Here is a 288,358-nt window from a genome sequence, read left to right as displayed (position 1 = left end):
TAGACTGCTGGCTTAGTAGTTGTGGCTCACGGGCCTAGTTATGTGGGATCCTCCCTGACCAGAGCTCGAACCCTTGTCCCCTGCATTGGCAGACAGACTCTTAACCACTGCGGCACCAGGGAAGCCCAGGAATGAACCTTTTAAAAGCTCCAGAGAGCTTGTGCCAGAATCATGTCCAGATAATTAGATACCAATTTATATTTCCACCAGTGCTCTTGCTGGGATTTTTTTTAATGGTTAATGTGAGAGAAGCCAGTTATTTCATTTCTAATTTCTTTGATTTAGATTGATTCAGTTTCCTTCTTTTTGAATTGTCTATCTTTGCATTAATATTTTTCTCAGGGATTTGCACGAACTCTTTATATAGTAAAGCTACAATACTAACCTTGTGTTTCATTTTTGAAAATATTTTTCTGTTTTACTGTTTACCTTTTCAGCCGATTATGTTGTTTTAGCTATTCAACCATTTACATTTTTATACAGTTAAGTCCAGTAAACTTTTTCCTTATGAAAAGATCTTTGAGTTTTTCATTGTTTTACACTTGTAAAGTCTACATTCATTTTGAATAGTGCTTTTGTCTTGAATCCTCTGTTTAGTAATATTTTCCATTGATGTTTTCTTTTTCCCACCTTTGATTGATATGTCTTTATTCACCCTTTTAATTTTAACTTTGTCTTTTGTTTTTGTTTTTTTCTGGCCACGCCACACGGCATACAGGATCTTATTTCCCTGACCAGGGATCAAACCCGCACCCCCTGCAGTGGAAGTGGAAACGCGGAATCTTAACCACTGGACGGCCAGGGCAGTCCCTAGTTTTAACCTTTTTTGTGTAATTATGTTTTAGGTTGTCTTTTATAAGCAGCACATAATCATATTTTGTTTGTTTTTAGCCCAGTGTGAGCAACTCTTCTTTTTATTACAGAGCGTAAAACATTTACAATTAGCATAATAACTGGTGCATTTGCTCCTATTTCTGGAATCTTTTTCATACTCTCTTTTAGGCTTATTTGCTGTTTTCTACATTTTCTTCTCACTTGCAGTGCTTTTGTTTTCTTTTCGTTGGTGGTAATTTGGAAGGTGGTTCTTAATTCTAGTAGTGATTGCCTCTAAGTTTATTAGATGTAGCCCTGAACCTATGCTTCTTTGGTTGTCTAAATGAAGAGCAAAAAAGTAATCTTTAACATCATCCATTTAACAATTAATGGGTTTTATTTTTGTTTGTTTTGTTTTTGCTTTTACATCTCACAAATTCCTGTCTTTACTAATGTAATCTGGGGTCATAAAACCCAATTATTATGCTATATTTATTATATAAATGTTCTTTTTCAAGATTTGGCTTTGGATTTTTGCATTCAATTTAGTAACCATATTTACAACAATCATTTTCATTTAACTAAATATTTAATTGACTTTCAAGTTCCTGCCAATCTTTTTATGGTATGGTACAATTTCCTCCACTAGAGCACGCAAATGAGAATCACCGGAGAGTTTTTTGGTAAATTCACATTCCCTGGCTCTACGTCCCACGTAGGAATTCTATTTCTATGTGTCTAGGACAGCCCTTGCATGACTCCCCCCTCTGGCTTCAGCCTTATTGTACTGAGAGTTGTAGCCGGAATGGCTGCAGGGGGAATAGTGGGAGAAAGGGTGGGGGAGGAGGGAAAGGGAGGGCTTTAGGAAAGGGCTTCCTGGGAGTAGGAAGAGTTCCTGGTTTTCCAGTAGGTCAGGGTGATGCTGAAAGCTTCTCTAGACTGCTGCCCCTGCCACCCTTATCTCCAATCTCCAGTTGAGAACGGGATTAACAGAAGAATAAGGTTTGGAAACTGGTTTCAAATCCTTGTCCTGCCACTTTCTTGCTCTATTCTAGAACAAGTTACTTAATGCTTGACCCTCAATTTTCTCATCTGTAAAAATGGTTTCTGCTTACTTTCCAGGATTGTAATCACAGATAATCTTATAGATTATTTTATAAGCGCTTAGCATGGTGCTTGACATCAAGCTCTTAGTAAAAATTCTTATAATTGCTGTTTTGTGTTAATATGTCTATTGTTGTAGGGCTCCATTTTTATTTATTTATTTATTTATTTATTTATTTATTTATTTATTTATTTATTTTTGGCTGTGTTGGGTCCTTGTTTCTGTGCGAGGGCTTTCTCTAGTTGCGGCGAGCAGGGGCCACTCTTCATCGCGGTGCGCGGGCCTCTCACTATTTTGGCCTCTCTTGTTGCAGAGCACAGGCTCCAGATGCGCAGGCTCAGTAGTTGTGGCGCACGGGCCCAGCCGCTCTTTGGCATGTGGGATCCTCCCAGACCAGGGCTCGAACCTGCGCCCCCTGCATTAGCAGGCCGACTCTCAACCACTGCGCCACCAGGGAAGCCCAGGGCTCCATTTTTATGCAATTCCAACTTTTACTTCCTTCCCTTGTAGTAAAGATCCAACTATAATCCCTGTTATGGAATGCAATTTTGTGTGTCTGACACGCAGTGAGGCCAAACAAACTGAAGCATCGGAGTTTGGAGTAGAGGAAGGTTTATTGCAGGGCCAAGGAAGGAGAACGGATGGTTTGTGCTCAAAAAAACCCCAAACTCCCTAATGGTTTTCGGGGAGAAATTTTTACAGGCAAGATTTGGGGTGAGGGCTGCAGTGTGTAAGTTTCTTCTGATTGGTTGGTGGTGAGGTAACAGGGCGGTGCTCCAGCAATCTTGTGCTCAGCCTGGAGTTATCATCCTCCCCCTGGGGGGGGGGGGCCTTAGTTCCTGCAGAAGAACTCAGAGATGTATTGTTATGTATATTCCTTGAGGAGGAACTAGGATTCTGCTTTATCGAGGTACTACTGTTTCTTGACTGCTCTTCCTTTGTTTCTGCATTCCCTCACTTCCCTGATTAGCAACTGTTTGAATCTGCCCTTTGGTACTCAGGGAAGGTCTAGGAGGCTGAAACGTTTTCCTGCAAATAAGAAAGGAAAACACTGAAAGGCTTTTGTACCCAGGAGGGCACTATAGGTTCTTGCTCGGTTTCACCCTCACACACCACTCGTTAAAATCCATTTCTTCCAAAGCAACTTGGTCTCCGGTGCTTTCACAAACCACAGCTGCCCTCAAACCTTCTTCCTTCTTACCCCACATTCATCAAAACTCTATAGCAGTGCTGTCCAGTAGAACTTTGTGTGATGATGGAAATGTTCTATAATATAGAACATGTAGCTAGCAAGCACTTGACACGTAGCTAGTGAGACTAAAGAACTGGATTTTTTTATTGTAATTAATTTAAATTTAAGTAGCCACATATGGCTAGCGGCTACCATATTTGACTCAACAGGTTTTTTGCCTGAAAAGCCATTATTCAATTAATGGTCCATCTTACAATTAATGGCATTTTAGAAAAGAAGACATTCAGTGAAAAATTATGATTATGAAATTTGCGCTTTAATTTTAGACATAATTTTCTACGATATATTTCCAGCCTTTCATACAGTTTTTTTTTTTTCATACAGTTTTAAATTTTGTTCTTCAAAAATGAATACACAGTTCTATAGAAATCTGAAACCACACAACTCAGATTGGGACTCATACCCAACTGCACCTCAGATGGGATTAGAACTCAGCCAAAACTCAGACTGGTACTTGAACCCACGGGCTGGGACTCAAACCCACTGTCTTTTTTTTTTTTTTTTTTTTTAGAAAGAAGGTTGTTCTTTTCCACTTTATTTTTATTTTTTTTTTAAATTAATTAATTAATTTATTTATTTTTGGCTGTGTTGGGTCTTCGTTTCTGTGCGAGGGCTTTCTCTAGCTGCGGCAAGCGGGGGCCACTCTTCATCGCGGTGCGCGGGCCTCTCACTATCGCGGCCTCTCTTGTTGCGGAGCACAGGCTCCAGACGCGCAGGCTCAGCAGCTGTGGCTCACGGGCCTAGTTGCTCCGCGGCATGTGGGATCTTCCCAGACCAGGACTTGAACCCGTGTCCCCTGCATTAGCAGGCAGATTCTCAACCGCTGCGCCACCAGGGAAGCCGAAACCCACTGTCTTTTAATTGAAATCACACACCTGGTCTCAGGACTTAATGAAGCTCAGCTTCTTCATGTGTCAGTGCAGAAGAAATTCAGCAAGAGGCAAAGTAATAGGTAAGAAGTAGATTTATTGAGAGAGATACACACTCCGTAGACAGAATGCAGTCCGTCTCAGAAGCCAAAAAGCCCTGGGTGATGCACGTTCCATAGACAGAATGCGGTGACGGTCCATCTCAAAAGGCGAGGGTGGCCCTGAAATATGGGGTGGTGAGTTTTTATGGGCTGGGTAGTTTCATAGGCTAACAAGTGGGAGGATTATTCCAACTATTTTGGGGAAGGGGCTGGGGGGGCGGGTTCCAGGAATTGGGCCAATGCCTACTTTTTGGCCTTTTATGGTCAGCCTCCGAACGCTCATGGCGCCTGTGGCTGTGTTCTTTAGCATATGCTAATGCATTACAATGAATGTCTTGATATAACGAGGCTCAAGGTCTAGTGGAAGTCGAATCTTCCATCATCTTGGGCCTAATTGATTCTAACCAGTTTTTGTATCCTCAAGGGCTTAGTCATTCTTTTAAAGGTTGTGCCCTGCCCCCTTCCCTCCTGTCTCAAATCCACTGTGAGTCAAGAATCAAGATGAAGTAGGTTTCTTGCTCGGAGCACACCTAATAATATCTACCCTTGCTGTGGTTATACTTGTGAGACTTGTATTTTTTAGTTTTGGTTTGAGCAAGATGAACAAAACATTTGGAAGAGGTTAAGTGCATGGGGGATTTTGCTGATGATGGACCATAATGAAAGTGCTTTGGGAGTTGAAGAAAGACAGAATATGGGGTGAAATTAGGTCAGTTGCTCTGAAATTTATTTTTACCATGACCCACAGTATGAAATACGGTTTACAGCATGACCCAGTATACACACATAGACATATATAATGGAAATAAAGATTTCATATGAGCAATACTTCATCTTCACCACATGCATCACATTCTATTTCCTATTTTATTTTATCCTCTTCTGTGCTATTCTGTTGCATTTTATTCTCTTCTCTTTTATCCTATTTAATTTTTAATATGTTGGTCAAGATTGACTTTACAGCCCACTGCTGGGTTCCAATATGTGGTTTGAAAACACTGGGTTAGGAGCCATGTGGGTTTGGGAATTGGAGGAAAGAGAGGTGACTTGGGGTTCTGGGCTTCAGACACAACAGAGATGGAGGCTGTATTATTTTGTTAGGGCTGCCATGACAAGGTGCAGCAGAGTGGGTGGCTTTAACAACAGAAATTTATTTTCTCACACTTCTGGAGTCTGGAAGTCCAAGATCAAGGTGCTGGCAGAGTTGGTTGCTCCTGAGCTTGTGGATAGCCACTCTCTTGCTGCCTTTTCACATGATTGCTCCTCTGTGTCTCTTCCTCTTCTTTTTTCTTTTTTCTTAGAATTTTACTTATTATTTTTTAATATATTTATTTATTTATTTAATTTATTTTTGGCTGTGTTGGGTCTTCGTTGCTGCCCGTGGGCTTTCTCTAGTTGCAGCGAGCAGAGGCTACTCTTTGTTGCAGTGCGTGGGCTTCTCATTGCGGTGGCTTCTCTTGTTGCGGAGCATGGGCTCTAAGCTCATGGGCTTCAGTAGTTGTGGCACATGGGCTCGGTAGTTGTGGCACACGGGCTTAGTTGCTCCGCGGCATGTGGGATCTTCCCGGACCAGGGGTCGAGCCCGTGTCCCCTGCATTTGGCAGGTGGATTCTTAACCACTGTGCCACCAAGGAAGTCCCTCAGGTACTTTCTTTCAGGAAGATTCCTAAAAGTGGAATCACACAGTCAAAAGGCATAAACATTTTAAAGCGCCTTGATATATAATGCAAATCTTTTTCCCAAAGGTGGTTCCAACTTTCACTTTGAGCTGCTGTGTAGGAGAGTAGAAAGGGCACATTCTTGCATTTCTAAGGGTAGATGGCTGGTGGCTGCACTGACTGCTGGAGTTACAACCAGAAAGCCCTGGTTTAAACCCTGACTTGCCAACTATGTGACCATGTGGGTCACTTACTTTTAGAAGACTTGGTTTCTTCAGTGTCTAATGGGACTAGTGACACCTTCCCAAAGAGCTATTGGAATGAATACCTGAGAAATTGCACATGTGAGGCTTACTTCACACCCCCTTTCAGCGCTGCTTGGAGACTAGTTAATCTTGGAAATGAATGAGAGTTTATATTTTAATGACCAATGATGGTCTAGCGGATAACCCTTCCCAGCAATCTTCACCAGAGCAGACTACATGGGAACAATCTCTTCCCTTCCCTTTCCTTCCCTTCCCTTCCCTTCTCTTCTTTGTGACTGGCCGAGCACGGAGGCTGGAGGTGGGGCTTCCCCAGAACCCCTAGACCACACCACACCAGTACTGCCTGCCCTGCCTCCTAGTGGAGGGCCCTTCCATCCCACTTTGGTAGAGTAATAAGCCACATGGTAGATGCAAAACTTTGGACTAACATTTCTGGTTTAGAAATGGTTTCACTGTTTTGAATTCGGCTGAATACCACACTTGCCAACAATAGCAAAGTAAGAATACAATTCAGCACCTCACTAATCCCAACATTAGCACATGTGTGGTTTTCATTTCACATTTAATATTTACCTTTCTCAAGAGAAAGCCAGGACCAAGTTAGGCAGGTTATAGTCATCCAACCTGAAGATCAGGAAGACACTGGTGGAGGGGGAGAGGCAAGGGTTTCTGGGGGAAGCAAAGACTGTGGCTGAGTTTAGTTCATGTCCTGATGGGTAGCACTCATGATCATTTTTATGGACTTAACAGTGAAGTGGATTTTTGGACTGACTAAAATTATGGGAAGCATGAATAAATCTAGTCTCTGAGTCTTTGAATCTACCCACCTATTTATTCCCAGCAACCACAGCTTCAAATCCCAGAACCTTGTTAGTAGCATGTTAGCTCTAAAATGGATCTGAGAGACAACCTTCTTGTTTTACAGATGAGGAAACTGAAGTTCAGAGAAGTTACGTGACTTGTTCAATATCACGTGAGCTATTAAGGGCAGAGCCAGGCTATAGCTGAGGCCTCTTATGTTGCTTAGTTCCATGTAGCACACCGTCTCCCTCCCTCTGTCTGCATTTGTGAAATGTTTATCATTACAGTACGTATTGTGGTTTAAACAAACTAGAAAGCAATTGGAAAGTCAGTGGCTTAATTCCTCCAGAGAATTTAAGTTAAATTCCAGTGTACGAAACTACAGGAGGACTTTCACCTGCGGAATTTGTTCCAGTTGGGCTGATAAGAGCCCTAGCTCTGGAATGAAAGAACTGGGGATGAAAAAGCTGTTTCTAATCTAGTCACAGAAAATTTGTTAAGTGCAAAAAAGTACTCTGAAATTCTCTTAAGTAGGATAAAGGTAGAAGTATAATGCCCAGCTGACCTGTCACCCTCCTCTAAGTTTTTTGATTCTACAAATATTTAGCAACTGTGAGCAGGGCAGGTCAGCAGGAGCACCTGACACATTAAGGCCTTCAAGAACATTGTGGGTCAAATGCTGGGGAGGGTGTGGGCAGATTAAGATCCCGCAAGCTGCGAGGCACCGCCAAAAAAAAAAAAGGGAGACCTTTTCCTCAGTTTCCGCTAAGGCGCTCGGTCCTTCCGAGGAAGCTAAGGCCGCGTTGGGGTGCGGCCCTCACTTCACCCGGCGACTAGCACCGCGTCCGGCAGCCCCTGCCCAGCACTCGCCCGCACCATGGCCTCCGTCTCGGAGCTCGCCTGCATCTACTCGGCCCTCATCCTGCACGCCGCTGAGGTGACGGTCACGGAGGATAAGATCAATGCCCTCATTCAAGCAGCCGGTATAAATGTTGAACTTTTGTGGCCAGGCTTGTTTGCAAAGGCTTTGGCCAATGTCAACATCGGGAGCCTCATCTGCAATGTGGGGGCAGGTGGACCTGCACCAGCAGGAGGTCCTGCCCCCTCCACCACTGCTGCCCCAGCTGAGGAGAAGAAAGTGGAAGCAAAGAAAGAAGAATCTGAAGAGTCTGATGATGACATGGGCTTTGGTCTTTTTGACTAAACCTCTTTAGTAGCACGTTCAATAAAAAGCTGAGCTCTTAAAAAAAAAAAAAAAAAAAAGGGAGAGGGGTTTGGACTTTTGTTCCCACTTATAAGGTAGGGTAATAGTTAAGGATTCAGAGCAGGGGGAACAACAGATCCAAGCAATGCTTTAGGAGGAGGGATGATCTGGGAGCAATGGGTGGTAAGGAAAGATGAAAAAGAGATTGCAGGCCAGAGGCCAGGTGGGGAATGTATAAAATCATCAAGGAGAGAAGTGGGGAAGACCTGACTAGAGTTGCAGAACCAGGAATTATCTCAATTTGGGATCCTTCCAGAAGCAGACTCCAAGACAAGGATTCAGTTGCAAATAGTTTCTTTGAGAGGTGATCCTAGGAAACCCTGGTTGGGGAGAGGGGGAGTGAGACAGGGAAAGAAAGGAAGACAGTATCAGGTATGTTAGCAAGCCAGTTAGTGGAGTGGGCAACTGAAGGTCAATCCCGCTGGGGAGCTCTGGGATACAGAGGAGAGCATGCCTCGGGGTTGTCCCCACAGGGGACCAGGAAGGTGGAGGATTCATTCACCCATTCCCCATCCACCATTGGTTTAGAATTGCTTCCAGAAGCACTAACTCGCCAACACTCTGGGCCTGCCCTGCTTATGGGCCGAATGTGCTCCAACAAAAAGTGCTCTCAGGATCCAGGAGTGGAGAGGTGAATGTCAAGGGAACACCAACAGTCTGATATACAGACACCTGTTTCTCCTTGGAGATACTCAAGCAGTCCTGGATATTGTAGACAGGACTTAGCACTCTGTACATATTTGGGTGGGAAGACCTCAAACTTGACCTTTTCTAAGTTCTGTGATTCCTTTGTCTTCAAAAACAGGCCACCCTGCCTATGAGCACCCACTACATTCTTGCCTGTATCTAATCCCAGTTTTTAATCCATGCCCCTTTAAAAATTCTACTCCATAATACAAATTTCCTTGAAGAACATGTGATTAGTGTTTTGTTTTGTTGGGTTTTTTTGGTGGTGCCGCAAAGCATGTGGGATCCTAGTTCCCCGACCAGGGATCGAACCCATGCCTTCTGCGTTGGAAGCACGTAGTTTTAACCACTGGACCACCAGGGAAGTCCCGTGATTAGTGTTTTCCATTTCTTTTATGGAATTGTACTTTTAAAACACTTCTCTAATGAGATTACAAAAGAATGGAAATTATAGTAATGAAGGTATTAGGCACGTGATACCCAAGGTAGGAAAGAAGAACACATTAACTCAACTTGCCTTAACTTACTTCGGTGAAGCTGGCAACAGGCAAGCTATCCATCGCCATCATTTACCAGAATTAATTCAAAGTCTGGCTAGGGTTCAATCCCGAATAGAAATTGGCCAGGACTTCAAATTGGAAACCATTCAACATTAAAACCAGTATGACATATTTTCTTTTCAGAACCACACGACTCAAAATTTAAGAAATTTGAGGAATTTCTGGAAAATTCCATAGTAAGTCAATGATGTTTACTTCAAGAAGAGAGAAGTGACTTTCTTAAGGAAACAATAGGTTGCTTGTGTTTATGGACCTTAAAACTGACCTTTTTGTCTCCTTCAGTTAGTTTAGTAAGGGGGTAGGGAGTGGGAAAGTGCTAACCGCTCCCAGGATGGATTTCTGAGTGCTGAGGTCCACCCAGTGAACTCCGGAGCCAAGTAACCAACCCTTGAAAATACGTTTACATCATGGAAGTAGAAACGCCAAATACCAGATGGCCTTCATGAGAGGGAATAAATGTAAAGTCCAGGATGAAAGAAAGCATGGCACCTCTGGGAGAGGCAGCTTTTCCTTCATTGTTATTTGCCCCTTTCCTTTGACCGCAGACCCATGCAGCCTCTCAGGGTTTGGTTTGGAAGATTGGAGGCGGCTTCTGTTACTTTTACACCCAGCTGGAGTGGCCTGGGTGCTGACCCAAAGCTGGGTGAAGCCGTTTTCATGAAACTAGTAAATATTTATTGAGCACCTACTAAGTGCAAGGAAATGAGTCAAATGTTACATGGTTTATAAATGTCTGTCCTGGAGGACCTTAGACTTTGGAAGGGGAGATAAGGCTCACAGATAAAGAACTCTAAAAAGTCAAGAGGAATAAATGCTCCTCCTCTGTTCCAACTTCCCTTTGTACTTGTAACCATTACAACAATCATAACAATATTAATAATAATAGGAACCCATTTATAGAACACTTTCAGTAGTCTAGACTCTGTGAGGTAAGAGTTGTTGCTCTCTTATTGTACAGATGTGGAAACTAAAGCACCTGCCCAAGTTCACACAGCCAGTTAGTGTTGGAAGTGAGATTCAAATCCAAGCAGTCTGGTTGCAGAGCCCACACTCTTAACAACTGTACTTCCTACCACACAATAATTTTTTTAATATTAAGTTGTTCGTGTACACAGCTGTTTCCCAGTTACTCTGGAAAGTTCTACGAGGTAGGAGACTTGTGTTCTCATTCTTGTGTTCGAGCACTTCCCACAGAGCCTGGTCCCAGAAGCTTCTCAGTAAATACTGAACGAATGAATGGATGAACTTGAAGCACGGGTGAGGCTCTGTGGCTGTTCAGAGAAGGAAAAAATGACATTTATTCACAGGCATGAGGGAAGGCTGCATGGGGGAAGTGGCCTTCGGTCTCTGCTGTGATGGGTGGATAGGATCCATGGAGGTGGAGGAGCGTTCTTCAATTCTGTCCTGCAGATGCAGACCTTTGGTCACTTGGGAGATTGCTGGCTGGCTGGAGGGCCTATAGCCTGTGACGTAGCAGGCCTGCTCCCCAGAAGGAATGGACATTCCACTGCCAAGTGCCTAGAGCCATGGGCCTATCTGCCTCCAGAGGCTGGGGGACTGCTGGAGACAGAGCGAGGGGACAGATACCCCGCAGACGGAGGACTGAGCGTGTGGGAGGCCAGGGAGCGAGAGGCAGCACCACCTGGCTGTGCTGTGCTGGGTCCCACCCTGGAGCCCCAGGACTCTGGACGGAGGCATTGCTAGTTCATGGGATGTGTGCACAGGGACTGCTGCTGCCGGGGAGGACCCATCAAAGTGAATCGCGGGTGCAGCGGGCCAGGGGGTGCCAAGCCCAGTGGAGCCCACCTGGTGGTGCTGGTGGTGGGGTGCATAGCAGCAAAAAAGGATATTGGCAGATTGAGAAAAGCCCAGACAGAGTCCAGGCCTGAGCAGGAATCACGTGGCTCTGAGAGATGTCACATCTGTTGGGACTGGGTGAGCTCTTGAGCGACCTTACTTGGATTGGTAACTTTGGTAAATCAGACCTCAAGGGCGCTTAATATCTTTGTCATGAAGGGAACCATTCAAAGGGGGCCTGTGGAGAATCCAGTCATGGTCCAAGGCTAACTCCAGGGGCTGATCCCTGGATTGTGTAAAACTGCATTGACAAAGAACCCAGACAGAATTGCTTAGGGACTCATAATTCTGTAAGGTTGATGGGAGACTCTTGGGGCTCCGCTTGGTTGTTTGCCCTCCCAATCCCCAATTTGGATTATGTGAACTCCTGTGGAGAGGTGACTCTCAGTGTTAAGTGGCTGGCTGTGTGTAGGAAGCAGCAGGGAATGCAATCGGACAATCCCAGGCACAAAATATAGGCTCCGTAGTTTTTTTGTTTTTGTTTTTAAAGGAATTCCTTTATTTTTATTTATTTATTTATTTAGTTTTGGCTGTGTTGGGTCTTAATTTCTGTGCGAGGGCTTTCTCTAGTTGTGGCAAGTGGGGCCACTCTTCATCGTGGTGCGCGGGCCTCTCACTATCGCGGCCTCTCTTGTTGCGGAGCACAGGCTCCAGACGCGCAGGCTCAGTAGTTGTGGCTCACAGGCCTAGTTGCTCCGCGGCATGTGGGATCTTCCCAGACCAGGGCTTGAACCCGTGTCCCCTGCATTCGCAGGCAGATTCTCAACCACTGCGCCACCAGGGAAGCCCCGGCTCCGTAGTTTTAACCTCCTGTTTAATGACATCTCAGCTTGGCAGTATCAGTAAAGCCCGGGCAGAGTGGTTAGAGAGAACTGGAGGTACTCACTCAGAACCTTAAATTCTTCACCCTCACGGTCCCACTCTCTGATGGCATCCTCCCTCTCCCAGTGTCCACAGCAACTGTTTCAAAGTTTCACAGCACACTTGAAGTCCCCTACTTTCAGCATGTGACATTCTCACACAACACAGAGAATATGGTCTTGTCTTGCATCCACCTGGGCAAGGTCTCCCCTTCCTTCCTACTTCTTTGGTTACTCGATTCTCCTGCATCTTCAACCCCCATATCTCCTCTGCCTTTTATTCATCTAGGATATAAACACTTTCAAATTGAACTCTCTTTACTTTCTCTCCCGTCTCACCACAGCCAATTTTTTTTCCTTCCCTTTCGATCCAACTTCTTTATTATGATCTTCACTTCTTGCTCCCATTCATTATTCAAACCACTTCAATTTGTCTTCAGCCCCTAGCCAGTCCCAACAACCGCTCACACTAAGGCAGTTAAGGACCTCATTGCCAAATCCGGCTCACACCATGGTGCTGGCCATTGCCTCCTTTTCAGAACTCGCCTCCCTTGACTTACGTGATGCCATGTTCTCCTCCTGTCTCTCCTGACCTTTTTGATTGCTCTTCCTTTGTCTTCTTCATGGGCTTCCCATGGTTGCCACCTCTCTCCTTAAATATTGCTATTTTCCAAGCTCCTGTCCGCGGTCTTTTGGTCACCTCTCCTCTCCTCACTTCTCCTCCCTCTTCACACCTCTTCTTTCACTGCCTCACTTCTCATTCCCACTTTTCTCTTTTTATTCCTCTCTCCACCCAGTTCTTTCTCCATAGATAAGTCCATTCCCAAGATTTCAACTACACCCATGTGTAGATGGCCCTTGCCTCTGCCATCTATACTCCCCTGAACTCCAGACCCATGGGGTCAACCCATCTGGACAGTTCCACTTGGATACACCCACACTCAGCATGTCTGAAACTGAACTCACCTTCCACAAAATTCTCTCTCCTCCGTGATCTCCCATCTTGAGGAGCCGTGCTAGTGTCCAGCCCGTTACCCAAGTCAGAAAGCCCAGAAACCTGGCGGTCTTTCTTCACTACTTCCTCTCCTTTCCCCCTTCATACATGGAGCTGCCAATATTTAGAGTGTCTTCCTGTCCCCTCTGTCATTTCAATCCCCCACTTTCCATAGCTCTTTTTTCTCACCTGGATCCCATCACTGGTCCAACCCATCCTCTGTCAAGTATTGCTGACAAGCCTGCTGTCAAGTACGCCTTTGGAAATGAACATCTGTTAGATCATTCCCCTGCTTTCTATCCTTATGTGGCTCCAAATGATCCAGACCTCTTCCTGTGACCTCTGAGAGCTCTGGTCTCTGCCCAACCCAACATGCCATACTTGCCTGGCTCCCTCCTCACCTGGCTCCCTCCTCACTCCCCTGCCGTTGTTTCTACCTGAAACACTCTCCTTCTTTTTCCTTACTTCCCCTTCTTCGAACTTGATCTCCTCTCCTCTGGGAAGTCTTCTCCAGCCTTTCTCTCCCTACCCATCTCCAGGCTGGCCTAGCTGCCCCCTATTCTGCCCCCTGCCCATTTCTAGTGTAATCCCCAGCACACTGCTGAGTTTCTTTGTCTGTCTTCCATTATTGGTCTATGTGTAACCTGACCTTGTTAACCTGTGTACTCTAGCATCGAGTACAATACTTGACACATGCTCAGTAATGTTGTTAGATCCATGCAAGAAAAATCCTGGACACCATGCTTGAGAGGGCCACAGATGTCACAAAACACACAAGAAGTATTGAATACTGGGGCACCTCTGTGATGAGGAATTCATTGCTCAGCCTGGCACAGCACAACCTGTAACTCAAAACATTTACTCTCATGACTAACACTGTTCAGGCTCCAGGGAAATGCTTCTGCACATCTCTCATCCTGTGGCCTTAAAACAAAAGGCAGCTGTGTCCAACTGCTGTGAGAGTTCATGGTTACACAGCAACTGGCCTAAAAAAACATCTATGGCTTTGGAGTACTCGGAAAATTTCAGTTGTGGAAATGCCTAGATAAGAGAAAATACAAGTTAATGAATTAACATTCCTTGTCAAATATAATGAATGTAATGGATCCTTGCATAATGAAGTATTGCTTCCAGCAGTCCCAGGCATCCAATGTTTTCCTTCCCTTGTTTCAAAAATACTCGTGAGTTAGCATGGTGTTCGCTGTGGTTGCACACGGTGGCTGGCAAACAGTTCACAATATTGAACAATTCATTAGTCTTAATTTCGTGTTTGTGTGTATGCATAGACAGATGAAAAATGTGTGAAGCATGAATGACACTGATTTTTTTTTGGTCAGGCTGCACTAAACTTTCTTTTTTTAAAATTTTTATTGAAATATAGTTTTACAAAGTTGTGTTAGTTTCAGGTGTACAGCAAAGTGATTCAGCTACATATATTCTTTTTAGAATATATATATTCTTTCCCATTATAGGTTATTACAAGATACTGAGTATAGCTCTCTGTGCTATACAGTAGGTCCTTGTTGGTTATCTATTTTATATATAGTAGTGTGCATATTTTAATCCCAAACTCCTAATTTATCCCTCTCCCCCTTTCCCCTTTGGTAACCATAAGTTTGTTTTCTATCTCTGTGAGTCTATTTCTGTTTTGTAAATAGGTTCATTTGTATCATTTTTTCAGAATCCACATATAAGCAATATCACTTGATATTTGTCTTTCTCTGTCTGACTTACTTTACTTAGTATCATAATCTCTAGGTCCATCCATGTTGCTGCAAATGGCATTATTTCATTCTTTTTTATATGGCTGAGTAATATTCCATTGTGTATATGTACCACATCTTTATCCATTCATATGTCGATGGACACTTAGGTTGCTTCCATGTCTCAGCTATTGTAAACAGTGCTGCAATGAACGTTGGGGTGCATGTATCTTTTCAAATCATAGTTTTCTCCGGATATATGCCCAAGAGTGGGATAACTGGATCATATGGTAACTCTATTTTTAGTTTTTTAAGGAAACATGAATGATACTGATTTTATTTTGGTAAGGCTACACTGCACTTTCTTTATGAAGCATTCTGTGCTTTAGGAAAACCATCATTTTATTATTAATCTCAAATCACTTAGTTGCAATGACTTTTAAATAATTCCATTCATGCAATGGTTTGTTACTAGTTCATTGCAATGTGCGTGTGGTAAGTGTGCAGTATGTTGATATTCATAAATTCAAAGGTTTTTAGAGAATGGAGAGACAATAAAATTGAATAAGCGTCCTAACATTCCTTTAAAATATCTTCAACATGAATCTTTTGAATCTGAAAGAAAACAACAAAGAAATAATTTCAATAATGAACTGCAGCCTGTTACATGTTCTGGTAGTGGCAAAAATCACAAACAGCTTGAAACATCCTTTGATTTCGGGTAGAATCAGTTCAAAGTAAAATAATTTGTAATTCCACAATTAAAAACCGGTTGATTATTTCAACAAAAAATACAAGTAGCTTATTATTCCTACTTACATAATGTTAGGGGCAAACGGACTCAAAAGTTGTATCCCTAAAATATGAAAGTGCCAAACATGCATTTTTATCAAAACGGCAATTACGTTCTATTAAAACTCATGGTTCCAAAAAAAGAATTCACAATCATCAATCACAAAAAATTTGAAATAACATCAAGAATCAATTCCATAAAGCTTTTGAAATAGTAAAAACATTCCAAAAATATTTAATCAAAATGTCAAAAAAGCGGGCTTCCCTGGTGGCGCAGTGGTTAAGAATCTGCCTGCCAATGCAGGGGACACGGGTTCGAGCCCTGGTCTGGGAAGATCCCACATGCCGCGGAGCAACTAAGCCCGTGAGCCACAACTACTGAGCCTGCGCGTCTGGAGCCTGTGCTCCGCAACGGGAGAGGCCGCGACAGTGAGAGGCCCGCGCACCACGATGAAGAGTGGCCCCCACTCTCCGCAACTGGAGAAAGCCCTCGCACAGAAACGAAGACCCAACACAGCCAAAAATAAATATAAATAAAGAAAAGGACTGGAGAATAAATGTACCTTTAAAAAAAAAAAAAAAAAAAGTCAAAAAAGCAAGTAAAAAAATTTAGAAAACAATCAGAATTTTAAACGTTGTCTACTGTGTAGTTAAAAATAATCAAGCTTCTTCAGAAAGGAAAATTTTATGAGAACGTCAAAGAAAGAATAATACTGATATAAGCATATAATGCAATCTAGACTGAAAGTCCTTCTTATTATAAAACTTATTTAGTAAAATGAGAAAATAATTTTCAGGAAAACTTGAAACAAGAAGATACAAATTTTAATAATTATCAAAGGTGCTCCAGCTAGTCACATAACAGAATTTTAATGACATACTTAAATTATGAAATTCAAGACTAAATATAGTTTAATGAGTTTTGTTGATAACCTAAAACCAAAAGGAGTAATATATTAAACTCTATTGTTGGTGCTTCGGAAAAAATATTTAAACGACAAATATTTACAGGAAAATCTTATTGCTTGATAAAAGGAATGGAACTTCGGTCAAAATTTTAGGAAACTTTCTGTATATTTTAGTTTGGAAATAAGCCACTGCATTCGATTATTTTGGATGATGCAATAAAAATGTAAATTAGATAGAATAGAGATTGTTCCCTGGGCCCATGTGCCAAATCTGGCCCGCTGCCTGATTTTGTATGGCCTGTGAACAAAAGAAGAAAAATATTTTGTGATGTATGAAAATTATATAAAATTCAAATCCCAGGGCCTTCCCTGGTGGTGCAGTGGTTAAGAATCCGCCTGCCAATGCAGGGGACACGGGTTCGAGCCCTGGCCTGGGAAGATCCCACATGCCGCGGAGCAACTAAGCCCGTGTGCCACAACTACTGAGCCTGCGCTCTAGAGCCTGCGAGTCACAACTACTGAGGCCCGCGTACCTAGAGCCCATGCTCCGCAACAAGAGAAGCCACCACAATGAGAAGCCCGTGCACCGCAACGAGAGTAGCCCCCGCTCGCTGCAACTAGAGGAAGCCCGCGTGCAGCAACAAATACCTAACTCAGCCAAAAATAAATAAATTAATTAATTAATTAAACAAAAATTCAAATCCCACTGTCCACAGGTACAGTTTAATTGGAACCCAGCCACGCCCATTCATTTACAAATTTGTGACCGCTTTCATGATACAACAGCACAGTTGAATAGTTACTACAGGCACCCTGTGTCCTGCAAAGCCTAAAATAGTGACCATCTGGCCCATTACAGAAAAAGTTTAACAACTGCCAAAGTAAAACACTGAAAATCCTTTCTCCATAAATTTTATAATATGCTGCCATGCAAAAATAATAATTAGAAATAATTAAATTAAATGCCTGAAAATCTGGAAATTGAAAGTAATGAAAATGAGAATATTTTGATCTCCTGGGGCAGTCTCTAGGGCTAGAAGCTGCAAAAGCAGTTTGGAGAGGATAGCTAGCCTTGTACAGTCACGTTAATTGAAATTATTAAATGGAATTAATTAAATATTCTAAGATGTCAGTAACTTTCTTCAGCTCTCCAAGCAAGAAAAGTGTTGATATTAAAGCTGGCAGATTAATTTGATGAAAGGGAAAAGTTATTGAGTATATAAAATAAAATAAATCAAAGTGTAAAGAGAGGTGGGTGATATTATTAGAGGTAGAGAATTAGGACATACCCTTTGAAACTAAGTAAATATCAATTCCAAGAAGAGATATCATTCACTCGCCTTAAAAATTATTTTAAAATGGTTGTGTTGTTTAATGGCAAATATGAGGGAAAACTTCATAATATTAAAACCTGAAATTTGACCAAATGATGTTTATGAATCTCTATGAAGTAGAACAAAAAGTTTTTAAATGAAGACAACCAATTTTATATAAAATTCCAGTAAGTGATTTTCAGGACTTAGTCCTGAAATGTCATGAAAATAAAAAAGATGTTGAATCAACACAATTCTCAAACAGAACAATAAGAGCCAGAAAGTCTTCAAATGTCAATGCTATAAGTTCAGCAGAAGCTGAAAGAGATGTCAGCACCATGAACAATATGATATTACGATGAATTATCTATGAATTGAGACTACAGGCTACCGAATGACTATCAATGTAATGGTGTCATTGTTAGGAGAATTGATGTTGCTTCTGCTTCCAATCATTGCTCACTCAGAGGCCTTTAGCAGTAACAGCCCATGTCGAACAAAAGACCACACTAAGATTTTCTGAAAATCACCAAATAATTTAGAAATTAAATCTTTTTTTTAAAGGTACATTTATTCTCCAGTCCTTTTCTTTATTTATATTTATTTTTGGCTGTGTTGGGTCTTCGTTTCTGTGCGAGGGCTTTCTCCAGTTGCGGCGAGCGGGGGCCACTCTTCATGGCGGTGCGCGGGCCTCTCCCGTTGCGGAGCACAGGCTCCAGACGCGCAGGCTCAGTAGTTGTGGCTCACGGGCCTAGTTGCTCCGCGGCATGTGGGATCTTCCCAGACCAGGGCTCGAACCCGTGTCCCCTGCATTGGCAGGCAGATTCTTAACCACTGCTCCACCAGGGAAGCCCAGAAATTAAATTTTTTGATGAATGATTTAATAAGCAGCTTTATTCTATATAAACATATAGATTTTAGAGAATAAAAGGATTTATAAGCATTTCATTCTTATTAATGTTATATACTCTATATCAATATACCAAATATGTCTTTACCTACATGTATTACATTTCTATATATGCAGCTCCGTGTTACTTTACCTGTTGTGAAATATTTTGACAATGGCCCCTAGGCACCGCACACATTCCATACTAGTTTTCTGTCCTGGCCTCACCTTTCGAATGGCGCATATGAAATTGACTTGCCAGCTCTGACCGTGGCTCCAGTCAAGAACTATTCTGGTTCTCCCCTGCAGCTGGCTGCACAGCCTGGGACTGCCTTGAGTCACACCCCTTTTAATTCAGCGCAGGCCTCAGTCAGTCTCAACAGGGCCTGAGTAGTTGAAGGAAGCCCGCTTACTCCCTTTCTGCCTATATCAAAGCTTACAGTCTGCGAAGCATCTGAACTCTTGGTCAAAATGCTCTTTTCCCAGGGGCCATTTTTATTTCATATCTCGCAGAAGGAAAAGCTATATTCCTCTATAGAAGAATTTCAGGCATCAAAGGCAAGTGGGGAAGAATTTTGGGAGCTGAAGAATCTAGAATCCTAATGTTTTATGAGTCCACCTGTAAGTCAAAAGAGAAAAAACTTGGACTTTTAACATATTATTTTTCCAGAGCGGGGAAAAAGAAGCCCGTCTACATCCTTTGGTTTCTGCTTTATCATCTGGATGGATCGTGCGAGTGTACAGGCTTAAATGAGGTGAAGTTGCTGACTGATACATCACTTGTTATGTCATGGAGTATAAAGTCATGAGGTTTAATGGAAAAAGACAGCTTGAAAAGACATCTGTGTAAGCCAGCTTTTAGAATCATGTGCAAGAGGTCTTAAATCTTGACATTGATTGATAAACTGGCCATAACATCAAACAAATAAGTATGTCTATATCTTCAATAGTCCATACAATAAAAATAATCGCTAGTGTTAACTGGATGCTCCTCTATGCCAGGTGTTGTGTTAAGAATTATATATGCAATCTCATTTAATCCTCAAAACAAATTTAGGAGATAGGTAATATTTTTATCCCCATTTACACATTTTACAGCATGCTGAGTATTCTCTGCTTGAATCCCTCTTCCTAATCCATTTTTGGCCCATCCGGGTCCTACTCTGTGCCCCAGGCCTCCCTTATCCTCTGGATTCTGTTTGGGTTCGGCCAATGGGAGTCACCACCGGAGACTGGAGGGTGGGAGCTGGAAACACCAGTTCTTCTCTTTCTCCTTTCCAATCCAAGGGTAGTAAGTTTCCCGCTGTTGCTGGTCTCTGAGCACCCTGACATCTCTTGGTTCCCTTAGCCTTGCACACACTTCCAGAAATAGTCTCTTCACTAAATTGTCTTCACAGATCCCAGCTGAGTGTGCCTTCTGTTTCCTGCTGGAACTCTGACAAGTTAATATTTGATCTCTGAACTCCCTGCCAAAGATCCTGTCCTCTTAACTTCTTCACTTACTGCCTTCTTCTAAATGCTATATTTTTGTTTGTTTGTTTGTTTTGAAATGTCTGTTTGGCTTTATTTGAAGGGAGCTGATCTTACCTATAAAGTTACCCATTTTTCAGGTGGGCACCGATTATTTCGACCCTTCACTGTAGGAACCATCTTCTGTAGCTATATATACATATTCATGGGTATCAATCCTCTCCGTGGTGTTACTACTTCTTATTCGCGAGTGTGTAGTTAGAAAGTCTCAAGGACTGGCATTCAGCTTGACACAAGCACACATTTTAGTAACTGGCAAGCAGTTTTTATCCCTTTAAACCAAAATAAACATTTGGGGGCATTTCTGGAAAATGTGATTAGGCAAATTTCAGTAAGATGCTGTTCATGGCTTTAGCAAGGTTGTGTGGAGAAGGACTTTCTTTATTGGTAGCTCAAGGAATTCAGCAGCTCAATTGCACTCTTTGGAAAACTTGAATATTTACAATATAATTTTATAAATGGATAAATGTTCTTGTGCCTGGGCAAATTAATATCCTTTTAAAATCAGAGCAGAGATTGGAAATAGAGGCTTGAGTTGCAGCTTCACACTGGCTCCCCATTTCTTAGCAGTGAAGTAAGAAAATATATTTAAAAACTTGTCCTGGGATCTATATGCCTAGACGTAACTCAGTATTAAATAATGTGTAAGACAACCACACTTATAATAGATTTTAAATAACACATAAATGTAATCCAATTTTCCTTTTCACAACCCTCATGATTCACATTTTCTTAGCCACTGGCATTCTTACATACAGTTTCCAAGTTGATAGGATTGACTTTTTTGTTTTTTAATGGTGCTGTGACTAAGCAGGGACAGCTTCCTGTTAGAGCTACAGTGCTCCAGGCACCAGTTCACCACCTGGGTATGTTCTGCCGTGGGCATGCATGTGCTAAGATAATTGCGACTTATCAAAGTCCAATTCTGGATTTTAATTTCCTCAGCACAAGCCCAGGAAACAAACAAACAGAAAACACATTATAATAGTGCACAAGTCTGAATTCCAGTTTTAGAAAAGAACGGGATTTTTATCCAAACCAATCAAACTTGGTAATTAAACATTTATTTACCTATTATAAAGTGTTCTTTTTTGCACTTAACCATATAGATGAATTACTGCATGAGAAAATAACACTTTAAATGTTGCTTTATAGATCTAATAACATTACAGAGTTGCTAAGGTAGAAAATTATTACAAAACACAGCTCCTAATTTTATAGATATTAAGGCTGTGTTCCAAAAGAGATCTCAAAATCCCAAAGAAGATCTAAGACCTCAATATCCTATCTGCTGACTTCCGCCTGAAACTTTAGGGTAGAGTTTCATTCTTTTAGTTTAAATTCTTTTTATTTATTTATTTATTTATTTATTTATTTATTTATTTATTTATGGCTGCGTTGGGTCTTCGTTGCTGCGTGCAGGCTTTCTCTAGTTGCGGCGAGCGGGGGCCACTCTTCATTGCAGTGCGCGGGCTTCTCATTGCAGTGGCTCCTCTTGTTGCAGAGCACAAGCTCCAGGCGCGAGGGCTTCAGCAGTTGTGGCTCGCGGGCTCTAGAGCGCAGGCTCAGTAGTTGTGGTGCTCGGGCCCAGCCTCTCCGAGGCATGTGGGATCCTCCTGGACCAGGGCTCGAACCCATGTCCCCTGCATTGGCAGGCGGACTCCCAACCACTGCGCCACCAGGGAAGCCCCTAGGTTCAATTCTTAATGCCTGTTAAAATGCAATACCACCTCTGGAAGGTAGGAGTTTGTATTAGATTTGGCTTCATGTAACCAAAAACCCCACATAGCAGTGGTTAAACACATAGGAGTTTATTTTCCCCTCATGTATAGTAAATCCTAAAGTAGGCAGTCCAATGTTGGGAAGGAAGTTCCATGATCTTCAAGAAACCAGTTCCTTTTGGTCTTTTACTTTATCATCCTAAGTGCATGCATTCCATCTCCAAATTCCACTCAGAGTCCAAGATGGTTGCTGAAGCCGAAACCATCATATATGTATTCCAGTCAGCAGGAAAAAAGAAAGAAAGGCAAAAGGCCCATTGGTGCCAGCTTCTATCCACTTCTAAGGAGGCTTCCTGAACATGCCATCCAACAACTTCTTTTTATATCGCATTGTTCAACCCTACCTGAAAGATAGGTTGGGTAATGTAGTCTTGTCACTTGTCTCATTAAGATCTAGTATAAAACTAAGATGCTGTATCTGAGGAAGAAAGATAATGAGTGGTCTTGACCACAGAAGGATAACGTTTTCAATCTTTCATCAGTCATTTAAGCATTAGTGGGGGGACTTCCCTGGTGGTCCAGTTGGTAAGACTCTGCACTCCCAATGCAGGGGGCCCGGGTTCGATCCCTGGTCGGGCGACTAGATCCTGCATGCATGCCACAACTAAGAAGTCCGCATGCCTCAACGAAGATCCCGTGTGCTGCAACTAAGACCCGGCACAGCCTAAATAAATAAATAAATATTTATTTATTTAAAAAAAAGCATTAGTGGGGATAAGGGACCTGAATAAATTATTTAAAGAGAGTATAGAAAAGCACTGAGATCTGAGACGAGAAGGGAGGGAGCAAAACTGAATCAGGGAAGGAAAGCTAAAGAAAAGATTCAGTGCTTGGCATTTAACTAGTTAATCAAGAAGGATTTGTGGAAGGAAGGGGGAAGAAATAGAGGAAGGAAGGAAGAAAGAAAGAAGGAAGGAAGGAAGGAAGCGAGGGAGAAAAGATTGCATTTTTGTAAATGCTTTGGAGATATAGACCTGTTTTGTTGATTTTTCTACCCCTAAAAGCCCCCAGCACAGTCTCTTGCCATTTAAGCAGTTTGGATGTAAAGTCACTCCTTTCTTTAACATATGATATATTTTGTTCTCCCTTGAAAATGTCATATCATTTTGTCATCTCCTTATATATCACTCTCTCCCACTAAACCATGCATTCTCAATGGGAGAAACATGGTCCCCAAGGGACCAAAAATCTTAGATATGACAATGATTTATGGCTCTTCAAAGGGCCACAAATACATAAAGAGATAAACAGTGTACCTGTGGATTTAAAATTTCGTGAAGGACGGTCTCTTAGGCGAAAAAAGAGGTCTACAAAGGCTCTTTAAGTGGGGAGATAATGAAAAGAAGGTTGAGAAACACTATGCTAAACTCTGAGTTCCTTGAGGTCGGAAGGAAATCTCATTTATTCTGTGTTCCCAGAACCTAGCATGGTACCTGGTACCAGAAGGTAAATGAATGTCTGTTGAATCAATAAATAAATGTCCAGAGGGACAGCTTAATAGAGAAGAGTCCAAAGGTACAAAGAAATATTTTATTAATATCACAGTTTGGGACCACCTCTAACCCCTGCCCTACCAACTATGCCAGACAGCAAATAAACTCTATCTGCCCACCCCAGAATGTATGAACCTCGATGCAAAGGTCGGTGCAAACATAGTTGATGAAAGAGAGAACAAAGATGAAGGCAGAATTTAAGCAGGAGGAAAAGAGTTTAAAAAAAAAAAAAAGTATTGTTTCTAAAAGTACCAGAAGAATAGGAAAGAAAAGGCCAGAGTGGGGAATGTGGACAATTTTCTGTTCCCATCTATCCCTTCGTTTCTCTCTCCCTCCTATTTTAATATTTTCTCCTTTTACAAAAGGTTTTGAAAGTTAGTTCTGAGTAAACCAGCAGGAAGGCATTGAAACTTCAAAAATAATTCATCTTTTGGAACACTGGAGGAGATCTGAAAGTGTTTCTCACAATTAATACAATATTATTTAAAGCAATGGCTCCCAAGAATTTTGGAGTTTCGATGTGTAGTTGTTTGAACATATGGACTAAATGCAGATTGTATAAATGCCTGCACATGTGCACATGCACACACACAGACACACAGACACACACATACACGACACATGTTTTGTTATCCTATAGAAATAACCTAAAAGGAAACTCTTTGTGTGGGGCTTTACAATTTTGATCACCCTGGGGATCCCTGATGTATTCATTTTGGTAGATCAGTTCTAGATCATTCCAGCTGACAGGGACTTAACCACCAATGCCTTCTAAATTTTTTTTTTTTTTAAATAACAGTTTTATTCACATAGTATACAGCTCACCCATTTAAAGTGTACAATTCAATTTTTTTATATTTACAGTTGTGTAACTGTCACCACAATAAATTTTAGACCATTTCATCACCCTAAAAAGAAACCCCCATACTCATTAGCAATCACTTCCCATTTTCCCTCAAACCTCCCCCTTGCCCCACTCCAGCCCTAGGCAACCACTAATGTACTTTCTGTTTCTATATATTTGCCTGTCCTGGACATTTCCTATAAATGGAATTATGCAATATACAGTTTGTGGCCTTTTATGACTGACCTCTTTCACCTGGCATCATGTCTTCGATGGTCATCCATGTTGTAACATGTATCAATACTTGTTTTGTTTGGCAGCAAATTATGCTTAGAGACTGAGATTGTCTTTGCCAATAATTTATGTAACACAAGTTCAGTGCAGGAATTATAATAATTTCACAAGCCAGTAGCATACAGGATAATGTCTTTTAATAAGCCAATAAGGAGATACACCAAACCAGTGAGAGATTAATCACACTACTATTCCAGACAAGGAGGAGATGAAAGGAAAGTCCAAATTTAGATGAGGTGTACGACTTGGTTCTCAGGTCGGCTTCGCCAACCAAGTGCTGACATCCAGCTGCGGGCCGCAAAAGTGCAAGTCCCTTATTTTTAGAGCATATTGCCAAGGAATACAAGCACTGGTGTTGGTGGGCAAGATGATCTCCTTCACCGGGAGCTTCACAGTTTTCACCACTGCCAGGAGAGAGTTACTTTGCCTGGGCAGGAGCTAATGCCCCAAGGTCTTTGGAGAGCTATTCAGATCAGCAGAGTAGACTCGTCCAGACTGGACACTCTCTAGTTGCTGGTCAAACCTCTTGGTATCTAAAGCTTAAATATACCCCAGCCACAGTGGCTCTTCCACGTGTTCAGTAGCTCAGTAGCTGAGATACTGAGGGCTTATAAACAACCACAGATGTTGATCACAACATCCTGACGTGGCCTCCTCCATGTAAACAACTTTACTCTTAGAACTAAACAACTTCATTCTTAGATCAAAACAAGTGGATTTGAAATCATATCAAACTAATACACAAAAGTACCTCATTCCTTTTCATGGCCAAATAATATTTTATGGTATGGATATGCCATGTTTTGTTTATCCAGTTGATGGACATTTGGCTGTTTCTAATTTTGGGCCGTTATGAATAATGCTGCTATGAACATTCATGTGCAAGTTTTTGTGTAGACATATGTTTTCATTTTTCTTGGGTATATACCAAAGAGTAGAATTGCTGGATCACATGGTAACTCTATGTGAAAGCTTTTGAGGAACTGTCAGACTGTTTTCCAAAACCACTGCACCATTTTACATTCCCACCAGTAGTGAGTGTATGAGGGTTCCGATTCTCCATATCCTTACCAATACTTGTTATTTTCTCTTCTTTTAATTATAGCCATCCTCATGGGTGTGAAATGGTATCTCATTGGGGTTTTGATTTGCATTTCCTTGATGACTAATGATGAGCAAATTTTCATGTGCTTATTGGCCATTTGTATATCTTCTTTAGAGAGATGTCTGTTCAGATCCTTTGCCTGTTTTTAAATTGGGTTGTCTTTTTATTATTGAGTTGTAAGAGTTCTTCATATTTTCTAGGAACAAGTCCCTTAACAGTTATATGATTTGCAAATGAGAGGGAGCAGAATTTGCTACCCACAGATATGCCTCTTTGGCATTTTATTTTGAGCTGATTCTTTTTGAGAGGCTGCAGACACAGGAAAAATCTCTGAAATCGGAGTGGAAGTTGCCCTTTTGTTAGAGATATTTTACATTTATAAGGAAAATCTCCATTTGTAAGGGTGTCTCCATCTCTGTAACAGGAAGAGAAGAATGACTAAATCTCTAGAAACACTTATCAATGGAGAAGGCGTGAACTTATATCTGCATAACAACCTTACCCTTGTTTGTTGTTTCCTGGTAACCTCCTATTAACAGGCCTTCCCCACTTCTACCCCCAACATCTTCTTTTGTCTTTAGCTGGAACTGATATTGAAGGTGGTGGCTTGGGCCATTTCAGGGAGTTACTCAGTTCCCCTGGGTCTCTCCCATGTATACAGCAGGTGTGCATGTTCTTAAACTTCTATTTATTTTTCTCCTGTTGATCTATCTTTTTATTATGGGTGGTGGGGGGGTCTCAGCCAAGAACCTAGAAGGGTAGAAGGAAAATTATTTTTCCTCCCCTACACAAATATTTTCTTCCAATCTGTGAGTTTTTTTATTTTCTTGATGCTGTTCTTTAAAGCACAGCAGTTCTTAATTTTGATAAAGTACAATTTATTTTTTGTTGTTTGTACTTTTGGTATCATTCTAAGAAATCATTGCTTAATCCAAGGCCAGGAAGATATAGGTCTATGTTTTTTTTTCTAAGAGTTTTACAGTTTTTACTCTCGTTTCAGTCTTTGATCCATTTTTTGAGTTAACTTTTGTACACTGTGTAAAGTAGGTTTTTACGCTTTACACAACGTAGGTCTCCAACTTAATTCTTTTGTGTGTGGGTATCCAGTTATACCAGAACCATTTGTTGAAAAGAGTATTCTTGTCTTATTGAATTGTTTTGGCACCCTTGTTGAAAATCAATTGACTGTAAATGTGGAAGTTTATTTCTGGACTCTTAATTCTATCCCATTGGTCTATATATATGTCTGTCCTTATGCCAGTACCACACTGTCTTAATTAATGTGGTTTTTTTATATATATATATGAATTTTTAATTTTTTATTTATTTATTTTTTTCAGGCATTCTCAGGTTGGCTTTATCAAACATTTCTAAGCATTTAGTTCAAAATGTTTTTGCCCTTTTTGTTTTACTTTCTACAAAACTGCTATAAGATGCCAAAGATGAGCAGAAATTGAGAAAACTTTCTATCTCAAAAATAATGACAGAAGTTTAGAAACAAATGTTAAGAGAAAAACGGCTTGAGTGTTAAAACATAATTATCAACCCATATCCCTCTAATGTATGATAGTCCAAGATGTTGATCATGGAAGTAATTGAATAATTCAGTAAGTCTTGTGTAGACCCTATTCATTTCTTTTTTTTTCTTTTTTTTTTAACCAAGGAGACACAGACATACACTGAAAACTATAAATTGTTGCTGAAAGAAATTAAAGATCTAAATAAATAGAAAAACATCCATAATTAATGTGGTTTTGTATTAGGTTTTGAAATCAGTAAGTTTAAGTCCAAATTTGTTATTCTTTTAAAAAATTGTTTTGGCTATTCTGGGTCTTTTCCATGTCCATACGAACTTTAGGAACAGCTTGTCAATTTCTGTAAAACACCCAGCCTAGATTTTGCATTTAATCTGTAGGTCAACTTGAAGACTACTGCTACTTTAACAATTTAATTCTCCTGATCCATGAACATGGATATCTGTCCATTTACTTAGGTCTTTAATTTCTTTTAACAATGGTTTATAGTTTTCAGAATATAGGTTTTGAATTTCTTTCTTTAATTTTATTCCTGAGTGTTTTATTCTTTTTGATGCTACCATAAATGAAATTTTTAAAAATTTCATTTTCTGATTGTTCATTGTAAGTATATAGAAATACAATTGATTTTTGTATATTGATTTTATATCCTGCAACCTTTCTGAACTTGTTTATTAGTTCTAGTAGATTTTAGAGAATTATTTGGGATTTTCTACGTATAGGGTCATGTTATCTGTGAAAGAAGATAGTTTTACTTCTTCCTTCCTGCTGTGGCTGCCTTTTATTTCTTTTTCTCGCTTAATTTCCCTGGCTAGAACCTCTAGTACAATGTTGAGTTGAAATATTGAGAGCAGACATCCTTCTCTTCTTCCTGATTTTAGGGAAAGCCATTAAGTATTATGCTAGCTGTGGTTTTTGTTGTTGTTGTTTGTTTGTTTGTTTTTTGGCAGATGCTCTTTATCAGGTTGAGAATATTCCCTTATATTTCTAATTTGTTGAATGTTTTTATCATGAAGAGGTGTTGAATATCTTCAAATGCTTTTTCTGCATCTATAGAGAGGATCATGTGTTTTTTTCCCTTTATTTTGTTAATATAGTGTATAACAGTAATTGATTTTTGCATGTTAAACCAACCTGCATTCCTGGGATAAATTATACTTGGTCACAGTGTATAATCCTTTTTATAAGATGCTGTGGATTTTTACATCTGTATTTATGACAGATATAGGTCTGTAGTTTTCTTTCCTTACGATGTCATAGTCTGGTTTTGTTATCAGGGTAATACTGGCCTTATAGAATGAGTTGGGAAGCATATCTTTCTCTTTTATTTTTTGCAACAGTTTGTGAAGACTTGGTATTAGTTCTTTAAATATTTGGTAGAATTCACCTGTGAAGTCATCTGGGCCAGGGCCTTTCTTTGTGGGTAGTTTGTATGGTTACTTATCCAGTCTCTTTACTTGTTATAGGTCTACTCACCTTTTCTGTTTCTTCTTGAGTCAGTTTAAGTAGTTTGTGTCTTTCTAGACATTTGTCATCCAGGGTATCTAATTTGTTGTCATACAGTTGTTGATAGTATTCCTTATAATCCTCTTTATTTCTTTAAAGTTGGTATTAATGGCCCCTCTTTCATTTCTGATTTTAGTAATTTGAGTCTTCTCTCTTTTTTTCCTGGTCAGTGTAGCTAAAGATTTGTTAATTTTGTTGATCTTATCAAAGAACCAACTTTTGTTTCATTGATTCTATTGTTCTTCTATTTTATTAATTTATGCTCTAATCTTTATTATTTCAATGTTTTCTTTATTTTTAATACTTATTTTAATTTAATTTATTTTTATGGCTGCATTGGGTCTTAGCTGCGGCATGCAGGATCTTTCGTTGTGGCCTGCAGGTTTTCTCTTCTCTAGTTGTGGTGCATGGGCTCCAGAGCGCATGTGCTCTGTAGTTGCAGCATGCAGGCTCTCTAGTTGTGGTGCTCAAGCTCAGTAGTTGTGGCACACAAGCTCAGCAATTGTGGTGCATGGGCTTAGTTGCCCTGCGGCATGTGGGATCTTAGTTCTCCGACCAGGGATCGAACCTGTGTCCCCTGCATAGGAAGGTGGCTTCTTTACCACTGGACCACCAGGGAAGTCCCAATGTTTTCTTTTATAAATGAAAAGAACTATGGCTTTAAGAGGCAGAGAGAGTTGCCCTAAGAAATTAACACACATACCTTTTATCCTTTCTTTTAAATGTAAGTCTTAAGCTTTGGAAGTATAAAATGAATCAAGTATCAAGACTCAAGATGCACAGTACAGGGTTTTCATATAACCCTGTCCACCATAATTAATCAATCTTGCATGAATGAATGTGTTAGAGAGTGGCTAGCTGATCACTAAAACTAGATCCTCTTCCTCCTGGGCACCTAGGTGAACCGCATTTCCCAGCCTCCCTGCAGTTAGGTATAGCCATATGGCTGAGCTCTAGCCTGACCAATAAAATGCAAGCAAAAGTGAAGTGCACCATCCAGACCTGGCTCATAACACTACCCATTCACAGTCCTCCCTCCCCTCCCCCCAACCTGCTGGCTGGACGTTGGCCCTCAGGGCAATCTTGAAAGCCATAGACTGCAGATGGTAGAGCCTCTCTTACTGGCTGTGTCTACCCTATTCATCCATACTCAAGAGTAGTGTAACCAAGTTCCATTGTGGTTTTTGTTATAAAGAAGAAAGAATTGAAACTTTCCAGAATTCAACCCTGAGATGACTCTAAACCCTGTAGATACAAAGTTTTCCCACTTGAGTCTGCTGTAGCCTTGTGTGCCTGAATCTTTAGAATTTGCATGGTGATTTAGGAGGTATAAAGGGCTGTCATATATTATCTCATTTAATCCTAAATGAATGTAATGTCAATGAGAGTGGAGAATATGCATATCTTGGCCCCTTCCTCATTCCCAGCACCTCCCGAAGTAGCTGGCACATAATAGGTACTCAATAAATACTTGCTAAATGAATGGATAGGAAAGCTTGATTAGTTTGAGGGCATGGAGAGAGAGACTTACAAGAACCTAGAAGCAGTTTAAACTGTGGTTCTTATGTCTAGAGCAATATTAATGTACAGTATCAGTGCCTGGCACATAGTAGGCATGCAATAATATATATTATTTATATACCTATAATGTATATATAGTATATACATCATGTATTAGATATCATATATACTATTAATATATACTTTAATAAAGCATAATTTTACTAATTAATTTACTTAAATATATATAATTGGCATTAGAATGACTTGAGAACTTGACCATCTAGCCAGAGTAAACTTGACAAATAGGCAGAATCCAATAAGAGGCATTCAAGTATTTCAGCCCTCTGAGATAGGATAAAATTTCATAATAGAGTGAAGCCATAGATAGATTAGGTAAATCCAATCAGACAGTGAAGCATTCTGGATTGAAGAGTTTTTTATTGACTCTTATCAGATGAAAAAGGGGAAAGAAGTTACAAAAGTAAATAAGCCTTGACTTGAACTTACTCCGGGGATTCTGAGAGCAAAACTAACCTCATTTATGGGATCTGAACTTGGAGTTTTCTGTTGGGATGGCCACTATGACAAAATGTTGGGGCGGAGGGTGGGACCATAAGGCCGTTTGGTTGTAAGAAAGATCACTATGAATGTCTGTAGTTCCAGATCGCACATTCTGACCAAATCTCAGCCAACTGAGAAGATAACCCCAAAATTCACATGGGGTGTGACCCCAAATTGCTTGCAATGACATCATTGTCTCCTTAAATGGCACCTTAAACCCAGGGTTTCTCCACCTTGGCACCATTCGTATTTTGCGCTGGATAACTCTCTGTTGTAGGGGACAGTCCTTGTGCATTGTACCATATGTAGCAGCATCCCTGATCTCTACCCACTAGATGCCAGCAGAATTTCTCCCCCACTCAGATTGTGACAACAAAAACGTCTCTGGACATAGGCAAATATGCCCTGAGAGGCAAAATCACCCTCTATTGAGAACCACTGCTTTAACCCTATGAAGATTTACAGTTCAGTGTAGAGCTAGGTAAATAAATCAAACCCACAGTATTAATATTTTTGTCTTAGATGTGGAAATTCTCTGTGTATATCTATTTGCAATGTTTAAGATAATTTTGAGTATTTGACTGTCTAACAAATTGGCCTTATGTTTCTAATTTAAAATGTGTACATGACTAATTGATTTAGGCTTGTAACAACTAGTTTACCAAGTTTGTAAACAATATTAGAACATTTGAGAGAACTTATTTAGAAGTTTAATTTATTAAATATATTAGAATCAGTGACATTCTTGAGGAAGTTCTTTGTTAGGAAACAACTGATATATTTAAACAGAAAATAAAATATATTAAATGTATAAAGTTGGCTTAAGGACTTCCCTGGTGGTGCGGTGGTTAAGAACCTGCCTGCCAATGCTGGGGACACAGGTTCGAGCCCTGGTCTGGGAAGATCCCACATGCCGCGGAGCAACTAAGCCGGTGTGCCACAACTACTGAGCCCGTGCTCCGCAACAAGAGAAGCCACCGCAATGAGAAGACTGCGCACCGCAACGAAGAGTAGCCCCCGCTCGCCACAGCTAGAGAAAGCGCGGGCGCAGCAACAAAGACCCAACACAGCCAGAAATAAATAAATTTATTTAAAAAAAAAATTTGGCTTAAAATTATTTAAAAGAGCTTAATTGTCAAAGTCCCTGTAAAATTATTGATAAAATGCAATTATATTTATAAGGAAAACAAGATTTGTAAGTTGATCTTAAAAGCTTAAGAAAGATCTAGGTTTTTAAGTTTTAAAATTTGCTAATTTAATTTAAATCAAATATTATTTCCAAGAACCAAATTAACCTCTGAATAATATTTTCTGTGTGCGAAAGCCATCCTTAAGGACAAAAAAGAACTTCACATTGACAATACGAAGTTAGTTGCCTCATAAGGGGTGTGACCGATGGTTTTACACATAGTCCCTGGGGGGCTGTGAGGAACAGTCTTTCATCCTCTTATTTCACGGAATCACTTTCTGGAATGATGAATAAAATGTATGACTAAAAATGAGAAAATCGAGGGGGATAATATGGGGAAAAGTATTCCCTCAAAATGAGGGAAAATGTTTTGGGGTATTTATTTATTTATTTATTTATTTATTTATTTATTTATTTATTTAAATGACCTTTTGTTTTATTTTATTTTTTAATTAATTAATTCATTTTAAAATTTTTGGCTGTGTTGGGTCTTCGTTGCTGCATGCGGGCTTTCTCTAGTTGTGGAGAGTGGGGGCTACTCTTCGTTGTGGTGCATGGGCTTCTCACTGCAGTTGCTTAGCATGGGCTCTAGGCACACGGGCTTCAGTAGTTACGGCACAGGCTCCAGTAGTTGTAGCGCATACTCAGTAGTTGCGGCATGTGGGCTCTAGAGTGCAGGCTCAGTAGTTGTGGCGCACGGGCTTAGTCGCCCCGCGGCATGTGGGATCTTCCCAGACCAGGGCTCGAACCCATGTCCCCTGCATTGGCAGGCGGATTCTTAACCACTGCACCACCAGGCAAGCCCCTTGGGGTTTTTTAAATTGAATTTGAGGGGAAAAATATTCAGGATAAGTTGTCAATACTCTCTTAAACGTGGAATAAGAACCAGCGCATCGAACTTACAGGCCCCGATTTCCCAGCCCAGTTCCCGGGAAGAGCCTGGTGTTGGAAGGACAGAGGCGTAGAAGGTGGCCCTGGCCAGCTACACGCTCCACCTGGCACGCGCCTCAAGGACAGTTTGGGGGCTGAAAACACAGAGCAGGCAAACACGTGAGCTGAGAGCTGTCTGAATAAACTGGGCCCTGCACGTGCTCTGCTGGTGGCTCTCGCCTGCAGTCTCTGTCCTGGAGCCAGCTGCTGGAAGGCGGGCCTCAGGGGCACGGGTGCGCTGCTGGCCCTGGGGACGCCGCCACGTTGCAGCTCTCTCCCGCCAGGGGCCGCCGGTGCCGGGCTGCACACTCAACACTTTGCCTTTATTATCAGTGAGTCCCCCCAGAGCTGGCTGCTGTCTCTCCCCCAGTGACGGATGGAGAAACTGAGGCTCGGAGGGGTGGCCACTCAGCTAAGGAGGATAAGCTGTCAATATTATAGGCAAAAACCAGCGAGTAAAAATAAAGTGTCAGAAGAATCAGAAAATCATCTTATCATAAAATGAGACTGATTTGGTAAAGTCTCAGGTGGCAAATGCTATATTCAATGAGCTTGGGGTTTAGGGTTGTGTTGATTTCTGCATTTGTTTGGTAATATGGTGAACCGTAAGTCCAGAAAACACTAAACCTTTTTTTAAAAATCACGATGTCAGTGGGTTCTTTGGTTGTCGAATTTCACTTGCATATAATTGCCTCAAAGTGTAGGTGCAGCATTTGAAACAAAATGAAAAAAAAATTAAACTGATAATGATGTTCTTGCTCTCTGAATAAACTCTGTTTTTAAATAGAATATACCAAGCATGGTGGTTTTAAAGACCAATCCTAATTTTGTGAAATACATTTTTATTTTTCTAAACTGGAAAAGAACTGTATGTCTGTCAAGGGCACTGAAGATAGGCAATGGAGAAACAGGTTTTGATTTAACTTACCAAAAAAAAAAAAAGAAAAAAAATCCCAAACTTGGTTATGGGTTTTTCCCCCTTATACTTAAAACATATTTGTATTTTACATCTTTAATAATGAGTAACTTTGGGAATAAATGTTTACTTTAGTTGAAAACGGTACAAAGACTAAAATATTAATGAGGGGGTCTAGAAAAAGTTTGAGAGGCAGGGATGGAAATAGAATGATTTAGCTTGAGAATTATCAGTACAAATATTAGTAACCACTAACATTGATTGAACCTTTACTGTGTGCTGGATAGTCTACTAAATCCTCAACACCAATGCTTCTCAAATTGTAACATGTATAAGAATCATTTGGGGGAATTCCCTGGTGGTCCAGTGATTAGGACTCAGTGCTTTCACTGCCAGGGGCCCAGGTTCAATCCTTGGTCAGGGAACTAAGATCCCACAAGCTGGAGGCACAGCCAAAAAAAAAGAATCCTTTGGGGATCTTTAAAATGCAGATTTGCAGATTCTGTTTTAGTAGGTCTGGGCAGAAGCCTGAGATTTTGCATTTCTAAGAAGCACCCAAGTGATGCAGATACCACTGTTTGGGTTTGTGAACCAAACTTTGGATAGCAAAGTTTTAGTTGGATCATCTCATTGAATTCTCACAGTAACTCGATGTACTATTAATGTCTCCATTTTGCAAATAGAGAAACTGAGTCCTAGGGAGATTAAGTGATTTGCCCAAGTAGTGGGGCTGGCATTCTGACTCTAAATCTACATTTTAAAATTAGAATCATCTAGCCAGTGGTTCTCAATTCTGGCTGCACATTAGACCCACCTAAAGAGCTTTTAAAAATACTGATGGCCCCACCATTTAAATCAGGTTCTCTAAGGATGGGGCCTAAGCATCAGTATTTATTTCAAGCTCCCCAGGTGATTGTAATGGGCAGTCAAGTCTGAGTACCACTGGTCTGCGTCAACCCCATTCTTTTACAAATAAGGCAATTGAGGCCCCCACCACAAAGAGTCAGTGTTTGTGACAAGGAACCCAGGTCCCCTGATTTAGTCAGTATCTGAATAAGAAGCCACTGTAATACAGGCTGGGGTTGGAGAGGGGGAGATGTTTATCTCTGTTGAAAAAACCCCTTAATTTAAACCTTATTAAACTATCAGCTAAGAAAAGCCTAAGGGGCACTTACCATAAGACACTAAAGGGACTTCCCTGGCGGTGCAGTGTTTAAGACTCTGTGCTCCCACTGCAGGGGACACAGGTTCAATCCGTGGTCAGGGAACTAGATCCCGCATGCTGCAACTAAAGACCCGGCACAGCCAAATAAATAAGTAAATATTTTTTAATAAAAGACACTAAAGAGGATCTAAAGTAATTTACATTATTTCGAGGAAAAAGGGTACTTGACTGTTAAAAAAGCAGGATCAGAATGAGCCTCAGAAACCCAAAAGAATGTAAGGGGTGGTGGATATGCTGGGTCTTAGCACAATTCTTTTTTTTTTTTTTTTTTTAATTAATTAATTAATTTTATTTTTTATTTTTGGCTGCGTTGGGTCTTTGTTGCTGCATGCAGGCCTTCTCTAGTAGCGGCAAGAAGGGGCTACTCTTCGTTGCGGTGTGTGGGCTTCTCATTGCGGTGGCTTCTCTTGTTGCGCAGCACGGGCTCTAGGCACCCGGGCTTCAGTAGTTGTGGCATGTGGGCTTAGTAGTTGTGGCTCACGGGCTCTAGAGCACAGGCTCAGTAGTTGTGGCGCACGGGCTTAGTTGCTCCGTGGCATGTGGGATCTTCCCGGACCAGGGCTCGAACCCGTGTCCCCTGCATTGGCAGGCGGATTCTTAACCCCTGCACCACCAGGTAAACCCACCACAATTCTTCTACTCTATACTGGGAGAAAATTTAAAAAAAAAAAGAACAACAAACTGTACTTTGATTGGGCACAGTAAGGTTGTGTGAATATCTCAAGAAATTTCACACCTATCCCCAGTGTGCATAAGATCACCAACTTTGAAGATTTCTAGATTCACTAAGAAAAGTTTACACTATTTATGAAATGATTCATCCACTCATTCAACAAATATTTGTGAAGCACCTGCTATGTGCTAGACACTAGATCCTGAAAATATGGCGGTGGACAAGACAGATATAGAGGTTACAGTCTGAGAAGGATGCTGTCCGTCCTAATGCTCTTGCCCTTGACTTCAAGGGGAGGCATGTGACTTAGGCTTAGTCAGTCATTATACTCCATCCTCCTCACCATGTGATGGTTCAAGCTGGGCCAGTGAGAGTGTGTCCCTGAGATTATCATATTCAATACACCGAACCAGGAAGCAGGAGTTCTGTTTCTTCGCTGGGATTGCTATCTGGGCTAATAGAAGCTAAGGGTGTCTACAGCCATGTCTCATGCAACTTAGCATGGAAGAAGCCCTGTGAGAAGGGAGGGGATTGGGACCAGTTGCTGAGAGAGAGAGAGACAGAAATCCGATGACATAATTTGAATTCCTGTATCCAGAATCTATTCCACCTCTGTCCTTCCCAGATATGTGAGCTGATAAATTCCCTTTCTTACTTAAGCTGGTTTGAGTCAAATTTCTGTCATTTGCACCCAAAAGAGCTCTGACTCAGACTTACAGACTCACTGAATGAACAAGCAACATGAACCTCTGAGTTTTTCTAATACAGTGGCTCTCAGAGTGTGGCCCCCGAACCAGAACCTCGGCCTCACCTGGGAACTTGGGAGATGCAAATCCTGGAATCGTATCCCAAACTTACTGAATCAGTAAGTGTGGAGGAAGGGCCCAGACATCATTTTTAACAAGCCCTCCAGATGATTTCAATCCACACTAAAGTTTGAGAAACTGTTCTAATACAGCCCTTTCCATAGATGTGAAACTAGAAGCCCAGAAAAGGGAGGTAATTTGCTAAAGTTCACAAAACTAGTCAGAGGTTGCTTTAGACCCTGTTAGTAATCCAAGGGCTGTAGGGTTTAAGAGAGGAGGGCCACTTGGAGTTTTGAGGCAAGTAAACACATGGATTGGCAAATAGAAGGGGGAAAAATATTTTGGGTCAAATAATACAGTATGGTTGGAAACACTTGCTGTGTGTTTCCACAGGAGTTTGGAGAATGTCTTACTCATCTTGGCTCCCCAGCTGAGCCAACAACAATGTGTTAAAGCTCCATGGCCAATGGCAGGAATCCAGGAGAGTCCTTTCTATGTGCCAGCAAAGAGGAATTTCTTAGAAAAGCTACAGAAATTACGCTACTATCACATTTCACTTTGTGGAGTGAAGGAATAAAGAAGATGAAACAAAAAGCAGGGGACTTCAGTTATTCCTAAGAGTCCCACCTCTCCAGCTGGGAGAAAGGGATTTTATTGTTGTTCTTGCCAGGGCAGAAGTTCCCCGGAGGGAAACTGGGCCCCTAACCTGGTGACTTGGAGAATAACTTGCGTTTTTTGAACTTTTTTTTTTCAGGTGGAGGGAGAGAGCAGCAGTGTTCCAGAGTGTCCCTGGAAACTCGATTTAGTAGCCTGCTTTCCGAAGATTTGCCCAGCCTGCCCTGGGGATGTGGTCCATCCAGAGAAGAACCTAAGAAAAGAGAAGCCCTGGCACCATACGTATGAAGCCTTCTTTTAGTCTGTCCTTCTCCTCCTCTTGAGTGTACAGATAAGCATAGGAGGGAGCAGAGCAAAGGATCAAGGGAAGTTTCTGGCACTACCATTTTCAGAGAGTACAAGCTTTTAATAGCCAATATACACTTTTGCTTTGGTATATCTACTCAGGCAAGGCCAATGCCCTCCAGGAAGTTACCTGATAGAAAAATGAAAGCATCACCTCCTCTCAGAAAAATCCATGATTCACACCTTCATTCATTCATCAATTACTTATTAAATATCAACTATGTGTCATGCACAGGTCTAGGCACTGGGGAGACAGCAGCAAAAAAAATAGTAAAAACCACAACAACAAAAACAACCTTGCCCTTGTGGAACGTATGGGACTTTCTATCTTTTTGGGGAGAAAGACAATAAACAAAACAAGCAAGTAACATAAGTTGGCTGGCAATTAGTGCTATGGAGAAAAAATAAAACAGGGAAAGAATAGAGACAGAGCTGGGGGGTGGTGAAGAAGGGAGTTTGAAAGAATAAATAAATAGGGCGACCAGGGAAGGCCTCACTGGAATTCAGTGTGGCCTTGGTCATAAACCCTCAAGAAAGATCTCTTGAAGCTGGAAAAGACCCTGAGAAAGAGACTCAAACAATCGATCAAGAAATAGCTTGATCAGGTAACTACTGATATCTACTATGGCATAGATGAGTGCTCATCAAATATTCCATGTACTTTCCTACATTTCCCAGCCTTCCCTGCATTAGGTTGGAGCCACAGGACTAGTACTGGCCAATCGTTTGTGAGCAGAAGTGATATGGGGCTTCCCTGGTGGCGCAGTGGTTAAGAATCCGCCTGCCAATGCAGGGGACATAGGTTCGAGCCCTGGCCCGAGAAGATCCCACGTGCCACGGAGCAACTAAGCCCTTGCGCCACAACTACTGAGCCTGCACTCTAGAGCCCGCGAGCCACAACTACTGAGCCTGCACTCTAGAGCCCGCGAGCCACAACTACTGAGCCTGCACTCTAGAGCCCACGAGCCACAACTACTGAAGCCCATGCTCCTGGAGCCCGTGCTCGGCAACAAGAGAAGCCACCGCGACGAGAAGCCCGCGCACCACAACGAAGAGTAGCCCCCGCTCACCACAACTAGAGAAAGCCCGCGCACAGCAACGAAGACTCAATGCAGCCAAAAATAAATAAAAATTAAAAAAAAAAAATCCTGTTAAAAAAAAAGAAGTGATATGTATCATTTCTGGGCTGAGGCATTTAAAAGCCCAAGTGCTTCCTTCCCCTTCTCTTGCCTGCCTTGGCCATCTTGGAGGCACATGCTCCTGATGGCTTCCCTTGAAGATGGAGGTCAGTGTCCTGTCCTGACTCCATGTGAGGGAGAAATACCGTCTGTGAAGGTAATTGAATTTTAGGGTTGTCACTGCAGCCTAGCCTAACTTTATTTGTCAAATACATCTACTAAACCCAGATTCAGGGGTGGATGCTGTAGGGAACAAAAGGAAGCAGCAGGGCTTACCCTCAAGGAAGTTATATTCTAGTTGAAGACTAAAACTGCAACTTAATATTCAAGGCCATGAGTCGTCAGAGCTTACTAAATGGTGCAGACAATGAGGATGTGGGGAATTCAGTGTGGGGAAGGACATCTGACACTGCACGGCGCCCTGGGGTTGGCAAATAACTGTAGAATATTTAGAGGAGAGGACAAAGGAAGATTTGAAAAAGAAGTAGATTTTGAACTTGCCCTTGAGAGAAGTGTAGAATTCAAAGAGGCAGAGGATGGAGAAGGACAAATTAGATGAAAAGTAGAGCAAATGCAAAGATAAAGCTATGGGAATGGGCAAGGCACACTCTAGGCAGAGCGTGCGGGGATTCTGACTGGACTTGAGGATTCACACGGGACTAGGCTGAAAATCCCAAAGGGCGATGAATGACATGCCACGGATTCTGCGCTGGATTTTGTAGTTGATAGGGAGCGCTGTGGGCTGGTCTAATAAGCCAATTGGAGCACTCACAATGAAGATACATGGGAATCTGTTAGGAAGTTATTGTAGGGAGTGAAGGCTTGAATCAGGGAAAAGAGGGTGTAGTGCTCCGTCAGAGTGGGGTCCAAGGACCAGCAATAGACTCTCAGGCCTCACTCCAGACCTACTGAAACAGAATCTGCATTTTAACAAAATCTCCAAGTGATTCATGCACATGAAAGTTTGGGGAGCACTGGTTTGGCAGACACCAGCTTATTGTCTACCCTCAACCCGTTCCTCTCGTCTCCTCATTTTTTTTCAGGCATTCATCCTTCCCTCATGCAGCCTGTGTGACTCAAGGTACACTGATCCCGTCCTTAGCTGCAAAGTCAGTCAGCTGGGTCTAACCCAGTGGTTCTCTTAAGTGTGGTTCTCAGGCTAACGACATCAGCATTATTTGGGATCTTGTTAGAAATGTACAATCAGAAAAGTAAATTCTCAGCCCCCAACCCCTCAAGACTACTGAATCAGAAACTCTGGGGCTGGGGCGCTGCAATTTGTATTTTAATAAGCCCTCCTGCTGATTCTGATGCAGGCTTATATTTGAGAACCACTTGTCCTCACCAATCATGTTAATCACATTCCCCTTGATAGTGATTGGTTCCTGAATCCAGGTTTAAGCCAGTCAGTGTCTGGCATTCCCCTGGCAGCTGAACTGGTCCAAAGGGAGTCGTGTGACTTAAGTTGGCCCAAGTCAGACTGAAGAGAAGGCTCTTGAAGCCACGGTTGAAGGAAAGTTTTTTTCCTTTCCTAAACTTTCCAGGACCCTGCTCCTTCCCTTACCCCTTTTGATGGACGCGAGTGAGGTTGCCTTCTTTGCCGACCATGAGGGAAACTAGGCTGAGGGCAGAGCTGAAAGGATCACAGTGAAAAGGAGCCAGAATGCTTGCACTGTGCCTGTTCCCTGAAATAACATTTCCTTATGATTTAAGCCAGTTGGATTTGTGGTTTCTTGTACTTATAGCCAAAAATGCCATAACTACAAAGAAGTTATGAGACCAAGGAAGTATGGGGCCAATGGGCATACCAAGAATATTCTAGGATGATGAAGGACACATTTAGTTAACAGGCATTTTTTTTTCCACCAAGTTCTCAAACACTAGACCCAGCTAGAATAACTGTTATAACGTGGGAAAAGCAATTTAGGACAAATAAAATGGAGCATTACTTCATGCACTGGGTCCCCAGGTGGCGAATTGACTAAAAATACACAACTAATTTTTTTTAAAAAGGAGGGGGACTTAAGTAATCTTCTTAAGTGAAATGAAAAAAATGGAGTAATACACAAGATGAGCCCAGAATATATTGTAGTTCCAGAAAGTAAGAAAGTGCTCAAAAAAGAATGGAATGCAGGAACCAACCTGAAAGAACTCCCAATGACTGAAGCCAAGACAATTTGACAACAAAATAAATAATGATAGCATTGGATAATAAACCAAAGACTAAAGTAATTACCCGTGAGTCCATAATGATATAAATAAATAATTGAATAAGTAAAGAAATGGGAGAGAAGATACAGCTCTTCCCTATAGAAGAGTTCCAATGAATTAATGTAGAAGGAATGAATGAAAGAAATGGAAAAGCACTGTTAGAACACCACAGTAATCATTGTTTCAAGTGTGATCCACTGATGGATGCTAAAATTAATGGAAGAAGGTTTGAAGAGAAACAGGATATTTGTATAGTCTCAAAGTATCTTCCTCAAGGGAGAAAATGAACATAGAAGACAAACTAGGGTATCACAGGGCTGTGTATGTCCAGAGTTTTCCCCTGAAATTTGCCCTGTGGTTTCAGACACAGGTAAACTGAGAGATTTGGTTTAAAATTGCATGGCCAGGACTTCATGGGTTCCTCCAAGAAACAAGAAGGGGATCAGAGACCTTCAGTTAGGACTGAGCTGGATGAGACCTGGCCCAAAGTGTTGTCCCCTGTGTTCTACTGAAGAACCCAATGGGTTCGTCTTCCTCACCGCCCCCCCCCCCCATCTCTACCCCAATGCCAAGGCTGCTCTCTGCAGGCAGGGTGGCAGTGAGTTGCACAAGCTAATGCCAGTGTGCAGATCTACTGGGATGCCTTTAGTTTCCTCTGGATTTTCTGGTTGGTTATTTGTGTTGGCAGGGGGCCACGCTCAGTTCCTCCCAAACTGGAACACATTCTCTGAAAGGGCTGTTCCCACCATTCTCATCTTGGTCGAGGCCAAAGTCTGGTTTCATTGTTCATTAAACTGCCATTTGTAATTTTCGTCGAACAGAATGACAATCTGTCCAACTATCTTCATTCAGTATTTCAACAAGAGAGTCTTTTTGCCTCCCACGAGAGTGTGTGATTTACTTATCTCTTCCATTGTGCAATAGGTTCACCAGCATTACAACTAGCGCAATGTTCTGGAGCAAAATTTTGTTGTATCACACGGTGACTTCACTCACATCGGCAGTGACTGGTTTCTCACCTAAATCCACCAAAGCCTACACCACAGAGGATAAGATCACATCACCAGAGACTTCTCTGGTCTGAGTGTGAGTGCCTGGAGGGCTGGGATCACCTCTTGCCCATCTTCATCCTGCCCAGATTCCGGCACATAGTAGATGGGATCGTCATCAGTGCAGTTCATCAAGTATGATGAACTACCTCTCCACTTCCTAGGTCGTTGTAGGGCTGCATTTCTCAGCCCTCTGTGCCTGGGTGCAACTATGTGAACAGTTCCCGCTGATGAGTTGGGAGCAGAAGTGTTGCACATCACTTCTGGGCTGCAGCACTGAAATGCTTGTGGTCCAGAACTCTCTTTTCCTTCTAGCTCAGCAACCAGCCGTGTTTGAGAAGGTGGCTCCTCAGTCAGCCTGGGTCCCTGAGTGACTGGAGGAAGTAGAGCTCCCCGTTCTAACCTATAATGACAACACAGTGTAAGACATAAACCTTTGTTGCATTAGCCATAGAGATTTTGAGAGTTGTTTGTTACTGCAGCATAACCTAGGATATCCTTACTGATACTGTAGGCATTAAAAACAAATGTTTGTTGAATGAATGAATGACTTAAACCAGAAAGGATTTCTGAGCAGTGGTAGCTTCAGAATTTCTATAAAAGGGAAATTCAAACTTGGTAAGGTGATTACAATTTTGTGGGAAGTGGGGGCCATGTTGGCTAGGGGACTTTTCTTGTTTTGTGTATGTAGTACACTGTTTTTGTCAGATGCCTTTTATTTCGGGTGTTGGAGTGTTGATGGAGATTATGGGGGCCTAAAAGACCCCATGCCAACTCTTGGCACTACCACTGGAGTTTAGATTGACCTTGTTACCCCCTATGTATTTTATAAATAGGGAAACTGAGACCCAGACTCAGCGTAGTCTAAGTGACTGCACTGGTTAGTTAGTGGCAAAACTGGTAGACACCAAACCCCTCATCTCCTGGTTCTCCATCTGATGCATTTGCCATCCCAACATTCCATCTTTTGTACTCAGGCATTAAGACAGTGGGAGGGGACTTCCCTGGTGGTGCAGTGGATAGGACTCCACGTTCCCAATGTAGGGGGCCCGGGTTCAATCCCTAGTCAGGGAACTAGATCCCACATGCGTGCCGCAACTGAGTTCACATGCCACAACTAAGGAGCCCTGGAGCGCAACTAAGGAGCCCATGTGCTGCAACTAAGGAGCTGGTGAGCCGCAACTAAGGAGCCCACCTGCCGCAACTAAGACCCAGTGCAACCAAATAAATTAAAAAAAAAAGACAGCAGGAGCTTGAGAGTGACACTCTGGCTGATTCCAATTCTGGCTCTACTACTTCCTAGCTGTGGATCTTGGGAGAAGCTATTTAACTTCTCTGTGCCTCAGTTTCCTCAGCTGCAATCCACAGTGGGTTGCCATGAGGATTTAGTAACAAAGTATAAAGTAAAGATGTAAACACCGAGTATGTTATCATCATCATCATTCTAGTTCCTCATCCCACTCTTTTGCTTTGCACCCAAGTCCCATGTTCTCTTTGTGCTCATTTCCCTTGGGAAATAATGAATCTGTTTGAGGCCATTGTGTAGTATGTTTTTAGACTAGCCACAGGGAAAGTTGCATTTCAAGTTCTAAGGAGAGAGCTGGGCCCTGAGCACTGGCGAGCTGTCCTCCTCTGCCACCTCCCTTTGCTGCCCACATGAAGGGGTCCAACCAGTGGAAGAGGGCAATGAGACAAGAACTTAGGCCCTCCCCACTCAGTCTTTGCCATGTTTCCTGACCAACCGACGTCTGGGGATCAAACTCTATCACTGGTTCAAAGATCCTGTGGGGCAAGAGCCAAAATTGCCCACTCTCCAATTGCTGGGCCGTCAGCCCACGGGCTGTGGATGATTTAACCACAAATCCTAAGCACCCACGGCCTTCCTAAGCACCCACGGCCTTCCTTCATGTCACCAGACAGTGCCTATGTAGGAAGCGTGTGACCAGGGCCCCCTCTCTCGGAAAAGGCAGAGAGCCCCATGGCTGGAGGGCCGGGGCCCCTCTTCAGCCCCAGCCTCTTTCCTCTTCTGTTGATCCTGATGGCAGAGTTTTGTTGATCTGAGAGTTTGTCAAGGAGAATGAAAGTTTGCCTGGAAGTGCATCAAAACAGGAATTTTAAGTTTTAGGCTAAGCAGTATCTCATTTGTGTATTTTAGATATAGTTCTCCAAAGTGCCCTTTTTTTTTTTTTTTTTTTTTAACGGCCAGGTTGTTTAAAGGAAAAGCATACTTATTCTGGTATTGCTCTTTAGAATTTCAAGCAACTTTTTTTTTTTATTTTTAACATCTTTATTGGAGTATAATTGCTTTACAATGGTGTGTTAGTTTCTGCTTTATAACAAAGTGAGTCAGCTATACATATACGTATGTCCCCATGTCTCCTCTCTCTTGTGTCACCCTCCCACCCTCCCCCTATCCCACCCCTCTAGGTCAAGCAACTTTTTTTTTTTTTTCAAGCAACTTTTAATATGAGCTCTACATATATTAACTTTTTATTGAAGTAAAACATACATAGAGAAAAGTACACATATCATAGGTGAGCAGCTCAATGAATTTTCACAAACTTAACACATCCATGTAAGTAGCACCCAGATCAAGAAACATTACCTGTACCCCATAAATCCTTCTTATCATCCTTATAACTGCTTCCAGCCATCAACTCCCCAATGACCACCATTCTGACTTCTAACTTCACAGATTGGTTTTGCCTGTTTTATACTTTGTATAAATGGAACCACATAGTATGTATGCTTTTGTGCCTGACTTCCTTCGCTCAATATTGCTTATGAGGTCCATCTACACTCAGCGTGGCAGTGGCTTGTGCATTCACTGTCTGGTATTCCATTTTGAGACTATACCACTGCAATGTTTTCAATCCATTCTACTGCTGATGCACATTTGGGTAGCTTCCAATCTGGGGCTATTACAAATATATGGCTATGAACATTCTCGTTCCTTTCATCTGGTAGACAGAGGCACTCATTTCTGTTGAGTATATACCTAGGGGGGGAACTGGGACATCAGGTAGTTGTGTGCTCAGTTTTAATCGATTCTGCCCAATAGCAGTGTATGAGATTTCTGGAGGCTCTACACAATATGAAGTCTTTTCTAACATATGCAAGTGTTAAGTTAATGCAAATGGAAACAATTTAACCCTTTGGTATAGCATTCAATCTATTTATTAAAATATACTATTTTACTCTTCATCACAATTCTGCCTCCAACTTGTTATGTAACCTGGGTGAGCTTCCTGCCGTCCACTCCCCCTTAATCCAACCCTTTCCATTCACTTATCTAGCTAGAATGTTGTGAGTGTTAATCAACTGGTGTTTGCGAAACAAAATCAACCCCCTCCTGCAAAGCGGAGTATATATCTCACGGGTGTTGTGTTTAGTATGGCAGAGCCAGCCAGGGCTGTGCTCTGCAGATCTGCACTTTATAAACATCCTCTCCATAGCTCTGAATGCAATTCAGAATCTAGAATTTTGTTTTACTGGTAAAGAAAAATGGAATATTCTCCTGTAGATTTTAACGAAAGAAAGAGAATGGTGCTTTGAAAGTGATAAAGCATCTTGCAAATATTGGAGTTAGTTGACTACAAAGAGGAGGGCTGGAGAGGGTAGTGTGGGGATGGTGTAAAAGGGGCCAGAGGGGGAATTCGGAGCGCTTTCCCCCTGGCCTCTACAACCAATTCTTATTGTAGAACCGAGCTAAGTTCCCCTGGGCCTCGGTTTTCCCATCTGTAACATTGGGTACTTTGACAAGCTGGTTAGGTGATCTGTAAATCCTATCCGGATCTAGTTTTTATTCTAGAATGTGCAGAGGAAGGAGATGCTGACAGAAAAGGTAGAGGGGACCAGGGACAACTCACTTCATATACTACCCCCCACCCCCCAGCAGTCAGAGCGCTGGGGATCCCAGTTTCTAGGTATCCGGTGTACCAGGTAACCACGGAACCGAATTCGTTCTCAGGACCTTTTCCTTTTACCGACCTCTGCAAATCCCCCTCCAAGCGGTCTGACCTCTGCATCAGGAATATTGTGGCAGAGGGGCGACCTCGGGGTTCCCACCCATCACAGTGCACGTTGCTGAAAGTGGTGGGACACGCATTTGGGTACCAGGGCGACCCCTAAAGGTGAGCGGCTGGGTCTGGAGACTGGAGGCCCCTAGGAGCACGCCGAACCGGACGCGGGGCAGCGGAGGTGCTCGCGGTCCAGGGAGTCCAGAAGCGCCACGCGGGCCTCCGCAGGGTGGGGTGGGCCGCTCGGCCCGCGGCCCCTACTTCTCTCCCCGCCCCGCAGCCTGGAACTCCCCCGGCTTCGGGCGGCCGAGCTACTCGCTCACACCCTCCTCGCTCCGCGCCCCGCCCGCTCCCCACCTCCGCGTCCAGCCTCGCAGCTGCCGAGCGCCGGACGCGCCGGACGCGCCACGCCGCGCTGGGCCGCTGAAGAGCAGGCCGGCAAGCCGTCCGGGAGCGGCGGGGGCGGTGCCCAGCCCGCGGGAGGGAGGAGGAGGGCCGCGGCCCGAGGGAAAGGGAAAAACGAGGGCTGGAGGGCGCCAGCAGCCAGCCCGTCGGCGGGGACCGGCAGGTAAGCGCGCGGCGCCGGGATGGGTCTGTCTCCTCGGGCTCCTGAGACCCGGCCGGGGAGCCGCGGAGCTGGCGACCGGCGCGGGCGGCTCGGGCGCAGCGCCTGGACCTGGAGTGCGACGGGACGGCGGGGCGAACGCTCCCTCCGCCCGACTGCGGCTCTGAGCCGGGGCCCTGGGCCGCCCTGAAAGGCGGAGGCTGAGGGCCGAGCTCCGGGAGCTGGCACCCCGACAGTGGGAGAGTGCGCGCCGTGGGAAAGGGGGCTCTGGCGACGCGTTCTCCGAGGGAGAGGGGCGTGTGTAACCGAAAGCTTAAAACGGGCTCCAGCTCTCCCCACCCCTCCGCGAAAAAGAGCCACGAGCTTTGTTCGCGCGGGCGGTCTTCCAGACCCGACTGCTGGGGACTCAGTTTGCCGCGCCGCGCGGTGGGTGCGGCGGAGCCTGCGGAGCGCGGACGCGACCCGGGCCCCAGACGGCTTGGCGCGGCAGCGTCTGGCTGGACGCAGAGCAGGTGGCTAAGGGCGCGGCGGGATGGAGCGGCAGCCAGGAGCCTGAGGGTGGGGACAGGAGACTGGAGGTCTCGGGTGAGCGCTTTTCGACAGGGACTTGCCATATCAAGGCTCCGGAGCTATATACGTTTCAGGTGAGGAGAGGGAGCGCTGACGGCCTCCTGAGAGCCAGATGAGGCAGGCAGCAGAGGTTTTCCGTGGCTGCTTCGACAGTGACACTTATTTGTATGTACCGTCCACACGAATTCCCTGGGAATCTTGTAAAAATACAGATTCTGATTCAGTAGGTCCGGCAGGGGTGGGGCCCGACAGTCTGCATTTCTGACAGGCTCTCAGATGCAGCTCCATGGGTCACACTTTACACGGCAGGCCCTGCAGAAGTACTTTTTGTCCAACAGGCTGAAAACCTTAGGAAAACTGGGACATTGGGAGAGGAGGTCCTAAGACTTTACAATCCCACCTCCACCCCAAATACGCACATTAAAACGATTGCTACTCATTTAGTAGCAAAATGCTTTACTCTTCTTACTGGGTTACCAGCGAAATACATTATCTGATAGTAGAGCTGGCTTCATGGGCATGCAACCTGTATTTGGTTTAATGTTCTGCTGTTGCTGTCGAAATTCTGAATAATTTTTGAACAAGGGGCTTCGCATTTTTATTTTGCACTAAGCCCCACAAATTATGTAGCTGATCCGTAGGCAGAAAAAGGACCCATTTCTTTGATCAGTGTTCAGAGCTGGTGCGTGATGGAGAGTGAAGGTTTATTAAGCAAAGACTAGCTAGATGTTGCAGTTCCTTCCATCTTTCTCAACTTCTTTTCAGCTATTTTAAGAGATAAGCCTAAAAAAAAAAAAAAAAAAAAAAGAGATAAGCCTATGAGTATAATTTCAGTTCTACATGGTATGACAATATTTATTTTAAAAATAATATTAATAATTTATTAAGAGCTTAATTATTAATACAATTAAGTTCGATGTTGTAATAGTTTGTGAATTGAGTGACAAAGGCGTGTGCTATTTTCAAAGGATTGGGGAGTTTTTATTTAGTGTCCCAAAGTTTTGCTTACTTAAGATCTAAAATGAGCTGGACATTGCTAAATTGGCTGCTTTTTCAGCTCAAATGCAAAGCTGGAATATAAAAAGTGGCCAAATTTTGAAGCCGTTCAGGGGTATTGCTTTACAGGGCCTCAGTGCGACGCCAGCCCCTATCGGATTCCCTCTGCTTTTATCATTCCCACATCCCTGCAAGGTGACTTTCATTAAAAGGGGGATAGAGCAGACTTTGCTATTGAAAAACACTGAAGAAATGCAGGGCCAGCATTAGTGTTTTCTGTGAATAATTCTTGCCCCAAACCCAGAGATTCCAGGTGTATGTACTTTTCTAGAGAGAAAAAAAAAATGTTGGAGACACAGAAAAGAAAAAAAATGGAACTTTAATTATGGATATGATTTTGTTCAGCAGAGGGAGGAAAAAGCCTGGGAAGTGGCATTTCATTGGCGGGTTTGGCAGGCAAAGGAGAGCTGCTGTGTTTCTGGTACCATGAACAGCCTTCCAGAAATGGCAGAGTGAGTTTGCTCAGGTGTTAGGGAGAGTCAGTAAGGAAGCTGCTCTTCCACGGCTAACGTGGTCATTCTGGGTGCTCCAGTGTGGCTGTGGTGTGCCTGAGGCTGGCTGGGGACTCAGCGAGGGGGACATCACCGTGAGGTTCCTAGTGCTTTCACAGCGTACATGAAACTGACAAACACATTTTTCCATTTTGCTGCCTGAGAGTGCCAAGTCAGTTCAAATACACGCTACAAACTGGGAAGAGCACCATTACATTGAAAAAGAAAGAGAGAGCTGGGGGTGGGGGGGAGGGGAAGAATGCATTTCTGTGGTGTTAATAATTCTGAAGATAGAAAGGAGAGATTCTGCCTTTAGTAAAAACCTGGGAGCTGGGTTTTATGCCTCACTGAGAAAGGCCTTCGCTACCTCAAGATAGAGGAAAACAATTTTTCTGCTAAAATGTTCATGGTGTTAAAAATACATGGGTCTTTAATCCACATGGAAATTATCTGGAGGTTGTGGTGTGAGGTGGGAGATGTTGGACGTTCAGAAATGGGGTAAACATTTGGGAAAAATTGTCATAAATCCCCTCAATCAAAGTCTGTGAACACTGTGTTCCATTTTATAAATCTACTTAATTCTTGAGCCGATTCCATGTTTTAAAAATTGAAGTACAATTGTAAAGCAATTATGCTCCAATAAAGATGTTAAAAAAAAATTGAAGTACAGTTTATTTACAATAACATTCACCCTTTTTAGTGTACAGTTCTCTGTAAGCTTTGACAAATACATGTAGTCATGTAACCACCACCATGGTCAAGATATAGAAGAAGTCCATCACTCCAAAAAGTTCCTTATTGACGCTTTGTAGTCAACCCCTCCCACCACTCTCAGCCCCTGGCAACCACTGATTTGTTTTCTGTCCCTATAAATTTGTCTTTTCCAGAATGTCCTGTGAATGGATTCATACAAGATGTAGCCTTCTGAGTCTGGCTTCTTTCACCTGGCATAATGCATTTGAGATTCACCCATGTTGTGTGAATCAGTAATTTGTTCCTTTTTATTGCTGAGTAATATTCCACAGTTTGTCCATTTACCAACTTTTGGTAATTATGAATAGGGCCAATGTAAACGTTCACATACAGCTTTCAGTGTGAACATAAGTTTTCATTTCACTCCAGTAAATACCTAGAAGTAGGATTGCTGTATTGTGTGGTAAATTTAACTTGATAAGAAACTGCTGAACTTTTCCTAAGTGGCTACACCAGCGTGCACTCCCACCAGCGATGTATGAGAGGTCCTGTTGCTTGGCATCCTTGCCAGCCCTTGGTATTGTCAGCTTATTTTATTCCAGCCATTCCAGTAGGTTTGTGGCGGCATCTCTGTCGTTTTAGTTTGCGCTTCCCTGGTAACTAATGATGTTGAGCATCTTTTTGTGTGCTTTTTGGTCATTTGTATATCTTCTTCTATGAAATGTCTTTTTTTTTTTTATTGTATTGTGTGTCATTATTGAATCATAAAAGTTCTCCATACATCTGTGCACAAGTTCTCTGTCAGATATATGTATTGCAAACATTTGCTTTTAGTCTGTGGCTTGCCTTTTCATTTTCTTTATTTTTAAAAAAAAATTGTGGTAGGAATACCTAACATGAGGTTTACCCTCTTAACAAATTTTGAAGTGTCCAATACAGTATTGTGAACTATAGGCATGGTGTAGTACAGCGGATAGCTAGAACTTTTTCATCTTGCATGACTGAAACTTTGTACCCTTCGAGCAGCAATCCCCCATTTCCCCCTCCCTCCAGCCCCTGGCAACCACCATTCTACTCTGTTTCTGTGAGTTTGACTATTTTAGTTGACTCATACCTCATATAAGTGGAATTAATGATTTTTTTTTGAAGAGCACCAGTTTTAAATTTTGATAAGGTCTAATTTATCAGGTTTTTTTTCCTTCTATGAATAGCACTTTTAGTAACCTGTCTGATAAATCTTTGTCTACCTCACATTTACCAAGATTTTCTCTTGTGCCACAATCTAGACATTTTATAGTTTTATCTTTTATATGTAGGTTTACGACTTCATTTTTTTTTTAATTAATTAATTTATTTATTTTTGGCTGCGTTGGGTCTTCATTGCTGCACGCGGGCTTTCTCTAGTTGTGGTGAGCGGGGGCTACTCTTCATTGCGGTGGCCTCTCTTGTTGTGGAGCACAGGTTCCAGGTGCACGGGCTTCAGTAGTTGTGGCGTGTGGGCTCAGTAGTTGTGTCTCGTGGGCTCTAGAGCGCAGGCTCAGTAGTTGTGGCGCACGGGCTGAGTGGCTCTGCGGCATGTGGGATCTTCCTGGACCAGGGCTCGAACCTGTGTCCCCTGCATTGGCAGGCGGATTCTTAACCACTGCGCCACCAGGGAAGTCCCACGACTTCATTTTGAGTTAGTTTTTGTATGCATCAAGGTTCACTCTTTTCCGTATAGATAGTTGCCAGTTGTTGCAACACTATTTGTTGAAAAGACTATACTTTTCCCTCATTGTATCCCCTTGTCCCCTTTGTCAGAAATGAATTTACTGAGTATGTGTGGGTTTAATTTTGAACTCTCTTCTGTTCCATCCATCTGTACATCTGTCCTTATACCTATACCACACTGTGTAGGTGTTACACATTCTTTTTTTTTTTTTTTTAATAAGAGGGTATTGTGTTGTTTTTAAAAAAAAATTTTTTTTGTTTCTTTTTTTATTTTTTGGCCACGCTGCATGGCATGTGGGATCTTAGTTCCCCAACCAGGGATGGATCCTGCACCCCCTGCATTGGAAGCTCGGAGTCTTAACCACTGGACTGTCAGGGAAGTCCCACACATTGTTGTTAGGTGAATTCCTAGACTGTTTTGTTTGTAATTTGTATTGCTTTTAGAAATTGTATCCTTTTTTGCCCATTTCATTTTATTTTTATTATTTTTATTTATTTATTTATTGGCTGCTTTGGGTCTTCCTTGCTGCACAGGCTTTCTTTAGTTGCGGTGAGCAGGGGCTACCTTCATTGCAGTGCGTGGGCTTCTCATTGCGGTGCAGTGGCTTCTCTTATTGCGGAGCATGGGCTCTAAGTGCGCGGGCTTCAGTAGTTGTGGCTCGCGGGCTCTAGAGCACAGGCTCAGTAGTTGTGGCGCACGGGCTTAGTTGCTCCGCGGCACGTGGAATCTTCCCGGCCCAGGACTCGAACCCGTGTCCCCTGCATTGGCAGGCGGATTCTTAACCACTGCGCCACCAGGGAAGCCCCCCCATTTTATTTTGTTGTGACTATACTACTGTATAGACAGGCTTTTAAATTTTTTTGTAGGTCTAACATATTCAAGCCATGTTACCGAACTTTCATTAGTTCTCATAGTTTTTCAGTCAGTTTTCTTGAATTTTCAAGGTCAACAATCAAAGGGGCTGCAAATGGCAATGGTATAGGGGTCCCTCCCCACCCCCAATATTTTTTCGTCCGTTTGTCTGGTCTCCTTAGTGGCTAGGCTGCTCTGTAGAGCAGCGTTGAGGAGTATCTGACTCAGGTGGGAACACTTCTCATAGCTTACCACTAGGTATTCTGCTTGCTGTGGAGTTCTGGCAGTTACCCTTATTAGTACCTTCAGGAGGTTTTCTTTCCATTTTTAGCTTTGAAATGTTCTAAAATTTAATTTTAAAATTTCTTGTTCTGCTTGGTTTTTTTTTTTTTTTTTTCATTGAAAGCCTAACAGTTTAGAGGTGAGTCAGTCTTCCCAGCTTTGGGAGGTCATATTTTGATCTTCTTCCCTGGAGAAGAAGATAGTGTAGCAGAAGTCAATTCATTTTATTTAGACTAGGAAGAAACTACCTTTGGAGCTTTTTTTATAATGTTCTCATTTGGGGGGGATGCCAGGTACAGCGAGGAAGGGAGAGAATAAAGGTACAGTTTATATATAAATAAATATCTTATGTATAAATCAGATAGCTTTTTGTAGTGTTTTTCAAACTTTCCTGCCCACCATTCACAGTGAAAAGTATAGATCTCAACCCAGTATGAACATACCTGTATATAATTGAAACAGAATCTCACGAAGTATTATGCATTTTTCCTCTGTGCGGTGTGTTCTGAAAATTTCAGTTCTCTTCCATCTGTTCTACTTCATTTAAAAATGATGATCATGACCCTCTGCATTGATTTGACACTCTTTCATATAACCCTGTTTTATAAAACTGTTCATTTAGGTTCTAAGCCCCCAAACTGCTGAACTGTGTCCAGGACAGATTCATTTTATATCAGATCCTGTTATGATACAAAGTGAGTTCATTTTTAATACCCTAAGATAGTGGTAGCTACCCAGATTTTTCTCTTGAATTAGGATATAGCCTCTAACCCAGTCTCCCAGCACCCACTCTTGACCCCAGAGAATTGCCAGTAAAGGCAGTCTTGTAAATCCACTGCTCAAAACCTCTAACAGCCTCTACCACATTTACACTAAACCCCCAGCTGCTCCCTGTAGCCTCTGAGGCCCTATATGACTTATCTCATTCTTCCCACACTTCTCCAGATACACCAGCCTTCTTGCTATTCATCCCCCAAGCCAAGCATTTTCCTGCTTCCCAGCTTTAGTATTTGTGGTGCTACCTGCCTGGAGCACCATTTCACCAGATAATCACATAACTTGTCCCTCTGTTTCATTTGGGTCTTCTCTAACCCTCATTCTAAATCAGCATTCCTCACCTACCACTATAAATGTCCACCCCCTCATCCCACTTTTGTTTTCTTGTAACACTATTATCTGCAATTATATTATTTAGTTATTCGTTCACTGATTCCGTGTCCTTTTTTTCCCTGCTAGAATACAGGAGGGCAGGGACTTTGTGTATCTTGCTCACAGTTGTATTTTCAGGACCTAGAACAGTGGGACATAGTAGGTGCTCAATAAATATTTGTTGAATGGATGAATGAGTGCACCTAGAATCTAGAAGAAATCAGGCACTAATCCTAAGAGAAATTCAAATTCAGTTTTGGTGTGGAAATTTCTTTAGGTTAAGAATAGAGTATATTTTATTTTTGTTTTTAGTTTATTTATTTTTAGAGTATATTTTAATGTAAGTCATTAATCAACAGACATCTGGTATCCACTACATTTCTGACTCTGATAATAATAATGATAACTAACAGCTAATATTTATTGGACAGGCAGTGCTCAATTTACGTATATTAACTCATTTAACCCTCCCATCCTCTTGGGGCAGGTACTATTATTATCATTTTACAGAGGAGGAAACTGAAGCACGGAGAGGTTAAATACTTTGTCCAAGGTCATACAAATGGTAAGCAGTAGATCCAGGGTTTGAACACAGACCATCTGATTTCAGAGCCTGTGTTTTTTTTTTTTTTTTTTTAAACCAATTATGACTTTCTTTTATTTATTTATTTATTTATTTATTTATTTTTGGCTGTGCTGGGTCTTCGGTTCGTGCGAGGGCTTTCTCCAGTTGCGGCAAGCGGGGGCCACTCTTCATCGCGGTGCGGGGACCGCTCTTCATCGCGGTGCGCGGGCCTTTCACTATCGCGGCCCCTCCCGTTGCGGGGCACAGGCTCCAGACGCGCAGGCTCAGCAGTTGTGGCTCACGGGCCCGGCCGCTCCGCGGCATGTGGGATCCTCCCAGACCAGGGCTCGAACCCGTGTCCCCTACACTAGCAGGCAGATTCTCAACCACTGCGCCACCAGGGAAGCCCAGAGCCTGTGTTTTGTTTTTGTTTTTTTATTGAAGTATAGCTGATTTACAATATCATATTAGTTTCAGGTATATAACATAGCAATTCAGTATTTTTACAGATTATGCTCCCTTAAAAGTTATTACAAGGTAATGGCTATAATTCCCTGTGCTATACACTACATCCTTGTTGCTTATCTATTTTATACGTAGTAGTTTGTATCTTTTAATCCCATACCCCTAGCTTGCCCCTCCCTCTTCCCTCTCCCCAGTTGTAACCACTAGTTTGTTTTCTATATCTGTGAGTCTTTTCTGTTTTGCTATATACATTCATTTGTATTATTTTTTAGATTCCACATATAAGTGATATCATACCGTATTTGTCTTTCTCTGTCTGACTTATTTCACTGTCCATCAACAGATGAATAGATAAAGAAGTGGTGTGTGTGTATGTGCGCGCGCGCACACACACACACACACACACACACACACAGAGGAATATTACTCAGTCATGAAAAAGAATAAAACTGCCATTTGCAGCAATGTGGATGGACCTAGAGCCTGTGTTCTCAACCACAGTGCTCATAGGAACAAGGAGCATACACAATTCCTGATCTTTATAAACATGTAATGTTATGGTTAGAAGTAAAACACTAACTTTCAGTGTTGATAAGGAGACCAACATTTGGTAAACAGTTCAGTTGAATTAGTAGGATGGCTCTTACAAGCCTGATCCAGATTCTTGGGTCATCTGCCTACCACTGCTGTTGTCGTCTTCTTGTCCTGGTATGGGTATCATTTGGGGGTCAGCAGGCCTTTCTATATATCAGTCCAATGCAAAGGCCCTTCTTAAGTGGGAAATATGAATTCAAGAGTCAATTCCCTTCAGTTTCTCTGCATATGAGCTAGTTAATAGTACCTGATAAGGGTCCTTTTATCTAGGTTGGAGACAGTCCTTTAAATGATGCCTTTTCCAGTATGCATAACCTGGTTGCAGGTCACGGGGCATCTGATCTTCATCCAAAGATAGATTGCTGTGATAAGCTTCAGAAACAAACTTCGAGTGTTCTTTTAATAATTCAATTAAACTTTCCAATAATATAACGTAACAACAAGGAGCTATCTGGGAAGTGAGTCTTAAACAGTAAATACAGACCTCAATTAACAAACCTAGAATTTAACACTCACTGAAACAATCTTTTTCTCTCTAAAATTACCCTTATTTCTACCAAATATAGCCAAATTAAGACTGATTGGTTTGCAGAATAAGTCTGGTTAATTGACCAAATAGGCTCTTTTAAATTGGCTGTGCTGGAACTTTTCATAAGGAATCTCAGGTCGAACTTTTAAAAGGCCTCTCCAGGCTGGGAAATCCATGGCAAGGGCTAGCCAGATTCCACCTGTGATATGTTTAGATTTGGGTGAATTCCTCTCTTCCTGAGGTCCACCAAGCATCTTGAGATTCTTGTACATGTCAGGAGGTGACCTTCCTTATTCACCTGATAAGGCTTCTGGGAACCTAAGAGTTTCCAATTTCTGGAGGGATTTGGTAGGGAGAAAATATAAATGTTTCGATTCCGCTTACAAAGGTATAGTTTACCAAGTTGCTGTAAGCCATAATTACCCTGAGGGGAAAGGTTTCCTTATATCTGGAAAACACAGATTAAAAGCCAGTAATATTTCAGACAAAAACCGTGCAAATTATAATCATATTCACCAGTTCACTCAGTCCAATGTAACGAATCCTTTTTGTAACGAATCCAGTTTTATGAAGCCATCAGGTTTTCCTTTAGGATTCTTTAAATTTCTTACCTTGTTCAGCAGTATGGTCTGAAAGTTATTAGAAACCTGTACTTGTCAAAAAGTCCTTTCTATGAATCTTGAAGATGAAACATTTTTGCAAAAGGATCAGAGTAAAACAGTAACTGTCTATGAATGACAAAAAAAACTTAAAAAGGCGTGGTTAAACACATGATTACAACGCCATTGACAAAGAAACTTGATTACTGCTGTGACATACAACATTTAAGATGATAACTAGAATTATGACTGATACCATTTTACTAGGATGTATTCAAATTTTAGGAATTCCATATAATTTCTAGTATATCTATATTAATAACATTTACCCATACAATATAACTTAAGTTTTATCCCTCATTTGACAATGCTTCCTATGTAATTTAACATACCAAGCAAGCCTAATTAGTTTAATATTTCTCTTTGATATGCCTTAGGGGCTCTTTGGAAAACTCAAAGTTAGCTAGAGGTCAACGGACTTTAATTAGAATTTGATCTTTGGGAAGTTTGTCAAAAATATTGAAAAGTTTCAAAACACTTGGTCAAACACATAGGTCACTGGGAAACAATACTTGTTCACTTAACCAAAGTGACAATAAAAGATTTCAAAAGCAAATACAGAATGTAACAACAAATTACTTAAAAGGTAAAGAAAATTTACAATCTGATATCAAAAGCAGCTCAGTAGTCCAAAAAGCTTTGTTTTCTTAACAGAGGGAAAACCAAACTCCAGTCTTGTACCAGCTTACTGTTAATAACAAAATCAATTTACTTAATTAAATTCAATCTAATCTTAGCCAACCCTGACCATGCACAAAACACTTTTCTCAGGGTTCCTTTTTTACAAACCTTCCACAACTTTCTGTATCCGTATTAATTTGTCCCTTATTTTCTTTCTCATCCAGAAACAATTAGCTCTAGGACAAAATTACCACTTTTTTCCCTTAGCAAAATGTATTTCTATTCCTCATACCTTCTTTTACTGAAAACACACATCCTACTTTCCTTGCATACTGAAAAATTTCCCTTATTATTTCTAGTAGCTCTAATTACATATATATTAAAAAAATTTTTTTAATTTTGATTTTTATTCATTGTGAACTTTTTTTCTTATAAATTTATTTATTTTATTTTTGGCTGCTTTGGGTCTTCGTTGCTGCGCACAGGCTTTTCTCTAGTTGTGGCGAACGGGGGCTACTCTTTGTTGCGGTGCGCGGGCTTCTCATTGTGGTGGCTTCTCTTGTTGTGGAGCACAGGCTCTAGGCGCGTGGGCTCTAGAGCACGGGCTCAGTAGTTGTGGTGCACGGGCTTAGTTGCTCCACGGCATGTGGGATCTTCCCTGGCCAGGGCTCGAACCCGTGTCCCCTGCATTGGCAGGTGGATTCTTAACCACTGAGCCACCAGGGAAGCCCCTATTAAAATTTTTAACCCTTAAAAACCTTCATCTCTAGTGAAAACCAAGAAACAAGCAATTGTGAACATATTCTATAACTTCTAGAAGCATACATTTTCTCATAGCTTAATTTCTTTCCTCAATGTGGTACAAAACGTGTGTCTAATAAACCCAAACATCTTTAGTTTTTCTCTCTTAAGAAGACAAAAATAGGTCAACTTTGAGTTGTTTAGCAATTAATTATTTGAGAATGACCTATATATATCCAATAAACTTCTGTCATTTAGCTTAATTTAGCAAAACTCTAAAACTTCAAGTTACCAAAAATCTGGAGAGAGTATTTTTGACTCGACATTCCTAAAACATAATTATTCCTAAAGAGTTCAGCAAAAAACTTTTATCTCATTTACCTCTATTTTATTCACTTGTTCTCAACAACTATGTTTAAATTACCCATGAAAACATTATGAGACATTAGACCAAGTCAGCCAATCATCCCAAGCTGTTTTTCTTGTTGATACATTTTGCAGAAGTAATTTGAACTTATTTGGCTTTCAGTAAACCTAGGTATGATAAAAGTATTATACTTAATATTGATGATTCAAAAGACATGTCTCTATTAATTAAACTAACAAGCTTAAACTAACTTAAATCCAGATATTAATTTAATACTAAATATCTCCCAGGTCACGTGAACCTGAAGTTCATTTGGGCTAGTTTCTTTTATATTTCTGAGAATTTATATAAGTGCTTAATTTCCTTAAGTTAATTTCCTTTAAGTTAATTAAATAGAGTTTAAGTTAACTTAAATAGAGCTCATTTACAAATTAATTTGATATTACCACCCAAAGGTAAAGACACGTATTTATAATGCACACAATGACATACATGCATCCAGACAGACAGAGATATCATAGCTTCATTTTAAAATTTAGTCGTGAATCAGGTATTACAATGAAAAAGTCGCTAGTTTATAAATAACAGTTGGAACAAGTTAAGTTTAAAAGGCCTCTTTTCCCTTTTCCCCCCTCAGTCTCAGGAATTGGAGATGGTCTAGAAAAGACAGGAGTTCCTAAGAGCCCTGGTCAAACATTTACATCTCAAGGTACAGGGAAAGAAAAGCCAAGTTCCTCCTAGAAGGACTTGTTCCCTTAGAGTCAGAATTCTGAAAAGATGTTTTGCCAAGCCAGCAAAACCAGTTTTGCATTGTCAAATGAGCCCCGTCTTGGGCATTTTTCTTGAGAATCTAAAGAATACTGTGGCCATGCAGTGTTACAAAAAAATATCATTTTGGCTTTAGTCATGGAACCATAACTAAAAGGAGTCCAGTTTTGTAGGATGCATCCTAAAGGACTATTTTTAGGAGCTGAACTTTTGTTTCCCATGTCTGCTAATTAAAATAGTGCACCTTCTTTAACAGAAATACCGCCCCCCCCCCCAACACACACACACACAAGACAGAAACCAAACCAATTCCAAAAGGTTTAAAGCCAAACCAATTGCAAAAGCAACCTTTGGCTCTTACTGTGATCAAACCCAACCCTTTCCTCAATACCCAGCAATGGACCTAGGAGGGCACCAGTATACAAGGATAAAAGTTTTCATCCTGCACCGTCATGCTGGTTGCTTACCAATAGATGTCTTCCAATCCAAAAGCCGTTCCTTTACTGCAAGCCTAGAATATTGCCCAGGGTTGCTAACACTCGATCGACAAGGGAATTCCCCAGCTGGATCCCCAGGTCAAAGGGGTCTGGGCAGCTACTGGATCCACAAAGGGAAAGCCTCGCACTGGCAGAGGGCCAGCAGACCACGGGCAATAACCTCAGAGGAACCTGAGAGGTCCCTTCATGGTTGCCAAATTGTAATCGAGCAAGGTGCTCTTGTGTACGTGGCACAGAAACCCTGACATCGAGTGTTTGCAGCAAAGTAAGGATTTATTGCAGGACACCAAGCAAGGGAAGGGGAGACAAACCTCAAACCTGCCCCCACTTGATCTTTGAGTTAGGTGTTTTTTTAAAGGAGGAAGAACAAAGAGGATGGGATTAATCATCGTCTTGTGACATTTCTGTGGAATTTCTTAATCATAATTTTGGAAGTCAGGATGTCTCTGGTTTATGATTTTCTTGCCGGGTGGTCCATGGCTCGGGGGCCTGTTACCTCAGCTTACCCTGCAGAAACAACCTGAGTTTGTACATTAATGGTGATGTCTATAATAGCAATTTTAGTACATTAATGATGTTATTAATGACAGCAGTTTTAGTCATCTAACTCTGGTTGATTAGTGTTCAGTTAGCACAGGATTGAGGTCAAAAGGGATAAGAAAGGGAATAAAGTTTTGGATAGAGAGATTAATCATAAACTCACTAAGGGAATTTGGTTTTAGGGGGACTTGGTTTCTTTCGTTTCCTTAGCATAAGTGGTTCTCAACTAGGGATGATTTTGCCCCCCTGGGGACACTTGGCAATGTCTGGACATTTTTGGTTGTCATGACTGGCAGGGGTAGGGGTGCTACTGGCATCTAGTGGGCAGAGGCAAGGGACATTGCTAAATATCCTGTAATGCACAGGAAACACCTCCCCACCTCCCTTACTCCTCAACAAATAATTATCTGGCCCAAATATCCGTCATGCTGAGGTTGAGAAGCCCTGCCTTAGCACAGTAGTTCTGCAAGCTGGCTGCCCATTCAAATGACCTGGGGAGTTTTTAGAATGAATGCCGATGCCAGGTCCAGGTCCTGACCTTAATAAATCGCAAATGGACCTTCAGCATTGCCCGGCAATCCTAGCACACTTGCGTAGTGTGTTTGTCTTTCTATTTTCCAAAACAGCTATTTTACACCTTCTTTTATTTCCTCTGTCCTCCTACTTCAGTTGCTGACTCTGGCTCATTAGACAGGAACCTCCTCATATTCTCACCACCCAGACTCCCAGCATGCCCACATTTGTGCAAATACTGGTGCTCCCACTATTACTGTGACTCAAACACCCCACTGTTACTGTGAAACTGACTGAAACATCCCCAGTGTGTCAAAGACAGGCTTCTTTGCTGGGCGCTGGACTTCTCATCCTCCTTGCCTTCTCAAAGACATGTTCTTTTTTTCCTTTTTTTCATTTTTTAAAAAAACTTCTTGTTTTGGAAAGAATTTCAAACTTTACAAATAAGTTGCAAAAATAAAAATATTACAGAGAACATCCGTATACCCTTTAACCAGATTCATCTGTTGTTAACATTTGACCCCATTTGCTTCATCCTTTGCACTCTTGCTCACACACATAATTTTTTTCCTGAACCATTTGAGGGTAAGTTACATGCATCATGGCCTTTACTCCTAAGTACTTCAGTATGGATTTTCTAAGAATAAGAATATTCTCTTACATAATTACAGTACTGTTGTCAACTTCAGTAAATTTAATATTGGTACAGTATTGTTTCTAATCTGCCATTTGTATTCCAATTTTGAAAATAAACCCGATAACATCCTATACAGCATTTTTTTCTCCTAGTTCGGAGTCTGGTCTAGGGTTGTTCAGGAATTTAGTTATCATGTTTCTTAGCCTCTTTTAGTCTGTAACATTTCCACAGCCTTTCTCTGTCTTTTATGACATTGGCTTTGTGGAGGAGGAAAAATCATTTTTCCTCTACCCTTTTAGGTTCCTGGCTGAGACCTCCCTGTAATAAAAAGACATTAATTGGAGAAAAACAAACAGTTTAATAACATGGATACATGGGAGATACTGAGTAACTCTCTAAAATGGCCCAAGCCACCACCTTAAATACCATTTCCAGCTAAAGATAAAAGATGTTGGCTTGGGGGAGGCCAGTTATAGAGTACCAGGCAAAGCACAGTAAACAAGGGTCAGTTTGTAAGGGTCAGGTTGTTATGCGCATTGGTAAAGAGTTTCTAGAGATTCAGAGTCATCCTTCTCTCTGTTATATAATAGCAAGGAAGATTTCCATTGTAAATTTAAATGTCTCTTACAAAAGGGTAACTTCTACTGGGTTTTCAGAGCTTCTCCTGTATCTGCTGTTTCTTAAAAATAATCAGCCTAAAATAATCAATATGCCAAAGAGGCATATTTTGGGGTGTCATATTCTGCTCCCCTTTAGTGTTTAGGATGAAAACAGACCACTTCCCTCTCCTTTTTTAAAATGCTTTTTGTTTATTTATTTATTTATTTATTTATTTATTTATTTATTTTTTTGGCTGTGTTGGGTCTTCGTTTCTGTGCGAGGGCTTTCTCTAGTTGCGGCAAGTGGGGGTCACTTCATCGCGGTGCACGGGCCTCTCACTATCGTGGCCTCTCTTTTTGCGGAGCACAGGCTCCAGACACGCAGGCTCAGTCGTTGTGGCTCACGGGCCCAGTTGCTCCGTGGCATGTGGGATCTTCCCAGGCCAGGGCTCGAACCCGTGTCCCCTGTATTGGCAGGCAGACTCTCAACCACTGCGCCACCAGAGAAGCCCCCCTCTCCTTTTTTAATACAACATTCCTCATTTTCGGTTTGTCTGATGTTTCTCATGATTAGATACAGGTTATGCATTTGGGGCCAGAATACTGCATAGGTGATGTTGTGTCCTTCTCAGGGTATCACATCTGGGGGCCCACAATGTCCAGATGCCCATCTCTTCCTCGTTGGCAGTGAGTGTTAACTGTTGATCACCTGGTCAAGGTGTTGTCTAATTTCTCCACTGAGTAGTTATTGGGTTTTACCTTCCTACCCAGCAATCTGTGGGAAGACACAAGCAGCCTGCTCCTCATCAGTATTTCCCTCTACATTTAGCATCCAGTGATGATTTTTGTCTGATCCAATCTTTAATATGGTAGTTGAAATTAATGACTTTCCAACTCTGGTATTCCCTCCACATTTACCAGTTGGTCCTCAGCAAGAGTCCCTCCTTCTCCCCATTTATTTATTTTTTCACAATTTTATTTTTTAATTTGTATTTTATTTTATTTTTTTGACGAACATGTTAACTTTTTTTTTTTTTATACAGCAGGTCCTTATTAGTCATCAATTTTATACACATCAGTGTATACATGTCAATCCCAAGCACCCAATTCATCACACCACCATCCCCACCCCCCCGGCCACTTTCCCCCCTTGGTGTCCATACGTTTGTTCTCTACATCTGTGTCTCTATTTCTGCCCTGCAAACGGGTTCATCTGTACCATTTTTCTAGGTTCCACATATATGCGTTAATATACGATATTTGTTTTTCTCTTTCTGACTTACTTCACTCTGTATGACAGTCTCTGGATCCATCCACGTCTCTACAAATGACCCAATTTCGTTCCTTTGTATGGCTGAGTAATATTCCATTGTATTCCATTGTACCACATCTTCTTTATCCATTCATCTGTCGATGGGCATTTAGGTTGCTTCCATGACCTGGCTATTGTAAATAGTGCTGCAGTGAACATTGGGGTGCATGTGTCTTTTTTGAATTATGGTTTTCTCTGGGTATATACCAGTAGTGGGATTGCTGGATCATATGGTAATTCTATTTTTAGTTTTTTAAGGAACCTCCATACTGTTCTCCATAGTGGCTGTATCAATTTAATTTTATATTTTTATTGAAGTATAGTTGATTTACAATGTTTAAGTTTCAGGTGTACAGCACAGTGATTCAGTCATATATATATATATGTGTGTGTGTATATATATATATACATATATATATATATATTTTTTCCTCTTCAGATTCTTTTCCCCCCTAGGTTATTACAAAGTATTGAGTATAGTTCCTTGTGCTATACAGCAGGTCCTTGTTGGTTATCTACCATTTATTTATTTAATCATGTATTTCTTATTATTTAGTATGGACTCATAAATTCCTGTTTTTTCTGTGGTTTGTAATTCATTTCTGTACTTAATTATTTTGGTGCTCAAGTTGTGAAGGACTTAATTCTTTTTTTTTTTTTTTAATTTTTTAAAGCTTCTTTATTTTGGAATAATTATAGACTCACAGGAAGTTGCAAAAATAGTACAGTGTCCTCTATACTGTTCAGCCAGTTTCCGCCAATGATGACATCTTACATAGCTATAGTACAATATCGAAAATGTTAATGGTTGAGTTTTCACTAATTTTTTTAACCTGCATTCATGTGTGTATGTGATTCAATGCAATTTAACCCCATGTATAGGTTTGTGTAACCACAGTCAAGACACAAACCATTCCATCATCACAGAAGAACTCCTTCATGCCATGACTATGCATCTGTACCTGCCCCTCACCATACCCTTTGTGGTTTTTTTGTTTTGTTTTGTTTTTGTTTATGCTTCTTACTTTTGTAATAGTGGCTTGTGCCATACAGAGTTTTATTTATCCAAAACAATTTTAGTAAATATTGAGATTTTTGTCTCAGAAGGCATTCCTCACATTGATATCATAAAAAAACTGCCTTTTGGTTTCTTCTAGCACTTTTATGCTTTCATTTTTATATTTAAATATTTGACCCCTATGGAATTTATTCTTTTTTTTTTCACACACACACACTGTATTTTATTTTTACAAGAGATAAATAAACTGACACCAAACATTGTAAAATAGATGAGCAAAACAAAAGCAACAGTGATTGCAATTACCAAACACGAAACACACTCATACTATGTCATAATATTGACATTCAATCCAGTAATCCTCCACTGTAACAGCTCCTTTACTTTGCAGTGAAAATTGATTTGTATATTTTTTGCCTGAGTCCTTGTGGGATTTTTTTTTTTTTTATTCAAACAGACTGTCACAAAAATTATAATCATCCTCATCAGTTCACTCAGTCCCATGTAATTAATTTTTTTTTATCTTGATCTTTTGTTGGCACTTTTATGAATCCATCAGTTTTCCATTAGAGTTCTGATAATGCTTATTCATTCAGTTCAGCAGTATAGTCAGTTACCAGAAACCTGTACTTGTCAGAGTCTTTTCCATGAATTCCTTGAAGATGAAACCCTTTTATAGGAACATTTTTGCAAAAGCATCAGAGTACACCCAGAACTGTCTGTAAATGACAAAAGACTTAAAACTGACCACAGTCAAAGATTTGATGAAAGTTCATAATAATGCAATTGACAAGGAAATTTAGTTATTTCTGAGATGTACATTTTAAAGTAATAACTAGAATTATGACTTATAACATTATACCAGAACCTATAAGATTTTTAGAAATTTCATGTAATGTCTGAAACATTTATATTAACATATTTCCATATAAATAACCCAATGAAAGTTTAGTATTAGTTTTGTTTGTTTTTTTAATACTGCAGGTTCTTATTAGTCTCAATTTTATACACATCAGTGTATACATGTCAATCCCAATCGCCCAATTCAGCACACCACCATCCCCACCCCACCGCAGTTTTCCCCCCTTGGTGTCCATATGTCTGTTCTCTACATCTGTGTCTCAACTTCTGCCCTGCAAACCGGCTCATCTGTACCATTTTTCTAGGTTCCACGTACATGCGTTAATATACGATATTTGTTTTTCTCTTTCTGACTTACTTCACTCTGTATGACAGTCTCTAGATCCATCCACGTCTCAACAAATGACTCAATTTCGTTCCTTTTTATGGCTGAGTAATAGTCCATTGTATATATGTACCACAACTTCTTTATCCATTCGTCTGTCGATGGGCATTTAGGTTGCTTCCATGACCTGGCTATTGTAAATAGTGCTGCAATGAACATTGGGGTGCATGTGTCTTTTTGAATTATGATTTTCTCTGGGTATATGCCCAGAAATTCTGTTTCCCTCTTTCTTTCCTGCTTTGCCAAACTTCCCTCTCTCTTTTCTGTATCATTCTCATCAGCTTACAGTCATGCTCTAATATGTATCAACAATATCTTCATTGGCTCCGCATCCCCTCCAGTTGCCCTCACATTTCTAGTCACCCCTTCTCAGAGGAACCTCTTAAAAGACTGCACATACTTTATTGCCCCACGTTCTTCACTTGTCTAGTCTAATCAGGGTCCTGTCCTGAGTGAGGCTGTCCTTGGCAGTCCTCGATGAACTCCATGTTGCCAAATTCAGCAGCTGTCCCTTCTCTGAATTATCGTGCTTGACTTTGCAGCAGCATTTGACACAGTCATTTGCTCCTTCTTTGAACACTCTTCTTGTGGCTTCCATTATCCTACACTCTCCTGGTTTTTCTACTCTTGCTGGTAACTTATTCTAAGTCTGCATTTCTGCCCCCCCTCCTCTGCTCAACCTACAAAGATTGGTGTCCCTCCTAGGCACTGGGACTCAATTCTTTTCTCTTTTCATGTTCTCTCCTGTTATGACCCATCCAGTCTGTGGCTTTACATTCCATCTAGATGCCAGTACCTGCAGCCATGACCTTTCCCACCCCACAAGATTTATTAATTCATTCTTTTTTTTTTTTTTTTAAACATCTTTATTGAAGTATAATTGCCTTACAATGGTGTGTTAGCTTCTGCTTTATAACAAAGTGAATCAGTTATACATATACAATATGTTCCCATATCTCTTCCCTCTTGCATCTCCCTCCCTCCCACCCTCCCCATCCCACCCCTCTAGGTGGTCACAAAACACCGAGCTGATCTCCCTGTGCTATGCGGCTGCTTCCCACTAGCTATCTATTTTACATTTGGTAGTGTATATATGTCCATGACACTCTCTCATCCTGTCACATCTCACCCCAGCCCCTCCCCATATCCTCAAGTCCATTCTCTAGTAGGTCTGTGTTTTTATTCCCGTCTCGCCACTAGGTTCTTCATGGCCTTTTTTTTTTTTTTTTTCCTTAGTTTCCGTATATATGTGTTAGCATACTGTATTTGTTTTTCTCTTTCTGACTTACTTCACTCTGTATGACAGACTCTAACTCCATCCACCTCATTACAAATACCTCCATTTCATTTCTTTTTATGGCTGAGTAATATTCCATTGTATATATGTGCCACATCTTCTTTATCCATTCATCCGATGATGGACACTTAGGTTGCTTCCATGTCCTGGCTATTGTAAATAGAGCTGCAATGAACATTTTGGTACATGACTCTTTTTGAACTATGGTTTTCTCAGGGTATATGCCCAGTAGTGGGATTGCTGGATCGTATGGTAGTTCTATTTGTAGTTTTTTAAGGAACCTCCATACTGTTCTCCATAGTGGCTGTATCAATTTACATTCCCACCAACAGTGCAAGAGAGTTCCCTTTCCTCCACACCCTCTCCAGCATTTATTGTTTCTAGATTTTTTGATGATGGCCATTCTGACCGGTGTGAGATGATATCTCATTGTAGTTTTGATTTGCATTTCTCTAATGATTAATGATGTTGAGCATTCTTTCATGTGTCTGTAGGCCATCTGTATATCTTCTTTGGAGAAATGTCTATTTAGGTCTTCTGCCCATTTTTGGATTGGGTTGTTCGTTTTTTTGTTATTGAGCTTAATTCATTCTTTTTAAAAAAAATTTTATTGAAGTATAGTTGATTTACAATGTTGTCTTAATATCTGCTGTACAGCAAAGTGACTCAGTTATACATATATATATATATTCTTTTTCATATTCTTTTCCATTATGGTTTATCACAGGATATTGAATAGAGTTCCCTGTGCTATACAGTAGGAACTAATTCATTCTTTTAAAAGATTTGTATGTACTCCCTACCCTCCTGCCAAGCTTTATTGAGGTATAATTGACAAGTAGGAATCATATATAAATAAGGTATACAATTTGATGCTTTGATATATGTATATAGTGTGAAATGACCACCACACTCAAACTAACTAACATATCCATCACTTCACAGTTACCTTTGTGTGTGTGTTTGTGCGTGTGTGGTGAGAACACTTAGGATATACCCTTATAGCAAACTTCAAGTATGCAATAACTGTATTATCTGTAGTCACCATGCTGTATATTAGGTCTCCAGAACTCACTTGTCCCCACCGATTTTAAGAAGTAAACCTCAGGGGACTTACCTGATGGTCCAGTGGTTAAGACTCCACGCTTCCAATGCAGGGGGCCTGGGTTCGATTCCTGGTCAGGGAACTAGATCCCGCATGTTGCAACTAAGGGCCCACATGCTGCAACTAAAAGAGCCCTCATGTCGCAACTAAAGACCCTTCATGCCGCACCTAATATATCTCTCATGCTGCAACTAAAAAGATCCTGCATGCTGCAACTAAGACCCGGCGCGGCCAAATAAATAAATGAATAAATATTTTTTTTTAAAAGAAAGAGGTAAACTCCAGCCTCCTTTGCATGGCATTCACACTGCACTACCATTGCTAGGTTAAAGTGTAGAATTGATCTTATTGTGTAGTGGGAATTGTCTCAAAAATATCTTTGAGATCTTTATACTGCCTCAGAAATTTCATTGAGAAACACTAGAAAACAATGTTGATAAATTGACCAATTCTAAGAATGTTGAAAGTTTTCGGGGAAACTTGAAACATTAAAAGGCTCAGAAATGAGAGTTACAGAAATGAAAAGTGGAAGAAAGCACAGGAGGATCGTGTTTTTAAACATTTTGTTCTTTTTAAATATTAAAATTCAAAAATCTTGAAACAAAAAAAAGACTTACTAATCCACATGGATCTCTAATAGGCATCTCAAATTCAGTATTTCCAAAGCAAAATCTTGATTCCCTGCCACCTCCCACACCAAACCTGATTCTCTCCCCATGAGACCCATCTCAGTGTATGTTACCACCGTCCATCCAGTTGTTCAAGCTCCAAGCCTACAAGTTTCCTGCCCCACATCCAACCCATCAACAAATCTTGTCACTTTGGCTTCCAGAGTGTATTCCAGGTGTTCCAACCTCTCTACCTCGACTCCTCGACCATTCTTCCCTCTGCCACTATCTCTTTCTTGGATGGTTGTAGTGGCCTCCTATGATCCACTTCGTGCACAGCGGCTGGAACATCTTTTTAGAAGCATTAACTGGATGATGTCACTCCCCTGCTGGATTATGGTGTTCTGCCATGTTCTGACCCCTGCTCTCCCCTGTTTCAGACCACACTTCCTCCTGTTGATTCTTCCAGCACATCAAGCTCCTCTTGGTCTTTTGTACTAACTGTTCTCCCTGGAATGTTCTCTCTGCCCCTCCCCCCATCTTTCAATGGCTGGCTTTTCATCATTCATATCTCAGTTTAAGTATCACCTCTGATTCCTCAATCCAAAAGAGCCACCAAGTCACTCACTACATCATTCTCACCTTACTGTAATTCTTAACACTGCACTTATCATTATATTAGCTTTCTTGTTTATTTATTTGTACATTTATTGTTCCCCTCTCCTCTTCCTCCCCCCACGTTAGAATGTGAGCAGGGCCCACACTTTATCCCTAGTGCCTAGAATAGTATTTGGTATACAGTAGGTATTCAGTTAGATCAATGAATGAATGAATGAATGATATATTTAAACTGCCTAACATGATCTCCAGCACATGAAAGACACTCAGTAAATGTTCTCTTTCTCCAGAAACTCGTGTTTCTGGGGCTAAGTCTAGAAGCTTCTGGTGAGAACAGTGATCTGATAAACAAATTCATATTTATGTGTTAGGATCCTAATTATTAGAGTTTCCGGACAAAAGGGAATTACATTTTACCAAGAAAATTAAAAAAAAAAAAACCAGTGATAAAATTCCAGGGATCACCAGTGTCACATTTTTTAGTGGGAGACTTTCCTGGCCCTAACTGTAAGATCGGTTCTCAGATTTTTAAAAAACTTTGACATGTTTACCTTGGGATTTAGACATGTAAAGTTTCTAAACCCTCCAGATATTTACAAATTGAATATATGGGGTAAGAAGGAGAAAGATTGGGAGGATGTATGCTGAAGTGGTTTCCCTTTTAGACATTATTTGAAGATTAGCTGTGGTTTTTTGGTAAACGCTTATAGTGGATTCTATTATAGTATTGAAGCTTCCAGGAACAATCAGTACAAATGAGCTCAACTAGTGATTTTGTTTTCCAGATAATTAAATTTTTGACAGAATGCATCACATGTTTCGGGGTATTTGGAGAAACCATTACCCTTGACCCAGTAGGATTTATTTTTAAAAATTGGATTAAATGCTTATTGTATTCATAGTTCATATGTGAGTAAAGAGGTGTGTACCATTATTCACTCTCCTGGTATTTATCACCTATGCATCATTATTAGTCATTTTTTTTCTAGCAACCATTTTTAGTGAAACTAGGCAAGTGTGGCAAGCAGCATTTCATGGATATATTTAGAGTCTTACTCTTTTTGACTCCTCTGTGAAAGTGGATTAAGTGTGTATACATATGTTTTTTAAATTAAACTTTTTGCTGAAGTACACATTATATGCATTGTAAATATACAGTTCAGTGAATTTTCACGAACTTCACACACCCCTGTCACCAGCCCCCAGATCAAGAATCAGAACATGAGCAGCTCCCAAAAGCCGCCTTCATGTCTCCTTCTGGTCACCACCCCCCCCCCCCCACCAAAAGTAACTACTATTCTGATTCTAATGTCATAGAGTGATTTTGCCTGTCCTTGAATTTCGTATATATGGTACTGAAACTGTATAACTCAGATGGGGGCTTGAACCCATGTGCCAGGACTCGAACCCAGCCAAAACCCAGATTGGGACTTGAACCCACAGTCTTTTCATTGAGATCACACACCTGGTCTCAGGACTTACGAAGCTGAGGTTCTTTATGTCTCATCGCAGAAAGAATTCAGTGAGAGGCAAAGTGATAGGTAAGAAATGGATTTATTTAGAGAGATACACATTCCATAGACAGAATGTGGTCCGTCTCAAAAGGCGAGAACGACCTTGGGAGAAACACATTCCACAGACAGTGTGGGCCATCTCAGAAGGCGAGAGACCCCAAAATATGGGGTGGTTATTTTTTATGGGTTGGGTAATTTCATAGGCTAATGAGTGGGAGGATTACTCCAGCTATTTCAGGGAAGGGGCAGAGATTTCCAGGAATTGGGCCACCACCCACTTTTGGCTTTTTATGGTTGGCCTCAGAACTGTCATGGTGCTTGTGGGTGTGTCATTTAGCTAATGCATTACAATGAGCGTACACTGAGGCTCAAGGTCTACTGGAAGTAGAATCTTCTGCCATCTTGGACCTAGTTGGTTCTAACCAGTTTTTGTCATGTCCTATGGCTATGTCAATTCTTTTAAAAGGTTGTGCCCTGCCCCCTTCCCTCCTGTTTCAGTACCACACAGGATATCTGACTTCTTTTGCTCATTATTGTTCAGGAGATTCATCCGTATTGTTGTGTTGTGTGTTGCAGTTGCTGAATAGTATTTCATTATATGAGTGTACCACAATTTATCCTTTCTACTGTTTTTGTTTTAAATATATTTATTTATTTATTTATTTTTGGCTGCGTCGGGTCTTCATTGCTGTGCACGGGCTTTCTCTGGTTGCGGTGAGCGGGGGCTACTCTTTGTTGCGGTGCACAGGCTTCTCACTGTGGTGGCTTCTCTTGTTGCGGAGCATGGGCTCTAGGCACGCGGGCTTCAGTAGTTGTGACACGCGGGCTCAGTAGTTGTGGCTCGCGGGCTCTAGAGCACAGGCTCAGTAGTTGTGGCGCACGGGCTTAGTTGCTTTGCGGCATGTGGGATCTTCCCAGACCAGGGCTCGAACCTGTGTCCCCTGCATTGGCAGGCGGATTCTTAACCACTGTGCCACCAGGGAAGTCCTATCCTTTCTACTCCTGATGGGCCTTTGGTTTGTTTCTAGTTTTTGGCTTTTATGAATAGTGTTGTGAGGATCACCCTTGTACATATCTTTTGATAAACACATGTGTGCATTACTACTCGGTAAATGCTGTATTCCCTCTACCCTTCTAGGTTTTTGGCTGAGACATCCCTGTAATAAAAAGACAGATTAACAGGAGAAAAACAAACAAGTTTAGTAACATATATACCTCCTGTATACATAGGAGAGACCCACGAAAACTGAGTAACTCCCCAAAATGGCCCAAGCCCCACCACCTTCAACACCATCTTCAGCTAAAGACAAAAGGAGATTTTGGGGGGCGGTGGTGGAGGAGGCCAGTTATAGGAATTATCAGGAAAAATACAGTAAACAAGGGTAAGGTTATTATGCAGATTTAAGTCCATGCCTTCTCCATTGACAAGAGTTTCTAGAGATTTAGAGTCACCCTTCTCTTCCTGGTACAGAAAGGGAGATACCCTTTAAGTGGAGATTTCCCTTATAAATGTAAATGTCTCTTACAAAAGGGTAACTTCTACTCGGTTTTCAGAGCTTCTCCTTCGTTTGCTGTTTCTTAAAAATAATCAGCCTCAAGATAATTCTTATGCCAAAGAGACATTTTGGGGTGTCATATTGTGCTCCCCTTCAATACCTAAAAGAATGCTTCAGATATATTTCTACTCATTTTCATGGTTGTCAGTTATTTTCTTCTCTGAATGCAATTAGGATTAGTAACCACCTCTGTATAAACTTGCATATCTGTATCCATATACAGTGTTGAGGCTTTTTATTCATAACTTGAATTGTTTTAGCATTAGTTGTTTTTCTACTTTAATTTTTTTCTAAGAATGTTTCTATGTTCATTTATTACTTTACCAGCTACCTATATCAAAATGTCATTTTTAAGTATCTCAAGAATTTTGACTTTTTCTTTTCCTGTGAGACACACACACACACACACACACACACACACACACACACGTAATTATTTTGAAATGAAAAACACTCCTGGAACTGTCAAATGTATTTTGCAGATATTGAGGCAAAGGTTTACCCACCTGAATAGTCTTGGAATGGTACAGGCTTATTAAGCACTGATTCCTAATTTTGCCAAGGGGGGAAAAAGGGAAGAACAAAGTGAATGAAAGTGGTTTTGAAAAACTAAAGTATGCTTTATTTTGTTGTGATTACACCCAGGTCCACAGGTTGACATTATTATCTCCCTTTGTCCCAAATTGCATTAACTTATTCCATTCAGCAAATCTGAAGTTAACTCGACAAACTGAACAGAGCAAATATAGCCTGAAATCGAGCAAATACCTTCCATTTGATTTTGGCAGGAGTCACAGCCGCTGAATGTACTCTTTTTGTAGAGAACATTTAGCGAATACTATTATCTATGGCACTGCTTTTCAGATGTACAGATCCGTCAGCTGGGGATCTTGTTGAAATGCAGATGCGGATTCTGGGGTTCTGGGATGGGGCTGGAGATGCCTGCTTTTTGGGGGACCACACTTTGAATAGCGAGGCTTTAGAGCACAGCCAGGTTTACGTGAGACCTTGGTCCGTTGCCCATGCAGGGGTGATAAACATCCCTGCCCCAGTGCCTCTCGGGTGGGCCTCCCAGTGCGGGCTGAAGAGCCAGGTGTGTGCATTCGCCGTTAGAGCCGCAAAAGCCCAGTGCTCTTTGGACGTTTCTTTAAATCTCAAGTAGCAACTCCTTTCAATCTCCCCTCACCTAGTCTCTCCTCAAACATTCCGAACACCTGAAGAAAAACGACTGCGCTCCTGAAAAGCACGCCAAACCAACATACAGAGACACCCACACCCCCACCCCCGCCCATACGGGTGCGCGCACACTTAATCCCAGGTACTGACCTGGAGGAAGGAGTGGGGCAGGGCAGGCACGAAGCCGCCCTCTTCTCTCCTGGCTTCAGTGCTTTAGACTTCCTCATTCATTCCACAGAGGCTGGGTGTCTGTTTCAACATCCCGGTGCCGAGCACTGCGGTACACACCAGCCCCCTTCCAGCCACTAGCTGTGCACTTCTCTGCCCGCCCACGTGGCAGCCTGGAGGGCTGGGGAATTAACAATCCCCAGCCCACCCCGGGAGCAGCCCTCAGCCAGCGCCTGATGAAAGCTGGTAGATAAAGAGTCCAGCTCTTTGCCCATGAGCAGGACCACTGACACGGATGGGCGGTCTGCGCTGCCTCCCAGAGCTCCCCAGGACTGAGACTCAGCTGCCCCCAGTGGTAACTGGCTTGATGACGCACCTGTATTAGCTGCCTTCCTGCCTCCGTCTCACTTCCCCCGTTCTCCTGTGTCCTGGGATCACATCCTAAATAAATTGCTTGCTCTCGAATCTTTGCCTCAGAGTTAACCTTCTGGAGGAACCCAAACTATGGCAAGGCTCTTGGAGGCCAACATTCAGGAAGTACTTTTGTTCGTTTTAATAAAACCCCATTACAAGAAAACACGGGAGCCCCTTGGGTTTGTCCTGTCTAGTTATTTTGTTGGCATGACACCAACCATTCAGATGGCTGGACATAAGCCCGATCATGGAGAGCGTGCTTCTGTGTTCCTGGACTGTCAACAGAGTTGATATCTGGGGTCCCTAGCAGAGCTGATTCTTGTCTTTCTGACTTCTGACCAGGGGCATGTATCTCTGAGTTCTGCCTCAGAGCCCTGAGCACATCCTGCGGCCCCTGCAACCCTCATCCTGGCTGCATCCTACTTCCATGCTCCTTTCCGTAGGCCTCCTTCCCTGGGGTTCTCTGTTGTGAGTTCTCTGCCCAGCCCTTTGGGACAAGGAGTCCTTTCTTGGACCTTCAGTTTACTGCATGGAGGCTCCTGAGTTTAAGTTTCAGGACGTACCACCCCTGTTCTCCAAGCTTTGCACCAATGATCAGTGCTTCTCGTAGCCGTGTCTTTAGCTTGTCCCCCTCCTCCTGCCTTCTTCTCCAGACTGGAAATGGATCCAAACCTTGGCATAATTTAAACTTCTGAGTGCATTTTAGAACTGCCTGTACCCAAATGGGGGATCTTAGCCCTTCTATATGTTCAGAAGTGTGCCTTTTCCCCTCAAGACCTTGTATGCAGCACTCCCCTTTCTGTGGTTCCTTGTATGATGGGAACCCCCACCAGGCAGGGACATTTGGGAGGGTAGCCGGACCTGGCATTCTAGAATGGATTGCTCACAATCTTGCTGTACCCCTGCCAGGGTGCATTGCCCATGGGCTGAACACCCATGTCTTTGTTTGGGCCTCTTGGGGTTCCCGATTAGAGACCCTTGTTCCTTTGGATTTGGTATTTTAAGAGTACACACTACATCAGTAGGACTGTCTTTAATGTAAACATCCATGAAAACATCAAGGATGGATGGCTAGGTGACTGCTTCCCTGTGACTTTGGGCTCTCTTCCTGCCTTGTAGACTGCCACCTTCTTGCTGTGTTCTCAAATGGTGGAGAGAGAGAGAGAGAGAGAGAGAGAGAGAGGGAGAGAGAGGGAGGGAGGGAGGGAGGGAGGGAATCTTTCTCTTCTTATAAGGCTGCAACCTTATTAGATTAGGGTCCCACCCTTATGACCTCATTTAACCTTAATTATCACCTAGAGACCCTGTCTCCAGATACAGTCATGCTGGAGGTTAAGGTTTCAACATATTAATTTGTGGGGGGAGGGACACAGTCCAGTCCATAGCAATAACTATGCCCAGCTTCCCCTCCAACCCCTCCATTCATCTAGCTGAATCCTGAAATTCCACAATTTGAGATTCATTTCTTTGGTTTAAAGAGTTGTTAAAATGTAAATGGGCACAGAATTTGGTTGATGTGTCTTGATATGAGGTCGGCTCCTGAGAGCAGGTAGGGTTCAAAAAGTAGGAGGCCACTGGGTACCTACAAGTTGGGAATGGGCCCCATCTAGAGGAGAGAAAGGGTACTAAAAAGAAAGTCGGTTTTCTCCGAGCAGTGTCTTTTTGTTAACTTTGCCAAGGCCTGTTCAAGTCCTAAGAATTATTTTATCAGTTCCTGCAAAATAACCCTTAAGATCAAAGAACTGAGTACTTAATGTTGCTTTCTTGGATCTATGAACAATTTGAAAGACATTGCCTTTTATTTTTGTTTATTTATTTATAAATTTATTTTTTATTTATATTATTTATTTTCAGCTGCGTTGGGTCTTCGTTGCTGCTTGCGGGCTTCCTCTAATTGCGGGGAGTGGGGGCTACTCTTCGTTGCGGTGCACAGGCTTCTCATTGCTGTGGCTTCTCTTGTTGCAGAGCACGGGCTCTAGGCGTGTGGACTTCAGTAGTTGTGGCACACGGGCTCAGTAGTTATGGCTCGTGGGCTCTAGAGCGCAGGCTCAGTAGTTGTGGCCCACGGGCTTAGTTGCTCTGCAGCATGTGGCATCTTCCCGGAGCAAGGCTCGAACCCGTGTCCCCTGCATTGGCAGGCAGATTCTTAACCATTGCGCCACCAGGGAAGTCCGACATTGCCTCTTTTTTTTTTTTTTTATAATTTATTTATTTATTTTTGGCTGTGTTGGGTCTTCGTTTCTGTGCGAGGGCTTTCTCTAGTTGTGGCGAGCGGGGGGCCACTCTTCATCGCAGTGCACGGGCCTCTCACTATCGCGGCCTCTCTTGTTGCGGAGCACAGGCTCCAGACGTGCAGGCTCAGTAGTTGTGGCCGACATTGCCTCTTAAAGAGGGTGTCTTAGACTTCCCTGGTGGCGCAATGGTTAAGAATCTGCCTGCCAATGCAGGGGACACGGGTTCGAGCCCTCATTGGGGAAGATCCCATATGCCGCAGAGCAACTAAGCCCGTGCACCACAACTACGGAGCCTGCGCTCTAGAGCTTGTGAACCACAACTACAGAGCCTGCGTGCCACAACTACTGAAGCCAGCACGCCTAGAGCCGGTGCTCCACAACAAGAGAAGCCACTGCAATGAGAAGCCCGCGCACCGCAATGAAGAGTAGCCCCTGCTCGCCGCAACTAGAGAAAGCCTGCGCGCAGCAACGAAGACTCAATGCAGCCAAAAATAAATAAATAATAAATAAATTTAAAAAGTAATGATAAAGAGGGAGTCTTATTGACTCTCTGCAAAGGGAGAAGTAGAAGTACAACTTCTCATTGGTTTATCCAGCCTTCTGTCAACACTTTTTATTAGCCAACAAATTATGTGTAATGACAACAGCTGTTTGTAGTCAAGATTCTTATGTGTCGTTGGAGCCTAAAGTACTTTTTGAATCATCAAAGATTAAGTTATGTATGGGATAATTTTCATATTAACTGTGATATTGATAAAGTCTTGGTTACTGCTTGTTACTGAATGGTAATCCTTTATCAACCAGGATATTTCCATTTTAGTACTTCATCCTTCTCCCACGCTAACATCAAAATGGTACCTGAGGTAAAGTGAGCCCTTCTCGTGGCTTCTTATTGCTGGGATCGGCTGCTTGTGGATAATTAGCTCAGCTTATCAGAACACTGTGTATGAGTCGGGCATATGGCTTTGACCCCATGTGGTCTTTGCTCCTAGGGGGACCCATAGAGGGTGGGTCAGTGCTGTTTCAGTTCTGTTAAGGAAAGTGCATGGAATTCCATCTCCTTTGGACCTACTCCATCAATGGTGTCATCTAGAAGTCTTTAACCCTGGCCGTACATTAGCTTTAAAAAAATGCACAGAGGTAAGCACTGTCCTGAAACTGGTGTTCATTTTCTCATATATTTGTTTATACTTATATATGAATATGTCCCTAAGCAAGAGAAAATGCTACTTGCATGCTTTTGAACTTTATATGATTGGTATCTTTTTTACCCTCATATTATTCTGCAACTTTAATTTTCAGTATCTTTTTTTTGTGAGATGTGTCCTCGTTGCCACATGTAGCTCTAGCTCATTTCTTTTTCTTTGCTCTGTAATAGTCCGTTGTGTAAATATATAATCTATTTGTACATTCTTCTATTGATGGTCATTTAAATTGCTTCAGATATTCTAACTAAAAATGAAGCTGCTATGAACAGCCTTGAACATGTTTCCTTGTGCTAATATATAAATATTTCTGTAGGGATTATTTTCAGGAATGGAAGTACTGGGTGGTAGGGTATGTGGCTCTTCTACTGTACTAGTTGTTGCCAGATTACTTTCCTAAGCAACCGTGTAAGAGACTTCCTGTTGCTCAGCATCCTTGCCAACACTTAGCATAGTCAGACTTTTGAATATTGCTAAGATGATAGGTATGATATTTATCTCTTTTTGTTTTGATTTGCATTTCTCTCAATTCTAGTGTTCACTGACTAAGTTTCATCTTCGTGAAATTCTAGTTCAAGTTTCTTACCTATTTTTCTCTATCAGTTTATCTGTATTTTTATAAATTGATTTGTAGATGTTCTTTATATGTTCTGGATACTGATTTTTAGTGATATATGTTATAGATAATGTCTCCCAGTCTGTGGCTTATTTTTCACTTTTTATGGTGTTTTCTGATAAAGGTCTTTCAATGTAGTCAAATTTCTTCTTTTTTTCTTTTATGGTTTGCACTTTTTGTGTTCCTATCCCAAAGACATAAAGATATTCTTCTCTATTGTCTCCTAAAAGTTTTAAATGTTGGCTTTTGAAATAATTTTAGTCTAATTGGAATTGAGGGAGGAATCTGTGTGTGGATTGTTTGTCCATGTGGAAAACCAGTTGTCCCAGGATCATTTATTGAAGAGTTGATCCTTGCCCTCCTTGAGCTGCATCTACCCTGGCACCTCCTTTGCTATATCAAGTGCCCATATATGTGTGAATCTGCTTCCAGGCTCTCTCAAATTTGGTTTCCTGGTATATTTTTCAAACCCTGAGTGAATACTACACAGCCTTGATTGCTGTAACTTTCTCAAGAGTCTTGGTATCTGGTAAGTCAAGCCCTCCTTTGTTATTCTTTGTCAAATTGTCTTGGCCACTTTGTTTTACATACACATTTTGCCCTCCATATCCATTGGTTCCATATCTGACGATTCAACCAACTGCAGATTGAAAATATTTGGAAAGAAAAATTCCAAAATGTTCCCAAAAGCAAAACTTGAATTTGCTGCAAGTCGGCAACTATTTACGTAGCATTTACATTGTATTAGGTAGTATATGTAATCTAAAGATGATTTGAAGTATACATCCTTTGTAGGTTATAGGCAAATACTATGCCACTTTATATAAGGGAGTTGAGCATCCTTGGATTTTGGAACCTGTGGGGGTTCCTGGAACCAATCCCCCATGGATACCAAGGGACGACTATACACCTTAGAGTTACCATCAAGTTCCATAAAGAACCTCATTAAGATTTTGAGTGAAATTACCTTGAATTTGTAGCATTATATATTTTTTTCCAAATTACTTTGATATAGATTATCTCATTTGTGTCTTGCAACAACTTGAGAGGTAGGTTAATATTACCCCTATTTCTCAGATGAGGAAACATATTAGAGAAATTAAATGCCTTGCCCACAGCTCACAAAGCTAGTCCATTGCAGAGCCTGGTCTTTTGTTTTTTTTAATATCCCTCTCCTCTTTTTTTTGTTAAGAAATAATTCACGTGGGGCTTCCCTGGTGGCGCAGTGGTTGGGAGTCCGCCTGCCAATGCAGGGGACACGGGTTCGTGCCCCAGTCCGGGAAGATCCCACATGCCGCGGAGCGGCTGGGCCCGTGAGTCACAACTACTGAGCCTGCGCGTCTGGAGCCTGTGCTCCGCAACGGGAGAGGCCGCGATAGTGAGAGGCCCGTGCACCGCGATGAAGAGTGGCCCCCACTTGCCGCAACTGGAGAAAGCCCTTGCACAGAAACGAAGACCCAACACAGCCATAAATAAATAAATAAATTAAAAAAAAAAAAAGAAATAATTCACGTACCATAAAATTCACCCTTTTAAAGTGTACAATTCAGTGGTTTTTAGTATATTCACAAAGTTGTATAAACATCACCACCATCTAATTCCAGAACATTTTCATCACCTGAAAGAGAAGCCCTGCACTCATTAGCGGTCACTGCCCATTTTCCCCTCCTCCCCACAGACTCTGGCAGCCACCCATCTACTTTCTGTCTCTATGGATTTGCCTGTTCTGGAGATTTCATATAAATGGAATCATGCAGTATTTGGCCTTCTGTGTCTGGCTTCTTTCACTTAGCCTCATGTTTTCAAGTCTTCCATGTCATGAATCGGAACTTCATACCTTTTTCTTCCCCTTCTTCATTTTTTCTTGGGTTCATTTCCTTTCTTCATTTTCATGTTCTTTCCTTTTTCATTCTATTCCTTTTCCTTCATTTCTTCAGTTCTTTAGCCAAGTCTTTTGACTCCAAATCCAGTGCTCTTTTTACAGTTACCATGTTAAATCAATCAGTAAGTGGAAATTTATTTCTTTAAGAAGTTAAGGATGAAATGAAATGATTACGCATGAGCCTAACAACGAAGTTCTTCAGCCTCACTCCTTGCTGGCATGCGTTAGGTGCTCAAACATTGAGCTGACTGCACCAGAATAGAGGATTCAGCATCAGAATTCTTTAGAAGAATCTTGCCAATGTTGTTTATGCTAAGCCAAACTTTTGCTAAGCATTGTGCCTGGGAAATGGAATATTATTTAGGTTGTGAGCTGTGCATTAGATTTGCATACTTGCTTTTGTAGAAGAGTAGTTGTATTTTCTTCCAGCAAACATCAGGTTGTTCAGTTGATTGTGTTACATAGATCTTGATTTGAAAAACTTAACATAAAGCACTGTATATAAAGAACCCTTCTCTCTTTAAAAATGTACTTATTCAGTTAATCAATATTTTGATGTTAACCTTAACTATGAGCTTGAGTTGAACTATGAAGAAAAATCAGAAAGAATGACACTACAATTTGCCAAGCCCTGAACTAAACTAGGGACAAATATGTATGTTTCCCTGCAAAGTCTGCTGAATTAATTCCTTACCACTCCCCAGACCACTCCCAGTGAACAAACTGAACCCACATTTGGCAGGGTAGTGGAAGAGGAGAGATTAAACATGCACACACACTCACACACACACTCATACACACTCATAATTAGTTGATCTGCAGCAAACCTCAAGCTATCCTCTTAACTAAACTTAAATCAAGCCAATAATTCATTTAGATTTTAACCAGCTCTTTTGAAAATTGTTTTATAAGGCTTTAGTTCTTCCAGATGTTCACAACCCACAAAATTGGTTTTGGAAATAATCCTTTTTCCCTTTGCCTACAAGGAACTGCAAAGTTGAGTGTGAGTTCATTTGCAGTAGTTTTTCTTTCCGTAGGTTTCCAGATATCACTCTTTTTCTGTTTCCTTTTTTAACTTGCCATGGATTTGTCCTTCTTCCCCAATAGTATGTCCAACTCCTTCAAAATCTTTCCATTCATTCATCCATGTACTCTTTCAACAAGTATTTCTAAAGTTCCTACTATGTGCCAGGCAACCTTCTAGTCACTGGGGACTCAACAGTGAACCCAAAGGACAAAACCTCAGCCTTCAACAAAGCTTATTTTCTAGTGGGCAAAGCAGATAATAAGTAAATAAAATACACATTATGTTAGATGGTGATTAGTGCTATCTGTAGAGGAAAATGAATCAGAAAAGAGGCACAGGGAGCATTGAGGGGCTTCAATTTTAAATAGCATTTCTCTAGGTCAGGAGTTGGCTAACTTTGACCTGTAACCTTCCACCTTTTCCTGTAAATAAAGTTTTATTGGCACACAGCCACACCCATACATTTACATGTTGTCCGTGGAGTTCATTAGTTGCAACAGAGACCATATGGGCTGCAAATATTTACTATTTGGCCCTTTGCAGAGAAAATGCAGATTTTTATATATGATAACTTTTTAGAATTAATATGCATGTTGCACTTTTCAGCTTCCAAATCATCTTTACAAACACTGCCTCATTGGAGTGTGGTAGCAGTGTTGGGAGAGGTCTAAGTAGCTTTGTTTTATAGGTGACTGAACTGGAGAGGTTACTGAGGTTGTCCAGGGCTGCTGCGCTTTCAAGTGGTGATGTTTAATTCTAAAAGCTGGTGCTTTTTCCAGCCTAATCGCCTGCTCCTGATGATAAATAAAACCCAGCTTTTTAGCACCGAGAGCTTCCTAGCGTACACAACACAGAAAGGCAATACTACGTAAGCATCAAGAGTGTGGGCTGTAAAACTTGGCTGCCCAAGTTCAAATCCTCACTCTGCCACTTACCTCTGTGACCTCTGTGCCTTGCGACAGTTTCCTTTTCTATAAAGCAGTTATAATAATATGCCTTCTGGGTACGGGGGTGATACATCCCAGTTTGCCTGAGGCAACCCTGGTTTATGCCTGTTTTCTCTGCGTTAATTAATAGTGTCTCATTTTACTCTCAGGTGCTCCAGTCTGGACATTAAATTATATACGTACCCTAGCTAGGGTTGTCACTGGGATTAAGTTAGTACAAATAAAGGACTTAGAATCCTGCCTGACCATAGTCTGTGGCAGTGGTTTCTTATCTCAATGCTGTGCCTACTCATCACTTAGTTTTCTTCTGACTCATTTCTTGATTCCATTAAGTCCAGACTGGTTTCTGTCTGAAGCGACTTTGTCTGTCTGGGTTAACAGGTGTTGGAGGATCCTTCTTCTAGGGCACAGAGCCCTCCACCTGCACTGTTCATCCCCCCGCGAGCCTCCGGGCTCACTCCCTGACCTCCTTTGGCGGGTCTTTGCTCAGATGTCATCTTCTCATGATGTTTTCACAGGCCACTTCTCTAATTTGCCATGCCCTCCCATACACTTCGTGTCTACTTCCCTGCTTTAGTTTTCTACCTAATACTTACTACTAATAACATGTAGATTTTATTGAGCGGCTAATAATATTTTTAGTGTAGTTTTGTTTTGCTGTTGGATAGAAAGAAAAAAAAACAAATACACTATGCCTGTGAGATTTATTTTTCTGTTTTTAAGAACAGCGTAGCTTTATTGTTAAAATTTGAGAAATTATAGAAAACCGCAGTGAAACAAATATAATCCACCCATAGTCCCACCCCTCCCCCAGGGTTGTCATTTTGAGGTGTATTAAGAAGAAAGCAATTTTACACCAGCTCTAGAGGGAATGCATTTTCTAGTCTAATCATAGAGCTTCAGCTAAACAGCTTATAAGCAAATGAAGATTTCCTATGTTCTCTAAGTATTATAATTTTGATTCCTTTAAGATAAACTTTTCTTCATATTTTCATCTGAAACTGGTCTGAGAGAAGATATCAAAGCAATACTGGTCCAGCCTGGTCTCAGCCCCAGAAGTAACGAAAAAAACATGGCACAGCAGCTGAGTGAGACGGCAAGTTTCCCCACTTGGAATTAAGGTTTCCTGGCGTGTTGGCAATGTGTTAGTCTGACTCTTGCCAATGTGAACGCCTTAATAGAAAGGATCATGTGGTGGCGTACTTTTTATTTGCTGACTTCCTTTATAGTATGGAGCAAGTTGCACATTCTTTGTGTGTCACTCTCTCCTCTAAGAATATAATTCAGCTCCATGTGTTTGCTCCACAGCCCTCTTTAAAACTTGTAATTGTTTCATATATTTGTTCGTTTACATTTTTATTTGAGTGCCCCACCAGCATGTAAGTACCAGAAGGGCACAGTTGTATCTGTCTTGCTCACCACTGTGTTCCTAGTGCCTCACGTAGTGCCTTGCACATGGTATTTACTCACTAAATATTTGTTGAATGGGGAGTCCACTGAGCCTGGCGGCAGACACTCGCCCACTGCGCAGGGGCCCAGGGTGGGGACGACCCGTGTGCCGGATTCTCAGCTGCGAGAGAATGAAGCCCTAAAAGATGGCCCCCAAATATCCTCCTCACTTTCTCCCTCAGGCCCCCAATTCCTTTAACAAATGGCAGAGTCATCAATTCAACCATCTGAGTTGGTTTCAAGTACCAGTGCCTTTTGAGACAGGAAGCTCATTAAGACCTTCACACTCAGAGATCAAGAGGGATGTTAGCTGCGGTCTTGAGGGGTAGGGGGTAGTGGTGATAGGGTGGGAATGAGGAGACGAGCACAGGGCAGGGAGGTGGAAGAGGGCCTGCAAGGTGGGATGGCCAGGGAGGAAAGAGCGCAGGAAGGGCAGCGTGCCCGCCGCGCAGGCTTCTCTAGTCTCTGCTAGAGAAGCTCGTTCAATTTCACCTGCCGCCCAGGCCGATGAAGCAATCAGCCGCGTGCCTGACACACCTGAGCAGTAGATGATGGCAATAAGGCAATAGCTACATTTTTTTTTTTTAAAAGACACCAATTGTACTTGAACATGTTATTTTTTTTTTTTAATTAATTTATTTATTTATGGCTGTGTTGGGTCTTCGTTTCTGTGCGAGGGCTTTCTCTAGTTGCGGCGAGTGGGGGCCACTCTTCATCGCGGTGCGCGGGCCTCTCACTATCGCGGCCTCTCTTGTTGCGGAGCACAGGCTCCAGACGCGCAGGCTCAGTAATTGTGGCTCACGGGCCCAGTCGCTCTGCGACATGTGGGATCTTCCCAGACCAGGGCTCGAACCCGTGTCCCCTGCATTGGCAGGCAGATTCTCAACCACTGCGCCACCAGGGAAGCCCAATAGCTACACTTTTTGAGCCATACTCTGTGCTGAGCACTCTTCCTGTACTTACTCACTAATCCTTTGCAAGAATTTTAGGACACAAATATGATGATTATTCCCATTTTATGGATAAGGAATCTGAGGTGGTGAGGCATTAAATATCTGAGACGACTTAATCCTGCAGCTTGTGGTAGGCTAAAATTACATATTCATTCTCATCAGGACTCAGTAAAAATGTCTTGCTGTCCCTGCCCCCCCCAACTGTTGCTTGAGGCCTGGGTGGCAGAAGGACTTACAGGAGCTGCCTCTGGAGAGTGGCCTTTCTACTCTCAAGTTTGCTGACCCCTCATAGAGTTCAAGGTCAAACCAACTGGCCCACACATGATATCACATGGCTTTCCTTGCAGTGTATTAGAGAGTTACAGACCTTATAACAGGCAGGCCCAGTGCGCCTCATGGTTCAAGGAGACTTTGAGGTCTGGTGGCAAGTGAGTAGCTTTGGGACCACTTATGTGTTCTGCTCCAGTTTTCAAAAAATATCCGGGGAGTTAGACTCCTGTTGCAAGGAAAGAAAATAATACTGTCTCACCACTTGGAACACCTCGGTTTTGGAAAAATCATTAAAAAAAAAAATACTGCAAAGCCCGTGATGCTGCATGATTGCTGGAGGGTCATTAGGGAAAAGGCAGCGTCCAGACACTTGTGGGAGGTAGGATTTTTTTATAGGCTGTTTGTGTGTCCAGTTTTGCAGTTTTCAGAGGAGGACTCCACTGGGGCTGTGAATGAAAACCACTGAACCTGTCACATTGTTGTTAGCCAGGTCAGGGTGGAAAAACATCCTGACAAATTGCAGCCCTGGGTGGGTCAAAGAGGGGAACACTAAAAAGAGAAGAAAATGGATGGCCCTGCTCTGGTGTGAGGCCAGGGCTCGGTGTCATAGCCAAATTCCCTGGTGAGAGAGGAGTTTCCACCGTCGGAGGCTTTCCCCACCCTGCTTTACACCATTATTTTTTACAGTCTGAAAAAATAATTCCACTTACGGTGGAGCCAAGTAGAGTCACTTGAAGGCAATGTAAACAAAAGGAGCAGGTAGTGTTGATGCTTTAAGAGAACATCCTGATGAGGGTGGGAAAAAAATGAGGAGAAGACCAGCTAGCAAGTGGGAGATTTTCCTGGATGTAGGAGAGCTGCTTGGAATGGCATTGACTTCTGGTTTCTAAGGACCAGCCCAGCAAACCTAAACCTATAATGTAGGCAAACCCTCCTTGGGGGTCTCTTCCCCATCCCTCTCCCTTTGCCATCACTGAGCTAACAGCAGGTTCCCAGCTCAGTGCCCCTGTGTTGTCTGGGCCTGACCTCAGTGGGCTCTCCCAAGTCATCCATGCCTGTGGGATCCCTACTCACCAGCAAAGCTGATCTGATCAATGGAGTCACACTCGTCTGTTAATGACCACAGTCATTGAAATTTGCATTCTTTAATGGATTGCAATGCCTTACAAAAAAAACAAGCCTTGAGAGGTGGTCTTTTGGTTATTAGTCAGAAATTAAGAACTTTGAGGGTAGGAGAGGAGTCCTACTCTAGGCAAGCTTTACCGGGGCATCCTCTCCTTCAGTCCCTTTGATATGGAACACATTTCTCTGTCTTCCACTTCCCAAACATAAAAAGAGTCGGTCACTCCCATCTTTGTGTCCTCAAAGCAGTGCTCTTAGGACTAGAGCGCATTTTATAACACTGTTCATCTGTGCATAGGGGTTGAGTGAAGATGTTTCTTGCCTTCCCAGAACATATCCCTTTATCCTTTCCCTGTGCAAATATGGACCGGCCTCCATTTAGAAGAGAGTCTTAATTAGGAGCCACAACTTCCTGTAGATGATGTGATCAAACGTCCAAGGCTGCTGACAGGAGGATTTAGCCTAGGACTGAGAAGTGACTGCTGGGTTAGGTGAGGTGGGAGTCCTGGGCGACCTTGATAAGAGTAGCACAAAAGCCTATTTGAAATCAGTTCGAGAGAGGCTGGGAAGAGAGGAAGTGGCGATCGTTGAGTATGCCAAGCCTTGAGCAGATTCAGTTAAGGACTAGTTACAAGGAAAAACTTTGCTTCCTTGAAGGATTGTGTTTTCTCCTCTTCATGGATGAGTTCAGCATGGAACGTGATTCCTTTTCTCTCTGGGCACCAGAGAGCCATGTTTGTGGTTTGATATTTGATAATACAAATGTGAAGGCTTCATGACCGTGTTATTTGTTTTCTAATTCCCCTCCTTGGTTTTGATCTCCTTTTCTAATTTATATTCTCCTTGAACCTGCTTTTCTTTGTGTGGGGAGGGGACTACAGAATGCCATTTTGTCATCTGTGGTCTTGGTGGTTGATTACCTCCTGGCCTTTTGTCTACCATAAATCACCATACAAATAGAAGGGATTATTACTATCAAGAACAGATGAGAAGGAGGGCAAATAGTTCTCTTTAAACAGGGAGGGTCTATAGACAGTTTTGGAACATGGGAAGGGAGATATTGGAAGACAGTTGAGGCAATAAAGTCTTCCTCTGCTCTTCCAGAAGATGGCATTGAGAAATCGAGAAAAATCCTAGAAATGTGCTCCAGAGGGTATACTTCCGATTTATTCCTGTTGATGGAAGCCATTAAAATCTCTGTCCACCTGACAGTTGGTGGTCAGTTTCAAAATACATTCACACTTGCACCTAGAGAAGAAGCGAACTTCTGCAGGGAGTCCTAGGGAGAAAAGAGTTCCATTTAAAACACCATTAAAAAAAAAAAAGTGAACATTTATCCAACCCTGACATCTAATTTGCCCTTTCTAAACATTAATGTTGTAACCACAAACAAATGACAGGTTCCAGGACACCAGGGAAAAGTAAGCTTTTAAAAAGTCTGAAAAAACATCATTCAGGGGAAAAAATAAGTTAGAGTGGGAATAAAGTACAGACTATAAATGTGGAAGAGGAAAGAAAGCATTTTAAGAAATAACCTTCTTCTGGCTTCTTAGTTGTACTGAGTGGTTTGATGTCATTAGCAAGATGATCCTATTGATTTTCTTTTATTCATATAGTAAAGAAATGGAAATCTAACCATTTTACCACTCACAGTGCGTTGTTTCCTGTAGTTATAAATATATCTTCCAGTCGCTTAGGCTGGGCAGTCAGGTGAGGGAAGGGGTTTTGGGCTATGCCCCTTAAACCTTGGGTGTCTGGCATGAAAGGCCTGTTTTCTTATTGTACTTCCCGTCTGGTGGCAAGGAGTTGACTAGTCAAGAGGGGAGGGCTAGAATGCCTCAGTAGTCTACTCAGCAGGTCACTGTGATAAATGACTCTCCCAGGTAGATTATCACCAACAAATGCCCAGAGATGGACTGCCAACTCTGCCAGGAGTCCACCCTCTTGCCTGCCAGTCTCCAGAAACATCTTGCTGAATCACTTTATGAGTGAGTCCCAGAGACCGTGTCTGTAGACTCTGCTTATGCGGGCTTCAGAGGGAGTGGGCTAGAAGGAAATGAGGCCTTGAATTAGAACTAGCCCGGGACAGTGTCTTTTGTACCCAGTGGGTCCTTAAACGGGTACTTGTAGTACTTGCAGAAGGAAAAGAGGAAAGCAAGAAGCGTGGGGGGAATAATGAAAGGGAGGAAAGGTAGACAGAGAGGAAGAGAAAGAATGAAGAGGACGGAAAGGAAGAAGGAAGGTGCATAAGTTAGTTTTCTCTGTGTAACAAAACACCCCAACATTTGGGTGGCTTTAAATAAAGCCACAGCCATTTCATTTGTTCCCAGTTCTGGAGTCTGCAGTGTGGGCTGGGCTCAGCTGGATGGTCCTGCTGGTGTCAGTTTCCTCACTCACGCCCCTGGCAGTCCCCTGCCAGTCAGCTAGATGACTCTGTTCTGGGGGTTGGCACAATGGTGGTGACTGGGCACGTGCCTTTCACCTTCCAGCAGGCTAGCTCAGGCTCGTTTCCGTGTTCACATAGGGGCTCAAGGTTCCAAGAGCAGCAAGAAAGCTGTGGTCAAGCTCTTTTCAAGCTTCTGCTTGTATCACATTTGCCAATGTCCCATTGGGCAGAGCAAGTGCAAGTCTGGCCCACATTCAAGGGGTGGAGAAATAGACTCCGCCTTTTGCTAGGAGGAGCTGAGGTCACATTGCAAATGGATAGGCATATTAGCATAGGGAAAATCTATGGCCAGTTTTGCAATCTCCCACAAAGGGAAGGGCTAGAACTTTCTTTTGCTGGCAAGGTCGGCAGAGACACAACAGTATAGAGGCTGAGTTTGAGGCCCTCACCTTGAATTTTATTTAATTTAATTAAATTAATTAATTTATTTTTAACATCTTTAATTGGAGTATAATTGCTTTACAATGGTGTGTTAGTTTCTGCTTTATAACAAAGTGAATCAGCTATACGTATACATATATCCCCATATCTCCTCCCTCTTGCGTCTCCCTCCCACCCTCCCTATCCCACCCCTCTAGGTGGTCACAAAGCACCGAGCTGATCTCCCTGTGCTATGCGGCTGCTTCCCACTACCTATCTATTTTATATTTGGTAGTGTATATATGTCTATGCCACTCTCTCACTTCCTCCCAGCTTACCCTTCCCCCTCCCCATGTCCTCAAGTCCATTCTCTACGTCTACATCTTTATTCCTGATCTGCCCCTAGGTTTTTCAGAACCATTTTCTTTTAGATTCCATATATATGTGTTAGCATACGGTATTTCTTTTTCTCTTTCTGACTTACTTCACTGTGTATGACAGACTCTAGGTCCATCCACCTCACTACAAATAACTCCATTTCGTTTCTTTTTATGGCTGAGTAATATTCCATTGTATATACGTGCCACATCTTCTTTATCCATTTGTCTGTTGATGGACATTTAGGTTGCTTCCATACCTCATTGTAGTTTTTTTTTTTTTTAATTTCTGCATGTCCATATCAAGTGAACTTTATTAGTAACAATCACGATCCATTGCTATAAGAGGTGTCCATTGAATTCTGGAGTTCAAAGAGACCCAATAATTTTTTATTGTTTTTTTTACTCACAAATAACCTGTGTATGTTTATCTATTTATTTATTTATTTTCTTATTAGTCATCCATTTTATACATATCAGTGTATCCATGTCAATCCCAATCTCCCAATTCATCCCACCACCACCCCACCCCCCGCTGCTTTCCCCCCTTGGTGTCCATACGTTTGTTCTCTACCTCTGTGTCTCAATTTCTGCTCTGCAAACCGGTTCATCTGTACCTTTTTCTAGGTTCCACATATATGTGTTAATATACGATATTTGTTTTTCTCTTTCTGACTTACTTTACTCTGTATGACAGTCTCTGGATCCATCCATGTCTCTACAAATGACCCAATTTCGTTCCTTTTTATGGCTGAGTAATATTCCATTGTATATATGTACCACATCTTCTTTATCCATTCGTCTGTCGATGGGCATTTAGGTTGCTTCCATGACCTGGCTATTGTAAATAGTGCTGCAATGAACATTGGGGTGCATGTGTCTTTTTGAATTATGGTTTTCTCTGGGTATATGCCCGTTAGTGGGGTTGCTGGGTCATATGGTAATTCTATTTTTAGTTCTTTATGGAACCTCCATACTGTTCTCCATAGTGGCTGTATCAATTTACATTCCCACCAACAGTGCAAGAGGGTTCCCTTTTCTCCACACCCTCTCCAGCATTTGTTGTTTGTAGATTTTCTGATGATGCCCATTCTAACTGGTGTGAGGTGATACCTCATTGTAGTTTTTTTTTGTTTTTTTGTTTTTGTTTTTTAAAAGACTTTGGAAAGTCCCTTTTTTTTTTTTTTAATGATTTTTTTAAAAAATTTATTTATTTCTATTTATGGCTATGTTGGGTCTTCGTTTCTCTGCGAGGGCTTTCTCTAGTTGTGGCAAGCGGGGGCCACCCTTCATCACGGCGCGCGGGCCCCCCACTATCGCGGCCTCCCCTGTTGCGGAGCACAGGCTCCAGACGCGCAGGCTCAGCAGTTGTGGCTCACAGGCTTAGTTGCTCCGCGGCATGTGGGATCCTCCCAGACCAGGGCTCGAACCCGTGTCCCCTGCACTGGCAGGCAGACTCCCAACCACTGCGCCACCAGGGAAGCCCCTCATTGTAGTTTTGATTGGCATTTCTCTAATAATTAGTGATGTTGAGCAGCTTTTCATGTGCTTCTTGGCCATCTGTATGTCTTCTTTGGAGAAATCTCTGTTTAGGTCTTCTGCCCATTTTTGCATTGGGTTGTTCGTTTTTTTAATATTGAGCTGCATGAGCTGTTTATATATTTTAGAGATTAATCCTTTGTCCGATGATTCATTTGCAAATATTTTCTTCCATTCTGAGGGTTGTCTTTTCGTCTTGTTTATGGTTTCTTTTGCTGTGCAAAAGCTTTTAAATTTCATTAGGTCCCATTTGCTTTTTTTTTTTTTTAATTTGCATTACTCTAGGAGGTGGATCAAAAAAGATCTTGCTGTGATTTATGTCAAAGAGTGTTCTTCCTATGTTTTCCTCTAAGAGTTTTATAGTGTCCGGTCTTACATTTAGGTCTTGGATCCATTTTGAGTTTATTTTTGTGTATGGTGTTAGGGAGTGTTCTAATTTCATTCTTTTACATGTAGCTGTCCAGTTTTCCCAGCACCACTTATTGAAGAGACTGTCTTTTCTCCATTGTATATCCTTGCCTCCTTTGTCATAGATTAGTTGACCATAGGTGTGTGGGTTTATCTCTGGGCTTTCTACCCTGTTCCATTGACCTGTGTTTCTGTTTTTGTGCCAGTACCATATTGTCTTGATTACTGTAGCTTTGTAGTATAGTCTGAAGTCAGGGAGTCTGATTCTTCCAGCTCTGTTTTTTTCCCCTCAAGACTGCTTTGGCTATTCGGGGTCTTTTGTGTCTCCATACAAATTTTAAGATTTTTTGTTCCAGTTCTGTAAAAAAATGCCATTGGTAATTTGATAGGGATTGCATTGAATCTGTAGATTGCTTTGGGTAGTATAGTCATTTTCACAATATTGATTCTTCCAATCCAAGAACATGGTATATCTCTCCATCTGTTGGTATCATCTTTAATTTCTTTCAGCAGTGTCTTATAGTTTTCTGCATACAGGTCTTTTGTCTCCCTAGGTAGGTTTATTCCTCGGTATTTTATTCTTTTTGTTGCAGTGGTAAATGGGAGTGTTTCCTTAATTTCTTTTTCAGATTTTTCATCATCAGTGTAAAGGAATGCAAGAGATTTCTGTGCATTAGTTTTGTATCCTGCAACTTTACCAAATTCATTGATTAGCTCTAGTAGGTTTCTGGTGGCATCTTCAGGATTCTCTATGTATAGTATCATGTCATCTGCAAACAGTGACAGTTTTACTTCCTCCTTTCCAATTTGTATTCCTTTTATTTCTTTTTCTTCTCTGATTGCCGTGGCTAGGACTTCCAAAACTATGTTGAATAGTAGTGGTGAGAGTGGACATCCTTGTCTTGTTCCTGAACTTAGAGGAAATGCTTTCAGTTTTTCACCATTGAGAATGATGTTTGCTGTGCATTTGTCATATATGGCCTTTATTATGTTGAGGTAGGTTCCCTCTATGCCCACTTTCTGGAGAGTTTTTATCATAAATGGGTGTTGAATTTTGTCAAAAGCTTTTTCTGCATCTATTGAGATGATCATATGGTTTTTATTCTTCAGTTTGTTAATATGGTGTATCACATTGATTGATTTGCGGATATTGAAGAATCCTTGCATGTCTGGGATAAATCCCATTTGATCATGGTGTATGATTCTTTTAATGTGTTGTTGGATTCTGTTTGCTAGTATTTTTTTTTTTTTTTAAAGCTCAGGTTTTTTTTGTTTAAATTTTATTTATTTATTTATTTATTTATTTTTGGCTGTGTTGGGTCTTCGTTTCTTTGCGAGGGCTTTCTCTAGTTGCGGCAAGCGGGGGCCACTCTTCATTGCAGTGCACGGGCCTCTCACTATCGCAGCCTCTCTTGTTGTGGAGCGCAGGCTCCAGACGCGCAGGCTCAGCAGTTGTGGCTCATGGGCCTAGTTGCTCCGCGGCATGTGGGATCTTCCCAGACCAGGGCTCGAACCCGTGTCTCCTGCATTGGCAGGCAGACTCTCAACCACTGCTCCACCAGGGAAGCCCTGTTTGCTAGTATTTTGTTGAGGATTTTTGCATCTATATTCATCAGTGATATTGGTCTGTAATTTTCTTTTTTTGTAGTATCTTTGTTTGGTTTTCGTATCAGGGTGATGGTGGCCTCATAGAATGAGTTTGGGAGTGTTCCTTCCTCTGCAATTTTTTGGAAGAGTTTGAGAAGGATGGGTGTTAGCTCTTCTCTAAATATTTGATAGAATTCACCTGTGAAGCCATCTGGTCCTGGACTTTTGTTTGTTGGAATATCCTTAATCACAGTTTCAATTTCATTACTTGTGATTGGTCTGTTCATATTTTCTATTTCTTCCTGGTTCAGTCTTGGAAGGTTATACCTTTCTAAGAATTTGTCCATTTCTTCCAGGTTGTCCATTTTATTGGCATAGAGTTGCTTGTAGTAGTCTCTTAGGATGCTTTGTATTTCTGCAGTGTCTGTTGTAACTTCTCCTTTTTCATTTCTAATTTTATTGATTTGAGTCCTCTCCCTCTTTTTCTTGATGAGTCTGGCTAATGGTTTATGAATTTTGTTTATTTTCTCAAAGAACCAACTTTTAGTTTTATTGACCTTTGCTATTGTTTTCTTTGTTTCTATTTCATTTATTTCTGCTCTGATCTTTATGATTTCTTTCCTTCTACTAACTTTGGGTTTTGTTTGTTCTTCTTTCTCTAGTTCCTTTTGGTGTAGCATTAGATTGTTTATTTGAGATTTTTCTAGTTTCTTGAGATAGGCTTGTATAGCCATAAACTTCCCTCTTAGAACTGCTTTTGCTGCATCCCATACATTTTGGATCATCGTGTTTTCATTGTCATTTGTCTCTAGGTATTTTTTGATTTCCTCTTTGATTTCTTCAGTGATCTCTTGATAACTCATTGTAGTTTTGATTTGGCAGTTGGGATTGATTTAACGTGGTGATGGTTATCTAAATTCAGTTTTCCTGGTGAAATGTTTTCATAGAAAAGGAAAAAAGTTCACGTCTGGTTAACTTTGTATGAATACAGCTTAATATAAGACTGTCATTAAAGAAATCAAGTAGATAAGTGTTCTTTTTAAAAAAAATTTATTTATTTATTTATTTATGGCTGTGTGGGGTCTTTGTTGCAGTGTGCCGGCTTCTCATTGAGGTGGCTTCTCTTGTTGCGGAGCACGGGCTCTAGGCACGTGGGATCAGTAGTTGTGGCACATGGGCTCATTAGTTGTGGTGCATAGGCTCTAGAGCACAGGCTCAGTAGTTGTGGCACATGGGCTTAGTTGCTCCGCGGCATGTGGGATCTTCCCAGATCAGGGCCCAAACCCACGTTGCCTGCCTTGGCAGGCAGATTCTTAACCACTGTGCCACAAGGGAAGCCCAATAAGTGTTCTTTTTGTGAAATAGAAAGTGAGTGCTCTGAGAAAGAATTCATTGGTGTATTTATTTATTTATTTGGCTGTGTTCGGTCTTCGTTGCTGCACGCGGGCTTCCTCTAGTTGCGGCAGTGCATGGGCTTCTCATTGTGGTGGCTTCTCTAGTTGCGGAGTACAGGCTCTAGGCATGTTGGCTTCAGTAGCTGTGGCTCGTGGGCTCTTGAGCGCAGGCACAGTAGTTGTGGCACATGGGCTTAGTTGCTCCGCAGCATATGGGATCTTCCCGGACCAGGGATTGAACCCGTGTCCCCTGCATTGGCAGGCAGATTCTTAACCACTGTGCCACCAAGGACGTCCCGGCACGCCCTAAGTTTTGAAACACCTTTCGTTCCACCATGTTGTGTTGAGGCCTGTGGTAGCCTCACCCAGAGGGTTGGGTCTTCTGATCAGGGTCCTTCGAAAGTGGGTCCCTCACTGTGTGATCTTTAATACCCTCTTCTCCAGCTCTGGGCAGAGGTAAGCAGCAATATTCTATCCCCTGCGATACATTTGGGAAGCCTTAAGCTCGGTAAGGGGAGGGAAGGAAAAGAGGGAAACTGTGGGATGAAGGAGAGTAGAAGGGAAGAGAGAACGAGAAGACTGGAGAGAGGGGAGGAGAGAAAAGAAAGTGTTCAGTGCTGCAGAAAAATAGCATCAGACCAACAGTTGCAAGAGGTCCACCAGCTCCTTTCCCTGGCCTGGTTCATTCCACCTCTGACGCAGCCTCACCAGGGTGACCAAGAGGTCATCTTAGATGTTTTGGAAAGCAATTCCAAAAGCTCTCTTCGTCACTTCTACAGTTGAACAATGCTCCATATCAGGACATTCTTCCTCTTGTTAATTTAAATCCCTTGGACTGTGGTTTAAGCTACCTTTTAGACATCACCTTGTGCCCATGGCAGAGATGAAAACCACCTCGCTGCAATGGTTCTTTCTCAGAGGGCCTTGTATACATCATGGATATATTCATAATCCATTGTAACCTCCACCTGGACATGCAATGTGGATTTTTCCCAGTCTATTTACAGATTAAATTTTTAATACGTTCCATCGGTTGTCTGCTCCTTCCCTCCAGGTCCCTTCTGGCCATTCTGTGATTTGCTTTTTATGCCTTAGCAACATCAAACAGATTCTAAGCCCTGCCTCCTCCATGCCAGTCTTTGACTCTGTGTCTTGGTTTAGGTACTTTCCTCTCTTTGGAATGCCCATTCCCATGTCTTCACGTAAAGGGCGTTGCACATCCTTTAAGATGCAGCATGACTGTTATCTCCTTGAGGAAACTCTCCCAGATCCGTTTCCCTGCAACAGGTTAGGTTCCCTTCCTTGGAGCTCCCGCTGTGCATGTGACAGAGCCCGCTGCCAGTTCATTTGCGCTTCCAGAAAGCCTGGCCATCTGCATTCAGGCTCTAATGGTCCTCTTGCCCAAGTGCCCTTGGCACACCCAAACAGAGCGGCCCTGTTCTTTGGCACACAGTAGGCATTTGGTAAAGTTTTGTTGAATTAATTATCTTTGAAGTCTTTCAGAGCCATCTCACAATTTAACTCCTCTTGAATGGTGGCATCCAGAACTGAACAAACCAGTCTGTGCAGGTAAAGATCCTTTTAGACGGGGTCCCATCAGTAATGGGGCCACCACAAGGTTTGAGAACCATTCTTGTTTGTTCCTCGATGGCCATACCCACCACTCTACAGCCAAGACCTGCATATCCCTGACCTTCTCCTGTATATGCCCACAAGCCTAACCTTCACCATTCTCTCCATCTGTGCAATTTGCTTTTCCTACTAGTGTGGAGAAGCTTCTCCTTGCTTATTTCTACTTTCATTTTCAATTTATCAAGGCCTTTGTCCTCTGGTCCTTTCTTCCATGGTGTTGGTGTCATTGCCTGTAAGTGTGAGCCACTCTCTTCCCCTCAGTCTGGGCCAGTGATTAATCATTAGATTCTAAATGAAGCGCCGAGCCCTCAGGATGCTGCGTGTCACTGGGTTTTGTTTTGTCTTGTTTTGGTTCCTCCTTGGACCAGCATCACATTACCCAGGAGGACAGTGGGAAACTGTCTGGGGCTGCTGTTACCTGTGCCCTTTGCCCGTTGTTTTGCTGATTATTCCAGGATGTGTGGGCCCTGTGGTCGGCACCCAGGGCCTCTGAGCAGCCTCACAGGAGTTCTAATTCTTGGATGCAGCCTCTCTGAGAGCTTCCTCTGCACTGGAGCAGGGCTCTAAGTACATACAGAGATCATTTCCTTCCCACCCAAACCACTTGTACAGTCTGCTTGCTTTTTTTTTTTTTTTTTTTTTCTGGTTATGCTGGTATTACCCTGGGTTTTAGCCAGCTTGATAAATAGAGGAAGTTGGATGCCTTTCCAGCCTTCCTGATGTCATGGTTTGGTGGAGTCTGCAATTGTGGGAGGTTTCAGTTAATCCTAGCAATTGGTGAGTTTGCTGTTCTTCTCTGAGAAGCTTCTCTGTCCTGTGCCATGTCTTACATAAGTCAATATGGTTCCTTTTGTGACTTGCCTTTTCCTTTCAATGAGGTAAGAAGCCCAGACATTGGCAGGCACTCTGTTTTGTTACTGGAGTGCTGGTGCTGATCCTGGTCAGATCCTGAGTCCTGCTCAGTTTCTCGCGGAGGTAAAGGACGGTGGACGTGCGGTGGCCATAGTGGCAAAGAGGGATCCAGAGGCCGACGGATGCACAGTTCTTTAAGTTTAGGCGTCTGTGTCCATCAGCCATTTTCACATCATTGCTTTTGACATTCTCTTCCACAGCTTACTCAGGTGAGTTCTTGCTCCCTGGCTGGGAAGCTGGTTTCTTGGCTCTGAGACCAGAAGCCTTTGTGCTCTCAGTGGGGCCTTTCTAATTGTGTTAGAGCAGGGCCAGGGGAGACGGTATCCAGCTGAGCAAGTGATGCCATTTCCTAGTTAGCCTCCCTCCGAGCTTGATTTTCGAGTTCTGTTTGGAGAATCTGGATGGTTTGGCCCAGCCTCCCTCTGTTATGCCTTTTGCTAGAAGAAATACCTGTAATTGTATAAGTTAATACATGAACATGTGCCGGTGTTCTATTGGGCTTCGTCCTTTCCCCCGTCACATGCCTCTCTGTGGAGGTTTGGTGGGTTTCCTTCCAGGCTTTTTTGTATGCAGCCATACTTGTCACTATATAAATAAGCATACATATGTATAGCTTTGTTTGTTTCTTAACATATCCTAGTATCTATATTATTAAGAAATTTGATTGTATTCACTTGACTTATATGTATTGACAATCTCTATGTGTCAACACATATAGATCAACTTCATTTTTTTAAGCATTGTATAATATTCCAGAATATGGATGGACCATCATTTTTTAACTATTCATCTACTGATGGATACTTAGGCTTTTCCCCCTTGCACAAAGCTGCAATGACAGTATTTGTTTGTATATTTTTGTGTATGTGTGTCAATATTTCTGTAGGGACAATCTCCAGAATTAGAATTTCTGGATCAAAAGGTATGCACATTTAAAAATTCAAAACATAGCTAAACTGTTCTCTCAAAGTTTACATTTCCACCAGCAGTGTAAACAAGAGTTCATTTCCCCACATGCTCTCCAGCTTTGGGTATTATTAGGCTTTTTAATTTTTTCATTCAGTGGGCAAAACAAATTTCATTGTTGCTTGCCCTATTTTTCTACCTGAAAGTGTTCCAAGGGAGCAAAGAGAGCCTCATGTTGTTTATTAATAAACTTGGTTACCAGGAACCACTCAGCATGCTTTAGTGTGGTTATCCATAAGGTTTTGGAAGAGACAATGTACTTGAATTGTGAAATTTCATCAAAAACCCCTATGTAGAAAATTCTCATTTGCACAAATACGAAGTGAAATTATTTCCATACTCGAAGTCACAGTTGATTTGCTTCCTTGTTTGATTATTTTAATGTTTTTCAGTTGTTGATCCTACATTCATTCCACGTTGAATATTGGTACATGTGTTTGTAATTTGTTCATCCTAGAACAGGACAACATGCTCGGCTTTCATTTTTGCCTTCTTTAAACGTTGCTTAATGAAGTTTTTCTGACATATTAGGCTTTATTAAGAACTACTTCTTTTTACCTCTTAAAGAGCATATAATCAATAGAAACTCACCATGACTCCTTATTTCCTCTTTGAATTCATATTCTGGATCCTCCTTGAGCATTGAACTTCTGTCTTAACGGCTCATTGACTGAAGCCAGGAGTAGGTCACTTGGTTCCAAGATCACCCTATAGATTGTTAACCTCTTGCACCTCTTGATCTTTATGTCTGTATTTCACATGAGGAGATATCATAGTGTGAAGTGACTGTCATCTTTGAGCTAATAGCTGTACTGATGTTTTGGTTTTGAAATGAAGCATGATGGAATATTCTCAAAGATACAAGTCAGGTTGTCAGCAGTGCTCTCTGTCCTGGGTGGGCACACAGTTTCCTTTCCCCAGCGTGCATCTGCCTTGTCCCTCACTCAGGTAATTGCCAATGCCTCCGCCTCCCCCTTCCAACTCTGAGCCAAACTTAACAATCAGTAGAGAGTTATTTATTTAGCCCCTCTGTGGAGAAAGAATTCTGCCTCTGGCTTTGGGGATGCAAGAGACAAAAATGACCCAATCCTTGATATCAAGGAGTTTAGTTTCTAGGGAAGTTAAGTCACAAAAACTGAAGAAATAGTTAATGAAGCATGGCCTCTAGAAGAGACCACCCCTCCTCAGATCCGATCACTTCATTGTCCAGTGCCCCTGTGATGCAGTTAATGAAACCTGAGACTGAGCAGTAATACATGCTACTAAAACATTAACAAGGTCAGCCCCCAAGCTGGCTTTGAGCTTGTCTTCCAATTTGTAATAAGTTCCTTAGGAGTACGGTTTGCTTCCTCCATATCTTTTGTAACTCTGCTGCCAAATTCAAGCCTTGGTAGATAGCAAGGGGTCTGTGGGGCCTTGGCCAATGTGCTGACTGTAGTACTGAAGCATCATGGTGCCAAGAAGGCCTGGTTTCTATTGATCTAATTCTTTCCTTTTTTTTTTTTTTAATTTTCAGATTTGTGCAGTTTCTCCATCTTTTCTTCTGAACTTCCTGTCAGGTGAGTGAGCCTATTTCTGTGTGAAAATGTAGAAATGATAGACATGTTTGGTTTTTTTTTTCCTTCAAATTACCCCCCTTCATTTCAAATCCCCATCCCCTTAACCACTGTATTCTTTTTGTTTTTGTTGTTTGTTTATTTTGTTTGTAACTCTTCACTCCCACTTGGAGCCTTCTTTTCTTCAGACATTTTCTTTTCCGTGGGGATTCTATTGTTGACCCATTTCTTCTTGGTAATCCAATTGTTTTTGAATAACTTTCAGTAATGGGTACGGATTTTGAAATTACATGGTGCAGTAAAATCTGGGGAAGGAGAATGATCATTTATGTAGAACTCTTTGGGAGTTTGTTTCATAATTCTCCCCTTTCCATCTCCCTGGACTGGCTTCCCATCTCCAACAGCATTTCTCATGTTTTGAAATGGACCATTGAAGTATTCTCTCTCTTACCTGAAGTGCGGTGCTCCCACAGCTTCCAAAGCCTCCTCCCAGCCAGATTTCTGCTGCTAACTCCCTTCTAAATAGAAATTCTGAAGCCACTACTGACTTCCTGTTTCCTCTGAGACTCATAAATAGTGATTATTTATGGGACTTTCCTGGTATAAATAATAAAAATCTTGTAACCAATGAAAATATTTATTATAATTAATATAAATTATAATTATCCTATTGTAATTTAGATGATAAATAATAAACATAGTTATAGTAAATGCTAATAAGTTACTGTTAGAAACAAGGTTAAAATACCTGAGCAGAGTCACATAGCTAGTAAATGGGCAAGCGGGGACTTGAAGCAGGACTTGGCATGATGTGATGACAAAAGCAGTGAAGGGCACACAGTATTGGTGGGTGGTTCCCTTTCCTTACTACCTCACTTCCTCTCAGATGTGATCTCCTAAGGATCCAAACCCTGTGCTCTGCCTCATCCCTGCTCTCATCCCCCCAGTGCTGATCAATACCTTGAGGATGCTTTGAAGGAGTCTCCTATTTCTCTCCTCTACATAGTCATAGAGTTATTGTGCAGCAATAAATTCCAGACCAAATCAATTTAAAAAATCTTTTTTCTGGACATATACCCAGAGAAAATCATAATTCAAAAAGACACATGCACCCCAATGTTCATTGCAGCACTATTTACAATAGCCAGGTCATGGAAGCAACCTAAATGCCCATCGACAGACGAACGGATAAAGAAGATGTGGTACATATATACAATGGAATATTACTCAGCCATAAAAAGGAATGAAATTGGGTCATTTGTAGAGACGTGGATGGACCTAGAGACTGTCAAGCAGAGTGAAGTAAGTCAGAAAGAAAAACCAATATCGTATATTAACGCATATATGTGGAAACTAGAAAAATGGTACAGATGAACCGCTTTGCGAGGCAGAAATTGAGACACAGATGTAGAGAACAAACATATGGACACCAAGGGGGGAAAGTGGCAGGGGGGTGGGGGTGGTGGGATGAATTGGGCAATTGGGATTGACATGGATACACTGATGTGTATAAAATGGATAACTAATAAGAACCTGCTGTATAAAAATAAATAAATTAAATTAAATTAAAAAGAACTCTGTTTTGAGTGCCTGCTGTGGGTGGAGTTGCATGCTGCCAGGGTTGGGGTGAGGTGGAGACCAAGTCTATATAGGAGAGGATATTGCGTTCTGGTGCTTTGTTTTTGTTTTTAGGCCAAGTTGAGTCTCATGGACTATGAACAGAAAGTGTCTTTAAGTAAAAAAAAAAAAAAATCACCATTTATTTGGCCGTACCAATGACTAGTGAATCTAAATAGTGGCTGTGAGCTCTTGAGCACAGGATACATATCTGTCTTGGTTATTGTAATATCGAGTCCCTAGCATAGTACCTTGTATGTAATAGAACTTCAATAAATATTTGTAAACTAGATGAATGAATGCAAGAAATAATTCTGAAATCTATTTACATTTAGTGCTGGAGTGTACTATGAATTTGTCTTCTAATTACGCTTGTAATAGCTAACATTTCTTGTCTATACTAAGACCTTCATTATATTACCTCATTTCATCCCTACAGAATGCTGTGAGGTAGATCCTATCATTACCTCCATTTTTTTCAGATGAAAAATTGAGGTCCAGAGAGGTTAAGGAACAGGCCAAGCTTAACACGGTAAATGGTGGAGCTTGGATTCAAAAGCAGGCAGATGACTCTCTCATGCATGCTCTTATACCCTATGCTGTTTCTGTGTGTGTGTGTGTGTGTGTGTGTGTGTGTGTTGAACATATTTACTGTGAGCATTGGGGGAGGAGCCTGAAGAGTGAGGGCAGAGAGAAAGTAGGCTTTCACTTTGCCTTGGGTAATTCACACGTGGCTAATCAAGAGGATAGACTGAGGGTAGGACAGTAGAGAAATTTGGAGATGAGTGAGGGAGTGGAAAAATATAACACCTTTCACAAGGTTTTGTGAATATTTGTTTACTTTAAGTGCATAATTTATTTCTAATCTTAACATATCTGATATTGATTCACTTGTTTTATTGAATAAAGCCTTTTCCCCCCTGCATTAGAAAGCACTTGATGCTTATTAAGAAAGTCATTTTGCACTGTAAAGACCAAACAAATGATTTTCCTTCCATTTGCTTCTTTTAGAGACACAAAAGCTTCAAATTACCATCATGCCATATAGTTCACCATTAACTTTACTTTGTACTGTGACAAATGATACCCAAAGCTGCCATTTTGGAGTTCATATTCATCACCTAACAGTTAACCCAGTTTCTGTCCTCTTTAGGACTTTTTTTTTTTTTGGTGGGGCGTATGGGATGCCATTTCTCCTACTACAGCATTGTTGGCTGGCTTTAGTTCTTGGTGATTTTATCTTCAAAAAATTTTGTTGCTGAAGTTTGGAATGGTTCCTTTTGTCCTATATTTCTTCAAATTACCCCAATTTACAAGATTTAAAATTGCTGCTAGACAGTTTTGTAAGCATTCCAGAGAATTCTGTAAATAGTCTTAAATTGATTTATAAAATAGATAAAAATGTGAGGACTTTCCTTGTCAGGTTTTGGCACCAGGGTTCTTCTAGCCTGATAAGAGTAAGTTAGGCTGTGCCCTTTTTCTCTATCCTTTGAGATTTTGTGAGGTTGGAATTCCTGTGAAAGCATCTGGGGCTGGAGGTTTCTTTGTGGGGAAAATTTGGAGACCTTTTTTTTTAATATCATGCCTCTTTTTAAAAATAATTAATTAATTAATTAATTTTTGGCTGCGTTGAGTCTTCATTGCTGCACACGGGCTTTCTCTAGTTACGGCGAGCGGGGGCTACTCTTCCTTGTGGTGCTCGGGCTTCTCGTTGCGGTGGCTTCTCTTGTTGCGGAGCATGGGCTCTAGGTACGTGGGCTTCAGTAGTTGTGGCTCGAGGGCTCAGTAGTTGTGGCTCGCTGGCTTTAGAGCACAGGCTCAGTAGTTGTGGCACATCGGTTTAGTTGCTCCACGGCATGTGGGATCTTCCCGGACCAGGGCTCAAACCTGTGTCCCCAGCATTGGTAGGTGGATTCTTAACCACTGTGCCACCAGGGAAGTCCCCTAGACGTTTTTTTTTTTTTTTTTTTAAACTTATTTTATGTTTTATTTTTATTTTTTGGCTGCGTTGGGTCTTCGTTGCTGCGTGCGGGCTTTCTCTAGTTGCGGGGAGGGAGGGTTACTCTTTGTTGCTGTGCACGGGCTTCTCATTGCGGTGGCTTCTCTTGTTGCGGAGCATGGGCTCTAGGCGCGCGGGCTTCAGTAGTTGTGGCGCATGGGCTCAGTAATTGTGGCTCGCAGGCTCCAGAGCGCAGGCTCAGTAGTTGCAGTGCACGGGCTTAGTTGCTCCATGGCATGTGGGATCTTCCTGGAGCAGGGCTCAAACCCGTGTCCCCTGCATTGGCAGGCGGATTCTTAACCACTGTGCCACCAGGAAAGCCCCCCTAGACCTTTTAATTATGTGTCTCTTCAGGTTTATTATTTCTTCTTGATTCCTTCTTGGTAAGTTATATTTTTTTCCTAGAGATTTGCCCATTTTTATCTAGATTTTCAAAATGATTGAATAAAGTTCTTCCTAAGATCCTTTTACCTTTTATGTTTATAACATTTTCAGTTATGTTGCTTTTTAAATTTTTTCTGTTGGTTATCCGCTTACACTTCTCTCTCTTTTCTTCCCTCTCTTTCCCTCCCTCCCACCTCCCCTTCTCTTAATTTTGCCAGAATTGTCTTTCCAAAGGGCAGCCTTGGCTTTGTTAATAACCTTTGTGTCTTTTTATGTCATTTTATCTTTTATTTTTATTATTTCCTTTCTTCTTCTTTAGGTTTATTGTGCTGTTCTTTTTCAAACTTCTTAAGAAGGTGCTTAACTCATTAATTTTAAGTCTTTCTCTTTTTTTAAATATGTGCATTTAAAATAGAAATTTCACTCTAAAGATCTTTAGCTCTATCCCACATGTTTTGAGATATAATGTTTTTATTATTGACCCAATCAGATATTTTCTAATATATGTTAGGTCTTCTTTGACCCAAAAGTTATTTGTTAAATAATAGTTTAACTTTTTATTATAGCTTAATTGTGTTGTGGTCAGAGAACATACTCCTTTTTTCTAAATCTGTAAAATGTTTGTGAGACTTCTTTTATGGCCTGGTTGGCTTTCATAAATATTCTGTGTGTACTTGAAAAGGTTATGTACTCTGGAAGGTTCATGTATGGTCTTTAAGTCAGATTGGTTGAATGTGCCATTCAAATATTCTATATCCTTAGTGTCTTTCTTTGAATTTTATCAATTGTTGATAGACATGTGTGAATATCTCTCAATATGATTGTGAATTTGTTCTATCTCTCCTTGTATTCTGTCAAAAATATTGCTTTGTGTATTTCGAGGCTATATTATTAGTTGCATTCATGTGTAAGTTTGTTTAGTCTTCTTATAGAATTAAACCTTTTATGAATGAACCATTTTATTTATAGGTAATGCTTTTTGCTTTAAAGTATAATTTGTTTGATATTAGTATAAACACATTAATATTCTTTTGATTAGTATCTGCATTGCATATCTTTTCCATCCTTTTATTTTCAAACTTTCTGTATCATTGTTCTAGTTGTGTCCTTGTAAATAGCATATAGTTGCATTTTGTATTTTTTTCAGTCTTATAATCTTTGCCTTTTAATTGAATCATTTAGTCCATTTATATTTAATGAATCATTGATTTGTATGTGTGTTTAAACCCACCATCTTCTATTTTTCCTCACCATTCTTTGTTTCTTTTTCTCCCCTTTCTTGCCTTCTTTCCAAATGACTGAAATTCTAAAAACCATTTCTCCCCCTCCACTAGTTAGGAAATTATATACCCCACTTCTGTTTTTTAGTAACTACTACAGAAATTACAGCATCTACTCAAGTTTTCAATGTTGGAAGATAATCAGTACATTTAGCTTCCTGTAGGATAATACAAGGACCTTGGAAGACTTTAATTTTTTAAAAAATAAATTTATTTATTTAATTTATTTATTTTTGGCTGCACTGGATCTTTGTTGCTGTGCACAGGCTTTCCCTAGTTGTGGTGAGCGGGGCCTACTCTTCCTTGTGGTGCACAGGCTTCTCATTTTGGTGGCTTCTCTTGTTGCAGAGCATGGGCTCTAGGTGTGCAGGCTTCAGTAGTTATAGCACGTGGGCTCAGTAGTTGTGGCTCACGGGCTCTAGAGCGTGGGCTCAGTAGTTGTGGCACATGGGCTTACTTGCTTCGCGGCATGTGGGATCTTCCTGGACCACGGCTTGAACCCGTGTGCCCTGCATTGGCAGGTAGATTCTTAACCACTGCGTCACCAGGGAAGCCTGACTTTAATTTTTTAATTTCATTTTTATCTACTAATTGATATATTAAATATAGTTGCCATATTTTATTCTGTCATGTGTCACTTATCCCTGCAAGATATTATTAATATTTTATATAGTCAAAGTTCATTTGGATTTACCACTATATGGTGCCACCCTTAGCTCTGGGCAACTGGGGCCTCTGCCCTGTGTCTCATGCTTTATAGAGGTCCCCTCTCTGGCCCTTCCCCAGTCATACTGCTCTCCAAAGGATGAGAACTTTTTGATATAAAGAAGGCATGCCCACCTTGAGCCCGCCCTTCTTCTCCCCCAACCCTTGCTTCTGTGTCATGTTTTGGAAACTCAGGAGTTGGGAATTTCCTATCCAAATATTCTGTGCCTATTTCCAGGACCTGAGCAGTCCTCTTCTCCAGGGCAAGCCATGCTGCAGGTGTACCTACCTCTAGACCTAAGGGATGATCAAAGGATAGCTGCTTGAAGGAGAGAGGGGGATTTGGATCTATAGGCTGAGGTGTCCACATCCATGTGCACAAAGCCTCTTGTAGTTTGAGATGGAGACTTAGTGGAAGAATAAGGGAAAACTGGATCTCTTTTCAAACTCTTGACCTGTATACTACAAATGTTAGGAATGGGTCTGGTTACATACTAACTACTTTCTTTGTTCTTTGTTTCTTATTGTATCTCAGATCTTACATCTTTTGCCTGAATATATCTTTTAGGATTTATTTCAGTGAGGATTTGCAAGTAGTGAACAATATCACAGTTTTTGTTTATCTTCTGGTTTCCATTGTTGCTTCTGAGAAGATAGCTGTCAGTCTAACAGATGCGCCTTTGAAGGTTAACTGTCTTGTTTTCTTTGGCTACTTTCAAGATTTTCTCTGTGTCTTTGGTTTTCTTCAATTTCACTATTTTGTGTCTAGGTGTAGATCCCTTTTTATTTATTGTAGAAGTCCTTTGGGCTTGTTGCATCTGTGGATAGATGTTTTTCACCAGTGTGAGGTCAATCTGTCATCCTGATTTCAAACATTGACTCTTCCTCATTCTCTCCTCTTTGAATTTTGTTTCAATGTATGTTAGACCTTGTATTTCTTTTCTCCATGTCTCTGAACTGTTCTTTTGTATTTTGTATGTGGAGCTCAAGTTTGCTTCCTTACGCCCTCAGGCGTTAAGGGTCTCCTTTGCTTATATTACCTCCCTGAATTCCTGCTTTGGATTCACCTTTGGCCTGGTGATTCTCTTCTATCTTATCAGCTCTCTGATATATTTAAGAAAATGCTTTTAATATTTTATTCATGATTTTTAATTGTCTTCAGCAGAAGGTTTGGTCTAAATAACCTAACCCAACATATTCCTGGAACATTGAAGAAAAAAGAATTTTGGAGATATTTGCTGTATCAGGGTCTTTTAGCAGAGTTCAAGTTGAAATTTAATTATGCTTTTACAGTTTCCCGATTCTTTTTTCTTTTTTAAGTGGTTAAAGATATAACCAGAGACTCTAAAGAAAACCAGCCCTGAGATTCTCTGACTGCTTTGACAGTTGAATGATCAGAGTCAATTGCTTTTTCACCTTTTAGTTCTTGATTTATCTGCCCTGAGAACCTCTTTAGTACCTCCCTTTATAATTTCTCCTTGTGCTAGTCTTTTTTTTTTAATTTTTATTTATTTATTTATTTTTGGCTATGTTGGGTCTTCGTTGCTGCACGCAGGCTTTCTCTAGTTGTGGAGAGCCGGGGCTACTCTTTGTTGCGGTGCACGGGCTTCTCATTGCGGTGGCTTCTCTTGTTGTGGAGCATGGGCTCTAGGCGCGCGGGCTCAGTAGTTGTGGCTCACAGGCTCTAGGGCGCAGGCTCAGTAGTTGTGGTGCACGGACTTAGTTGCTCCGCGGCATGTGGGATCTTCCAGGACCAGGGCTCGAACCAGTGTCCCCTGCACTGGCAGGCGGATTCTTAACTACTGCGCCACCAGGGAAGTCCTCCTTGTGCTAGTCTTGTTAGCCAACACTTATGAATCAGTGTAAATATCTCAAAGGTGTAACATTTTCTAAAACACTTAGGGAGCAATTATCACACCTCTTGCTACTCAAGTCAAAAATATTGATAATTGCATACATCATTGCAGCCATGGTATAATCAGATTACATCAGTTAACCTGTGGTAGCAGAGAATGACCCTCACCCAGACCTGCTCTGCAGTGGTGTCAAGCTATTTCCCTCCTTTTAAACTTTATTCTATACCTAGATAAAGATAGATTTATCATTTATTACCATTCAAGGTTGCACTGATGGTCTACATTTAAAAAAATATGATACTTATACTATTTAATGAAATTGAAGAGATCTAGAATAATTTCTTGGAGTGGTACAAGCAGGGCCATGGCATTCAGTCATGTAGCTTATGTACTGTTCAACCTTAGGGGTTGCCATTTACATCAGAGTCTACAACCACAAAAGATGAACCTGGGGTAATCGTTAATGAGTGGTTATCTAGTGTCAAGGTCTAGATTTTACTGTTTAAATGCTAGCAAATAGTTTTCTTTGTAATGGATGCTATCTCACAAGCCATCCTTAGCACCTTGAAATTTTGCTAAGAGCCAGTGGCTATTCATCTTTGTTGATGACGTAGATAGCCTTGAAGCAACCCAACTTGCACCAGAAGATGAAGAAAAGTTCCAGCTGAAAAAGATAAAAATGACTTTTATATATAATGAGTTAGGGTTTCAAAATCCATAGATTTCCCTCTTTGATCAGTGATCCCAGAGATGTCATGACCCAGCAGGATGTTCTCTAGTTTATGCAGAAGGCAGTAGGAGTGGCACTATTTTAAATACCATAAAACTTCTTCTCCTATTAGGAAATATATATTCAGCCTTGAGGAAACATATTACAGGCTTGGAATATGGACAATGGAAAGCAGTCTTTTCAGTGGTGCCAGGTCTGCAGTAAGTTCTTCCTGATCCATATTCTCTTTTCAAGATGGTTACTGGAATCACCCTTCGTTGTGCCCTTTCCTGCCGTCATCTGGGAGCTGAGTACAAGCTCTCTTCAGTGGAAAAGCATGGTTTATTTTGATCAGAGGCCCAAGTCACAGCACATATTAACCAGTCACTCAGTGCCATGACTAATTTAACTTTGACTATATCTTATACACCACTTAGGCCCTACCCTAGAAGTTGGCAAAGCTCAAGAATGAGTTTGCAGAAATTTTGAAAATTCTATAATAGCATTTTGAGTTTGTTGATTCATTTCACCTGACGAACTCAAAACAGTTTACTTCCAAGGAGATCAATTCCCAGGAGGCCAGCATTGTGGCCTGGTAGAAGGAGTAGGAGTCCCACCAAACAGCCAGATGACCTTGACCCATCCCCTAGAACACGTTGGGCCTCTTTCTACATCTGTAGAATAAGGGTTTCAGCTAGGTGAATTCTGAATTCCTTTCCAGAAACAGACTGCTCTGATACTCTTTCCAGAACTAAAATTAGATACTTGTGTAGTAAATCTTCTAAATCAGCTCTGTGAATTCCAGGTAGCGTCAAGCCTAAGGCATTTGTATAGGAGAGTTTTTTTGTAGAGGTTCATTAAATATAGCTTAAAAAAAAAAAAGGGAATGCTTCTGGAAGGGGAGCTGAGTTAAAAATTTTAAATAGATTAATTTTTAAACTTTTATATGAAACTTTTTATGACATATATATTAGTGTATAATTCAATGAATTTCAGAAACTGAACACACCATGTAACCAGCACACAGAATATTACCGGAACCTCGGAAGCCCCACTGAGCCCACTTCTAATTGTTATATCCTCTGCCCCCTTCCAAGGGTATCCATGCTCCCACCCTCATTCCATCGATTAGTTTTGCCTGCTTTTGTTCCTCATCTGAATGGGATCATGGACAACATGCATTCCTTTATGTCTGGCTCCTTTATCTAACATGGTATTTCAGAGATTCATCAATATTATTGTGTGTAGCTGTAGTAGACACTTAAATTTTCTTCCAGAGAGACATTGCTTTATCTTTGCACAACGACGTTTTGTTCAAGTGACTCATTCGGGAGGGTCAGTAATATGCCATTATGAACAGAGAGAGGGTGAAAGTGCTGGAGAGAAACCAGAGGCACTTTATAATTTATTAATATAGTGTGTTATTAATATATAATACAATTTACAGTATTGATTTTAAAAATAGAAGTCCTCTTTGGAAGGAGAAGGACTCACTTCCTGCTCTAAGACGTTATCATGCCATGTCCAAGGAAAGAATCATTCCTCTGGTACCGGCAATGGCTGTTAAATTATAGGATTCTTAAAGATTGCTAGCTTTTCCTGGAGACTGAGAAATCGTGATTTATTCCCATCTTTCTGTGTCCTTATCCCTGTAATCCCTGCACTATCTTAACCCTGCACGTATGAGGTGCAAAATAGCTATTTGTTGACTGACTGAAGGGTCTACAGCTAGCATTTATAGTGCCTTCACAGTGCCAGCCCCTGTGCCCAGATCTCTTGTTTACTCACCACAGCCACACTATCAGGCTGGTGCTATTATCACAGTTTGCTAGATGGGGAATCTTGGCCATCGGAAATAACTTATCCAGAGTCACTCAGACATTGTGTGGCAGAGCCAGGACCTTTGATCCCATGCTCTTTAGCCTTCACCGCGGTGCCTGCACACTCTATCTCAGGCCGACAGAAGCTGCGGTGGTGGCTAGGTGCTTGGGTGCCCTGTGGCCAGGAGCTCTGCCAGCTGAGAACACACAGCCTGGTCTGTCCCGGCCCCTTCCCCTGTGGCCACGTAGAAGGAGCCTGCTCAGTGGGCTCTCACTGCCCGAGCCCCGTGGGTGGGATGTGATTTCCTGGCTGGCTTCTTCCTCCCTCAGTATCCCCCGCCAGCGCCTGCTGCGGGTGCTGACTGCCTGTCACGGGGTTCCGTTGGCCAACTCCTCCATCGGGAGAGGAACGGACGCAGCCTTAGCATCTGCAGTTTTCTCCGCGTGCCGAGCTCCTCTCAGCCTCTGCCCCACCTCCCCCATGTGTGTTTCATCTAGTTACCGCCTGGTTAACCCTCACATCTCATCTGGTATATATTGGCCCTCGATGATTATTCGTTGGAAGGAAATGAATAAATGAACGGTAAATGAGACTTTAAAATTCAGTATTGATATAAACTTCACTTTTTAAAAAATGTTGACTCTGCCCTCCCCACTACTAAAAATGTAAGCGATGATAATGAATTAACATATAATAAAGAGGAAATGCAGCGTACCCATCCTTTTACAGTATGACATAAATGGGATAGATCATTTATAAGATTCTGTGACCTCTTCTGGTTCTTAGCATAGTTTTTAACCAGCCTTTATATAGTGGTAGTCATTATATATGCAGCATTTTGTGTTTTTAAGTTCTTTTCTTGATATTTTGCATGTGTTGATGTTTTCCATAAATCTACATGGACTACCTTGCTTATCATTTTCATTATAATATCCCACTGGGTGGGCCTCCTGTAATAAACATGGGTTTTGCTTTTTGTAGCCAGTGCCCACCTGGCATTGCCAGTTCTCTGGACTAGAGTAATTTAAGGAAGCAGGTTGCAGGTTGTCTTGCTTGAGGGACTGGCCTTTTGGGCATTGTTGTGTCGTGATTATGGCAAGCTGTGATGATGTGTCCCCCTATTTTATTCCAGGATGCTTTTCTCTGGTGGGCAGTGTGGCCGTGTTGGCAGACCTGAAGAACTTTTACTGACGTTCAGGATATTCCTTGTCATCATTTGTCTTCATGTCACGCTGGTTACATCCCTGGAAGGTAAGGTGCCCATTTTCCTTCATCTTTTTCCTATTTTATCTGTGTGTGTGTGTGTGTGTGTGTGTGTGTGTGTGTGTGTATTTGGGATTGTTTTACTGTGGTAAAATAAACATAACATAAAACTTAACCATTTTAACCATTTTTAAGTATATAATTCACTGGCATTAAATGTATTCACAATTTTGTGCAACCATCACCACTATCCAGTTCCAGAACATTTTCATCATCTCAAATAGGAACTCTGTACCCATTAAGCAATAACTTCCCTTCCCCCCTCCCCCCAGGCCCTGGTAACCTCTGTTATTTCTGTCTCTATGATTTTGCCTATTCTAGGTACCTCATGTAAGTATAAGGAATCATACAATATTCATCCCTTTGTGTCTGGCTTATTTCCCTTAGCATGTTTCCAAGGTTCATCCATGTTGTAGCATGATCCAGAATTTCATTCCTTTTTAAGGCTGAATAATGCTCCATTGTATGTACATATTTTGTTTATCTATTCAATGTTGATGGACATTTGGGTTATTTCCACCTTTTGGCTATTATAAATAATGCTAGTGTGAACATTGGTGTATAAGTATCCGTTTGAGTCCCTTCTTTCAATTCTTTGGGGTATATATACCTAGGAGTAGAATTGCTGGGTCATATGGTAATTCTATGTTTAACTTTTTGAGGATCTGCCAAACTGTTTCCCACAGAGGCTGTACCATTTAACATTCTCACCAGCAAGGCACAAGGATTCCAATTTTTCTATATCCTCACCAACACTTGTTATTTTCTGTTGTTTTGATAATGGATGTGAAATGGTATCACTGTGGTTTTTATTTGCATTTCCTTAATTAGTGATTTTGAACATGTTTTCATGTGCTTATTAGCCATTTGTGTATCTTCTTTAGAGAAATGACTATTCGAATCTTTGGTCCATTTTTGAATTGGGTTGTTTGGGGATTTCTGTTGTCATTGAGTTTTAGGAGTTCATTATATATTCAGGATATTAATCCTTTATTATATATATGATTTGCAAATATTTTCCCCCTTCTGTGAGTTGTCTTTTCACTCTTTTTTTTTTTGGCTGCGTTGGGTCTTCGTTGCTGTGCACGGGCTTTCTTTAGTTGTGGCAAGCGGGAGCTACTCTTTATTGCAGTGTGCGGGCTTCTCATTGCGGTGGCTCCTCTTGTTGTGGAGCACGGGCCCTAGAGCACATGGGCTTCAGTAGTTGTGGCACGCAGGCTCAGTAGTTGTGGCGCACGGGCTTAGTTGCTCCGCAGCATGTGGGATATTCCTGGACCAGGGATCGAACCCGTGTCCCCTGCATTGGCAGGTGGATTCTTAACCACTGCGCCACCAGGGAAGTCCCTTTTCACTCTTTTAATAGTGTTCTTTGATGCACAAAAGTTTTTAATTTTGATGAAGTCCAATTTGTCTATTTTTACTTTATTGCCTGTGCTTTTGCTGTCATATCCAAGAAATGTCATGAAGCTTTTTCCCTATTTTTCTTCTAAGAACTTTATAGTTTTAGCTTTTATGTTTAGGGCCTTTGATCCATTTTGAGTTCATTTTGTATATGTTGTAAGGTAAAGATCCAACTTCATTATTTTGCAAGTGGATATCCAGTTTTCCCAGTACCATTTGTTGAAAACACTGTCTTTTCCCCACTGAGTGGTCTTGGCACCTTGGTCAAAAATTAATTGACCATATATGTGAGGGTATATTTCTGGTGTTTATTTGTTTTTAAAAGTACCTACTCGAAGGCACTTCTGCATGGAAACTTAAGGGAGACAGAGAATCACCCTAATGAAGCAGCCTCCATTTCAGAAAAGAGGATCCTTAGAAGCTTATGTGAGAAGGGGAAAAGGTACCTGAGGAAGGCAATGAAAAGTCCAGAAACCCCAGGGCTGCAATATCTTTGGGTACAACTGCCAAAAGAATACAGTGCTATGCAAATATAAAGAATCAGTATTTGAGAAGACATTATTAAGGACACACAGAGAAATAGCTTACTTATTTAAAAGAGAGTTGCAAGACCAAGGAATCTTTGTTGGATAAAGCAAATATCTACTAGCAGCAAACAACAGCATAAATACAACACACACACACAGATGCACACAAACTAAATGGAAAACTTGCAACAGACTAAAACACAGTTGACAGTCCTTCAAAAGTAGGCACTGGGGGCTTCCCTGGTGGCGCAGTGGTTGAGAATCTGCCTGCTAATGCAGGGGACACGGGTTCGAGCCCTGGTCTGGGAGGATCCCACATGCCACGGAGCTACTGGGCCCGTGAGCCACAGCTACTGAGCCTGCGCGTCTGGAGCCTGTGCTCCGCAACAGGAGAGGCCGCGATAGTGAGAGGCCCACGCACCGCGATGAAGAGTGGCCCCCACTCGCCGCAACTGGAGAAAGCCCTCGCACAGAAACGAAGACCCAACACAGCCATAAATAAATAAATAAATAAATAAATAAATAAATAAATAAAAATTCCCTTCTTAAAAAAAAAATCTGTTTTAAAAAAAAAAAAAAAAGTAGGCACTGGGGCATATTGTCAAGAAGCCACGATACTTTACACAAAGAAATAAGAGCTAAATCTGTATTGACTGCTTACAATATGCTGGGTTCCTATGTGCTTTACATACATCCACTCTCTTAAGCTGCTCAACCAAATCTATTAAGGGGAGATCCTAGTCTTAGCACCATTTCCCAGATCAAGAAACTGAGGCTCAGAGAGATAAGTAACTTGCTCAAGGGAGTGGCCGAGCTGGGAATTGTACCCAACTTGGAATTTTGTGCTCCTAACCACAAAACCGGAGTTCTCAAACATGAGTGTGCATCAGAATCACCTGGAAGGCTTGTTAAGACAGATTCCTGGGTCCTTCCCTCAGAGTTTTTGATTTAGTAGCTCTGGGGCGGGCCCTGAGAATTGACATTTCTAACAAGTTCTCAGATGATGTTGATGTGACTGGTTCAGAGACGATACCATTACCTACACAGCTGGCAGAAGACATAAGTAGGGAGAGAAAACTCCAGATATATATCATGGGATACAAATTCTTTTATGGCCATGTGACGTTCATGTAAACTGTGCTCACACACATCATCTCCTTGGGACATTAAGACACCACTGTGGGATTGTCAGGGCAAAAATCAGATGTCCCCACTTTACTGATGAGTAAATGTCCCCAGGGACGTTGTTGGTCAGGAACCAGCGGAGCCAGACTAGATACTAGATCTTTGGTCTCGCGTTTCAGTGCTTTTTCCACCACAGAGTAGATGAGGAAGGAAAGTGGAACACAGGGGGAGAAAATCACCAAAAGGAAAGCTGCTTGGTAGAAATAAGTCTTTTTGAAAAAGTATATTTAAAAATTATGAAAATGGGGCAGGTAAACAGAGTTGCATGGCTCTGAAACCAGCCTGAGTAGGGAAAACCTGTGTGGATGCTAAGGTCGCTGAACGTATTTCTTGCTCTGGCTCTCTGATGAATTGATTTCTTAAGGCAGTGGTTCTCAGAGTGTGGCCCCCAGACAAGCAGCATCAGCATCACCTGGGAGCTTTTTAGAAGTGCAGACTCTCAGGCCCAGCCTGGACCTGCTGAATTGGAAACTCTGAGGGTGGGGTCCAGCAGTCTGTGCTTTAACCATCCCTCCCGGTGATGCTGATGCATGCTCAGAGAGCCACAGTCTTAAAGGATTGGCTGAAACATTACTGTGCCCCATGATATAGTAGAAAGGTGGTGAGATCTAGAGTTAGAGCTCTCCCCGTGCCTGCCACCTGCTATTTGTATGATCTCTATTTGCCAGTAGACTGATATGGGACTCTATTTCCTCATCTTCAAAATGGGTGTAATCCTGAGCTCCCCCAGTGGGCTCTTGTTTTTTTTTTTTTTAAACACTTTGGCAGTTTCTTTATTTTTTATTTTTATTTTTTAATTAATTTATTTTTGGCTGTGTTGGGTCTTCGTTTCTGTGCAAGGGCTTTCTCTAGCTGTGGCAAGCGGGGGCCACTCCTCATCGTGGTGTGCGGGCCTCTCACTATCGCGGCCTCTCTTGTTGGGAGCACAGGCTCCAGACGCTCACGCTCAGTAGTTGTGGCTCACGGGCCCAGCTGCTCTGTGGCGTGTGGGCTCTTCCCAGACCAGGGCTCGAACCCGTGTCCCCTGCATTGGCAGGCAGATTCTCAACCACTGCGCCACCAGGGAAGCCCTGGGCTCTTGTTAAGGCTCAATATATGTTAAAAAAAAAAAAAAAAACCTCCATGATGGCAAAGGTTTTTCTTTTTCTTTTTTCTGTTTCTTTTTCCAGCTTTATTGACGTATAACATTGCATATGCAAAGGTTTTTCTGAATGAAGTTTTGGGATCTGGAAAGGGCTAAATAGGAGTTTGTTATTGTCTTTCAGAACTCCAACTAAGAGTATTCATGATATTTAATAATCACTTTGGAAATATTTACCTTGTGCCAGCCGCTGTTCTTTGAAGTAGGCACTAGTATTAGGCTCCGTTTTACAGACTTACAGGAAACCGAGGCACAAAGAAGGTAAGCAACTTGCCCTAGGTTAAACATTTTGGTTGCAGAGTTGCAATTCAAGCTGAGGCCATCTGACCCAAAGTTTGTGTGTTTAGCCACTACGCTATCCTGTCTTCAGCATTCTTAACCTCCCTGCTACACTAGGTTGTGTACTCTGCTTGGTGGTTGTGTAGCTGTAGGTTAAACATAAAGGTGGAATCCACTTTTGGACTGGATCATCCAGATGGCTTATAGGCATCATCTCTCTGAACAGCTTTGGACTGAGGCAGGTTCTTTTTTTTAAACATCTTTATTGGAGTATAATTGCTTTACAATGGTGTGTTAGTTTCTGCTTTATAACAAAGTGAATCAGCTATACATATACATATATCCCCATATCCCCTCCCTCTTGCAGCTCCCTCCCTCCCACCCTCCCTATCCCACCCCTCTAGGTGGTCACAAAGCACCGAGCTGATCTCCCTGTGCTATGTGGCTGCTTCCCACTAGCTATCTATTTTACATTTGGTAGTGTATATATGTCAATGACACTCTCTCACCCTGTCACATCTCACCCCTCCCCCTCCCCATATCCTCAAGTCCATTCCTAGTAGGTCTGTGTCTTTATTCCCGTCTTGCCACTAGGTTCTTCATGACCTTTTTTTTTTTTTTTTTTCCTTAGATTCCATATATATGTGTTAGCATACTGTATTTGTTTTTCTCTTTCTGACTTACTTCACTCTGTATGACAGACTCTAACTCCATCCACCTCATTACAAATACCTCCATTTCATTTCTTTTTATGGCTGAGTAATATTCCATTGTATATATATGCCACATCTTCTTTATCCATTCATCCGATGATGGACACTTAGGTTGCTTCCATGTCCTGGCTATTGTAAATAGAGCTGCAATGAACATTTTGGTACATGACTCTTTTTGAATTATGGTTTTCTCAGGGTATATGCCCAGTAGTGGGATTGCTGGCTCGTATGGTAGTTCTATTTTTAGTTTTTTAAGGAACCTCCATACTGTTCTCCATAGTGGCTGTATCAATTTACATTCCCACCAACAGTACAAGAGTGTTCCCTTTTCTCCACACCCTCTCCAGCATTTATTGTTTGTAGATTTTTTGATGATGGCCATTCTGACCGGTGTGAGATGATACCTCATTGTAGTTTTGATTTGCATTTCTCTAATGATTAAGGATGTTGAGCATTCTTTCATGTGTCTGTTGGCCTTCTGCATATCTTCTTTGGAGAAATGTCTATTTAGGTCTTCTGCCCATTTTTGGATTGGGTTGTTTGTTTTTTTGTTATTGAGCTGCATGAGCTGCTTGTAAATCTTGGAGATTAATCCTTTGTCAGTTGCTTCATTTGCAAATATTTTCTCCCATTCTGAGGGTTGTCTTTTGGTCTTGTTTATGGTTTCCTTTGCTGTGCAAAAGCTTTTAAGTTTCATTAGGTCCCATTTGTTTGTGTTTTTATTTCCATTTCTCTTGGGGCTGGCACAAAAAGGATCTTGCTGTGATTTATGTCATAGAGTGTTCTGCCTATGTTTTCCTCTAACAGTTTGATAGTGTCTGGCCTTACACTTAGGTCTTTAATCCATTTTGAGTTTATTTTTGTGTATGGTGTCAGGGAGTGTTCTAATTTCATACTTTTACATGTACCTGTCCAGTTTTCCCAGCGCCACTTATTGAAGAGGCTGTCTTTTCTCCACTGTATATGCTTGCCTCCTTTATCAAAGATAAGGTGACCATATGTCTGAGGCAGGTTCTTTTCAGTTCAGGATGGCTTAGGTCTGGTCTTTGATGAAGGCCAAGGGGATCTGCTACTTCTACACTGGATAATCAGTTGCGTGGTAATGAGTGCCTGCTGTGTGCCTAGCATGACTGGCTGCTGAGAGGACATCATCTCTGACTCCAGGAAATTTACACTCCAGTTGGAGGGAAATGACTATGACACATGAGAACAGTACAAACTGTAACTAAATCCTGAAGTGTGAGTCAGTGCTATAGGGCTTTAACATACGGCCCTTGGCCAAATCCGTGGGTGAGTCTAGTTAAATGTTAAGCCACCTGTAGCAGATGCTGTTGGTGCTCTGCCCATCTCCCCTTGGCCCACCCAGAGGTCACCTACAGACAGATCCTGCACATGCTGGTGGCTCCCATGTCTCCCTTACTGAGAATGATCTGTACCCATGCGCCCATGCTTGGCCTCTACGTGGAACAAGCTAGTAGTGCCAGGGAGTTAATACCCCAAAGCAGTGAAGAATGGGAGTTCGTGTTTACCTATGCCAGCTTCCCTGTCCCTTGGTGGGACAATGCTAAGGTGTGTTCTATACACCTAGGAGATTGTTGGATTGGGCCACAGTTGCCCATAGTAGCAGTGTGCTAATTAATGTACCCATTATTGGCTTTACTCTCTTCCCTACCTCACTCCCCTACTCCCTCCCTCTGCTTCCTGGGGTCATCCCCATTTGGAAACACACTCATTTTCCAAGTCCAGCCCAGTGTTACTGCCTCTATGAAACCTCCCCTGACGTCTTCACAAGAATTAAATCTCTTCCTCCAGAGCTCCCTTTTCCTGTTTATCCATGTCTTTTTATGCTTGTCACTTTGTATCAAGTCATGATGTACTTCCTTTGCATCATGAGTCCTTTCAGCATATGGTCTGTGCCAGGTGAGAAGGGAGAGTGAAGGTTTGGCAAGGTGGGTGGGAAACTAATGGGGTGAAAGCAGGCAGAGGGCCTGCTCTGGGGCAGGCCGTGCTATAGATCATCTCATTTAATCCTCACAAAAACTCTTTATGGTAGATATTTTAAGTCTCAGTTTGCAGATGAAGAAACTGAATGTCAAAGAGAGTAAGTCATTTGCCCAGAGTCACACAGCTTGGAGGATCCCCCATTGGAATCAGTAGCCCGTACTGTTCATACTCTACCGGGTTGCCCAGTAAGTGGAGACTGAATGAACGTGGCACTGAGGCATGGAGAGAAGAGGGAGAGGGAGCCTGAAGTAAGCTGCCAGAGCGCAGCCGTTGCCCCTGGCTCTGGGGTATCTGGACTGCAAACACAGTAGCTTCGTCCTGGGAGCCTGAGAGATGACTCAGTAGCTCTTGACAGTGAGGAGGGATCAGACTGACACTCACTTTTTTTTTTTAACATCTTTATTGGAGTATAATTGCTTTACAATGGTGTGTTAGTTTCTGCTTTATAACAAAGTGAATCAGCTATACATATACATATATTCCCATATCTTCTCCCCGGACTGACACTCTCTTGTTAGGCCACTGGACAACAGAGAGAACCCTTAGACCTTGACACTTCCAGTTGTGTAATTTGGTGATGTTCGAGGGAGTCATTCTTGGTCTACCAGAAGCCCAAATCAGTTTTGGCAGGTAACTTACCTCTAGCCTCTAGCTCTCTTGGGCTGTGCCAATACCTCTTTTCTTTTCTTCCTTCCTTCCTTCCTCCCTCCCTCCCTCCCTTCCTTCCTTCCTTCCTTTCTTCCTTCCACTGCTTCTTCTTTTTTGTCTTTCAAGAAGATCTTCTTTTAGGTACAGCTGTTTTCCAGAGCGTGAGATGACGTATTAGTGGAAGATGGTTATAATTTCATTCTTGCAGAGTTGTCATCCCCATTTGGAAACAAGTACACATTTGAGCCAGTTTGGTGACCTCATGAGCTATAATCCTAACTTACTGTCTTTCTGGGCTGGATCTAGATCTTTCTGTGCTGAAGGCATTTCTAGTGTTAGATTTCTCTCTAATTCCCCTTCTCCAAGGCCTCACTGGCTTGTCTCCTCTTACCATCTCATGCTTTGTCCATCCAAGTCTTTGTTCTTCTTTCCAAACCCAGTGCTGGTCTCCTTCTCTCTCACTTTCCTATCTGTAAAATTGAGATTATAAATACCAGAGTGCTGATCTGATACTCAGCCAATCTCCCAAGCCCCCAAAATTCCACACAGGCATGAGGTCACTTCTGCTGGGCCCTGACTCTTTCCCTGGCAGGTAGAAGTGATGACAGGGAATGATAGAGAATCTAGATGGGTTGAGGGGGAAACTGAAAGCAGAGGACATTGTGTCCCACTTTCCACTTAGAACTCCAGATGAGAACCCCTCACAGTGGCCTGTAAATCAACATGGGGCAGTGGCACAGATGAGAAATGGTGGCACAGTGTGTTTAGGCAGAGTGAAGGCTGGAGGTGGTGTCCTCTCCAGGTCTTTCTCATCTCTTGTGTGACAGGGAAGGGATTCGAAATTGCCCTCGTGTTCCTAGTGGGTAGCTCTGTTGAGAGCCAGGGGCAGGGACAGGGCTGTAGAGATGACGGTGTGGACAGCTGAGACCAGGGGCCAGATGGAGGATGTGACAGACACTCAGTGGTGAGAGCTGAGAGGACCTAGGTCAGCAAGAGAGGGACCCCCAGGCCAGGGTGGGATTCTGAGAGACTAGAACATGGGGCCCACTGGACACAGCCTTCAGCAGTGGATGCCAGCTGGACCCCCAGGAACCCTGCAGGGTGAGGGAGATCCCTGGAGAGGCCCTTGAGAACCCAGGGCTCAGCACGAGGTGATGTAGGTCCTTTCTCCCTACTGTGCAGACCACTGGCACCCCATTCCTAACCTGGAAGCCATCTTGACTACCAGAAGGAAGAGGAGGGAAAACGAAGATTGCGCATTTATCTGGAAGACATTGAGTTACCTAGAGACCATTTTAGAGCAGAATAGAGAGCTACCTTAAATCATCAGGTTTAAGGATCCCTTTCCTGTACTTCTGGAATGGAGGCTCCAAAACAAGATGGAGTCATCCTAGACATCAAAGGAAAGCTCAAGGATTTCTTTTTAATTTGTTTATTGTCACTATTGTTTGTACATCTAAATTATGTCTATACATTTTAAACTAACTCTAAAACATCCATACTGAACACTTAGGATGTGTCAGGACACTGCTAGCAATGGTGAAGGCCATCATGATATCCTGAATTCTGCTCCTCCTCCTGGTTTTATCTTTGCAGGTATGAAGGAATATCTGGTCAGGTCCTCTCTGTATCCTCCATAGTGTTAGCACATAGTAAGTGCTCAATAAACTGGCTGGTTGGTTGGTTTTGATTTGTGGCTCTAGTCTAAAGCCTAGAGATACGCTAAAACATGGACTGCTCCCCTCAGCTTACACCACCAGCTTTATCCTTATCTGAACCCAATGAGTTCTGATACAACATATATTCCACTAAACTTTTGTGTAGACTTCAGTGAGGTGGCTGTACATTGGCTCCAATTACCCTTAAGGAATGTGTTTCCTTTCCTCCATGTGATGAAGGCGCTCAGCTGATTGCCTGTTAAGAGTCCTTCACAGTTTGACATTGTGAGTTCAATTACCCAGTAGGATCAGTCTTTGGATTCCTGATTTGTTGTCCTGGGATACCGGGGATCCTTGAGGTCTGCCTCGAACTAAGAACCACTCATCTCTGCAATCCCATTTTAAGGCTGCTCTCCTATTCAAAGTTCCTAATATGAAATTGGAAACAATTTAAAAGTCCTATTTTCTCCAGACTACTTTTTTTAACTTGATGTGATTTCGAAAGCTCTTAAAGTTACAATCAAGCCAGTGAATCTCTTGATTTCCATATTGATAAAAGCTCCAGACATGGCTTTTGCTGACTGGTAAATCCCCCAGTTGCCAGTGCTATCCTTGCCTTGTTGTACATGGAAAAGTCCCAGTGTCTCTTTGTAGGATCCAGTGGCAACAGCACATAGCACTGTACATTAAGAACAGCAGTAGCAACCCATCTGGACATTTCTGTAGGTCTTCATGGTCTACAGGGCACCTTGGCATACATCATCTCCTCATGTCCCCCTGAGGTGAGTGGAGAAGTTTGTATTATCCCCACTTTGCTGATGAGAAGACTGCAGCTCAAAGCAAAGGATACTTTTCTAGGTTACCCAGCAAGAAACAGTATCAAGGTGCTGAAAGCAGCTCTCCAGAACTCTTTCTTGTACACCAGCCTGCACGAAGTGCTTGCCTTTGGCTATAGGAGTATGTTTTAGCCAAGATCTTTAACAAGGGTGACTTTAACCATGAGGAGTGTCCCTCTAAATGAGGGGTTGGCAAACTTTTCTTTAAAGAACCAGATAATAAATATTTTGGCTTTGTGAACCTTATGGCCTCTGTGGTAACTACTCAACGCTGCCCATGCAGCTCAAAAGCGGCCCTAGACAATATGTAAATGAATAGATGTGGCTTTGAGCCAGTGGAACTTTATTTGCAAATGCAGTTGGTGGGCTGGATTTGGCCCATGGACTGCAGTTTACAGACTCCTGATCTAGACAGTGCAGAAGTGGTGCGGCACTTACTACTGATCATTTATGTTACAACCATTCCTTGCTTTTTCTCTTGCTGGCTAAGCCTGGCTTCGTAGGGTGCTCCCCTCTTTCCACACTCAGGAGTAAATCCTGATTATTCTGAGCCACCCGCGGAAATGCTGTTCCTTGCCAATATTTGATTTAGGAGTGGGTATGTGACTGACTTTTGACCGAAAAGACACCTGGGAAAATCTGCTGGGGGACTTCTAGGAAAACAGCCCCACTCCTGAGACTCAATGAAAAAGAGTTTCTCTTCTTCCTCTGGACACGCACTGTTCAATATGATAGCCACTAGGCACATGTGGCTATTTAAATTTAAATTAATTGGGCTTCCCTGGTGGCGCAGTGGTTGAGAGTCTGCCTGCCAATGCAGAGCACACGGGTTCAAGCCCCGGTCCGGGAAGATCCCACATGCCGCGGAGCAACTGGGCCCGTGAGCCACAATTGCTGAGCCTGCGCGTCTGGAGCCTGTGCTCCGCAACAAGAGAGGCTGCCATAGTGAGAGGCCCGCGCGCTGTGATGAAGAGTGGCCCCCACTTGCCGCAACTGGAGAAGGCCCTCGCGCAGAAACGAAGACCCAACACAGCCATAAATAAATTAAATAAATAAATAAATAATTTAAAAAAAAATTAAATTAAAATTAAGTGAAATTAAAAATTCAGTTCCTCAGTCACACTAAGTCACATCTCAAGCGTTCAGTGTTCACATGGGGCTAGTGGTTGCTGTACTGGACGGTGCAGATAGAGAATATTTCCATCGTTGTAGAAAGTTCTATTGGATAGTGCTGTGCCTAGACATTTTCGTGTTTGGATTTGATGCCTGGAACAGTGGTAGCCGTCTTAAAAACACTGAGAGGCGCTAGGGAGTGCAAGTAGAAAAAGGAGATAACCTGAGGTTTTGAAAGGTTGAGTCCCTGAACTAACTGTATCCTGAGGATGAACGAACAGAAGGCTGGAAAAGGCCTGGATCTTTGTTGCCATCCCTGAGCTGTAGGACCAGCCTTAGAACTGTCTGCTTTTGGAGTTCCTGTTAGGTGGGGCAATTGACTGTCCTTAATGTTTGTGATACTTTTAACTGAATGTTCTGCGACTTGCCTCTGAAAGCATTCTAACACATCTAAGAGTTACCTTTACAAAGGTTTCCTGTGTGTCGCGTCGCTTTAATGCTTTGCGCGTTACCTTCGTGAATCCTGAGAATAGCTATGGTCAGGTGTTACTCCTTCATTTTCTAGATGAGGGAACTGAGGCTTGGACGGTTTGAGTCACTTCCAAGTTCACACAGCTGGAAAGTAGAATTGGTGGCATTTTAGAACTTGTGTCCTTAACCACTTCCTCAGTGTTTAGTCCCTGAAGCAGTTGAAAATGTTTTTTTACACGACTTTGACTGAAACTTTGCCATATTCATTTATCCTGGGATGGCTTTGTACCTCCAAAGGACTAGATAAAGATTAAGAGAGATCTGAGGAATAAAAGCAATAGTTCCGCTGATTTAATCTATTAAGAAGTAAGTTGATGTTCCAAGAGAACATGCTGTTGAAATGTACCTTGATGTGGGTACATCTTTTCCTTCAAGAAAATAACAAGAAACAGATTGATCTTGGCAAGAAGCCTCATGTTCACAAGATCACAGCGCTGTAAAAAAACCCATCAAGATAGATTGATGGTGCTTTTACAACAATGTCTGTGGCAACTGTGTTTGTTTTTAACATCAGTGTCCTATTTGACCTATACCCTTCCCTCTTCTTTCCCTTTAGGAATGCACACAGCATAAAGTAAAAGTTACTCTCTTGTTGCTCTAGTATTCAGTATAGTGTAGAATTTTGTTAATTTAAGGAGAGAAATGAAAACTATCAAATGGGTGGTGGTCTTGCTTTGGTGAATAAATGAGAATTGCTTATAATTATCTGATTAATTGAATAAACAAGGACTGAACACATAGCTGTCTTGTGTTTCAACTCTATAGCCTTTTTTTAAAAAATAAATATATTCTATATCTTTTTTTCTCTACTTGATCTAAGAGAGGTATGTTGAAGTCATCCATTATGATGTTGTTTGTGTTAATTACTCTTTTTGTTGTCCACCTTGTTTTTTTGCTTTATACATTTTTTTTATATAAATTTTTTAAAAATTATTATTTATTTATTTATTATTTATTTTTGGCTGTGTTGGGTCTTCGTTTCTGTGCGAGGGCTTTCTCCAGTTGCGGCAAGTGGGGGCCACTCTTCATCGCGGTGCTCGGGCCTCTCATTATCGCGGCCTCTCTTGTTGCGGAGCACAGGCTCCAGACGCGCAGGCTCAGTAGTTGTGGCTCACGGGCCCAGTTGCTCCATGGCATGTGGGATCTTCCCAGACCAGGGCTCGAACCCGTGTCCCCTGCATTGGCAGGCAGATTCTCAACCACTGCGCCACCAGGGAAGCCCTTCCCTCTGTTTTGAAGCCACGTAAACCTTAACCTTTGCTGTAGCACTTCTGGGTAGAAGATTCTTAGGAGGCCCTTAGGCCTCCTGTGCTCCGCAACAAGAGAGGCCGCGATAATGAGAGGCCCGCGCACCGCGATGAAGAGTGGCCCCCACTTGCCACAACTAGAGAAAGCCCTCGCACAGAAACGAAGACCCAACACAGCCAAAAATAAATAAATTAATTAATTAAAAATGCAACTGCGAAAAAAAAAAAACCAGAGGGAAGTCAAAAATACAACTTTTTCAACTAAGTAGGATGCAGCAAGAATATCCATAATTCAGCCGTACTCTGTGGCTTTTACTAGTATGCCACTGTTTACAGACCTGGTTTGTCACATAGGAGTTCTACAGTTGGGGGTCATGAAAAAAACATGATATGGATGTTAGCTAGGAGCAAAGCTGGGGAAGTGAGTCACAAAGAAGGGGGGATTCATATTCAGCCTCAGAGTGGCAAGGGCTCCCCCTCCTCTGATTCATATTGATTCCCTGACTTTTGACCTAGTCAATATAAGGGCAAAGAACTGGAGAGAAAATGACTGGGGAGAGTGATTTTAGCATTAATTTTGTCCTATCATTAGTTTAATGGATATCATTACTCTACAGCGTTCAAATTAAATCTGATGTGGCAGAGACTGGCTGGCAGCTCACCAAAGCTTTATTTTTTTCTGGCCAGTGGGTGTGGGGAGAAATGATGTTTGCCACTTCCGGGCTTAGCCATTAAAAATCTCCCACCTGTTTGCCTGGCTGGACGTTGCTCTCCAGAGCAAACTTGGAATCTTCATGTTGAAAATGGCAATGCCTCTGTCAGCCTGGGTCCCTGAATGACTGCATGGAGCAGATGCTGCTCTCTCTGTCCCACCCTGCCCTCCACTCTAGGCTGCTGATTGGACTTTACACCTGGAAAATTAACTTTTTTTTTTAAGTGTCTGAGATTTCAGCATTTATTTATTGTAACAACTTGCCTTACCTTAACTAATGAGGCAGGGTAGTTGGTACATCTCATTCATTCTGCCATTGGAAGGTGGGGTGGGATGGGCTAGGCATCCCTTCTTTCTTGAGATCATGTATGAACCCAGGTTCATACAATCTAAGAAAGCTGGAGGAGGCTGTTCTGGGCACTACCAGATTATCATTGTCCAATCAGGAGAGAGTCATTTGTAGTCAGGAGACTCCACCAGAGCTGCCCACTCCCTTTGTGCCAACTCAGGCCACTGGGACCTCCACAATATGGTATAAGGTTAAGACTACAGGCTCTGGACTTCCTGGGGTCAAGTCTTACCTCTGCCATTTATTAACTCTGACTGTACCAAGGTATTTAATCATTGTGCTTCAGTTTCCTTATCTGTAAAGTAGCAGTATCTCTCTCATAGAGTTATATGCAGATTAAATGAGTTAATGCATGTAAAACAGATGGCTGAAATGCATTTGACACGTTGTAAGAACTCCGTAAAAACTAGCCGTCATCACTAGAGAACAGCATGATCTAACAGAAATTTTTGTGATAATGGAAGTGTTCTATATCTGTCCAGTACAGTAGCCACCAACCACATGTGACCATTGAGCACTTGAAATGTGACTGAGAAACTGAATTTTAAATTTTATTTAACTTTAAATTTAAATAGCCACACGTGGCTAGTGGCTACCATATTGAACAGTACAGCTATAGGCCATTTGTTCTAATTGCTTCAGAATTTTTTGAATTAGTGGTTTTGGGGTTTTTTTGGATATTATACCCAGGAGTGGAATTGCTGGGTCATATGGTAGTTCTATTTTTAGCTTTTTGAGAAACCTCCCTACTGTTTTCCACAGTGGCTGCACCAATATACATTCCCACCAACTGTACGAGGGTTCCCTTTTCTCTACATCCTTGCCAACATTTGTTATTTGTTAACCTACCTGCCACGCTTGAGGGATTCAGAGCAATGTCATCTGGACTGTTGGGGTTTGATAGGTTAACTATTCTGCTTCTCCCTCACCGCAACATCCCCTACATCCTCTCATCTTACCTTAGAAGTGTCTGTTGAACCTCTTTTTTCATGCCAGCTTCCCAAGCACTGGTTCAAGTCGTCATCATGTCTTGGCTAATCTACTGCAATAGCCTGCTGTCTGGCCGTCTCACTTCAGATCACCCTCCTCGTTTATTTCATAGCTGTATAAAAATATTGTCCTGTGCCAGGGGCTGGGGAGAATGGGGAGGCCACTGTGCAGCCAAGTCCTTACCTTAGGCCCCGCGCCCCTGGAGAACCTAAGCTGAGACGCCAAGGGGGTCACTGCTCACGTGTGAGCTGGCAAAGAGTGGCGTGATCTGAGGGAGACTGGAAGAGTTTCTGTACCCTACCCACTGGTTCCCCATCCCCCCACTTCCAGGTGCTTCTGCACTTAAACATCTACCACAGGGAACTCTCACTACCCATAAATGACAGGTGCTTTGGAGTGAAAGAACATGTCAGCTGACTAACAGCAGAACCACCCGAGACACTAGTGGGGATCCAGGAGGAGAGGGGCACCCAGGCAAATGTTGCTTTCCTTAAGCTGGATCTCTTCGGGAGGAAACGGAGATAGCCCTGGAGCGTGCATTCTCTATGGGGGGGGGCCACTTCGCCCCCATGGGAATGAAACTTGGTTCTTGGGGGCCAAAAAAAAAAAAAAAAAAAATATATATATATATATATATATATATATATATATATATATTTCTTTTTTTTTGGCTGCGTTGGGTCTCCGTTGCTGCATGCGGGCTTTCTCTAGTTGCGGCGAGCGGGGGCTACTCTTCGTTGCGGTGCACAGGCATCTCATTGCGGTGGCTTCTCTCCTTGTGGAGCACAGGCTCTAGGCATGCAGACTTCAGTAGTTGTGTCTCACGGGCTCTAGAGCGCAGGCTCAGTAGTTGTGGCGCATGGGCTTAGTTGCTCCACGGCATGTGGGATCTTCCCGGACCAGGGCTTGAACCTGTGTCCCCTGCATTGGCAGGTGGATTCTTAACCACTGCATCACCAGGGAAGTCCCAAAATCTTATATATTACACAGGGCTGGGACTTGGATGAGGCAAGTGAGGGGTCTAGGGCACAAAATGTTAGGAGACACCCCCTCTTAGGGCTCTGTGTGTGTGTGTGTGTGTACACACATACATAAATACACACGTACATAAATATATACATACTGTTTGGATGGCAAGGAGTGTTGTGGGTAAGGGGATGGAAAGGGTCGGGCAAAGGGGGAAAGTGTTGTGATTTTAAATAGAGTGGTCTGGATCAGTCTCTCAGAGAAGGTGATATTTGAGCATCGTTTGAAAGAGACAGCAGGGCAATCCAGGGGGTTCTCTGTGGGAAAAGTATTTCAGGCAGAGGGAGCAGCAAGTGCAAAGGCCCTGAGTTGGGACTATGCCCAGTGTGTTGTATTGGAGGAACAGCAGGGACACCAGAGTGGTTGGGTGAGGGGAGAGGAGGGGGAGATGAGGTCTGGATAGAGGGCCATGTTTCACGGGCATGTGGGGAGATTCCATGAAGAAACATGGGTATAATGCCACTGTAGTAAGTGTTCAATAGAGGCCAGTTTGCCTCTCTCCCTCCCTGCCCCCTGAAACACTAAGCAGCATTTGCCTTTCAGACTGAAAAAGCTCCAGAAGCTACCAGCCTTCAGTAGAGTGAACCCAAGTTGTGGCTAGCATTTTGTTATGGAAAGCACAACCCAAATACTCCATTATCTGCACTGGCCTTGACGGGCAGCCTAGATTACTGTCTATGTGTCTAACTTCAGGGGGGCTGGGAAGGGGGGATGATGCCCTAATATCCCCCACCTGTCAGAAACAGTTTATTTCAAGGCTCTCCTCCTTCCTAAAGTGTACATCCCTCCCAGTGGAATGGGGTGGATGGCCGCAGGTCAGTGGCTCTTCACTGTTTTAGACCACAGCCCAAGATGAGGAGCAGCTCAGTATAGTGGGGCTGGAAAGCCTAGGCTCAGATCCTAGCTCTGTCCCTTTACTACACACGTTATTTGACCTCCCTGTGCCTCGGTTTCCCCATCTGTAAAATGGGGTAACTTGCCTCGTATTGTTGTTATGAGGACTAAATGAGTTAATATTTATGAAGTGCCTGGTCACAGTAATGCTATATACATGCTTGTTAATTTAAAATAGAGTCCCTTTTGGGACTCTACCCTTCCCAGAAAAAAAATGCATATGAATACACACAAATTTGCATTCTATTCTAGGGCATTGATGGACACTCCAAAATGCATCTCCTAGATCCTCAAGGGAGGGACTGTCTGTTAACCCCTGAGAGAGGCCAGATCAGTTCTGGAGGGGTTAAGGGGCAAGAGGGCGGGTGAGTGGTACCGTGTGAGGACGGGAGAGGAGCAAGACCCAGGGGCTGGGGGATCAAGACCATGTTTCACCCTCTTCACATTTTGGCCAAGGCCCACCTAGAATTGCCAGTCGTCTGCACTTTGGGAAATTCCACCAGCTAGGAGCTGAAGTTTTCTTTAGGGATGTCATTATCAATTGTTTAATAAAAACGTTGTGTCAGAGTATTTATTGAGCACGGTGACGTGAGATGGTCACAGCTCAAGTAAACACATTTTGGCTGTGCCGAAGTAGAAATGTTTTCAGTCATTTTGTTGGTTATGTAGTAGAATCTGAAAAATACAGTTCTTGTAAGAGTGTCTGTTGTCCCAAGCCCTGGAGAGCCACTATCATAATAATATTGTTTTGTTTGGGGTTCCTGTATAAGAGTGCCTAGGCGTGGCGCCTTGTTTTGAATCATCTCTCTATGCAACAGTAATTCAATCCAGAGAAGGACTGTCACCAGATTACAAATTTTAGTTGGCTCTAAAACATTCATGCAAGGGGGGCTAGTTGTATTCTTTTTAGATCCACTCCTAGAAGATTAAGCCTTTATCTTTCCCATCCAACTTCGGGGAGAATGTGCTGGGTGTAAAGAGAACCAACTGTCTGACATTTTAAGTCTTACATCTCCCACATATCAAATAGCAGAAGAAAAATGAAAACCTCAGAACCCTCAGACATGACCTTGTATGACTTGGGTGCAGGTTATTTGGGAGGTGATCCCAGGAATCAGGAGTGAGCGAGCAGGGAGACGGCATTAGGAACAGAGGAAAGGTCGATAAAGGGTACAGTATTGAGATCATTGCTGTAGGCAACGTTTGTGATACGGCAGTTGAATGGCCATTTTAGTATACGTTTGGAAGATCTGTTAAGCAAGCTACCTGCTGTGATTGGCAGTTATAGCTATGATTCCAAAGTACAGATTCTGAACCATAGCCATCTAAGAAGTATTCTCAAGTCTTTCCTTCATGGACTCTGCCTCATTGCTCTCAGATCTTTTGCCCATCTGTCCCCTGCTGTGCTTTGTATCACAGGGACATGACCCCTTGCAATATTTGCATTAAATTCCTGCTCTTGAACTACCTGTCATATATTCATGACTGCTGGAGACTCCTTAATGATGTCATCAGTCAATCCAAAAATATTTTGAATATCTACCACATACAAAGCCCTGCACTGGATTCCTGGAGGATAATAAAGAATCAAGCAGCTTAGCATTTAGCTGGGAAAACAAGACATACAGTGGAAAAGTTAAATAACAATGCCTAACAGTATATGTCCAAATGCCAAGTGAATGGTGTAGCCAATGAATGAACTTTAAGATACAAAGAGGAAAGAGCCATCTCCATCAGTTTCATGCCAGGGCATGCTTTAGAGGGCTGGAGAGCTGACAGAAAGGGGTCATCTAAAACTTCCAATTTTGGAAGGGTAAGAATTTGGAATTTTATTTGAAATCTCCTAATTTTTAAATGTTGGTAAGTAATTCAAACTTTCAAAAACTTCAGTGTGAGTTCCATTGTGTGGGCAAGGTAGAACTTGTTGGGGAGCTGAATTGGGATTGGGAGCCAATGATGTGCATTCGGTGGATGGCTTACTGAGTTGGGTGAGAAGTCAGATGCAAAGAACGTTAAGATCCTTGCCAATGAGAAGATTCCGGGTTCTAATATTTCACTTATGTGTGAGGCGATCAAGATCTGGGCTTAGAAGGGGGCAGTGGGCATGGGAAGAAAGGAGAGGTGAGAGAGAGATTAGGGAATATTAATACCCTCCATTTATGTACTAGTTTATGGTCTACAGAGTTTGTCATTGGAGGTAGGATAGAATAGAGGCCCAGAGGGTAGGCTCTGAAGTCAGACTGCCTGGGTTCAAATCAGGCAGCTCTACAGTGAATTCCCACGGAGGCCTGGAACAATTCACAGAAACTCGCCCAGCCTCAGTTTCTCAAGCACTAAAAAGGACTGATGCTAAGGAATCCACATATTTCATAGAGTCGTTGGCTGAGTAAATAATAAAATGTGTATGAAGCTCTTCGTGTGTTAAGCCTGGCTCACAGGAAGCATCAATCATTGTTCACTCTTACTATCACCACATACATCATTTCTCTTTAATCCTTGCAACAGCTCCCTGTTAGGGTGAGAAGAATGCACAGGATGGATGACGGAATCTGGGGGTGGGAGTGGGAGGTGGAGAACAGGAGGAGTCAAGGGCAATGGCCAGAGAGTGAGCCTTCGGTTTGTAGACTCAGCTGTATTGCTGAAACTGACTCTAGTTTTCTGGGCCCTTCACTTAACCCCTGTGGGATTTTTCTTCCTAAAGTGTGGTTCCTTGCAACTCATATTCTCCATAATTTTAAAAAACTGGATTTTTGAGTATGTAGGAAGAGTAATGGCTCCCCAAAGATATCCCCTTCTAATGCCTCAAACCTGTAACTATGTTGCCTTACATGACAAAAGGGATTTTGCAAATGCGATTAAAGTTCAGGACTGGGAGATGGGGAGGTGATCATGGATTGCCTGGGTGGGCCCAGTCTAATCACCCGAGTTCTTAAAAGTGGAAGAGGAAGGCAGAAGAGTGAGTCAGACGGATGCTGCATGAGAAGGACTCCCCCTACCCCATCCCACTGTTGCTAGCTTTGAAGATGGAGGAATGGGGCATGAGCCAAGAAATGTGGATGGCTTCTAGAATCGAGGAACGGCCCTCAATTTATAGCCAGCAAGAAAATGAGGACCTAGGTCCTCCAACTGCAAGGAACTGAATTCTGCCAGTTATCCAAATAAGGAGGACACAGGTTCTCCTCCAGAGCCTCCAGAAAGGCGTGCAGCCTGTTGACACTCTGATTTTAGTCTGGTGAGACCCATGTTGGACTAATGACCTACAGAACTCTTAACGTAACAAGTTTGCATTGTCTTAAACCACTAAGTTCATGGTAATTTGTTACAGCAGCAACAGGAAACTAATATACTGAATTTTCCAGTTTCACTTGTTTGGCTGGTGTTACCAGCGGTCCATCAGATTCAAGAATGATATGGAAATGCTGTGGGGCGATGGGGGACAAGGTCTTGGATATATGGGGTTGGAGAGGCAATGACAGTAAGGCATTCACATGGCAGTGCTCAGACCACACTTGATCATGTGGGATTGGATTTGGGGAGGTGGTAGTAATAAATTTGAAAGAATGTGCCAGGGAGGCGATGTAGGGAAAGAGACCCCATCGAGGGGGGCCACTTTCTTGAGTTGCCAGTTCTTCTTTTTGGCGTCCATTCGAAGCTTAGGCATGCCAAACTCCTGGTCATCATAATTGCAATATATGGACTTTGTTTTAAAAAATCACTAGGGAGTCATATTGAGTAAATTTTATCGACAGCTCACAATAATTTTTTTTATGGACTTAAATCGAGACTTCAATAAATGAACAATGCTTTAAATTTTACTCTTTGTAAGTTTCCAAAGGAAAATCTGAAAAATTTAAATATTTTTCCTTTCTTTGCTTGCGAATCTTTTTAACAATGGAAATGTTTTGTCTCCTAAGAGTGGCATGGAACTCAAATATATGACTCACTGGAAATGCCGACCACCTCCTTGGTTGTAACAAATGGGAAGTGAGTTAGGAGAGAGCCCAAGAGAAACCGACGCTGATACTCAGGAAAATGTAAGGCCTATGGGACGTCTCTATGTGGGACCAGGAGGAGTGATGTGGAGCATTATAATGAGAGACAGAAAAAGTGAATAAAATGTTAGTCACTGAGTAATCGGGCCCCTAGAAGAAAAAAAATGCCAAAAGAGAAAAAGCAGACAATAACAATTTAAAAACCTCTAACTTTTATTTACTGGGTTCCCTCCCTTCATCAGTGTAGGTCTCTGCTGGGAGCCCTGTAGGCTGGGCTGGTCTGGCCCTTGATCTATGTTTTGATCAGGTTTTACCTCTTGATTGTGAATCCATGCCTATCAAACCTGTCTACCCAGAGATGGCCAACCAGGAAAGATCCTTCTCCACTCTGGCTCTCCTATTACCCTTGAGTTGTCCATTTCCTCTAGCATCTAAGAAAGAGGTAAAACTCAGATGAACCCCTTTCCCTGTGGGTATACAGCTCTTATCAAAGGATTTAGCAATGGAGAAGGTTGAACAATTGGTGACTCTGGTCAGCCACTGGGCAAAATTGAAAAGGAAGCAGTATTAGCCCCTGTTGCCCTTCAACATCACTCTCCATCCCTCTTCCCTGGTACTCAACTCTTCCTCAGTGCCTTCATGCTGTTCCCTGCCTGTGCCACACTCTCACACCACTCTACCTCACCTGCCTAAACTGATGTGTCATTTTCAAGTAGCCCATATTGAATGTTGATTCTTCCCGGAAATTTTCAACATGGCCCAGTATGGTAGGTCTTTGCTACATAATCAGAAGACTTCAGCCAATTGGAATTAATTCATACTAAGCTGTGAATGACTGATTTCCCCTTAGTGCTCCCAGGAGCATTCTCAAAATTAAACTCCTGTTAATTCAACAGACTCTTTGATTGGTGGGATATTTAAGGTAACATGAGGGATATATTGAAGGACAGAGACTAAGAAGAGACAATGCCAATTAAATTAGGGCATCAAGACACTAACTACTCTGCGCTAACCACTTGAGCACTCATTCAGTCCTGCTTTCAAGCAGAACTGTGTTTTAATTATACCAGAAAATAATCAGTACCCTACCACCATTTAAGGAAAATAGGCTCCTGGAAGCTACCAGGTATGTTTCACTGTGCAATTTTAGTTTCTAAATATACTTATTCTTTCTTTTTAATTGTATCTCAAGATACCACTATGGAAATAACCATTCCTTTGTAATTAAAAACAGTTTAAGAATTTATAAGGTAATAACCCATTGGGTGAGAGTTTGGGAAAGTAACACTCTGATGTACTGCAAAGAGCGGTATAAATTGGTTTGTTTTCTGTAAGGCATCTTGGCAATCAAAATTCATGGAATTTCTGAAAGAAATAGCCAAGTGTGTATACAAAAACTTACCAAGAGGATTTCTTGCAGCATTGTTTATAATCATGAAAAACTGTGCACACTAAAATGTCCATGAAAAGGAAATTTGTTATATAAATTAATGGTACATCCAATTAATGAAATGCTATGCGGTCATCACAAAATGGTATTGGGGAAGATTGTTTAATGATATAGAACAATGTTCAGGATATAGTGTCATGAGAAAAATCAGGTTACAAATAGTTTTAAGTGACATGATCTTTCTTATCGTACATATAAGTACATATGTATACACATACATTCATATATTTATTTATTTATTTATTTTTTAATGTCTGAAACATTTATATTAACATATTTCCATACAAATAACCCAATGAAAGTTTAGTATTAGTTGTTGTGTTTGTTTGTTTTTTTATACTGCAGGTTCTTATTAGGCATCAATTTTTTTTTTTTCCACACACACACACTGTATTTTATTTTTACAAGAGATAAATAGACTGACACCAAGCATTGTACATGGATGACCACAACAAAAGCATCAATGATTGCAATTACCAAACATGAAACACACTCATACTATGTCATAATATTGACATTCAGTCCAGTAATCCTCCACTGTAACAGCTCCTTTACTTTGCAGTGAAAATTGATTTGTATATTCTTTGCCTCTGAGTCCTTGTGGGATTTTTTTTTTTTTAATTTGGACAGAAAGTCACAAAAATTATACTCATCCTCATCAGTTCACTCAGTCCCATGTAATTAATTTTTTTTTTCATCCTGATCTTTTGTTAGCACTTTTATGAGTTCATCAGTTTTTCATTAGAGTTCTGAAAATGCTTATTCATTCAGTTCAGCAGCACAGTCAGTTACCAGAAACCTGTACTTGTCAGAGTCTTTTCCATGAATTTCTTGAAGATGAAACCCTTTTATAGGAACATATTTGCAAAAGCATCAGAGTACACCCAGAACTGTCTGTAAATGACAAAAGACTTAAAAATGACCACAGTTAAAGATTTGATGAAAGTTCATAATAATACAGTTGACAAGAAAATTAGTTATTTCTGAGATATACATTTTAAAGTAATAACTAGGATTATTACTTATAACATTATACCAGAACATATAAGATTTTTAGAAATTTCATGTAATGTCTGAAACATTTATATTAACAAATTTCCATACATATTTCCATACAAATACAAATATAAGGTTTTTAGAAATTTCATGTAATGTCTGAAACATTTATATTAACATATTTACATACAAATAACCCAATGAAAGTTTAGTATTAGTTGTTTTGTTTGTTTGTTTTTTTATACTGCAGGTTCTTATTAGGCATCAATTTTATACACATCAGTGTATACATGTCAATCCCAATCGCCCAATTCAGCACACCACCATCCCCACCCCACCGCAGTTTTCCCCCCTTGGTGTCCATATGTCCATTCTCTACATCTGTGTCTCAACTTCTGCCCTGCAAACTGGCTCATCTGTACCCTTTTTCTAGGTTCCACATACATGCATTAATATACGATATTTGTTTTTCTCTTTCTGACTTACTTCACTCTGTATGACAGTCTCTAGATCCATCCACTTCTCAACAAATGACTCAATTTCGTTCCTTTTTATGGCTGAGTAATATTCCATTGTATATATGTACCACATCTTCTTTATCCATTCGTCTGTTGATGGGCATTTAGGTTGCTTCCATGACCTGGCTATTGTAAATAGTGCTGCAATGAACATTGGGGTGCATGTGTCTTTTTGAATTACGGTTTTCTCTGGGTATATGCCCAGGAGTGGGATTGCTGGGTCATATGGTAATTCTATTTTTAGTTTTTTAAGGAACCTCCATATTGTTCTCCATAGTGGCTGTATCAATTTACATTCCCACCAACAGTGCAAGAGGGTTCCCTTTTCTCCACACCCTCTCCAGCATTTGTTGTTTCTAGATTTTCTGATGATGCCCATTCTAACAGGAGTGAGGTGATACCTCATTGTAGTTTTGATTTGCATTTCTCTAATAATTAGTGATGTTGAGCATCTTTTCATGTGTTTTGTGGCCGTCTGTATGTCTTCTTTGGAGAAATGTCTATTTAGGTCTTCTGCCCATTTTTGGATTGGGGTGTTTGTTTCTTTAATATTGAGCTGAATGAGCTGTTTATATATTTTGGAGATTAATCCTTTGTCCGTTGATTCATTTGCAAATATTTTCTCCCATTCTGAGGGTTGTCTTTTCATCTTGTTTATGGTTTCCTTTGCTGTGCAAAAGCTTTGAAGTTTCATTAGGTCCCATGTTTATTTTTGTTTTTATTTCCATTACTCTAGGAGGTGGATCAAAAAAGATCTTGCTGTGATTTATGTCAAAGAGTGTTCTTCCTATGTTTTCCTCTAAGAGTTTTATAGTGTCCAGTCTTATATTTAGGTCTCTAATCCATTTTGAGTTTATTTTTGTGTATGGTGTTAGGGAGTGTTCTAATTTCCTTCTTTTACATGTAGCTGTCCAGTTTTCCCAGCACCACTTATTGAAGAGACTGTCTTTTCTCCATTGTATATCCTTGCCTCCTTTGTTGTAGATTAGTTGACCATAGGTGCGTGGGTTTATCTCTGGGCTTTCTATCTTGTTCCATTGATCTATATTTCTGTTTTTGTGCCAGTACCATATTGTCTTGATTACTGTAGCTTTGTAGTATAGTCTGAAGTCAGGGAGTCTGATTCCTCCAGCTCCGTTTTTTTCCCTCAAAACTGCTTTGGCTATTCGGGGTCTTTTGTGTCTCCATACAAATTTTAAGATTTTTTGTTCTAGTTCTGTAAAAAATGCCATTGGTAATTTGATAGGGATTGCATTGAATCTGTAGATTGCTTTGGGTAGTATAGTCATTTTCACAATATTGATTCTTCCAATCCAAGAACATGGTATATCTCTCCATCTGTTGGTATCATCTTTAATTTCTTTCATCAGTGTCTTATAGTTTTCTGCATACAGGTCTTTTGTCTCCCTAGGTAGGTTTATTCCTAGGTATTTTATTCTTTTTATTGCAGTGGTAAATGGGAGTGTTTCCTTAATTTCTCTTTCAGATTTTTCATCATTAGTGTATAGGAATGCAAGAGATTGCTGTGCATTAATTTTGTATCCTGCAACTTTACCAGATTCATTGATTAGCTCTAGTAGGTTTCTGGTGGCATCTTTAGGATTCTCTATGTATAGTATCATGTCATCTGCAAACAGTGACAATTTTACTTCTTCTTTTCCAATTTGTATTCCTTTTATTTCTTTTTCTTCTCTGATTGCCGTGGCTGGGACTTCCAAAACTATGTTGAATAATGGTGGTGAGAGTGGACATCCTTGTCTTGTTCCTGATCTTAGAGGAAATGCTTTCAGTTTTTCACCATTGAGAATGATGTTTGCTGTGGGTTTGTCATATATGGCCTTCATTATGTTGAGGTAGGTTCCCTCTGTGCCCACTTTCTGGAGAGTTTTTATCATAAATGGGTGTTGAATTTTGTCAAAAGCTTTTTCTGCATCTATTGAGATGATCATATGGTTTTTATTCTTCAATTTGTTAATATGGTGTATCACATTGATTGACTTGCGTATATTGAAGAATCCTTGCATCCCTGGGATAAATCCCACTTGATCGTGGTGTATGATCCTTTTAATGTGTTGTTGGATTCTGTTTGCTAGCATTTTGTTGAGGATTTTTGCATCTGTATTCATCAGTGATATTGGTCTGTAATTTTCTTTTTTTGTAGTGTCTTTGTCTGGTTTTGGTATCAGGGTGATGGTGGCCTCATAGAATGAGTTTGCGAGTGTTCCTTCCTCTGCAATTTTTTGGAAGAGTTTGAGAAGGATAGGTGTTAGCTCTTCTCTAAATGTTTGATAGAATTCACCTGTGAAGCCATCTGGTCCTGGACTTTTGTTTGTTGGAAGATTTTTAATCACATTTTCAATTTCATTACTTGTGATTGGTCTGTTCATATTTTCTGTTTCTTCCTGGTTCAGTCTTGGAAGGTTATACCTTTCTAAAAATTTGTCCATTTCTTCCAGGTTGTCCATTTTATTGGCATAAAGTTGCTTGTAGTAGTCTCTTAGGATGCTTTGTATTTCTGCAGTGTCTGTTGTAACTTCTCCTTTTTCATTTCTGATTTTATTGATTTGAGTCCTCTCCCTCTTTTTCTTGATGAGTCTGGCTAATGGCTTATCAATTTTGTTTATCTTCTCAAAGAACCAACTTTTAGTTTTATTGACCTTTGCTATTGTTTTCTTTGTTTCTATTTCATTTATTTCTGCTCTGATCTTTATGATTTCTTTCCTTCTGCTAACTTTGGGTTTTGTTTGTTCTTCTTTCTCTAGTTTCTTTAGGTGTAAGGTTAGATTGTTTACTTGAGATTTTTCTTGTTTCTTGAGGTAGGCTTGTATAGCTATAAACTTCCCTCTTAGAACTGCTTTTGCTGCATCCCATAGGTTTTGGGTCGTCGTGTTTTCATTGTCATTTGTCTCTAGGTATTTTTTGATTTCCTCTTTGATTTCTTCAGTGACCTCTTGGTTACTTAGTAACGTATTGTTTAGCCTCCATGTGTTTGTCTTTTTTACGTTTTTTTCCCTGTAATTCATTTCTAATCTCATAGCGTTGTGGTCAGAAAAGATGCCTGATATGATTTCAATTTTCTTAAATTCACTGAGGCTTGATTTGTGACCCAAGATGTGATCTATCCTGGAGAATGTTCCGTGCGCACTTGAGAAGAACGTGTAATCTGCTGTTTTTGGATGGAATGTCCTATAAATATCAATTAAATCTATCTGGTCTATTGTGTCATTTAAAGCTTCTGTTTCCTTATTTATTTTCATTTTGGATGATCTGTCCATTGGTGTAAGTGAGGTGTTAAAGTCCCCCACTATGATTGTGTTACTCTCAATTTCCTCTTTTATAGCTGTTAACAGTTGCCTTATGTATTGAGGTGCTCCTATGTTGGGTGCATATATATTTATAATTGTTATATCTTCTTCTTGGATTGATCCCTTGATCATTATGTAGTGTCCTTCCTTGTCTCTTGTAACATTCTTTATTTTAAAGTCTATTTTATCTGATATGAGTATTGCTACTCCAGCTTTCTTTTGATTTCCATTTGCATGGAATATCTTTTTCCATCCCCTCACTTTCAGTCTGTATGTGTCCCTAGGTCTAAAGTGGGTCTCTTGTAGACAGCATATATATGGGTCTTGTTTTTGTATCCATTCAGCCAGTCTATGTCTTTTGGTTGGGGCATTTAATCCATTCACGTTTAAGGTAATTATCGATATGTATGTTCCTATGACCCTTTTCTTAATTGTTATGGGTTTGTTTTGTAGGTCCTTTTCTTCTCTTGTGTTTCCCACTTAGAGAAGTTCCTTTAGCATTTGTTGTAGAGCTGGTTTGGTGGTGCTGAATTCTCTTAGCTTTTGCTTGTCTGTAAAGCTTTTGATTTCTCCATCGAATCTGAATGAGATCCTTGCCGGGTAGAGTAATCTTGGTTGTAGGTTCTTCCCTTTCATCACTTTAAGTATATCATGCCACTCTCTTCTGGCTTGCAGAGTTTCTGCTGAGAAATCAGCTGTTAACCTTATGGGAGTTCCCTTGTATGTTATTTGTCGTTTTTCCCTTGCTGCTTTCAATAATTTTTCTTTGTCTTTAATTTTTGCCACTTTGATTACTATGTGTCTCGGCGTGTTTCTCCTTGGGTTTATCCTGTATGGGACTCTCTGCGCTTCCTGGACTTGGGTGGCTATTTCCTTTCCCATGTTAGGGAAGTTTTCGACTATAATCTCTTCAAATATTTTCTCTGGTCCTTTCTCTCTCTCTTCTTCTTCTGGGACCCCTATAATGCGAATGTTGTTGCATTTAATGTTGTCCCAGAGGTCTCTTAGGCTGTCTTCATTTCTTTTCATTCTTTTTTCTTTAGTCTGTTCCGCAGCAGTGAATTCCACCATTCTGTCTTCCAGGTCACTTATCCGTTCTTCTGCCTCAGTTATTCTCCTATTGATTCCTTGTAGTGTAGTTTTCATTTCAGTTATTGTATTGGTCATCTCTGTTTGTTTGTTCTTTAATTCTTCTAGGTCTTTGTTAATCACTTCTTGCATCTTCTCAATCTTTGCCTCCATTATTATTCCGAGGTCCTGGATCATCTTCACTATCATTATTCTGAATTCTTTTTCTGGAAGGTTGCCTATCTCCACTTCATTTAGTTGTTTTTCTGGGGTTTTTTCTTGTTCCTTCATCTGGTACATAGCCCTCTGCCTTTTCATCTTGTCTATCTTTCTGTAACTGTGGTTTTTGGTCCACAGGCTGCAGGATTGTAGTTTTTCTTGCTTTTGCTCACATTCATATATTTATATTCATATGTAGATATACATTAACACATAGAAAGAGAAAAGAATATATGTCAAAATGTTAATGTCATTTATGTCTGGGTGGTGAAATTGTAGGTGGTTTTAATTTTCTTCTTTTTGTTTATCTGTAATTTCTGAAGTTTCTCCAATAAGTGTATTATTTTTCATAGAGAAAAAAATAGAATTACTTTTCTTTTAAGGAATCTAGCATCCTCCCAAAATAAATAACACAGCAGTTCTTGTAGTTTATATACCCAGAGGTGTCTGATTGGCTTAATTAAAGGTTAAAGTCTGCACTAATAGGTATAAAAAGAAGTACAGTTACGGGAAGTTTAATTTATGCAGATGTATACATTTACACATTCTAATGAACATTTGCCAACAACCGAAGTTCTTAGTCATCATTTTTATTTTTAAATGTACTAAACCATTATATAACAAAATATATAGAGCACCATCAACAGTTAAATTGGAAGAATTGTTTCACCAGAGATATGTCTTTGTGGAGAATTGAGAGAACTGATTAGGCTGTTGTAAATAATAGTAAGTTAACATACTGCCCTCTTTTGGTAGCTATTTGCAACTCAGTTTACATTCACTGCCGTTAAAGATGTTAATCTCCTACAAATTCATGTACAAACTGAACTAATTTTATTTACTTTTACATTTTTTTATTGAAGTATAGTTGATTTACACTAATGTGTTAGTTTCAGGTGTACAGCACAGTGATTCAGATATATATATATATATATATATATATATTCTTTTTCAGATTCTTTTCCATTATAGGTTATTACAAGATATTGTAATAATTCCCTGTATTATACAGTAGGTCTCTGTTGTTTAATCTACAAACTAAACTAATTTTAAATCACCTTTTTCCTCAACAGAGCATGCTGATAATTCCAGTTTGTTATCACCTTCTGGTAAGATTGTTATTTCATGACTTTGGGGGAATTTCAGCAAAATATTCTAAAAGTTCTCCATGCAATGTCAGATACAGCAAAATTGTTTTCTTCTATGAAGCTTAATTAAATTCTGCATTAAACCTACACCTGAAAAATCAATAGCAGACACAGACAACAGGATAGTCTATCAATCCCCCCACATTGCTAAACAAAGCTAGGGACTAAGTTGTAGGTTTTCATCATGGTAACTGCTTCAGTTCTTCAGTGTTATTTTTAGTATTCTAGTTCATGTCTCCTGAAGAGTATCAAGGACATAAACATGCCAAATGTTCCTATATTTGAGGGTTGAGATATTCTCTTAAATATACTTCCTCAGCACCCCACTGAATGAATATTTTTCAAAAGGCTTCTAAGGGCTTAGCACTCATGAGAATGGGAAGGCAAATCAATAAAGAGAAATTTATAACTAGGACCCGTCTTGGCAGGAACCAGGAGCAGAACCTGCATTCCAGACTGCTGGCTACAACGGGACCTCAGGGATAAAATGGTCCCACCCCATCCCTTAGTTAATAACACGGTGAAGCCTGGAGAGGCTGAATAACTTATCTAAATTCACACGGCTTCTTGCCCCACATCACAGAGGCAGCACGTGGCTTCTCTAACTCCTACTTCTGTGTTTCATTCTGTAATATATATACCATATAGTACAGAACAATCTTTTACGGTAAGGAGTGAGTCAACTCACATTGTCCTTAGTTGTGTGAAAATGAACTTCTACTGTTATTAATTCATTTAACTAAAATTAGTAATAATCGCTATTACTGCTCATGCACATTCTACGTGTCTGGGAATCTTCCGACATCTCATTCTGCTTCCAATCTTGCAGTATAGGGATCGTTATATTCATGTTATAGATGAGGAAACTGAGGGTCAGAGAGGATGAAACTTGCTCATGTTCACACATTCTCTGGAGCCACACTACTTGGGTTTGAATTTGGCCCCCCCCCTCCATTGCTATCTCTGTGGCTTTGGACAAGTTCCTTCACCTTTCTGTGCCTCAGTTTCTTCATCTGTAAATTGAAGAGAATAACAGTACTCGCTTCATGGGGAAGTTGTGAAGATGAAATGAGATAACACATGTGCCTGGCACAGAGTAAACCCTCAGTAAGTAATAACGATCATTATTATTATTAGTTTTACAAATTTATTTATTTTAAAAATTATTTATTTATTTATTTTTGGCTGCGTTCGGTCTTCATTGCTGCGTGCACGGACTGTCTCTAGTTGCGGTGAGCGGGGCTACTCTTCATTGCAATGCACGGGCTTCTCATTGCGGTGGCTTCTCTCGTTGTGGAGCACGGGCTCTAGGTGTGTGGGCTTCAGTAGTTGTGGCATGCGGGCTCAGTAGTTGTGGCTTGCGGGCTCTAGAGCGCAGGCTCAGTAGTTGTGGTGCACGGGCTTAGTTGCTCCGCGGCATGTGGGATCTTCCCAGACCAGGGCTCGAACCCATGTCCCCTGCATTGGCAGGCGGATTCTTAACACTGTGCCACCAGGGAAGTCTCTGATCATTATTATTAAGTTATTAAGTAATGGGGCAGAGATTCAAATCCAGGACTGCAAATCTCCAAAGCCCAAGCTCTTTTTGCTAAGCCAGCTTGCCCCCTTGTTGTTAAACTTCTAGGATAAAATGAACCACTGTATTTTTCTTCTGCTGCAGTAGCCTTCTCAGACTTAATCATGGTGATATCTTTGCAAAGCTCTGTTTGCATGGAATGAGGTCGAGGGTTTGGAGGCACACAATGATGCCAGGCACAGCCCCGGGGCCCCAGGGGAAAGCCAGCACACATCCAGGGGTGGACAGGCGACTGTGCCCGCAGGCCTCTTTGGATGGTGTCACCTTTCCTCTCCAGTCAGAAAAATGAATAGTCATTGATTAAAAACCACCTTTGGCCAATTATATTGTTCTGCCCCAAGAGCAAAGGATTCCATACCCAGGCTTTGAATCTCATTGCTCAGGAACTGTCTTACTTCTCAAGAAGTATACTTGGCAATTTAAAAAAATGTAGTAAATGACAAAATTTGGAAGCAATAATGTAGGACAGACAGGGTGTGTGTGTTTCAGCCAACGCATGATTGGTCTAAAACAGACAGGCCAGCCAAGCACCTCGACACACCCAAATGTTGTCCTTACCAGCTGAATATCAGGCTCCCTATTGCAAAGCTCAGTTTAGTTGTAAAATGTTTACTTGTCCTGTGTATATGGAGAGGTCAAGCCATTGGATCTTTTTAATATTTAAACATGCAAAGTGTGTGCAGTAGACTGACCTCTTAGCATAAATAGAGTTATTCCACGGGAAATTTACAACCTGATTGTCTTAATAGCAGCCATATTTTATTTTTTTATTTTTTTTTAATTAAAAAATTTTTTTAGCTATGTTGGGTCTTCGTTGCTGTGCATGGGCTTTCTCTAGTTGCGGCGAGCGGGGGCTACTCTTCATTGCGATACACGGGCTTCTCATTGCAGTGGCTTCTCTTGTTGCGGAGCGCGGGCTCTAGGCATGTGGGCTTCAGTAGTTGTGGCATGTGGGCTCAGAAGTTGTGGCGCACGGGCTTAGTTGCTCCACAGCATGTGGGATCTTCCCGGACCAGGGCTCGAACCCGTGTCCCCTGCATTGTCAGGCGGATTCTTAACCACTGCACCACCAGGGAAGTCCCAGCAGCCATATTTTAAAATAACTTACCAGGAAGTTGTGTTAGGTAGTACAGTACTGAGTGATAGCAGTGTCATTTTTTTAAATCTTAAATTCGTTATGAGAAAAGTTACCAGGTGTCATTATAAACAGAGTAGAACCTATGTGCCAATATGTTTCATAATTGTAGTGTGACAAATTATTAAACTATAAAATGTTTTCTAGAACTCTCTGGCTGAAAAATTTTGAAAGTAATATGTCTCTATTTTGTTGTGGTTCCTAAAGTTATTTCCATAATATTCCATAGGTCAGAGCAAGCTTCGTGGTCATGAGTCTCATATTCTTTACCTGTAAAATGAAACAGTTGTACTCATTTCATCTCTTGGGTTCTTTCTTTATGATTTTCTGATTAAATGTATACTCACTGAGTGATTATGGGACTTGCAGATTTAACTACATATTGGTCTGATAGCACATTTTCTACTTTTCATAATTATATCTCAAAAGTTTTACTCCTTAAAATTCAATAAATAATTGTTTCAAAGTATTAATTGGAATTTTTTTTTTCTCCTGCAGCTGAATCATCTCTTGTTGGTTTTGTCCCTTACTCCAATGGTACTCCAGGCAAGATTTTGAAAAAATTTAAACCTAGATTTACCCCAATTTGTTAAGTTTTTGATTTAATTATACCTTTGTCTTGTCGTTTTTCCTCGGGACAAAAGAGGTTGAAACTACAAGCCTAAATGGTAAGAATTTTTCTGAAGCAAGTGAAAATTGATAACCCTTAATATGAATATAAGTATAATGAATGGTGTTGAAGGTTTCCTTATTCAAATAACAAACACAAACAAACACAAAAAATCCCCCAGACCATCGACCCTGGAGAGCAAACTAAACTTTCTGGTTAAATGATAAAATTCTTATTGTGGAAGGAGGACAGCCGTCCACCATTCTAACTGTGCTGTGAAAGGAAAGAAATATCGATCACATTTTGAGAGCTCTACTTGCTCTCCAACACTATGCCAACACACTTTACAGGACAGATTGTTTAAATGGGAAAAGCACATCCAGTGACTTTAATGTGATTCAGCCTGGATTTAGAGGCACAAAGTGTTCAGAGACAGCCTTTTTTTACAGATGATTTTATCAATTTTTAAATAATATGAAATGAAAAAGAAAATCTGGCTTCATGCTAGGGAAAAGGGCAAAGAATTGGGCTATAATCGAGGGAGGTGGGCAGGGCAGCACATTCTGTTCCCTTTCTCTGTGGGTAGACAGCCTTCCATCTTATTGCAGTCAAAACCCAACACTTTTCACAGTCCCTTAGTTAAGATGAAATCTCAGCATGTGGTTGGTGGTTAAGGAGCTAAACAATCATAGATGCAACTCACGCCGATCAAAACTGGTTTAAATTCACATTTGGTCTAGTGGGAAGGGAAGACGTTATCATTTCTATGTGCAATTACTTTTTACAGTGAAAAAACATCTTTAAAATCGCCTTGGCAGTAGTTTTTGGATCCCATTTATGTGGGTTTTTTTTTTTTTTTTAAAGTGTGATAATGTAGTACATGCCTTTTTTTCCCCCTTAAAGTTTCATCCAGAATAATAAATTCTAGAAGGATTTTCATTTACAGAAATACCAGTAGGGTAGATTTTAAATTGGATTTTAAGTGAAACGATCAAAATGAGATTTCCTTAAAAGTTCGTTGAATATCATGTTCAAGAACTCCAAATTTAAACTAGAATTTCTTAAAGATTGCTTTATAAGAGTATACCTTTAGGTACAAATGCATTAAGCATCTACAGGGCTATGTATAATATTAAAGTTACTACTAACTACGGAAATGTCATATCCCTTAGAGACTTTCATTATAATAGAGAAAAAAATGGGACAAAATATTAAACAACATAAATGGGTTTATTTAAATCTAATGATTATAGGAGTGCTGCTGTGTTTTAGACACATAAAACATGTTCAGGAAACACATTTTTAAATGAATGAATACTTGCTCAGGAATGGTCTGCGCGGGTTGGGGAATGGCTAGTGTTGTGAGGGGGTGGACCGCTTGGCTTTTGCAGAAGTCTCTAACTTCTCCAGGATTTGGGGAAAAGTGAAATGTTTAAGGAACCTAGGAAGATGCATGTATTTGTTAACCATGCCAATAGTTGTGCTAATTTTTATTATTTTATTTCAGATGCTACTTCGAGCGTATTATCTACTTTGAACAAAACAGGTAATGTCAAGTTATTTCTAAATATAATAACTTGTCTTCTGTGGCTTCTTGATTTTCTCACTTGTGTGGTCTTCTGGGTTAGTAAAAGTTATCTCCTTGCCCATTTCCTATGACTCCAACTGTTGATTTATTACTCGTTTTACTTTGACATTGAACTATAATTCTGGTGTCACCACACTCCTGAACTTCCAAACTCTTATGGCTATAGCACTCCATTTAAAATAACATTTACAATTCTTTTGATTACAGTAATAATACATCTTAGCTCATAAAAAATGGGGAATATAGAAAAATACAAAGAAGAAAATAGCAATCATCTTTAATGTTACTTTCCTAAGACTATTACTGTTAATAATCTGGTATATTTCCATTCAGTATCATATATATATATACACATTATGTAAATATATAACAAAATAGTCATAGTTTACATAAATTTTTATATTTTGCCCTTTTGACTTCATATTAAATTATAAGTATTTTCCAGCATCCCTTACTATTAATGACTTGATAATATTCCGTTGTGTACCATATGTGAACATTAAATTTGTTTCTACTTTTTTTTTTTTTTTTTTTGGCTGCACTGCGCAGCATGCGGGATCTTAGTTCCCTGACCAGGGATGGAACCCGTGCCCCCTGCGGTGGGAGCGCAGAGTCTTAACCACTGGACCACCAGGGAAGTCCCTATTTCTACTTTTTAAATAGAAATTGTTGCAGTGAACATCCTTGTGCCAACATCTTTGCATTTCTCCCTGATTTCTGTAGAATGCTCCTCAAGGATTGGACTTATTTGGGTCAGCATTATGAATATTTTAAGGCCCTTGATACCAACTGCCTGATTACCTTCTAGAAAAGTTGCACACAACAGCATTCCTGTCTGCAGTGGATGAGAATGTCTGTGTAACCGTACCTTTGCCTAGAGCTGAGACTATGTCATATACTGTTAGATCTTCCTCTCAATTCCTTAGGTTCTATTTTGCATCTTTTCATATTTGTGAGGTTGAACATTTTTCCCCCAAAGCATTTTTTTACTGGAATCAGAAGTTCATTTCACAGTTGTGTTTTGTTTGCTCCGGAAAGGAAAGTATCAGGGCAAAACAAAATAATATATTAAAAGGATTCTTAATAGTAATGCAAAATACTGTCAGCTTTTATAATTACCACTAATCATTGCCCATGGGTCTTTCACACACTGAAACAGAAGCTTGTCAATAACACATACAGACATGAGATTTCTGAAACTGTCAGGATAACGTCATCATTCTTAAGTGTTTCTCCAAGATCTGAGCTTTGTGTTTTCTTCAGAACTTGCTACCCACCCTAGGAGACAGACCTTCTTTGTAAGTCTGTGCCCGGAACACAGTCTCTTCTAATTGGCCATCCTTACAGTAAGGATTTCTGAGCCCGGTTCTCTATTATCTGGGAAATAAGCCATGGGCTCTGTTCCCAAAGTGTGTCGGGAAGATATTTCTAAGGTTCGTTTCTTCAGAGTGTGTTAATATTTGCCTGTGAGTCATTGACTTTGAACAATTCTGTCCTGGTTCTGCTGTGAGCTTGTTGTATGACTGTAATTGGATAGTCTCAACCTCTCTGAGAATAATTTTATCTATCAATAATATTATATTATTATAATTATTAACTCCTAAAGAAGATAGCAGAACACTGTTGATATTAGGGTATAGTAGCAGTATTTTGATAGTAGGTCCTGTGTTTACTGTTTCCATTAATTTTTATTCTGAATCACCTGCTCCTTACAACCTATCACCTGAAGGTCCTGATAGTGACTTAATTCTGCATATCTGAAGTGTAAGTTCACATTAATTTGTCTAGCATCAGCGCATGGAAACTGCAGTAGAATTATGCAAGCAGTGGGGTGAGTAACAGGAGTGATCTAACTGGGTAAACATAGGAATCCGAATCCAGACCCACCCTCTGCCAATGCTATATGATCTGAGTATGTAATTCTCATTCATTCTGCTGCTGAGATGACCAATAGTGTCTTAAATGTGTCAACAGTATGATTTTCTTAGCAGTTCACTAAAATGATACTCATGGCAAATTGTTTTTAAAAAATAACAATTCTGCTCTAATATTTAAATTGCTTCTTTGCAGAAAAAACTAAAATCACTATAGTAAAAACCTTCAATGCATCAGGTATGACTTATTATCAACATCAAGACTTTCTTTTTTTATAACTAAAGTAAAATTAAACAAATGGCTGGTGTTTATGTTTTCTTTCTCTTTTTTCCTCTTTTAAAAATGAAATCTGTTCTTCATGAGTAGATGTTTATGCACTGGGTACCTTAAATTGTACTAAGTGTTTTGGGTTATATAATAATGATCAGACACAATGCCCACCCTCTAGAATCTTCTAGTCTATGAGGAGAGACAAGGCAAACAGATAACCAGCATGAACATGTGTGCAGATAAAGGCAATGATTTCACAAGTGTTTCTGACATGGTTAAGAATCATGAGAGATAGAAGGGCTGGTGCTAATGATTATCAGTGAGATGCAGTTTATGAAGGAAAGATTCTTAGAGGAGTGAACCTCAAACTCTTTTTAAATCAAATAAGGGATGTACTATTAAGTGCCTATTATAAGATTAAGGATACATGATTTGCTTAACAAAGGCTTCCAGTTGATTTAAAGCAGGGGTTGGCAAACTATGGCCTGTGGGCCAAATATGGCCCACCACCTGTTCTTGTAAATAAAGTTTTATTGGAACACTGCCATGCCCATTTGTTTACACATTGTCTATGGCTACTTTCCCGCCACAAGGAATAGTAGAGTAGCTGCAACAGAGACTATATGACACACAACGCCTAAAATATTTACAGTAGGGTTGGCCCATTACAGCCAGAGTTTTCTCGCTCATGATTTAAAGGCTGACCTGTGGCCATGTACTTGGAGGAAATTATGGATAACAGCCCTAGCAATAGGAAAGAAAATTCTCAGTATGAATGAGTAGCAAAAGACACGCATCGCTGGAAACAAAGGTGCTACTAAAATTTCGAGAAAGATGAGAGATGATAGAATGAAAAGCTTAGTAAGCAATAGACCAATGGTTGACCAAGAACATTAAAGCATTACTATCCATAGTAATCTGTAGTATTTGCATAGTGTATGTTTCCAGTGAGTTATATCCATAAGCAAGTATATTTAAAATGAAATCTTTCTCTTTTGGTGTGGGTAACATTGCTATGGAACAATATAGAAATCTACATGTCAGGTAACTTTTGGCACCTAAATTCAGTTTGCTCACAGAATAAAAACTCTTAGCTGAAATGTGATGCCTACACACCAAATGTCAATTAAATCATTCTGGCAGGAACCACATTGCATGCACTAACTCAAATTATAATTTTAGTTTGTGTCCAAACTAGTTCTCTTAGGAAAGAATTAAGCACTCATAAAGTACTGTAGAAATAAAATAGCAATCAGGCATTGCATACGTTAATTCTGACCAAACCAGACCTAACAGGGACATCAAAATATTTCTTAATATGACAACCTTTTCCCCTTGGCAGTCTGCTAATACATTATCAGCATTTGCCCCTCACATTTATTATAGATTTCTTATACTTTGCCAAAAGGATGAAATTAATGAAGGGAAGATTCTCAGCGGAGTAAATCAAATCAAAGAAGAGATGTACCTCTCCTTTCACCAAAGGAGAAAGTATTTCTCAGGTTAATATGTATGAAGTATTTTTTCTAACATGGCTTATTTCACCTCCCATTCGTCTCTGCCTCCTTTGTATGCCTACGTCATCTGTTGTACTGGCCATCACTCCATTTTGCCCTCACTATAACTTTTTATGTACTGGCCAGTATCACTCACTAGATTGTAAGCTTGTTGAGGGCAGGGTCTGTATCTGGAACCTCCCAAAGCCTATAGAATAAGGTAGGTGCTCAGCAAATATTTTTTGAATTTTCTAGTTTTTGCCCATGTGAAATGACATCATGACATTGATGTTATTTCATACATACATTTGCATAAGGAGCTAAGACCAGCATTAGAGTGTTCATGGACTCCCCTGCCTAGGAAAGGAAGGAAGACCTATGAGTAAGGAAGGCCTATTTCATTTAAAGTCTCTATACTCGATTGTATTCATGCTGTTCCTTTTATATTGGACAGAAGAGGGATTAATTGGGAATGGGACAAAGAAATTTTAGGGAGTAGGGGATCAGACACTGACATACTAAAGAATAGTAGAGTCCAGTTCCATAGCTGAACTACTAAGAAATGAAAATTCTCATTCCTTTAGTCTTTGTGGAATTCATCCAGCCAATTTTATCCAACATATAATATTTTGGGTACATGCTTAATGCTTGAATTTGTGAATTCTCTTAATGCAGTGTGTAAGTGCAGGTGTTTACATGCTTAACCCGCTGTGTTGTGTTTTCTTTGCAGGTGTCAAACCCCAGAGAAATATCTGCAATTTGTCATCTATTTGCAATGACTCAGGTTAGTTCTTGTGTACACTACACATTACCAGATAAATTAGCTCCACAGAGAAATGGTTTGTTTTCCTGCCGTTGAGTATGTGATGTGTGCCCCTCTGATTTATCTCCTTTCATCACACCTGGCTACTAAGAGTCTCGAATGAAAACAAAAGCAAATTTTAGAACAGGCTGAAAGTGAGATAATGGGTTAACTTCCTTAATATGAGAACATGAAGCTCTGCACCAAATATTTTTCACCATAGCTTTAAATCCATAGCTAATGCCCTTAGAGTTGATTTATGAACATAATAATGAACTTAATTATTGAAAGCCAGTTCTTATATATAAAATCCTCAAGGTTTTCCATAGGACCTTAAGTATTATAACTTAGAAACAGGATGTTGTCTTTTGCTAAAAATAAAACAAACCACTCTACTAGAATGTTGAAAATCTTACGTACACCTAGTTTAATTGGACGCTAATTGCAGTAGTGCCCATAGTGTATTTTGCCATCTCTAACTAGACTGTCCACTATTTTTAAAAATTAAGATGGCAATCGCTTGAGAACATGCTATTTTTGAAATGGGAATATTTTCCCTCCTGCCATGGGCCAGAAGGAATGAAACAACCACTTTTCTGACGTTGGTTTGGCTCTCTGGGCTCCCTTCCTTATTAAAACCAATGAAAGAGATGTGAAAAACAGAAAAACATGGTGTGGCAGGTCAGAACTGGACCATGGGAAGAAAGAAGAGGAAGGTAACAAAGTATTTTATAATATTAAAGTCTTAGTGTGGCTCCAGTGATACAAAAAAGCCAATCATTATAGGAATGTTTTCCTTTTATTCTGTTCCTTTTAACAGTTTAATAATTTGTTTGAAAAACATAGGAAACAATTTCAAGTGAAGTAAGTTAAGGTTGGATAGTTTAGAAAACAAGAAAACTTCCATTGAAAGAATGTTCCACAAACACTTTCTATTTATGTGAATGTGAGGTTTACTTACATGAGCTTTCTGCTGATAGTATGCTCCAGGTCGAATATAGCAGGAAAGTGTTAGCTGGCTTTGATTAAAGGGAGAAGAAACTTGTTGGATACATTTCACTTTCATATATTGTGGAACTCTCTTCTCTCCTCCTTCTCCTCTCCCTCCTCTCTTACCCTTCTCTTTACTGAATTCTCCATAATTTCATTATTTTCATGCTTCATCTATGTTTTGGACTGGTGACTAATGTCTAGCTTAGTGTTATGTCTACATGATGTTTGATAACTGAAAATTGAACATTAAGTCAAAAAAAAACCTGGTCATCTTGAATAACAGATGCCAGGAAGCTGGTTAGAGTAATGTTTTCCCCAGTTAAGCTACTGAATTGACCATTTGTTTTAGTGTCTGGTGAAAACATCCTCTTCAGGGGACCTACTGTTTTGTCAACAGAAATTCCACGATATCCTGCCAGAAACTAGAAACCTTCACTTCTTTCAGATTCCAATCTGGATTCATTAAGGGAGATGGAGGCTGGTGAAAAAACTGAGAGCTGACCAGGTAGAGTTAGGCTGAGGGTCAGAAGGTGGTGGCTTCCTGGTTGCTCTGCTACCCCTGTGCTCCCAGCACATTCTTGAAACTCAGCATGTGCTGAATAAGACTGAGGGATGAACTTGGAGAATGGAGAGGTAAGGGAGAAAAATTGTGGGTGTCAGCACACACACACAGGCACTAAATAAGTTTTTAAAAGCTAAGATTTTTGCAAAAATGTACGAGCAATTCTATGCATGTATCAATTATCTTTTTTTTTTAATTTATTTTTGTCTGCGTTGGGTCTCCGTTGCTGCGTGCGGGCTTTCTCTAGTTGTGGCGAGCGGGGGCTACTCTTCGTTGCGGTGCTCGGGCTTCTCATTGCGGTGGCTTCTCTTGTTGAGGAGCACGGGCTCTAGGCACGTGGGCTCAGTAGTTGTGGCTCGTGGGGTCAAGAGCACAGGCTCAGTAGTTGTGGCGCACGGACTGAGTTGCTCCGTGGCATGTGGGATCTTCTCGGACCAGGGCTCAAACCTGTGTCCCCTGCATCGGCAGGTGGATTCTTAACCACTGCGCCACCAGGGAAGCCCCATCAATTATCTTTACTTTTAATAACTATGTAGTGCATTAATTGAAATTTCAGTATCAATATGCAGAGTTTGAGGTTCTCAGTAGAAAGGTTGCTGGAATAGATAAATTATGTTAATCACTGGCCTAGTGGTGTTGTCAGCCATTTTAAGGGGAAGTGGACCACTCGGTCCTTGGCTGTGGGAATCAGTTGTACTTTGTAGTGCAATATAAGATGAGACAGGGAGGCCTTCCACCCTCTAGCTCAGGAGTTCGCAAACTACTGCACATAGTCCAAATAATAGCCTGCCACATGTTTTTGTAAATAAAGTTTTATTGGAACACAGCCATGCCATTCATTTATATACTGTCTATGGCTGCTCTTATGCTACAACCGCAAAGTTGAGTAGTTTCGACAGAGAACATATAGCCCACAAAACCTCAAATATTTACTTTCTGATCTCTTACCAAAAAAGTTGGCTGCACCCTGCTCTAGTTTATATGCTATCCCTTGCCCTTCTGATCACGTGGCCAGTTTTTTGTCTCTGTAGATTATGAAGTGCACACAGTGTACTTCTGTTAAGGAGTCTACATTTTATTTGTCTCCAGATAGAGCCAAAGCCCTTCCGAGTATACCCTGCAGGAAATGGCATTGACTGAAATTGAGTTCAGTGTTTCCCGAGGCGAGCATTTTCAGAACAGGGTTTTCTGGCATTTCTGGGACGAAAGCCACAATGAGTTGTTCAGCTGAAGAAAGGATTTGCTCTGCATTCTGTTCAGGTTTCAAAGCAAAATCTCAACTTTGCTCCTAGGGAAAGATATTGCATTTGGTAGCTGTATTTTAAAAAGAAAAAGAAAAACCCAAAATGGCAAGGAATAAATAGACTTTCATAAGGCTGTGTAACTGCTGAGAAATCTTTTCCCTCCCTCCCATGTCTCCCATAACTGCAACTATAACAGCTTAAAAAGATTTGCAGTGTTAGAGCCACAGTTCCCCCAGTTAACATCGTTAAGGGAAACAAAGTCCTGATGCGAAGCACATAGATAGGGATAAAATTTCTTGACGAGGGGACAAGTTTTTTCTTTTTCTGCATTCTCACATAAAACGTATAGTTGATATTTTCTGAAAATTATACTGATTGATAATCGTTGAGTAACTTTCTGATAGAAAAGAAAGTAAATGTGAATAACAAAGAATTTGATGAAATTGTTTATAAAGTAATCTGATAATATTTTTCTGTATTGTATTATTTCTCAAACTTTAAGGATGCAAGTTTCAAATTTCTTTTTGAAAATTTATTTTTAGCCTTTTTTAGAGGTGAGATCATGTTTCAATATGATGAAGAAAGCAATGTTACCCAGGTAGGTTTTAAAGATTTTTTAATTGCAATTTAAAAAGTGAATTTTCATGTATTTAAAGATTTAAGGTTCAAATTATTTCTGATATTTAGCATATTTACTTTTATCACCAAATTTATTTATTTATTTTTTTGTCTTTTGTATTTGATATCTTTAATTTAGTATAATGTGTTTGAGATTACCCACATTATTGGATGTGTTAATACTTTGTTCCTTTTTATTGCTGAGTAGTATTCCATTGTGTGGATATACCACAATTTGTTTATCCACTTACCAGTTGATGGACATTTGGGTTACTTCCAGTTTGGGGCTATTATGAATAATGTTACTAAGAGCATTTTTGTATATGTCTTTGTGTGGGAAGGCATGTACATATACTTTGTGTATATGGAAATGCCGGGACATATTTTTTTTTTTTTCACACACACACACTGTATTTTATTTTTACAAGAGATAAATAGACTGACACCAAGCATTGTACATGGATGACCACAACAAAAGCAACAATGATTGCAATTTTTCTTTCTCTTTAATTTTTGCGAATTTGATTACTGTGTGTCTTGGCGTGTTTCTTCTTGGGTTTATCCTGTATCAGACTCTCTGCACTTCCTGGACTTGGGTGGCTATTTCCTTTCCTATGTTAGGGAAGTTTTTGACTATAATCTCTTCAAATATTTTCTCGGGTCCTTTCTCTCTGTCTCTTCTCCTTCTGGGACCCCTGTAATGCAAATGTTGTTGCATTTAATGTTGTCTCAGAGGTCTCGTAGGCTGTCTTCATTTCTTTTCATTCTTTTTTCTGTATTCTGTTCCGCAGCAGTGAATTCCACCATTCTGTCTTCCAGGTCACTTATCCGTTCTTCTGCCTCAGTTATTCTGCTATTGATTCCTTCTAGTGTATTTTTCATTTCAGTTATTGTGTTGTTCATCTCTGTTTGTTTGTTCTGTAATTCTTCTAGGTCTTTGTTAAACATTTCTTGCATCTTCTCGATCTTTGCCTCCATTCTTATTCCGAGGTCCTGGATCATCTTCACTATCATTATTCTGAATTCTTTTTCTGGAAGGTTGCCTATCTCCACTTCATTTAGTTGTTTTTCTGGGGTTTTTTCTTGTTCCTTCATCTGGTATATAGCCCTCTGCCTTTTCATCTTGTCTATCTTTCTGTAAATGTGGTTTTTGGTCCACAGGCTGCAGGATTGTAGTTTTTCTTGCTTCTGCTGTCTGCCCTCTGGTGGTTGAGGCTATCTAAGAGGCTTGATGGGAGTCTCTGGTGGTGGGTAGAGCTGACTGTTGCTGTGGCGGTCAGAGCTCCGTAAAACTTTAATCCACTTGACTGTTGATGGGTGGGGCTGGGTTCCCTCCCTGTTGGTTGTTTTGCCTGAGGCAACCCAACACTGGAGCCTACCTGGGCTCTTTGGTGGGGCTAATGGCAGACTCTGGGAGGGCTCACGCCAAGGAGCATTTCCCAGAACCTCCGCTGCCAGTGTCCTTGTCCCCACGGTGAAACAGAGCCACCCCCCACCTCTGCAGGAGACCCCCCAACACCAGCAGGTCTGGTTCAGTCTCCCCCGGGGTCACTGCTCCTTCCCCTGGGTCCCGATGCGCACACTACTTTGTGTGCGCCCTCCAAGAGTGGGGTCTCTGTTTCCCCCAGTCCTGTCGAAGTCCTGCAATCAATTCCCACTAGGCTTCAAAGTCTGATTCTCTAGGAATTCCTCCTCCCGTTGCCGGACCCCCAGGTTGGAAAGCCTGACGTGGGGCTCAGAACCTTCACTCCAGTGGGTGGACTTCTGTGGCATAAGTGTTCGCCAGTCTGTGAGTCACCCACCCAGCAGTTATGGGATTTGATTTTACTCTGATTGCGCCCCTCCTACCGTCTCACTGTGGCTTCTCCTCTGTCCTTGGACGTGGGGCATCCTCCTTGGTGAAGTCCAGTGTCTTCCTGTCGGTGATTATCCAGCAGCCAGTTGTGATTCTGGTGCTCTCGCAAGAGGGAGTGAGAGCACATCCTTCTACTCCACCATCTTGGTTAATCCCCTCGCCGGGACATCTTATCACCAAATTTAAATAAAGTACGTGTTGTTGAAACATTAGCTTTGTTGATAGGGCTTGACTTCATGATAATCATGGTATTTTGTTAAAAATTATATTTTAGTTTTCACTAGGTTTGATGCTGAATAGAGTGTTTATGTGATACAGTTCTATTGCCAGTCAAAATTTAAAATTATCTTAGAAACTCCTAGCAATAAGAAATGTAATCTATTGAATCTAAAAATTGTCTTCTCAATCTGATCCTGTTCACCCCATGGGGGATTCAGACACAGTAGTATCAGCCTTCCCATAACCTAGATTGGTTCAGAAGATCCCAGCTAAATATGGTTTGTTAATTCAGTAAATATTTCCTGAGCACCTACTATGTGCCAGGCAATGAGCTAGGTGCTAGAAATGCAGTGATGGTTGCTACCAAGTGTCCCTTTTTACATTCACATAGAGAACTTTAATAGTGTTCTTTTGGGGGAACCCTTGGAACAACAAAAGATAGAAATTAGCACATCAGACTTGCTGATTCAGAATATTTTTTTTAAAGAAAACATAAAAACAAAAACTGACTCAGCCAATATGTATTTGATCGTTTGCTAGACAATATTCCATGCAGTTACGAATCACAGTCTTTGGGGTGTAGTTCTTTGGGCACCCAACAAAACTGAAGAACAGCTTCTTGTTAGAAAGTGTTATAAAACAAAACAATATTTGTTGTATTCTTAATGATTTTGTGCTTCTAGCAGAATCAAGTTATGGCTAATGGCACCTCAACTGGAATCCTGTCTCTAAGGGAATTGAAGTGAGTAATCAATCTGCTGTTTGATTTAAAACTTAAGACATCAACTATGGAAAGATACTTGTTGTGCTATCTGTACTTTTGGAAACTGAGAATAGGAAAGAGACAGACCCCAGAGGTCATAAAGAATTGGTTCTTGAGATCTTTGCAAACTAACCATAGTCACCTGTCTTCAACTAATATCCCTGTGAGGCTGTTCTCTTTGATGCTATCGAATTATGTAAGAGTGTCACCAAACCAGATTCGTTTTGCCCAGTGCACAGCAAGCCAAAACACTGAGAAGCCAAGATTTGCAGCAAAGAGAAGGGTTTACTCCCAAGGCAGCCACATGAGGAGAACAAGTCTCAGATCTGCCTCCCCAGAGGCCAGGGACTTGGGGTATTTATGAGGTAAAGAATAAAGTGGCAGGGCAGTCTGAGGCTGGGGAGCGTGGGGAGCATGGGGAAAGGTGATTGGAAAAAGCTGGGTAATCTTTGTTCTGTGCAGGTGTTACTAAGCTACAGACCTCTGCATGTTCAAAAATGGAGGCACCTAGCACCATCTGAGGGTGGAGTTTTCAGCCCTCTGATGCCAAGGACATTGGACACTCGCGCATGCGCAGTTGGAGGGTCAGAGGTCCTATCCAGTCTTAACCAGTTCAGCTAGAACTAGACACAGCTGACTCCAAGTTCCTGGAAAACAACTCGGGAAAACATCTTACTATTTAGGCTACATGCTGCTTGGAGGACATGCAGGTCCTAAAAGGACTTTGATTAGTGAAGGCAGGTTATAGGCGAAATGGATTTATCTAATAGTTACCCACGGTTTCAAGAGCTCCATTTGAAATGGTATTTGGGTTTTTATATGATTTGGTAGCCAGCCAGGTTGAAATAAGAGTTCAAGGTAGGACTCCATGTATATCATTTACTCATGCTTTCATGAGGCATCGGTCATTCAAAAGTCAGAGAGAGGTCTGTGTTAAGTAGACCTCAGTTTACAAGGGTAAGCACAGACAATAAGAAATGCATTACAAATAAATGCTCCTAGTTAGACAATAGGTCAAAATGTCGGCCAGCAGACAGTCTTACCTTGACTGTCACTGGAAGGGGAAACTTCATGTCTTCGCCCTCGTGCAGGGAAGCAGCATCAGAGATGAAATTCATCTACTCTCAACCTTGCTATTATCTTTCAAAAGAGATTTTTGTAAACTTTTGAACCAAATCCAGAAGCTCTGAGGAGTATCTGTGATGACACTGAAGAGAAAAACTTTTCCAAGGTATCAATAAAAACAAAACAAAATAGTAATTTCAATTAGCTGGATTGTACATACTTGCAGATTTAACAAAATTTTAGGGAAATTGGAGAAGACATGTAGAATTTTGTTCAGTCTTCTGCTAAGCACGTATATTAAAGATATCTGCTTACATTGATTTTTGTAAACACATTTAGTCAGGATTTAGAATTGCAATCATCGGCAGGTATCTGTGCATTCATAGAACTTCTAAAGGTCCCAGGATCACTTTTAAAGGGATTTTTATTAGTTTAAAGATAAATAAAGTCAGCTGAATCTACATGTCTCTTGTTTTATTTCTCTTTAAACTTGAAAACAGTAAATCTGCAGATACTGTGAGGCACAAATTATACTGTCAACCTACTGTTGCTCTGGTTTTAGACTCCCACTTCATACATTACCAAGAGTCGATCACTGATTTAAAAATTTTAATTTCTATAGTTAAGATTTACTGCATAATATAGAATATTAAAGTTAAGTTAATGTACTAACATTTCTCCTTTGGAGAAAGTTTTAATCCACTTAAGGATGTGTATTATCAAGATACTTTCATATACAGGATAGCCTAATTTTATTTGTCTAAATATGCTTAATATGCCCGAGATTGCAAATGCATCAGTCAGTAACATCACTGTCTGTATGTGGAAGACATGTTCCCATGGATCATATGTGAAGATGTCGATAAGCTTGCATTAAGCCACCTGCTTTGTAAGTGGATTGATTAATAAATAACTTATATTTCAAAAAAAAAAAAAAAAAAAAACAAAACACATGTGATAGGAAACGTTTTTAAACTCACAAATTCGTAAATAGAACACAACCTAGCATACTTGTAAGTAATTCATTTTAATTGCTAGACTTGAAATATAGATGAGTTCATTTAAAGCCAGCAAGTATTTGTTGAACACCTACTGTGTGCTAGGCCTTGGGGATACAAATGGGGCTAAACCCAACTCTCTGAGATGGAAAACTGGGTCTAGAGCAGTGGTTCTCAACCCTGACTGTATATTAAAATCACCTCTGGAGATTTTAAAACGCCTGCTATCCAGGCACACTCCATAACAATTAAATCGGTATTTGGGGCCTGAGTTGCAGGCATTGGTATTTTTGAAAACTCCCTGGGTGGTTCCAGCACGAGGCCAATTTTGAGAAGCAGGAGTCTAGAGTCTGATAGGAAAGAAGCAGGAAGCAAACAAATGATAACAATACAGTATAATCCCTGCAATGAAGGTGATACGTACAGGCTACCAAAGGATGTTCTGAGTGTCTGAATATAGAGTAGGCAGAGTAGTTGGACATGACTGGAGTGGCCAGGGAAACCCCAGAAAGAAGGTGGTCTCTGAGCACAGTTATGCAGGAGCAGCTCCTGCCAGCTTGAAAAGCTAGCTGACTACTGTTGCCACGATGCTTCTCTTCTCTCCAGACCTTCCCTGGAGCCAAGAACTATTGCCCAGTCCTTAGAGCAGGATTTCTCAGCCTCAGCACTGTTGACATTTGGGGCCTGATCATTCTTTGTTATGTGGGGCTGTGCTGAGCATTGTAGGATGTGTAACAGATCCCTGGCCTCTACCCACTAGATGCAGGGAGCACCCTGCCCCCAATTGTGACAATCAAAAATGTCTCCAGATATTGCCAGATGTCCCTTGGGGGGGGCAGAGTCACCCCAGTTGAGAATCGCTGTCTTAGCGTGAGTTCTTTAACTAGATTTCTTTCATCCTAAGTTCATGTGAAGCTCTGCCACATTGAAGAAATAAAACTGTTGTTGGAGTGGGATTGGAGGAGAGGAATGAGGGAAATTCCTAAAGAGGAGTTGTGAGGAGGGGAAGGCAGGGCTGGGGAGTGCTAGAGGGCAGGTGGAGTCAGTTGGAGAGAGAATGAGGAAGAAATCAGAGACAGAGGGCCCCCAGGGTGAGTGGCTGGCCCCTCTCAGAAATCTTGCCTCCGGCCAGCTCTTCCTCTGGCCCTTTGCCAGAAGCAGCTGCCTGGGGATTGCAGTAGCCTAATGAAATAAGATTGTTCAACCATAATTTATATCTTGCTGTTGGCTAGAACGGATACAGCTTCTGTCTGGTTAGTTTCCCTTGTCACATAAATAATTAATTTTTCCCACATAGGAATCTCTTGTCATACCCAGTATTTCTTCAAAGTGAACACTGCAAGCAATAAATACCATATGCTTAATTTAATTGCTAAAAATCTAACTTATTTTGAACTTAACATCACCAATGATCTCCTTCATATCAATTTCTCATTTTATTAACAGACGATCAGAACTCAACAAAACCCTGCAAACTTTAAGTGAGGTAATCATAGTACATCCTGTACTTGTTTATAATTATTGTTATTATTTGGGGGAGAGCATGGAGTTCTGTATTCCTGAGGAGATATGAATTCAAATTACCCCACATCTGTCATGTATAAGAATGAATGGGCTAGTTCCATTACTCCAAAAATCAGGACTAGGCTCAATGGATGGACATTACAAGGGGGTAGATTTTCCTGTATGTAAAACCAAGTTTCTTAAAATCAGGGCTCCGGGAGAATGAGCTCCCTTATGTGGTAGAGAGTTTCCTGACACTAGAGGTATCCAAGTAGAGCTTGTATGGCCTGAATAGCTTTGATCATATGTCATTAATCTGGTAGGAATGTGAATTGGATGATTCCTAGGGGTTCTTGTGGTTTTAAGATTCTGTGATGCTGTGATTAGTCCTGGGTCATCTTGCCTGACATTTTCATCTGTCAAACTAACATGTATTTTTTTTCTTTTGTTTCAGACTTATTTTATAGTGTGTGCTACAGCAGAGGCCCAAAGGTCAGTCATTTTTAATACTTTTATATAAATAACCTTATTTCTTTACTCATGAGAAATAAAGTACAAGGAGTATTAGGGTGCAAATTCAAAAGCATTCCTCTAAAATAAATACACATTAGTGACATTTTGGATATATAATTTTTTATTCTTCCAAACACATATCACTGTCACATCCATATTCTCATTTCTTTATGAAGCACAGAGGGGTGGGTGGTGTTGGGCCATTTGCCTCTGGTTCTATGAAGCTAAGGGTCATCAGTGCCCTTAGCCCCACAGGCCACCAATAGGACCAACAAATGGCTCCCAGTGGTCCAGTCAGGGTGAAGGCCACACAGAGAAGAAGGAACATACTATGGAGCTAGGAGAGAAAAGGAGAGAGGGGGAAGGAAAAGATAGGAAAGAAAGAGAAAAGAAGAAAATAAAAAGTGTGTGCAAGGGTCGGGACTTCCCTGGTGGCACAGTGGTTAAGGATCCACCTGCCAGTGCAGGGGACACGCGTTCGAGCCCTGGTCCAGGAAGATCCCACATGCCGCGGAGCAACTAGGCCCGTGCGCCACAACTACTGAGCCTGCGCTCTAGAACCCGCGAGCCACAACTACTGAGCCTGCGCTCTAGAGCCTGTGAGCCACAACTACTGAAGCCCACACGCCTCGAGCCCATGCTCTGCAAAAAGAGAAGCCATCACAGTGAGAAGCCCACGCACTGCAACGAAGAGTAGCCCCCGCTCTCTGCAGCTAGAGAAAGCCCGCGCACAGCAACGAAGACCCAGCGCAGCCAAAAATAAAGAAAGAAATTAATTTTTTTAAAAAAGGTGTGTGCAAGGATGAATCAGAGATTGCCTGACAGCTATTTGAGGTTACACAGATTATCATTTGAAATTATGTCCATTGGCTGTCCTGGCTGCATAAGCCAATGGCTTTTAGGTCGATAATCTCACTACCCGAATCTTGAGCATTCTGTGAGAGTAAAAGTCCTAGAAAATAACAGTTTCTACTCATCAGACGGTTCATTGGTACAAATAAAGGCAAGTCTTCCATGAAATTGTAGATCGGATTCCTGTTCACTATACGTATTTAGTAATTTCACTTTTCATTAGTTGCAACATTAATATTTTGTTCACCTAAACCAAGACGAAAGTAAAAAAGAAACAGAATGTCAAATTCCTGGTTATCTGATGACCTGAATTGAACTGCCAGAAAGATTTTGGATTTAAGAGACCTTGCTATTCATCTAGGCTGGTATGTGAAAGGGCTCTCATTGATGGAAACACAAATGCCTCCAGACACCAGGCGGTGCGGGTGGGTGGTAAGACTCTAGATGTCAGGATGCTTGTCTTTGCAACCAGGTCTCACCCCTGTATGTTCATGATGCGGGCAGGAAAAACGACTCAGCAGCTGTGTGTGGTCAGAGGGTCTCTAGTTTGCAGTCCCTGTGAATGTAAACCTCTATAAATTCTTCGTCCTGGAAAGTCTTTGGGGTAAAGTTCAGCCCATGATAGGTGGGTATTTACAAGCTTATTGGGGTGACATTGCAAGTTAACAGTGTCAGTGCCCCCTTTCCTCACTCTAAGCTTGAAAAAGCAATTACAAATATGTAGGTAGGTTTCCAGTTTAGTAACACTCTGGTTATATATATTTCTCTTTATAGCACATTAAATTGTACATTCACGATAAAACTGCATAAGACAATGAACATATGTGCTGTGATGGTTGCTTTGCAAACAGTAAAGATTCAACCGATGGGTAAGTTGTCTCTATCTTTATTGCTGTGTTCATTTTCACATGACTTTGATGTGTTCTTTTCAAAATTGAAAATACAATGAATAAATTTACAATGTTACAGCTTTCTGTTTTGACTCTTTTGTCCTTGGGCAGTTTTTTTTTTTTTTCCCTTGGGCAGTTTTTAAGGAGCTCTAAAAGGTGATTTTTCCTGCTTTCTCAGTAAAGTTTCAGTATGCTGTATTGGAAATCATGATAAAACAAACCCTACTGAGAGGGAGAATTCTATTTGGAGTGCTTGATCGATTGCTGCTGGGATATATTTACTCCTGAATTTCTCTTAGGAGTTGCTGAAGAGCGATTGATACTGTGTGCATATAACCCCAAATTATTCACTCAATAACTATTTTTGAGCACCTACTATTTACATATAATTGTCAATATAATGGAATCCAGTTTATTTTATCACCTGTTTTACGCTAATGCTCTTCAAAATCACATCAGTGTAAGAACTGTAATACTTGACAGAGCTGAGCTTCTACCTTGCCTTATTCTTGACCATGCATTTTCTTCTTTCTTTTCTTTTTGTTTCCTGCAGAACAGTGCTGCTATTCTGTCAGGATCCCCTGCCCTTCCTCCCCGGAAGAGTTAGAAAAACTGCAGTGGTATGTAGCAAATCTGGTGACCCTTTTCCTAATAACAATAATACTTAATCGCCATGCTGGCTAAGGAACTTGAAATTTTGACGGTGAAGAAGGGCTTTCAATTTTAGGGAAAAAGCACAGTTTTCTTTTGTATGAAGTTTCTTACTTTAAACCAATGGTTTGCAATCTTGGTTGCACGTTAGAATCACCTGGGTAGCATTGACAATATTCTGACTTCCCACAGCCTCACCAACTGAATGTGTCCTCATATTGAAAAATTTTTCCAGTGTGGTAGATGAGGAATGGTGTCTTAGTGTTATTTGTACTTCTCTTATTAAAACTGTTTGAAATTTTTTTTTTCATATATGTGGGGCCATTTTTTGTATTCTTTTTGTGAATTGTGTGTTCATATCTTTTTCCCACTAGATATTTAATCAGTTTTGAAGAGTAATTTATATATTTCTGTATTGTGGAAAGTAGCCCTTTGTCTGTGGTATATGTTGCAAATATTTTCTCTCCAATTTGTCAGTTATCTTTTGACTTTATGATGTTTTTGTCATGCGAATTAAAAAATTTTTTTATGGAGTTAAATTTACCAATCTTTTATTTTATTGCTTGTGGATTTGGAGGCATTTTTAGAAAGCCTTTCCCTACGTCTGGCTATAGAGGAATTTACCCTTGTGTTTTTATAGTACTTGTATGGTTTCTTTTCTTTTTTTATTTTACATTAGATCCACTTGGAATTTATTCTTATGTAGTGGGAGGTATGGGTCTAATTTAATCTTTTTCCAAATGCCTATCTAGTGGTCCCAGCACCATTTATTAAAAAGTCCACCTTTTCCTCAGTCATCTGAGATGCCACCTTCGTCATATGCTAAATTTTGGTAACTATTTGGGTTAAACTCCAAATGTTAGATATTTACATTGGGGGAACCAGGTGAAGCTGGTTCATGGACCCCACTTTGAGTAGTGGGGGTCTAGACTGTAGAACAGTGGTTCTCAACCCTGGCTGTATGTTGGAATCATCTGGGGAGTTTTAAAAACACCAATGCTGGGAATTCCCTGGCGGTCCAGTGGTTAGGACTTGGCACTTTCATTGCTGGGGCCCGGGTTCAATCCCTGGTCAGGAAACTAAGATCCCACAAGCTGTGTGGCACAGCATATACATACATGCATACATACATACATGCATGCATACATACATACATGCGCTGATGCCTGCCTCCTACCCTCAGAGCTAGGGATGTCATTGGTCTGGGGTGCAGCCTAGGTTTCTGGATTTTCTAAAAATTAGGCTAGAATTAGATGATGGCCCTTTCATTGCTGGGGCCCGAGTTAGGACTTGGCACTTTCATTACTGGAGCCTGGGTTCAATCCCTGGTCAGGGAACTAAGATCCCACAAGCCGTGCGGCACAGCATGTACATATATGTATACATACATACATGCATACATGCATACATACATACATACATGCGCTGATGCCTGCCTCCCACCCGCAGAGCTAGGGATGTCATTGGTCTGGGGTGCAGCCTAGGTTTCTGGATTTTTTAAAAATTAGGCTAGAATTAGATGATGGCCCAGTGTCTTTCCAATGCATTGGTTCTTAAGATTGGCTGTACATTAGAAACACATGGGGCTCTTTTAAAACTGATGTGTCAAGATGGCCTTCTGGGGTGCTGGAAATACTCTATATTTTGATCTGGGTGGTGATGATAGAGGTGTATACATATTATAATTACAATTTTTATAATTCTTCAAGCTCTAAATGTAAGATTAGTACAGTTTACTGTATTGGGCTATACCTCAGCAAAGAAACACATTAAAATGAATATGGATGCCTGCACCCACCCCCGAGATTCTCGTTCATTTGGTTTGGGTTGGGAGCCCCGGCACTGGTGCTGAAGTGCTCCAAGGTTTCTAACGTATAGGTGGCGTTGCCCGCCACTGCTCTGCTGCTCACCACGTACCTCACCCGGTGGGCTAAGGGCTCTGATTAGCACAAGTGATGAGAGCAATACAGGGCAACTTCTTCATGGTTGAGCCCAGCGAATGGGAGCCCCATGCTAAGGGGTCCAGCTGCTGCAGCCCCCAGATAATATGGAGGAAATTTAATTTACACTTCTTAAAGCACCTTTGCCACAGCTTGGCCAGATGGGTTGCCGCATTATACAATTTAGGGAATGCAGGCTCAGAGAAGTTGGGTGGATTGCCCAGAGGAGTAGTGAGAGCTGGAGCCCCAGCCAAGGCTTCGCGACTCATCATCTTTCTGTCTGGCACCCCCTTGTCCATACTGCTTCCCGAACATCAGGCCGTGGGGAGAGGCTTCCAGCTGGGTGCCTGGCCCAGACTGGGTTGAGCCAGCATTTCTTTTTATGGGTATGACTTTCCTTAGGTCTCTCAACCTGATATTCCTCCCTCCTCTAACCCAAGAGAAGCTCCAAGAATACATTCTCACTGGTGTTCTAAGTCACCATCTAAAACTGGATCTATCAGAGTCTTCCCTGGGTGATAATTTGTTGCCTTTTCCCCTGAAGACTGGTGGATTTTGTGCCAGATGGTAGATGAGTTCTTCTCAGTCTTCCATGTCATGAAAATACATGGGCCTGGGAACCTCACCCCGACCCCAGGACCAACTGAATCAGATACTTAGGAGAAGGCCACAGAAATCTGTTTTTTAAAAAGTCCTCTACGTAATTCTCAGGCACAGCCAAGGTTGAGAACCACTGGGCTACAGTAACATTGAGGGTGTAGCTGATGTACAAGCTGGGGACCACCCCTTTGGCCCCAGCTTGATCCATTTTTTCATTCAGCAAACATTTCTTGTTCACATACTATGTGCTGGTTAGGGCCATGGCAGGCTATAGCAGTATAAAATTGATTCAGACAGATTCCTATGCTCATCAGTTTCACAAAAATTTATGTATTGTTAGGTCCAATTCAAGATTTTCTTGAAACAAAATTCAATAAGTTGAAGAAAAAAAAATGGCAGTGTGATTTACCTTTCCTAGCCAGTATCACCAGTGCATGTGAACGACCTAAATTTGAAGTTTCTTGGAAAGGAAAAGCTTATTTGTGACCCACCAAGACCAGTACAAGAATTTGCTGGAATTAAAAATTCCATTCTACAAATTAATAATAGTGATTTCTACATATTTTTTTCTTCTATCAATCAATATGCAGAAGATTGTAATTGACAGAATTATGCACTTTGGTTGCAAAAACTGTAAGAAAAATTTGAAGAACATTTTGTTGTTACTGGTAAATTTAGAACTGCTTTTCAGTTTACGCCATACCACTTTGAAGCCATTGTTAATACTGAGTTGACACAAGAGTTAGTGAATCTATTATGGACAGACATAGTTTTGAAATGGGTATGCTTTAGCTTCTAAGTCAAATCAGTTGTTCCAAAAATTGAGCCAGTTTTGTCAGTGTGGATTTGAATAGTAAAGGATAATGGTATTTTGGTATTTGATTCAGTTTTTAGAAAAATTTTAAGTATGTTGGGAACAGTTTGGACATGTGATTCCATTTTTTTTGAGAGTAAATTTTGTAAAATCAAAAAAACACCAAAAAAGACAGATTCCTAGTATATGGAAACTACCAGTTGGGTCGCAGGGCATTTAATAGCTCCTCTCCCCAAGAAGCACCTGGAAATGTTACAAGATCTCCTCAACTGACTGATAGAGTCAGGGAGCAGCAGTGAACAAGTGAAGCAGAACTGGGAATTCATGAAAGAGCATCCCTCCTGGCTAATTCCCCTCCCAGGGAGAAGGTGGTGGCAGTGGGCAGGGGCAGGAGGCCAGTAGCAGGTACACAGAGCGTGTGCAGTGGCAGGTCCCTGGTGGAGCCATGTCACCGTGGTGGTGTCAGATGGTTGCCAGAAGAAGAGATTAGCCTCTGGAGCTCATTCGTGTCTCACGTGCATCTCTGATTCTTCCCTTTAGTGACCTGCAGGATCCCGTTGTGTGTCTTGCTGGTCATCCACGTGGTCCACCATTTTCTTCTTCCAGCAATTCCATCCCAGTTGCTCCTCAGGCCACCACTGTGTCCCAGACCTCCAGTGCCTTCTCTTTTGCTGAGCCTCTAGCTCATCCACCTGTAATCCAGAGCCCTCACTCTCCAACAGGGGTGATTCCCCTTCCTTCTCCCCAGCCTTCAGCTCCCATAGCTTCCAGCCCTGCCATTGATATGCTCCCCGAGTCTGGAACTATCTCTTCCCCTGTGCCTCCAACTGATCTTTCCCACACCCTGCCACCTGTGAAATCCTTACCTCCCTCTCCCACCACGTCTGCCCCCGTGAATGTCAACACGACCAGCACACCTCCTGACAAGACAGGTAAATATGAGGAGCAGCGCTGCTCCCACGTTTGTTGTAATTCTGGTCACGTGAACCCAGCAGCCAGCCTGCCAAATCAAAGTACCTGTAATGAAACCACGTTAAGCCTTTGCTTTTATGATGTCTACTTGATTTTGAGAGCTTTCCTTTGGGCATTCTTAGAACATAGATATGGCTGAGTTTGATTGTTTGGCCAAGAGAAATAGCTCTGAGGCAAACACAGATCTCATTTTATCAAGATGAGTTATTTGATAGGTTTCTTTCTCCTACAAAAGGTTGTTGGGTCACTGTTTTCAACGTTCTGAAGAGAAAGATTTTGAACTATTAAACACACTAACTCCATTTAGACAGAAGACAAAAGAAAACATTGATGTTCCTGAAAACCAGTCAGTCACAGAGTGCCAGAGCTGGGACTGAGCCAAAGTAGCCGTGAGGAGGAGAAGAGAATTCAGAAGACCTAGGGGTGGGTCTGCCCAGGCCCTCACAGGCGGTGGGATCCAGAATAAGCCATTTAGCTCCTCCTAACTTAGCCTGCTCTACCTCAAGATGGAAATAGTCTCACTAACCTCATAGGTTTGGAACCATGGCGGACATGAGAATGCCATAGAAACTGCACGGGGCTCCCCGGACACAAAGTAGGCTTAGGGGTAAAAAGATAAAGGGAAGAGGGAAAGAAGCAGAGAGAATTCTGGATGCTCTCTGGAGTTTCAAGCCAGTGAGTAAGAAGCAGGCCTTCCTCTAGAATTTGGAGGGTGGGAGGCAAAGCCAACTTCTTGGTGACATGAGGTCGGAGCTCGAGTTGTGGTCCTGCCTCCTCTGTCCCGGGCAAGCATCCCCAGGAGATTTGGAGCCAAATGACTGGAGATGTTTTTGAATTCCACAAGAGAGGAATGATGAAATATGATATGCCACCTCAACAAAATGTCTATTACGCAGCTGTACATAAGAACAGCTAGACAGAAACTTGGGGCATTTTTCAAGTCTTGAGTGAAGTGAAAATAACGTGACAGTAAATAGTTTGCACACCATGTTTGTAATAGTAAGTTATAACAAGTGGATAAAGATTAGAAGGGAATATGCAAAATAAGAAATAGGATGTTAGGTGGTGAAATTAAGAGACTTCTTTGTTAGAAGACATACAGGTGGCCAATAGGCACATGAAAAGATGCTCATCATCGCTAATTATTAGGGAAATGCAAATCAAAACTGTAGTGAGGTACCACCTCACACCGGTCAGAATGGCCATCATTAAAAAGTCTACAAATAATAAATGCTGGGGAGGGTGTGGAGAAAAGGGAACCCTCCTACACTGTTGGTGGGGATGTAATTCGTGCAGCCACTATGGAGAACAGTATGGAGGTTCCTCAAAAAACTGAAAATAGAGTTGCCATATGATCCAGCAATCCCACTCCTGGGCATATACAAAGACAAAACTAAAATTTGAAAAGATACTTGCACCCCCTGTGTTCATAGCACTATTTACAATAGCCGAGACATGTTAACAACCTAAATGTCCATCGACAGATGAATGGATAAAGAAGATATGTTTTATATATATATGTGTTTTATACATATACATACAATGGAATATTACTCAGCTATTAAAAAGAATGAAATAGGACTTCCCTGGTGGCGCAGTGGTTAAGAATCCTCCTGCCGGGCTTCCCTGGTGGCACAGTGGTTGGGAGTCCACCTGCCAATGCAGGGAACACGGGTTCGTGCCCCGGTCTGGGAGGATCCCACATGCCGCGGAGCGGCTGGGCCCGTGAGCCACAACTACTGAGCCTGCGCGTCTGGAGCCTGTGCTCCGCAACGAGAGGCCGTGACAGTGAGAGGCCCGCGCAGCGCGATGAAGACTGGCCCCAGCTTGCCACAACTAGAGAAAGCCCTCGCACAGAAACGAAGACCCAACACAGCCAAAAATAAATAAATAAATAAATTAAAAAAAAAAAAAAAAAAGAATCCTCCTGCCAATGCAGGGGACACAGGTTCGATCCCTGGACTGGGAAGATCCCACATGCTGCCGAGCAACTAAGCCCGTGCACAACTACTGAGCCTACGCTCTAGAGCCCGCGAGCCACAACTACTGAGCCCGTGTGCCACAACTACTGAATCCCACGTGCCCTAGAGCCCACACGCTGCAACTACTGAAGCCCACGCACTTTAGGGCCCGTGTGCCACAACTACTGAGCCCGCACACCGCAACTAGAGAAAGCCCGCGCACAGCAACAAAGACCCAACGCAGCCAAAAAATAAATAAAAATTAAAAAAAAAAAAAAGAATGAAGTAATGCCATTTGCAGCGACATGGATGGACCTAGAGATTATCATACTAAGCGAAGTAAGTCAGAAAGAGAAGGACAAATGCCATATGATATCATTTATATGTGGAGTCTAAAATGACACAAATGAACTTATCTACGAAACAGAAACAGACACACAAGACATAGAGAACAGACTTGTGGTTGCCAAGGGGGAGAGGGGTAGGGGAGGGAAGGATTGGGAGTTTGGGATTAGCAGATGCAAACTAGTATATATAGAATGGATAAACAACGTTGTACTGTATATAGTACAGGGAACTATATTCAATATCCTGTGATAAACCATAATGGAAAAGAATATGAAAAAGAATATATATATAAAACTGAATCACTTTGCTGTACAGCAGAAATTAACACAACATTGTAAATCAACTATACTTCAATAAAATTAAAAGAGAGACTTCTTTGTTGTTAGACAGGTTTATATCATTGTATCCCAATTAAAAACACTACTAAAAATCAGGCTTACAGCTGGTAGTCCAGCTGTTAATTTCATAATATTCTCCTTTCCACAAAAAGAGCTTTTAGTTACCGACATAAAGTTCTGTATTCATGCTATAAATTAAATACATGTATATTTATGCTTATACAAATATACACTAAATACACTAATGTGCTTTTACATTTTTTTTTAGTTAGGTTTCTTGAAGTATTAATTTACCTACAATAAAATTCATCCAGCTCTATAGATGAATGAAATTTTTATAGTTCTATGAGGTTGGATAAATGCCCACAGTCATGTAACCACCATCATGATATATAACATTTCCACTATCCCCAAAGTTCCCTCGTGTCCCTTTGTAGTCAACTCCTACCCACTACCCCAAGCCTCTGGGTACCACTGATCTGTTTTGTTTCCCTATGCTTTCAGTTTTTCTGGAATGTCATATGAAGAGAATCATACAGTATGTAGCCTTTTGAGTCTGGCTTCTTTCATGTAACATAATACATTGGACTATTGGAGACCTGTCCATGTTGTTGCATTTATCAGCAGTTCATTCATTTTTATTACTGAATAATAGTCCACTGTATGGATGGACCACAGTTTGTTTCCTCATTCTCCAGTTGATGGACATTTGGGTTGTTTCTAGTTTGGGACTATTATGAAAGAGGCTACTATCAACATTTATGAACATGTCTTCTTAAGACAGGTTTTCATCTCCTTGGGGCAAATACCTAGGAGTGGGTTTGCTAGGTCACAGAGTCTGTGTGTGTTTCTTTATTAGTGATTTTTCCATTATGTGTTCATAAAGTGATTTGGCTCTCTGTTATAGAAATTGTTCACACCAGCAGCGTCAGTGTTTCTGAGCTTGAGAACCAAGTGTCCCGGATGGAGAAGCTTCTTTCCTTAGGCAGCTTGGAGCCTAACCTCGCAGGACAAATGATAAACCAAGTCAGCAAACTCCTTCATTCCCCGCCCACCTTGCTGGCCCCTTTGGCCCAAAGGTATGACTTAGCAAACTGATGTGGTCATGAGAGGGGACCCTCTAATGATAATGATGCTTCTATATGATTAATTAAAGCCAAGTATTTTTCTCCCACGTACGAGGTTCATGATGACTTGTTAAGTTTCTACTCTATATTCTGCTTAGACTGGGGAAAACAAAGTGGGAGTGCTGAATTTGAACGGCTACTTCTCTTTACAGATTGCTAAAAGTAGTGGATGACATTGGCTTACAGCTGAATTTTTCAACCAAGACCATAAGTCTGACCTCCCCTTCTTTGGCTCTGGCTGTGATCAGAGTGAATGCCAGTAATTTTGACACAACTACTTTTGCTGCCCAAGACCCTGCAAATCTTCAGGTACATCCTAATTTATTGTGGAAAAGACCTTTTTTTGTATTTGATTATAGTCCTTGTGTACTTCATGATTGAGGCAATTACTGCTATACTCAGGGGTGATATTCAAAATATTTAACATCTAGAACAATGGAGCGCCACAGAATCAAAAAAAAGGACATTGGTCTTGGCTGGAGCAGGATCTCAGAGGTCCTCGTTGCGCCCAGTGTTAACCCTTTAGCAGCTGGCTTGTGGAAGTTTGGGGGGGGCAGTCAAGTCGGGGAGGTGTCCAGCGGGTTCTAGGCAGTTGGGAGAGAGCAGAGACACCGGCTACATTGCTTTTTCTTTTTTTTTCCTTTCAACATCTTTATTGGAGTATAATTGCTTTACAGTGGTGTGTTAGTTTCTGCTGTATAACAAAGTGAATCAGCTGTACATATACATATATCCCCATATGCCCTCCCTCTTGCGTCTCCCTCCCACCCTCCTTATCCCACCCCTCTAGGTGGTCACAAAGCACCAAACTGATCTCCCTGTGGTATGCGGCTGCTTCCCACTAGCTATCTATTTTACATTTGGTACCAGCTACTTTTCAACCCATTTCAGTATTTTTTTTTAATATATAAATTTATTTATTTATTTTTGGCTGCATTGGGTCTTCGTTGCTGCGCGTGGGCTTTCTCTAGTTGTGGCAAGCGGGGGCTCCTCTTCGTTGCAGTGCGCGGGCTTCTCATTGCGGTGGCTTCTCTTGTTGTGGAGCACGGGCTCTAGGCGCGTGGGCTTCAGTAGTTGTGGCTTGCACGCTCTAGAGCGCAGGCTCAGTAGTTGTGGCGCACGGGCTTAGTTGCTCTGTCACATGTGGAATCTTCCCGAACCAGGGCTCGAACCCATGTCCCCTGCATTGGCAGGCAGATTCTTAACCATTGCACCACCAGGGAAGTCCCCATTTCAATATTTTAACAAGTGTTACGACTACACTGGTGTGAATAGTGGTGCAGTATATCAATCCTGCTTCTAGTGTTTTCTATTAGAGGGATTGGGGGCTGGAAACATATAAGTAAAACCAAGTCTTGCCTTTAAACTTAATTTGTATAGTCTTCCCTTTACAAGTTTAGTGCATGTGGTTCTATGATGACTTTGCCCTAACAGGTCACCAAGTTGGTGTGTCTGCTGCTGTGGTCTCCCTGGGCTCTGCAGTTATCCTGAACTTTCTCCCTTCCCACCCCAGCTTTATTGAGATATAATTGACATATAGTATCCTGCACTTTCTGACTGTTTCTGTATATCCTTTATCCTTAAAATGTTTCCTTTCCTGCTCCGAGGCCTCATCTCCCTATTACACATCCTCTAATTTCATAGCAATCAGAGAAACAAGAAGAACCAATTGTACATAGAGACACCACAAATAAATGCCCTTACAGGATCCTCCGTCTTAATTAGGTGTTGTGTTTTCCATCTCTTCATTATACTAGCCCCAGACATCCTTATGATCTTTTACTTGATTTTCAGGTTTCTCTGGAAACTCAGGCTCCTGAGAATAGTATTGGTGTTATTACTGTGCCTTCATCGCTGATGAGTAATTTACCAGCTAATGATGTGGAGCTGGCTTCCAGGGTGCAGTTCAACTTTTTTGAAACACCTGCCCTGTTTCAGGTAAAGTTGCCTCTAATTGCTTTTGGTTTAGGTTTTGGGGGAGACTGGGGGAGTTTTATTTCTTTTAATCCTCACATATTCTTAAGCCTGGTATAAGTCAAATGAATTGCTGAAAAGCTGTAGTTTATGTTTAAACAGGACCTAATGATGCTGCTGAGGATAAATAGCAATAACTGACACTCACATAGCATTTATCAACTACCGCGCAGTATCATAAGCACTTAGAAATGTTAACTCTAATCCTCTCAACAACATCATGAGGGAGGAACTATTGAACTATTATCCCAGTTTTACAGATGAGGCTATGGAGGCACAGAGAGGTTAAGTAACTTGCTCAGGAACACACAGCTTAAATGGCTTAATGTTATGTTCCCTTTAAGATTCACGAGGGTCTCGTTGTGTCAATCTGTGAAATTTAACTCAGCATTTAGAGCATTGTATAGTGGAATAAGCTCTGCTTCTCATTATGGTCCTTGGGAAAGTCACTTTACTCCCTGCCCCTGAATTCCTGACCTAGGTAGTAAAATAAACAATGTGGACTAAATAGTCCTTAGGGTCCCTTCTAGCTTTAAAATTCTCTGATAACATTTCATTTTCCCTTGCCATCTTGTTGATTCTTTGGTGTGCTAGGACCCTGCCTTGGAGAACCTCTCTCTGATCAGCTATGTCATTTCCTCGAGCGTGGCGAACCTGACAGTCAAGAATTTGACAAGAAACGTGACGGTTACATTAAAGCACATCCACCGGAGCCAGGTGGGAGGGGCCTGTCTGGTCTGTTCATTGACCAGAACACCTCATGCAAACTATGCCTGTAAGACTTTGCCTAAAAAAAGTAGATTCAGCAGAACCTTAGACCCAGTTAGGGCAGTGTGTAAGACTAGAATCACATAGTCACTCTGCTGGGTTTTAGCATGCCTAATAACTGCCCTCCTAATTTCCAAGAAGGAGCAGTGTAAAAAGCAAGCTCTTATTGCCAGTTTTCAGTGCTTTATATCTGCGGCTACAGGTCTGATTCTCACCTCCAAAGAGAAAGCATCTTAGTTCAGTTCACATTGAGCATCATCTATGACCTCGCTGTTCAAAGTGTGGTTTGCAGACCTGCAGCATCAGCATCACCTGGGAACTTGCTAGAAATGCAGACTCTCAGGCCCCACGCCAGACCCACTGAATCAGAATGTGCCTTTTAGCAAGGCCTCAAGGTGATTCCTATGCACGATTGCTGAGTTTAAGTGCTGACCTATATGAGACTCACTTGCTTCTAGAGACCAGTGTAAAATAAGAACTCTCCTAAAATCGGGAATGAGATTCTAAAATTTTAAAATATCGTTTTTTTTCTAATCGCTTTCCAGTTTTTTCAGTTCTGTGAATTAATTATTTGTAGTTTATCTTTCTGTTACAGGATGACTTAACAGTGAGATGTGTATTTTGGGACTTGGGCAGAAACGGTAGGTTCCAGACATAACTTTTTCAAAGTCTTGAGTGGGAGGGGGAGGGGGAGCAATGAGGGAGGAGCAGTGATTGGTGCATTGGCTTTGCTGATGGGGCAGACACTCTTTCCAATGCCAACAGGTGGCAGAGGAGGCTGGTCATCTGATGGCTGCTCTGTCAAAGACAGGAGGCTAAATGAAACCACCTGTACCTGCAGCCACCTTACAAGCTTCGGCGTCCTACTGGTAATATCCCCACTCTACCTGGCCTTAGATTTGGGTCTGAGGGTTAGCTGGCATCATACCATGATGTCTAATCTGATGGATAACTTTGATAGATCAGCAGATTTCATGATATTGTGGCAAAGTTATAGACCAATGAAATGACTCTTCTAATAAGCAAATGTACTTGAAGGAAAATACTTGAACATAGAAGTATTTTTTCGCATTCTATTTTTACATTTAAGTTTTTCTTTTTAAGATAGCTATAAGAGGACTAGGGAATTCAGATTAAAATGGGTAATAAAAATAGTTTGTAATGTACTTTAAAATTTTATAAAACATTTGACATAAATTATTTTATTTAATCTTCACAAAAATCCAGCAAGATAGGTAGAATAGGGAGTTGTAATTTTCATTTTAATGAAGTCAGAATTAAGACTCACTTGTTAGGTAATTGTCCACAGTCACAGAACTAAGAAATATAAGAGCCGGAAGCCAAATTCAAGTCTTTTGGCTTCTAGCCTGGTGCTTTTCCAGTGCACCATAATGCAGTGATCAAGTACATGGGCTTTGGAGTCAGCCAGACCTGAATTTGGATCCTGGCTCCTCTACTTTGTAGCTCTGTGACCCTGGGCAAATTACTTAACCTCTCTGGGCCTCAGTTTTACTATCTTTACATGATGATAATAATTGCACCTATCTTGTAGGTTTGTTGAACGAACTATGGACGGGTACCTGAATACCCAATAAATGTAAATTATGACTCTGTTATTTATTTTAAAATATGTGGTCTTGAAAGCAATATTTTATTTTCCAGGACTTGTCTCGAACATCCTTGCCACCGGCTCAGATAATGGCCCTGACATTTATCACCTATATTGGTTGTGGGCTTTCATCAATTTTTTTGTCAGTTACTCTTGTAACCTACATAGCCTTTGAGTGAGTATCCACAACTGGAAACTTGGATTATATGACATAGCACCTCAATTGCCAAAGTGTATTAATTAAGCATGCTCCTTGGCCTAGCTTATCCTGTCCACCCATCTAGTGGGGCCACCTATATGTAAAACTTCATGGGACTTTTTGGTTTATACACTTCCTTCCTTCCACTAGTTTGTGCACTCACTGAAGGCAGGGGTTGTGTCTTAATCATCCTTGTACCCTAAAATGATGCCTGGTACCTAGCTGACATTAAGTGAGAAATGAAAGATGGATGCAGACCCCGAAACCCAAGAGCTTACAATGTGAAATAGACCATAGCTCCATGTACAGCACAAGAACTGTGTTTAATATGTTAAGTTTCTAAATAATACTGAGCAAACACAAAAGATTAAATGCATTAACGGGTGTGGGGATGAAGAAGAATAAAGGGTATCAAGTGTCACTGAAAAATACAGATACTCAATGAGTGTGGCTTTGTAGGTCAAAGCAAGAATGACATTCCAAATGACAGCATCTCCTTGGCTTATCAGAAAGGTCCCTTTGGTCACTTCTGGGGGGGATTCCAATAAATTTTGTCGGAAAAGAAATATAGGCACTTTTATTGCATTAACTAAATGAAATAATATGTAAGTTCTGGGATTTAGATTTTGGACACTGATCAGGAAATGCACAAATTTACTTTTAGTGCCGAACTTAGGGCCCAGCTGTGACTACAGATCTTCTAGTGGACCTTTGGAAATATGATTAATGAGACTAAATTACTATAAGGCCAACCATTACTCAGAATGATCTCACCAGATGTAATTTCACACACATAAACATGTACATGTCATCAGTTAGCTGTATTTTCCTATGGCTGTTTCATTTAGCTATAGTTTGAACTCTTCTTTCCATGATCTCATTTTAACTACTAACATAAGATAACAGGAGAATCTGGCTTTTTGAAGATCTGAATAGAGGAGCCTATTGTATGAGAAGCAGCACAATGCTTCTAGAAGTAGTTTGGGAGAAATGGAGGTGGGTGCTCAGAAGATTCCACTACAAACTATTTGAAAGGATGGGTCAATAGTCGGCATGTATTAAAAGGTTCCACAGAAATATAAACATGAATTTTCCATATGGTTATCACAGATGATTCGGTTTCGATTTTTCCTTTGTTGTTATCGTTGGCTTTAATGCCCCCCCCCCCACACACATACACACCCATGCTCAAAGAGAGGAAATTTATACATATAGACATTTACCAAAAAATAAAAATAAATTGCTTAGAACACAGATATGTTCACATAAACGTTGGCAGATTGTGATGCTAATTCTTGTTTTGTGCTTTCCTTTTAGAAAGATCCGGAGGGATTACCCTTCCAAAATCCTCATCCAGCTGTGTGCGGCTCTGCTCCTGCTGAACCTGGTGTTTCTCTTGGACTCGTGGATTGCTTTGTACGACATAAGAGGCCTCTGCATTTCAGTGGCTATATTTCTGCATTATTTTCTCTTGGTCTCATTCACTTGGATGGGCCTGGAAGCGTTCCATATGTACCTGGCCCTTGTCAAAGTGTTTAATACTTACATCCGCAAATACATCCTTAAATTCTGCATTGTTGGTTGGGGTATGTATAATTTTTGCTCACACAGTGCCTGGGTTATCTCTGCTTTTTCTCCAGTGTTTTGATTTTTAATCAGAGACATTGATGAAGCAGGTCATACTTGGCAGGTTTCTAAAACAGCTTTATCCTCCTTTTCATGTTTCACTGCCCAGAGAGCAACCTCGTCAAGTCTCTTTCTAGAACACCTGTATATTTACCCTGGATTGGTTATGACCACAACACTCTGAGGTTAGGGCTATGAATCCTCTTTATCTCCAGTAACTAGAACTGGGGCTGGCACATAGAAGGTGCTCAATCAATTGAAAATATTAGCTTGGTGATAATGAGGCCAGACTGTCAGTCCCCAAGCTCCCAGCCAGCCTCACTCTGCTCTGTACCTCCCAGATTCACACATGTGCGCGGCAGTGTGCACAGATAAAACCTAGTGTAACTTCATCACCACACCGGCCCGGTATTTCAGATCATGCCACCTGTCAGTGGTGGATCACAAAGTCTTAGACGCCCCCAAGACGTTGAAGGTTTCTTCATTCAACTCCCCACCAAATGTAGGAGCCTCCTGGACTTGACTTACCCTTGACTAAAGATAATTTAACCTCTGCTTGAATTTTTCTATTGTTGGGGAGCTCATTACCTTCATTAAAAAACAAAATTCAACTGAGTACATTTGAAAGATCTTACTGGCTTTATTCGCAATTCATGAATCACGCAGCATCCCATCTAGCAGATAGAAAGGAGCTCTGAGGAGCTGTACTCAGTGAAAGACTTTTTATAGTCAGAAGGGAGCGGGAACAAGGAAGTCATTCTGGGCAATAAAGCGGGTTGGTTATTGCAAGGTTACTTTCCTTCAGGGGTGGCAGGGGTCTATCAGGCAGGTTACCTACCTAGTGCTGATAAGGTGATTTCGGATTGACTGGTTTAAGATTCCATTTCTGGGAGAGCCGAAGACTTAACTCTGTAATGGAGTTAAGTCTCAGTTTGGTGACCTGTGGCTAGCATAAGCGAATCCATTTTGGGCCTGTTGTCTTGTTTTTAATACCTTACAAGGCAGCCAATGACCATCTTCTAAAGCTCTGCAGGTCTGTTTTTCCATTAAGTTCACTTGGCTCTCTGGTGGCACTCACCCAGCGGTCTTGGTTTTGCTCTCTCAGGAAAAAAAAAAAAAGCTGACACCTCTTCTGCCAAAGAGTCCTTTAGATAATCTACATGGAATATATATGTATAATGCCCTATTTCTCAATGTATTTTCACACAAGTAACCCCATAGGAGACAAGTCAGTGAAGTTAGCAAGGCAGTTATTGCTAATACCATGTGAAGAACCTGGCTCAAAGTGATGATGTGATTTACCCTAATTTCCACAGCTCGAGAACAGCCGAGGCTGGCTTTCTAATTTCTTATGCATATCCCTTCCACTGTATTATAGCCGCCATCCCTCCCAGGCTCCCTCTTCTTCTTCAGGCTAAATATTCCTTCAAGGACTTCCCTGGCGGTCCAGTGGCTAAGACTTCGCCTTCCAATGCAGGGGGTGCAGGTTCAATCCCTGGTTGGGGAGCTAAGATCCCACATGCCTCGGGCCAAAAAAACCCAAAAAACAAAAAACAGAAGTGATATTGTGACAAATTCAATAAAGACTTTAAAAATGGTCCACATCAAAACATATTTAAAAATATATGTAAATATTCCTTCAGATATTCCCTATGCAATAGGATTGCAGACCCTTTACCTCCCTTGTCATCCTGCTTGTTATTATATCTTTGTGAAGAGTAATAGAACAACACCTTTCTAGAAAGTCACTTATTCCCAGAAAAAGTAGTCACTGCCTCTGATCTTGGACACGGATTCCGTCTTCTTTGTACAATCCTGAACGGTCAGATTCCCTTGTCAAGGAAAAGCTCCACACCCCCAGTATTTTATTTTTAGGAAGGTGTCTCACTTAGGAAGTCACCATATGTCAGTGTCTCCGTAAGGTACAAATACAAAAGAATTAAATGAAATATTATGTTAGATGGTACCAGGTAGCTCAACCTGGCTGTGAGAAGGAATTGTTTTTCATCTACCAGAGCCTTGAGATTGTATGCCAGGCTGGTCTGTGTGCACAGAGTGTGAAGTGTCAGCGTGGGGTGGGGAGTGATGGGGTAGAGGGGTGAGACGGACTCCTTCCCAGCCCACGGTCACTTTAAGCGGGGAGGAGCCTTTTCATTATGCTTCCTCTTAGCCCAAGTGCCCTGGGAGAGCCAGTGAGAGAGCCGGTGTAGTGGCAATCAACACCCCCAAATCAATCAGGTCAGGCATCTCAGTCCATCAACGGGTTCCACATAAATCAGTTGAGGACTTTGGGGTTCATAATGAAAGATTTTCCAGAAGTTGCTGGTAACCCTAACAGGTTGATTCTTTGGTATATATTTTGGAGTCCTTCACTTGGCCTGCCACCTGACCCTTAAAATTACATTCCAGATGGGTCTAAGTTAAGGCTAACACTAGCTACCATAGCAGACAAACCCTGAAATGTCAGGAGCAGATAATTTCTCACTCATGTGCAGTCCAATTAGCAGAAGTGGAGGGGTCTCTGGTCTTGTGATTTTTCAGGAGCCAAGCTGCTGGAGACTCTGTCTCAAGACAGGGCTTCCAAGGTCGCTCTGAATTTGGGAGAAAAGAGTAGAGAATCTCACTGGAGGTTTTTATGGGCTAGGCCAAGAGGTGGAGCAAATCACTTCTGTCCATGTTCCATTGGCCAAGACCTAGTCAAGTGGCCACATACACCTAGCTGTAAGAGAGGCTGGGAGATGGCCAGCCACAGCTCACCAGTCTCTGCTATTTCAGAAGAAAATAGAACGTGATCTCTATTCTTTCTTCTCACCACCTTTGGTTATTAGAACTGTGTGTGACCGATGTTTCCCATCTTCCAGGGGTACCAGCTGTGGTTGTGACCATTGTCCTGATTATATCTCCAGATAACTATGGACTTGGATCCTATGGGAAATTCCCCAACGGGTCACCTGATGACTTGTGAGTACAAAGCCCCCCACGGAATGTTAAGTGAACTGGAAAGCAGAATTCTCCAAGAAAATGGAGGCTCTAATCAGCATATCAACTGGCTCGCATCCTAATAAAATCCAGTAACATTTACAGCAGACTTTGCAGTTATATATGTAATGAGATCAGCTAGTTAGAAAAGCCATGCTACTATGTAAGTATTAAAAAAATGAATTAGGAGAAAGTATTTCGAAAATACTTTTATAAGCCTCTGATAAAAATAAAATACCAGCTACACTATATTAGTAAAGACTCATGGAATAGAGTTACTAGGATCTAAGGGGGATAAAATCTTTTAATGTTTTCAGAGAATATTTTTTAAATACTTTCAATCACCAAGTGTCCTAAAATAAACCCTCTTGGAGTTTTTCTCCTAGAGCTATAAATGGCTGTGGAGATCAGAGGTTTTATCTTTTTTTTTCTCTTGTAATTGTAGGAAAATGTTTCAGTAAAACAATATAGATTCATTGTTATCATTTTGAACCATATTTCAGCAAAAAAAACATAATATGTTTTCCCTGGTTTTTCGCCCCAATTCCAGTTGCTGGATCAACAGCAATGCTGTATTCTATATTACGGTTGTGGGATATTTCTGTGTGATATTTTTGCTGAACGTCAGCATGTTCATTGTGGTCCTGGTTCAACTTTGTCGAATTAAAAAGAAGAAGCAACTGGGAGCCCAGCGAAAAACCAGTATTCAAGATCTCAGGAGCGTCGCTGGCCTTACGTTTTTACTAGGAATTACTTGGGGCTTTGCCTTCTTTGCCTGGGGACCAGTTAATGTCACCTTCATGTATCTCTTTGCCATCTTTAACACCTTACAAGGTAAGCTCTACAGCACTAAATACACACTGAATGACCCAGTCCAACTGAAAAATATTGCTACTAAAAGTTAGAGTATCTGCAAAGTGGCTTACTTAGTAGCTTAAGATATAATCATTGAAAAACAGATTTAACTTTGAGAAAGGGTGCTCTGAGAGCCTTGGAAGAAAGGCTAAATTCACTAAATTCAAGAAGTGCTCCTTTTTTCCTCCTTATCCATCACTACCTCCTGGGAGGGAATAAACATATCAAGGGGAACCTACCAGGAACTGTTTCTGGGAGAGTCAATCACTCTTCCTTCACCTGGTTCCTTACCTTTTTTTCCTTTAACTTTTTTATTGAAGTAGAACATGCATACAGAAAAGTGCACATACCCATAAATGTCCCCGTGAGGTCTCACCACTCTGACCTCCTAGGTCTGTGTTTGATTTGAAGACAATGATAAATGTGAAGTCAATGGTAGCAGCCTGGCCCAGTGCTTAATCCCGCACAGTTGCTCTGCCCTGACATGCAGCGGGAAGGGCAGGCTCTGTGTGTGACCCTTGACCTCGGAACCTCCCCTTTGTTAATGAAGCCCAGCCGCAGTCATTTGGGAACCCTCTTCCATTGTATTCTTTTTTTTTTTCCTTTGGTCTCATTGTATTCTTTAGGAAAGCAAATTTCTCATTCTTTTAGATCAGCATTATAAAAGAGTTGTCAGCTGTGATTAATTATTTTTCAATTATTATTATTATTTTTTTTGGTTGCGTTGTGTCTTCGTTGCTGCGTGCGGGCTTTCTCTAGTTGCGGCGAGCGGGGGCTACTCTTTGTTGCTGTGCCCGGGCTTCTCATTGCAGTGGCTTCTCTTGTTGAGCACGGGCTCTAGAGTGCAGGCTCAGTAGTTGTGGCACGTGGGCTCAGTAGTTGTGTCTCGTGGGCTCTAGAGCGCAGGCTCAGTAGTTGTGGCGCACAGGCTTAGTTGCTCCACAGCATGTGGGATCTTCCCAGACCAGGGATCGAACCCATGTCCCCTGCATTGGCAGGCAGATTCTTAACCACTGTGCCACCAGGGAAGTCCCAGCTGTGATTAATTGTTCATGGACGCACTTTGGCATTAAAAGCAGAGCAGGCTAATAAGTTTACGTTACAATAACAATCATTCGTGTCCCTTGGTTTCCTTTTATTCCAAATCCTCTGTGGGGATGCCTTTTAATTGCATTCTCATCCACTCGTTTTCATCTTTTCCTGGTGGCTTTTAGCTCCCATAGCATTCTCCTGTAGTTCTTTCAGGCAATATAGTTCATTAACCTGAGATTGAATTCAAATGCCTAATTTGGCTACCGGTTCTTATTTTATTTCGAGGAAGCCAGTTAATGTGCTTGCTGGTTACATACAGTTGTTCATTTTTACCTACAATGTACAGTTCCTGAACTGGTATATCCAGGTGTTGGACTACTTAGAAAAGTTTTATTTGCCAACAATGGCATGCTAAAAGTAAGAGACACTTATTTTAAAGAGAAAACATATATGCCCAAATCACACTAATCGTAAACATGAAAGCAAGGTACCTACCCTCACATATTTACTGTGGAAACTGAACCTGCCTCTTTTTCATTTCCCTAGAATGACTTCTCATTAGAATATGAGTGGACAGAAAGAATGTATTGTTTCATTTATAAAAGGGAACTAAAGCCTAATTCACAGGGCTTTGGGGTTGATAAAAGGAGAGATGTGTACAGGTTCTGATTTGGGCCTTGGGTATCCCCGTTTTGATCTCTCCCCTGATGCAACCAAGTGTAGCTGCCCAGGGTGGCAGGTGGACAAAGGTGTGCAGTACTCGAGATATCAGTCTTTAGGCTGGGCACGTGTACCTTACTAGAAGCAAACCTGATATTTTAACATGAAGGTTTTAAAGTAGATAGATTGGGGGCTGGGGAGAAGGAGAACTCAATTCGCCCATTCATTCTGCTAATATTTGTTTGCGTTCAAAGCCTTGGGGAGTGGTAGTGAGGGGACTGTGTGGGGAGCCCTGCACCTGCATGCAGTGGGGGGGTGGAGGCAGAGCCTGAGGGCCTCTTCAGGTCTGTAGTGTTGCTCTCTTTGTGGCCAGGACACCACTGGAGAATTTCCTTGAGCCTGTCACAGGGAGGCTGGAAGGTAGACAAGGCTATGGCTGCAGTGCCCCAGGCTTCGGAGGAAGAGGGGAAGGCCCAGGGAAGGGATGTGGCTGTGGACTGGAGAGGAGGAGCGAGGGATGTGAGACAAAGGAGGAGACGGCATTTGACAGAACTTGGAAATCGATTACGCATATGGAGGGACGGGGAGGTAGGAGCTGTGGACTGAAATTAAAATAGCACAGGGACTTCCCTGGTAGCCCAGTGGTTAAGACTCAGCACTCCCGATGCAGGGGGCCTGGGTTCAATCCCTGGTCAGGGAACTAGATCCCACATGCCGCAACTAAGCCCTGGTACAGCCAAATAAATAAATATTAAAAAAAAAAAAAAAAAGCACAGTGTGAGAGCTGTGAGTTTCAGTTTTCTTTGGGGGACTATAGTCCGGGAGACAGCCGCTCAGAAAGCTCTGAAGAACTGCTCTGAAGAGGTGAGGTGGGAGGTCAGCACATGTGTGAGTTTGGAGAAGGGGTACGTACAGTCAAGCACACATCTCGGCAGAAGGTTACTGCTTGTCACAAGGCACAGATATCTTAGCTAACGCTTTTGGTGCTTTCCTAAGTGTGGGAAGATGCAAGAAACTGGGTTCATAAAATTTTCTCCTGAAAATACCTAACTATCCGAAGGTCTGTTCTACCAGTTTTCCCAGAGCACAGAGCACCTCATGCCTGATCTCCATCCTGAACTCCTTTCAGGGTGTGTTGAAGGTCAGTGATTGCAGTGGCTCATGACTCAATCCTTGTAGAGCTGGATGGCCAGCAACATGCTTTAGTTGGCAGAGCCTAGGTCTGAGCTGGCATCCTGGGTAGATGGCTCGTATTTCCAAAGATAGGGAAGGCCAATGACAGGAGGTGAGAGGTGAGACAATGAGTTTAATTTTGGACATATGAAGTGATATTCTTTTTATAAGTATTTTTTTAATCTTACAAAGAGAGTCCTCCCAGGGTGCCTTTCGATAGCAAACTTTCCCAGGACTTTGGGCTTTATTTTCAATCTGCAAAATTTCATTTTGCCTATGGCTGCCAAAGAATTTTTTTTTTTTTTTAAATACTGTATGCCTCTGTAGCTTTTTATTTTTTAATTATTATTTATTTATTTATTTATTTTTGGCTGTGTTGGGTCTTCGTTTCTGTGCGAGGGCTTTCTCTAGTTGCGGCGAGCGGGGGCCACTCTTCATCGCGGTGCGCGGGTCTCTCACTATCGCGGCCTCTCTTGTTGCGGAGCGCAGGCTCAGTAATTGTGGCTCACGGGCCTAGTTGCTCCGCGGCATGTGGGCTCTTCCCAGACCAGGGCTCGAACCCGTGTCCCCTGCACTGGCAGGCAGATTCTCAACCACTGCGCCACCAGGGAAGCCTGCTGCCAAAGATTTTATCTTTTGTGCAGAGTAAGCTCATGACATTCAAGTCTTAGTTTGGAATTCATTGTGTTATGTTTTTTCCCCCCTCCCCACAGGATTTTTCATATTCATCTTTTACTGTGTAGCAAAAGAGAATGTCAGAAAGCAGTGGAGGCGGTATCTGTGTTGTGGAAAGTTACGACTGGCTGAAAATTCTGGTAAGGATTTACCTTACTTTTTCTCCTCTTAAAGCTTGAGGAAAAGATTGTATAAGTTAAGATCCAAAGCAATTAATGCCAAAGGAATATCGGATCCGGAAATCAATGAATGGAGCCTGCTCAACACAAAATATCCATTGTGAACATTAGGAAAAAAAACCTAGTGAATTAAAAACCAATTATTCACATCTGGGAACTTAGTGAGCAATAGAATTAGTGGCCTGGCTGCTTCTTGAACGAAGCAACAGTGAAATTTTTAGAATTCATTTCCTTTTGAGTGCATGCTTTCCATTTGTCCAAAGAAATTTTTAATATTTACCTTCCTAACTTTTTAAGTCTTGACTCAACCTTTTTTCCACAGGTCCTGGTTGTCAGTGACTTCATTTATTTGTTATTGGGCCAGACTTTATATATAAGCCTTAGCATACATTTGGTTATTTTGAAGTTGTTTTCAGCTATGCCCTGCTGGGTTATAGAGCAAATAGCTCATTTTTAAGAAAATAAGAAAAACGAAGTACTCTTTGAAAATCTAAATTCCTTTTGCATAAAAATTACCCATGAATACAGACTTTGCAGTATTGCAAAGATCTGGTTGCACAAGATTGGAAAATGGTAGTACCTAGAGTTCCATCATTTGCCTGGATTGAAGAGCCATTAGTCATCACAGCAGGTCGATTTGTGTTCTTGTGAAGACAGTCCTTGGCTCTGAAATATTACCTAATTCAGTGGATATTTATAGACACAATCAAATTAGCTTAGCCTTTAGTTCTCAGAGAACATAGGTTACTTTTAACCAGGCAGTCATTTAAAGGACGAATGTATACAGTCTTAAATGAAAATACATTTTATCACACCAACCTGTGAAATGTGGGATTCTCTGTAAGATCTGGAAGCGAGAGATCAGTTGCTTAGAACGAGTTAGGCTGTGACCTGTCTCCTGCATCTGAGTTTCAACATTCTGCCCTGTTTTTCTGTAATGCTTACCCTACTGTAGACTGGAGTAAAACTGCTACTAATGGTTTAAAGAAGCAGACTGTAAACCAAGGAGTCTCGAGCTCTTCAAATTCCTTACAGTCAAACAGTAATTCTACCCAGTCCACCACGCTGCTAGTGAATAATGATTGCTCAGGACTCACGAGCGGAAACGGTACGTATGTCTCAATATAGTATTTCTCAAGCTAGTGTTTGTTGTATTAAAGCACTTTTGTCCTTTAATGGCATTTTTGCTAAGCAAAGTGTATAATTACATGTATGACTAGTGGATCAAAATGTGGTTCCCTTATAAAAGAGAAAGTTTATTAATCCAAGTTCATTTGTTTTAGAGCAGTTTTTTTTTTAAGATTTACGGGTTGTTTTTTTTAAAGATTTAATTTTTCACGATGGGAATTGATGATGACCTAAAAGTTTTAATGTGGCAAATCCTGACTTAAGTATTGCCCAAAGACTTCAGTCCTATGCTATTTCTGTGCAAGCAGTACCTAAAATAGTCAGTAAGACTATATCAATTTTTTAGTATATCTATAATTATACACATCTTCAACACTTTTAAACCTTCCTATTTTTTGCTTGTCATGTTTGTTCATTCTTTTCCGCAGTGTGGCTGCCTTGTGACAGTGCCCAAATCCCCATGAATATATCAAATACTGAAAGATGAATTGTGACCTGTATTGGTGACTATATATGTCTCCAGTATACGTACAGATCATTGCTGCTGTGCCTCCTTTACTCACTAATTCTGACATTTCTAGCTAGAACTTCCATTACGTTTTCTTTCTTTCATAAGACTGGGCAGCTCATTACTCATAAAAACTTATCTGTTTCTCTCTTCTTTGGCTTCTTAATATGTCTTTTGCATTTTTATAAAAACTTAAATTCTGCTGGTATGCTTTCTCCTTTCCTGGAGAATTTGCCTTTACTTATCATTTTAGAATATTAGTTATTTGCATGACAAATTCAGATAAATTTGTGAGAAGGTTCATATACTTACCAGATAATTTTCTAGCCTCCCAAAGATGGGAGGTCCTACTGGTTTGTATAGACTTTTAAGATACAAGAGGAGGGGCTTCCCTGGTGGCGCAGTGGTTAAGAATCCACCTGCCAATGCCGGGGACACGGGTTCGAGCCCTGGTCCGGGAGGATCCCACATGCCGCAGAGCAACTAAGCCCGTGCGCCACAACTACTGAGCCTGTGCTCTAGAGCCCGCGAGCCACAACTACTGAGCCCGCGTGCCACAACTACTGAAGCCCGTGCGCCTAGAGCCCGTGCTCCACAACAAGAGAAGCCACCGCAATGAGAAGCCCGCACACCACAACAAAGTGTAGCCCCCGCTCGCTGCAATAGAGAAAGCCCACACGCAGCAACGAAGACCCAATGCAGCCAAAAATAAACTAATTAATTTAAAAAACTTTTTTTAAATAAATAAAATAAAATACAAGAGGAGGCCTCTAAATCAAGGTTTCTCAACCTCGGCACAGTTAACATTTGGGGCTAGATATCTCTCTGTTGTGGGGCCTGTTCTGTGCATTTGAGAGTGTCTAGCAGCACCCCTGGTCTCCACCCACCAGGTACCAGTAGCACCCAGCCGCTCACCCCCCACAGCTGTGACAACTAAAAATATCTTCCAGTATTGTGAAATGTTCCCTGGGGAATAAAACACCCCCACCCCCCGGTTGTTGAGAACCATTGCCATATCAGATGAGAAACAGTTGCCATGGGGCCTTAGCTCTTTATTGTAGATACCAGAGGGAGAGCTGGGCTCTTTGCCAAGTAGCTATAGCGGGAGTGACTCAGTGCAGGTAAACACAGTAGAGGCAGTGGCAGGCAATGCTGATTCCTAAGTTAGTGGGAGAAACCGAGTTCAAAGTAGAGAAATCAGAGCTGTGAGCTGAGTCATCAAGATCCCTAAGAGGGCTTCCCTGGTGGCGCAGTGGTTGGGAATCTGCCTGCCAATGCAGGGGACACGGGTTCGGGCCCTGGTCTGGGAAGATCCCGCGTGCCTCAGAGCGACTGGGCCCGTGAGCCACAATTGCCGAGCCTGCGCGTCTGGAGCCTGTGCTCCGTGACAAGAGAGGCCGCGATAATCAGAGGCCCGCGCGCCGCGATGAACAGTGGCCCCCACTTGCCGCAACTAGGGAAAGCCCTCGCACAGAAGCGAGGACCCAACACAGCCATAAATAAATAAATAAATAAATAGATAGATAGATAGATAGATAGATAGATAGATAGAAAGAAAAGATCCCTAAGAATCACAACATATCAGTCAAGCCTACTGGTTTGGATAGAAGTGTTTGGGGCTCTTAAAACCAGATTTTTCCATATTCTAGAAGGAACTCAGAGATGAAGCCTCACTTGCCTAGCCTACCAATATGTTGCCATCCTTCGGAGAATCAGATTGAATGGAGGCAGCACATTTTGTACAACCGTTTGACGTGGCTGATTTCGCACAGCTATTTTCCATGGCTGACAGTGAGGGTGGGGTACATTTTAGGCCACCAAAATGGCCACGTGTTTAATACCACATAACCTGGACATCAGATAGACATCCCTGACTCCTCAGTCTGCACATCAGGATCTGGGATGGATGACAGAAAAAGAAGCTGGAAGTTTAACGGTTTGTTTATTATACCAGGACAAATTGTTCCTGCACAAGAATGTCCTCAAACCAAAATGCCTAAATCCGAACAGCAGCCTCAGACAGTCACTTGCCCGTCTCTGTGCGCAGAGATGGAGCTGAGGTAGCCACATCCATCACCTAGTGTGGGTGAATACTACATATTTCAGTTATGCCTTGGACGCCTGGCTGCTAGCAGCCATCTCACTCAGTACACAGGGCCCCAAGCTCACAGTTTGGAAGAGACATCACATGTTGACTCTTTCGCTTCTGAGCCATGTAACCTTAAGCAAAGCACTTACTTTCTGACACCTTTGTTCCATCGTCTGTGAAATGGGGATAATAATAGCACTCATCCCGTAGGGTAGTAAATGAGATAATTCTTATAAAGTTCTCAGCACTATCATTATTAGTATAATTATGGCACAAACTAACAGTTGGGCTTATTATTCAGCTTTCTACATTGTCTTCAAATGGTGTAACGGTCAAAAAGATGGTGCCAAGGAGCTAGAGGATCTCAGCAGCTGTGCCCACCCCACCCCCGCCAACACACACACACACACACACACACACACACACACACACACACAAAATTCAGGGCCTGCCTGGGGTTGGGGAGGCCCACCTGCTCCCTGGCCTGGACTCTGAGGTTGGACCCTGTTGTTTCCTCCTGGGAATCAGTCTTATCCTGATTTAGTCAGAGGGGCTGGTTTAGTGTATGAGAGATGATTTTTTTTCTTGCCAGGACTGTTGTCACTCTGGGTTTCTCTGGTACAAAGTATTACTTTATAGGAATCTTAGGGAACCGAGAACCTTGTGAGGGATCTCTGTTAACCTTTGGGAGAGACCAGAATATTACCTTAAGTTACATTACACATACGCTACTACTTGAAGGCAATATATGTTCAACCAGAGTTAGGAAATGGGCCTTTTAAAATCAAAAACATTGCTTTGCTTCATATTTTGACCGTTTCATTTAAAAAAAGCTGCCATAGAGAGCTGGTTTCTGAATCATTCTCCAATTTGTTTTGCCTACTTTGAGTGGTCTTAGGAAAGGAATGAAAAGTAAATAAAATATGACAATGTATCAGACCTATTTTTTTTAAAAAAGACATGCTCTACATGTGCATACTTAAGAATAAAGTGACGTTTGTTTATTTTGAAAATGCTTTCTGTGGCTACTTCATGACGCTGATTTTGTTTTTCCTCATACAGCGAATGCTTCTACAGAGAAGAATGGTTTTTCTTTCAGTCTTCAGAATGGAGATGTGTGCCTCCATGATTTCACTGGAAAACAGCACATGTTTAATGAGAAAGAAGATTCCTGCAATGGTAAAAACCGTATTGCTCTAAGAAGGACTTCAAAGCGGGGAAGCTTACACTTTATTGAGCAAATGTGATTCCTTTTCCTAAAATCAAAGCATGTTGCTTGACAGTGTGAAAATGTCCAATCTTACTTTTTACACAATGTGAGTTGTATGAAAATCAACTAATTTTATACTCAGCAACTTCTGGAGGAGCATAAGCTAATTGAGGGCAATGGTTGCTATTGGAACAGGAAACCAAGACATTATACCATGGTTCTTAGACATTTGTGATTTGGTTTTTTATCCTTCATTTTAAAAGAAGACTGGTTTTAAACAACACACTAAGAATAAGACTCGTTTTTAAAAAATCAAAGTAGTTCATTTCCAGCCCCAGTTAAAGATGCTAAGTTATCTTTGATAACATTATATAAAGCCACTGTTGACTTCAGCCTGTTGGTGAGTTTCGTTGTGCATGCCTTTGTTGTAAATAAGCTAAATTCTAGTGACCCACATGTCAAAAATCTTACTTCTACATTTTTGGTATTTATTTTCTACTGTGTAAATTTCTTTCTTTGTAGAATCACGGTTGTGTTGTTGTGTCTAATGTGATAATTCAGAAAATCCTTGCTGATTCAGTGAACTCTAAAGCTCCTTTTGGAGATTATATGGGATGTGAAATACAGGAACTTCACTGAAATCAAGAAATAATGACGCCAGCCAGACTGGAAAAATGTAAGCAGATAGTGCCACAGTTAGCTCATACAGTGCCTTGGAGTGAGTTAGAAAAAGGTGCCGCCACTGGGCAGACACAGCCCCATGGGCTCATGATTTGGCAAACAGAATGAGGGCCATATTTTAGCCCCACTCACCCTCTTGGGTGCACCGTTGTTCAGGGTACCACCTGTACAACCGTACATAGCATCCAATACCGACACACATCTCCTGACCTCTTCCCTAATCATCAGATTATGGAAGCTGCACCAAGATGTTTAGCTTAATACCTTGGTCACAGAGAGGGAAGGAACTGTAATCTAGATCATATGGTAGAAAAATCGTGAATGTGGAAGAGATACACACACTGCCACTTCTCAAATCCCCAGAGCCTTTCAGAAAAGGGGAGTAGAGTAGGATTACTTTTTAAAAGAGATGTACATTTAAAAAAATCGTATTGCTGTTCTTTAAAAAGCAACTGCATGGTACTTTGTTGATTGCTATGACTGGTACACTCTGGCCCAGCCAGAGCTATAATTATTTTTTTAAAAGAATTGTCTTGATGAGTGTATAGTGACAAGGGGGAGCAGCTATTGGGAACAGTGAACTATCCTGCAATGCTATTGTTTCCATATGTATCAAACCCTGATTGCTCCTAGTCATAGCGAGTCTATCTTGCTTCCTACCTACAACTGCTTGAGCAGTGCCTCAAGTATGTCCTTATTAGGAACATTTCAAAAACCTTTAGTTAGGTCTTTCACTAAGGTTCCCTTGCATATATTTCAAGTGAATGTTGTATCCCAGACTAACCACAGTAATAATGTAATACACTTCTGTGAGTGCTGATTTGTCTTTGCAATATTTCTTCTCCGATTTATTTAATTGTCTTGTATTTATACGTTAAAATTGACAAAAATGTTAAAATTGCCAAAATAAATTCGCAGTTAAGTCCTTTAAGTTTGAGAACTTTCACAAAAGGAAAACATTTGTGATCTCTTTCCCTGGTGGTGGAGCTTGGAAGCGGTAGGACCACCCTGATGAAGGCAACTCGACAGTAGCATCCTTTGGCAGACAGCAGGCACGCTGTGACCGTGAAGTCAGAGCAAGGATTGTCCTGCCTCCCGAGATTGCTTTCTGAGGTCTCTTTTTCATTTTCCTCTTGCTCTTTCAAGATTATCTCTTTAACGCACGTTGCCATTGGCTCACACAAGCCCCAGATTTGGATCCCCTCCAAGTGTCTGCTTCCTCAGCATCAAACAGTAGGATTTCAAGAAGGTGAGGATCGGAATTGGGGTTTCTGGGGAGCTGATTAGCATATAGGAGCCACAAATGGGGAAAGCTGGCCTCAACTCTACAAGAGGTCTCTGAGCAATCTCTCCTTCCACGATGCTCAGTTGCCTCAAAGATGTTGAGTACTAATTTGATGAGAGAGGTGGTGAGATACTCTAGATTTGGGGGTGAGATATCAGAAACCAAATCTCCCAAAGCAGATTATGTAAACAAAGTGTACACAAAAGGATACACAATGTCTGACAACCTTTAGGTCCTGCCTCCCACCCCTTATTTTTCCTACTGTGTTTTGTGTCTGGCTACAGTCCTTAAGCCAAATTCTCGTCTGTATTTTTACTTCAGACAGATAAGGGGCAGGACAGAGAGAATGTTCCTGAGAAGCATCCTCCTTTGGCTTTCAAATTGGTCCCACAATCTGAGACCCTACTGAAGGAGACAAAGGTGGTGGCAATATGAGGAGGCAAGGGGTATCACAACAGTGGCCAGTATTTGAAGGAGTATTTTCACAGAACATTCGAGAATTTGTTTTGTTTTGTTTTGTTTTTTCCCCAAAACACTGCATTCATTAATCCCACAAAGTAACTCTGTTAACTTCAATGAACAGCATCATGATTGTTCTCAGTAAAAAGGGTGAAATGTCTTCATTGGAGATACTGGATTGTGTCTAACGAGGTCACCTAGGAGGTAGGTTAGTTTGTTGAAGGTCATTTCCACAAAGAGCTAATTTCCTGAACAAGCAATTTATCAAATGGACTAGCGCGCTGTCACTTTGTCTCCATAAGAGCATTTTAAGGACTATTGAGTTTGTCTCTGCTTCAGCTCCTAGCTACTGCGGTTGGAGTCTGAAGGACGGACAGGAGAAAGACAAGACTGAGTGGACATAAGAACATCATCTCAAACGGGAAGAATTCTTAGCAGTATATCCTTTTTTCTTTTCGCCTCAGTCTCTAGGTACAGCATCAAAAAGCTGGGGTGGACAAAAATTGAATACATTCTTCCAGAATGTGTTCTTTTAAATATATTTATAGGACTTCCCTGGTGGCGCAGTGGTTGAGAATCCACCTGCCAATGCAGGGGACATGGGTTCGAGCCCTGGTCCGGGAAGATCCCACATGCCACGGAGCAACTAAGCCCATGCACCACAGCTACCGAGCCTACACTCCAGAGCCCGCGAGCCACAACTACTGAAGCCCAAGCGCCTAGAGCCCGTGCTCTGCAACAAGAGAAGCCACCACAATGAGAAGCCCGCGCACCGCAATGAAGAGTAGCCCCCACTCACCACAACTAGAGAAAGCCTGTGCGCAGTGACGAAGACCCAATGCAGTCCAAAATAAATAAATAAATAAAAATAAAATAAAGTATTTATAGATATATACCTCGCTGTGAAGAAATCTTATGCTCCCTGGTGTTTCTCTCTTTACCTCTCAGTCTCAAACTAGCTGCAGGAAGCTGGAGCAGAGATACATTCAGCATTCTTTAAAATATTGTGATAAAAACCAAAATGATCTCCAGTCAACTAAAATTAAATTGTCAGAGAAATAATTTGGCAAATTGGCTATTTTCAGCAAATTGATTCAGAACGGACCCTCTCTTCTGTGTCAAAGATGGAGTGCTTTTCTTTAGAGTCAAAGACCTGAACCCTCCAAGAGAAACATTTGTTGGTTTCCACCTTGGATGCTGACATGTGGCTCCCTGGGAACTTCCTTGGCAGAAGCCCCCCATGGCAGGACAAGGGACAGACCCTCTGGTTGGGGTCAGAGAAGTTATACATGGTGCTACCTCAGGGTCTGGTTTCAGGCTTTCATCTTTATAAAGATCATGAATCAGCTTCAGAAACAACAGCATACCCCATCACATTCCATATCTGATTCTTAACAAATATTTGAGAAATGACTCGGAGATGGGTTTCTATTGGGACATAACCAGAGAATAGCTTCATGGATATAGCGACCAAGATATGGAGGTTTTATATCTCAGGGACATAGAATTCTAAGATATGAGTCTGATTTTTATATAGCACAGCTTGTAGTCCAAAAAGAATCACTGAAATTTGCTTGGAGATTTAAAAGCTAAAAAGTAATAGCCTTCCTTCTTTTTGGTTTTATCCCTGAATTTCAAGCTTATTGAAAAATACAGCTTATATGATAATATACATTAAAGCATAGACCAAAGCCTAAGAATGTAGGCTGGCTGTACACCAAAAGGGGTATATGTGTGTAGCAGAATTTACAAAGAATGAGATCAAGAGACTGAAAATGTTTCTATCCTGGATGGAAATGTCAGGTAATATGTAAAGGTCATCAGTTATTTTCCCCCGTGGCTGCAAAATGGACTCTTGAAGAAGAACTCACTGTGAACAAAGGCAGTAATGAAAGGAAGCAATAATCCCAGCTTTTAGATACAGTATATGTGAGAGTTCTGTAAAAGTACATATTCACATTCCAAGAGATTTAATGGTGATAATGTCTAGTCTTATTTACCCCTAGACCATAGAAAATTTTGCATGGAGGCACATCACGTGGATTGCTGCATTATGTAAGAGCCAATAGTAAGAAAACAAAAAGTAAGTGAGATAGTGGGTTTGGTGCTTTAGTCGAGTGACACAGATTTATGTTGTGGAATTTTGAAAATGAACTTGGTTAAGGATGATACATAGGGGACCCAGCTGAACATGACTTATTTTCTTTCATTCATTCATTCATTCAGTACTAATTTAGCTACAACTACACGCTCAACACTGTACCAGGCACGGTAGGAGATACCAAAACTGTTTCAATGAGTAACTTACAATCCAGTTAGAAAAACATGCCTCACATGAAAACAATATGAGGCAGTACATTGTTGTCAAATGATGATGGAACCAGCTATGATTTATGAAGTACTTTTCTATGAGCCAGGCATGGTGCTAAGTGCTTTATATTCACCCTCTTGTTCAAAGTCACCCTAGGAGGTAGGTGCTATTATTATCCCCATTTTACAGATGAGAACATTGAATACCAAACAGCTAAAACATCCCAAAGCTCGCACCACTTGTAAATGGCAGAACTGGAATTTGAACTCAATTTGAACTGACTCCAAGACCTAAGTTCTTACTAAAGAAATTGTTATGGGAATTCAGAGAATGGGGAGGGCTAATAGAAAAGAGCCGAGCAGGCCCTTAAAGCAAAGACAGGCTTCAGATAGGCAAGGAGGAGGAGGAGGCCTACTGGGTCAAGCATACAGTAAATGCATGGAGACTAGCAAAGGGCTTGAGTTAAGGATATTAGCTGAGCTGTCCTCTGGAATTAATATGGGACCAGATTTTGGTGGAAAATGAATAGTGGGCAGAAGATTGTAAAAACTGTGGGTAATGATCGGCCACGAGAAACTGTAATGCCGAGTTTCAAGTTGTAGGTCTGGAGATGGACTGCAGGCCAGGCCCGGTGAGCTTCTCCCAGGTGACTAGTGGCGAGGCCGCAGGCGCGGGGGGCAGCTGGGGGACCCTGCTCTGCCCCAGTCGCCCCCTCTCCTCTTCCCCCCTGGGCCCCACTACTCTACTTCCGCTCGTGGGCGCGGGCAGAGCTACTATTATGGCCCGCGGAGGGGCGCCCAGGCAGCCGCAGTGGGCGGGCCTATATCTCCCACCTCTGGTGAAGTTGGCAGCCCATCCCGGCGCCCTCCCCACGGCCGCTTGGGAAGGTAGCCTTGTCCCCCGCCCGGGGCCAGTCCTTTATCTCCCCAACTCCGAACTTTCTGCCCCGCCGCGGCGGATCTAGGGGCGGGGCTAGAGGGCGGGGCCAGGGATGGGGTTGTAAGCTCATCTCAGGGCTGGGCGGGGCCGCCAGCGACAGAGCGTGTTAGGGGTGTTCTGGGCCTCAGGCCCGGCTCCGCGGATTCGGCTCCGCGCCGGGGGCGGGTCCGGGGGCGGGTCCGGGGCGTTCAGATGCCCGCGACGGAAGGACCTGTTTCAACAGCCCCAGCTGAGGTCGGCGGCCGGCGGGGAGGTAAGGGGCTCAGAGACGCAAACGTTCCCTCCCGGAGCCAAGTTCCCCGCTGTTCTCGCGGGCCACCTCGTTTTCCTTCCCCCACTGGCCGCGACTCGGAGGGTTCCGTTCCGCGGCGGGGGCGCGGCCGGGGACTGGGCTGCGAGTGGGCTGCGGCAGGCGGGTCGGATAGAGTTCGCGGCCCGCCCCGAGGCCGCCTCACGACAGCCCGAAGACAAAAAAGGCTCGGCGGGGGCGTCGTCGCCCCACGCCCGGAACTCAGTTCCCCACTTCTCCCGCGGGGCCGCCAGAGACCCGCGAGCGTCGGGAGCGCTACGGGCCTGGTCAAGGCGGGGCAGCCATAGCGCCAGCCCCTATCTCCGCCCCCGCGCCTTTCAGCAGTAAGAAACTCTAGTTGGCTTGCTTGCCAATCATAGTTTGGTTCTGTCATTTTAAAAAGTCCCTACCTTGTAACGCCGGGCTCCATCTCGAGAACTGACCGAGGCTGTGAGTGCTTGGGAACCGGGCCCGCTCGGCGGCCGCAGCCCGGGCGTCCCACCTCCTTGCAGCAGGTCGGACGCCGAGGCCCCGGAGCAACGCGGAGATGAGGAGCAGGAGCAATTCCGGGGTCCGCTTAGACGGATACGCGCGGCTGGTGCAGCAAACAATCCTGTGTTACCAGGTAAGAAGGGACCACCCCGAACTGTCATCTCGAGGCCCTTATTCTCCTACCCAGTCCCCTCTCGTGTCCTGAGACTTTGCAGTTAAGAGGTTTCCTCTTTAAATCCAGTGCTTGCTGGCCGATGGTTTCTCCCCACCCCCATTCCCACCCCGTCCACTTTACGAGCCAGGGGACCTAAGGGCTGTGCGGCTACACTTCACAGGATTCTTTGACCACTGTTTGGGATCGAAGATAGAAGGAGCCCCCTGGGTGCCCTGGGTACAAAATGCGTCTTTCTGCATTGACTCTGCGTCTTTTGGATGGAAGGAGGTGTGTGTAGGTTGGACAGAGCACACTGAATGAGGATGGTGAGCTCTGGACTGCGAGGACAGTAGACAGGAGTGAAGAAACTCCTGAGGTGTGAATCCCACTCCGGCCTGTGTGGCGACTGCTGCTATTCTGCCCTTGAATTATCTTGTTAGAGACCCACCTGTGAGGGTCTTAGGGCTTACTCTGATTGCTATTTTACAGATGAGAAAACTGCAGGCCAGAAAGGTTACTGCAGGTAGCAGGGTTAGACCCAAACGCAGGTCTTCTCCCAAGTTGGAGGGGATCTTCGAAGCTGCCCATGTGGTCTGAGGTACGGAATGTCTCCTGTTTTGTATTACCCGGCTAAAGTTATATCTGGGCCCATCATGTAAGACCACTGGACTATTTTTATTCCTAATGAAGACAACAGCTATGTTGTTTGCCCTCAATCAACAGCAATTATTTATAGGACCTCCATGTCAGAGAAGGAAGTGGCCTTCCAGGGTAGAGGCCTAGCCTTCAAGTTGGGAGCCATGGTCACTCCCAAGTCACTGACCCTTTTCCCTATAGCCAATTTCACAGCCTTGTTTCTTCATTCAGGAAATATTTATTGTGTACCTGTTATGTGCAAGGCACTCTGTCAGGTGCTGGGCCTACAAAGAAGAATAAATACTTGTAGTGCAGTGAGATTTATGCGTAGGGAATAGGTCCAGAGTCCGTTGTCTGAAACTCCTGGGGTCAGATGTGGTTTGCAAGTCAGCAGTGTTTGGATTTTAGGAAGGTAATATATATATATATTCTCTAGTAACTGCAGTGAAGTCTAGGCAGCACCCTTAATCAAACACATTATTATTTTCCACATTGGAATAAGAAGATTCACACTGAGTAGGAAAAGTAAAGACTGAAAGTAGTTTCACATCAGTTCAGGTCACCTTTTGCCACCAAACGAGCTTGCTGCAAAATTATGAAAACACTTTAAATTTTCAGAGCATATTGGCTTTTGAAATTGCACATGAAGGACTGTGGTTCTTATTTTGGGAGCTTAGCCCAGTTTGGGAAGCAGGGAGGAGTCCTGGAAGAGACGATGTTCAAGCTAAGAACTGAAGAAGAAGTAGGCAGGCAAATGAGGGTGATTTTTTTTTTTTTGCCTTCCTCTTTGGAATATATTATAATTACTTCTACAAAGTGTTTTAAAAATCCAAGTTGAAAATCCTTGCCCTTCATTACTGTGATGGAAGGGGCTTTAAGGAGAACTGATCAAGCTTGGTTCTTGTGTCACACCTGGGTTTGAATCTCTAGCTCCTCCTTCAACTACAGGTGTAACCGTTTCCCAGCCTTTCTGAGTCTATGCCCTTATCTGTAAAATGGGGATATAAACACCTGTGATTACTGCCCAGTATGTTGCCTGCCTCCCCCCCCCAGTAGGCAGTTAGCAAATAGTGAATGCTGTTGGTGGTGTTATGATTTTGATATAGGCCACACATATCCAGGCCACAAGTCCTCACCTCACCACCCTGGCCCAGGATGCTCTTTTTCCTGAAGGCCTTGATACAGCTACTAATTGATTTCTGGTCTTTGAACATAATTATGTCTCCGCATGGATTCTGTGAGATCCTTAAGCACAGAGACCTCATCAGTTTCATTCCTTTCGCATCAAGCAGTGCTCCAGGCACATGAAAAGTACCCTTAAGTCCTTGTTGATAAAATATGTTCTGCAGGCTCTGAGCCATCCTAATGACCCAGCTATTGATCCAAGCTTACCTTCCCTCAGGAGCAAAAGAACTGTCTTCCCATTAAAGCAAATCTGCAGCATTGGACTTTCCTCTCCAACATTTTAATGATTAAAAAAAAGTTGTCTGAGCCTTTAGTTGTATTTATTTTGGGGGTAGTTGGTGAGAAGCCCTCATGTTTGCCCTGTTTTTCCCTTCCTGACTGCATAGTCAAGCTTTTCTGGTTAACCAGAACACTCCAAGTACGGTTCTGTTGGAAAATCCCGTGAGTCTGCACATGCAGAATCACTCCTTCCCACTTTCCCCCACCTCGCACCCATCCCGCCCCAACAGCTAGTTTTCACAGTTGTAGAGCCCTAACCCATTTAGGGCCTGGTCATCTTTTCTGAGCGACCTTAGGCAGGTCACCTACCCACTGTGTAAGAATGAATGAGCAATTTTATGTTATGCATATTTTATCACAATAAAAAATGAATGAGCTGGACTCTGAATGAGTGGTTTCTAAAGTTTATACTATATTTCCCGTCTCCTGTAGATAGGTGCAGATGTTTATGAGGCAGTTTTCATTGTCAGCTGGTACAAGGCTGACCTGTTTCTGATTTGTTGTTGTTTTTTTTAAAGTATAGTTGATTTACCATATTAGTTTCAGGTATATAACTTGGTGATTCAATAGTTTTATAGATTATATTCCATTGAAAGTTATTATAAAATAAGGGCTATATTTCCCCATGCTGTACAATATATCCTTGTAGCTTCTTGATTTTATATATAGTAGTTTGTACCTCAGTCCCCTACCCCTATCTTGTCCCTCCCCCCTTCCCTCTCCCCACTGGTAATCACTAATTTATTCTCCATATCTGTGAGTCCGTTTCTGTTTTGTTTGTTTGCTTTATTTTTTAGATTCCACATATAAGTGATAAAACACAGTATTTGTCTTTCTCTGTCTGACTTATTTCACTAAGCCTAATACCCTCTAGGTCCATCCATGTTGTTGCAAATGGCAGAATTTCATTCTTTTTTGTGGTTGAGTAGTATTCCATTGTATATATACACCACATCTTCTTTATCCATTCATCTGTTGATGGACATTTAGGTTGCTTCCATATCTTGGCTGTTGTAAGTAATGCTGCTATGGACATTGGGGTGCATGTATCTTTTCAAATTAGTGTTTTTGTTTTCTTTGGATATATACCCAGGAGTGGAATTGCTGGATCATATGGTAGTTCTGATTTTAGTTTTTTGAGGTCCATACTCTTTTCTGTAGTGGCCGCACCAATTTACATTCCAACCAACAGTGTGCTAGGGTTCCCTTTTCTCCACATCCTCACCAACATGTTATTTGTGCTCTTTTTGGTAGCCATTCGGACAGGTGTGAGGTGGTATCTCATTGTGGTTTTGATTTGCATATCTCTGATGATTAGTGATGTTGAGCTTTTTTTTATAAATTTATTTATTTATTTATTTATTTTTGGTTGTGTTGGGTCTTCGTTTCTGTGCGAGGGCTTTCTCTAGTTGTGGTGAGCGGGGGCCACTCTTCATCGCGGTGCGCGGGCCTCTCACCATCGCGGCCTCTCCTGTTGCGGAGCACAGGCTCCAGACACGCAGGCTCAGTAGTTGTGGCTCACGGGCCCAGTTGCTCCGCGGCATGTGGGATCTTCCCAGACCAGGGCTCGAACCCATGTCCCCTGCATTGGCAGGCGGATTCTCAACCACTGCACCACCAGGGAAGCCCGTGATGTTGAGCTTTTTAAGCTGAGATCAACTTACATTGATTTCACTTGTTAGAAATCATTCAGTGTTAAATATATCAAACTCATAATTATTCTTTTGTTAGAGGCAATACTTTGTTCATATCAGCTAGCATCTCAACTACTTCCTTTTCCTGTGTCTGTGAAAGACAATTTTTTCCATTAGTCATTTGCCAAATGTACTTACTGCTAAATAATAAAGATTGACAAAACCAAAAGCCAGTTTTTTAAAAAGACTAATAAAAAAGCAATCACAATAGATGTAAAATTTTAAATTAACCAGATAATGGAAATTAATTTTTAAAAAATTTTAAAGATATATGTGATTTATAAGAGACAAACCTAAAACAGAGGATACCAAAAGGTTGAAAGTAATTAGACAAGATATACTAGGCAAATGCTAACCAAAAATAAGTTGGTGTAATTATATTGATACTAACATCAGGCAGATAAGCTTTTGAAATTTAAAAGAATTCTACTATTAGGGATTAAGAAATGTTATTACTAGATGACAAAAGGATAATTCACCAAAAAAAATAGAGCAATTTTAAACCCACAGAATACTAACAACATAGCTTCAAAATGTATAATGCAAAACTTGACCTAATTGTTAACAAATCCATAACCATAGTGGGAGTTTTTAAATACCCTTCTCTCAGATACTAATAAAGCAGAGAAATAATTAGGACATAGAAAATTTGAACACTTCCATAGGAAACAAACTTGATCAAGTATACATACGTAGAATTCTGTGCCCAACCAGTAGAAAATACTTATTTGTTTCAACCTTGCAAAGTATATTTTTCAAAAATTGATGACAAATTAGGGTATAAAGGAAACCTCAAAAAATACTGAAGAATCAACTTTATGCATACCACATTTTTTGACCAAAATGCAAGAAAATTAGAGAGCAATAAACAATGACTGCTAAAGCCCCCCCCCACATATGTTTGGAATCCTACTAAATATATATATCTAAATATATTTAAACAGATAATGGATATGTATGTCATGAATATATACATATATATATATATGTACACACACGATGTCATGGATCTAAAAAGAAATTATAATGGAAATTATGAAATATTTAGAACTGAATAAAAACAAAGGCATTCCAAATACCAATTTATGGAATATAGCTAAAGTGGGATGTGAAGAGAAGTTTATATCCTGAAATGTATATATTAGAAAAGAAGAAAGATTTACAAATTAATGAACTCAAGTTGAGAAAAGGACAACAGAGTGTACCCAAGGAAATAGATGAAAGGAAATAATAAAGACAAGACCAACAATTAATATAATATAAATAAATTAATTAATATAATATAAAACAAGTAATAAAGATTGACAAAATCAGAAGCTAGTTTTTTAAAAAGACTAATAAAAAGACAAACTTCTATCAGGGTTGTTGATGGAGGGATGGGAAAAGGGACAAATAATATTAGGAGAAAATGGAAAAATACTATGAACAATTTTGGGCAGTAAATTTGAAAACGTAAATGACAGTTTTCTAGATAAATGTTACCAATGTAAAGCAAGAAAAAATTACATCCTAATTAGGCTATAACCATTAAAGAAAATTGAATGAGTGAAAAAAATCCTAGTCCAAGATGAGTTTATAGACTAGGACCAAGGAACATTTAGAGGTTTATTTATTCATTCATCTTTGAAGGCTAAGGAATTTGGCTTTTATTCTGAGTGGGAAGGGAAGCCATGAGAGGACTTTGAGCAGATGAGTGGCATCATCTGAATGATATTTGAAAAGAATCACCTCACCGGCTGCATGGAATATAAGGTGTCAAGATGCAAAACAGGGTGACCAGTTAGGAAGCTGGAGCATGATGGCTCAGACAAGGGTGGTTGTAGTGGAGACAGATAGGAATGGTTGAGTTTGGGGAAAATTTCAGAGATAGAGACAAGTTTTACTGGTGGATTGAGTGTATGACGTATGGAAAAACAAAAAGTCAAGAATGACTCCAAGATTTTTGGCTTGAGCAACTGGTAGGATGGAATTGCCTTTTACTGAGATGGGGAAGATTGTGGAGGAGCAAGCTTCTGGGGGAAGATAAGGAGTTTTATTAATTTCGAGGTGCCCATTAGACATCCAAGTGGAAATGGTAAATAGGCAGTTGAATATATGAGTCTAGAAGTCAGGGGAGAGGTTAGGACTGGAGATGAAAATCTTGGAGCTGTTGGTACACATATATGTAATGAAAGATAATGAGACTGAATGAGATCACAGGAGTGAGTTAAACAGAGAAGAGATGACATTTAAAGAGGAGCTTTCCAAAAATGGAGAGCTCCGGAAGATGAGGAGGAACCACCAAGGGAGACTGAGAAACAGCAGATGAGGAAGTAGGAAAACCAGCCAAAGGTGGTTGTCATCCTAGAAGCCAAGTGAGGAAAGTGATTCAAGGAGGAGTATCAGATGGGGGAAAGACTAATAATGGGTCAAAGACAAGTAGCAACAAGACTGAGAAGTGACCATTAGATTTAGCAGTGTGGAAGTTGTTGGTGATCTTGTTGTGCAGTTTATGTGAGTATTAGAGGCAGAAATTGGTTGAGGTGAGCTCAAGAGAGAAGGGAAGAACAAGAGCTAAAGATTGCGTTGAAATGATTCTTTTGAAGAGTCTGCTGTAAAGGAGAGCAGTGGTTGGGTGGAGATGTGAGCTTGAGAGGGGTTTATGTGAGAAATTATATATCTGGTAGAAATGATCCAGTAGATAGGGAAAAACTGATAATGCAAGAGTGAGAGTGGGAATTACTGGAGCAGAGATAGTTTATCCATCAAAACAAGAGGGAAGGCAGGGTACGCGGGCTCAGTGTTCTCTTTTGATTGTTTCTACTTTCTCAGTGAAACACAAGGCACCGTCATTAGCCGAGAGTGAAGTTGGAGAGGAGTTGGAGAGGAGTTATCAGAGGTTTGAGGAGAGGGGAGAGGGGAGAAGGTTTGAAATGGTCCTTTAGGAGAAGAAGGGAATGGATGGTCCAGGGATTTCTAGTATGATTGTTGGACAGCATTAAGGGTCATTAATGTCAAGCAAGTTCAACCAGTATGGCTGTGTGTTTTTTTCCAGCTGCGCAGGTGCACCCCCAGCGGTAGGCAAAGAGTCAAATTTAACCAGAGCTCGGGTTTTTGCGTGGTGACTACAGTGGAGTGAGAGAGGGGCGAGAGATTAACAGATAACCCCTATCTTAAATAAACTGTTTCAGATAAAAGATAAAGAGGGATAACTACCAACTCCTTTTATGTGGCTAATATCCCAAGATACCATAGTCAAACAAGACATAATGAGAAATATTACTTATGGAGGAAATTCACTTATGAATATTGATGCAAAAATATAAAGTAAATTATTAATAAAATGAAGCCAGCAATGTATTAAAAATACAGCATAATCAAGTAAAGTTTATCTCAGTAACACAAGGAAATTTTCTTTAAGAAAATCTATTAATGTAACTTACCACATTAATAAAGGAGAAAAAGCCTTCAACTTTATCTGTAACATTTTATTTCTTTTTTAAAAAAGGAAGGAATTTGTACCGTTCCTTCATGGTGGAATGCTTTCATTTGTTGGATCTGAGTGATGGATATTGGTTATATTGTTCTCTCTGCTTTCCTATATGTTTGAGATTTTATTAATTTGTAAAAATTAAGGCCATATTAATAAACATAGTCTAACCAGTAACCCAGGAGTAACCCAGGAGTCAGCTTGGGTTTCTTCTGTTCCCTCATGCCCCACCAAAAAGTGAGAGAATGTCCTAATGAATTAGATCACTAAAATCTCTCTGCGGTCTGCCCACTTCTGTCCCTGTCCACTGCCCCCACCCGAGTCCAGGCCACCATCATCTCGTGCCTGGACTGCCCCTCTAGCCTCCTGATTAGTTCCTTGCTTCCACTCTTGGCCCCTCCTCCCCAGCAGTAAGCAACCTTACATCAGGCACCAGACTACATTGCTCTCCTGCCTACAACTTGCCATGGCTTTCGTCACTCCTAGAATAAAATGCAGAGTTCTATCAAACTTTGCAGTCCAGCTGCAGCCTAGCTCACCAGCTTCTCACTCACCGTCAGTGGTGTGCTGGTAAATGCTTAACAGCTGGCTCAGCTGACTTGAAAACTTGGCTTCTTTGTCAAGAGCCATACCAGGAGGGAGAAAATGAGAGAAAACCACCCCCAATTTCTCATGCCCAACAGCAAACTCTTGATCTTTCCCAACAAATCTGTGTACCACCACCCATTCGGAGCCCCGAGTCCACAACCCAGGCGTCCTTTTGGCCCCTTCTTTTTTCCTTTCCCACCTGTATCTGTTCCGTCACCAAGCTCTGCTGATTCAGTCTCCTGAACGGCTCTCGAATCCGTCTGCTGCTCCCGCTCCACTCTGCCGTCAGCGCCCTCCTTGTCTAAGCTGCCAGCCTTGCCAGTCTCTACCCCGGTACTAGCTTCCCAGCCTGTTTTCTCTCTACAGCCACTCTCAGTCCCCTCCCGGTATTTCTCCTGACTGCAGCCAAAGTGGTCTTCTCCAAAGCAGGTATGCCCTCCTGCCGCACCCTCACTCTGGGTAACATCTTAACCTCCCTTCCACCCCGGCTCCACCGGGGAAGCCCTCCCTCCCCTCCCTCCTTGATGCCCTCACAGCGTGACACACATCCCCTTTGCTGCGCTTAACCGAGTTGGAATTTTACATCTATTTGTGTGACTTAAGATGAATGAATTCCCACTAGGCTATAAAGTCTGCTGCACAGGACCAAGGATTTCTTTTTAATTACCATTTTGTCCTTAGCACTTAGTGCCTGGCAGTTGTAGAGATTTTAAAAACAGTTATTGATTGAATGAATAAATGAATGAAATAAAATGCTTAAACCGCGTAGTCTATGTGCTGTAGTATGTGCAGTTAATAAATGACCACTGCTCTTATTATTATTATTCATCAGACCTCTACCATACAACCATCATTTGGGGGTTCTTAGAACCTAATAGTATTTCCATAAAAAGAGACTGGGCCAAAGTTGCTGCAACCTATCTGTCCGTTGTCCTTAGTTCAGTTTAATCTAGCAGGAATTTATTTAATAGTCACGATGGGAATGAGAACAGTTGTGGACCAGGGCATGCACAAGCATTCCGGGCAGCACTGAGTCCAAGAAAGGCAGAAATGACATTTTTCGTCCATAGTCAGACAGGGACTGTCTGACAGATGGTTGTCTGGTCTGTGTGTCGATGATTCGAGAAAGAGAGCACTTGATAGATAACCTAGTATCCACCCCAGCCCTGCCTTCTGCCATCTCCCACTTCAGTTCTTTTTAGGTGCAGCCAGGAGGGGGGCTTTTGCTGTGCTCTTTTCAGGACAGCCTTTAAATATTTTAGTGCCAGATAAAAACATTAGAGTAATTCAATGAAAAAAGTCCTTGAATCTTCCATTTACAAATAAAGGACCATAATAGACCCATACGAGGGAGAGATTTAGAATTGTTTCAAGTTTTGCAGGGATCCAAAAGATCATCTAGTCAGATCACCTAATCTCCTTTTACAGTTGAAGAATTCCAGCCAAGGGAGTTGAGGGGACCTTTTTCAAGGTCATCCTTTTGGTGAGCTGACAGCCCCGTGATAAGTGCTCTGTCTTGTTGGAAACAGGCCAAAGAGTAGAGATAAATACTTTAGACATACCAGATTGCTGTGAAATAAAGTTACATTCACTAATAGAGTGAAGTAAATATCACATCTGCCTCATAATATGTAGGGAGAACATAATGTTCATAAAATACATTTAGAGAAGTGTTCCTTGATCAAATGGGTTACAGACCCATTTGAGAATTTGATGATGGCTGAATATCTTATCTTCTCCTGGGAAAAACGCTCCATAAAAGTTCCAGGAGTCTAAGGACCTCCAGCTCCCTGCCCCCACAAAGCCCATCTATGGACTCCCGGAGAGCCCAGAGGCAGAGTGACGTGTGTGATGCCACCATGCTCTGAACCCGAACCTAATGGAATAAAAGTCATTGAAAATATCGAATGGTGACATTTGCAATTTTCCTGTTCAGGTGAAAGGTTACTAGTGTGGCACCCAGTAATCCCTTGATACCTCGGACTTCAGGTGTGGCCAGGAGGATTCTGACAGCCCTACTGAGTTTGAATGTGTTCTGTAAGTTTCCACAACACCAGGCTAAGGACTGATAGCTAAGGAATTGGCAAGAGAGTCAAAGAATTAAAATCTCCTAAAAGAGTAGTAAAGTCATTTGCACATTTGATTGTAGCTAAGGGGCCCAGAATGGTTTCTGTGAATTTTGAAAGTTTTAAGATGAGCATTGGGATCTGGAACGAAGCTAGAACAAAGCTACAATGAAGTGGATGCCTGCAGCGCTTGGCTTCCGACCCAGTTTGTTTCCCTGTAAACCATCATTCAGTCGTGTGAGATGATACAAATGCGTCGGCCCAGGACAGCTGGCAGCTTGTGCTTTATTTGTAAACCCAGAGGGGGAAATCTAATCGGCAGCAATTTAGAAAAAGACATCAGTTGAAAGTGAAAATTGCACACCTGTGATCTCCTTAGGTAAAGCATGAGGCTGCTGCATGTTAGAGCTTAAATTTTCAACATTATTCTCTGAAAGCCTGAGGTTTACATATCAAATTATGCAAAACCTATCTTTTAAACTAATGGAAAAGGGGCTTCCCTGGTGGTGCAGTGGTTAAGAATCCGCCTGCCAATGCAGGGGACATGGGTTCGAGCCCTGGTCCGGGAAGATCCCACATGCCGCGGAGCAACTAAGCCCTTGCACCACAACTACTGAGCCTGCGCTCTAGAGCCCGCAAGCCACAACTACTGAAGCCCGTGCGCCACAGCTACTGAGCCTGCGCTCTAGAGCCTGCGATCCACAACTACTGAAGCCCGTGCGCCTAGAGCCCGTGCTCTGCAACAAGAGAAGCCACCGCAATGAGAAGCCCGTGCACCGCAACAAAGAGTAGCCCCCGCTCACCGCAACTAGAGAAAGCCCACATGCAGCAATGAAGACCCAACGCAGCTAAAAATAAATAAATAAAATAAATTTATTAAAAAGTAAATAATAAATAAATAATGGAAAAAAGAAAGGTTACTCACACAACCAGTAGTCTCAATTACAGATGCAGTCATTTTAAAACCAATGCTACTGTAATTCCCACTTTATTTATTTATTTTTCTCCGTTTTCTTTCTTTTATTGCCTCTCTGAATACAGTTGGCACTTGACAGGTTTTTTAAAAATTTTTTTTTGTTTTTGTTTTTTTAATTTTTTTTAATTTTATTTTTAACATCTTTATTGAAGTATAATTGCTTTACAATGGTGTGCTAGTTTCTGCTTTAAAACAAAGTGAATCAGCTATACATACACACATGTTCCCATATCTCTTCCCTCTTGCATCTCCCTCCCTCCCACCCTCCCTATCCCACCCCTCTAGATGGTCACAGAGCACCAAGCTGATCTCCCTGTGCTATGCGGCTGCTTCCCACTAGCTAGCTATTTTACATTTGGTAGTGTATATATGTCCATGACACTCTCTCACCCTGTCACATCTCACCCCTCCCCCTCCCCATATCCTCAAGTCCATTCTTTAGTAGGTCTGTGTCTTTATTCCCATCTTGCCACTAGGTTCTTCATGTCCTTTTTTTTTTTTCCTTAGATTCCATATATATGTGTTGACATACTGTATTTGTTTTTCTCTTTCTGACTTACTTCACTCTGTATGACAGACTCTAACTCCATCCACCTCATTACAAATACCTCCATTTCATTTCTTTTTATGGCCGAGTAATATTCCATTGTATATATGTGCCACATCTTCTTTATCCATTCATCCGATGATGGACACTTTGGTTGCTTCCATGTCCTGGCTATTGTAAATAGAGCTGCAATGAACATTTTGGTACATGACTCTTTTTGAATTATGGTTTTCTCAGGGTATATGCCCAGTAGTGGGATTGCTGGGTCATATGGTAGTTCTATTTTTAGTTTTTTAAGGAACCTCCATACTGTTCTCCATAGTGGCTGTATCAATTTACATTCCCACCAACAGTGCAAGAGGGTTCCCTTTTCTCCACACCCTCTCCAGCATTTATTGTTTCTAGATTTTTTGATGATGGCCATTCTGACCGGTGTGAGATGATACCTCATTGTAGTTTTGATTTGCATTTCTCTAATGAGTAAGGATGTTGAGCATTCTTTCATGTGTCTGTTGGCCATCTGTATATCTTCTTTGGAGAAATGTCTATTTAGGTCTTCTGCCCATTTTTGGATTGGGTTGTTTGTTTTTTTGTTATTGAGCTGCATGAGCTGCTTGTAAATCTTGGAGATTAATCCTTTGTCAGTTGTTTCATTTGCAAATATTTTCTCCCATTCTGAGGGTTGTCTTTTGGTCTTGTTTATTTAATTATTTATTTTTTTAATCAGTCATCAATTTTATACACATCAGTGTATACATGTCAATCCCAATCGCCCAATTCAGCACACCACCATCCCCACCCCACCGTGGTTTTTCCCCCCTTGGTGTCCATACGTTTGTTCTCTACATCTGTGTCTCAACTTCTGCCCTGCAAACCGGTTCATCTGTACCATTTTTCTAGGTTCCACGTACATGCGTTAATATACGATATTTGTTTTTCTCTTTCTGACTTACTTCACTCTGTATGACAGTCTCTAGATCCATCCGCGTCTCAACAAATGACTCAATTTCGTTTCTTTTTATGGCTGAGTAATATTCCATTGTATATATGTACCACATCTTCTTTATCCATTCGTCTGTCGATGGGCATTTAGGTTGCTTCCATGACCTGGCTATTGTAAATAGTGCTGCAATGAACATTGGGGTGCATGTGTCTTTTTGAATTATGGTTTTCTCAGGGTATATGCCCAGTAGTGGGAATGCTGGGTCATATGGTAATTCTATTTTTAGTTCTTTAAGGAACCTCCATACTGTTCTCCATAGTGGCCGTATCAATTTACATTCCCACCAACAGTGCAAGAGGGTTCCCTTTTCTCCACACCCTCTCCAGCATTTGTTGTTTGTAGGTTTCTGATGCTGCCCATTCTAACTGGTGTGAGGTGATACCTCATTGTAGTTTTGATTGGCATTTCTCTAATAATTAGTGATGTTGAGCAGCTTTTCATGTGCTTCTTGGCCATCTGTATGTCTTCTTTGGAGAAATGTCTATTTAGGTCTTCTGCCCATTTTTGGATTGGGTTGTTTGTTTCTTTAATTTTGAGCTGCATGAGCTGTTTATATATTTTGGAGATTAATCCTTTGTCCGATGATTCATTTGCAAATGTTTTCTCCCATTCTGAGGGTTGTCTTTTCGTCTTGTTTATGGTTTCCTTTGCTGTGCAAAAGCTTTGAAGTTTCATTAGGTCCCATTTCTTTATTTTTGTTTTTATTTCCATTACTGTAGGAGGTGGATCAAAAAAGATCTTGCTAAAAAAAAAAAAAATGATCTTGCTGTGGTTTATGTCAAAGAGTGTTCTTCCTATGTTTTCCTCTAAGAGTTTTATAGTGTCCGGTCTTACATTTAGGTCTCAAATCCATTTTGAGTTTATTTTTGTGTATGGTGTTAGGGAGTGTTCTAATTTCATTCTTTTACATGTAGCTGTCCAGTTTTCCGAGCACCACTTATTGAAGAGGCTGTCTTTTCTCCATTGTATATCCTTGCCTCCTTTGTCATAGATTAGTTGACCATAGGTGTGTGGGTTTACCTCTGGGCTTTCTATCCTGTTCCATTGATCTATATTTCTGTTTTTGTGCCAGTACCATATTGTCTTGATTACTGCAGCTGTAATTCCCACTTTAAAAAACCTCTCCCAAGTCCAAGGCATTGCCCTTCCCCATCTCCTTTAACATTTCAAACAGCAGTTGCTAGAACAAAATTCCCATACAACAAATGAATCTAACCAGTTTTCGGAGTTTTTGTAACAGAAATTCTCACATTCTATTTTTTGCTTTACCAGCCCGGGGGCAGTAGGGAACAGGGAGCTGGGGGAGTAATCATGTATTTTCAACATTTATCCTAGTTTCTTTTGGGCATTTCATTTGAATAATTGAACAGTAAATTCCTCCCTTGGAACTGAGCAAGGTGGTGGGATGCACTTAGCTATTCTTAATCCAAAGGAAAGAGGACCAAGGGTAGGAGTTAGCCGGAGACCTCTGACCTCTGTCCCTTGGAGCATAGGAAAGGGAGCTTCAGGAAGGCTTCATGGAGGAGGGAGCATGTGAAGGAGAGGCGTTTGCTGGAGGGCATTACAGGCGGGGAGAAGAGTGTGTGCACAGGCCCAGAAGTGCGAGAGCAGAGCATGTGCAGGAAATATTAATTTGGGTTTTCTAGGGGGCTAAGGAGGGAGCGATGGGTGATGAGGCTGGATGTGAGAGGAAGAGCCAGCACATGATGAGCCTTGTATGGCTACCCGAGGGACTTCAGTTCTATCTTGTAGGGTTGGAGAATTCTGAGCAGGGCAATGAAGTCTTGAGATTCTAGGTCTTTCGGTGGCCTCCCTTTGTGGAGGATGGATTGGAAGGGAACCAGTACTAGAGGCAGAGAGATCAGTAAGGAGCTATTCCGATTTCCTTTTGGGACGGAGGGAAGAGAAGAAGGAATCTATCCTCTCTGTGCCGTTTTTGGTGGGTAGATGACAGCATTCATCTGTGTGCCCTCCAGCTAGAAATTGAACTGCAAAATGTTAAATTAGTTTGGTGCTACCATCTAGCTTATGTATTTTGCCTTAATATTGCCTCAATCTCAGATTTCTTTAATAGCGTCAAATGTTTTTACGGTATCTAGTTCACCGTGACCAGTTAATAGGCATTTGTAGTTGTATCTGTCAGGATTCTTTCAGATGTAACTGACACAAACCCACCTCAAATGGCCTTTAAGCACAAAAGAGAATTTATTGCTCAAATAACTGAAAATCCCAAGGGATTGGGCTAGATTCAGGCATGGCTGGATTTAGGAGCTCAAATGATCAAGTATATCTCTTTGTATTACTTGGCCCTGTTTGACTCAGAGTGGGCTTTATTCTCTGGCAGGCTCATCTCAAGTGGTGGCAGAAGTGGTCCCTTGGCAGCTCCAGGTTATATTCTTTCAGATTGGTGCCCTCTGTAGATAGAAAGCTTTTCCTATAGTGCCCCCAGAGAAAGTCCTGACTGTGAATGGCTCTCAGTTGGTCCAGCTTGGGTCGTGTGCACATCCCTGAACTGTGCCTAGATTGGCCAGGCTGGGTCACATGTCCTTCCCTGCAGCTGTGGCTGTGGCCAGGGGGCAGGCAGTGATGGGGTCAACCCCGCCTCCCCTCCCCAGAACCACACTGAATCAGAGCAGGGGAAATTATAGGCCATTACCAGAAAAGGGGGGAACAGTTACTGGACAGGCAGAGGCAACAGTGGTTTCCATTAGAATGGGGATGAAGTAAAGTGCCCGAGGGGGCCCGACCCATGGTCTCCAGTCTGCTTCGAACCCTCCTTTTTATACAAAAGGAAACCAAGGGCCAGATAAGTTAAGTAATTTGCCCAAGATCGCATAGCTAATAAGTGGCAGAGCAGATTTGAACCCAGGTGTATCTTACACAGTGTAGGGTCTGTGGCCTTAAACACTGCATTATATACTATGCCTCCCTTTTGGAACGGCCTTCAGGGACCTTCTGCCTGAATAATACCAGAGACTGAGCTCACATTACCTACAACCCTGTCCATTCTATTTGGAAAATTCTAAATGTTAGGAAGCTCTTATGTTGAGTTGAAATCTGACTTGAGTAGCCAAAAAAATTGAATCCCTCTTTCAGAGGACAACCTTTCAGCAATTTGAAGATGCTAACTTGCTCTCCCTTAAACCTTCTCTAAACACCCTATTCTCCCTTCATGAGCTGTGGCTCTCAGCCTCTTCATAGCCCTGGTCAACCTGTGGGTATGTTCCAGGTAGGGAATATCCCTTTTCAAACGTGGTGCTCGGCAGTGACGGTATGCCAGGTGTGCTCTGCCAGGCTGGCAGTTCAGTGAGATGCTCATTTCCCTTGTTCTGAAAACTCCACTTCCATTAACATGGCCTTGATTTTTTGGTATCCACTCACATGCTGTTCGTAGGTCGTTGTTAAAACTTGCAGGCAGTGTTGTACAGTTGAAATTTCTTGTACCTAAATACTGGGGCAAGATGTGGCTGGGTCACAGGGTAGCTGCTGGGATGGGGGAGTTGCGGGGGGTGATTTGGAAAAAAGAGAAGAGGTTCTGTTTAAAGACTTGTTGGGGCCCTGGGAGTGGGAGTGTATGTGTAAAGGGAGCTGAGTCAACGCAAATGTGTGGGAGTGATTGCTACTAAAATTAGTTAAGCAGACATTTATCGAACACGTAAGCCCAATAAATAAATTCTTGTTGAATTCTATCTAGTTTTGTTTCAACCTGTTGTCTGAGTCCTTAAGTGTTCTGCTGTTCCGGGTCAGCATCCACTTTGCAGCCCTTACCTGCCCCTCCTCTCACATGCACACGCCCTCTCAGGAGCAGTGGATGCCACCTTTTCAACATCGCTGCTCTCTTCTGTTGTTAATCCTCCCCATCCCCTGATTGCTCTCAGTATCATCTTGGTATTGCCACCAACCAAGAAGATTGTATAAGTGTTGTTTCTTGAGCTTATATGACGAAGACTTGAGCTTTCATTATTTTTATTTTTCAGGTTGATAATTTTAACATTGAATATATGTTTTTAAACTACACACCCACCACCCTAGGGAGCCGTGTACACTGTCTTCTTCGGTCACCTTGTACCACTGTACCGTTACCCTCACTGAAATTCACTGCCCTAACTTCTGCCTCCTTAAGCTTCACCTCTGTCCTTTGAGTTTACTGTTCTCTGTTTCACCCATCTCATCTCTCAATCTAGGGATAAGCCATTTCCTATGCTTGAAGCAACTCCCCTGTTTTACCCACTTTTCTACTTATAAAGCAAAAATTAGGATTTACCACCTGTTTGAATCATTCCCAAGATTCATGCTTCTTCAGAGTTTCCTAAAGAAAGACTACAGTTCTATGAATTTTAAAACATGCGTAGAGTCACGTAACCACCACCATAATCAAAATACAAAGCAGTTCCTTCGATTAAAAAATCTCCCTCCTGCTACCTCTTTATAGTCACACATACCACCCAACCCTAATCTCTAGAAACCGCTGATTTGTTCTCTGTCACTATAGTTTTGTTTTTTCAAGATTGTCATGTAAGTGGAATCATATGGTATGTAACCTTTGAGAGTGGCTTCTTTCACTTAGTATAATGCCCCCGAGATTCACCCAAGTCGTCGTGTGTATCGGTAGTTTGTTCTTTTTCATTGCCGAGTAGTATTCTTTATATGGACATATCACAGTGTGTTTATCCATTCACCCGTTGAAGGAAATTTGAGTTATTTACAGTTTCTGGCAGTTATGGATCGAGCTGCTTTAAACATGCATGTAGAGGTTTGCATTTCTCCAGGGTAAATACCTAGGAGCAGGTTTCCTGGGTCATAGGGTAAATGTCTGTTCAACTTCATTGGAAGTCGCCAAACTCTTTTCTAGAATGGCAGCACTATTTTGCATTCCCACCAACAATGTATGAGGATTCAAGTGGCTCTATGCCCCTGTTAACACTTAGTATTGGCATTATTTTTTCTATACTTTATATTTTTATTTATTTATTTACTTATTTATTGAAGTATACTTGATTTACAGTGTTGTGTTTCTGGTGTACAGCAAAGTGATTCAGTTATATATATACATATTCTTTTTCATATTCTTTTCCATTATGGTTTATTACAGGATATTGAATATAGTTCCATGTGCTATACAATAGGACCTTGTTGTTTATCTATTATATATATAGTAGTTTGTATCTGCTAATTCCAAACTCCTAATTTATCCCTCCCCATCTCCTTTTCCCTCTGGTAACCATAAGTTTGTTTTCTATGTCTGTGAGTCTGTTTCTATTTTGTAAATAAGTTCATTTGTATCATATTTTAGATTACACATGTAAGTGATATATGGTATTTGTCTTTCTCTTCTGACTTACTTCACTTAGTATGATAATCTCTTAAGACCATCCATGTTGCTGCAAATGGCATTATTTCATTCTTTCTTATGGCAGAGTAGTATTCCATTGTCTGTGTATACACACACACACGCACCCACACATACATATATATCACCCATCTTCTTTATCCATTCATCTATTGATGGACATTTAGGTTGCTTCCATGTCTTGGCTATTGTAAGTAGTGCTGCTGTGAACATTGGGGTGCATGTATCTTTTCAAATTACAGTTTTCTCCAGATATATGCTCAGGAGTGGGATTGCTGGATCACATGGTAGCTCTCTTTCTAGTTTTTAAAGGAACCTCCATACTGTTTTCCATAGTGGCTGTACCAGTTTACATTCCCACCAACAGTGTAGGACGGTTCCCTTTTCTCCATACCCTCTCCGGCATTTGTTATGTGTAGACTTTGATGATGGCCATTCTGACTGGTATGAGGTGATACCTCATTGTAGTTTTTATTTATTTATTTTTTTAATTAATTTATTTTTGGCTGCGTTGGGTCTTCATTGCTGTGTTCAGGCGTTCTCTAGCTGCAGCGAGTAGGTGCTTCTCTTCGTGGTGGTGTGTGAGCTTGTTGCAGTGGCTTCTCTTGTTGCGAGCATGGACTCTAGGCGTGCAGGCTTCAGTAGTTGTGGCACGTGGGCTCAGTAGTTGTGGCTCACGGGCTCTAGGGCACAGGCTCAGTAGTTGTGGCACACGGGCTTAGTTGCTCTGCGGCATGTGGGATCTTCCCAGACCAGGGCTCAAACCTGTGTCCCCTGCATTGGCAGGCGGATTCTTAGCCACTGTGCCACCAGAGAAGTCCCTAGTTTTGATTTTAATAATTAGCAATGTTGAATATCTTTTTATGTGTCTATTGGCTATCTGTATGTCTTCTTTGGAGAAATGTCTATTTAGGTCTTCTGCCCATTTTTTGATTGGGTTGTTTGTTTTTTTGTTATTGAGTTGTATGAGCTGTTTGTATATTTTAGAAATTAAGCCCTTGTCAGTCGCATCATTTGCAAATATTTTCTCCCATTCCGTAGGTTGTCTTTTCGTTTTGTTTATGGTTTCCTTTGCTGTGAAAAACCTTGTAAGTTTGATTTGGTTCCATTTGTTATTTTTGCTTTTATTTCTGTTGTCTTGGGAGACTGATCTAAGAAAACATTGCTACATTTATGTCAGAGAATGTTTTGCCTATGTTCTCTTCTAGGATTTTTATGGTGTCATGTTTTATATTTAAGTCTTTAAGCCATTTTGAGTTTATTTTTGTGTATGGTGTGAGGGAGTGTTCTAACTTCATTGATTTACATGTGGCTGTCCAGCTTTCCCAGCACCACTCGCTGACGAGATTGTCTTTTCTCCATTGTATATTCTTGCCTCCTTTGCCAAAGATTAATTGATCATAGGTGTATGGATTTATTTCTGGGCTCTCTATTCTGTTTCATTGATCCATATGTCTGTTTTTGTGCCAGTACCATGCTTCTTTGATTACTGTAGCTTTGTAGTATAGTCTGAAATCAGGGAAGGTTATACCTCCAGCTTTGTTCTTTTTCCTCAGGCTTATTTTGGCAATTCTAGGTCTTTTATAGTTCCACATAAATTTTAAGATTATTTGTTCTACTTCTGTGAAAAAGGTCATGGGTAATTTGATAGGGATAGCATTTAATCTGTAGATTGCTTTGGGTAGTATGGCCATTTTAACAATATTAATTCTTCCAATCCAAGAGCATGGGATATCTTTCCATTTCTCTGAATCATCTATAATTTCCTTTATCAATGTTTTATAGTTCTCAGCATATAAGTCTTTCACCTCCTTGGTCAGGTTTATTCCTAGATATTTTTTTATGTGATTTTAAAAGGGATTGTTTTTTACTTTCCCTTTCTGATATTTCATTGTTTGTGTAAAGAAATGCAACAGATTTCTGTATGTTAATCTTGTATCCTGCTACCTTGCTGAATTCGTTTATTAGTTCTACTAGTTTTTGTGTGGAGTCTTAAGGGTTTTCTATATATAATATCATGTTATCTGCATATAATGACAGTTTTACCTCTTCCCTTCCAATTTGGATACCTTTTCTTTCTTTTTCTTGGCTGATTGCTATGGCTAGGACTTCCAATACTATGTTAAAGAGAAGTGGTGAGAGTGGGCATCCTTCTCTTGTTCCAGATTTTAGCGGGAAGGCTTTCAGCTTTTCACCATTGAATCTTATGTTGGCTGTGGCTTTGTTATAAATAGCTTTTATTATGTTGAGATATGTTCCCTCTATACCCACTTCGGTAAGAGTTTTTAACATGAATAGATGTTGAATTTTATCAAATGCTTTTTCTGCATCTGTTGAAATGATCATGTGGTTTGGCAGTATTTTTTTATTTTAGCCATTTCAATAGGTATGTAGTGCTATCTCACAGTGGTTTTAATTTGCATTTCCTTAATAGTTAATGATGTTGGCCTTCTTTTATTTTTTAATTTACTTTATCTATTTTTGGCTGTGTTGGGTCTTCATTGCTGCACGTGGGCTTTCTCTGGCTGCCGCGAGCGGGAGCTACTCTTTGTTGCAGTGTGCGTGCTTCTCATTACAGTGGCTTCTCTTGTTGCGGAGCATGGGCTCTAGGCATGCAGGCTTCAGTAGTTGTGGCTCACAGGCCCTAGAGTGCAGGCTCAGTAGTTGTGGCGCACTGGCTTAGTTGCTCCATGGCATGTGGGATCTTCCCAGACTAGGGCTCGAACCCATGTCCCCTGCATTGGCAGGCGGATTCTTAACCACTGTGCCAACAGGGAAGCCCTTTTCAAGTTTCTTTTCAACCAATTTTTAAATAAGTTGTTTTCTTACTGTTGAGTTTTGAGAGTTCTTTCCATATGCTGGATACAATTCCCTTGTTGAACATGTGACTTGCAAATAGTTTCTCCCAGTCTATAGCTTGTCTTTTTATCTCTTAAGTGTCTTTCACAGAGAAAAAGTTTTTAATTTGGATAAAGTCCAGTTTATCGATTTTTCTTCTATAGATGGTGCTTTTGGTGTCATGGCTAATTTTGCCTAATCTTAAGTCATGAAGATTTTTCTTCTATGTTTTCTTTCTTTTTAAAATTATTTTATTTATTTATTTTTGGCTGCATTGGGTCTTCGTTGCTGTGCGCGGGCTTTCTCTAGTTGTGGCCCGCGGGGGCTACTCGTTGTTGTGATGTGCGGGCTTCTCATTGCTGTGGCTTCTCTTTGTTGCGGAGCACAGGCTCTAGGCACATGGCCTGCAGTAGTTGTGGCACACGGGCTCCGTAGTTGTGGCTCGCGGACCCTAGAGCACAGGCTCAGTAGTTGTGGCACATGGGCTTAGTTGCTCCACGGCATGTGGTATCTTCTCGGACCAGGGCTCAAACCCGTGTCCCCTGCATTGGAAGGCGGATTTGTAACAACTGCACCACCAGGGAAGTCCCATCTTCTATGTTTTCTTACAGAAGTTTTATAGGTTTACATTTTACATTTAGATCTGTGATCCATTTTGAGTTAACTTTGTGTAAGGTGTGGGATTTAGATTCAGATTCATTTTCTTGCATATGGATGTTCATTTGTTCCAGTATCATTTATTAAAAAGGCTGTTCTTACTCCCTTTGTGTTTAGACCTTTGTCAAAGGTCAATTTGTCATATACGTGTGGATCTACTTCTGGTCTCTATTCTGTTCTAGGCCCTATGTGTGTATCCCTTTTCCTCTTGTTAGGTGCACACACATTTAGGATTATTATATCTTCATAGTGAACTGACCCTTTCATTATTATCTAACATCTCTCTGTATCCCTGGTCATTTTCTTTGCTGTGAAGTCTACTTTGTCTGATATTAATATCTCAATTCTTTTCCCCTCTTCTCCCTACCCTAAAGAGTAGGATTTCAGTTTATTACTTTAACAATTTTCTTATAAGCCCAAAAGCGAAAGGCCAGTAATTCATCACCATTTTAATCTCTGAGCACTTTAGATTCAGTAATGAGTGGGCTGTGGAGGCGGCAGGTGGGGGGGTTTCCCAGGCCATCACAGCTAGCAGGTGAGGTCACCATGGCAGCAGAGTTGTTCACAATTATTTATATAATAATTGTTCATATAGAGGGCAGACAGCAGAAGCAAGAAGAACTATAATTCTGGAGCCTGTGGAAGGAAAACCACATTCACAGAAAGATAGACAAAATGAAAAGGCAGAGGACTTTGTACCAGATGAGGGAACAAGATAAAACTCCAGAAAAACAACTAAATGAAGTGGTGATAGGCAACCTTCCAGAAAAAGAATTCAGAATAATGATAGTGAAGATGATCCAGGAACTTGGAAAAAGAAGGGAAGCAAAGATGGAGAAGATGCAAGAAATGTTTAACAGAGACCTAGAAGAATTAAAGAACAAACACCTAGAAGAATTAAAGAACAAACAAACAGAGATGAACAGTACAGTAACTGAAATGAAAAATACACTAGAAGGAATCAATACCAGAATAACTGAGGCAGAAGAACGGATAAGTGACCTGGAAGACAGAATGGTGGAATTCACTGCTGCAGAACAGAATAAAGAAAAAAGAATGAAAAGAAATGAAGACAGCCTACGAGACCTCTGAGACAACATAAAATGCAACAACATTTGCATTACAGGGGTCCCAGAAGGAGAAGAGACAGAGAGAAAGGACCTGAGAAAATATTTGAAGAGATTATAGTCAAAAACTTCCCAGGCAGGCTAAACCCAAGGGAAACACACCGAGACACATAGTAATCAAATTGACAAAAATTAAAGACAAAGAAAAATTATTGAAATCATAAGGGGAAAATGACAAATAATATACAAGGGAACTCCCATAAGGTTAACAGCTGATTTCTCAGAAGAAACTCTACAAGCCAGAAGGGAGTGGCACGATATATTTAAAGTGATGAAAGGGAAGAACCTACAACCAAGATTACTCTGCCCGGCAAGGACCTCATTCAGATTCGACAGAGAAATCAGAAGCTTTACAGACAAACAAAAGCTAAGAGAATTCAGCACCACCAAACCAGCTCTACAACAAATGCTAAAGGAACTTCTCTAAGCGGGAAACACAAGAGAAGAAAAGGACCTACAAAAACAAACCCAAAACAATTAAGAAAATGGTCATAGGAACATACATATCGATAGTTACCTTAAACATAAATGGGTTAAATGCTCCAACCAAAAGACACAGGCTCACTGAATGGATACAAAAACAAGACCCATATATATGTTGTCTACAAGAGACCCACTTCAGACCTAGGGACACATACAGACTGAAAGTGAGGGGATGGAAAAAGACATTCCATGCAAATGGAAATCAAAAGAAAGCTGGAGTAGCAATACTCATATCAGATAAAATAGACTTTAAAATAAAGAATGTTACAAGAGACAAGGAAGGACACTACATAATGATCCAGGGATCAATCCAAGAAGAAGATATAACAATTATAAATATATATGCACCCAACATAGGAGCACCTCAGTACATACGGCAACTGCTAACAGCTGTAAAAGAGGAAATCGACAGTAACACAATAATGGTGGGGGACTTTAATACCTCACTTACACCAATGGACATATCATCCAGACAAAGTTAATAAGGAAACACAAGCTTTAAATGACAAAATAGACCAGATAGATTTAATTGATATTTATAGGACATTCCATCCAAAAACAGCACATTACACTGTCTTCTCAAGTGTGCACGGAACATTCTCCAGGATAGGTCACACCTTGGGTCACAAATCAAGCCTCGGTAAATTTAAGAAAATTGAAATCTTATCAAACATCTTTTCTGACCACAATGCTATGAGATTAGTAATCAGTTACAGGGAAAAAAGCATAAAAACACAAACACATGGAGGCTAAACAATATGTTACTAAATAAGCGAGAGATCACTGAAGAAATCAGAGGAAATCAAAAAATACCTACAGACAAATGACAATGAAAACACAACGATCCAAAACCTATGGGATGCAGCAAAAGCAGTTCTAAGAGGGAAGTTTATAGCAATACCAGCCTACCTGAAGAAACAAGAAAAATCTCAAATAAACAATCTAACCTTACACCTAAAGGAACTAGAGAAAGAGGAACAAACAAAACCCAAAGTTAGCAGAAGAAAAGATATCATAAAGATCAGAGCAGAAATAAATGAAATAGAAACAAGGAAAACAAAAGCAAAGATCAATAAAACTAAAAGCTGGTTCTTTGAGAAGGTAAACAAAATTGATAAACCATTAGCCAGGCTCATCAAGAAAAAGAAGGAGAGGACTCAAATGAATAAAATTAGAAAAGAAAAAGGAGAAGTTACAGCAGACACCACAGAAACACAAAGCGTCCTAAGAGACTACTACAAGCAACACTATGCCAATAAAATGGACAACCTGGAAGAAATGGACAAAGTCTTAGAAAGGTATAACCTTCCAAGACTGAACCAGGAAGAAATAGAAAATATGAACAGACCAATCACAAGTAATGAAATTGAAACTGTGTTTAAAAATCTTCCAACAAACAAAAGTCCAGGACCAGATGGCTTCACAGGTGAATTCTGTCAAACATTTAGAGAAGAGCTAACACCCATCCTTCTCAAACTCTTCCAAAAAACTGCAGAGGAAGGAACACTCCCAAACTCATTCTATGAGGCCACCATCACCCTGATACCAAAACCAGACAAAGATACTACAAAAAAAGAAAATTACAGACCAATATCACTGATGAATATACATGCAAAAATCCTCAACAAAATACTAGCAAACAGAATCCAACAACACATTAAAAGGATCATACACCATGATCAAGTGGGATTTATCCCAGGGATGCAAGGATTCTTCAATATACGCAAATCAATGTGATACACCGTATTAACAAATTGAAGAATAAAAACCATATGATCAGCTCAATAGATGCAGAAAAAGCTTGTGACAAAATTCAACACCCATTTATGATAAATACTCTCCAGAAGGTGGGCAGAGAGGGAACTTACCTCAACATAATAAAGGCCATATACGACAAACCCACAGCAAACATCATTCTCAATGGTGAAAAACTGAAAGCATTTCCTCTAAAATCGGGAACAAGACAAGGATGTCCACTCTCACCACTATTATTCAACACAGTTTTGGAAGTCCTAGCCACGGCAATCAGAGAAGAAAAAGAAATAAAAGGAATACAAATTGGAAAAGAAGAAGTAAAACTGTCACTGTTTGCAGATGACATGACACTATGCATAGAGAATCCTAAAAATATCACCAGAAAACCACTAGAGCTAATCAATGAATTTGGTAAAGTTGCAGAATACAAATTTTATTTATTTATTTATTTATTTATTTATTTATTTATTTATTTATTTATTTATTATTTTTTAGAATTTATTTTTGGCCACATTGGGTCTTCATTGCTGCACATGGGCTTTTTCTAGCTGTGGCAAGAGGGGGGTACTCTTCATTGCGGTGTGTGGGCTTCTCATTATGGTGGCTTCTCTTGTTTTGGAGCACGGGCTCTAGGCGCGCGGGCTTCAGTATTTGTGGCTTGTGGGCTCTAGAGCGCAGACTCAGTAGTTGTAGTGCACGGGCTTAGCTGCTCCGTGGCATGTGGGATCTTCCCAGACCAGGGCTCGAACCTGTGTCGCCTGCATTGGCAGGCGGATTCTTAACCACTGCACCACCAGGGAAGCCCCACAGGATACAAAATTAATGCACAGAAATCTCTTGCATTCCTATATACTAACAACGAAAGATCAGAAAGAGAAATTAAGGAAACAGTCCCATTCACCATTGCAACAAAAAGAATAAAATACCTAGGAATAAACCTACCTAAGGAAGTAAAAGACCTGTACACAGAAAACTATAAGACACTGGTGAAAGAAATCAAAGGTGACACATACAGATGGAGAACTCTATACCATGTTCTTGGATTGGAAGAATCAATATTGTGAAAATGACTATACTACCCAAGGCAATCTACAGATTCAGTGCAATCCCTATCAGATTACCAGTGGCATTTTTTACAGAACTAGAACAAAAAAGTCTTAAAATTTGTATGGAGACACAAAAGATCCCGAATAGCCAAAGGAGTCTTCAGGGAAAAAAACGGAGCTGGAGGAATCAGACTCCCTGACTTCAGACTATACTACAAAGCTACAGTAATCAAGACAGTATGGTACTGGCACAAAAACAGAACTGTAGATCAGTGGAACAGGATAGAAAGCCCAGAGATAAACCCACACACCTATGATCAACTAATCTATGACAAAGGAGGCAAGGATACACAATGGAGAAAAGACAGTCTCTTCAACAAGTGGTGCTCGGAAAACTGGACAGCTACATGTAAAAGAATGAAATTAGAACACTCCCTAACACCATACACAAAAATAAACTCAAAATGGATTCGAGACCTAAATGTAAGACTGGACACTATAAAACTCTTAGAGGAAAACATAGGAAGAACACTCTTTGACATAAATCACAGCAAGATATTTTCTGATCCATCTCCTAGAGTAATGGAAATAAAAACAAAAATAAACAAATGGGACCTAATGAAACTTAAAAGCTTTTGAAAAGAAAACTACAAACAAGACAAAAAGACAACCCTCAGAATGGGAGAAAATATTTGCAAACAAGTCAACGGACAAAGGATTAATCTCCAAAATATATAAACAGCTCATGCAGCTCAGTATTAAAAAAATGAACAACCCAATCTAGAAATGGGCAGAAGGCCTAAATAGACATTTCTCCAAAGCAGACATACAGATGGCCAAGAAGCATGTGAAAAGCTGCTCAACATCACTAATTATTAGAGAAATGCCAATCAAAACTACAATGAGGTATCACCTCACACCAGTTAGAATGGGCATCATTAGAAAATCTGCAAACAACAAATGCTGGAGAGGGTGTGGAGAAAAGGGAACCCTCTTGCACTGTTGGTGGGAATGTAAATTGATACAGCCACTCTGGAGAACAGTATGGAGGTTCCTTAAAGAACTAAAAATAGAATTACCATATGACCCAGCAATCCCACTCCTGGGCATATACCCTGAGAAAACCATAATTCAAAAAGACACATGCACCCCAGTGTTCATTGTAGCACTGTTTACAGTAGCCAGGTCATGGAAGCAACCTAAGTGTCCATCTACAGACGAATGGATAAAGAAGATGTGGTACATATATACAATGGAATATTACTCAGCCATAAAAAGAAATGAAATTGAGTTATTTGTAGTGAGGTGGATGGACCTAGAGTCTGTCATACAGAGTGAAGTAAGTCAGAAATAGAAAAACAAATACCATATGCTAACACATATATATGGAATCTAAAAAAAAAAAAATGGTTATGAAGAACCTAGGGTCAGGACAGGAATAAAGATGCAGACGTAGAGAATGGACTTGAGGACACGGGGAGGGGGAAGGGTAAGCTGGGACGAAGTGAGAGAGTGGCATGGACATATATACACTACCAAATGTAAAATAGGTAGCTAGTGGGAAGCAGCCGTATAGCACAGGGAGATCAGCTTGGTGCTTGGTGACCACCTAGAGGGGTGGGATAGGGAGGGTCGGAGGGAGACGCAAGAGGGAGGAGATATGGGGATGTATGTATATGTATAGCTGATTCATTTTGTTATAAAGCAGAAACTAACACACCATTGTAAAGCAATTATACTCCAATAAAGATGTTAAAAAAATGTACATATATATATAATGGAATATTATTCAGCCATAAAAAGGAATGAAATTAGGTCATTTGTAGAGACGTGGATGGATCTAGAGACTGTCATACAGAGTGAAGTAAGTCAGAAAGAGAAAAACAAATATCGTTTATTAACGCATATATGTGGAACCTAGAAAAATGGTACAGATGAACTGGTTTGCAGGGCAGAAATAGAGACACAGATGTAGAGAACAAATGTATGGACGCCAAGGGGGGAAAGTGGCAGGGGTGGTGGTGGTGGTGGGATGAATTGGGAGATTGGGATTGACATGGATACACTAATATGTATAAAATAATTAAACTGTATTAAAAAGTAAATAAAATAAAATTCAGCAATTCAAAAATAAAAAGTATTACAGAAGTATCTAAGGCAGTTACAGATTTTGTGATGTTGGTCAGCTTTTAAAATTCATAACTTGTGATTTCTTTCCTTGGTTGAAATAAATATAATTTTTATACCTAAAAAATAATAATAATAATAATTATTCACATAATGGTTGTTCACAGTTATTTGCTTCTCATCCCTGGGAGAGGCTTCCACATCCTTACCCTGTGGAACTTAGGAATGGCCATGTGACTTGCTTTCATCAGTGAGATGAGAGAGGAGGTGATATGTGTCAGTTCTAACCAGCAGGTGTAAGAGGCAGCTCATGGTTCACTGTGTCTTTCTTCTCCTCTGCCGTGAGATGGGCAGTGTTGTGGGCATAAGGCTGTCCCAGTAGCCTGGTTCCTAGATGGAAGGTAACACAGAGCAGAACCACAGCTGAACAGGGACGGACACAAGACATGGGCAAGAAATATAAGCCACCAAGGTTTTAGTGTTGTTACCACAGTATAGGGGCCAAGCCCTGGGCCCAGTCCATTCCAAGCCTTAGGGTCCTACCCTTTTTTCCCATAAACAGGAGCCAGGAAAGGCACTTCCCCTAAATTAGAAATGAACAAATGTTGGAGAGGGGCCGACAAATGACTGGAGTTAAGAGAGAAACTGCCCAGCTGTTGGCCCCTTGCCGTTGATGAAGCACAGTTTATGTTAGGCTCATCTGTTTTGGACCTCTTCTTCTACAGTTTAAGGATGATGTCATTGTCAGTTCCCCTACAGCAGGAGTGCTGAGTCCCAGTGCAGGTCTGTGCTACCTCCTCTAATACTGCATTGGGACACTACCGTTGACTCTCTGTAGCTCTCCTCGTAGCTGCCCCCTCCTCTTCCTATAAGGGCGCTAATCCCATTCATGAGAGCTCTGCCCACATGACCTAATTATCTCCCAAAGGCCCCACTTCCAAATACTGTCACATTGGGAATTAGATTTCAACGTATGAATTTTGGGGAGACACAGGCTTTCAGTTCATAATAGTAAGTATTCCTTTTGCTGAGTGCAGCAGCACTCTAGTTTAACATGGCTTGTGTATGCAGTTTTGAATATGGGGATCCCCTGAAACACCCAGACTGCTTCTCTGTAGTGGAATGAGGCTGAGACAGTCTAGCTCTGGTTGGGGATGAACTAATCCACTTACAGTTAAACCCAAACTAAAGAACCAAAGAGGTGACTTTCAGTTAACAGGACAGTGACATTTCATAATCCAAACCACACTTGGCACTGTGTGTAAGCGGTCACTGCTGTGTCATTGGAAGGCTGTTTGTCTCAGTGGACTCACGGTTGATGGGTACGCCAGGAAGGGGCTGAGTTCTTTCTGTGCACCTCCTGATGGTTTCCTGCCCTGAGTTTATCCAACAGGACCCAGAATAGATAAAAATGCTTATGCTATACCTTGTTGGTGCATAGTGATTTTTTAAAAAAGAACTCCAATAGTCCACTATTGGAATGACTCATACCTTCCCTCAGCCATTCCTAGACTTCACTTCTGGTTGACTTTAATATCATTGATCTGTATTTGTTGGCTGTAGAACAGTGTCAATACACTGAATGTTGCTGCCCCTGAAGGCATATCAGTTGTGTTTTAGATGTTTTTGAAGAGGGCATAGATTAGTTAAAGGAGGAAGTCAAATATTTAATTCCTTAGGTGGGATCATCTGAAACTATGCCAATATTTTTTTTACCCAGTAACCTTGGCAGTATCACTTTGAAAGTAGCCAGCAGCGTTTTTTTTTTTTTAATTAATTATTTATTTATTTATTTATTTATTTATTTATTTATTTATTTATTTATGGCTGTGTTGGGTCTTCGTTTCTGTGCGAGGGCTTTCTCTAGTTATGGCAAGTGGGAGCCACTCTTCATTGCAGTGCGCGGGCCTCTCATTATCGTGGCCTCTCTTGTTGCGGAGCACGGGCTCCAGACGCGCCGGCTCAGTAATTGTGGCTCATGGGCCTAGTTGCTCCGCAGCATGTGGGATCTTCCCAGACCAGGGCTCGAATCCGTGTCCCCTGCATTGGCAGGCAGATTCTCAACCACTGCGCCACCAGGGAAGCCCCCCAGCAGAGTTTTTTTTTTTTTTTTTTTTTTTTTGGAGTATAATTGCTTTACAATGGTGTGTTAGTTTCTGCTTTATAACAAAGTGAATCAGCTATACATATACATATGTTCCCATATCTCTTCCCTCTTGCGTCTCCCTCCCTCCCACCCTCCCTATCCCACCCCTCTAGGTGGTCACAAAGCACAGAGCTGATCTCCCTGTGCTGTGCGGTTGCTTCCCATTAGCTATCTATTTTACGTTTGGTAGTGTATCTATGTCCATGCCACTCTCTCACTTTGTCACAGCTTACCCTTCCCCCTCCCCATATGCTCAAGTCCATTCTCTAGTAGGTCTGTGTCTTTATTCCCGTCTTCCAGCAGCGTTTTTTAATGAGCCCTCTTGTAAATAATTTGGTACCCTTTTGAATAATAATTTAAGCTGGCAAGGTTTGATTGCTATGATGTATTTTATTAGATACATATTTCTTTGCATAATTTCAGGAAAAGTCAACAGAGGCTTTAATTTTATGTGACTCTTTTCCTATCTTATCCATTTTATTTCTAGGCACAGAGTTTATTAAGACTAGATTCTTAACAAAGTAATAGCTTTATTGAGATATAATTTACTTACCATACAATTCATCTAGCATGTACAATTTAATGGTTTTTAGCATATTCACAGTGTTGTACCTCATAACCACAGTCAATTTTAGAACATTTTCATCATCCCCAGAAAGGAAAAAACCTGTTAGCAGTCACTCACTCACTCACTCCCCATTTCCTCCCATCCCACTCCTACCCATAGCCCTAGACAACTACTAATCTACTTTCTATCTCTATAGATTTCCTATTCTGGACATTCTGTACAATTGGAATCATACAGTATGTAGACTTTTGTGACTGGCTTCTTTTACTTAGTGTAATGTTTTCAAGGTTCATCCATGCTGTAGCATGTATTAGTACTTCATTCCTTTTTATTGCTGAATAATATTTCATTGTTCGTATGGATCACATTTTGTTTATCCATTTATCAGTTGATGGACACTTGGGTTGTTTCCTCTTTTGGGCTACTATGAATAATGCTGTGAAGAACATTTGTGTACACTTTTTTGTGAAGGTCTGGCTTTTTAGTGACTCAGCTGCCCTTTTAAATACTGGTGATACCATAGCTACATAGGAACCCCGATGGCCCCCCCTTTTTAAAAAAATTAATTAATTAATTTATTTTTGGCTGCGTTGGGTCTTTGTTGCTTTGCTCGGGCTTTTCTCTAGTTGCGGCATGTGGGGGCTACTCTTCATTGCGGTGCGCAGGCTTCTCATTGCAGTGGCTTCTCTTGTTGTGGAGCACGGGCTCTAGGCGCGTGGGCTCAGTAGTTGTGGCACGCGGGCTCTAGAGCGCAGGCTCAGTAGTTGTGGCACGCGGGCTTAGTTGCTCTGCAGCTCGTGGGATCCTCCTGGACCAGGGATCGAACCCATGTGCCCTGCACTGGCAGGCGGATTCCCAACCACTGCGCCACCAGAGAAGCCCCTGATGGCCCCTTGCTCAGCATCTCCTTTTTAAGGTAGGCAGCTTCCCCGGTCACACAGAGCTAGAGTGGTAGAGTGGGGCCTCTTGCTCCCATGTTCAATGCTTTACCAAATGGTGTGGAAACACAAAGGGAGAGGAAGATCTAATTCTATAATGCACAGATTTATAAAAGCCTTGAAGGCTTTTTCTGTTTGCTGTTTCTTCTATTTGTTACTTACAACAGTATGGTCTGGTCTGAAAGCAAAAGAACAAGTACTCACAAGTTAGAAGATCCCTCAGAGATTTTTTTAGTCTAATATCCTCATTATACAGATGAGAAAACCAAAGCCTAGAAAAAGTGATGTCACTTCTCACCGAAGATCACGCTGTTGGTGGCAGGGCAAGGACCGGAATGTTGGTCTCTTCACTTCTCGCCCCAGCCCTCGTGCCCCAATTAGGGTGAGCGTTCATTGCCCAGGAGCTAGGTGAAGGGCAGTGCTGAATCGTTTTATGTCTCTTCTCTGATAGAATCCCGTCACGGGGCTGCTGTCAGCCAGTCACGAGCAGAAGGACGCCTGGGTGCGGGATAACATCTACAGCATCCTGGCCGTGTGGGGCCTGGGCATGGCCTACCGCAAGAATGCTGACCGTGATGAGGACAAGGCCAAGGCCTACGAGTTGGAGCAGGTAAGGCTGACGGGCAGCCGTGGCTTGGCCGCTCAGCACCTTTTCCTTGAACTGAAAAGCCTACAAGGAGGTAGCTGTGGTATGCAAAACAGTCTGGTACAGGCTTCTCCTCCATTTCTGCTATAGTGTGTTTTGGGGAGGCACTTTGGTGGTCTCAACCTCTGATGTGTCTCTCCTTTTGAGATTTTTCCCTCCATAAAAAAACAACAAAAATCACACTGAATAGACATCCAAATTTCTAACTAGCTACATTTCTCTCACTCTTGCTCTATCAGTTTTATACATAGTTATATACAAGATGTCATTATAAACTAATATAATAGTTTTTAAAGAGTCAGCACACCAGAACTACACATTCCAAAGTGTATACTCTTTGGAGTAATCATGTTGAAAGGATATTTATCCAAACATTATTGCCACTGCTTAAAACATGTTTGGAATTTCCTTTAAAAATGCCTCTCAGTTTGAGTCATTCCAAAGCAGTCTTTTTAATTTATAGTCACCCTTTAATTTTGAACCACATTGGTGTTGTCCAGTTTTTGTGCCTGTGTTACCATACAGCACAATGAAGACCTTTTATTGTTTTCCAAAATCGGAAACCATCATACCCACCAAAGTGAAGACTTGCCATCACTAAGTATGTAAGAAAATAATCTGCGCCTGAGCACAGGAAGTATTTTCAGAGTGTTTTGAGTAATAGCATTGAAGTAAGGAGCATTGATGTATAAAAGTATAGATCTCTTGGCATGAGAGCCTTTGGGATTTGTCTTTGATTCATCATTTCTCATTGGCTGGCACAGCCAGTGGATTGTCAGGTCCAGAGAGAGTTCTTACGGCCCAATTGGTGATTGTTTATAGCAACCAAAGTGGGCATGAGTGGCGGGCAGCCTTGACAGCAGTAGGGAAGCTAAGAGAGGAAGCCTGTCTGTGCGAGCAAGGAAAGGACAGTTTGGATTTGACTAGACATGCTGAGTATGAGGTAATGAAATCACCCAGTCTTGGAGGTAAGGCAAGAATGGGTAGTATTTAAGATGCATATAGGGACTTCCCTGGTGGCGCAGTGGTTGAGAATCTGCCTGCCAATGCAGGGGACACAGATTCGAGCCCTGGTCTGGGAAGATCCCACATGCCGCAGAGCAACTAAGCCCGTGCGCCACAACTACTGAGCCTGTGCTCTAGGGCCCGCGAGCCACAACTACTGAGCCTGCGTGCCACAACTACTGCAGCCCACATGCCTAGAGCCTGTGCTCCGCAACAAGAGAAGCCACCGCGATGAGAAGCCCGCACATCATGACAATGAGTAGCCCCTGCTCGCCACAACTAGAGAAAGCCTGCGCGCAGCAACGAAGACCCAACACAGCCAATAAATAAATAAATAAGTAAATTAATTAATTAATTTTTAAAAAGAAGAAAATAAAATGCATACAGCAAGCACTGAATGCTCCTCTAAGAACTTGGGTGGCTATTACATAAGTGAATCATTCATTTAACAGTATAATAATTTCATATTCATGTCCTCCAAACTTTCTATCCTCCTCTGACACAAAATCCGAGTAAACCCATGCCTGTCTATTCACACTCACACGCATGTGTGCGCGCGCACACACACACACACACACACACACACCACTACCTCTCCTCTGTAAGCAATTTCTGATCTGGGTTAGAGTAGACTAGATTTGCCGATCTGTGACTGACGATAGAGAGGCACAAATAGGCCACGTTGTTTGATTTGTTGAGTGTGGTTAATAACTAAAGGAGACATCTCCCTTGATTATGGAAAATAGCATGGGATCTTCCAATTATCCTCAACAGGGACACTATTGCATTTGGGGCTTAGGCAGTACAGTTGTTATTGTGTGAGACTGTCCCATGAGTTGCAGGACATGTAGTGTCCTTAGTCCTTACTCATTAAATGGCTGTAGCTCCCACCCCCATCATGGTGACAATAAAAATGCCTCCACCCCACATTTCCAGATGCTCCCCCACCCCCAGGGATGGTAATGTCACCACCAGTTGGGAACCACTGTGCTTGTTCACAATGGAAAATAACTTTTCTTTATTTGAGGGGAAGTCGATTGGCAAATGTTTATGTTGCACACCATAGGAAGTGTTAATTATAACAGTGTTAATTATACCTTTTAATTATGAGGTAATATTTTCTGCATCAAAAGAGTTTGTGACATAAAGTGAGATTATACCCTAGACTCCTAGGATTTTAGAGATGGAAGAATCTGAAGGGTGATCCATTTCAGACTTTGGCAATTAACTTTCGTGGCCCTTCACTATGTCTTCCCCTGCAAACCATGTGCATTCTATAGGAGAGGAGACGCTGATGGCCCTGGGTGGGAACTTCTTTCAGCCAGGCTACTTTGACCTAAAAATATCCCATTCTCCAGCCACTTGTGAAGTAGTTATATAGAGTTTTTAATAGGACATATTAAGACCAGTCTTTCAGTGCGCCTGAATTGTGGAGGAAGTGGGAGGCAACACAGTGTATTGACTAGGAGCTCAGACTCTGGAGTCGGAGGGCCTGGGCTCTGTCCTTGCTGCACCTCCTGCCAGCTGAGAGGCTTTAGCAATGTTGCTTCATCAGCCTCAGGTTCCTCATCTATAAAGTGGGGAAATATTAACACCCACCTCATAAGGGTGTTGCAAGAATTAGTGGGAATCCTGGTAAAGTGTTTTGTACAATACCAGGACAGAACATCTGATTATCATAGTGATATTGATATTATTTATAATAATAATACATATTATTAAGAAACGTTGGCAGCTACTTGCATTTTGTAAGAACTTTACTCAGTAGTCCAGTAATGGTGTCACAAATGGCTATTTTGGCAAAGCATCATTATTTTGGGGCAGGCATGGTGGACTTATTTCATCCTTAGTATAACAAAAATAAATTACTAAGAATTGTGATATAAAGCTCCAGGGTACTAGGCTTATAAAAATTATCTTGCTAAAATAGCAGGAGTCACTGGATTTCAGTGCCAGGAGGTGCCATCTGGTCCAGCTCCTTTATTTGAGATAAGTCACTTCGTCAAGAATTTCTTTGTGATGGAGTGGAGAGGTAGAAATAATGTAAACAATCAGAATGCATGTATACGCCTTCTCGGGGAAGGCTCCAGGCAGCACTGGCTTACCAGCCACGTGGTGAGGAGGTTGTTTTCATGGAGCAGGGAAGCTGGCCTTATTACTTATTCCATTTTATGTCCATAGAACGTGGTGAAACTGATGCGGGGTCTTCTCCAGTGCATGATGAGACAGGTAGGCGGAAAACGACAGATGTATTTTTGGGTCATCTGAGTGGGCACTTCATATTCATGGTGACAACTAACACTCTTAAAGTGTTTTGAACTTTTCTTCTCAAGATGAAGAGAAATTGAAAATATTTTGCTTACTTTCTCCTTTTAAAATTATCTTCAGTAATTTTATTATGCTATTGAACCAGAGTCAAAGAATACTTTCTCAGAATCTCTTTTCAAGAGTTAACTTGTGTAAAAGGAGAACGTGCCCTTTTTTTTTTTTAAACAGGGAAGAAAACGTTGTTTTTAAAAGCCACTCCTAGAAAGCCATGTACTATTGTTTATTCTGTTGAGTTTATAAAAGGGTTTCTTTTGAGTTGAAATGCTTGAGTTTTTAAAACTTGACATTAATATTATTGGTATTTTCAGTGAGGGGTAAATAAAACAATTTGTTGAGCATGTACTGTATACAGAACATCATAGTAGGATCTACACAGATCCCAAGATAAATATGATACAGTCCCGACCCTTAATTGGCACGTGCCTCATTAGTCTTCAAAGACGACATTGCTCTTTCCCTTTCAACATAAGGAAACAAGATTGGAAATTTAAAGAGGAAGAGGAGGGTCCTCTCCCTCCCCTCTTCCCTCCCTCTCATTGAGTTCCTACTGTGTGTCACAGCTCATGCTGGAGATATCAGACAAGGAAACCCTGCGGCTTGACCCCTCAGCCCTGCAGAACTTGTTAAAATGGCACTGGGCTCAGACATTTCTGGTGGTGGGCAGGAAGAGTCCCCCGCACAGCCTCTCTGTGTGGTGCTCACTAGTGAACATCCATCCCCTGCCTTCCATCCCCCTGGCTCCCAGAGGTAACAGATAAAAGGTCTAGATCCAAGAGATTGACCTTGGCAGCCATGAACCCCTTAGTTGTGAGCAGCCGACTTGCTTTCTCAGGTGGATAAAGTGGAGAGGTTCAAGCACACTCAGAGTACCAAGGACAGCCTGCATGCCAAGTACGACACCGCCACCTGCAGCACCGTGGTGGGCGACGACCAGTGGGGCCACCTCCAGGTTGATGCCACCTCCCTCTTCCTCCTGTTTCTGGCCCAGATGACTGCCTCCGGTGAGCCAGGGCTGATTGACCTCATTGTACTGGGAGTGACAATCCAGAAGGGGGCGGGGAGGGGCAGGCATTGATCAGTATTCAAAATAAGCTATTTCTGTAAAGAAAAAGCATGCTTCTTTTTGCGTTGCATTATGCGCGCTACTCTGTGGCTCTGTTTGACAGTCAGCCTCCTGAACCCTTGTAAGACGAGGGCCGTTGCGCCGGCTCTGTCAGCATCTCACTGGTTGATCCCAAAGCTTCCTTGCTGTCTCTGTTGCCTAATTATTGGACCAACCTAGATCAGATCTACGTTCAACAGTTCAAATATCTGCAGACGGTGTCATGCTCCATTTTAGAGTTTTTTTCTTCTCCAGGAGTAACAAGCCCTTCCACTCTTCCTCTCACTACCCTGTCACCCTCTTTAGACACACCCTCGTTTGTCCAAATTATAAACAAACAACATAATTTCTAGAAGTCAGCAGTGTGCCCAGAGTTGTCTTTCAGTCCATAGCACCCATGGTGGGCAGAAAATTTCTGGGTGGTGAGCATTGTTCTCGTTGAAGCCCAAGCTGTTGGCTTTCATGGAGGCCTGGACACCAGGCCTCCCGATCTCCAAGCTGCTGCCCCGCTCTGTGCACCAAATAGCCTCAAGTTAGGTCACTTAGCTGCTGTGTCTCAGAGTTCTTATCTCCAGTCCCCTAAATTCACGCTCCTGAGTTAGAGGCTTCCCATTTATTTCAGGCTGCAAATGTGAAACTCTAAAAATAGGAGAAGTCAGTAAATAATACTGTTATGGCTTCGTGAATAAACCAGGCACTTTAAAAAATATGTTTTGGTTATGAAAGTTAATATGAGCTCACTGTAGATATTTTGGAAAATATAACGAAATACATAGAAAAAAAATCTCACTGCCAATTTTCATTTGAATGTGTCTCCTCCAAGTTTTTTTTTTCTATGCATTTTAAAAACATATTTAAGGTCATACTGTATGCATAAATATAGTCTTTTTATTACATAGCATTATAACTTAACCATTTCCCCCTTGATATTACAAGCTGTTTATAAACATAATTTTAGTGACTTTATCAGTGGATATTCCATAATTAGTTTAACTATTCCTTTATTCTTTTTTTTTTTTGCTATTACAACTATGTTGCAATACCAACTTTGACCCCCATCTCTATTTGCTTCCTTCCCTTAGTTAGATATCATTCAAAGGCTATTCATACTTATTGCAAAATTGTTTTCAGAGCAGTTTACTAGTTAAGCTTCCCCCAGTGATGTTAAGGGTGCATATCTTACCGTAGCCATACCAGCTTCAAGAATTCATACTTTAAAAATACATGTTGGGGGCTTCCCTGGTGGCGCAGTGGTTAAGAATCCGCCTGCCAATGCAGGGAACACGGGTTTGAGCCCTGGTCCAGGAAGATCCCACATGCCACGGAGCAACTAAGCCTGTGCGCCACAACTACTGAGCCTGTGCTCTAGAGCCCGCGAGGCACAGCAACTGAGCCCACGCGCCTAGAGCCCGTGCTCCGCAGCAAGAGAAGCCACCGCAATGAGAAGCCTGCGCACCACAACAAAGGGTAGCCCCCGCTCACTGCAACTAGAGAAAGCCTGCGCACAACAACAAAGACCCAGCTGAGCCAAAAATAAATAAATAAATAAATAAATTAATTAATTAATTAATTAAAAAAAATAAAAGTACATGTTGGAACTCTGCTCAATATTCTGTAATAACCTAAATGGGAAAAGAATTTGAAAAAGAATAGATACGTGTATATGTATAACTGAATCACTTTGCTATACACCTGAAACTAACACAACATTGTTAATCAACTATACTCCAATATAAAATAAAAATTTAAAAATCCAACAGGAAAACCAAAAAAAAAAAACATGTATTTGTCATAACCAGCTATACATTCAAGGACCCAAGCAAAAAACCAGCTCTCCTGGTCACTGCCTGCTTTTTAGCACGTTGATGTAGCCGCCTGGGCAGATCCTGGGAGCTGGCCTTTCCATGAGGTGAAAAGCCATCTCCTGTAGTTGAGGGCTCTACTTTCCCCATCTGCCATTGGGGAAAAGTACCCGCCCTTTGGCTCACTCAAAGATAAGCCAGTGGTTGCTCTGGGCTAAAATGCTTGCTTTGTGGAATCTTCTCTGCACAAATCCAACACATACCCGAAAGCCCCACATCTTCTCTTTCAATCCTTTCTACTTCTAGGCACACACATAAAAGTGGAGCCATTCTTTCCTTCCTCCCTTCCCTCCCCGCATCCTTCCTTCCTTCCGAGATTAGATATTAACTGTTACAGTTTACTTCATACTTAATTTTTGATGCCCTAGTAAGAAAAATGAAAATGAGGGTAAAAGGATTTATTTCCTAGTGGAATATTTGTAATTTGTAATTGGCAGCTCTCTCTTCACAACATAATTCCGTAACTCCATTGTTTGTTTTTCTTTACTAGGCTTACGTATTATTTTCACTCTTGACGAGGTGGCCTTCGTACAGAATCTTGTTTTTTACATAGAAGCTGCATATAAAGTCGCTGTAAGTGTCAAACCCAGTGTTTTTTTTCAGGTGTCCCAGTGTCAAAAAGAATAAAAATCATACAGCTCTTTGAGGGCCAGGCTGTTTGGGGCTGACCAGAAGGTTAGCAAGATTAGAGCTATAAGATTACGTCACCTCTGCACACAAAGTGCTCATTTCTGTCCAGGAGCTCAGTTGGGGAGCTTTTGTTTTTGGAATGTGCCACATGCTCTGTTTGAATCCATCACGCTTATTTTAAATAAGACTCTAAAATGTCCTGTGGCACGTCCACAGGCCAGCCTGAATCAGGATGGAGGGCAACACCATCGGCACCTGGGCAGGAGCTGCGGTGCCGTGGGGATCACCCCAGGCAGCCCACAGGTAGAGAAGCTGGAGCCAGATGTGTGCCCTGGGCCAGGTGTGTGCGGGTGCAAATATGTAGAAACTCAGTTCCTCCAGGCTTTTGTCTGCTACAGAGAGTGGAGCCTGACACACTTCTAGAGAACAGCTAAACTGTAAAGCTGACCATAAGAGCAGTAAGGAAAGGGTAGAGTTTGTTTTTTTGTTTTTTTGGTTTTTTTTTTTTAAAAAGCCATTAAAGCAAGGATCAGCAAACTTTTTCTGTAAAGGGCCAGAGAGTAAATTTTTTCAGCTCTGCAGTCTCTGTTGCTGCTACTCAACTCTGCCATTGTACCACAAAAGCAGCCATAGGCAACTCGTGAACTCGTGAACGTGGCTGTGTCCCAAATAGACTTTATTTACAAAAAACAGGCGGCAAACTCTTTTGGTCCAAGGGCCGTAGTTTGCTGACCCCAGGTCTAAAGCGGCGATTCTCAGCCAGGGGCAGTCTTCCCCTCCCAGGGGACATTTGGCAATGTCTGGAGCCGTTTTTGGCTGTCACTCTGGGGAGAGTGCTACTGACATCCAGTGGGTGGAGGCCAGGGATTCTGCTGAACATACTACAGTGCACAGGACAGCTCCACACACACAGAATGATCAAGCTCCAAATGTCAGTGGTGCCGAGGTTGACAAACCCTGGTCTAAAGAAACTTGGGAAGTCTTTGTGGAAAGGGCAGGACTTTAGCTGGACCTCGGTGGATGAGTAGGGTTTAGATTGGCAGAAGGGAGGGGGAAAAGGGTGTGGGAGTAGCAGGAACAATAACAGAGGCAGGAACAGGCTGTGAGCATGGGAACAGCTTGGGGACAAGGGGTGCAGAGTGAAGGAGTATTCTTAGGGTGAAAGCTGAGTACTTAAGAATAGCAGAAAGTAAAGTCAGCTTGTGGACGTGCAGGAGGTGGGGCTGGATAATAGAGGTATGGCCATACAGAGAGAGAGATTTGAACGTGATCCACTAGGGAATAAACAGGTCATCATTTTAGACTCATGCTGGGGAGTGAGCTGATCAAAGCAGTTTTTAAGGATAAGTCAGTCACTTGGCTCCAAGGTTGGAGTGAGGACGGGTTGGAGCGGAAAGGCCCAGCTGTGAGGAGTACTAAAGGAAGGGGTCCTGGGGCTCGGCAACAAGGCCTGCTTGGCAGGGAAGAGTCTGAAGTCACTCTCGTGTGTCTAAGTCTAAAATTTCTCATTTTGAAAATGTTCATCTTTCTCTATAATAATAAATGCCAAAATTTTGGCATTGGTCCTGTTCTTCTTGGGTTGCAATCTTTCAGTAGTGCATATAGCATTATTTCAAAACGGTATCCAGTGCTTGGGTTTCTTCAGTGAAAATATAAACTATAAAAGTTAGGTATGCATGTGTCAAGTCCTCTATGTGGACGGGCTGTTCTAAGCCAGTTCCTATTAATTTGTTTCAAAATACCAGGAAAGTTCAGTATTCTGAGCCTCAGTTTTGACTTTGGCTCCTGTTAGTTGCTGAGCATTTTTTTCCCAAGAGGTAATGTTAAAAATAGGTATTAAATTATTTTAAATAGTTTGGTTGGCTTCACCTAGTTACAACCCATTTGTTAAAGTTTCTTTATTCCATCTTACAATTTAATACAAGTTCAAACGTATTAGATAAGTAAAGGGCAGCCTTTTAACATAAAATGTTCTGGTCTCTACAAGTCAAGAGTTTCTTACAAATTACTAACTTTAGAAGTAAGAAAATTGAGAGTGTCTTTGTATGCATTTTTGTTCCACTTGAGTATTTACTTCCAAAACTCTACCCAGAGGTCAAATGAACTGAAATCGAGAACACAGCTCGAATATGTAAAGCCATGAATTTAGTAGCCTTCGAGAAGAGATATTCATGTTTCTTTATGCCTGCAGCGACATGAACGAATCATTTTTCCATAGCACTTTTCATATACCTCTTTTTCCCTTTTTCTCCCACAGGATTATGGAATGTGGGAACGTGGAGATAAGACCAATCAGGGCATTCCAGAACTGAATGCAAGCTCTGTAGGAATGGCCAAGGTGACAGTCTCGTCCTGTTTGTTCTTCCTTCTGTGCATCTTTAACTGCTTTGGTTTGGTTCTCATCATTAGGGGTTTGGATTTGATCTGATTAGCATATTTTTCAAAAGTCAGCAGCAAGTATGGAATTCAAGTGGCACATGTACCCCAGCCAACTGAAATTATAGGTAAAAAAAATGTAGGTTTCTTACACCGAAATCTGCGTGTACCTGAAAATAAGTGCATTCCCTCCTTACTATCCATTGTTATCACCCACGCATCTAAGCTCTTGCTGTTGTCGAAGAAGCTGGATGTATGATGTCTAGTCTTCTTTTCTGGGTCATAAAGGGGAATGAAGAATATGACCACTTTGTAGGACAAGACTCACAAGTTTTAAAGTCTACAGGGTCAGGTGAGGCGAGTAATATAAACAAGTGAAGCCGGCCAGATAGAAAAATATCAGGGGGTATTGAGGATGCTGCAAACTCTCTCTATAGGTATTCTAATTCAAAATCATTTTAAAAACTTCCTCCGGCCAAACAAAATGTGCCTGTAGGGCAGATTCAGCCTGCTGGCCACCAGTTGACATGTCTTGCCCTAGACATTTAGCACGCCTCCTCCCTCCCCTCTTCCTCAAGACTGAAGCATAATTTTAGACAGAGTAAAGACTCCAGAACTAGAATTTTTAAAGCAACAATAAATTTGCTCTGTTAAGGTCAACTGACAGAAAACATACTTAATACTAAAAAAAGTTAACATTCTTAAGTGCCAAATATGCTAATGTTAGAAGTCAACCGCTAAAATAGGTGAAAGAAAAGCCGCCCATGAATTTAGCCCTCCACCCCTTACACACCAATGCTGTGTTGTTAATGTTTCATTTTCGGGTAGAATAGTAATTTCATTTTGGGAAATGGTTTTCCATTTTCTCTTTCTTGTTCCTGCAGTGAGCAGCAAAACACAGGAAAGCTCTTATCCACTGAAAATAAGGAGAGAACACGAGTATAAGACACTTTAGTGGATTTTAAAGATTTGTTTTATCACCTTTGGGAAAACATATATGCTAGATTGCTTAATGAAAAAGGGGTGCCAGATATGGGAGTGTATGTGTACTAGAAAGAAAAAGTAATTCATACCTGTGCTTGTAGGCAGCCCTAGAGGCAATTGACGAACTGGACCTTTTTGGAGCCCATGGAGGTCGCAAGTCCGTGATCCACGTTCTGCCTGATGAGGTCGAACACTGCCAGGTAATGATGGCTCAAGGCTCTCACGTTCCAGAGAGTAGGGAAGGAGACTCATGAAGTGGAAGACTTGGGCTCCAGTTCAGATCCTCACCTTCCTAGCTTGATGGTACTTGGCTTCTTTGAGTTTCAGTTCCCTCATCCATAAAATGGGTATACTGGGACCTTCTCCTCCTGCTGCACAAGGTGGTCATAAGGATCAGAGTAAATCAACTTAGTTTGTCAGAGTACTTTGTAAACCAGAAAGGACTGTGCAAACATAAGACACAGTGATGATGTTGTATATGGAGTCAATAATCAAGGCAACCTTGTTTCGTTGGAGGCAAAATCGGTTTTATGTTTTTTGAGCATGTAGGTGGTTTTCTCTCAGGTTTATTTCTGAGGTCCCCAAATTGGATGACTAGCAGGCAGTAGTTCACTTGGGGAGGGAGTGGGAATGGGCAGAATGGATGGTGGAGGAGAGATGATATGGGAGAAATGGCAAGTTAGTAAAATCTCCCTGAAATACCAGTCAGAGAAAGGTGTGATTTGATGCAGATTAGGGGACTCCATTTAGCAGACAGTAGGTCACCAGTTGCTGACACATCAGCAAACTCTTATTTAGTGAGGGCTTACTGCATGCCAGGTACTGTGCTAGAGCTGTGGGAGTGAGATACATAAAAACCTGTAAGCAGAGCACTTCCGGTGGGAGTGTGTGTTTCAGGCAGAGAGCCGAGGGAGAGTGACTAATTAAAGAACTGGGCTTGGGGGTCAGTTGGCTATAGAAAATGAAGCTTTGTTCTGAAGCTGAAGGGCTCCCCCCCCATATTTGACTCCTTCTAGCTCTTTCCATTTCCCTCCATTATATAGTCCTTAATGGGGAGTCTGCTATTTCTTTGAGTGTGGTTTAATAAAGTCAAGCTGGTATGCATCTTAATAGATGTGTAGTCCCTAGTGGAGATTGCATGAGCTCTGTAGCCAGCTGGACCTGGGTTAGAATCCTAGCTCTGTTGCAGACTGGCTGCATGCCCTTAGGCATGAGTCTCTGTGTCTCAGAGTCTTCACGTGTGAATTGGACATAGTTCTTGAATTCCTTCTTCATACAGAAGATTTAATAAGCTTATGTTTGCAGGGGTCTAGTCCCATGTCTGTACATGTTAGATCTCAGTGTTAGCTCCCTTCCCTTCCCAAACTTTTCTTTATAATTTCACCTTCCTTTAGTTTACAGTACCTAATCCAACCACCTTATAATTGAGGCCATATTATAGTGCCACTAGGTAACCCATTCTTTCTAGGACTAAACTAATTCTGTTTTGACTAAACCATTTTGCCTGTTCGTGTGGTCTTCTGAATTTGACTCCTTTAAGTCACCCAATCCAACTGGTCACATTCCACAGAAGCCAGACATTTCTCCAGGCTGGTCCCATATGTGTGTTCTTCTCTGTCTCTTGTCTTCACAGCCAGGACACGCTAGCCTACTGACAAGGTAGTCCTTAGTCCCTTCCCTGCATGTCCTAAAGGCCCAGCGAAGTCAACAAAAGGCACGAAAGGAAGGGAGACAAACAGTTCTCAGCACGGGCTCCAGGCATACTACTGCTCTCCCCAGCCCCCTTTTCTCCTGCAAGGAGCAGGAAGCATTGGCTGGGTAGTGAGGTCGCCCAGCAGGGGCCATGTTGGTAGGAAAAAGCTCTACTAAAAATTGGCAAACTCATTCAAATGTTCCATTGGGGTAAAGTCGTTGTTTCTAGATACTGTATGTAACTATTAGTGCTTCCGAGGTTAAAGCCACCTGTTTGTTTTTCGTTCAGTCTATTCTGTTCTCCATGCTGCCAAGAGCATCGACATCTAAAGAGATTGATGCTGGGCTTCTTTCCATTATTTCTTTCCCGGCCTTTGCAGTGGAAGATGTGAACCTTGTGAATGTGACCAAAAATGAAATTATTTCCAAGCTCCAGGTAAGCATTGGTCACACTGGTGCCCTTCTGCCCTGTGCTAAGTGCCCCTTTCAGACAGTGACGTGGAGCAGCTCACCCAGGCCTTGGTTCTCCATGAGGTCAATTGCTCAGTATCTAAGTCGACTCACGATTGAGGTATCCAAAGCTGAGTCTGGATAAGTCTTGGAGTGATCAATGCCTTGGTTCTCTTTCTAAGTAGCAGAGCTTCAGTTCAAGCTGGCACCTTTAAACCCCAATTCGTATCACTCCTGTACTTCTAAGGCAGAGCTTCTTAACCCTTTAGAGATCCCAGACAGACTCTTTTAAGAATCTCTTGAAAGGTAAAGTCCCCGCCAGAAAAAAATGTACATGTCCCAATATCCTCAAACTTTACACACAATTTCTGGGGACTTGGAGATCCCAAAGTTAAATTGAGGTTAAGAAAAATCCCTGCTCCGAGGTGAAATGCAGGAACTATGACACATTACACCAAACTGAGAAGGTTATTCAGTACTCCAGCCAACTGAAGTTATCAGTAAAATGATTGAATAATGTAAGTTTCCTAAACTGAAATCTGCATGTTGATGATCCTGCTTAGATTCGGTGAAAAATGCTTTTAGCCTTTGGAAACAAAGGGGTAAAGGGTCTCCAACCATATCCCCAATAGAAGGCACTGTCTCAGTTAGGGGCCAGTGGAGAAAACAGAACCTCTTTAGTTTGTGGAAGTAGGCAGGGAATTAATGTAGGGAATGAAGTGTTTCAAGGGGAGCAGTTCAAGACCGGACCTCCACGGCCGGTGCTAGAGCGGCCCCACGCACTTAAGAAACCGGGCAGTGGACGCCCAAAACTGCGATCCAGGGATTAGGGAGGCAGATTCAGGGAGCACTGCCACTGTCCTTCTTTCTTGACCCCCGAGAAGCTGGAGTGGAACACTGGAGCCTGCAGCAGGAAAACCAGCAGCGATGGCCCTAAGCCACAGGAAGCCCCACCACCTCCCTCACCTACTTCTCGCCGGGTGCAGGCTTCTTTGCATCCAGAGCCTAACGCGAGGAGTCTGGAATGTCCTGTGGCTTTCCAGTCTTTCCAGTAGAAGCAGTCCAATCAATCCACGTATCTGCCTTGGTGGCTTCTCCAAGCAGTAAGGGTCCCTTTGCATCTTTGCACGATACAGCAAATCAGAATGAAAGGATGGTCATTCAGTGAAGTATCGGTAATTAATCTCTCAGCCCTGACTGCCACTCTAATGGAAGGTTTTGGCATTCCCTTCCAAGCACTGATCAAACCTGAATTTACTTTATTACTTAAAAATAAGTTTTTGTACTGATAGCAAAGAGCATTTGGTACCCATTTTGTTACTAAAAGATTCATGAGAAAGGGGGTGAAGGGCTGACTTGAATCAAAGAGGCAAAGAAATTCTTCTGTTTCATCAAATGCATCTTTTTTCTTTATCTTCTTAGGGGCGTTATGGATGCTGTCGCTTCCTTCGAGATGGTTATAAAACCCCAAGAGAGGTTGTATTTAAAGATTGTTTCTTCTGATTCCTTAACTGCTTCATATCTAAGTTGCCACTGTGGTGTTCTCCCTCTGTTGATTATAAAACTTACATGTTGGAATATTGGAAGGAAGTCTTAATTTTGGAGTCAGCAAGCTGGAGTTAGGCAATAGAATAGTAAGATCATCTGGAGGACAGCAAGCTGGTGGTTTAAAACCAGCTTGTAGACAAGGACAAACAGTCCTGTGGCTCACACTTTTTTTAAAAGGCTACCTGTGGCCTCCTTGGGTTCCTTTGCCATAGTGACTGATAGAATGATATCAATAAAACAGATAGTCTGCCCAGCACTGTGAGAGGCAAATTGCTATTTATTTGTTATAGAGATATAGTAAGCTTAAAATAATAAACTACCCAGGAGTGTTGTGTACATTTGATTTACTTTTCTGAAATTTTACCATGGAAAACTGCCAAAAATGGCATCTCCCCATTATAGCAGAATCCTAATCATGCCAGCCTCAAAGCTCATTGAATCAGAAAGCAAGGGACACCCAGTGAGGTATAGTGGTATTATGTATGTAATCTGACATTACCTTTTAGAGGGTTTACCTGTTTGGTTCCAGGACCCAAACCGATTGCATTATGACCCTGCTGAACTCAAGCTCTTTGAAAACATTGAATGTGAATGGCCTGTGTTCTGGACTTATTTCATAATAGATGGGGTCTTCAACGGTGATGCTGTTCAGGTGAGAAAATGCTGGGTGTTGTGTTGGTAATCAGCATTTTCATTCCACTGGTGTGCTGATTACTATTAGAACATAGGGTTATGCAAGAATTCAGGGCACTGTGTCAGTTATCTGTCACTGCTGAACAAACTTTCCTAAAACGTAGTGAATTAAAACAATAACTCTTTTGTTTGCTTATTATTCTCCAATTTGGGCAAGGCTCAGCTGGGACAGGTTTTCTCTGCTTTACCTAGTGTCACCTGGGATGGTTCAGTGGGGCTGGAGGATCTACATCCGAGATGGCCTCCCTCACATGGTTGGCAGCTTGTTGGCTCAGACCTTAGTTCTCCACCTAGCTAGCTTGAGCTTCTTACAGTATTGCAGTCTCTGGACAGTTAAGCTTTTTACATGGTGGTCATCTTCTCCCAGAATGCAAAAGCAGAAGCTGCCAAGCTTTCTTAAGGTTTAGGCCTGGAACTGGCAAAGTGTCAACGTCTGTTGCATTCTGTTGTTTAAGGGCTATTGTTGCCAAGCCAGGTTTGTTTTGCCAGAGTGCAACAAGCAAGCCAAAACGCTGAGATGCCGAGGTTTGCGGCAAAAAGAGGGTTTATTCGCAAGGCAGCCATGCAAGGAGAAAGTCTCAGGTCTACCTGAGCGAAGGCAAGGGGCTCGGTGTATTTATGGGATAAAGAATAAAGCAGCAGGGCGGTCTGAGGCTGGGGAAAGGTGATTGGAAAAAGGTGCAGTAATTGTCATTCTGCCCAAGTGTAACTAGGCTACAGGGCTCTGCATGTTCCAAAATGGAGGTGCTTAGCATGCTCTGAGGGTGGAGTTTTCAGCCCTCTGATGCCACAAGGTCAGCGGACACTTGGGCATGCCCAACTGGAGGGTCAGTGGTCCTAACCAGTCTTAACCAGATCATTTGGAACCAGACACAGCTGACTCCAAGTTCCTAGACAACAACTCGGGCAAACATCTTATTATTCAGGCTAAGTGCTGCTTGGAGGACTTGCAAGTAATAAAAGGACTTTCATTAGTGAAGGCAGGTTACAGGTAAAATGGATTTGACTAATGATTACCCTTGGTTTCAGTCCCCCCTATCTTTTGATCATTCCTCCATCTTAAGGGAAGAAGGGCGATTACCACTCTGGATACTTCCTGCCGATAAGGGGCATAGACCCAACTAGGGCTTGTGGAATGAAACTGTTTAGCACTCATTTGAAAATATTCGTTTGTTCCCAGTTTCAAGTTAACATTTTGATCCCAATAAACAAATACCACCTATGTGCCAGCTGTCAAGGCATTCATAGGCCCAAGATTGGTAAACCATAGACAAAGATGTAGCCTGAGTGGGCACATAGAATGCCAGACATTGTTAAAACTTAGGCTTTTATTTTTAGGGATTTTATCTAGGATAAGCCAGGGATCAAGTGTCTTACCCTTTTCCATATTGGAGTGTCTTGATCATTATCAGTTTGGCTGAAACAATTAGATATTAAATATGGAAGGGACACAGGCTGGGAAAAGTTAAGTATGGTTTCTATAATATCCTGACCATGTAGAACCTTGACAAGGGTAGATGCCAGGGTCATTTTTTTTTTTTAATCTGAGGACACAAGGAGAGGACCAAATTTCGGCTTAGGATAAAACAGGTGACAGGAAATTCTCTGTTGATTAGCCTAACCCAATGTGTTACATCTGAGGGCCTTTTATCCTAAGTCATTCAAGGGGAGGGCACTACATAAAGGCTGGAGGACTAGGAGGCGGGGTTCATCGGGGGCCACCAAACAGTCTTCCACGGACGTGCAGGTTTTGTTGTTGCTGCTGTTCTTTTCAGACCAGCCGTGGTTTTGCCGTCTTTAAGGGTACTCTTAGCTAATGTCTTAATTAATGTATCAGCCTCCTAACTGGTCTCCCAGCCTCGCTTCCTGCTGTTTCTCCACACCATTGCCAGAGAGATCTTATTAAGAAAGAGATTATGCTACTGCTTTGCTTAAAAGCTTTGAATGGCTTCCTGACTGCTTTTGGGATGAGGTACAAGCTCTTCACATGTTTTGTAGGATCCCGTAAGATCTGGCCCTCGTTTTCACCAGGGTACCCCCAATTTCTTGTTACTTATTTCCTTTCTTGAGTTCTGTAATCCAAGCACATGGAAACTTTTTCAGTCCTTTGAGCAGGCCATGCTGTCTCTCCCCTCCTCTCAAATGCCCAGGATATGCTTTCAACCCCCAACTTCCCCTCCCTACTTCACGTGATTCGTTTTAAGTGTCTCCTTTCAGAAAGCCTAAAAGCTGGGTCAGGTGCCCCTTTTATATGCCCCACGGTTCTTATAACAGCTTGGCACCTGTAACTGTATTTCCCGCTTAGTTGTCAATGGACCCTGGTAGAGGTGGTCTCTGTCCAGTTCGCTGGTGTACGCCCCATGCCTAGTACATAGTAAGTACTCAGTGAATATCTGTTCATTCATTGGCTCTTTAGCATTTGCTGCCGTGCATACTTTGGTGAGCAGAACAGACCTGTCCTCATGAAGTTTATGGGACTGACAAACTCAAACACTTGGCTGTTTTTTTAATTGTTCAGATCACATGTTCTGGGGTAGGATATGCAATCTAAGATTCGTTTTAGTTTTTGAAAGCTGCCTCTATTGAGGAATGCAGAGGTGTTTCAGAAGCGGCAGTAAACTTCAAATATTAATGTTCCCCCTTTGTTGATTCTCACTCTTATGCTTTAGTGATTATCTCGGTTCTTACGTTTTCTGTCCTTTTATCCCAAGACTGAAAGATCTCAAAAAGATTGAGTTGGAATTTCAATTATGAACAAGCTTGACAATTATCAGAAACAACAACAGCAAAAAAAAGCTAAGGAGACAGAAAAGCCTGTTTAGTACCTTATTTTGTAGGTCTCACAGAATTTACTTCTCTTAGCCCCCTGTGCTGCCTCTTCCACTTGCTGCCCAGTCACATTTTAAAGTGATGCACCCTGTCGTGCTTTGCTGTCCATAAATTTCAAACGAAAAGAAAATGAGATCTGGAAGGCATTTGACTGAGCTCTCCAAAGATGAAATGTGTCAGATAGCTGGGTGGCTGTTAAGGGTTTTTTTCTCTCCATTTCCCTTTTAATGTATAGGTTTTTATCACTGCCTTTTTAATTTAATAGAAATGTTTACATCAACAGCTTTTACTGAGTAGCACGTCCTAAAAATTGGGGTACATGGATCATAGAACCTACACTTTTCTTCACATCTTATTCGTTCAGCAAATATTTTGTGAGCAATAAATGTTTGAACAAGGGCTTCTTCAGTGGAAAACTACCAGCAGGTGGAAATGGGATGCACTGCTTAACATCTGGCCTCCACTCCATAAAGCTTATAGTCTAGCTGGTGAGACAAAATTTAAATATGTGAGAAGTTAAGAGTGAAGTATTTAAGTCACGAATTAAAGACAACACATAAAAGGCCAGTCGCATTTAGCTCCTCCTAACATTTGCTGTCAGCCAGAGTCCAGGTTCCTCCTGCAGCCCTTGAGCTGAAGGTATTTGTGCATTTCTTAGCCTTGTGTCCTACTTCTGATCTGTTTGTTGCCAAGAGAGCTGTTTTTCTGTGTTGCACTGCTGTTTCCTACCGTGGGGGATGGGGCTATTTTCCAGGTCCAAGAATACCGAGAGGCCCTGGAGGGAATATTAATCAGAGGCAAGAACGGGATCTACCTGGTGCCTGAGCTCTACGCCATCCCGCCTAACAAGGTAACCAGGTGCTGCTTATCTAGTACAAAGTGAGATGGTGCTTGACCTTTTGGTATTTTTCATTCCCCCTTCAGACCTAATACTTTTTCTCCAGGAGAAGTGGTTTCTAAAGCCTTCAGTAGTGTTCCTGTTTATCACAGGAGTTACGGCTTTGGAGCCATGCTTGACCTGGCTGGTGCCCAAGGGAGGCGTTAGTTGAGGACCTTCAGAGGATACCTGTCCTTCTCTGAGCCCAAGGCCACACAGGCCCTAAAAAGCACAAAACACTGTTAGGCACCATGTTCTCACACATTTCCACGGAAGAAGAAACCAGACAGAATCTCCCTGGGAGAGGGGGAGAGATGTATAGGCATACCTCGCTTTACTGCAACTTCGCAGATAACTGCGTTTTTTTTTTTAAACAAATTGAAGTTTGTGGCAACCCTTAATTGAGTTCTTCCAATAGCATTTGCTCACTTCGTGTCTCTGTCACATTTTGGTAATTCTTACAACGTTTCAAACTTTTTCATTATTACTATATTTGTTATGGTGATGTGTGATCAGTAATCTTTAATGTAACTACTGCTGAACTTGATGAAGGTTCAGATGATGGTTAGTATTTTTTAGCAATAAAATATGTTTAAGATACGTACATTTCTTTTAGACATAATGCTATTTCACACTTAATAGATTACAGTATAGTGTGAACATAACTTTTATATGCAATGGGAAACCAAAAAATTTGTGTGACTCCCTTTATATTCATTTTATTGCAGTGGTCTGGAACTGAGGTCTGCCTGTATAGGGTAGCTGAGAATCTCTTCCTTTGAGTCAAGCAGTTCCTGAGCTAGAGCTTGAGTAATCACTTAGAAGCCATTCTGTATCATGAAGAGGGAAACTGGCCAGTTCCAAGAAGATGCCCAAAGATAGTTTTGTTCTATCCACTTTCCTAACTTGGGTCATGATGGACCTATATATCTTAATGGGAAGATTTCCCCATACATATCTCATGTTTAGCAGAAAAGAATTCTCGATTCAAGGCTATTTCTCTTTTGAATGTTCCTGTTTTTTTTTTTTTTTTTTTTTTTTTTTTTTCTTTTTTTTTTTTTTTTTTTTTTTTTAAAAAAATATGGAACGCTTCACGAATTTGCGTGTCATCCTTGCGCAGGGGCCATGCTAATCTTCTCTGTATCGCTCCAACCCTAGTATATGTGCTGCCGAAGCGAGCACTTGAATGTTCCTGTTGCTTCAAAGCTTCATTATTGCATTTTGGGGAGGAAGAGATTTCAGAGAGCAGTGTCCTTCCCCCGGTTGACAGGGCCTGCACTAGAGTGTAACCCTGCTGTCACACAGCAGCTTGGGTCTACGGGTTTGTGGTTGAATCAGGCCACGAGCACATGGTCAGGGGACTGGCAAAGGCCTTTGAAATTATCTGCCTCAGTTCAGAGAGGCAGAGCTCAGACAGCACTGGGCTCTGCCTGGAACCAGACCCCAGGTTCAGGGCCTCCTCACAACGCCACGCTGCCTCCTAATGGGTGGTGCATTTCCAGGGAATGGAGAGTCCCTCACTGTACAGATCGGGCCATGGAGCCTGCAGGGGCTGTTTTCTTTCTAACTGTTAGAAACCTAGATTTCCTGCAGACGTATTGATTTTACTATGTGTGATGTGTATGTGTTGGTGGGGGGGGGGGGGCCTGACAGTGGGGGCTGGGTAGTTACTTCCTAGCAACTGCGTGTTCAGGTTGCCCCTTTTCCAGTATTGAGGCACTTGACAAAACAAAATTAGTAATGGGAGGTAATTTGGAACATGGAAGCATAGCAAGGGAAAATAAATAGCTTCAGGGTTATTTCACCTATTTTATGATAGAGAATAACCATCTATCCATGTTCTACTAAAAGGCACATTTCCTGACTGTAGTAACTGCTAGGTGTTATAAGCTCTCCTTTTCTTTCTGGTGAACAGTTCTGGCTACATGTTGGAAAAGGTTACTCTGCAACTTTTCTCTTCTGATCTCTACACTGACCTTTGTGCTTGTACTTGTCATTTCAGTATCCTCCTTTATCCAGTGTGTTTACACATCAGCTAGGCACCGATTTTGAACGTTCTTTTATTTTGAGCACAGTTTGTATCTGTGCTGGTTCCGGCTGACAGCTGGGAAGGTTCACCCATCACATCAGTAACATGTTGAGACCACTACAGACAGGGCTACCCCGACCCATATGGCACCTTTGTGCAAATTAGAAAAAGAGCCTCACCTTTGGAGTGGCCACAGCCCTGGGCCAAGGCGCCATCCAGCCTGAGTTTCAGCGTCACTCACTTCCTCAGCTGGACAGGCTTTTGCAAGGCGCCACCACCCACGGGGCCTCCACTGGACAGCTCGAGACTAACGCAAGCATACCCAGCAGACTTGCTTGGAGCAGCTGCTCCGGGCTGGGCAGCAGGCTAGGTACTGGGGCACAGAGGGGTCACGACGCCGGCTCTGCCTCTGCGAACTTGCAGGCTAGGGGGGTCGGAGGAGCGAATCCATGGGATGGAGGGCAGACAGAGGACTGCCGGCGGCAAAGGCTTGGTGCATTAGAGGACCTGCAAGCAGGTTGGAAGGACTGAGGTGGAGAGGGGGAGACACATACCTCCACGGGGAGGCAGGAGCCAGCAATGGGTGGGAGGAGGGCAGAGCGAAGCTGTCTTTTGACCCAGATACCTTGTCTACCTTCTGTTCTTTGCATCGACTATTTCCCATTCCAGATCTATGTAATCTTTCTTAACACTACTTACATTTCAAAAAGTTTTAATGTACAGTCTGATTGTAAAAGTAATTCTGCATACTGCAAAACATACAAGATTCTATAGAAAGAAAATATTTCTCCCGAATCTTACTTCCCAAATATAACCACAATGATGTTTTGGAGAATCTCCCTCCACGTATTATCCTATTTGATTATTTTATTACTGGTAACATTTAATTCTGTTCCGTTTATGAGCTTAAGTTTTTCTTAGTTTACTACAGAAAATTTTTAAAAATTTACTGCATATATTAACAACATCACTGATTAATTCACAAGCAGAGAATGACTCGCCTCATGATGTGATTTTCCCCTTTGGAGAAAGATGTGTTTCCTATTTCCTTCAATTGGCTTATGTTTTCTGGAGAAGGAAGTGGTCACTAACATTACCCCCAACCAACGAACGTTGTAATGACCCAAAACCCAAAGGTCAGCATGGAGTTTACAACAGAGAAATTTGCAGACTAACTTTTACAACACGTAGCCAGCACTGTCCATCAGAAAGAGAACTGTAGCTTATTTTGATGAGTCAAAACCCCCAATGGATTCAGCTTTTTGAGTCCCTGATGGAAAATTAGTGATCTAATAGTACAATTGTTTTTCCTCAATCAATAGCGCCACCTTCTGGTAATTTTCTTGCATCTGCACACTGAGTTTATGAACCCCTGAGGAGAGCAAGATAGAAACCTGACTCAGCATCCAGAACTACACTGCCGTGGCTATTGGCTGATGTTTTAGATCATTGTACCCATAATGCAGCCAAACATAAGTATGAGCTGTGACATTTCTTGTTGCCCAGAGCTGTGCTCAAAGACAGCAGGCCCGGCTTCCAGTGCCTATCTCTCTGCCTTTTGCCATCAGTGTGCTTGCGGGAAGAGCACTGGCTGGGACCAGGCCTGGGTTTGAGTTCCACCTCTGCTGCTTTTAGCCACGTGGCCCCCCGCGCAAGGGCCTCAACCTCCATGGCCTCCTTATCCCAGCTCTCGCATAGAATTGGTTTGGAGGATCAAATGAGTGGCATTTTGTAAATCCTCCGTGCGCTCCCCATGTAGTGACGTTGGCCATTTTCTCCTCTGACATTCTGACTTTGGGTTTTCCTCTCTTTGTCAGGTAGATGAAGAGTATAAGAATCCTCACACGGTGGACAGAGTTCCTCTGGGGAAGGTGCCCCATCTGTGGGGTCAGTCCTTGTACATCCTCAGCTCCCTGTTGGCAGAGGTAAGGGACTTGGGGGCTTCACAGACTGGAAACCATGTGATTGGAAGTTCAGGGGACCCTGGAAGAACACAGGGGCTCTCTGCTCAGTGTGGCTATGAATATCTTTGGCATCTTTTTTTTTTTTAAGATTACATTCTTTTAAAAATTTTTTTTTAAGATTTTTTTTTTTGATGTGGACCATTTTTAAAGTCTTTATTGAATTTGTTACAATATTGCTTCTGTTTTATGTTTTGGTTTTTTGGCCGTGAGGCATGTGGGATCTTAGCTCCCCGACCAGGGATGGAACGCACACCCCCTGCACTGGAAGGTGACGTCCCAACCACTGGACCGCCAGGGATGTCCCCCGTCTTTGGCATCTTCATGGCTTTCAAGTCAGCTGGTTGGGGTTGACTCTGAGGCTTGAGACCTAGGCTTGTGTCCGTATTTATAGTAAACCGTTTGGGGCTTAGCTGCAAGCCAAGCACTCTCTGTCCCTCCCCCAGCGCCCCTTCCCACCAGCATTCCTGGTCTGTGGCTAGAACCTGGTTGAGTTGATGGTCGGTAGGAGGGCCGGAAGCTTCTCAGCCAGGATCAGCACATGTATGAAAGATGCAGGGTTTGGGGAACTGCTCCACACGGTCTTAGGTGCAGGAAGCAGGAGGACTCTGACGCTCCAGTGCTCTCTGCAGGAAGGGGCAGCGGGCTGGTTCTTCTGTAGTGGATTTTGTGTCGGCTGCTCCCTCCCTCAGCCAGTAACACCGCCACACAGAAGGTCAGCTGCCTCTGACTCATTCCTTCTTGTTGAGCATTTTCTTGCCCCCAGGTTTAAGTTTTTAAAATACAAATGCTTTTGTGCCAGCTAAAAATGAATCCCCTCCCCAGTCCTAAGTGTGAGTGATTTTTATCAGATGGCTCATCTTTCCTGGGAGGATCCTGCCCAGCTGAGTGCTTTGGACCCCTGGGGAGGGGTGTGGGGGGCGGGGGGTGGTGGAGAGCGGGGGTGGGGGGGAGCAATGGGTTGGATGTCACTGGAGTTCCTGGTGGGTGAAAGAAGACCCAAGTGAAGGTATCACAGTGCAAGTGGCCCTTAGGTGCTGAGATGGAGTAGTTGCTTCATGGATATGATTGTCTCTGCAGTTTCATGGACATGTTCTTGGGGGTGGAGACTGTGTCTTATACTTTTGTCTTTAAGAGTAGGGAAGCACATATATCTCCTTTGGAAAGCCAACCCTGCCTCTGACTAGCTCTTTAACCTCGGGCAGGTCTCTTAATCTCCCTGGGCCTCGGTTTCCTCATCTTTATTATTATTTTTTTAATGTTGTACAGCTTTATTTAAATATAGATTTTTTTTTTTACGTTTCCTCATCTTTAAAGTAAAGAGCTTGGGCTTTATCATCTCTGCAATATGGTGCAGCTCTGATTTCTGTATCAGTGAGATGGGAAACAAACTTGCTTCTGTTTCCTCCTCTCAATGTAAAGGCCCTCATCTAGGCCTAGCATTAGGTCCAGCTTCTCCTCAGAACTCGCAGAACACCTTGATCCATTCTCTTAAGGTTCCCATCATTTATAGAAAATATGAGGAGATCCACATTCAAAGAGCACTCTGCAAGCAGGGAGGGGAGTTTTGTGTTTCAGGACAGTCAGCTCTGGGCCAAGTCCTTACCCTAAGGACATTGCCTCGGTTTCCCCACCTGTAAGATGGTGCGAATGGTAGTGCCTCCCTGTTAGGAGGCCTGTGTGACGATGCATGTACAGGGCTCAGCACAGTACCTGGCGCGGGGTAAGGGCTCAGGAAGCATGAGTTACCCTTGTTCTTTTCACTCACACAAGTTGGGCGTCTCTGACTAGCCCTGGAGAGCTGGGTGCCAAAAACGCAATACATTTATCAGCGCCATCTAAATGGTATACTGTAGTTCAGAGAAAATAAGCAATTGCCTTGAAAAATTATAAAGGAATAAAACACTGAAGATCTTGAGCCCCCAAATATTTTATTTTCAAACTTAGGTTTAAGGTGAAATTTCAGTTAATCAGTATTTCATAGTGTTAATGCTCCTCTTTTCCTAGGGATTCCTTGCCACTGGTGAAATTGATCCCTTAAATAGAAGATTTTCCACTTCCGTCAAACCTGATGTCGTAGTACAAGGTTTGTGAGCATGTTTACTATTCATATTTAACTTTGTAAAACCAATGTTATTTTTAAAGCAAAGTGTTCCTATTTAATTTTTAAAAATCTGCATATGTATATATTTTAGCATATATTAGTTCTGTGAAATATGTTCTGTAACTCAGCTGCTCCCGATCACAAAGTTACTTTCTACAAAGGAATTGTTTTCTTGAATCTAAACCTTGATTGCAACTGGGGCACAAGTGATTCATTGAGCATCATTTTTCATAACTGCTATTCTTTAAAAAGTAGAACGTGACCTTGTTGAAAACTCAAAACCCAAATGAGGGTTCACTCGTTCCTCCCTTGGAGGTCTGACTTCTTTCCAGAGCTGCAGGCCCATGTTTTCACCTCCCTCCACCCATCTCCCCTCCTCTCCAGATGGCAACTCTTCCGCAGAAGTGCAAGGCCAGCCTGGGCTACTGCTGCGACACTGGCTCTGACTAGCCATGTGACTTCACCTCTGTGTGCCTCGGGCTCTCATGACCGGTGCTCTCTCACAGGGTGGTCTTGAGAGGAATTGAGATCCACAGGGAAAGCCCTCAGTGCAGGGCCAGGCCTAGAATGCTCCCTGCTGGCCGATTCCTCTCCCTACTTCCCCTCCTAGGAAGGACTCCCCAGGAGCTCACAAACCTCGTAGAGTGACTTATATACCAGCTAGTATCATAGCGTGTCGTGCCTACGCCTTGTGTCCTCTACAGGACACTGTACATTTCTTAAGGACAAGGGCCTTATCATTTTTGTAGCTTCTATGTTGATTGATACACACGCACTCAATACATTAAAAACAATTATTGAGCAAATGAAGGGCAACCCTCTCTGTGGCCACGGACGCATTTGGCTGCGCCTGTCCGTGATACAGCAGAGGTCGCGCAGGTCATCACCCAGTCGATCCTGTGCCCCAGGCCCACCGAGAGACGCACCCAACCATCACAACATTCCGATCAGGTAGAAAGTGTGACGATCATGATTATCATCCCCCTCTTACACATGAGGCTGAGGGGTTAACTTACTCAGGGACCCGCGGCTGACAGCTGGAGGGGCAAACCCAGCTGTGACATCCAGGTGGCCTGATGCAGCCTGACCCCACAGTCTCTGCCCGTCACCAGAGCACATGCTGCTAAGTGATCCCTTAAGTCCACAAGGCCACTCTTCCAATTGCAGGCTGGGGTGCATTGATGGATCCTGAGCACCATTTTTTTTTTTTTAATGCAATAGAAGAAAACAGAGTAGAAAATATCAGAGGCTGTGGTCTGGAGGAAGGAGAAGTGCAGTTTCAGAAACTCCTCTGCGTGCAGCTCTCTCAGATCACCAGGCTTACAGGTCTTGGTCAAGCCACTCCTCTGAAAGAGTCACTTGTACAGAGTGACCGCCTTGTGGCTCTGATACGTGGAGATCTCTGCACGGTGTTGTAAGCTTCTGAAGAGACGGATGTTAGGGGAAGCTGCTCGCCCAGTCCTGCATGGCTGACGTCCCTGCTCAGCTACAGCTGGCCAGCCGGGCAGCAAGGCTTCCCCTCAGGGCCTTGCTGTGAAGCTCAGATGAGATCATGGATATTAAAATACTTTGAAAAAGCATCATGTGCTATGTAAATATAAGGAGGTGACATTCAGGTCTCAGTGGCATTTATATGTATCATACGTTCAGGTGCCACCAGCCTGAGGGTACAGTGGTTGGGCTCAGGGAGCTACCTTAACAGTAACCAAGTCTTTCCTCTGGCCTGAGCACCGCCCCGAGCCCCTCCAGTTCCTGGCAGGCTCAGCTGCAGGTGGACACAGCACTGGCCACTCTCTCTGTGGCCAGAACTCCCTTTCTCCAGTTCCCTCCCCAGGACTCCTTCCTTTTGCCAAAGCACTGTCCCTTCTCTTAAAAGCCAGCAGTACTGGTACAGCAGGTATGGGGGGTCTGAGCCCGCCTCCGGCCCCCACATCCCAGGCATCCCAGAGCCCTGCCTGCTAGAGAGCCAGATGCCCAGCCTCACTCACTGGAGTTGGGGCCCAGGCCGGCCCACTGGGTGCATGGCCCAGCTCTGGGGTGGCTCTTCCCTACTAGCGGGGGGCCCTGTGCTGTGTTTCCCAGTGGGCCAGGCTGCCCCACTACCACCAGCCCACTGGTAGGCCCACTTTTCCTTCTCTCCAGAGCATAAAACCTCCTCCCCCCTCCCCCTCCCTCCCCCTCGGTCAGAGCATCCCCTGCTGCACACGCCACTCTTTTATATTGCTCTTCTGTCTTTGAGAGCAGAGGCACAGACTTCTTCTGGTATCCCCTTTGCAAAGCTGTTTCCACTCCTGACCCCATGTGAAAAGAACACAAGACAGGTTTCGAATAAATGCAGACCCACAGGGAGGCAAGACATCATTTGAGATGGGTAATTCAGCTTGGGACCTGTTGAAAACCATTTCTAGAAGTCCCAGACTGTCTTGCACATTGAGGGCACTTGATAAATATGCACTGTGGGTGTTGAGGGGAGGCAAGGCCAGAGAGAACCCGGAAGAGCGACAGGACAAGCGCTCTCCCTTTCAAAACCACCCAGCACGTGGAGAGCATGCTGTCACAGGCCAGAGAGGAGAGTAGACAACAGCACTCATCCGTGTGAGGGGACGAGGGCCACCGTCTAATGCGGATGCTATGTTCTTGTTCACAGTGACTGTTCTGGCAGAGAACAACCACATTAAGGAGCTGCTGAGGAAACATGGGGTGAGCATCCAGAGTATTGCCGACATTCATCCAATCCGAGTCCAGCCAGGCCGGATTCTTAGTCACATATATGCCAAGCTTGGTAGGTTTGGGGAAATAGCAGGGCATTTTTGGCGAGGGGGCATCTCGGTTCTAGGTTTTGGATCTGGGGGAGACTGTGATATGTGTAAATTCAAAGGAATTGGGCAAAGCACTAAAGTAGGTGGTTTGACAGCTTCCACGTGAAGAGGAATGGCCACCAAGCACATTCCTCTCATGCCTGTTCAGGAGATGTCACCACAGGTGGCCGTGTGATTCATCAGATCTGTTGTAAAATAAGGAGCCACCTTTGAAAATTCACAATTGGAACAGTCATTTGTGTCTTCGTAATGTTTCTAAATTTTATCTGTGGTCTAAGAAAATGCTTATTTACCTATTAAAATGGGAGATGGGTTCTCTTTACTTTTTCTAAAATCTGACTTTGTTTAGGATCATGGTTCAATACTAAATAAATAAAAAGTGAACATTAATAAAGTCCTTTTAATAATTTTATTCCATATAGATGTTGCACCGGGTGCTGTTCTTCTATATGCATGAAAAGAAGGGGGATGGGATTTGTTTTTAATTCATCCTTGTCCCAAAGAAGGATAACAGTATTAGAAAAACCAAACCCCAAAGTGAGTTGTTTAACATATAAATAAGTCTTAGCCAGAATCACTTGGATTAGATGTCACTGTATTTGCTGTAGCTCGAATTTCTCTTTTATTTTCTAAATAGGACGGAATAAGAATATGAAATTGAGTGGGCGACCATATCGGCACATTGGTGTCCTTGGAACATCTAAACTATATGTGATTAGGAACCAAATCTTTACTTTCACACCCCAGGTGAGGAGAGCAGGCCAGTAACAAACCAACAAGCATCTGTTTATTAAGCTGTCTTTTCTGTCTGGGGAGGTACTTTGAATGTGGCAGAATGTGCATGCATGTGTTCAAACAGAGACATAAGATGACACCCAGTACCTAATACAATTCTTTACTCGTGGTAGGTGCTCAATAGATGCGGCTTGAATCGAATCGAGCGTCCCATCAATTCCAGTATGAAATTCATACCACTTTACAAATCCGCTAGTGACATGCCACTTGACTCGCAGCCCTTGTGCCCTAATTGCAATAGTCCTTAACCCTTGCTTAGGCTGTCAGCAGGTCCTCTATCAGCAGAATCCCACATGGGAAGTCTGATTTTTCAGGTCCCAACCCCCTTGACGGGATCCTGAATATACTGATTATGGAACTTTTCTTCAGAGTTTTTGTTTCCAAAGGAAACTAGTCCTGTGGAATGCAAACGAAGCGTTTTTCATCCATTTGGGCAGCTAGAAAGGCCAACTGAGGGATCACTTTGTCAACATGGGGCGTAGCCCCCCAACTACCTGGGGACATAGTTGGGCCCTAGGGTCATGGGTCAGTAGCCTCAAGTTGCTCTTTTTCACCCAGCCTGTGCTGCTTGCTTAAATCTTGTGAGTTATTTCCCTTCGTAACAGATTTTAGACCAGAGCTGAGTGTGCACTGGTCCAGAGGCCAGGACAGCAATGATTTTCATCAACATCAGGCAACAGTGCCTCTAGTTCACATTAACCAGGCCATGAATCAGGTAAACACAGTCTCCACGTCTCACCTGCTCTCAGTGGCCCCACCAGGAAAACATCGCCGAGCCCAGCAGCCCTGGACAGTGTAGGAATTAAGGAGTTATTGATTTACTTTCAGGGACAGCGGTGTTGGGCCAGGTCCTTAAATCCCCATCCAAGGAGCTGTAAATAGATCTAGTTGTGCAACTTTCCCTTCTGTGCTAGCACTAACGTAGCCCTGGCTCCTGGGCAGGCGACAGATCGATTTGTCTGATCGCGAGGAGAGCCCCATTATGGGGGTGGATTACAGCCAGGGTTGAGCCTCTTCTCTGGAAACAAAATGCAAGGATTAGTGCTGCCGTGAATGACAGCGGGGGTTATGTGGAGGGAAATGAAGGACAGCCTTGAACCTGGCCTGTTCTGACTTGCAGTTCACTGACCAGCATCACTTCTACCTGGCCCTGGACAATGAGATGATGGTGGAGATGCTGAGGATCGAGCTAGCCCACCTGTGCACCTGCTGGCGGATGACGGGCAGACCCACGCTCACCTTCCCCGTCACCCACACCATGCTCAGTAACGCCGTGAACTTGATCTGCTTGACTCCTGGCCCACTGGTGGTTTGGGCCCTTTTCAAAATGTTTAAAATGAGTCCCATGGACAGAGCTAAGTACTGAAGGGGGTTCTTAGCAGTTAGGTTTCTTAGGTCAGGAATCTTCTGTGCCATACATATTTTAATTAGATTTTGTTGATGAACACATTTCAGTGCATACCCAAACAAAGTATTCCCAGATTAACTAAACTAACTGATTTTTTTTTTTTTTTTTTTTAGCAAACGATGGCTCAGATATTCATTCTGCTGTTCTTTCTACAATTCGAAAACTAGAGGATGGATATTTTGGAGGAGCTAGGTAATTTGTGATTTTTTAAAAAGCAAAAGTAACATTGACCTTTCTTAAAGTCTTTTGCTGCCCTTCTCCCATTTTTCATATCACTTGCCGAACATAGAAGCGTGGAGCTTTAGAGTAAAAAGGGAGTTAAAACATCTAATCCAGTCACCCATGTGAAACTGGAATCATCTCTAAGCATCAGTTGGTGGGTGTTTGTGAAGCTTTTATGGGCGCCAGGAGGCCTGGGGCATAGAGAGGTGAACATATCAAGTCTCTCCGAAGTGGCACTCTGGGAATGCATGTATGGAATGCTGTGTCTGTTTCTACTAAAAGGCGTGCTAGAAAACACCCAGTGCCTAGCATCTGGCAGGTGCTCAGTAATCAAATCACTCCTTGAATTGACTTGAGTGTGCTAACACCTTAAAAATAATTCACAGAACTTTACAGATTCCTTCGTGGCCCTCAGAGCAGAGCACCTGAATGGGCCTCCCTAGACCACTGTCCCCTCATCCTCCGTGGAACGACGCCCATTCCGGTTTGCAGGCCCACAGTCCAGCCGGTGCTCCCAGCTATCGCAGTGAAGCACCTTGAGGGATAGGGGGCTCACCTCCCATGGAAACCCCTTTCGTTTTTGTACCCCATGACTGTCACAAGGCAGAGGATTTTTCAGTAGCATCTATGCCCTGATCTCTGTGAATCTCCTGGAATATGCCAGAAGGGCCCCAGGATAACCTCACCATGCAGCCGGCCCGAGTAATGTGTGGCCTTTCCGGAGCTTGGGGAGGCTGCCATTTGGTCCCTGATGGAGTGCCAGTTGCTAAAAGTGTTTGGGAGTTGAAGTCAGCCCTTCTTCTCACATCCTCACATCCACACCAGGGACCCTGCTGCCACAGTAATTTTTTAAAATTATACACGTAAAAATTGCCATCTTAACCACTGTAAAGTGTACAGTTCAGTTGCGTTAAGTATATTCACATAGTTTGCAACCAATCTCTAGAACTCTTTTCATCTTGTAAAACTGAACCCCCCCCACCCCACCGCCACTGCCCCTGGCAACTACGGTCTACTTTCTGTCTCTAGGTGTCTCATCTAAGTGGACTTATCCAGTATTTGTTTTTTTTGTGACTGGCTTATTTCACTTAGGCTGATGTCCTCAGGGTTGAGTCACTGGATTTCTAAGCACTGGGTTTGGCACCTCTGCTCACCAAGCTCGCTGCAGGTTTTGCTGTAGACTCGAAGTGGCCCTCGCTCCAAGCTTCTCCTGGCCTCTCTCATGAGTGTCAGCGAGGCCATCCCCAGCATTCTGCTATCTAGCTCCCAGGGCTGGTGCCGTAACTGCATTTGGCATCTGCTTTCGTCCATTTCATATCCAGCTTGGATAGGTTACCACCTGGCATATGGCGTCATAACCGAGAGACAATACCATACGCCCATAATTAACTGTTTTCCAAAATGAATTCTTTAACTGAAATCTAATCATTGTCAAAAGGATACCGTGTGCAGTTAATTGAGCCCTTGCAGTGTGTCCTTTGTGGCTTTGCACCTGTTGTCTCACGTTGTCTTCACTTTGTCGTGCAGGCTGTATTCCTATTTTATGGGCAAGGATCTGTAGGCTCAGAGAGCCAGGGGCACAAGATGAGTAGGTGCAGAAGCTCTGTGTGAGTCCAGAAACGGGGCTCTAACCACCATACCGAGCTGGATGGGGGCTTACAGGAATCAGGAGGGCCTCCCGGTTACAGAGTATGGCAAACAATTCAGAGAACCATGGAAAGAAACAGGAATGCCTAGGCTCCATCAGCTACCTTTCCTACTTAGTTCTTCATAATTAAAGTTGAATGTCATTTTGGCTCTTTTTTAGGTCTGAGGGTATTTAAAAAACTGAACTCACTCTACATGCCAGACTCTACCCTCTGGACCCACCTGGGGTCGCTTGCTATCAGAGGGTTTAAAATTACTGCCTTTCCGCCTTTGACCTGATTCCTTTCAACTTCATCAGAGAGGAACTGGTCCCTTGGCTCCACCTCATCTCCTACTGTTTCCAACCTCAGGGCAAAACAATCCTTAGGACTGACCCCAGGGCTCTAGGGGGAAAAAGTTTTTACTTGATTAAGGGAAGGCTTTTCTTTCCCTCAGGCAATGTTTCTTGACCTAGTGTACTTGCCCGTGGAAGCTCACGCACCTGTGAATTCATTTGAGCTGCATGCTTCTGTTTACTCTCCTCAAACTAAGCCATTTAAACAAGTCGTAATCTGATGCTGGTAGCTCTGAGGCATCCTACACTTTTCTGCCTCCAGATCCAGCACTTTAAGAAGCACATAGTGCCGGCTTTCTTTCTGTACAGTGGACATCCCACTTGCCCCCCGAACCTGGGGGTGAACCAGGTTCAGGGAGCAAGAACTCGGAGGCTGCTACCTTTGTAGCAGAACCGCATACTGCCAAACCCAGCTCCCAGTTTTCGGTGCAACTTTTCCCAGCCTGATAATAGGGCCACTCTGGGCCACTGTCTCTATCCGGGGATGGCCCAGCCATCACATTCTTTCTAGAGAGAACTTTGGCTCTGAGACGTGCCTCTCCCAACATTTCCCCCCCCACCCCTCCTCCCCGGGCCTTGTGTGGCTGAGTGATAGGGACTCATAAAAGGTAGCACGAGGGCATCCAAAGAATCGTTGCTTGTGGTTTTGTCCTGGTCCAGTTGTTTTAGGGCAAAAAATACCCAAGGGTTGGTTCTGGTTAAAAGTGCTTCGCTCAATATGTTTTGTAAAACTTTGGTTGGTTCAATAAAATAGATTTCTATTTGTGTTGGGTTTGGGAATAAGAAATCAGCATGATGCATTTTGGCTTTTAATATGCTGTGTGCTTCCACTTCATACTTGCTATTGAATTTTCATTTTAATTTCTTGGCTGACTACTTGTATGGGGCAATCTGCAGAGTGACGTGTTTACTGATTCTGGCAGAAGCGCCACCTGGTTATTGAAAAGTCTCTCGATGATTCATAGTGGAAGTTTGTCCACATCCACCTATATCTCTAACATAGTGTTTCCTTGGCAGAGTAAAATTAGGGAGTCTTTCGGAATTTCTCACCACCTCCTTCTACACGTATCTGACCTTCCTGGATCCAGACTGTGATGAGAAGTTGTTTGCCGACGCCAGTGAAGGGAGCTTCAGTCTTGATAGTGATTCAGATTTGGGAGGATATTTGGAAGACACCTATAATCAAGGTACGGCTTGGAATGCCTTTGCAGGTGGTCCCTGAATTTTATTTCAACCTTGGCATTGTGATAAAATTGCCCTAAAACTCAAGCACAGAAAATGATTTGTAATTAACATGACAAAAAAGAGTCTTTGGAAACTTTCACGTATTAAAATGAATAAAATGCCACTTTAATAAACCTAAACTGTAAAAGGGGGGCTTTTTTAAACCTAGAGGGACAAAGAGTTTCAGGAATGCGGACTTTTCACAAAATATAAAGGAAGAAACACACTGCTTGAATTTTCAAAGAAACGGTAGAATGATCTTGGTTTGATTGGATATAAGTGATGAAATCCTTTGTATATAACACTTCTCAAACTGAGGAAGGTTTTGGGTTGAAGTGACCTGTTTTTCACTTTTAGATAGTACTTGGGATTGCGGCTGGGGATTCCATAATGCTTAGCTCACTCATGACAAATTAAAACCAAAAGATCAGATGTTGGCTGCTGGCCCTCCGATTGTCTACATATTCAGCTCATCTTGGGATGATGTGATGTAAACACTATTTGGACCTGTATTTTCTTTTTCTAGGATGAAGTTTCTCCAAATAATAACTTTATGAATACATGCATTATCTATGTAAATCTCTTTCCAGGGGTAGAGTGGAGGTCAAATATCTATATCAAAATGTTGTCTTTCACTAAATCTACTCAGCACTTCATGCTACACGTAATCACTGTTATGCATTTAGGTTATTTCTGCAGCTTGTTTTCATTGGCTCTTTTTCTTACCTGTGTAATTATAGAAAGCCGGGATGAACTTGACCAGTATATCAACCACCTCCTGCAAAGCACATCCTCGAAGTGCTATCTGCCACCTCTTTGTAAGAAGACAGAGGACAGCCATGTTTTCAGTGCCATCTACTCCACTCGGGATATACTTTCCGTGATGGCAAAAGCAAAGGGTTTGGAAATTCCATGTACATTATTAACTCTTTTCTGCCTGTTAAAATAACTTCTTTTATCAAAGTAATGCATGAGCATAATGTAAAACTCAAAGAATCCTAAACGACAACAAAATGCAGCTGTTTCCTGCCTCACCTCTCCCCTCCTCACTGCCCCCAGTCCTTCTACTTAGAGGCAACCACTTTCAACTCTTAGTTGTTTCTTCTGGTATTTACATATTTCTAAATAATGTGTCTGTAGTGCTGTCTTTGATGCATCGATTTTATTCAGTATCTGTTGACTTTTTCTTATGCAGGTGAGGAATTCAGCTGTGTTAAATCACCACTCCTCTGCTTCACTTCCCCTAACCTGTCCATGCAGTTGTATTAAGGTTTAGTTAAATCAGTATTCACTATTTCTATCATTGTATGTATGCAAATATTATTCCCAACTCAGTATAATAATATACTACATTATCATTTTTCCTTTTTTCTAAAGTTAATAGTTGCCCTGTCTTTTAGTTTGCTTCGCTTCCTTTCTACACCTTCCAATGGCCTCGCAATACAAATTTCCACAAGGTGAATCATATGTATGAATCTCACGGTTCCACTGCTTTTCTTGGAGTCCAAAAGTTTCCTCCCATCTGGCTGATTGCACTCTAAGCCTCTTGCATACCTGGCATCCTGGGACTTTTCTTTACTATAATCCTTGGAATCTCCTTTGCTTGTCTATTCAGTTGGGTTCCCTGTTTCTTGATTCTGGCATGTTCCCCTTTCTCAATTTATTCCTTTGGTGGAATACATTCTAGAACAGTTTCAATAGGTTTTAAAAAATGGTGCAATGGAAGAGGGCACAGTAATGACAGCCCTTAACTTGCTTGTTTCTGGAGTTCACTGCCCCTTTTGGCCTGGTCACCCTCCACATCCAGGATGTAGATTTTATCACTGGGATCTTCCTTCATCATCATCTGGGAGACTTCCTTGTCTCCTTTGTTGGCTCTCCTGTTTTCTGTATCTCAACTTTTCCTCTTTCTTAGCTTACTATCTTATTTTGGTGGAGGACATCCAGTAGTTTCCTAGGAAACAGTGCATGGTGGGTAAAATTGTTGAGACCTTTCAAGTCTGAAAATATCTACAAATTATCCATTTGAGAGTTTGGCTGGGTATAGCATTCTAGATTGAAAATAAATTTTCCTTAAGAATTTTGAAAGCACCTCTTCATTGTCTTCTAGCTATCAGTGTTGCTACTGAGAAATCTGAACCCATTCTGATTTTTGATCCTTGAAATATAAACGGTTATTCTCTTTCCAAGTTTTTAGGATTTTCTCTACTCTCAGGTTCTGAAATTTCAATGATGTGCTTTGTTCTGGGTGTATTTTCATCCACTGTGTTGGCTACTCATTGGGCCTTCTCTATCTGGAAATTTATGTTTTTCAGTCCTGTAAAGTTTTTCTGAAAAATTCCTTGACTCATTTCCTTCCCTACATTTTCTCTTGTCCTCCCTTTCTGGTACTTTATGATTCCAATGTTGACCTCCTGAAGAAGACTTTTTCGTTTCTCTCCCGTCTTCCATTTCTCTGTCTTTTGATCTGTTCTGAGAGCAATTGCTTCAACTTTTTGTTCCACCTGCTCAGTTGAGTTTTTCCACTTTTGCTGTCATGTTTTAAATCTTTGTTCTCTGAATTGTATCTGTTCTTGTTTCATGAATGCAATATAATTCTTATTACTCTAAGAATTAATGGCAGGGCTTTTTGTTTTTGTTTTTACATTTTCTTCTCCCGAAATGGTTTCCATTTCCCCCAAGTCAATTTTTCCTGTTTGTATTGGTTTCTATCTTCCACAGTAGAGTCTTTCCTCCAGTGCTGGGTGTTCCTTGGTTATCTGCTCGTGCATATAAGAATCTCCAAGCCTATACCTGTAAATGGGGCCTGTTGGGTTTATGGGTGAAAGCAGGGCAGATTTCCCAGAGATGGTCTACAATCTCCTTTGCAATCTCCTTTGTAACCTGTAAGGGTCTGATTGCCTCGAGCTATACAGTCATTTATTCCCCCAAGGAATGTACCCACACCTTCAGACATGTGGGTCAGCATCCCCTCCAGAGACACACATACCACCCCTTTTTTACCCTCTTCAGAGAGACCTTCTAGTCTTCTATCAGGGTGAGCAAGGCAGTTGCCAAGCTGTGTGAAGTTGCAGAAGGCATCTAGGGAGCTCACTGCCTCTCACACACCTTCTTCTCCATCTTCCTTCTTTTGGTTACCCTCTCTGGACCCCCAAGTTCTAGAGGTCCATGGTGCAGCAAGCTCCTTAGACTTCTGAGGATTCTCTGTTATAAATCTGACTGGTTCTTGGTTTTCCCCACTGCAGTCTTGGGTTTGGTTGCCTTGTGTCTACTAAATGTTTTCATCCATCAGCTTTCCCACTTCCAAAATGTTACTATTGTCTTCTCTCCTGCTTCCCTATTCTTTAGGGTTTGCCTTTTTTTAAATTAATTTTTGTAGTGTTAGTGGGGGTTTAAGAGGAAGTAAAATTAAAACTTATGTTTAATCCACTAGTGTTACCTGACGGTCTATAAATGCCTTTTATTTATTTATTTTTAAATTTATTTATTTTTTATTTTTGGCTGCGTTGGGTGTTCGTTGCTGCGTACGGGCTTTCTCTAGTTGCGGCGAGCAGGGGCTACTCTTCATTGCGATGCGTGGGCTTCTCATTGTGGTGGCTTCTCTTGTTGCAGAGCATAGGCTCTAGGCACATGGGCTTCAGTAGTTGCAGCACGCAGGCTCAGTAGTTGTGGCTCGTGGGCTCTAGAGCGCAGGCTCAGTAGTTGTGGCGCACTGGCTTAGCTGCTCCGTGGCATGTGGGATCTTCCCAAACCAGGGCTTGAACCCATGTCCCCTGCATTGGCAGGTGGATTCTTAACCACTGCACCACCAGGGAAGCCCTGTAAATGCCTTTTAAATATACCTCATCTTTACCTTGAAAGCTTCCTGTTTTCCCAAGATGATATGACATACCCTGGCAGACAGAGATGGCTTAATGAATAAATACTGATAACATCTAAAGGTGGTTAAAAGGGGAATTCCCTGATGGTCCAGTGGTTAGGACTCAGTGCTTTCACTGCTGGGGCCCAGGTTCAATCCCTGGTCAGGGAACTAATAAGATCCTGTAAGCTGCACAGCGCAGCCCCCAAAATTAATTAATTAATTAATTAATTAATTAAAGGTGGTTAAAAAACATAAGCACTAACACCCAGCAGTGGCAAAGTGAAACACACAGTGGACAGGAGGCTGGTACACCTCGATTATGAGAAGGCCAGTGACCTTGGACAAATGACAAGGTCATTGGACAAACCTTGGACGAACCCTCTCTGGTTCTCAGTTTCCACATCTGAAAGAAAAAGAAGTTGGACTCAGTCATTTCTAAGGCTCCTTCCAGTCCTAGATGCTATGTAGTTTTCCCTGAATTCTAAGAGAGAAAAGTGGAGTTCAGCTCCTTAAAGCAAGGTGTGTCCTGCTCATTTCTTATTTCCAGAGTTAGCACATGATGTGGCCACATGAAAAATTCTTTTTGAAATCAGTGAAACTAAGTAAGTATTCATTCCTTATTTGGTTTGTACTGAATAGGGAGTAGCTGCCGTACCTCTTAAAAGAAGTATTTTATCCTTCCTCCTGCTCAGAAGAGCTTTCTCTTTATTCTTTTGTTTTCTAGTTGTTCCCATGGCTTTGCCAACTAAAGTTCTAAGTGCCCACCGTAAATCACTGAATCTTGTTGATTCTCCTCAGCCGCTCCTAAAAAAGGTAAAGTATTTAGAATCACTTTTTCAAAAAGTGTAATGTTCTTTGGTGCTGGTGTAGTCCCAAGAACTCTTGAATGGTTGAACTCAAAAGAGCACATTTCTTGGTATCCAGGACTTTCAGGATTAGAAGTTCTGGGTTTTGATGTGCACCCACTCAATTAGTTGTCTGGCTTCTGGTTTGTGTCAGTATGCACACTGAATTTGATGCAAACCTTTATATTTTGCATGTAGGAGATGGCTATTGACATTCTGCCTACCCATCAGAATCTGTGTCACATTAGAGGAAATGAGCTAGCTCACTACCAGGCCTGTCCTATCTGTGCCAGCCAGCCAAAGCCGGGCTACTTGCGGAGCAGGGCACAAAACCAGAAAAAGATTCCTCTGGAGAATAAAATCCCAGGGTGTTCCCCACTAGTTCCCATAATTTGTTATTTTATCCAAAGTTCCCTTTGATTTTATCAGAAAGATTCAGCGTCTGTTGGAGACTATTTTAACCTAACCACAGTTTTAGGTTGTTTAAAACTCACATATTTTTTGTGTGTGTTTTGCCTTCAAAAAACATCTTATTGAAGTTTAACATACATAGAGAAAAGTATATAAAATATAAGTATAGAGTTCAGTGAATTATCACTGAGCCAATAGACCTGTGTGCGTAACAAGCGCCCTTTGTGTCCCTCCCGGTCGCTTCCTCCCCCTCCACTCAAAAGGTAACTGCTAGCATGAGTTCTAACACCAGGGGTTGGTTTTGCCTGTTTTTGACCTTTACATAAATAAAATTTACACATATTTTAACCTGTTCAGTTCAGTCTCTTGCAGACATCCACTAACACAATGATTCACCGATCAGAAATATAAACAAAAAGCCCCAAAAGATACAATGAAAACCTGAAGCATAGCACAGCAGCAGAGTTCCAAGACCAGGTTGGTGTGTCACTTCCTGATCTTCTGGAAGTTCGCATGCTCAGCCCCCCTCCCCTGCTTTTTGGCTTTTGTATGGACAGGCCCCCGAAGATGACTTCCAGTTTCCCAGAGATGACCACGGCGACGTAGACTGTGAGAAGCTGACTGAGCAGCTAAAAGATTGTTCGAACCTACAGGACCAAGCGGACATTCTGTACATTCTGTATGTAATAAAGTAAGTGGGTGGGCTTCACTAGGTTGAGCTTTCTCTGTTCTCCTTGCTCTTCGTCCTAGGCTTCTTGGCCTTCCAGCAAGCCGCATCATGGTCATAGTCACCCAAGCTACCCAGACTCACCGTGAGCAGACTCCCATCCCCTTCTCTACCTGCTAGTGTTGTCCTCCCAAGATGAGAAGGCTGGGTGAGGCCAGGATCTCACCATTTCCTGATGTTAGGCTTCTGTTTCAAATAGACAGAAGACGACACAGCCCTCTCGGTGAGACTCAGAGGCACTGGGAAGCCCCCAAGCACTTGGCAGAATGCGTGGTGATTCATTCCCCTCCCTGCCAAGTGAGCTCTATTGCAAGAGAATCTGGCCTTGAAACGTTCTGGGCCATACTTCTGGGGTTTTCCATCTCTTGACAGGGGTCCCGGCTGGGACACAAATCTCTCTGGACAGCACGGGGTCACTGTTCACAACCTCCTCAGCGAGCTCTATGGAAAAGCCGGCTTGAACCAGGAGTGGGGTCTGATCCGCTACATCTCTGGCCTACTCAAGAAGAAAGTGGAAGTCCTGGCTGAGGTCAGAGCAACCATGCACGTGAAGGGTGTCTGTCTGTCCTTTCTAGCCCGGTGCCCTCTTCCTATTATGAAAGCTGGAGGCAAGCACCTCCATTTGTAAAGGAAACGCGTTGTTTAATATACAGACGGAGCTGGTCCTTCTCTCCTGACCTCTCACTGCTCTTAGAAGACAGGCAGAGGAAATGAAATTCAAGTTGATTAGTTTTGTTACTTCTTAGCTGCAGAAAAGGGTTTACCAAGAAATAAAATGAAAATGCTCTGTGGCCCGGCACCCTCTTAAACAGAGCTCTCTTATTTCTGCACATCTGCAATACAGTCATCATCAGTATTTTAACCCCAAGGCCCTGCAGAATCCAGAACTGCTTTCTATGACATTCAAGTTCTTTTTTTTTTCCCTCTATTTATTTATTTATTTATTTATTTATTTATTTAATGGCTGCATTGGGTCTTCGTTGCTGCACACGGGCTCTCTCCAGTTGCGGCGAGCAGGGGCTACTCTTCATTGTGGTGCACGGGCTTCTCATTGCGGTGGCTTCTCTTGTTGCAGAGCATGGGCTCTAGGCACGCAGGCTTCAGTAGTTGTGGCACGTGGGCTCAGTAGTTGTGGCTCGCAGGCTCTAGAGCGCAGGCTCAGTAGTTGTGGCACACGGGCTTAGTTGCTCCGCGGCATGTGGGATCTTCCCGGACCAGGTCTCGAACCCGTGTCTCCTGCATTGGCAGGCGGATTCTTAACCACTGCGCCACCAGGGAAGTCCCCAGGTTCACTGTTTTAGTAAGGTGATGGTATTTATTATATGTGAATAATGGGGAAACTGGCAATTTAGGACTCTAATATGGTCATTAACTTTTTTTTTTTTTATTAGTTGTTTTGTTTGTTTTTTTTATACTGCATGTTCTTATTAGGCATCAATTTTATACACATCAGTGTATAGTATACATGTCAATCCCAATCGCCCAATTCAGCACACCACCATCCCCAGCTCACCGCAGTTTTCCCCCCTTGGTGTCCATATGTCCGTTCTCTACATCTGTGTCTCAACTTCTGCCCTGCAAACCGGCTCATCTGTACCATTTTTCTAGGTTCCATATACATGCGTTAATATACGATATTTGTTTTTCTTTTTTTTTTTTTTTTTTTTAATTATGTTCCTTGGTCTGTCTTTATTTATTTATTTTTGGCTGTGTTGGGTCTTCGTTTCTGTGCGAGGGCTTTCTCTAGTTGCGGCGAGCGGGGGCCACTCTTCATCGCGGTGCGCGGGCCTCTCACTATCGCGGCCTCTCTTGTTGCGGAGCACAGGCTCCAGACGTGCAGGCTCAGTAGTTGTGGCTCACGGGCCGAGTTGCTCCGTGGCATGTGGGATCTTCCCAGACCAGGGCTCGAACCCGTGTCCCCTGCATTGGCAGGCAGACTCTCAACCACTGCGCCACCAGGGAAGCCCGGTCATTAACTCTTAACATCAGTATTTTAGGACTCACAGCAGCTCATCCTCCTTATGGAATATCAGGGATTCCAGTGTGTTTGCTACAGGGGGTGAGCATAAAATACCCACTAATAGGCCCTGCAGAGCCAGGCCTGGGGCCACATTTTGGGGACACAAAGATCACGGGGACCCAGCTCTGGCTGGGTTGCTCAGTCTGGGGTCTGTGTATGAATTTTCAAATAAATAGCAGCATGGGTCATAAAGTTTGTAAAGGTAAGTTTATGATCGTATTGGCAGTGATCCTTCCCCACCGGCTTTGCTAATCTTTCTCCCCCTCACCCTTTTCCTCAATGTGTAGGCCTGCACGGACCTGCTGTCGCACCAGAAGCAGCTCACGGTGGGCCTGCCGCCAGAACCCCGGGAGAAGACCATCTCTGCGTAAGTCTTCAACCTGGGGGCCTCAGGTCTGGGGGCAGTACCTGGGGGGAAAACATCAGTGCTGTCCACCATTCAGGAAGAGAGTCTTTTTATAGACACTGTCACTGGAGCACTTCCAGCAGGAAAATGAGGATATTCCATAGAGGACTAGGAGGCATCTTTCATGGCGTTTGTGTCCTGATGCTCCTTCCTAGGCCTCTTCCCCCCGAGGAGCTCACAGAACTCATTTACGAAGCCAGCGGGCAGGACATCAGCATCGCTGTCCTCACGCAGGTCAGCTGGCCATGGAGGGGCGGGGCTATCTCTGGGCAGCAGGGGCTTCTCCGCCCCCAGCCAGTCTCTGAAGCCCTGTCTCCACGTATGTCTGTGTCAGGAGATTGTGGTTTACCTGGCAATGTATGTCAGGGCACAGCCCAGCCTCTTCGTGGAGATGCTGAGACTCCGGATTGGACTCATCATTCAGGTGATGGCCACGGAGCTGGCGCGGAGCCTGAACTGTTCAGGTGCGATTCTCATGCGCGGCTCCCACAGCTCCTGCACCCACCCGCCCCTGGGGAGCCCTGCCCAAGTATTCTGGAACCAGGGCTTCTGAGCCTTTGGGTGGGCTCATGGCTTCACCAGATTCTCTCGTTTAGATGTAACTTCCGCCAAACCATCCAGCACAGGGTGTTGAATTTCATAGGTTAGGGAAAATGAGGCACTAGAATCTTCTGCTCTGCTCCTGACATCTGAGTTCCTTACTGTTTCTCCTTGTGGTAAGATGTCACCCCCCCATTTCATAAAACCTCTGCTGGGAGAAATCCTACCAATTTAAATATGTAAATCAACTGCAAGATGCATTCCAACATTGGGGGTTATTACAGTGTGAAAAATTATGTGTCTGAGTTAAGAAAATACACAACTTAAATAGCAGCATTTAGAATCACCAAGGATCAGTACCTTTCAGTCCTGAAGCAGTAGAGAGGTAATCCTGAGCAGGGAGACCTACCACAGTACCCTGTGTCTCCACCACCACCCCACGCCCACGCGACTCTACCTTCCCCTGCCACCGGTCCTGTGTCGGGACACTTACACGATCTTTGTTTTTAGGAGAAGAAGCTTCTGAAAGTTTGATGAACCTCAGCCCCTTTGATATGAAGAATCTCCTACACCATATTTTAAGTGGAAAAGAGTTTGGTGTTGAAAGAAGCGGTAAGTAAATGCCCGTCTTACTGAGGGGAGGGGGTCAGAGAGGGCTTGACTGACGTGTCCAACGTGGCCTGGAACTGCTCCATTTCTATACAGATCAACATCAGTAATCGCGATTCGGGACATAATGTCTGGGTATAAGGTTCCTACTTCACTGAGATGGACAGAGTTCTAGGTTTAAGGTTGTGACTTGTAGGGCTTTGTGACCCCTCGTGGGCTGGCTGGGAGAGCCGCGGTCCCATGTGGGCGTGGTGCGCACCCTGGCCTGCGGCCTCCCTCCTTCTGCAGTTGGTCCAGGCACCGTCACTTGTGCACAGGGGTTAGGAGCAGGTGAGGTGACCAAGGTGTCACCTCAAGGTGACAAGGGCTGTCTTTTCCCAGCACCTGAGTGCCCCACCTTTAGTGTGGGTTGGTTTTCAATTAGACCCCCCATCACCCTTCGTGGACCCAGATAAAAGCCCTCTGCAGCCTCACAGCACCTTCTTGCTGAGTGAGTTTGCCTCGTCCCCTCCTTGCTCTCTCTCACTTTTTATCTGTACCAGAACCCTGTTTGCAGTGCTAGGAAATATAATCGCCCAAGTCCTGGTGGAATTCTGTTCGCAAATGCTCCCTAATTATAATTGAAGCAATTATCATTTACCCTCCTCATAATAAAGTGAAATGATTTGCAGACACATCTGTGAATTTATTTCATCAAGCCAAAGAAATGCAGTATGGGCTGTCATTCTTTTTATTTAATAAGGACATTGGGTACTTCGGATCTTTTCTTTAGAGTGGGCGCCAGCAGGCAAACAAAACTGGCATCGTGCAATCAGATGTGTTTTGGTGGGTTTTCTCCTTTCCTGAGGAATGCTCAAGATCCTTTTCCAAAAGTAATTTTCAGTTCTTTCAAATGCACAGTCCTTGAAATGTAAATATATAAGATTAATATTTAATGTGTTCTGCTCATCAAAATAATATATGTGGTTTGACACAGATAATTACTAAAAATTGTTATTAGATACAAAGCTATAGACGCTTATGAAACTAGGAACAGAGTAATGCCACTTGAAACCATAAATATGTCTAATTGCAAGCAAGGCCAGAAGAGGTCCTGTCTTTTTGCATATAGCATCATTTGTTAATTGTCCTTTGTAATTGTTCAATTTTTATAAATTAGGAAACTCAAATAGTCTTAGAATTTTTATTGCATCCTGAGATGCCCGAGATGAGTATTTTCAGCTAATGCCCACCCTATACAGGCCCCACTGTAGCTTCCCAGACCCCTTTGGGTTCTGTTTTCCACTCTCCTGGTGTCCCTCCTCCCTCTCTGGCTAATCGTCGTGTCTCCTTTGTGGGTCCTCCCTCTGTGCTGTCCTTTGGCACCTCATTTGTCTCTGCTCTTCTGGCAGTGCCCTACTCCCATGGCTTCGGGGGCGGGTTGGGTGGGAAGGCAGGACACGCAGAGGATGCTGCCCGAGGAAATGACCTTAGAGTCGGGCCTGCAGAAGGAGAGGACGCACCTGGCAGAGGGGAGCAGGCAGGCCAGGAGGGAGCCGCCTGTGCAGTGCCCAGTGCCGAGTGGCTGGCCTGGAGGGGACAGCTGAGAGGGGCAGGTGGGCTCACGTCGGTAGGGCTTTGTGTGCCCCTGTGAGGCTTTAACCTGAAGAAGGATTCCATGTGGACAGCGACATGGCCGCACGTGCCTTTGAGAATGATCGCTGTGAGCTCACCGCGGAGAAGCGGGTAGTGGGGCAGGGCGGGCAGCAGAGTGGAGCCAGGTGACGGGTCCTCCCTGCCCCTTCTGTGTGCCTTCGCCACCTCCAGCCTTTGGTTGGCTTGTTCTCCCAGGACTTCCCTCTCCGGCCCCAAGGCTGGACCTTAATTAGGTGGTCTCAGTTTTCTGCAAGGAAGGGGGTGCGTTTGAAGAAGTAAAAAATTATTTTAAAAAACATATCCAAATCATTGAAGGGTTTTCTGGCCGCTCAGTGTTTTCTGCATGCTGCTTAAGTGACGTTCACTCTGTCACCCATTCACTCAAACACATATTGAGCCTGTGCTGTGTAGCAGGCGCTGCCCCAGGTGCTGGAAACAGAGCGCTGGCCAGGGCAGACACGGCCACCTCTAACGGAGTGCATGGTCAAGTGGGAGAGAGATGGATAAAATAAGCACGTGCGGGCTTCCCTGGTGGCGCAGTGGTTAAGAATCCGCCTGCCAATGCAGGGGACACGGGTTCGAGCCCTGATCCGGGAAGATCCCACACGCCGCGGAGCAACTAAGCCCGTGCGCCACAACTACTGAGCCTGTGCTCTAGAGCCTGTGAGCCACAACTACTGAAGCCCACGCACCTAGAGCCCGTGCTCTGCAACAAGAGAAGCCACTGCAGTGAGAAGCCCGCGCACCGCAACGAAGAGTAGAGTAGCCCCCGCTTGCCGCAACCAGAGAAAAGCCCGCACGCAGCAACGAAGACCCAACGCAGCCAAAAATAAAATAAATAAGATAAAATAATTAATTAATTTTTAAAAAAAGCACATGCATGTATTCCTCTCAGGGTGGACAAAATATCGTTTCTAAGAACCATGTGTGTGTTTCCCCTCCAGTGCGGCCTATCCATTCCTCCACATCCAGCCCTGCCATCTCCATCCATGAGGTGGGACATACTGGAGCCACCAAAACCGAGAGGAGTGGCATCAACAGGCTGAGGAGTGAGATGAAACAGGTAAGAAGAGCTCTCGGCGCCAGGAAAGAAGTGGTCTTCCTATCTGGGCTCAACTCAGAAAGTGAGAGAAACCCAAGGCATGCAGGGTACAGCCTGCTTTGTAAAGGATGTGCCATCCCTTCTGTCCTGGCATCTGAACACACCCTGTACCCAGACATCCCAGAGCCACTCACGTGCACCCACACGTGCTCATCCTTAACGTTAAGGTGTTATGCGAGCATTCTGGAAAATACCCTTCCCCATGTTTGCCTGTTGCCGAGAACTGGTCATTCAAATGGATCACAGCCATTTAAAAAGTAGGGTCACGCAAAAGGTAACTGAATCATCTCTCCATCAAATGTGTCCTTCAAGTGAAACAGAGAGAGGAGTCTAGAAATGGAGTGGAATGCTCGTAATACCTTTATTTTCCACCATCCACAGGTGTCTCTCTTTTGTGCTCACCTTTATTTAATTCACAATAAATTCCTTCTCAACTGATCCCCCAGGACTGCAAGTCAACAGCCTTTCAGTCCTAATGTGCCGGTTACTGTGGTAGGACTTGACAGTGATCTACAGTAGGAAATAGAGTTTCCTTCTGACCATGACCTGCAGTGAGAGACGCACTCGGATTTTCTTCTCCATTTCAAATGATGACTCAGTAGATTGAGTCTGTGAGGCACTGAGGGTCACACCCTGCAGCTGGAGCAACACTTCCTTGGATAATCTAGAGGGTGTTAGAAGTAGTAAGGCATCCTTGATTTGAAACTGGTTTTTGTTTATTTTCTGATGTATTTTTACTTTCAGATGACTAGGCGATTTAGTGCTGATGAACAGGTGAAACCTCTTTGTCTTGTTTCCTCCTTTACTGTGCTTCATGTTCTTTCTGGCTTGAATGGGGAAAGCAAGGCTGTGAGTACAGAGGGTCTGAGTGCGTGGAGAACGGTTCTGCCCATCCAACATGCTTGGGTGGAGGGGACTCTGCAGGCTGTGGGGGGCAGCCCTGGGGACAGGCAGAGCACTGGACTTGAAAGCAAGAGAAATGACCTTGCCCTGCGCCTTTAAACAAATCCGTGTATCAAACTCTTGGATTTTACAGGAGACTATGTGAAAGAGATGGTCCCGGGTTCTGCCTCGGCAGGAGTTTCTGTTCAAAAAAAAGGGAAGAAATAGGGACAAGTAGATTGTGGTCACTGATTATAGCAGTAGAAAGAATACTGCTACTTCCTGTTCCTAGATTGCCTGGGGGAATTTAACCCTGGAAGGAAAAAAAAAAAAGTAAGGATGCTGTTCTTTTATGTCACCCTTGTGACATACTTCCTTTGCCTCCTCCGTCCAGAAGATCAGAGTCCCTTTCCTAATGATTTAATGTCTGTGTGAGAGAGCGCAGAGGAGTCACATACTGACACGCGGATTCTCTGTGTTGTCCCAGGGAAAAACATCCGTGCTGTCTCGTTCGAATTTATGCTCTTTCCACGTAAGGAACAGATTTTCCAAACATCTTCCTTTGCCCACCACTCGGTGGCACCGTCCCTCTTGTTACCTACATCCCGATGGCAGCTGACTGTGGCTGAATATGGGTGGTTCCTTCCGTCTCCATTTAATGCCGTCCTTGCATATTATGGGGACAGAATGATCACCTTTTTTCTTTGATGGGTTTAGATTCAGTTAGCCAGTACAAGTTTTGTATTTGGCCACTTACTTCAAAGAAATATATTATTCTCTTTCCAAAATTAACATAAAAGATTAGCATTTCATGGCTGGGAGTTTGGAAAATAAGTCGTGTGCTAACTTGATGAGGCACCCTCCACATCCGACTAGATATGGGAACACTTCACACTCAGAGAAAGCATTTCCCGGGACCTCTATTGCGCGAGCCCAGAGCTCTGCCCCCTGCGCTGCAGGCCATCTGCCTGGGGGGGTGAGTGAGAACTTCCGGCCACCCGCATCCTCTGCGTCTTCCTTCCTCCGCTGTTTCTGAGGCTGTTGTGTGTTCCTTCTCTCTGCGTGCGTCCTTTTGGCGTCACTGCACGTGACTGAGTGGACTCTCTTTGTTTTGTAGCTCTTTTCTGTGAGCCAGGCCCCGGCCGGCAGCGCACGCTCCTCCAAGTCTCTGGTAAACAGTGTGTCCCAGCCATTGTCCTCTTCGCCACCTCCTTCCCGTTTATGGTGTCTGAATCCTCTCGTTGCCCTTCTCGTGCTCCCACCACCTCCCTAACTCCCGAAGATGTGAACAGGTTTAAGTGTTCCCACTTGACTGTGATTACCAGGAGAGGCTAGAAAGCAAGCCGAGAACTTGTGGAACTGAGCTCTGTTTTTCCATCTTGAGCTCTCTGCTTATGCTCCTCGGCGGGGTGTGACTGAGGAGCACTGTTCTCACCAGTTCCCAGGAGCTTCTGGAACTTTCGAGGCAGTGGTTATGGGCCTTTCTGTTGAGTCACGGGGGTGAACCGCTGCCTGCACGTGCTGATTGGCACTCTGTATGCAGAAGGCCCCCCGCTTGGCTTGAGGCCCCAGATGAGACGGAGGACTAGGAACTGTTCTAATTGCAGAGGCGAGTCTGAATCTTCCTCCCGAAACTAGGAGCAGAAAACCAGCTGAGTCATTGATGAGTGTGGCTGTAATTACTTTTATTTGTATCTAATCATTGCCGTATTTAAATGGCAGTAATGAGCCCAATGGAATAACCCAGCCTAAAAGCCTTTTCAAAATAAGATCCGATGAAGTCACAATGCGCGCTCCAATAAGACTCCTGCCCTGCTAGTCTGCTTAACATTGGGATTTCATTTTTAAACCTTTAAATTTGATGTGGCACACTGAGAAATGGAAGTGCCAGATAGATAGTCCAGAACAAAGATAATGTGTAAGGATGAAGGTTATCCCTTCCCCGACCCAGAGGCCAAGGGGTGAGACTCCATCCACGGGAAGAAAGCAGGTGTGAGCTTTGCCGCAGGGAGGTCGGCGCTGAGGGAACCGCTTTCAGGCCTGGTCTCAGGCCCCACCAGGAGCCTCTCAGAGCTGCCTCCGCAGTCGTGGGCGGGCCTGCGGCTCCCGAGGCAGAACTGCTGGCCCTGCCCCAGCGCTTCCCTCGCGGAGGCCGGAATAAATCCAGCCTCGGGGAGGAGGTGGGAAGGAGGTGATACCCCTCCTGCTTCAGCAAGGGCTCCCGGCTCGGAGGTGGTCATCGCCCCAAATGAGGGTAAAGCGCCATGCTGAGAACAGGCAAAGTAGAAAGCGATTGAAAAGGAAGGTGGAAATACCATAGTCTCTGAGGCCGCGCCACAAACGTGGGTTCCAGCCTTCCCTCCTTCCAGGGCTCCAGAGCCTCGCCCTGCGCTGTGTTGTGTTCTCGTGGCAGCTGCACCGCAGGGGAGTGACCACCACTCTCCGCGGCACCGCAGGAGGAAAGCGGTCACTGTGGCGTTGGTCTCCCTGGGCTGCGGCGCCCGAGGGAGTCCCCTCCTCCAGATCCGAGGTCTCCCCAAGCCCTCCAGCAGCAGTGCCTGCTGACCCCACGGCCGGGCGTGCTCCCAGGGTTTCCCGCATCTGCACTCGGGGTGCGCACCTGTGCCCCGCTGCTCAGATGAGGCTGAGCGGCGCTCGCGGCGAGTTAGAGACTGGAGCAGCTGGCGTGGAGTCGGGATTCGCAGCCCCCCCCAGAGCCCACCCCCTGACCTGCTCGGCCTCTCCCTTGGGTCAGGGGCCTCTGATGCTGTACTACCTCTTGGGGGCTGGGAAGAGTGCACGGAAGGAGCTTAGTAAACGACCCGGGGCAGGAAAGAGTGAATCCAGCTGGTGGTGTTGGACTAGTTTACGGAGCCGCCCTCTCGGTGACCAGCACTGCCGTGGGGTGCCGGCTATGAGGCTTCTGAAGGCCGTGCCTTTTCTGTCTTGCAGAGGTCCAGCACCCCATCCTCACCCACGGGCACGTCATCGTCAGACTCAGGTGGGCATCACATCGGCTGGGGGGAGCGGCAGGGCCAGTGGCTGCGCAGGAGAAGGCTGGACGGGGCCATCAACAGGGTCCCCGTGGGATTCTACCAGAAGGTGTGGAAGATCCTTCAGAAGGTGAGCTTGGCCGCTGTGCTGCATTCCGTAGGCACGGGTGCTGAGGCGTGCTGGCGCCTACAGGTAGCAGGTGGCTGCAGAACAGGCGCATAACCCCCAGCCTTAGGTCGCTCACGGCCTAGAGCAGGGTTTCTCCCCCCTCGGCACCGCTGACATTTGGGGCTGGGTAATTCTCACTTCCGGGGCTGCCCTGTGCATTGTGGGATGTTAAGCGACATCCCTGGTCTCCACCCACTAGATGCTGGTAGCACCCCCTCCCCTAGTGTGACAACCAAAATGTCCCCAGACGTTGCCGAGTGTCCCCTGGGTGGCAAATTGCCACTGGTTGAGAAACGCTGGCTGGAAACCCAACAAGGTAGATAAGGTGGCAGCCCAGGTTGTGGGGGGCCACCTTTGACGTATTTTAGGAACGCAGAAAAGTCAGAAGGTAGGCAAGAACCAGAGAAGGCAGGGAAAGCTCTGGATGAAACGCCGTAACCCGGCTGACCCAGAACAGCCGCAGGAGCCACGCCCCTTGGTCCCTGCACCCACCTCCTGTCTCCCTCCCACATCAGCCTCAGAGCGTCCCGGTGTCTCCCTGGTCCCCACCACAGGGTTTGTCTGCCTCCATTAGAAGCTTCTGTGCAGACCAAGAACCACAGGCAGGACCGAGTTTTTCCCTAAACTATTTTTGTTAGCTCATTTCACAGTAGAAGAGGCGAGGAGAGAAAAGGCATCCCTAAGACCCCGTCCTGCAGCCCCTTCCCAAAGCCACAGCCCCGTTCGGCTGCGTTATGTCCCCTGTGAGGTCTTCCTTGTGGAGCTGGGCATGGCGAGGTCAGAGGGGTCCCTGTCCTCACAGCTGAACTCCGGTCCCCACGTGGGGGCAGGGCCCGAAGAGGCCTCTTGTCAGGAGGAAGGAGCGTTTGCTGCCGCTGCATCTGCAGCCCACCGGGGACGGAGGCGGCGCAGCTGCTGTCTCCAGGGCACAGGGAGTCAGGAGGCAGCCGGTGAGACCAGAACTGTTCCTGGGGCCGGGCTTCCACCGGCTTCATACCAAGACGCTTTTATTATGAAAAAGCAGCATTTTGTATCGAGCCAGCGCTGGTTATTTATATACACGGGCGTGCGTGTGCGTGTCTGTGCATGTGCTCTAGTCTTTTGTGATTGGTGCTTATTATAGAAATCTCAAAAATAGATGCCTGCAAAGGCATAGAAGTATCACTTCGCCAGCAGGAAACATGCACAGCTCCCTTTATCTGGTGCCAAAGGGGGCCTCTCAGCCGCCAGGGCCAGGTTGCCGAGTGAAACTCGGAGCTCCCACAGAGGAGGACCTGGCAGCTCCCTGGGGCGTTGTTCGGGTGACATCTGAACGATGCCTGCTGGTTCCCTAGAATCGTTCCATCGAAAAACACAGCCTGTGGGCAGTGAGAACAAGCCCTCTAAAAATAACTCCGACAGTCTGGCGTGTTCCAGTCCTCGTGCTGGCTTCCAGGGCAGAGCGACTTGAGTGTGTGTGCGCCGTTTTTAATCACGTTCTGGAATCTGACTGAAATGTGAAATTTCTGCCTCCAGTGCCACGGTCTGTCCATCGACGGTTATGTGCTCCCATCCTCGACGACGCGAGAGGTAGGATGGGAAAAACCCGAACGCCGTGAGTTTTCACCAAGTGCTTTATTTCTTGGACTCTGACCACTCACCCTTCTTTCAAGCTTGTTACATACAGACAGGGCAGTTGTAGATCGGATCTTTCTAGACTCTTAACCCTCAAGTTTTGCAGAGTTTTTTTCCCCCACATTTGTTAGCATCACCTTTTCTCTTTCCCCTCAGACACAGCATGTCTGGACTAGCGACATCTTTAGATTTGTTTCTGAAAACTCTATTAAGGGAAGAGCAAAGTTGCATGCCATGCTCATTGGACCCACGACAGCCTCCTCTGACTCCCTCTCCACTGAGAACAGTCATCTTCCCTGGTTTCTTTCCCCCATTCATTCTTTTAAAAAATTGATCTTTTAGTTTTTACACCACCCAAGGCACCATGCTATGCGCCACAAGGAATAATGAAGAAAGAGAAATAAGAAATCGCCCTGCCCCTGGAAGTCACATTCCAGCGGGATAGGTGACTAATGCTAGGACAAGGCTGACTGACGCCCAGGGCAGAGCTTTCAGCTTCCTGCTCCAGAGGATTCCTGTGGGCAGCGTTTATGCTGAGCCACTGGGTGCTGTGGGCAGCGTGGGTGACAGGACCGTGTCTGTGCTCAGTTCACTCGTGACCCCCTGCTGGTCCCTTTGGCAGATGACCCCACAGGAGATCAAGTTTGCTGTCCACGTCGAGTCGGTGCTGAACCGAGTGCCGCAGCCTGAGTACCGGCAGCTGCTGGTGGAGGCCATCATGGTGCTGACGCTGCTCTCGGACACGGAGATGAACAGCATCGGGGGCGTCATCCACGTGGACCAGATCGTGCACATGGCCAACCAGCTGTTCCTGCAGGACCAGGTGGGTGTGCCCAGAGCCAAGGTGGGGACAGAGGCAGTGCAGCCGGCTTGGCTGGCATTTATCTCTGTGGAGGCTGGAGATCCTGTGACCAATAGGAAAGAATATTCTCGAACAAAGATAATGTCATCACAGATGGTGGGAAAATGTCAACCATTTGGTTTGAAAATGGCACAGTGGCCACTGGGAGATCTAAAGACCTTTGGAGATGGACAGGCCCGTTTCAGCATAGGTTCTAGTGCCAGTCAGTACCAGCCTCGTGACATGTCTGGCCCCAAGTAAACCAACCACTTAGCCTGCACCAAAGTCGAGCTAGAAGAAGCCGTCCTCTCATCCTAGAATCAGTGATGTGCTGCCAACTCGGGCGGGTGGGGACACGGTGCCCAGAGCAGAGGCCATCTGTCCCCCTGTTAGGCCAGGAGTGCCAGCTCTGCTCACATGTTGCCTCTGCCCTTTCCTGCTGCAGATGTCGATCGGTGCCACGGACACGCTGGAGAAGGACCAAGCCACGGGCATTTGCCACTTCTTTTACGACAGTGCTCCCAGCGGGGCTTATGGGACAATGACCTACCTAACGAAGGCGGTGGCTTCTCATTTGCAGGAATTGCTGCCCAGTTCAGGCTGCCAGATGCAATAGGGCCTCGGCGCTCTGAGTCTGTCACTTTCTCATGGGAACTTTCTTGTGTTCCCCAAGATCCCCTGTGCTGTCACAAAAGCATTTCCCATCAGAAGCACTGGCAGGGAGGAGATGGCAGTGACACACCTGAAAGCAGTATACGTCCAAGCCACAGAATCCTGTGCCCGCCCCGAGGAGCGCCCTGGGATCATCGTCTACATTCATTTTGCTGGAAAGTTTGTCACAGCATCTGGTCTCCTGGAGTCTGAGGAGGTATTGGAAATTGGTCTCTTTTGAGTGCAGAGTGAAGTGAGAAGGCAGCTTAAATTGGCTTTCACAGAGTTACCGAACAGGTTCAATGAGCTAGTGACACATCTTCAAGATGGAAAGATCCTTCCAGCAGCTGCGGACCTTGACAAGGGGCACATCTTAACAGGGTACAGTCTGTCTGTGGGTCAAAATGTTTAGCAAATAGAACAACTCATTCTGCAGAGGTTTGGTTTTCTTGTGCCTTGCTTTCCTTCTTGGCCTGTTGCTGTCTGTCTTATTGGCATAGCTACCTTTGCGTGACAATTCTCTTTCACCAAGATTTAGAAAATTGCTCCCACTTAACTTTGGCTCATGGTCTTCAAGGATTTTATCTTGGCCACCCATGAGTTAGGGATTTCTCCTGCCTTATGAAAAAATCCCACATCATCTTCCAGAATCTAACCGAAAAAAAAAAATAGAAAAAAGGCAGAGGAGAAGCCAGCTCTTCTTATAGCTGGGCCAACTGTTGTTTTGGGGCTGGCATAGGCAGGGAGTCCCTCTGGAAGGCCTGTGCCCCCGCCCCCCTCATGGGGTGACGGCCGGCAGGGAGCGGCACGCCCCCCGTGTTCTGGGGGAGCCACGTGATGAGTCTGCAGCACCAGATGCCACAGAAGTGCATGGTGTGCTCAGAAACAATGCTTCCCTCTGCGGCAGAGCCAGGCTGGGGCCTCAAGCCCTTCTCACAGCAGCACTTTTGCCTTAAGGCTCTCAGGTGGGGGTGTGGCTGGAGGCCTTGATTGCAGAGGACTGAGGGCAAATCCTGATGGGGCAGGGCCTCGCCAGTCTTTGCCAAGGTCCTGATGGATGGAGTTTCTCTCCAGGTGTCTTACGGGGATGGGGGGGTGGGCATGACACACAACAGGGAAAACCGTTTCTGTGAATAATGGACTTTGAAGGACAGTCACCTGGTGGCCTCGTGGTGCGCTCTGGCTGGTTGAGAGTGACGGCTTAGATTGGTGATGACTCTGCCTCTGAAATGGAAACCTGGCCATTGGATCTTTGCGTGGAAGTCTGCGTGAAGGTGGAGAAAGCCGATGCTCAGGCTGCTTTGAGAGGACAGCAAGGTGCCCGGTGCCCCTCAGAGTCAAGATGCGGCACTGACCAGTGTTCTTGAAGCAGAGGAAAGGCAGGGAGGGTTCCTGCTAAAGAGCCTTGCTTCAGTCCAAGCCAAACACTTTGTAGTTGCCCCTGGGGGAGAGAGTCTGGAACACGAGTCTTGGCTCACCCGCTCGGTGGTGCACAGGCACTGTTTACACAGGACATCGATGCCTTGGCTTCATATTTGTTTGAAACCATAATGTTTTCCTTGCTGAGGTACAGAGTAGTTACGTAAAGAAAAGTGCCCAAACTCTCTTTCAATTTCTGCTCCAGTGGACTCCCGCGTCCCCCCCCCCCTTCCTATTACTGTCGGTATGTCAAACCTTTCTCCTCAGATTACTAGATGGTTCCTTCTGTCATTCATCGGCACGTGTGGGACGCTCTGTCTGTGATTCAGCGCTCAGGGCCCTCAGCCTGCGCAGGAAAGCCAATGTGAACAGATGACCAGGCTTTAGCGTGGCGGGGGGGCGTGACAGAGCTGGACGAGGGCCGGGCTGGGAAAGTAGGGCCGGCCCAGAGCCCTGCCATCAGCATGGCAGACCCCAGAGACGGTGTGGGTGGCCTGGCGCCGTGCCCCCTGAGCCCCCCGCAGTGCCCAGAGCCTTCCTGTTTGTGCCCCGTCTTCCCTTGGAAGCCTGTTTGCTCTCATGTTCCTCGGCGGGTCCAGGGGGGGGTCACAGCCACCCACGTTTCATAGTCGCATTTTCATGGCCTTTATTTCTGGTGTCTTTAAGACATGCTTGACATAAACAAGACTCATGTCATTCACCAGACAGACTCCCTGGTGGATCATTTCAAACACAGATAATGTAAGAAAGGTACAAGCCGCTAAAGGCCCGGTTGCTTCTTGGGCAAAGGCTCGAGAAGAGTTACAGCCCGCCAGAATGAGCCAGGTGCTAATTTAGAACGATCACCTGCCTGTGGATGACGCGCAAAGCCGCGGATGCTGTGTTTGGGCTCACCAACCGAGACGCGGGCGGCCAGGACAAGAGCCATAATAAGCAATTCAACTGAGCCTTCGATTCACTCTTTTGAAACCTCTTTCAAATGAAATCCTGAAATAGTACCACATTTCCACAGGCATCAAGCTGTCAGCTTCAAAGAAGAACAGGCTTCTGAAGCTTGATCCCTTTCACAAGCAGCTGAGGCCCACACCACCAAGAAAAGGAACAGATGTTCGAGGGGGATGGGAGAGGCCTGTCCTGCCACCATCCTGGCCTCTGCGGATGGGCCCAGGTTTCCACACCAGGAGCCCCTGGCACCTTGGGGCTGGGCAGCAACGAAGACCCAACAGAGCCAAAAATAAATTAATAAATAAATAAATGAATACATAAATTTTATAGGAAAAAAGAAGAACTTGAATGTCATAGAAAGCAGTTCTGGATTCTGCAGGGCCTTGGGGTTAAAATACTGATGATGACTGTATTGCAGATGTGCAGAAATAAGAGAGCTCTGTTTAAGAGGGTGCCGGGCCACAGAGCATTTTCATTTTATTTCTTGGTAAACCCTTTTCTGCAGCTAAGAAGTAACAAAACTAATCAACTTGAATTCCAGTCACAGGAAGCCAGATATGCCCAGTAGCAACCCAGGCTGGGCTGGGGGAGCCGGGAGGCTGTCTGGTCAAACCCGCATCTCCCCAGTGGACGTCAGTCCGGAGGTCAGAGCGTCTGCAACTCTCCTGAGGTGCGGCGAATAAAAGGAGAGATCGTTACGCAATAGCTGCCTGGATAGAGAGGATGTAAATGCTCCTTATGTAAAAAAGGAAAGAAAAAAGACCAGAAGATCAGGAGGCAAGAGAAACAAGTTTGTCAGTTGATTGATGCCATTTATTTCTGGACAAGAAGACAGGTTGGCTCGGCCTCCCTTGATGTAAATTACAGCAGAGCATCTCTCAGTTCTGTTGACTTGCGCGGGAGTCTGGCAAATCGCTTTTGTCTTCCCTGCTTCCTTGTTGTCAAAAGGTACAAAAGCCTCCCACCCCCTCCCTTGGCACCATTATCTTTCAAGGTGACTCTTATGCTTTTGAAGTCCCTGCCATCTGTTCTGTACAGCTCTGCACTTCGCATGTTCCCAGAATGCCTTCTGTTCTCCCGGACTTGGCCACTGATAACTCTGCTTGTGAGGGGAAGGTAAAGCCACGCTGCCACCTTCTTAGAGCCCAGTGTCCCCTTGTTCCCTCAAAGCCATTTAGGAGAAGCCGTATCCTTAAGTTACCAAGAGAATTCTCTGAGGAACAAGACCACCTGAAACCGCAAGAGAGACTGTTCTCAAACCTAATGCACACAGCGTTTGATAGTTTGGGAGAGGGAAAAATTCCATCAGAAAACAACTGTGTATGTTTTTAAGGAACATATGTGCAATTTTGGCAAAAATGCCTTCTTAGAAGGACTGGAATCATGGGAACCAGTGAACTCTGAAGTCACATGACTCCTCCCTCCGTCTTGTTGCAGCGTGTCAGCTATTCTGAAAAATGAATTGCTCAAGAAGGCACTTACTGGGGGCCTATTACAGTATTACCCAGGCGTCACTCGGCCCACAGAATACGGACCAGCACGGCGGGGATGAAGAAACGCCCGTCTCGTTTGAGAAGACCTCTAAGGAGGCACGTTGTCCAGCGTCCCATGGAAGCGTTCCCAGCACTGCTCCACCAGGACAGCCACGCGTCGGCCCTCAATCCTGAGCGTCTTTGACCTGTCCCTCAGCGGGGTGGCCGCCAGACGCCTCCAGCTGGTGGGCTAAGGGTGTGGCCCCAAGCTGCTTCTGAAATGGGTGCGGGGCAATGGTTACGTCTTCCATTTTTCCTTTTAGAAAGACCTTTCCAGATACAAACCCAGGATAGACTTGCCAAGGAGAATTCATAGTCACTGGCTGTATTCTCTCATGGCCTCTGTGTCACCTTTCACCACTGTGTCTGTCAGAGTTTTTAGTTGCAAATTACAGACAGCAACTCTAGCTGGGTAGGAAACACGTTTCTTAAAGGATATAGGATAAGTCACATGATCACCAGACTTGGTGACTCCCCAGCCAAGAACAAGGCCCCAGGTCACCGGGCTCACACCCTGGAGCTTACACCACAGATGCCCCCAACGCTGACCAATGTCACTAGGACCACCGCCTCCTCTCTTTCAGAAACTATTTTAAATATAGAGGCTGCCACCTGTCAACAGAGTAGGTTTCATACAGTCACTAGCTGTCAAGTCAGACTCTGGCAGGTGTGTTCCATCAGCTGGGGCGGGGTTGTCGGCTGAGAGGGAGGTTGGAAAAGCCAGTATCTGAGACTTCCTCCTCCTCAGGTGGAGGTGGGGCCGGCTTCATAACATGGGGGACCACCCCCCCAGACCCAGGAAGGGCGTTCCGATGCTGAGCATCTAAAACTAAGCGTCCACTACAGCCAGGACCCTTGGCTTGTATTCCTGTGTCCAGAGAAGCAGGACATGTGCTCTCCTGGGGTCTGCCCTTTGGCGAGGCTTGGTCAGCGGGAGTGAAGAGGGTGTGCGCAGCAGGCGGCCAGTGCCCCCTCTGGGCTCAGGCTGGACCAATCACAGCTTCTCTCTGCCTGTAGAAATGTTTCTAAGCCGCAGGGGCTGGGTCGCTGCTGCTACCCGGCCTGTGCGGCAGGCCACCTCCTGCCACTCAGCCTCCAAGGAGCCGTTGCAAAGCTCCCGGCATACCAGCCCAGCCCTGGTAGCCTGTTCCCGGGCCCTCTGAGTGACAGCCCATCTGGGACAAGACGCAAATGACTGTCTCATCTTTCCTTCTAAGTCTTTAGCCAGCTGGGGGATTTAAAAATAAAGAGTTGGAACTGATTCGAAGTGTAAGCCTGTGTCCTGACAGTGTGAATAAATTCCCCCAGCTGTCACCGAGGTTCCACCCCTGAATTCTCGCAAGCATCCGAGCCACTGTCTCCTGAGCTCCAGAGAGCCCAGCCGCGGAGGCGAGTCGGCCTCTGGCGCTCCCCGCCCTCCGTGGCAGCTCCGCCGAAGTGCTCTCCCCCTCATTAACCACAGAGCTCCATCTGGAGTGAAAAACGGCCCAGCAGGCGCCGAGGCGGCTCTCGGTGCCGGAGATGAAGCCGGGCTTGGCGGCCCCGGCGGTGCAGAGCACTGGAGCCTGAGCTGACCTTGCAGCGCGAGTCTCCAGAAGGGTCTGTGGGCTTTTCACCCCCTAAAGCAGCGAGCTGACGTGTGCTACAGCGATCACACACACACACACACGTTTGTGTCCCCAGGTCCCCTGAGACCAGAGATGGCTTTTGTGCCGTCAGCACACACTTATGCGGCTGGCGCTGTGCTCGGCAGGCTGGGACCGGCAGCGCACGCCTAGTAAAGGCAAGAGACAAAATAAGCAGGTCAACAGGGCGAGGGGGTCAAGTCAAGAGCCCAGAGCAAAGGGTTCACTCTGAGCACGGGGCCAGTGGAGAATCTGCAGAGTAAACCCACCAGCCCTCCACCAGGACCGCCCTGTTTTCTCAACGATGACGACACAGGAAGAAGAAGAGAGGGCAGCCCCAAACCCTCCCCTGGGTGCGATGGGCCTCCCTCCGCAAGCAGGTCAAGGATGAGTAAGATACCCACCTGCAAAACGTTCTGGGTGACGGGGCAAGAGCTTCTCAAGAATGTACTGGACCTCGGCCTATAGCTGTCTGAACCCGGCGCGGGGGAGGGGGTGGGTGGTGGGGTGCAGGGGAGGGCACGAGGCCAAGCCCATCTCCCTGTCTCCATGTAACTCGGCCAAGGGGGCTGAGAAGCCAACCCCCAAGTCCTCCTTCCTCTCCTGGCCCAGATGATAAACGAATGAGCAATTAGATGCATAATGTGTCAGGGGATGACAAGAGGCTGGACAAGATGAAAGCAGACAAAGAGGGCAGAGAGGCCTGGGGGCAGCGGGGACTGTCATATGGGATGAGTAGACAAGACCCCTGATAAGGCAGGATTTGATCAGAGACCTGGAAGAAGTGAGGGCCTGAACTTAGGGGAAACTAAGGGGAAAAAATGTGCCAGATCGAGGGAACAACCAGTGCAAAGGCCCCGAGGCAGGAATGCACCTAACATGTCTTTGGAACAGGAAGGAGGCCAGAGGGTGCAGACTGGTGCCATCAAGGGGAGGAGTGTAGACCTTAGCTTTTGACCCAAATCACTGGGGGGTTTGGGACAGAGGAATGCCAACCCTTCCAGAGATTTGCTCCACAGGGAAGCAGGGGCAGAGGAGAGAAGGGTTCATTTCACGGCAGGTTTGGAGAGACTTGTGTCTCTGGGAGGGTGAGACGAAAGGGGCAAGTGCCCAGGGTGATTTAACTTCCTTCCACCCCGCTGGAGAAGCAGACAAGCTCCTCCTGGAGCTGGAAAATGGAGGTGATCGAATGACTGAATGACAGAGGAAAACTATTCCTGTTCCCTTCCTCAACCTTCCTCTCCCTCTCAGGCCTAAAACCCCGTGTGGTCCTTAGACCATTTTCAAGCAAACATACACATGCGTGCACCCAGCCATCGGCCGGCCACCGCCTGCCACACTTCCTGTGCCAGGGCTGCAAATTCTGTGCAGAGCGAGGGGCCGCAAAGGGAACAGTGGCTGCACGTGGTCCCCAGGGCTCCGCCCAGGCTTGCAGTCTCCTGCTGTCCCTGCCCCTGCAGAAGTTTCTCCCCGTCCCCAACCCAGGGGACATCAGACCTCTTCTCTGCCATCCCCAAGTGCCCAGCTGCCTTTCAAGCCGGGCCTTAGAAAGCACGAGGAAGAATGGGGTGGCTGAGGCCTTCTAGTCTCTAAAGGCTTCACATTCTGCAAGCCATTCAAAGGCTGCTTCCTCTGCACTTTAAATAGCTGCGCTGTGCTGAGTTTTAAATTTGACACATTTCTTTTTCTGAAGCTAAAAAAGGCACAATGGAGAAAGCAAGCAAGCAAGAAATGTAGTGAGTCATCCTCGGGAGGAAGAGAGCTGCTCCCGCTCAGAGGCCGGGGTCAGGGGAATGGTGGTGGGAATAGGTGAGGCCAACAGGATTGGCTCTGAGTCCTCTTGGGAATAGGCGAGACTCTGGCGGGTCTTAACAGCTGGTAAGCCCCAGGTATGTTGGAAAGATAGAGGAAGGCGGCAGACATTTAAACTGAACATCTGGTCGAGTAGCACATCCCTCAGACATTGGAAAAGAACACACTTTCACCCCCGTACATTTGCTTAGTTAGATGACCATTCTTAGCACCAGGATTTTACAGATGGGGAAACAGAGGCTCAAGAGGCTTGTGAATTTCATAAATTCTCCCGCGTTAGATCAGGACTAAAAAGCCTGTGTTTCAAGACTCCATGTTTACCTAGATCTGGGCAAAGAATATTGCATTTCATTTACAAATTTACCTCAGAAGACAGCCTCTCATTTCTTGGATTACACAAGACTTGGACGGCAGATACGGAGACAACTTTTGCAGGGGATGCATTCCAGCCTACTTAAGAACCAGACGCGCCGTACAGGCAGGCGCCAGGCCTCGGGTGGGCACAGAGCTCGGGGCTAGACTAACAGTGCTCCGAGCGTGGCCCTCAGCCGGCCCCTAGGTGGCCCTTAGCTCCCCAGCTAAAGCCGGGAGGCCATGTCCTGCTCCACTTTCTCTAAGGGTCCATTTCAATTTAGAAGAAACGTGGCTAGTGCTTTGGAAACTGCAAAGCTCTTAACCAGAGTATCTGTTTTAATGTGGACCCTGCCACCCTAGAGACCTTGACCAGATGGTGAGCCTCTGACAAAACTGGAAGCAAGGCAGAGGCAGCGGTTGCCTTAAGGCATCGAACCTGGCTTTAACCGCTTCCTGGGCCCCCAGCCCTTTCTCCCCCAGGCACTCTGGGGTCAGCCGGGCAAGAAGTCAGATCCCCACATTGCTGCTGGGAGCTGGGCACCCTTGGATTGTACATAGTCTCTTGGTGCCTCAGTTGTCTCCTCTGTGAGATGGGATGGGGATTATATAAACCGTCCTCACTGGAGGTTCCAGAGATTAACAGGATAATGTGTGTAATAATAATCATAATAACGTATATATACTAATGTCATGATAATGTGTGTAAGCCACTGGCACGTGGCAAAGGCTAAGTAGACAGTGGCTGTAGTCACCTTCCCCCACAGGGCCTCCCACCTAGGTCTGCAGAGTCCAATCCCCATGGAGGCAGCCCAGGTGCTTTTGAATGTGGGCTATGGATCCAGACAGGCTGCTTTTTAGCTGCATACCCGTGGACAGCAAGTCCTTCCTCTGAGCCGTGTTTCCTCGT

The 288,358-nt window shown here is 42.7% G+C and overlaps 3 protein-coding genes and 2 non-coding genes across 13 annotated transcripts; 4 read left to right on the top strand and 1 right to left on the bottom strand.

Moving 5' to 3' along the window:
* The first annotated feature begins 7,727 nt into the window (after positions 1-7,727).
* Positions 7,728-8,122, top strand: LOC132357448 (large ribosomal subunit protein P1-like). The gene has a single exon (XM_059910893.1). The coding sequence runs from the start codon at positions 7,743-7,745 to the stop codon at positions 8,067-8,069; it is 327 nt and encodes a 108-aa protein (XP_059766876.1). The 5' UTR covers positions 7,728-7,742; the 3' UTR covers positions 8,070-8,122.
* Positions 8,123-46,496: 38,374 nt separating this feature from the next.
* Positions 46,497-190,352, top strand: ADGRG2 (adhesion G protein-coupled receptor G2). Of its 4 annotated transcripts, none has more exons than XM_059910530.1 (29): positions 46,513-46,568; positions 98,339-98,381; positions 109,882-110,000; positions 139,888-139,923; positions 143,172-143,210; positions 143,318-143,341; positions 144,791-144,829; positions 146,942-146,983; positions 149,243-149,296; positions 152,656-152,711; positions 155,492-155,547; positions 159,078-159,117; positions 159,589-159,626; positions 161,274-161,368; positions 161,943-162,009; positions 165,935-166,326; positions 169,921-170,092; positions 170,293-170,449; positions 171,935-172,078; positions 172,709-172,831; positions 173,478-173,523; positions 173,648-173,751; positions 174,545-174,666; positions 176,008-176,276; positions 179,178-179,277; positions 179,846-180,129; positions 183,729-183,830; positions 184,825-184,977; positions 188,657-190,352. In XM_059910530.1, exons 3-29 carry the CDS (start codon positions 109,883-109,885, stop codon positions 188,839-188,841), a joined length of 3,057 nt encoding a protein of 1,018 aa, XP_059766513.1. In that variant the 5' UTR covers positions 46,513-46,568; positions 98,339-98,381; position 109,882; the 3' UTR covers positions 188,842-190,352. The 4 variants fall into 4 exon arrangements, with proteins under 4 accessions (XP_059766512.1, XP_059766513.1, XP_059766511.1 ...); XM_059910528.1 differs by having other exon boundaries at positions 155,489-155,547; XM_059910529.1 differs by lacking the exon at positions 98,339-98,381 and having other exon boundaries at positions 46,497-46,568; positions 155,489-155,547.
* Positions 190,353-194,590: 4,238 nt separating this feature from the next.
* PHKA2 (phosphorylase kinase regulatory subunit alpha 2) lies at positions 194,591-280,201 on the top strand. Of its 6 annotated transcripts, XM_059911795.1 has the most exons (34): positions 194,592-194,732; positions 195,172-195,393; positions 227,344-227,502; positions 230,725-230,772; positions 231,704-231,872; positions 234,326-234,408; positions 236,723-236,803; positions 237,927-238,025; positions 239,807-239,953; positions 241,390-241,443; positions 242,045-242,167; positions 245,792-245,887; positions 249,761-249,868; positions 251,912-251,990; positions 254,656-254,790; positions 255,465-255,574; positions 256,743-256,887; positions 257,144-257,222; positions 260,251-260,420; positions 261,198-261,371; positions 265,044-265,132; positions 266,133-266,266; positions 266,675-266,831; positions 268,610-268,689; positions 268,884-268,962; positions 269,063-269,192; positions 269,779-269,880; positions 272,457-272,575; positions 273,359-273,388; positions 274,614-274,667; positions 276,449-276,619; positions 278,174-278,227; positions 278,895-279,095; positions 279,559-280,201. In XM_059911795.1, exons 2-34 carry the CDS (start codon positions 195,316-195,318, stop codon positions 279,727-279,729), a joined length of 3,708 nt encoding a protein of 1,235 aa, XP_059767778.1. In that variant the 5' UTR covers positions 194,592-194,732; positions 195,172-195,315; the 3' UTR covers positions 279,730-280,201. The 6 variants fall into 6 exon arrangements, with proteins under 6 accessions (XP_059767783.1, XP_059767780.1, XP_059767781.1 ...); XM_059911800.1 differs by having other exon boundaries at positions 194,591-195,393; positions 261,198-261,275; XM_059911797.1 differs by having other exon boundaries at positions 194,591-195,393; positions 261,198-261,356.
* On the bottom strand, positions 246,990-247,096 carry LOC132358097 (U6 spliceosomal RNA). Its single transcript, XR_009500451.1, has one exon. It is a non-coding gene; the product is annotated as a U6 spliceosomal RNA (small nuclear RNA).
* TRNAE-UUC (transfer RNA glutamic acid (anticodon UUC)) lies at positions 264,416-264,487 on the top strand. Its single transcript has one exon. It is a non-coding gene; the product is annotated as a tRNA-Glu (tRNA).
* Positions 280,202-288,358: the final 8,157 nt, after the last annotated feature.

The sequence above is a fragment of the Balaenoptera ricei genome, chromosome X, assembly GCF_028023285.1.
Source record: "Balaenoptera ricei isolate mBalRic1 chromosome X, mBalRic1.hap2, whole genome shotgun sequence".
Classification (NCBI taxonomy): Eukaryota; Metazoa; Chordata; class Mammalia; order Artiodactyla; family Balaenopteridae; genus Balaenoptera; species Balaenoptera ricei.
Note: the sequence above shows the minus strand (reverse complement) of the source record. Positions and strands in the feature narration are given on the sequence as shown.

Coding starts and splice junctions, on each gene's coding strand:
- LOC132357448 (XM_059910893.1), top strand. CDS start 7,743: ATGGCCTCCGTCTCGGAGCTCGCCTGCATCTACTCGGCCCTCATCCTG.
- ADGRG2 (XM_059910529.1), top strand. CDS start 109,883: ATGCTTTTCTCTGGTGGGCAGTGTGGCCGTGTTGGCAGACCTGAAGAA. Junction 159,627..161,273: donor GCTACAGCAGAGGCCCAAAG/GTCAGTCATTTT, acceptor TTCTCTTTATAG/CACATTAAATTGTACATTCA. Junction 166,327..169,920: donor CACACCTCCTGACAAGACAG/GTAAATATGAGG, acceptor TCTCTGTTATAG/AAATTGTTCACACCAGCAGC.
- PHKA2 (XM_059911795.1), top strand. CDS start 195,316: ATGAGGAGCAGGAGCAATTCCGGGGTCCGCTTAGACGGATACGCGCGG. Junction 227,503..230,724: donor AGGCCTACGAGTTGGAGCAG/GTAAGGCTGACG, acceptor TTATGTCCATAG/AACGTGGTGAAACTGATGCG. Junction 279,096..279,558: donor AGCTGTTCCTGCAGGACCAG/GTGGGTGTGCCC, acceptor TTCCTGCTGCAG/ATGTCGATCGGTGCCACGGA.